The sequence below is a fragment of the Canis lupus genome, chromosome 3 (genome assembly GCF_048164855.1).
Source record: "Canis lupus baileyi chromosome 3, mCanLup2.hap1, whole genome shotgun sequence".
NCBI lineage: Eukaryota > Metazoa > Chordata > Mammalia > Carnivora > Canidae > Canis > Canis lupus.
Window position 1 is genome coordinate 31,975,344 of NC_132840.1, and position 243,793 is coordinate 32,219,136.

General features: G+C 48.2%; 5 protein-coding genes across 20 annotated transcripts; 4 read left to right on the top strand and 1 right to left on the bottom strand.

The window, feature by feature from the left end:
- Positions 1-11,788: 11,788 nt before the first annotated feature.
- CFAP74 (cilia and flagella associated protein 74) lies at positions 11,789-77,960 on the top strand. Of its 5 annotated transcripts, none has more exons than XM_072820053.1 (39): positions 11,789-12,208; positions 21,198-21,311; positions 25,934-26,018; positions 26,113-26,259; positions 27,799-27,897; positions 28,564-28,668; positions 32,321-32,494; positions 33,153-33,263; positions 33,630-33,732; positions 34,552-34,709; positions 35,790-35,994; positions 37,293-37,463; positions 38,536-38,709; positions 39,205-39,323; positions 41,516-41,582; positions 42,000-42,089; positions 49,800-49,964; positions 51,233-51,389; positions 59,585-59,661; positions 60,237-60,359; positions 61,600-61,721; positions 63,194-63,322; positions 63,510-63,597; positions 64,280-64,453; positions 65,163-65,296; positions 68,137-68,413; positions 69,588-69,686; positions 70,993-71,132; positions 71,732-71,866; positions 72,019-72,128; positions 72,240-72,295; positions 72,404-72,523; positions 72,743-72,898; positions 73,639-73,768; positions 73,891-74,045; positions 74,266-74,398; positions 74,658-74,788; positions 74,939-75,145; positions 75,312-77,960. In XM_072820053.1, the coding sequence occupies exons 2-39, from the start codon at positions 21,227-21,229 to the stop codon at positions 75,411-75,413; spliced, it is 5,013 nt and encodes a 1,670-aa protein (XP_072676154.1). In that variant the 5' UTR covers positions 11,789-12,208; positions 21,198-21,226; the 3' UTR covers positions 75,414-77,960. The 5 variants fall into 5 exon arrangements, with proteins under 5 accessions (XP_072676154.1, XP_072676155.1, XP_072676158.1 ...); XM_072820054.1 differs by having other exon boundaries at positions 12,060-12,208; positions 21,198-21,283; positions 28,561-28,668; XM_072820057.1 differs by having other exon boundaries at positions 12,060-12,208; positions 21,198-21,283.
- Positions 77,961-78,323: 363 nt separating this feature from the next.
- Positions 78,324-82,923, top strand: TMEM52 (transmembrane protein 52). 2 transcript variants are annotated; one of them, XM_072820065.1, is made up of 5 exons: positions 78,324-78,462; positions 78,548-78,591; positions 78,702-78,743; positions 79,283-79,461; positions 81,867-82,923. In XM_072820065.1, the coding sequence occupies exons 1-5, from the start codon at positions 78,397-78,399 to the stop codon at positions 82,226-82,228; spliced, it is 693 nt and encodes a 230-aa protein (XP_072676166.1). In that variant the 5' UTR covers positions 78,324-78,396; the 3' UTR covers positions 82,229-82,923. The 2 variants fall into 2 exon arrangements, with proteins under 2 accessions (XP_072676166.1, XP_072676167.1); XM_072820066.1 differs by lacking the exon at positions 81,867-82,923 and adding an exon at positions 79,565-80,203 and having other exon boundaries at positions 78,333-78,462.
- On the bottom strand, positions 80,476-83,512 carry CALML6 (calmodulin like 6). 7 transcript variants are annotated; one of them, XM_072820071.1, is made up of 6 exons: positions 83,358-83,512; positions 82,004-82,051; positions 81,245-81,332; positions 80,908-81,052; positions 80,731-80,831; positions 80,476-80,658 (listed from the first exon to the last, which is right to left on the bottom strand). In XM_072820071.1, exons 2-6 carry the CDS (start codon positions 82,004-82,006, stop codon positions 80,612-80,614), a joined length of 384 nt encoding a protein of 127 aa, XP_072676172.1. In that variant the 5' UTR covers positions 82,007-82,051; positions 83,358-83,512; the 3' UTR covers positions 80,476-80,611. The 7 variants fall into 7 exon arrangements, with proteins under 7 accessions (XP_072676172.1, XP_072676170.1, XP_072676168.1 ...); XM_072820069.1 differs by having other exon boundaries at positions 81,158-81,332; positions 82,004-82,048; positions 83,358-83,511; XM_072820067.1 differs by having other exon boundaries at positions 81,158-81,332; positions 83,358-83,505.
- A 21,920-nt stretch (positions 83,513-105,432) lies between these two features.
- Positions 105,433-206,764, top strand: GNB1 (G protein subunit beta 1). Of its 3 annotated transcripts, XM_072820075.1 has the most exons (13): positions 105,443-105,589; positions 146,263-146,338; positions 155,665-155,713; positions 172,710-172,812; positions 178,358-178,396; positions 180,060-180,166; positions 185,321-185,384; positions 186,376-186,538; positions 198,302-198,368; positions 200,494-200,695; positions 201,446-201,662; positions 204,666-204,781; positions 205,003-206,764. In XM_072820075.1, the coding sequence occupies exons 4-12, from the start codon at positions 172,756-172,758 to the stop codon at positions 204,770-204,772; spliced, it is 1,023 nt and encodes a 340-aa protein (XP_072676176.1). In that variant the 5' UTR covers positions 105,443-105,589; positions 146,263-146,338; positions 155,665-155,713; positions 172,710-172,755; the 3' UTR covers positions 204,773-204,781; positions 205,003-206,764. The 3 variants fall into 3 exon arrangements, with proteins under 3 accessions (XP_072676175.1, XP_072676177.1, XP_072676176.1); XM_072820074.1 differs by lacking the exon at positions 146,263-146,338 and having other exon boundaries at positions 105,433-105,589; XM_072820076.1 differs by lacking the exons at positions 146,263-146,338; positions 155,665-155,713 and having other exon boundaries at positions 105,436-105,589.
- A 3,264-nt stretch (positions 206,765-210,028) lies between these two features.
- Positions 210,029-240,446, top strand: NADK (NAD kinase). Of its 3 annotated transcripts, none has more exons than XM_072820077.1 (12): positions 210,029-210,175; positions 229,010-229,228; positions 231,274-231,357; positions 234,119-234,248; positions 234,623-234,731; positions 234,879-234,964; positions 235,995-236,097; positions 236,441-236,595; positions 236,807-236,906; positions 236,986-237,143; positions 237,799-237,881; positions 238,320-240,446. In XM_072820077.1, the coding sequence occupies exons 1-12, from the start codon at positions 210,093-210,095 to the stop codon at positions 238,495-238,497; spliced, it is 1,488 nt and encodes a 495-aa protein (XP_072676178.1). In that variant the 5' UTR covers positions 210,029-210,092; the 3' UTR covers positions 238,498-240,446. The 3 variants fall into 3 exon arrangements, with proteins under 3 accessions (XP_072676178.1, XP_072676180.1, XP_072676181.1); XM_072820079.1 differs by lacking the exon at positions 210,029-210,175 and adding an exon at positions 210,957-211,092; XM_072820080.1 differs by lacking the exons at positions 210,029-210,175; positions 236,986-237,143.
- The last annotated feature ends 3,347 nt before the right edge of the window (positions 240,447-243,793 follow it).

Here is a 243,793-nt window from a genome sequence, read left to right on the forward strand (position 1 = left end):
TTGAGCTTTCCCTGCAGAGGGATACTGTGCAGGTATTTAAGCCACAGCTTCCATTATTTGGTGGCATCCACTCGCCTCTTCTTCCTGAAGCCCTGGAGGCAAGCATGTTGCAAAAACCAGGAAGAGGGGGATCCCTGGGTGGTACAGCGGTTTGGCGCCTGCCTTGGGCCCAGGGTGCGATCCTGGAAACACGGAATTGAATCCCACGTCAGGCTCCCGGTGCATGGAGACTGCTTCTCTCTCTGCCTGTGTCTCTGCCTCTCTCTCTCTGTGTGTGTGTGTGTGACTATCATAAATAAATAAATAATTAATTAAAATAAAAAAAAATAGGAAGAGACAGAGGGAAAGAAGTCACAGGCACACATATCCAACCTAGGACCCTCGCGCCTTGTGCAGGTTTCTGCAGAATAGCTCTGTCTGGGAGAACCAGAATGTTCCATAACCTTCTGTCAAAGTGCTTGCTTTCCTCCCCAGAATCTGCAAGCTCCATTTCAAGTCCAAAATATGCCTATTTGGTTGGTCTGGATCTGGAGAATGGGGTTTTTCATTATTCCTTCTTCGAGTTTTTCAAGAATTAGTCTGTGGCCACTTCTAGACCTAACCAGGTGGTGTCCCCCTTTTCATGTTGGCCCCATTCAGACCAGCCCCAGCTGCCCCAGAACAGACAGAGCCAGTTCCAGGTGGCCTCGGCAAAGGTCAGGAAACCAGGTCCTGGGTTCCGGGTGGCCGGCCACCAGCCAGGCTGAGGCCAGCCCCAGAATCTGAGAGCATCCACACCTGTGAAACAGAACCGGCTCCCTCATCACCTCCCTTTGAGGATTCAGGAAATGCTTCCCCACTCAGAGGTCTAGAGTAGGCCGCCACCCTACTCTGGAAAACACTGTAGGCTATTCCCCATGTTAATTCCATGCCTGTTACTTTTCAAGGTGTGGAGGGAAAACCCAGCCAAAGCAGGACTTTCATGAAACTTTCAAGATCCCGAAGAAGGGGGTTCTCAGCAGTGGAAGGTTCTCCATTTCAGATGAGGTCTGTGCTCTCTGCCCAGAGGCCTGGACAACCCTAACTCTCTTCTTGGTACCACTAAGACCACAGAACGGGAGGCCTGATACCAGACCATGGGGAGGATGAAAAAGAAACTCAAATTTCAAACCTAAGGCCTTGGATCCCCATACATCTACTCATCTCGTCCATGGCCTCCCTTTGGCCTACTTGACATGGTGGCTTCTTCATCAGGCAGAACCCATGCACAGCCCTGTGGTTTCAGGCGCCGGGCAGTGATGGCTGTCTCTTTCTGCTATTTAGTGCAGGGAGGCGTTATGCTCTCCCCATATGGCACTGAGCAGGACAATCATGCATTTGGCCCTGGAAGGTATGGAAACTCTACATCATGAGTCAGTCCCTGGGGGTCACCAGCAACACTTCCCTGGGACCGCGCACAGCAGCCCTCAGCTGCATCTGGGAAAACTATAAAAGTGTGGCCTCCTGGTCTGTTAGATTCTTGAAATCATCAGCCTGCAGCCTTTTTTGTATTATTTACCTTTTGGGTAATCTCTTTGCCGGGTGCTCCCAGCAAATGGGAAGGGATGGCACCAAGTCTGAGGCTTGGGCGGAGAGCTGGCCCGCATCCATCCCAGCAGCAGGATGGGCCCCAGGAGGTAGAGGTGAGTCATAGGGATCCAGGAGGAGAAGCGGCACTAGCTAAATTTAAAATCCTTAGCCTGATATATTTGTGAGGTTGCTTTATTATTTTCCTGGGTAGAGAAATGGCAGTGACACAGAATTTTCTTGAGCTTAGGCTGTAATTATTAATGCTTTGATTTTCAGATGAAATCCATTCATTTGAGAAGCAGAGGGAACTTGGCAGAGAGGATCAAATGCAAACTACTTAGAGCAGCCTGAGGTTGTCTGTCTATTTAAACAGAGGCCAGGCTCGCAGAAGTAGGGCCCAGCTGCCATGCTGTTCTCCACAGTCGCAGTCGAGGCCCTGAGAACCTACAAACAGTCACACTTGGCCACTCGGGTTGTTTCTACACGAGTCAAATAGACATTCCAGTACAATTGGTTATGTTGAATGTGGAAAAGACAGAATTCTATTCTCCTATTTTATTTTTTTTTTAAGTAGTGATTTGAATTCTTTCATGTGAAAGAAGACACAGTAAACACAAATTAACATTCCTGACAAAAAGGCTGTCAGTTAGGTAAGGAAAACATTCTACTTTGGATAGAGTGAGGGCTGCATCTGCCACAGGGAGCCTCTCTCTGGTCCTCAATGATGATTCTTTGAGCAGGATGTTGGCCAAATAAAAACAGTAACCTTTTTCATACTTGACATTTGACTACCTTCATTAAACTTTCTCAAGAAAAGCCCCCACACAGATCAAAATTCATTTAACAAATATTAGTGGATCATTCATCCTACTGCATGCCAAGTATTTTGGTCTACACACGGAGTGTGAATAAGATATGAAAGGCCCCTATCCCCTCTGAGCTCACCTTCTAGAAGAGGGAAGATGGACAATCAGTGAGTAAATGAAGCAACATTTCAGATGAAACACAGGCTGTGAAGGAATGTAAGCAAGATAAAAATAATAGAGTAATTGTGCTGGATGGGGGGGGGGGGCACCTAGACAAGGTAGTCAGGAAATACCTTACTACGAGGTAACATTTGAGCTGAAACTCGAATTACATCCTCTCCCTCCTGGAGAAAAAGCCAGCCACATCAAGAGCCAGGCAAGTGTTTCAGAGAGAGAACAGAAAGTCCCGAGGTCCTGGGGCACCTGGCTGGCTCAGTCAGAAGAGCAACCAACTCTTCATCTCAGGGCTGTGAGTTTGAGCAGACATTGCATGTAGAGATGACTTCTTTTTTTCAAGATTTTTATTTATTTGTTCATGAGAGACACACAGAGAGAGGCAGAGATATTAGGCAGAGGGAGAAGCAGACTCCCCATGGGGAGCCTGATATGGAACTTGATCCCAGGACCCCGGGATCACAACCTGAGCCAAAGGCAGATGCTCAACCACTGAGCCACCCAGACATCCCCCTGGGGATGACTTTAAAAGTTAAAAAAAGGGATCCCTGGGTGGTGCAGCAGTTTAGCGCCTGCCTTTGGCCCAGGGCATGATCCTGGAGACCCAGGATCGAGTCCCACGTCGGGCTCCCGGTGCATGGAGCCTGCTTCTCCCTCTGCCTATGTCTGCCTCTCTCTCTCTCTCTCTCTCTCTCTCTCTGTGTGACTATCATAAATAAATTAATTAATTTTTAAAAAGTAAAAAAAAAAAGTGTTTTATTTTTATTTTATTTTTTTAAAGATTTTATTTATTTATTCATGAGAGACAGAGAGAGAGAGAGAGAGAGAGAGAGAGAGGGAGAAGCAGACTCCATGCAGGGAACCGGACATGGGACTCGATCCCAGGACCCCAGGATCACACCCTGGGCCAAAGGCAGGTGCTAAACCACTGAGCCACCCAGGGATCCCCCCCAAAAAAATGTTTTTTAAAGGAAAGAAAGTGCAAAGGTCCTGAGGCTGGAATGAACCAGCAAGTTCAAAAAGAGGCAAAGCCAGGCCAGTGTGGGCCGTGATGTAGGGAGTGAGGGGGGGAGCAGAGTAAGTCAGGCAGGGTCCAGGTCAGGTCATGCATGGCCTTTTAGGTTGTGGCCTGGATCTAGGTTTTATTTTGTTTTATTTCACTTTATATCAGCTTTGTTGACATATAATTCATATATAATAAAGTTTACCACTTTTAAGTATACAATTTAATGGGTTTTGAGGTATTTGTAAAATGGTATAGCCACAGCCATCATTATGCATTTGCTCCATCTTACAATCTCCTCCCCCAGGTCTGGTCCTGAGTAACCGAGAGCATCTGCTTTCTATCACTTCAGTTTTGCTTTTCTAAAGTATAACATAAGTGGAATCCCACAGCATGAAGTTGGTGTAGGCAGCCTTCAAGGATGGCTCCCAGTGGCCCTTGCCACTTGGTATTGGGCATTCCCTGGCATGCTATCTGGACCCAGTGACTTGTGTGGGTTTTTTTTTTTTAAAGATTTTATTTATTTATTCGTGAGAGACACACACACACACACACACACACACACACAGAGAGAGAGAGAGAGAGAGAGAGGCAGAGACACAGAGGGAGAAGCAGGCTCCATGCAGGGAGCCTGACATGAGACTGTATCCTGGGTTTCCAGGATCATGCCCTGGGCTGAAGGCAGAGCTAAACCACTGAGCCACCTGGGCCGCCCTGGACCCAGTGACTTGTGACAAGACATCACATCCAGGGTCAGCATGTGGAAGACGGTGACTTAGGTCTTGCTGGTACTCTATGAGCTCACTTTGACAAAGCCAGCTGCCATGCTGAGAGCTGATGTATCGAGAGGTTCACTGGGCAAGGAATTGGGGACTGGCCCTTTGTCCAATGGACAAGGAGCTGACACCCACCACAGCCAGAATGAGGTGGAAAGTTCAACCCTACCCCCATGGACCTCAAGGTGCTGGCTGACATCTTGGCTACAGCTTTGTGAGAGGCAGAGTGAGGACCTGACCCTGACCCACAGAGCTGTGAGATAAGTGTGTTACTTTAATCCACTACGTCTCGTGGCCATTTGTCACACAGTGATAAATGATCGATACAGTAATCTTTGTGTCAGACTACTTTCACTTAGTATAATATGTTTGAGATTCATTCACATTGTGGCACAGAAAGGAAGGTTTTTTTTTTTTTTTATTGCTGGGTAGCACTCTATTGTATGAATATACCCCACTTGCCCAAACCCACCTGCTGATGGATATTTGGGCTGTACCCAGTTATTGTCTATTAGGAGTAAAGCTGCTTTGAACGCTCAAGTGCAAGTCTTTATGTGGACACATGTTCTCATTTTCTTTGAATAAAAACCTAGTGGTAGGATCACGGGATTTTAAAAGGAATGTATGTTTATAGGAAACTACCAATCTGTATTCCAGTGTGGCTGTACCATTTTGTATTCCTAGGAGAAACAGATGAGATTTTAAGTTGCTCTGCATCCTTATCAACACTTGCTTACAAAGTCTTTAATTTTGGTCATTTTTGTAACTATGCATAGACATCTCATTGTGGATTTAATATGCATTTTCTTAATGACTTATGACACTGAGCACCTCTTTTTGGGTTTGTTCAAATCTTTTGACAATATTTTCTAAAAAAAATTTACTTATTTATTTGAGAGAGAGAGAGAGCAGGGGGAGGGGCAAAGGAGAAGAATCTCAACCAGACTCCCTGCCAAATGTGGAGCCTGACTCCCGGCTTGATCTCATGACTTCAAGATCATGACCTGAGCCAAAACCATGAGTCAGACACTCAACCTACTGAGCCCTCCAGGTGCCCCTTTTGTCAATATTTTAAAATGAGATTGTTGACCTTATTAAGTTGTAAGAGTTCTTTGTATATTGTAGGTAGAAGTCCTCCATTGGATGTATGGTCTGCAAATGCTTTCTCCCAGCCTGGAGCTTATCTATTCACTTCTCTTAACAATAGCTTTTCAAGAGCCAAAGTTTTCAATCTTGATGAAATCCATTTTGTCAATTTTCTTTTATGGCTCATGGCACCCTTGGGCCCTCCTTCCCCTGAGAAAGGGCCTGGGAGCATTCTCCAGGGAACAAGCTGAGATCCTCCTAGGGCTCATCTGATCTGTTCCCAACTCTCAGAGATCTCTGCCGCTAGTTCCCTGGCCGTTGGTGTCATTTTGTATAACTACATTTTGTTCAGGAAGGTAAATCTGCTGTTACTCCATCTCAGTCAAAACAGAAGCTTGCCTTTATTTAGAATTTTTTTAAATGACAACTTTATTGAGATATAATTAGCATACCATAAAATTGCCCTCATTTTCTAAAGTTGTTTTCTCTGACTATAGAAGTTTAGATCATCAATGGTTTTTGTGTTTTTCTTTTTTTTCTTTCAGTGTTTTTAAGTTGTTCATTCCATTGGGTTGAATGACTTCTCTCAGAAAGATTACTGACATTTCTTTGTTGCTCTATATGAAATGTGTCTTTTCTCTGAGTGTTTTAAAGAGTTTTTCTTTATTTCTCATTTTCGTCAATTTTATTATGTGCCTTGCTGTGATTTTCCTATATTTATTCTGCTTGAGGTTTGTTGAGCTTCTTGAATCTGTGGGCTTATCATTTTCATCAAGCTGGAAGATTTTCAGGCACTTTGGCAGCAAATTGCACATCCTCTGGGTCCTTGCCAGGGTATTAGATCCATATCCTGAGAGAATGCCCCACGTGGACAAACTCTCCCTCTTATGGCCTCATGTTTGGCCCTTGATCATGCACCCACAAAATCCATTCCGTGGTTCATACATGCTCCTAATTCTTACAGCTCCCTTGGCATATAGCCCCTGTTAGCCTTAAAAATAAAACTTCCAAAAAAAATAAAATAAAACTTCCAGCTATTTTACCAGCAAAAGACAGGTTTATTTGGGAATAAAAGAACTGCAACCTACACAAGCAACCCACATCCAAACCAGCACTGACTCCAGAGAACAAAGCAAAGGAAGGCTCTTTTATAGTGGAAAGGTGGTTATAAGCAAAAAGTCCATTGGAGCAGGCTAGAAGTTTGAGGTGTAGTGTCTTCTTATTGGCCGGGCTGCAGCTGGGGCTGAGCCTCATTTGCTGGGTTGTGATGGTCTCTCTTAGGCTGAGCTGTTGCTGAGCAAAAGAGAAGAAAACCTTCCTTTCTCTTACTGGGGTAGTGAAGTAACACTCACCTGCAAGGTCCCTCTCTTCTTGTTGGGTCAGCAGTTGACAAGGAGTGATAGGGTCTGAGAGCCTCCCCTCCCCAAAGCTCTCCAACTACATTTTCATGAGGTTTTCTGTTGTTAATTTGCACACACCTTTCTTTCTTATCAGGCCCAACATGTATTTAATGAGGCAATGCTAAACTTATCCCTGGTCGCCAGTCTGGCAAGCAGGAGGGGTGGGAGAGGGACTTTGTTGCCTTGTTTTTGAAACCTCTACAGTATCTTCCCATAAGAGAGGAGTCTCAGTGTTTCCCTTAGGGGCTAGGGGTGACCAACCTTTGCAGTCTCTGACGGTTCAGAAAAGTCCAGGGAGCCAAGACATTGGGGCATATCCACCCATGGCATGTTTCAAGGTCTTCCCAGCCAGAACCCTGACCTTGGCATTGCAAAGCTACCTTGAATGAGATTCAAGGTCGTTATACTTTTAATTTTTTGAGGAACCTCCATACTGTTTTCCAGAGTGCCTACATCAATGTACATGTCCACCAAATATACAAAAGGATTCTCTTTTCTCTGTATCCTTGTCGACTCTTGTTATTTCTTGTCTTCTTGATATTAGCCATTCTAACAGATGTAAGGTGATATCTCATTGTGGTTTTGATTTCCATTTCCTTGATAATGAATGATGTTAAGCATCTTTTAATGTACCCATTGGCCACTGGATGTCTTTGTCTTCCTAGAAGAAATGTGTATGTAGATATTCTGCCTATTGCTTAATTGGACTGTTTAAATTCTTTACCATTGAGTTGTATGAGTTTTTATATATTTTTGATATTAATCCCTTTCCAGATACACTATTGGCAAACATTTTCTCCCATTCAGTAGGTTGCCTTTTCATTTTGTGGATGGTTTCCTTTGCTGGGCACAAGCTGTTTAGTTTGATTTTGTCCCACTTGTTTATTTTTGCTTTTGTTGCCTTTGCTTTTGGTACCAACACACTTAGTTTCATTATGTGTTAACTGTCTCCAACTTCTGATATCCCTCTGAGGGATGTTTGTGTAAATTGGTAGCAGCCAGATCATTGTAGTATTCTTTTTGTTTAACATTGATTGATTGATTGATTTGAGAGAGAGAGAGAGAGAAGAGAGCATGAACTGGAGGGGCAGAAGGAGAGGGAGAAAGAATCTCAAGACTGAGCACAAAGCCCAACACAGGACTCAATCTCATGACCCTGAGATTTACTGTTCTTGTACATATCTCCTTCACCCTGCCAAACACACATCCTTCTCAGTCACTGTACCAACAACTGTTCTCCCAATTTATTATTGGTGAAAATTGTATCAATAGGCTGCCACCCTGTACAAGGCATCCACATACTACCCAACTGGGCAGTGAGTGATCTAGTTACAAATCCCCATCTTGCCATGTACTTCCTCAGACCATTCCTGCTACCAACTGTTAATTTGTATTCTCCAGCAAACAGGCTATAAGATGGAAGAGTGCAAGAGATTTACTGGGGGCTCATGCCTATAAAAGATGGGAGGATGAGGGTGGGCAGTGAAATTGGGCTGAGGAAGCCCGCAGACTACAGCACTGATCTGAAGCCTGCGATGGGAAGTGGGAAGAAGCAGAAATGGGCAGGAATAACCTAACTTTAATGCAAATCTGAAAAAGTTTTGGCCAACCCAAGGGAAGGGGATGGAGGAACTCTGGAGTGAAGACTGTCCTAGAGGAGTCCTAGGTTGGTGGATATGGTCCACCTAGAGCCCCTCCCATGCTGGATCATTGACCAGGAACTACCCAGAAAGAAAGTGAACCCAGCTCAAGGCCCTGCACTGAAGGTTGGCAGCTAGCTGCACTTCTCACAGCTACATGCAAATCCTTTCTTGAAAGGAGATCAGGATGAAGCTCGTCCATGGCTGCTACAGAATAGTGTGACTCAGTATCTCAGCATCCTTCAGGTGATCGACAAGGATTTTATTTTTTAAATGAACTCATGGATGTTAACATATTTGCTGTGCTCCAATCCACTGTATTTATTTTTCTTTTTGATACTCAAATTGTCCTTACCTTGGCCAATGGGAGCACCTCCACATTGGCTAGCAAGCCCTCTGACACAGAGCTAGACTTATTGATAATTTCCTGGCTTCCTGTTGATAAGAAGCTCCAGGATCATCTTATGTGTTTTCTGCCTTAGATCTGAAATCATTTTTCTAAGAAGCTGTGGTTTCTTTGAGTGGGAATGGCATGCAGGAAAACAAGCTGGTTGCTAAAAGTGCTCACTGCTACTGAATTAGTGATTGTTTTTAGACCAATGCAACCCAAGAGAAGCACTTTTTATATCTATGCTGTCTAATATGGCAGCTACTAGCCATACAGGGCTACTGAACACTTGAAATGTGGCTACTGCAACCAAGGAATGGAATTTTATTTTATTTATTTTTTAAATTATTTTTACTTATTTAAAGTAGGCTCCATGCCCAATGTGAGGCTTGAACTCACAACCCTAAGATCAAGAGTTGCCTGCTCCACTGCCAGAGCCAGCCAGATTCTCCAAAGAATGGAATTTTAACTTTTATTTAATTGTAATATTTTTATTGTGGTAAAATATACATGTCATAAATTTTATCACTTTAATCATTTTTTAAAAGGTTGAATTGTTTATTTGAGAGAAAAAAGGTGAGAGCACAAGCTGGGAGGAGGGGCAGAGGGAGAAGTAGACTCCCCATAGAGCAGGGAGCCCGATGTAGGACTCAATTGCAGGACCCTGGGATCATGACCTGAGCTGAAGGCAGATGCTTAGCTGACTAAACCACCCAGGTGCCTCTCATTTCAACCATTAGTTCACCAACGATTCATACATTCAAATTGTTCGCAACCATCACCACCACCCATCTCCAAAATCATTCCATTTTCCCAAACTGAAACTCTGCCCCATTAAACACTAACTCCTCATTTTACACCCACCCAAGCTCCTAGCAGCCACCATTCCACTATCTGTCTCTATTAATTTGATCACACAAAAAAATTTTAAAAATAAAAATAAAAAAATTAATTTGATTACACTATGTACCTCACACAAGTCAAATCAAACAATATTTGTTCTTTTGTGTCTGGCTTCTTTCACTTGGCACAACGTTTTCAAGTTCACACACACTGAAGTATGTGTCAACATTCCTTTCTAAGGCTGGATAATATTCTATTGTATGTATTGTATGTATATTATCACATTTTGTTTATTCATTCTTCCATTGATGGTTGATGGACATTTGGGTAGTTTCCACCTTTTGGCTATTATGAATAATGCTGCTGTGAATATTAATGTACAAATATCTGTTCAAGTATTTAATTTTAATTAATTTTAAATTTAAAGAGCCACATGTGTTCACTGTCTACCATGTCGGACAGTTCTAGACCTTTTCAGTAGACAGAGGTAAAAAATAAATTTTTTATTATTTATTTATTTACTTATTTTAGAGAGAGCAAGCAGGGACAGAGGGGCAGAGGGAGATGAAGATACACAATCCTAAGCAGGCTCCATGCTCAGCACAGAGCTGGACCAGGGCTCAATCTCACAACCCTGAGATCATGACCTGAGCTGAAATCAAGAGTCCAAGCCTTTACTGACTGAGCCACCCAGGTGCCCCAGAAATACATTTTTTTTAATTCATGCTAATACTTTACATTTAAACCCAAGATTAAAGATCTTTAACTTAGCCCAGGTGGCTCAGAGGTTTAGCGCCATCTTTGGCTCAAGGTGTGATCCTGGGGACCTTGGATCGAGTCTCATGTTGGGCTCCCTGCATGGTGCCTGCTTCTCCCTCTGCCTGTGTCTCTGCCTCTCGTTCTCTCTGTGTCTCTCATGAATAAATAAATAAAATATTTTTTAAAAAGTTTTTAACTTATTTTACAGTTCTATCTCTTCTCTCGAGCTGAAAATGTTGGTTCCTATTATTACCATACTAATTATTTACTATATCTCACTTATGCAATTCCAGAACAGCAATAACAATATTTTTAGGAAGACCAGGACTACTGCAAACAACCTGAGATTTCTTTGCTGCTCCTTTTGCCCTTACTAGTTAAGAACAATCAAATTGTTAGGTTTTAAAGTCACTTGAATTCTTTTCTGTAATGTTAAGCTACCAACTTGACATGCATTAGGTTCATTTGTTTCATTTTGTTTTCCATTTGTAGGAATTGATTTATTTTTTCGTTGTAATTACACAAATCCATAGCCAAAGGGACAAGCACATTTAGAGAAGTCTAGTTTCTACCTACAAGTCATCCTCCTGATCCGGGCTGGTAACTACTTTTATGTTACTTTTTAAGGTAGGAAAATAGGCATGTATGTTCTTAACTGCCTCTGCCCCTTCTTAGTAAAATTCTACACACACTGTCCTACAACATTTTTTTTTTCTCAACCATAAGCTTTGAAGATCAGCCGGCAGCAGAACATAGGAACCGTCCTTGCACCTGTGACAGCTGCTCCGCTGTGCGGCTCCTCCTGCGGGACACTGGGCTGTGTCCAGTCCTCCGCTATCTTCCCTTCTGTCGTGGAAAGGGCACTGATGATTATGGAAAGGCCCAGAGAGGCAAAGCTGTCAAGAAGGCAGCCTAGCTGCGTGCGTGGGGTGAGGGAAAAGAAGTATAATTTCTGTTGGAGAAGCTATTGTGGGCTGATATGGTGCCCTCAAGTCCAGCATCCCGAGCAGGGAGGGGGCCGGGACGCTGGGGACGGGCGATGAGGGCGGAGGTGCGCGCTCCGCCACCCGCTCACCTGCACGGTTCCCACCTTCGCTGCGCTTTTTGCGAGGCTTGGTGGCTCTGCTGGACCGTCTCCCCGCTGTGGCACCAGGAGCCCCGGGGCGAAGCTAGCACGTGGCCCGCAGGGCGAGCCACCTGCCAGTCAGGTGCAGGCGCGGCGCTCCCAAGGGCAGGGTGTGCCCCCCCCAGCCCCGGGGCTGGTGGGAGGGCCTTCGTCACACCCTCCGCCGCCAGGGGGGTCGCCTAATGAGGGATTGGGCCAGGGCAGCGGAGTGACGGCGACGGCAGGCCGGGGTGGGGAGGAGGGGGCGCTCAGTGGCGCTCCCGCGCGGCGGGCCGCGTGTGCCAGCGCTCTGCCCCACAGGCAGCAGCCGGGAAGCCCGATTTCAGGGGACACACCGCCTTCTTGCGGCCGACCGCCCATCCGAACTGGAGCCTGTTTGGGCCACACCCTGAGCGGCCGCCACGCGCGCGGTCGGGTCCACCGAGGCAGCCGCTCCACGCGGGACCTCTCCGGCCCGGGCCCGGCCGCACTGCGCCTGCGCCGGGCCGCGCCGACCGAACCACCGCCGGGGCAGGGGTGCGTGCGGCGCGGAGCTCCCCCGCCCCCTGGGGCGGCCCGTTGCCATGGAGTCGCCCGCCGCCAACGCCGCCGCCGCAGCCGCCCGCGCTGCAGAGGAGCCCCGGGAGGAGCTGCAGCGAACCTCGGCGGGCCGCGGAGAGGTGGGTCCGTCGGTCCGGAGCCCCCGGCCTGGGTCGGCGCCCTCCGCCCAGGTTCTGACAGGCGAGCACTTGCTGCGGTGGGTCGCCCCCGGGGTCTTGGGGCTCTGCCCTGACGCGGCCGCCCCCCGGGGTCGTGCGCCGGGCTTTGCGGGGCTGTAGGGTGCGGTCGCGGATCTTCCGTGCCGGGCACTGAGCAGAGCTGGGGGGAGCCTGGCTGGTGGGCCCCTGGGAGGAAGGGCTCCTCCTCCCCGAGCTCCCGGAGTGCTCCCTCTGGCGCCCTGAGCTCCTGGAGTGCTCCCGAGGTCCTCCCCGAGCTCCCGGAGTGGTCCTGCGATCCTCTCCGGGCTCCCGGAGTGCTTCCTCGGTCCTCCCGGTGTCCTTCTCGAGTCCTTACCCCCCTGGAGTTTTCTAAGTAGGCTCCGCGCCCAGCGGGGCTTGAACTCAGGACCCTGACATTGAGACCGTAGCGGAGATCAAGAGCCCGCCGCTTCACCAACTGAGCCACACAGGCGCCCCCATTGGGTGTTTGAAAGGATAACCGGGTTTGGGCAGCGGAGAGGCCGGTGCTGTTTCCCACCAGCTGCTGTCTAGGCGCCTTTGCTGAACATCTGCCCTGCGCCAGGTGCCGCGCCAGGTGCTGCGCCAAGTCCGAGCAGACTGCGCTGGTCCCCCAAGGCGCCAAGGGTTCCTTCACAGGTACCTTCTGCAGGTAGACGCGCGCACATCCACGCACACAGCGCACAAATTGCTTTTAAAGTGAACATCAGGGATCCCTGGGTGGCGCAGCGGTTTAGCGCCTGCCTTTGGCCCAGGGCGCGATCCTGGAGACCAGGGATCGAGTCCCACGTCAGGCTCCAGGTGCATGGAGCCTGCTTCTCCCTCTGCCTATGTCTCTGCCTCTCTCTCTCTCTCTCTCTCTCTCTCTCTGTGTGACTATCATAAATAAATAAAAATTAAAAAAAAAATAAAAAATAAAGTGAACATCAGTAACAACTGCTCAGGTCAAGAAATAAAACCATGTGAGCACCGCAAAAGTCAAGCCACCGCTCTGCTGCCGCCTGCTGACCTCACTCACCCCCAAGACATGGGGACTGGCTTTTGTGGTTCTAATTTGCTTGATTTTCCATAGGTGTACCACCTATGTACGCTTTCCTAAGCAACATAATTAAGTTTCGCCGGTTTTTAAACTTCATATAAATGGAATAATATTGTATATGTTCTTTTTTTAATTTTTGAAACAACCCCACGTTTACAGAAAATTGCAAGTTCAGTACCAAAAATCTTTTCCTGAAGCATTTGAGCTTAAGTCGCTTCCATGATGCTTTCTGACCACACCACACTGTAGAGGGTGTCTCCTATGTGCAAGAACGTTCTCCCAGGTGACCCCAGCGTGATAATCAAAGTCAGGACAGTCACAGGTGTCAGCACCACGGGTCCTCAGCCCCAGGGAAGTGTTTTGACCATCGATCCCATAAAGTCACAAAAGCAAAAGGACCCAGTGTGGGACGGCACTTTGCACTCTGTTGTTGTCGTGTTTGTTAGTTCCCAGTCCACTGCAGTCCCCACTTTTCCCTGGCTTTCATGACTTGGCTGTGGGCGGGCTTGTAGAAAGTTCTTCCTGTGGGCTTGTCTCATGTTTCCTCAAGATTAGATTTGCATTATGCATCCTTGGCAGGAAAGTCATAGAATTTATGCACAACTTTCTGCTTATTCTACCCAGTCCGGTGGCTCACGGTGACACATTTGTCACATTACCGATGAAATTTACCCTGATCACTCAATTAAAATGGTGTTACTTTGTACCTTGGTAATTTACACAGGGAGACGTTTTGAAACTCTGGCCATGTCATCCCTCCCATGCGTGTGCCGAGTGTCTCACAGGGGACAGCTCCCCCACCCTGTTTGGGCTTCAGTGCCCTCCAGGGTGGCCTTCCTCCTACTCAGGCCCTGACATCCTGCTCTGGGCTGCGACTCCCCCACACTGGCATCCCAGTCTGGGCCACTGTGGATCCTGCTTGGCCCACCCCATCTGGGGTACCTCCTCTGAAAGTGGAGGAAAGAGGAAAGGCAGTATATTTGCTTTTGCACCTTCCCTGTCAGCTGTGCTGAAGAGGTGCGCCCACAGTATGACACAGCTGTGGACAATTCTTCGTTTCCCTAGAGCGCTATACGGGAGGAATCCTGCTATTGGTGTTGCTTGGCTATTGGTCTTCGGACTTCCTGCTGTTACCAGCACTGCAGCTCTGGGAGGTCCTCTTATGTCTCCTGGTGTTGAGTGTGTTATAAGTTGAATTGTGTTCCTTCAGGGGGAAAACATCATAGGTGGAAGCCCTAAGCCCTAGTATTTCAGAATGTGACCTCATTTGGAAATAGGGTCCTGGGAAATGTTATTAGTTAAGATGAGGTCATACTGGAGTCCTGAATATGACGGGTATCCTTATAAAAATGAGGTATTTGAATGTAGATGTCCCACAGAGAGAACGTCAGGTGAATGCTGGAGTTAGCCTGCCACAAGCCAGGGATCTATTAGAACCTAAGGGAGATGCGTGGAACAGATGCTCTCCTAGCACATCAGAGGGAACATCGTCCTGCCAGCACATTTATTTCAGATTCCTGGCCTCTGGAAGTATGAGAGTATACATTTCTGTTGCTGAGACACCCTGTGTTTTGCACTTTGCAATGACCACCCCACAAAACTAATGCAATATGTAAGAGTGTCTGTAGGGTGCACACCCAGGGGTGGAATCGCTGAGGCAGAGAGTATAGGAGGCCAAATAACATCCCCCAGAGATGTCCATGACCTAATCCTTTGAATTTGGGGATATGTTAGAGATGTGGCAGGGGAATTAAGGTTGTTGACCAGGGTTTTAGAGATAGGGACATTATCCTGGATCATTCAGGTGTGCCCAGTACAGCCACAGGGTCCTCAGAAGTGAACAGGGAGGCAGGAGAGCTATTGAGGGAGCCCCAGGAGAAAGGGCCTACATCACACTGCTGACTTTGAATATGGTAGAACAGAGCCTTGAGCCATGGAGTGAGTGTGGGTGACCTCGGGAAACTGGAATATTCCCAAGAGCCTCCAGAAAGGAATGCAGCCCTGCCCACACCTTGATTTTAACTCAGTGAGACTCATTTCAGAATATGACCATCACAATAATAAGGTAGTAAGTCTGTTAAGTCACTGGGTTTGCAGTAACTTGTGCATGTGTGTCTCTAACCCACATGGAACCAGTCACGGCACGAAGGCCGTGCCTGAGGTGTCGATCTTGCACACGTGCTCTGGCACACGCACGCCTGTTAGATTTGGGTGCGGGTCTGTGAATCTGCAGAGCCATTTGGAGACAACTGGCACCTCGACAACACTGAGTCTCCAGTACTTGAGCATTTTTGTATTTATACTGGCTTTATTCTTTCGTTGCACTTTTACTGTGGAAAATTACAAACTCAGAAAGTAGAGAAGGTGGTACCATCACTTTCCGAGCTTGCCAGCTATGTGGCTCCGGGCCCATCCCTGCTCCTCACTGGCAGGTTATGGTTGATGTAGTTTAATGAAAACCCCAGATGTAATGTTTTTACCTGTCACTATAGCTCTAACAGGTAGACTCACTTCCAGCATAACTACGAAGTCATCATCCACCCCAAAAAAATTAACATGAATTTCTTAATGAAATCTAATACTAATCTGTGTTTACTTTCCCACATCATCTCAAAAATGTCTTCGACAGCTGCTTTCTTGAATCAGGATCCAAACAAGACCCACCGTACTGCAGGTGGTTGACTTGTCTCTTAAGACCCTTTTAACTTAAAATGGTCTCCCCTTCCCTCTTTTCCACCATGACATCCGTATGTTGGAAGTTTCTGGATCATTTGTTCTATTTATTATTTAGGCCTTGAATGTCCCCCAGGGAGTCTCCAGCATTTTCTCTGTAGAGGTTCTGCACTTTCGTCATATTGGTTCTTAGGTACTTCATATTTATTGATGTAACTATAAGGAAATGGCATCTTTTCCAAATCTCATTTTCCCATATGTTCTGATAAATGGGAATGTATTTGGTTTTTATGATTGAATTTATATCTAGTGACATTACTAAACTGTCTCAATGACTTTGATAACGGATATCAGTGTGCCCACTTAGATTCTGTACATTCATAGGCGTGTAGTCTGAAAGTGTTTCCAGTTGGGAGTGCCTTTTGTTCCTGTGGGTTCTGGCTGGGAGCCCCTGGCCCTGCAGGTTAAGAGGATGGATGGTGTTTCCTGCGTGTGTTTGGAGACATCCAGCCTTTCCCACGTTAGAGAAGTCCATGTTGGTGTAAGATTGCCAAGTCTTTTTAAAAAGTGCAAGTGGAGGGTCACCTGGGTGGCTCAATTTGGGCGTCTGCCTTTGGCTCAGGTCATGATCTCAGGGTCCCAGGATTGAGTCCTGCATTGGGCTCCCCTCAGGGACCCTGATTCTCCCTCTGCCTATGTCTCTGCCTTGAAAAAATAAATAAAATATTTTATTTATTTATTTTTATATATTTTATTTATTTGTTCATGAGAGACACACAGAGAGAGAGAGAGAGAGGTAGAGACACAGGCAGAGGGAGAAGCAGGCTCCATGCAGGGAGCCCGATGCAGGACTCGATCCAGGGTCTCCATGATCAGGCCCTGGGCCAAGGTGGCGCTAAACTGCTGAGCTACCCGGGCTGCCCTAAAATCTTTAAAAAAAAATACAAAACTTCTGGTTTTCAGACCCTCTCTCTCACATTTGTTTTTGTTGCTGGAATTTCCTATCTTTTTAGTTTTCTTCCTTCTACTTCCTTTGGGTTTATCTTGCAGTTCTTTATGAAACTGCTTGTACTACGTGTTTAGCGCATGAGCTTTTAGCCTTTTCCCAACAGGCGCGGCGGTTAGGGTCACCAATCCACTGGGCTCCAGATGCCCCGCAGGGCAACAGGCACTATCATTATACTCAGTTGAAATATTGTATCTTATCTGGGATGATGTTTTCTTCAGCCCAGGAGTTCTTTAGAAGGATGTTTCTTAGAGGCACCGGGTTGGCTCACTCCGATAAGCCTCGGACTCTTAATTTCAGCTCAGGTCATGATCTCCAGGTCTTGAGACAGAGGTAGGGCAAGGCTCTTCGCTCCGCTCCGCAGGCACACTCCTTGAGATTCCCCCGCCCCCACCCCCTCCCCCTGCACAAGGGGTGCTCTCTCTCTCTCTCTTTTCTCTCTCAAATAAATAAATCTGGGATGCCCAGGTGGCTCAGTTGGTGAAGCATCTGCCTTTGGCTCAGGTCATGATCCTGGGGTCCTAGGATCAAGTCCCATGTCCCTCTCTACCTTCTGCCCATCCCCCTACTTGTGTTCTCACTTTCTCTCAAATAATAAATAAAAATCTTTTTTATTTTTTTTAAAGAAAGTATGTTTCTTAGTTTCTAAAAGTAGTTCTCTATTTGTTACTGATTTGGGCTGATGACTTGGTCAGAGAACAAGCTTTTTATGATTGTTTTGTTGAGGAATAACTGATTTATGGTATTGTGTTCATTTCAGGTGGACACTGCAGTGATCTGATATTTATCGACATTATGAAATCGTTACCAGAAGTCCCATCACCATCTGTCACTGTATACAGTCATCACGACGTAATTGACTATATTCCCTACTCTGTATGAAGCTTTGTACCATTTCAGTCCTTGAAACTTATGGAGATCTGCTTTGGACCTGGTGATGGCATTTGTAAATGTTCTGTGTATGCTTCTAGGGAGCACCTAAGATTCTGTAGTTGTCACGTTTTGGATACTTCTGTCAGGTTCAGTGTGTTGATGATGTCATCGAAATGTATGTCATTAATGACTTATTTTATCTGGGTTTGTTACCAGTTCCTAGAAGAGGTGTGTTAAAATTTCCCAGTAGAGTTTGTATTTTGACTTTTTCCCTTGTTCTGTCAATCTTTGCTCTGTTTACTTTGTGACTAAGTTAGTAGATGCACGTGCATTTAAAATTGTTGCATCCTCCTGGTGAGCCGAACATCTGGTCATGATGTTCTTTATCGCTGTTACTGCTTTTTGCTCAGAGTATCTCATGTGTTTCTAGATAAAACTCCACCAGCTTCCTATTTACGGTTTCTATCTAGAGCATCTTTTTCTGACTTTTAAAATGCGGTGCTTCCATAGGCTTGTGTTTCAGATTTCAATTGTGGACAGTTAGATTTCTTGGTGGTTGTTATTGGTCTTTTCAACCAATTTAAAAAAAAACACTTTTTGTTGTTGTTGTTGTTGTTTTACCTTGGGCATTTTAACTATTTATATTATTGCCTTTACTTAGGTTTTGACCTGATGATTTTTGATTTTCTAGTCAATTCTTTGAGGTTCTTGAGGCAATTAAAATACAGTTTTACTCTGAATTTCTGCCTATTTTTAGTGTGATGGCTGGCACACTGGACAGCCACATTGCCAAAACCAGAAATGGAAGTTCCAGCTGCTTCTTAAGCATGTTTTAGCAAATCTCTGTTTCTGATTCTACTTCACCCTCGCTTCATAGACACCCAGTTCTGGGGCCTTCTGCCAGCTTGTGCTACATACTCAGGGTTTCATGGTACAAGTTTCTCCCCTCAACGGTCAGTCTCAGTCGGTCAGTCAGTGCCTCCACCTGCTGGGCGATATCATCCTCACACTTCCCAGCTCTGTTTTGTTCAAACTAATTCTTCTCCTTTTCGCCTTGAACTTGTAGATTCATGTGTTAGAGCTCTGAATCTTTCTGCTGTTGTTTTAGGGAGAACTTAAGAGGGAGCAGAGGCCACCTGCTGGAACTACCATTTTTAACTGGATATTCAAAGTGCATGTGGTTTAGGGCACCTGGCTGGCTCAATCACTGGAGCAACAACTCTTTTTTCTTTCTTTTTTCTTTTGTTTTAGGGGATGGAGTAGTGAGGGGTAGAGGGGGAAAGAGAATCTTAAGGTGACTCCATGCCCAGGGCAGAGCCAGACATGGGGTTCCATCTCACAATTCTGAGATCATGACCTGAGCCATAATCAACAATCCAGGGCTTAACTAACTGCACCACCCTGGCGCACTATGACTTTTAATCTCCGGATAGTGAGTTTAGGCCCCATATTGGGTGTAGAAATTACTTAAAAATAAAATCTTTTAAAAAAGTATATGTGGTTTAATGTTATCATTTTAAATGAAACTGTATATGTGCAATGTTCCACCTCTTATCAGACTGTCATTCATGGGGGGGGGTCAATTAAACTACATTATCATGAACACATGGAGTTCTTGGGCATGAAGCAGAACAGATTCGACCACTTTGTGGATAGCTTCTAAAAGCTCTGCCATTCACTGACCAGTAGGTTAATAGACTTTTTTCAAGTGAGAGGAATATTGTTGGCATTTTATAAGATGCCTTAAAATTCTGCCTCTCAGAATTGTAACCCATGATTGTTTCTTTATAGCATTTTACAAAATGAATTACTAGCATTGGCTTATTAATGATTTATGCAGGAAACATTGTTAGGCTTTGAAAATATTTTTCAGCGAATTATTCTGAAGCAATTGCTAAATTAAGCAATGAAAAACAAATTCATCTACAATTTTAGTATCTCCTGCATAATAACAACATTCCGTACCAAGTTCTATGCAGACAAGCTCCTAACATTCCCCAAATGATAACCAAAGTGCAATGAATATTCTGAAATTCCTTAAGAATTGCTTTTGAACTGTACTGTAACATGTATAACATGCTGTATCACACACATATCTTAAATGTTCTCTTGGATGAGTTTTTATAATGATGTACACCTGTGTAACCCCTGCTCCAGACAAGATCTAGAACATCCCCTATCCACCATGTTCTTCATGCCCCACCCCATTCCCTGCCTTTAACCCAGAAACCACTATTACTAGCAATTTGTTTTGCCTGCATTTGGGTTTCTTAGTTGTCTTTTGTATTATGGCTTTCTTTACCTGACATAATGTTTCTGAGATCCATCCACATGTTTTCATGGATCAGTTTCGTTCATCTTGTCACTGAGCAGTGTTCCATCTCCCAGAGATGGACACTTGGGTTGTTTCCAGTTGGGGGCTATATGAGTAAGGTTGCCAAAAGCATTCGTGTACAATATTCTTTTAAGGACATATTTCTGTTTCTCTTGGGCACATATCTTGAGTAGGATTTCTGTGTCACACAGTAAGTCTATGTCAACATTTAGTGTTATGACTTAGTATTTATATTTTTTATTTTAGGCATTCTAATAGGTGTACGGCAGTGTCTCATTCTGGCTTTACTTCACATTTCCCCAGTGACCAATGCTGCTGCACACAGTTTCACAGGCTTATGGACCATTTGTGTATCTTCCCTTACCACGTCTGTCCTAAAATTTCTGTACCTTTTTTTAAAAAGATTTTATTTATTTATTCATGAGACACACACACACACATAGAGAGAGAGAGAGAGAGAGAGAGAGAGAGAGAGACAGAAGAGAGACACAGGCAGACTCCATGCAGGGAGCCTGATGTGGGATTTGATCCTGGGATTCCAGGATCACACCCTAGGCCAAAGGCAGGCACTAAACCACTGAGCCACCCAGGAATCCCCTCTGTACTTTTTTAGTTGGAGTTGGACTTTATATTGTTGATATTTAGGGGCTCATTATATATTCTGGATATAAGACTGTTGTCGGATTTATGTGCTACAAATACTTTTTCCTAGGGGCACCTGGATGGTTCAGTGGCTGAGCGTCTGCCTTTGGCTCAGGTTGTGATCTGGGGTCCAGAGATCCAGTCCCACATTAGGCTCCCTACAGGGAGCCTGCATCTCCCTCTCCTTCTGTGTCTCTCATGAATAAATAAATAAAATCTTTTTAAAAAATATTTTTCCTAGGTTGTGGCTTATCCATTTTCTTAATGTCTTTTATAAGAGAAATTAATAATTCTCATGAAATCCAAGATTTATTTTTTTAACTATGATCTTATTCATGCATGTCTGTAATAATTTTTTTTGTAGCTAATTTCTGCTTCCCAAGATGGAAGAAGATGCTAGCCTATTCCCTAAGAAGGAGCTTTTGGACAATGTCCCACTTTCGGAAGATGGTAATAAAGGTCTTTTCACAAATAACAGGTGTTTAGCAAAAATGAAGATAAATGATGTGCTTCATAGTTTCCTTTAATTATTTTTCATAAGAAAGACTACATCTTTTAAGCTTATTTTTTTCTCAAAGAAGGAGCTTATTTTTTTCTGTCTTTAGTTGAAAGAAAGATAAATTATGGCTGAGAATCTTGAAAGTGGCAGAACATAGTTTTCTATTTTCTAACATCTCTATTGAGAAATATGATGCCATTTTTATCCCAACCCTTTGAATATGACCTATTTTTGTTTTCTTTGCCTGAAAGCTGTTAGATTAAAAAAAATCACTGATAATCTCAAATATTTTCTAAGATGTGCTTTGATGTAGGCTGATGCTGGGCACCAGGCAGGACAATCCAACTTGGACTAATATCCTTGGTCCTCCATCTACCCCCAGCATGGCTTCTTTCTCAGTACTGAAGTAGGTATAGTGAGGCATGGTGATGTGAGGTGAAGTCGTGTGAGATATTGTGAGATGAGGCAAGATGAGATCATATGAAGTATGGTAAGGGTAAGGTGATCAAGTGAGATGGGCTGAAGTGTGGTGTGGTGAGGTGAGGTATGGTGAGGTGTAATGAGATGAGGTAAGTGAAGTGTGGTGAGGTGTGGTGAGATGAGTTATGACATGGTGAGGTATGGTGTGGTAAGGTGAGATGTGGTGAGGTGAAGTGAGCTGATGTGAGGTGTGGTAAAGTAAGGTGTGATGCAGAGGTCTGGTGTGAGGTGTGGTGAGGTTAGTGAGGTGATGTGAGATGATGAGGTGTGGTATTGCGTGATATGGTGATGTGAGCTGAGGTAACATATGGTGTGATGAGGTGAAGTGAAGTTTGATGAGGTGTGATGAGGTGAAGCGAAGTTTAATGAGGTGTGATGAGGTGAAGTAAGATGTGGTAAGGTGAGATGAGATATGGTGACATGAAATGAGGTCAGATGTGGTGGTGAGGTCAGGTATGGTGAGGTAAAGTATGGTGTGTTGAGGTGAGGTGAAGTGTGGTATGTGGTTTATAGTGGTGTAAGGTGGTGAGGTGAGGTGTGGTGAGGTGTAGTGTGATGTGGTAAGGTGAGGTAAGGTAAGGTTGGTGAGGTGAGGTATGGTGTGGTGTGTTGAAGTGAAATTTGGTGAAGTGAGATATGGTGAGGTGAGGTGAGGTGTGGTGAGATAAGGTGAAGTGAGTGAGTGAGATGTACTCACCATACGCAATATACTTCACCATACACAAAGATGTATGGTGAAGTGTGGTGTGGTGAGGTATGTTATGGTGTGATGTTGTGAACTGTGGTGAGGTGAAGTGAGATGCAATGGGGTGAGGTAAGATATGGGTGAAGAATATTGAGGTGGGGGATCCCTGGGTGGCGCAGCGGTTTGGCGCCTGCCTTTGGCCCAGGGCGCGATCCTGGAGACCTGGGATCGAATCCCACGTCGGGCTCCCGGTGCATGGAGCCTGCTTCTCCCTCTGCCTATGTCTCTGCCTCTCTCTCTCTCTGTGTGACTATCATAAATAAATAAAAAATTTAAAAAAAAAGAATATTGAGGTGGGATGAGATATCATGTGGTGTGTTGAGGTGAGGTATGGTCTGATGTGGTGTGGTGAGGTGAGGTGAAGTGTGGTGATGTGAGGTTTAGTGAGGTGAGATGTGGAGAGTGGTTTGGTGAGGTGAGGTGTGATATGCTGTGATTTGTGGTATTGTAAGGTTTGGTGAGATAAGCTGTAGTGAGGCGAGGTGAGGTGAGGTATGGTGAGGTGTCTTGAGTTGAGATGAGGTATGGTAAGGTGAGGTGTGGTGTGGTGAGGTAAGATGTGGTGAGGTGTCTTGAGGTAAGGTGAGGTATTATGCGGTGAGATATGGTGTGGTGAGATGGATGAGGTATGGTGAGGTGTGGTGAGATGTGGTGAAGTGAGATAAGGGTAGGTGAGGTGTGGTGACATGACACATGGTGAGGTGGGATGAGGTGAGGTGAAGTATGGAGTGACATGGTATGGCAATGTGAGGTGAGATGAGATGTGATGTGGTGTGGTTTGTGGTATTGTGAGATCTGGTCAGCTGAAGTGTGGTGAGGTGAGATGAAATGAGGTAAAGTGTGGGTAAGATGAGGTGAGTTGTGGTGTGGTGAGGTCAGGTAAGGTGTGAGGACATGAGGTGTGGTGTAGTGAAGTGAGGTGTGGTAAGGTGAGGTCAGGTGAAGTCAAGTGAGGTGTGGAGTGATGTGGTATGGTGATTGAGGTGAGGTAAGGTATGGTGTGATGAGGTGAAGTGATATGGTGTGGTATGGTTTGGTTTGTGGTGTGATAAGGTTTAGTAAGTGAGGTAAGGAGTAGTGAGGTGATGTGAGCTGTGATGTGGTGAGGTGAGGTAAAATGTGGTGATTGAGGGGAGGTATGGTAAAATGAAGTGAGATTAGGTGAAGTGAGGTGAGGTGAAGTTATGTGAGGTGGAGTTAGGTAAGGTGAAGTGTGGTATGGTGAAGTGTAGTGTGGTGAAGTGAGGTGTGGTGCAATGAGATAAGATGAGATGTAGTGGGGTGAGGAGAGATGTAGTGGGGTGAGGTATGGTGAGGTATGTTGAGGTGAGGTATGATGAGGTGAGGTGATGTGTGGTGAAGTGAGGTTTTGTAGAGGTGAGGTGTGGTGAAGTGAGGTTTTGTAGGGTGAGACGTGGAATGTGGTATGATGAGGTGTGGTGTGGTATGGTATGGTTTGTGGGTTGTGAGGTTTGGTGAGATGAGGGATGGTGAGGTGTTTGAGGTGAGGTATCATGTGGTATCTTGAGGTGAGGTAAGGTATGATGAGGTGAGGTGTGATGTATAGTGGGATAAGATGGGTGAGCTATGGTGAAGTGAGGTTAAATGAGAGGAGGTGTGGTGAGGTGAGGTATGATGTGAAGTGAGGTGAGATGTGGTAAGGTGAGGTAAGATGAAGTATGGAGTGATGTGGTATGTTGATGTGACATGAGGAGAGATGTGGTGAGATGAGGTGTGGTGTGGAGTGGCATGGTATGGTGATGTGAAGTGAGATGAGACATGGTGTGGTATGGCTTGTGGTGTTGTGAAATTTGGTCATGTAAGGTATGGTGAGGTGAGATGAGATGAGGTAAAGTGTGGTGAGATGAGGTAAGTTGTGGTATGGTGAGGTGAAGTAAGGTGTGGTGATGTGAGGTTGGGTGAGGTGAGGTGAGGTGTGGAGTGATGTGGTATGGTGATTGAGGTGAGAATAGGCATGGTGTAGTGTAATGTGGTTTGTGATGTGAGGTAAGGTGTGGTGAGATGAAGTGAGATAAATGGAGGTGAGATTAGGTGAGTTGTTTTGGAGTAAGGTGAGGTAAAGTTAGATGAGGTGAGGTGTGAGATGAAGTGAGGTGAGTTGAGATTTTTGAGAAATGGTGAGTTGAGGTGAGATGTGGTGAGATAAGGTGAAGTGTGGTGTAGTGAGGTAAGGTGTGGTGAGGTGAGATGAAGTGAGGTATGGTGAAGTGAGTTATGGTGAGATGTGATAGCGTGAAGTGAGCTATCATGAGGTACAGTGTAGTGAGATGAAGTGAGTTGTGGTTTGTTGAGGTGAAGCGAGGTAAGGTATAGTGAGATGAGGTGTAGTGAGATGAAGTGAGGTGAACTGAGGTGATATTAGATGAGGTGTGTTGAGGTTAGGTGAGGAATGGTGATATGAGGTAAGGTGAAATGAGGTGAGTTGAGGTACAATTAAGTGGGGTATAGTGAGGTGAGGCAAGGTATGGTGATATGAGGTAAGGTATGGTGAGGTGAGATGAGATGAGGTATGGTGAGGTCAGTTGAGGTGTGATATGAGGTAAGGTGTGGTGAGGTGAGGTCAGGTGACATGAGTTGAGGTGAACTGAATGAGATTAGGTGAGGTATGGTGAGGTAAGATATGGTGGAATGTGCTGAGGTAAATCAGTGCCAACCTTTCCATCTTCTAAAATTGTGTAGGGTTTTCTTGTCCACTCTCCTTCCTATACTCCTTGTGATTTGCACTGATGCCTTTTTTAATTCCTTTCCAGTCATTTTCACCGAGATTTAATGAAGGAGTAGTAATATATGGTATTGTGTAGATTGGCCATGTTTTGCTGGAAGTCTTTAAGACAGTATTTCTCAAACTTTTCTGTCAGAGAACCTTTACATTCTTAAAAATTATTGAAGACCCAAAGAACTTTTATGTTAATTGTATCTTTTAATATTTGCTGTATTAAATATTAAAGCTGAAAATTTTTAATATTCACTTAAATTAGCAAAACTGAAACTACTATAGGTAACAGAAAGAGTCTGATTTATCAGAAGATGGTTGAATCCTCATATCTCATCGAAGTTAGTCTGTTGTGATTCATAGGTCATGTGGCTTTTGCAAAACTCTACACTTAAGAAATGAGCGTGAAAAAGACAATGATGTTTTAGTATTATTAAGAAAATAGTTTTGATGTTGCAGACACTCTAGAAGGGTTTCAGGCACTCACATCAGGGTTCCCTGGGTGGGCCACACTTTGAGAACCGTGGTTCTAAGGTGCCATCAGCATAGTTGCCTGTCAGTTTGAGCTCTCTGGATTTATCCCAGGGCTTCAGACTTGAATGTCTACATCTGCTCTGTTTTCTCTCTTGCCTCGATTTCTAGAAAGAGAGGACCTAGAGGATCCAGAATATGAGGCTGAGTTTCTTCCTCCAGAAGCTGCAAACAGCGCTGACTTGGGATACTGCTGGTAAATGATGCGGGTGGGCAAGCCCAGCCTGGGCATCCTCTGTAGAGAGGCTGAGCTGGGCAGCGAGGTCAGGTGGCGTCCCTTCTACATTCAGCCCACAGAGAAAGCAGAGCACAGATGCTGATAAAAGTAAGAAGAGACCTGCAGTCCCGGATAGACTCAAGGCCTGCCACCTGCGGAAGACCTGGAGCCACCTAGAGAAGCTGCGAGAAGAGAAAGAGCTTTTCATTCAGAAAACCAGGTGAGGAGCGCCAGGGGGCTCAGTCTGACCTCAGTGGAGGTCATGAGCTTGGCATCCGGTCCCACCACGGGCCTGGCAACCCCCACCACCTGTTCCAGGCTCTGGGCTCCGTGGGGAGTCTGCTTCTCCCTCTCCCTCACCCCTTTCCTCACTTTCTTTCTCTCTCTCTCTAATAAATAAAGAAAAAGAAAATCAAGTTAGCCGAGTGGTGGTGGGCGGGGCCAGCAGCGGTAGCGAGCAATGGTGGGCGTGGTAAGTGGTGGGCGTGGCACGTGGCTGTGGGTGAGGCCTAGGTAGTAAGCTGTAATAGGAGGGGTGAGCAGTGGTGGGCGTGGTCAGTGGGGAGCAGCGGGCGTGGTGGGTGGGGGCAGGGTGGTGGGCGTGGCGAGTAGTGGTGGGGGTGGGCAGGTGGTGGGCGGGGCTACCCTTGTTCTGGAGGCTCTGGAGCTAGACCTGGAGGCGGTCCTGGAGTCCTGGATGGGCAGACCTCCTGCCTTGTGGGCTGTGGTCAGGTGAAGCTGCAGCCGGTGCCCTGGTCGCCCCCGCTGGGCCTGGACCTGGCCAGTGCCCTGTATGGGGCTTGCCCTCAGGTGCCCCTACGTGCCCCACAGGCCCTTCCTGCGTGTCCCACAGGCCCCTCGGTCAGCACCGGCAGGGATATAGGTGATCCCCAATGTCTGTGAAGAAACACAGAAAAGTCGGGAAGTTTTGAAGACGGTTATAGCTGTCACCCCTACACCACCGTTAACCTTTTCCCGTTGTTTCTTTCTCTGGAAGACATGCGTGCATTTACGTGATTTCTTTTTGCTATAAGTTATTTTCCCTAAGGAAATGGACCTCTCCCTACCTGTGCTGCATCCAGGTCCACAGGGCAGCTTAGAGCAAGTTTGATTCTGCCGTTTTCATCACAGGAGCTAGAGTTCTGCATCAGGGTTCAATCCAGGCCCACACACTGGCTGGCTGGCTGTTGGGTCTGTGGGTTTTAGAACACGGATGAGGTGCCACAGTTGGATGCCCTCTTGCCTGTGCCCTTTACATGCCTGAGCTCGTTCATTTGTGCTGGTTCATGTTAATTTTCATTTGGGAGGAGGTCACACAGGTGGCTTTCAGAAAACAGATGTCCAATACCCTGATCATGCAGCTTGCTTATGTGAGAGAAATCCCTGGAGAAATGATGTGACCTCAGACCCTGGCCTGGGTGAGAGGGGACAGGTGACATGGCCCCTGGCCTGGGTGAGAGGGGACAGGTGTCCTCAGCTCCTGGCCTGATTGAGAGGGGACAAGTGACTTTGGCTGCTGACCCGGGCAAGGGGGACAGCCCCTGGCCTGGGTGAGGGGGACAGGTGACTGCAGCACCTAGCCTAGGCAAGGAGAGCTGGAGGGAAATACCAACCTAGTCTGTGAAGGCCTAGACCTCACCCTGCCCTGAGCCCCACTGTCCTTTTCTGAAGATGGGTAATCATCGAGGCATCTGCGGGAAGGCATGCAGAGAGACTGAATTCCAGAGAACCACTTACTCAGATTCCGGTTTACTTTCAGAGGAGAGCTGCGTGCTTGCCACCAGAGGATAGATTCCATCACCAAACAACAAGCGAGCGTGGCAGCTGAGGTGGCTGCGGGAAAAGAGGCCAACAACACGTAGGTCTTGCGCACTGGGCACTGAGGGGGCTGACTAGTGCCATGCAAAAGAGGGGCATCCGGGCCCACTCCAACCATGACCTGTACCAACACCTGTGGCCTTGAGTACACGAGGAAGCAGCCTAGCTGACCTCCAGGGTGGGAAACACACAACCCCAAATGGAAACAAACAGATGATCACAAGGACAAGAAAGCTGATGGCCATGAGGTCAGGAGGGGTAATCACTTTGAGGCAGATGCCCAGGGAGGTGTCCTGAGAAATTACCTCCAGGCCAGGACCTAAATGACAGAAACAGCTTCTCTGTAGTAACCAGGAAAGAACCTTCTGGAGAGTGAAGTTGTGCAAAACCCCAAGAGACCCCGAACAGAGGGGCCACCCTGTGGGGACAGTGCAGGGATACCAATGGGCTTAGGGGAAGAAACATGAGGAAGGTGGGCAGAGGTGTAACCAGGGCAGGTTCTCCAGCAAATTCTATACCTGGCCAAGCAGCCAGAGGTGGGTGTAGGAGGTCACACCCACTGCCATCCCCATTGGCTGGTGTAGACAGATTTCTCTCAAGGGCATCACCGGGAAGGCCTGTGGGGTGGCAGCTGCAGGGAGGCTTTCAGGGCCGGGCTGACACCGCCTCCCAGCCTCCTTTGCCCCCTGCCCCTGTGCATCAGCAGCGCCGCCGTGGGCCGCCTCCAGGCAGTGTCCAGACGCCTGTGCATGGAGCTAGACAACGAGAGAGACATGCAGTCGAAGATCACGGCCCTGCTGCAGAAGAGCGAGTGAGTGAGGCAAGGCAGGCAGCCTTCCTGTGGGTGGCTGGATGCTGCCCCTCAAGTATTGAGTGTTGACTTTAACTGCCAAGAAATTGGAAGGGAGCTCATTGATGAAATCATTGAAAGGATAAGACTTCACATTTTTTGAAATGTTTCCCACTTTCTCCATGTGTGCTTACATTTTTAAGAACTATGAAATCTGCTTCTTTTCCTTTTCCCCTTTCCTGCTTTGTGCTTCCCAAGAACCACCAGCACCATTTTTAAAAAAGATTTTATTGATTTATTTGAGAGAGAAAAAGAGAGAGCGCATGAGTGGAGGGAGGGGTAGAGGGAGAAGCAGACCCCCTCACTGAGCAGGGAACCCAATGTGGGGCTCTGTCCAAGGACCTCAAGATCACGACCTGAGAGGAAAGCAGATGCTTCGCCTGCTGAGCCTCCCAAGTGTCCCTCACCAGCACCATTTTAAAAATTGTTTTGGGGGCGCCTGACAGGCTCAGTTCAGTTAGTTGAACGTCCGACTCTTGATCTCAGGGTCAGGAGGTGGAGCCCCGCCCCAGGTTCTAGGCTGGAGAGTTTGCCTGAGATTCTCCTCCCTTAGCCCCTCCCTGCTCACACTCTCCCTTAAAAAAAAAAGATTAAAAAGTGTTTCACAACCTTTGTAAAGCATCCCCCAGAAAAGAGACTGTTGCATTGTCTTTAATATTTTCCAGACCAGGCTGTGAACATCAGCATTGCCTCTAGCCAGTTGAAGCAAAAAAGGGATTTCAGGAGGGAATCAGATGGGTCATGTCCCTCATGTCCTGCTTCCCTGCACGGTGACCCCCTCCCCCAGGGGCAAGAGGGCATAGACAGACCTGGGCAGGGCGTCGGCCACAGGCCACCCCTCTGCTGGAAGAACCACAGATGCCCACCGCCCCCCCCCCCATGGCGACTCTTGGGGCCAGGAATCTGTGTATAACCCATCCCTCCTGTGAGTTAGACACAAGCTGGTCTGATCTCCTGGGTCCCGTGGGCTAAAGCATAACACCCTCCCCAAAATCTAATGGGGAGAGGGGTGAGAGTAAGATGGCCAGGATGGTAGATCTATCTGTGAGCAAGCAAGGAAGGACAATGGGCATTTGTGTAGCCCTTGCTTGACAGTTGGCCACAGAGCCAGGTCTCACCAACCAGCACCCAGGTGGGCAGTAGTCTTTACTAGAATGGCAAAAACCCTGGAGCTCCTGCCTTGTCAGATCCCCAGATGCACCTGTGTTCTCGCATGTAGGGGTAATCTGGTGCATCCTCAGTTAAACATGACAAGCATTTATTACCTCAGCCATCCTAGACGGTCTGGAACCCAGGAGTAGTGTAGCTGAGGGGTTCTGGCTCAGGGTCTCCCATGAGGTGTCAGCCAAGGCAATATTGGAAGGTTCACTGGGCTGGGGTATCAGCCTCTGCTCACTCAGTTCCACCCAACATGGGCCTCATCCTAGGGCTACTTGTGACAGGGCACTGAGCCCCAGGGTGAACAATGTGGAGGGAGGGGGCAGTAGCAAAGCAAAAGCCCCAGAGTCATCTCAGAATGACATACCATTATTTCTGCCATGTTTGGATCAACCATGGGGCCAGGTGGGTGCAAACTCAGGGGTGTGCATACAGGAGGCAGGGTCACAGGCTGTCATCTTGGAGACTGGTCACCTCATACTGAGTCTCAAGTTCCCCAGCAAAACCAGCCACTATGCACTTGAGGCACCTGGCAAGTGGTGATCTGGGTGTTTACACCATCTCAGCACTGTCCTCTCTGAAATGATATTGTGTGGAAGTCATGGGGCTGCATGATGAGCTGAGCCACTGTGCCTCCTCGGAATCACAGCAGTGACAAAGACACAGGTGAAGAAGGAAGCCCTGTATGCAGATCATTCCTGAGGGCCCGAATCACTGCATCTGCCATAGTGGAAGGCCATCTGGGTCCTGAGGGGCATGTGCAGAGTGGGGCCAGCTCGGCCCTGGAGAGGGCAAATCTGTGTGGCTAGCCTGTCTGCCTCATTGATGAGAGGGTTCTCTCAAATGGGGTCTCGATATCCTCATGCTCTGGGCCAGTTCTGAGAAGTTCGCCCACTTGATGCCTCAGGCCATTGACCTCTGGGCCACCAGCCACACCTGCAGTGCTGCAGGGTCTCTGCAGATTGCAGCCTCCACAGGTGGTCCCTCAGGTGATTTGATTGACCCGATGCAGGTTCTTGGAGCTCTGCTCTCAAGGAGGACGTGCCTTCGGGCCATCCTGTGTTGCTTCCAACCACGTGCTGGGCAGAAATATCCATGAGTCTGGGATTCTGAGGAGGCCCCAGGTGTGGGTGGGGGAGGACCCTCCAGGGGGTCTCATGTGCACTGGGGTGCTAGCAAGTCACCTGAATTTGCGGCCTGGTGTCTCAAGTAGTGCTACTCACGTAGTCATTCAACAAATAGTAGTAAAGCACCTGCTACATACCAAACACTGTTCTAAGCATTTGGGATTCATCAGTGAATACAGCAAATGAAAAGCCATGCCCAGGGAGCCTCTGTTTTTGTGGTAATAGGAGACACACGATAAGCAAAACATGAAGTTCATGACAGGTGGCCCACATCGCACAGTTGCTGTGTCCTTGGACTCAAACTTCTATCTCACCAGGGGTCAGAGTGGTCACGGGCAGGGCAGGCAGGGCTTTGCTCACTCCGCGGGCTCTGTGCCGCTTCCCAGCCAGCCTCCAAGGTAGAGTGTCATGCTCAGGCACCAGCCTGAGAGCAGTAACATTCCTTTTGTCACTGCTGCAGACAGCATGCAGGTATCTCACGTTCCTGAGGTCAATGCCCACACAGACCTCCCTGGGCTAAAGCCGAGGAGTTGGCAGGGGTGCCTTCCTTTCTAGGGAGAGCTGCTTTCAGGTCCCTTCTGGCTCCTAGAGGCACACTCCTTCCTGGGCTCATCCCTCTCCCTGTCCTCCAGGCCAGCAGCATCTCTGGCCCTCTGACCTTCCTTCCATTGTCACCTCCCTCTGACCACATATTTTTCAGGCCTGAGGACCCCATAACCAATCAGCCATGCTCAAACATTCCTGCTGCCCATCCAGCCCACCTCCCTTCCATGCCCTGTCTGTACTGCATCCCAATGCCACAGGAGCCTCCTTCATTTTTTTAAAAAGATTTTATTTATTCACAAGTGACACACACACACAGAGGCAGAGATATAGTCAGAGGGAGAAGCAGGCTCCCTACGGGGGGTCTGATGTGGGACTGGATTCCAGGACCCGGGATCACGCCCTGAGCCAAAGGCCAGCGCTCAACAACTGAGCCACCAAGCATCCCAGGAAGCCCCCTTCAAAGGCAGCATCTCCTACCTGTGTCCCTGGCCTATTTCAGGGTGCACATCAGTGCTCAGGCCAGGTGGGGCAGGTGCAGGTGAGTGCCCGTGGGCACTCGGGAAGGGAGACCCAGGTTGGAACAGGGCAGGGCCCAGGGGTGCTGCAGGTACAGGGGGAGGCTTGCTCTCTAGCAACTGAGGCCCAGAGGGCTCCCAGGAGGAGGAGCTGCCCTTCAGTAGTGTTTGTCAAACCTGGATGTCCAGGCCCTCACAGACCTGGGAGTGGACGCTCCACAGAGGGTACGGCCCCAGGTCTCCAACAAAAGTGCCTCTTATTTGAAGGAACACCATGTGGCACCTTGCAATCCAGGAGGGACAGCTGGAGGATGTCCGAAAGTCTGCCCAAGAGGAGGAGGTGACCAGCAGGAAGTACCTCCGGGAGCAGGTGGCCAAGCAGCTCCACAAAGAGGAGGAGGCCTCAGAGAAGATCAAGCGGAACCGGCTGCTGAGAGTCAGGTGGGTGGCAAGGACCTGCCAGGGGACCTGCTGCTTCTTGGTAACCAGCCTGCCTGTGGTCCTGCCTGAGCCCCGCCCCTGGCCAGAGTCCCCCTGCAACCCCCTACTTAGCGACCTTAACATCCACTTTTCCTTTCCATCCCTGCTCTGGCTGCTCCCAGAGGCTTAGGCCCCACTCCCCAGGTGTAGCCCCTGTCCAGCAGCCTCCTAGTTGGCCAGGTTCCCAAGCAGGGCAGAGCAGCTTCTGCAGGGGTGTCAGGGCCACAGGGCCCAGCTCCGGCCACTGCAAATGAACACCCACTCCTGCTCCCCTGGTGCAGTCCCCATCTCCTTAGCTCTCAATCCTTCCCCGAGGTCCACTCTACTCTTGCCCCTCTTCATGCCAGCCAACCCATTGCCAGCTTTCTCCGCTGTTTCTGTGGGAGCCAAGCCCCTGGTCACTCACAGAGTCCTCACCCACCCCTCCCCACCAGCTTGGTTCTCATCCTGCCCTTGGTGCCAGCTCTGCCCCGAGTCCCCCTCCTGGACCTCGTCCTCGGCACAAGCACTCAGGTGCTGCCACCCTGGGCCTTAGGGACACTTGTTCCCCTGGGTGGGTGTGGCCCCTCCAGAGCTACTGGGCCCGGGTTTCTGTTCCCACTGCCCCATGCACCAGCAGGAAGTCCATGTGCCTCCAGAAGGATCATGTGCTCAGGCACCAGAAGCTGGTGGAAGATGCCCAGAAGAATCACAGGATCGCAGTGAAGTTCCTGAAGGCTTCCCTGAGAAGGTAGCGTATTCAGATCCTCTTCCTGTTGATACCCTGGAGGAGAAATATAAGAATGGATCCTTTGTTTTTATTTGAAATTCCCCAATTTTACTATTAAATCATCACCTGACTGTCAAAAAATAGTAAAATTTGTTTTCAGTTTTGCTCTGATCGCCCATTATTTTCAGAAGAGGACCTACCATAAAATGGCAGGAGCCTCTAGTCCAGAGAAACATGCCTCAGTGTTTCCTCGTGACATTCAGCACAGCACTTTGCATGTATTTTGTTTTCCTGGCGGACACAACCAACCCCCAGGCTCCTTCCAGTTCTGTACTAGCATGTCAGTATGACCTTGGTACTTCTGGTGAAAAATCCACCTTCCTCCAGAATTCGGGAGCAGGAGAAGGAGGAGGAGATGAAGTCCCGGGAGCACATGAAGAGGCGCATGGACGCCGTGCTGGCTCTGAAGAACAGCATCACTGCCAACAGGGTAGGCATCCGCTCAAAATCTGTCATCGACCTTTGCCCGCAGGGCACATCGCAATCCAGGAGGGACTATGTGAGAGCCTCCTGACACCCTCAGGGCCCCGTGCAATCCTCCAGGAGCCTGTCCAGGCCGTTCTATACCTGCACACTGCTCAGTCTGCCCTACCCTGTCCTGAATCCCTGCTCCTTGGGATGGATCCTGGGTCCTCAGACTCACCACAAGTGGCTGCCTGGGGGTCCACTAAGGTTCCCCAAGGATCCGTCACCCACAGGTCTGTGCTGGCTCTAGCCAGATGCCTAGCTGGCAGGGAAGAAAGTAGCACAAACCTGTCCTCAGGGGGCCTTGTCCATGGGAGGAGTGATGACAAGGCTCCAGGAGGACCAGGGCTGGGTGAGGCCACGTGCAGGGGCCCAGGACCTCGCTGGGGGAAGTGGCATCTGCCTGGGGCCTGGGCTGTGGAAGTTAGGCCTAGGAAGTGGAAAGGGGATGAAGGGGAACAGCATTTGCAAAGGCTCAGAGGCAAGAGAGAGCAGGCCTCTTGGAGGAAAGCCCAATGTGGCCAAGAAACAGCAAAGGGCCGAGGCTGGCAGCCTATCCTGCAGAGCTGCGGAAGACAGCATGTCAGTTAGGGGAACCCCTGAGGATCCTGAGGATGGTCAGTTGGTAGGTAGGCAGGGCCCAGGGACGGGGTAGCTCTGCAAACATCTATTCAGGCATCTCAGAACTAATTTAATGTCACCCATCCAACAGAAAGCTCTGGGGGTGGGTGTATGTGCACATGCGTGTGCCAGTGCTGTAACCTCACTGTTCTCTGTTCCCAAGGAAACACTCCGGAAATTTCAGGCATGGAGCCAGGCCAAGGCAGACCTGGCTGAGCAGAAGGCCCAAGCCGAGAAGGAGATGATTCTGGCCCAAGGTGGGGACGCTTTCAAGCAGCTTTTCCATCAGCGCCGGTGCGAGGAGCTGGAAGCCCAGAACCGGTGCGTGCAATGTAGCACTCCAGGGGAGATGCCTCTCTGGGCCATGGGAGACATGTCCGTCCTAGTTAGCCAAGCCGCTTCCCTCTCTGGGCTTCCCCCTCTGGGGCCTCCCCAGTCCTCAGAGCAGGTCCTTCCGGCCCCATCACCCCTAGGGTGGCCCCACTTGGATTCCTGGCCTGGTTTCCCGATTTCTCAGGAGCCACCCCGAGGCCCCAACATGGCTCACTGTCTGGCTCTGGGCTCTCCAAGGGCCCTGCCCTGGATGGCTATGGGCAGCCTAGGCTCTCGCTCCTGGGCTCCACTTTCTGATTTCCTCCAAACAGTCACTTGGTGCTGCCTCCTCAGTGTCCTACACCCCCTCGCAATCCTGAGATCCCCCCTTTCAGCCCTTCAGGGACCCTGTACACAGCCCCCTCAGGCTGCGCCCTGCCCTGCTTCCCACCCCCAAGTCCCCCGGAGGATGGGCTTCCCAAGGTCCTGCCCCTGACCCCACCCCCAGTCATGGTCACAGTTAGAGTCTTCCCAGGTGTGGCCTCCTGGTTCTCTCACCGGGGACAGCCTCTCTCATCTGGGGGTCACTATGCCCTGAATGTCACCACAGGAGCTTTGCCCTCAGCTCACCTGCTAGGGGCTCCCAGGGGCAGCCCCAAAAGCCCCTTAGTCTGGCACAGGCCTGGCACCTAGGAAGAGTCAGAAAGGAGCAGCTGGGATGAGTGAATGGGCAAATGGCCTCAAGCCCTACTGTGCCCTTGCTCTGTGCCTCATCAGGAGTGCCCAGCTGCTGGCCTGGAAACCAGGAGCAAACTTCAGCGCCTGTGGGGTGGAGGTTTACGGGGGTGCCGCAGCCAGGCTCTGCCGGAATCTCTAGTCCTGGGTCTCCATCCAGCCTGGCAGCCATCCTCGGCCTCATCTGCCTCCCAGGAGCCTGGGGCTTGTGTGGAAACCAGCTCCTTGCAACCCTGTGCCCCATGGGGCCGCACCAGTGTTCCTGAGGAAGGGGCTCTTGGGGAGGGGCTCTTGGGGCCCCCAGAGGCAGTTGGCATCTCACTTCCTCTGGGCCCATGTGGTATTCTCCCACAGCACCTTCAAGGAGGAGCAGAAGCTCAGAAAGCAGGAGATCATCAACCAGATCTTGAAAGAGGAGGCTGAGGAAGAGAAGAGAAAGAAGAAACAGTCTTCCCCCGCCCCAGCCATGGGCCAGGCGCCTCTGAGAGAGAAGACCTGGAGTTACATCACAGACATTTGTGAAGGGAGGGATGCAGTGGCCCTTCCCAGCTTCCCTGGAGTGAGCAAATGCCCCATCAAATACTCGCAGCACCAGGGGAAGCAGACGGGCAATGCTCCCAGGGACCCTGTTGGGACCTCTGGCTGAGATCCAACAAAGGCCACCCAGCCTGTCCCTGGGTAACCAAGACAGGCCGATGACCACAGGCCAGTGCCTGTTACCACCCTGGTGCCAAACATGTTCAGGACCCCTAGAGTCCAGCGTCCTCCCTCTCGTGCATTCCCCAATCCATTCGTGCAATCGACCCTACCAAGTGCAGACTCTGTTCCAGCTCCCGGGCCAGTGACCTGTTTACCTGTCCCGGGGTGGGGGTGGGAGGGTGGGGGTCAGAGAACTCAGGATCCCCAGAGCCCAGTGCAGCACGTCCACTTCTGCCCTTGTGCACCCCAAGACCTGAAGGTCCAGGTCACCCCAGGTCTGTGGGGCCTTGATCTGGCCTGAGGTGGTTTTCAGTTTTCCTGTTTCCCAGCCCTGTGGCTGCAGAGTCTGCACCTCACCCCACACCCACCCCCTGCGCCCCCTGCCCCCACCCACATGCTGACCTGGCTCACACCCCAGGGCCTTCACACCTGCTACTTCCTCCCCTGTCCCCTGCCCTGGGAGCCTTCCCTGCCCATCTACACGAGGTGCCCTGTGTTTCTCTGCATTGGCACCCGCTCTACTTCCTTGGGAGCCTTTCACACGATTGTAGCAATGTCTCCTCCATCTCTGTCTGATGTCTCCTGGAGGAGGCTACACCCCAATTCCACTGCAGCCCAATCCCAGAGCCAGGCGTCCTCTGAGCATCAACCATGGATGGCTTTTCCAGGGCATAATTTATAGGAGCAAAAATTAGAAATAATGCAACACTAAGGGTCTGTGAGAAAGATTCCCGTAGGTCCATAAATTAGTATCTTTTGGATTCTTTTGTGGGCGTTGGAAAAAAATATTTAATGCCTTATAAAGACATTTATCTTTTATTTACTTATTTATTTATTTACTCATTCATTCATTCATTCATGAGAGATGCAGAGAGAGAGAGGCAGAGACACAGGCAGAGGGAAAAGCAGGCTCCATACAAGGAGCCCAAAACGGGACTCAATCCCAGGACCCCAGGATCTCACCCTGGGCCAAAGGCAGGAACTAAACCACTGAGGCACCCAGGGATCCCAACATTTATCATTTAAATGGGAAAGGTTACAAAACAGACTATGTTCTAGTGCCTAGATAAAGAGAACAAGATGCCTTTATCTTGGTGCCTGGGGGCTTATGGTGAGGGTCACTTTGTCCTTGCTAATCTGTAGAGTCCCTATTTGCAGGACAAGCTGCAGGATGGCGACAGGGCTGAACACCCCAAAGCCTCTCAGTTCTTGGAAGCCATTTCCAGTGAGTCTATCCAGGGGGACCTCAGGAATGTCAGCTGGGAGGATGACACACTGGCTGAGCCGGAGATCCCCGGGCTCTGGAAGGAAGACTATAAGCCGTACCAGGTAAACACTTCTGCTTCCAGGGCCATAAAGCCGGACAGTGGCCTGGCGCCTGCTGGCCCAGAGCACGAGGCCATAGACAGAGCTCCTGGCCAAGTTACTCACATCGCTTGGAGAGGCACCTTTACTTATGTCACTTGGGGAAATGTTGCTTCCTATTACAAGTTTCAACACCTTCCTCTGGGCCTGATTTAAAAATCTGGGAAACTGGGGCATCTGAGTGGCTCAGTCAATGAAGCATCCAACTCTTTTTTTGTTTTGCTTTGTTGCTGCTGAGACGTTAGCTCCTTATTTTCCTTTAAGATTATATATTTGAGAGAGAGAGAGAGAGCGCACACAGGAGAGCACGGAAGGGGGAGGGGCAGAGAGAGAGGGAACAGCAGACTTCCCGCTGAGCCTGGAGCCCAACCTGGGGCTCAGTTCCTCAACCCCGAAATCAGGACCTGAGCCAAAATCAGGAGTTGGACACTGAACCAAGCCCCCAGGCACCCCACACTCAGCACAGAGCCTGCATAAGATTCTTTCTCTCCTGGGGCGCCTGGTGGGGGGCTCCGTCCGTGAAGCATCTGCCTTCGGTTCAGATCATGATCTCAGGGTACTGGGATCCAGTCCTGCAAGGGGCTCCCTGCTCAGCGGGAAGTCTGCTTCTCCCTCTGTCCTTCCCCCTGCTCATGCTCTCTTGCTCTCTCTCTCTCTCTGTTTCAAATAAATAAAGTCTTAAAAAGATTCTCTCTCTCCCTCTGCTCCTCCCCTTCCAAAAAAGTATATATATAAATGGAAAATGAATAAAAACAGATAAATTAGTAAACTGTTCAAATATCTAAAAAACCCCACCTGGGCATTACTTCCCGGAAATCTGCTGGGCCCCTGGATGCATCTGCTCTTCCCATCTTTCCTTTTTCTCTGAAGGACGGCCTGCTGGCTGATGCCAGACTCCCCTGGCCTGGCTGCCCTGGGTCTAGCTCTGTGCCACCTCCTCCCGCTGCCCCCAGCCACCCCCCAGGGCACAGGTGGCAGAATGCCACTCTGGGCCTGGGCTTGCCCCTGGTGCCAGCCACTGTTACTGGAACCTCAGGTGCCCAAAGAGGAGGCAGACAGGAAGCCCGTGGATGGGACAAAGATGGACAAGGACATTCTGGCCCGTACCATGGAGCAGCTGCGCAGCCGAGTGACCCACAAGCAGGTGGTGTCAGGGCACGAGTTCAAAGGTCGCCCATTCAACAGCAAGCCCAAGCTCATTCACTTCAAGGTGAGCCCTGAGAACCCAGTGGGTGTGCAGGAGGGACAGACCCTGGTGCAGGGGACGGGGTGGGGGTCAGACACCAGCCCCTGAGGGTCCCCTGCTCAGGGCCAGCCTCCCTGGAGAGGGACAGCAAGGAGGTCAGGGCCCACACGTACTCATAGCCAGGAGAGGCTGCGGGGGCTCCGGGGCTGGCATGCAGTCCCTTGTCCATCCATCCATCTGTCCATCCCAGTAGGGCTCCGGCCTAGCCCACACCAACCTGGCTCCCCAGAAAGCCAATTCCCACCCCACTCTCCCTGCACTTCGTGCACCCCCAGAGGGGCTCTTCCCAGGTCAGGAAACCTGGGGAACTGCTCCTGGTCTGTGAGGATGGCCCTCACGCTTGTCCCCAGACCTTCCTCTGGCATCCTCACAGTGGCCATCGGATGTGAGGAAAGTCACCACATGCTCACAGAGGTGGCCACCCTCCAACAGGCTCCAAATAACTTCTGCTTTTCCCAGGATTTTGATATCGGCAAAGTGTACAAGAAGAAGATCACGTTGATAAACGCCACATACACCATCAACTACTGTAAACTGGTGGGCGTGGAGGAGCATCTCCGGGACTTCATCCACATAGAGTGAGGGGCTGTGGCGTGGGCTGTGGGTGGTTCTCACGCCTTCCCACCTCGCAGCCAGTGCTTCCGCGTGAGACCTTCTGCTGGAGGCTGCACTGTCTCTCTCCCTGTGTGGGTGTTGTTGGAGGCCAACCTCATTTTGCATGATCCGGGTGTGGCGGCCACATGCCCTTTCTTGTAGTGTATCACCCATTCTGGCCAAGATGCCCCTGGCAATTGTTGGGCCTTTTCTGTGTGAAGCTTAGACCCGTCCCTGCCACGGAATGGTCCCTTCCAACTGTCTGCATGTCCATTCTATCACCATGTTTCCCTTTCCTTCTGCAGAACCCCACTGGTGCATGAGTGGGTCTTTTTCCATCCACCTGGCCCCCCTAATGTTGCTTCTTCCTTGCTTTTTCCCCACATCTTTCTCAGGCAGACCTGCTGTCTCCACTACAGTGTCTCTCTTTTCTTCTCCTTTGCATTTTGCCTTTGGTTTTAAGGAAGTTTCTTCCTGGTTTCTGCTAGCTTTTAATTGATTTGGAGGCCCACAATGACCCAGGATGGCGCTAGGACTCCTGGCTGGAGTGCATGGCTGCAGGGCAGGTACCTACCACCCATCCCTGAGACCTGTCCCCACACTCTGTGCCTGCTGACCTGGGTTCTGGTCAGCTTCTCCCACATAGGACATGCTATTCTTTTCCGGGCACTGTTTGTAGGTCAGACGTGGGATCTGTGTGCCCCCCCTCTTTCCAGCAGCATTCTGGACTCTCCCCGCTCTGCAAAGGCTTATGTGGGCAGAGCGTACCCAGAAATTGCCCTTTAGCACTGTTACGCTGTCCTGTCCTGTCCTGGAGGCCCAGGATGTACCTGCGGTCCACTCATTCTTCATGCTGATCTATGGGTGTCTTGGGGAGTCGATCCTGAAGCATTCCCTGAGGGGGCTGGAGCTGAATCTCTCGTGGACAGCTACTTTCTTCCCACACTGCGGTTATCACCCTCCATCTTCTGGTCCCTATGACTGCTGTTGCAAAGTTGGCTTCCAGCCCAAAGGTACAGCCCTTGTGGGTTGTCTGGCTTCCCTCTGGCCACCTTGAGACCTCCTTGTCTCCCGTGTCCTGCAGGTGTGGGCTGATTTCTTAGATGTGTTAGGGCTCCCTGAGGACTCAGACCTCTGAACAACTGTGGACACCTCTCCAGCCATATGTCCAGGTGTGGTCTCGAGTCCCACGCTCACCTGGCCCTTCTCACTCTGGGTCTAATTGGCTGTTGAAATTGCTCACTGAGTCTCTGATTTCAGTGGCCATACTTCTCATTTCTCAAAGTCCTGCCTCCTGCCTCAGGCCCGCAGCTACATCTCGATGGTACCTTGTTCCCTTCTCATATCTGTGATTCTCTGTCTGTTGATAGTTTTAATGTTACATCTTTTAAAGTCACCATTCAATCGTTCTCTCATCCGAGGACCTTGGAGTTTGACCCTACTGTCTGCACGTATGTTGTTGGCTTACATGTGTCCTTTCCAACCTGGGATTCCCATCTTCTCACCAGAGGGATTCTGCCCCACTGGGTCTCTGTGATGTGGCATCAAAAACCTTCCCTCCCAACCAGAGACATTTTGGATTTGCTTCTGCCTGGTGCTGTGGGGTCATTACCAGCCAGGGGGGAGACAATTATATTAAATTTTTAGCTTATATCTTTCTAATTCAAGCACCTTTGGTAAAATCCAACCTTCTGAAAATACATCCCACATTAGAAATTCTCTGGGAGCTTCTTTTTCTCACTCAGGATCCAGACCAAGACAGGCCGACTGCCCTCAAATCTCCCTGTTTCATGGAAAATGGGGTTCAGAGGGTCCCAGCTGTGTTCAGGGTCAGTGTGAGTCCCCTACCTGGCTCATACCCCTCTCGCTGGTGTTGAAACCCTAGGCCTGTGGTTCCAGGCCGGCACATTCATGTCCCCAGTTTAACCGTGAGTACTGCTCACGCTGTGGCATCTGCCCCCTCTGGGGACCTGCCTTATTTGCCCATCGACTCCCTTACTCTGCACACATTCAGATGTTACTTGAGTGTCTCCTGGGACCTGGGCACTGGGGCACTGGGCCACAGTGCCCAGCACAGGCGGGAAGGAGTGCAGAGACCCACTCAAGTGTCTGCTTCTGTCCAACTATGCCTTCCCACTGCTCTGATTACATATCCTGTCAATTGTTGTGCCTGCAGCTTTGATCCCCCTGGTCCCATGTCAGCCGGGATGTCCTGCGAAGTACTTGTCACCTTCAAGCCCATGGTGAGTGCCTGTCCCAAAACCAGGTGATATAAACGGACTTTCCTCCATTGTGAGTGAGTGGTGGATGGAACTGGGTCTCTGCTTCTCCTTGGGCTCTGCAGACATCGGTGTGATTGGTGCTGGAGGAGGGAAACTTGGGCCTCAGTGGGGGTCACACAGGCCCCTGTTCTGTTTCCAGACACTTTCAGCAATGTTTCTGATGTTAGGAAGAATTACAAGGCTGCCCTGATGGTTTGCGAGCCAGCAGGTGTGATCCGTTGGTGCTCTTGGGTCTAAATGGGGCATGTTCAAGTGTCCTAAGGGTCCGTGGCCAGTGTGGGGCTCCTCCTGCTGCCGCCACACCCAGGTCCAGCCCATGGTTCTGAAGACAAGGCAAAGTTACAAACGTTATGGTGGTTGGGGTGTTTTGTTTTTTAGATAAACAAAGATCTAGAAGGAAACGTCTCATTTCTGGCTCAGACGGGTGGATTTTCTGTTCCACTGAAGTGCTCCACAAAGAAATGCACGGTAAGTCCAGAGACTCCCGAGCCAGTACCTCCAGGGAAGCCTTGGTGGCACCAAGCAGTGCATCCAGGTCTGGGCCTCGGTCCCACACAGCTCGGGTGAGGCTGGAGCAGCGGCCTGGGCAGGTGAGAGCTCGAGTACTGCTCTGAGCAAGTGAGTGTTCATGTGGACGCTGGGAAGCAGGGGCAAGTCCTGCAGCCACCGGGAGACCTCAGGGCTGATCTCAGGAGACTCGGTCACCTCAGATGCTCTGTGATGTCCCCTCTATTTCCTTCTGAAACTATAGTCACCATGCTGTGGACACCTCCCCAGGCCTGATGACTGAGATTTGTACCTTTGCACTACCTCCCACAACCACCTCTGCTGTCTGCACATGAGCTGGGGTTGTGGGTTCCTCACATAAGTTAGGTCGTACAGTGTCTTTCTCTGCCTGGCTTCTCTCACCGAGCAAAGTGCTCTCAACGTTCATCTGAGCTATTCCAAATGGTACGATTTCCTTCTTTTTTATTCCATCGTACATATACCCCATCTTCTTTATCTGTTCATCCACTGGCAGACACTTAAGCTGTCCCCATTGGTTGGTTATTGTAAATAATGTTGCTGTGAATATGGGGTTTCAGGTGTCTTTTTGAGTTAGTGGTTTCATTTCCTTGGATATATTGTTGGAGATGAGATTGCTGATCTCAGAGTAGTTCTACTTTTAACTTTTCGAGGAAATTCCAGACTGTTCTCCACAGTGGCTGCACCAGTTTGCACTCCCACCAACAGTGCATGAGGGTTCCCCTTTTCCACATCCTTGCCAACACCTGTCTGTTGATTCTAGCCGTTCCAACAGCTGTGAGGTGACACCTCATTGTAGTTTGACTTGCATTTCCCTGATGACAAGCAATGTTGAGTAACTTTCCACACACCTGTTGGCTGTCTACATGTGTCCTTTTGAAGAATGTGTGTTCAGGGTAGTGGAGAAGAGCTGCGTAGTACCCCATGGATCAACCACCTGAGTGCTCCATCCATAAGAACTGCCTTAATTTTAAATTGTCTATTTAAAAAAAGAAAAATGGGATCCCTGGGTGGCTCAGCAGTTTGGCGCCTGCCTTTGGCCCAGGGCGCGATCCTGGAGACCCGGGATCAAATCCCACATCGGGCTCCCGGTGCATGGAGCCTGCTTCTCCCTCTGCCTGTGTCTCTGCCTCTCTCTCTCTCTCTGTGACTATCATAAATAAATAAAAATTTAAAAAAAAAATTAAAAAAGAAAAATGTTTGTTCAGGTCCTCTGTCCATTTTTTTAAAAGATTTTATTTTTATTTATTAACAAGAGAAACAGATAGGCAGAGACACATGTAGAGAGAGAAGCAGGCTTCCTGTGGGGAGCTGGATGTGGGACTCAATCCCATGACCCCAGGATCACTCCCTGAGCTGAAGGCAGCGCTCAACCACTGAGCCACCCAGGTGTCCCTGCCTATTTTTATTTTTTTTAAAGATTTATTTATTTGTGATAGACAGAGAAAGAGAGAGAGAGAGGCAGAGACACAGGAGGAGGGAGAAGCAGGCTCCATGCCGGGAGTTGTGTGAGTGAGTTCTTTATATATTTTGGATGGCAAATATTTTTCTCATTCTATAGGTTGCCTTTTCAATTTGTTTACCTCTGCTGTGTAGGACTGAGTCTTTTAAAATTCTTTACTTTTAAAATTTTTATCATTGGAGTGTGGTTGACATACAGTGTTGTATTAGTTGGAGGTGTACAACATCAATTCGACAGTTCTATACATTATTCAGTGCTCGTCATGGTAAATGTAGTCATCACTGATCCTCTTTTTAAGAAAAAATTCAAACATAAGGAAAAGCAGAAAAAATAGCCCACACAGGATGTGCTGCCTGGTGTGTGCTTTGCTGATCCACTTCCCAGTAAACCAGCAATATCAACACCTCAGCCTTAAAAAACTTCCACATTCATGTAGAATAAAGGAGATTCTCCTGCAGAAACCACCAACCATGGCCCCTCCTTAGTGAATGAGTCAGCACTTACTGCAATGATGCTGGGTAACAAACCACTCCTACATTTAGCAGCTTATCTCAGCAGCAAGTATTTTGTCAGGTTGGGCTTGGCCAGGTGGCTCACTTCAGGATACAAGTGAACGAAGCAGTAGCTTCTCATGGATAACAGCCACAGCCCTGGAAACGAGGGCCACCCACACAACCTCCCTCATTGCATTTCCTAACAATGTTGACTAACACAAGTCACATGCAACATGTTCCATCAGTGGAGCAGAGAAAGAAGCCCCCTTTCCAGGACAGCACGGGATGTCAAGACCGAAAGCGGGAATGAACGAGAGGTCACAATAGTAACAATATTCTCCCCTGCAACATCCACATGCCTCCTCCCGGCCTGTTACCTGGTCCACACTCACATGTACCAGCTGCCCCAAACCACCTCCCATCGCTGTTTGCCAGCTAGGACACCCTCAAGATCGCACACTGTGTTGATTTACCATCTTAGCCAAGTGTTAAGTCCACGCTTCAGTAGATTACATGCGTTCATAATAGGCAGGCACCACCTCCATGCTTTCCAGAACTCTCCTGCCTTCCAGAATGGAAACTCTGTCCCCAGGCAGCACCTAACTGCAATGGCCCTGGGCGCCTCCTCGCCACCTTCTGTCTCTGGGGATTTGAATGCTTTAAGTGCCTTGTAAGTGCAATCACGTGGTATTTGTCTTTTGTGATTGTCCTCAGGAGTCCTGCTTGTTGCCGCATGTGTCAGAATGTCTGTCCTTGTCAAGCCTGTAGGTGCGGAGGCCGTGCTTCTGTTTGCCACTCCTTGCCTTCCTGAACCTCATTCCCTGCATCACCGTCTTCTTTTGTGTTTAGTTGATTTTTTTTATAGTGAAATATTTAAATTCCTTCCCATTTCCTTTTGTATACATTCTGTCGCTATTTCCTTTGTGGTTACCAAGGGATTCCATTTCACATCCTGACGTTAAAGCACCCTGACTCAGATTTCTCAGATTTCTCGCAGCTGAAGTCCAGTAGCTGATAGAATGTCTGCCCCTTTACGGCTCGGGTATTAATGTCACAGAATTACATCTTTGTGACTGTGTGTCCAAAACCAGGAACTCAAAATATTTCACACGCATTAGTCTCTTTTCATGTAGAAAGCAAAATGTGGATTACAAACCAAAGTGATGATAACATTAGCTTTTAGACTAATAATACCTGCTTTTTTTAAAAAAAAAAAAAAGCATTAGTCTCTTAAATCATGTGAGAACAAAACCCACAGTTAAAGCCCTGTGACAAGAACACTTGCTTTTATGTTGCCCGTGTGCTCACCTTTACTGAGGCTGTATTTCCCCTGATGGCTTTGAGTGACTGTCTCCTGAGTCTCCTCCCCGTTTGGCCTCAGAGTGCTCCAGGTGCATTTCTTGCAGGGCCCTCGGCTTTTGTTCATCTGGGAATGTTTTGCTGGAGAGAGGCTTTTGGTTGACAGCTTTTCCCTTTAGGCCCTTTGTATACATCCACCCACTGCCCTTTGGCCTCCAGAGTTTCTGAAATCTGCTGATGACCTTGCCAGGCCTCATGTGCACTGGGTCATCACCTCCCCTTCTTGGTCTCAGTGGTTTGATTGTAATGTGTCCCAACATGGGTCTTTTTGGGTTCATATTACTCAGAGTTCAGAGAGCTGCTTTGATGTTTATATTCATGTCTTTCATCAAACTTGGGAGTTAGGACCATGTTCCTTGTCTTCCACTGCCAGGACCTCTGTGATGTGGCTTCTAGTCCACCAATGGTGGCCCACCCGTGGTCCTGTAGGTTCTGCTCACTTTCCTTCAGACTCGACACCTGTTGTCATATGTCATATCCGAGTCCCCTGAGTCTTTCTCCCGTCTGCCACTGATGCTGCCGATAACATGGCAACAACCCGCCACCTTGTCTTGAACCCCAGTGTGGCACCAACTGCCACCTCCCCACCAAGTGGGCCATCAACTCAAGGTTTGAGCCATGACCATACCTCCTGCCTGAAGCAGCCCCTTCCTGAGGAGGGATGAGTCACGAGAGGCAGCTGTGCTTCCCTGGTTTCAACCCCTTGGCCTCCAGCCCCACAGGGGAGGCTCAGAAGGCCGTTTTCAGTACTGACTTGTTGCTTTCCCTATGTTTTCACTTCTTTACTAGTCTTTAGCATAAGGAGTTGGTAGTTATCACTTCTCATGGTGGCAAGTTAGGTCCTCTCTCTTCCTGTTTCCTCATGGATTCAACGGCTTTTGTGTATTCCACAATCTAAAGACTAAATTGATCTTTTAGTCTCCATTCTTGGTGCTCACATGGCCCAGCCGTGGCCATGGCAGCCCTGGGCCCCCACTTAGGTTTATTTTTTTTTTTTAATTTTTTTTTTAATTTTTATTTATTTATGATAGTCACAGAGAGAGAGAGAGAGAGGCAGAGACACAGGCAGAGGGAGAAGCAGGCTCCATGCACCGGGAGCCTGACGTGGGATTCGATCCCGGGTCTCCAGGATCGCGCCCTGGGCCAAAGGCAGGCGCTAAACCACTGCGCCACCCAGGGATCCCCCCACTTAGGTTTATACACAGCCTGTGCACTATGGCCCCAGGGCAGTGGCATCTCTACTGGTGGCTGCTGAGCCTCACAGAAGCCATGGAGAGCTGATGTGTGCTACAGAACACGTTGCCTCCAGCAACCAATGCTCCAGGGCTCCTGAGCCACCCCCGCGCGGTGTGGACACCGCCTTCTCAGAGCAGCTCATGGCACAAAGCAGCAGTACTTGCTGGGGAACAGGCCCTCAGAAAGAGCAGGTATGTGGTGGAGTCAAGATTCAAACCCCGGACTCGGCCATGGGAGAAGGCTGGGCACCTGGAAGCCCTGCTCCCCCAGAGGCAGGCCTCAGGTTCCTTTCTGGATGGACCTGGAAAGCACTCATCTGCTAGGCTGGCCCATTGCCAAGTGCAGAGAAGGGCCGTCAAATGCCCAGCGTAGGCTCCTAGTGTCCTCTGGGCTTCCCTGCAGTTTGATCATCAGATCATCAAGTGGAGCTGCCATGACAAAGGTGCCTAAGACTGTAAGACTGTAGCTCAGTTAAGCAAGGACTTGTTTCTGCCTCAGGGGTCAGGGGCTGGGCTGGCATGCTGCCTTGCCACCCTCAAAAAATGGCTTCCAAGCATTGTACCTTCCCAGTCAGAGGGAAGGGGGAAGGGAGGTCCCCCTCATGAGCTGGAAGTGATGGTGGCATGCTGACCTCTGGCTATAAGGTAGACTGGGCAGTAGAGCCCATGTTCCACTGAAGCTCGGGCTCTGTCATAAACAGGAAGAAGGGAGAACTGCTAGGGGCACACAAGGTGCCCCACAGTGCAGCCCACCAGCCACTGACTTCACCTGTGACCTGTTGCTCCCACACTTAGAACACACCAGCCCCTTTCCAGGGCAGCAACCCAGGCCCACCGAGGCACTGCCTCCAGCTCAGCATGTTTGAGAAGGGCCACCCTCCATCCTGTCCACACGTGGCTTCTGGAAGTCTGGTGACCTACAGCCAGGAGACAGGTCATCTGCCCACGTACTCCATACACACATGCACACCCACACCTTCACACACAGCCCCACACACCTGCACACGTGTGCACACTCACACACAGCCCCACATGCATGCACACCCATACTCACACATTTACACACAGCCCCACATGTACCACCACCATGCCTCACAGTGCCCCATGACCTTCATCACCTGACTCAGTGTGATTTCCTCACCATAATGTTTCTGCTCTGCCATCCTCCTGCCAAACTGTGCTCTGTGGGAGGGCCAGAGGGGCAGGAGAGACTCAAACAGCCATGTGGATTATTTGGAATTCTTCTGTAAAGGAGATTTATCTCTTCCTCATTCATTAATTTATAAAAATTATTTATTGATTTCACTCTTCGAATTAGAATCAAATACAACTTTCTGCTGCTGCTCACATTTTTCTTAGAAGAAATTCAGTGGCCCTGAGGTCCTCTGACACTCGACTATTACTGTGTTCACAACTTCTGGTTGAGCACACTTCCTTTCTTTCTAATACCAGATAACATGCCAGGTTCATCTGCGCACCTCCTGCCCCCCATCCTAGAGTAAGTCCTCTCCCTAGATAGCCCGGTTTCTTCTCCTGGAGAGTGATGTTAGTAACCAGTATCTGGGGGCGCTGGGGTAGGGGGTGCACAGCCAGTTCATCTCCTGACTCTTGGTTTCAGCTCAGGTTGTGACCTCAGGGCAGTAGATCAAGCTCCAAGTCGGACTCCTTGCTCAGTGCAGAGTCTGCTTAAGACTCTTTCTCCCCCCGCCCTAGTCTCCCCGACCCTGCTCACATGCACACTCTTTCTCTCTCAATAAATAAATACAGGGCAGCCCCGGTGGCTCAGCAGTTTACTGCCTGCCTTCAGCCCAGGGCGTGATCCTGGAGACCCAGGATCGAGTCCCACGTCCGGCTCCCTGCAAGGAGCCTGCTTCTCCCTCTGCCTGTGTCTCTGCCTCTCTCTCCCTCTCTCTCTCTCTCTCTCTCTCTCTCTCTGTCTTTCATGAATAAATAAATAAAATCTTTAAAATAATAATAAATACATACATATATATATATACATACATACAATTAAAAAAAATAAACGGGTATCTGCACAGAAGATGTGGCCATCGGAGCTGGGATGTTGGCACTTCCAAACCTTCATACGGACACCTCCACCTCTAATCTAGGACCACATGGATCGTTCTAGTCTCTTCCCCTTGCTGACCTGTAAGCAGGTCCAACAGGGAGAGCGTGGCTCCCCCAGCCACCACCCGTGCCCTGATCACCCAGCCTGCAGGCTCTGTGCTGCCCCAGAGTCACTTAGCTCCACACCTATTCCCTACTGTCCCTACTCAGGTTGTCTCTTCAAACCGTGACCAAGAGACATGGTTGTATGACATTTCCCATTCTGTTGAAATTTCCTCAAAGTCCCAAATGATATATTCTTCAATAGACTTTATTATTTAGAGCAGTTTTGGGTTCACATCAAAATTGTGAGGCAGCTGCAGAATTTCCCGGGTGCCCCAGTCTCCACTGTCCCCTCCGCCCCAGGGTCCCAGGGTGCATGGTGGGTAACAGGGCCCTAATTGCTGTGCGTCCTGTGGCTCGGACAAAGCTATAAGGACCTGTCACCACCCCTCCAATCACACAGAATGGTGTCACTGCCCCTCAGCCCCACTGTGTTCACCTGCTCATCGCCCCCACACTGCTGGCAACCACTGACCTCTTTCCAAAATGCCATACATTCTAGAATGCCACACAGTTGGCATTGCTGTATGTACCTTTTTAACAATGTGCCACTTGAGATTTCTTTGTCTCTTCAGGGCTTGATAGCTCATTTCTTTTTAACTGACTGGACTTTTAAAAAATTGAAGCAAAAAAATAAAAATAGAAAAGAAAAGAAAAAGGAAAGGAAAGGAAAGAAAAGAAAAGAAAAGAGAAAAAATTGAAGCTTAGGAGCTCCCAAATTGTCGTGATCAATCCACAAACTGAGGATTTCTAGGATGTGGACCGTGTTCCTGGGGTCTGCAAAGGCCCCTGGAACCAGATGTAGGACTTGGCCTGGTACCAGAGGAAGGGGCCAGCGCTCCAGGGTACCCTCAGGGCCGTAGGGCAGCAGGTGGGAGAGGAGAGCTTGCCTGGCACACTTACCCTGGCTCCTTCCTGGGTCTCTCGGCAGCTGTCCCTCGACAAGGAGCTCATTGACTTTGGCAGCTATGTGGTGGGGGAGACCACGTCCCGGATCATCACACTGACCAACATCGGGGGCTTGGGCACCAGGTTCAAGTTTGTTCGGGCCTCAGAGTCCTATGAGATGGACCTCTCCCAGTCAGTCATGAAAATAGTAAGTATATTACCTGTCCTGATCATGAGCCGTGGCTGCTCACCCAGGGGAAGGCGTGAGGCCTCCTCGCACCCCACACAGTCCTGTGAGTATAAAACTGACATGACAGGAAAGAGTCTGTCAACATAGGGCTGGGTGTCGTCAGGTAGAGTGGGAGAGACTGGGCTCCGTGAGAGGACACCTAGAGCCACAGTGACCCCACTGGAGTGTGTGGTGGCTGACAGGGTGGTGGCTGAGAGCCACAGGGGACCACCTTTCTCCTGATGCACCTATGAAGTCCCAGCAGGAGGCTGGCCAAGAGGACACGGCCTGAACACCGCAGGCAAACCCTGCCCGCTCCTGCACCTTTTCCAAAGGTGTGAGGTGAGCAATGGTCTTTTCATGGGAAGGCCATGCAGACATGCTGCTAAGTGATTGAGAACAACCTCAGAGCAACACGGTGTGCCCCTATCTGTGGAAACAACTTCCATCACACTCACTGGACACTGGGAGGTCTTTTGGGGGCAAGGATGGGTGAGAGAAACTTCCTGTAAGAAGCACTGAGCTACTTCAAAGTTTGGTCTACTTATTTTTTTTTTAATTTTTATTTATTTATGATAGGCACACAGTGAGAGAGAGAGGCAGAGACACAGGCAGAGGGAGAAGCAGGCTCCATGCACCGGGAGCCTGACATGGGATTGGATCCCGGGTCTCTGGGATCGCGCCCTGGGCCAAAGGCAGGCGCTAAACCACTGCGCCACACAGGGATCCCGTTTGGTCTACTTATTAAGGGCTCTTAGCAAAGGCCTCAGAAGTATCTCCCCCAGAGGGGACAGAGGACCAGTGGGGTGGGGGCAAGGGTGGTAAGGGTGGGGGTGTAAACCCAGAACACGGCCAGGGCAATGGTGGGTGAGGAGAGGGGTGCAGGCTGGGTCAGCCCTTAGGCCTGCAGGCATCTGAGCTGAAGCCAAGAGAGTGGAGCTGGGGCCTGGGGCTCCGATCCCACAGGGGGAATGGGACCAGGCATCCCAAGACAGGAGGGTAGAGCATCAATGTGGAACAAGGAAGAGCCAGCCTGGGCTAGAGACAAGTGAGGCAGGGTTGGGCCCTGAGCCCCTGGGCCAGCTGCTGCCCTGATATGCATGCTTGGCTCAGGTGGGAGAGGGAGCCAAGGAGGATGATTGTGGCTAGGCTCTCCATGTGGCCCTCCTTGGCAACAGAGGTCTGGGCAGTTGAGTGGGAAAGGCAAATGGAAAACTGCTAGTAAAAGTGTTATGTTCCCTTTTCAGAGCAGTCTGTTCACATATGAAGATAAAGGTTCTTACGAAAAAATCATCATCAGCCCTTCTGAGCAACAGATGGAGGGCAATGAGTCCTCTCCCTTTGACATGCAAAGCCAGAAGAAGGAGCTGGACAACAAGGAGCAGGAAGAAGGGCACCCCACAGGTGAGCTGGACCCAGCGGGGCTGGGGGGCAGACTCCTGGGAGCACCTGGAGCACTTGCTGCCTCCCAGGAGGCTCTGATGAGCCCCCGGGGGTGCCAGAGGGCAGGACTGTATGGTATTTTTCTAGGACTTCGACATTAATAAGGAAATAGATACATTCAAACAAATACTGGTTGTGGAGTGGATTGAAATTTGCAGTCACAGTTAAGCTAACAGGGTATTTTTAGGAACTCCCATTGGACCACCAGGCTTGGGGGTCCTTGTTGGTACAATTGAGGAGCCCTGCCCTCAGTGGGGCAGCAGCAGGACAAAGGGGGAAGAGAGGGAAGGGAGGACTGGGAAGCTCTACTGACAGGGTCTTGGGGGGTTGAGGTGTCTTGGCCCCCTCCCCAGCTTTGCCAATAGAAAGGGCAGTGAGGGCAGTCCACAGAAGAGTCAGGAAACAGGCAGCCCCTCTAGTCCCAAGCCCCAGGCACAGAAGGAAGGACATTCCCCCAGGCCCGGCCTCACCCTGACATGCCCCCTTCTGCTCCTGGGACTGTCCCCGTCCCCTCCTGCCTCCCCGTTCGTTTGGTTTCCCCTTCAACACACATCCAGGAGTGGCAGGCTTTTGTCCTGTTTCAGCCACTTACACACAGAAGCCGAGCAGTCAGTCCCCTTGCTCAGGCTGCTCCGTGAGCTGTTCTTCCTGTCTCCGCCGCTGTGTGGCGTCTGCTCTCACAAACACACCTTGAGTCACAAACCTGCTGCAGCCCAGTCTCATGTGGGGCCTCAGGGTGTGCCAGACACCACCCCTCGTGCATTTGCGTCTGCAAGGCTCACCTGCCACATTCTTGCCGTCTCTCCTTTATTGGCTAATGTTAAGTTCTTTTTCAACATGATTGTGCCAATTCAGACTCCCTCCAGCACCCAGCACAGCTGCCAGCAGCCACTGGACATGTGAGGGCATTTCTGTGGAAATGGACAGCTGATTCTAAAATTCGTATGGAAACCCAGAGGACCTAAAATATCTAAAACAGTTTTGAGGGATCCCTGGGTGGCTCAACGGTTTAGCACCTGCCTTCGGCCCAGGGCGTGATCCTGGAGTCCTGAGATCGAGTCCCACATCAGGCTCTCTGCATGGAGCCTGCTTCTCCCTCTGTCTGTGTCTCTGCCTCTCTCTCTCTCTGCGTGTGCCTCTAATGAATAAACAAAATATTTTTAAAAAAACAGTTTTAAAAAAGAAGAACAAAGTTGGAAGACACAGACTACCTGATTTCAAGACTTGCTCTAAAGCTACAGTGACGAGACAGTGTGGTGTTGGCAAAGGGAGAGACACAGACCCTTGATGGGGCAGAACAGAGTCCAAAAATAGACCTGCACAAATATGGCCAATCAATCTTCACTAGAGATGCAAATGTAATTCCTTGGAGAACAAAACAGTCTTTTCAACAAATGAGACCTTAGCAATTACATAAACATATGCTAAAAAACTAACCTCCAACCATTCCTCACATTGTACACAAATACTACAAGATAAATCATAGACCTAAATGTAAAATCTAAAACCATAAAACTTCTAAAACAAAGCATAGAGGAAAAGTCCATGTCATCATGTGTTGGGCAAAGATTTTTTAGATATGACATTAAAAGTATGATCCAGGGATCCCTGGGTGGCACAGCGGTTTGGCGCCTGCCTTTGGCCCAGGGCACGATCCTGGAGACCCGGGATCGAATCCCACATCAGGCTCCCGGTGCATGGAGCCTGCTTCTCCCTCGGCCTATGTCTCTGCCTCTCTCTCTCTCTCTCTCTGTGACTATCATAAATAAATAAAAATTAAAATAAATAAATAAAAAAAATAAAATAAAATAAAAGTATGATCCATTTTTTAAATATTATAACCTGCTTTGGGATGCAGCAAAAGCAGTTCTAAGAGGGAAATGTAGCACTACGGGCCTACTTCCAGAAGCAAGAAAAGTGTCCTTATACCTAAACGTATACCTAAAGGAGCTAGAAAAAGAAGAACAAACAAAGCCCAAACCCAGGAAAAGGAAAAAAAAAAAAAAAAGAGCAGAAGCAAATAATATAGAAACTTAGCACACACACACAATAGGGCACATCAATGAAATCAGGAGCTAGTTCTTTGAAAAGATCAACAAAATTGAGAAACCTCTAGCCAGACTCATTGAGAGGAGACAGAGACAAAGAGAAAGGATTCAAATAAATAAAATCACTAATGAAAGTGGAGACATAACAACCAACACCACAGAAATTCAAACAATTATAACAATATTATTAAAACCTACATGCCAACAAATTGAACAACCTGGGAGAAATGGATAAATTCCTAAAGCAGGAAAAAATAGAAAATTTGAACAAATTATCAGCAATGAATGGAATCAGTAATCAAAAAACTCCCGACAAACAAAAGTCCAGGACCAGATGGCTTCCCAGGTGATTTCTACCAAACATTAAAAGAAGAGTTACTGCTTATTCTTCTTAAACTATTGTGAAAAAACAGAAAAGGAAGGAAAACTGCCAAATTCATCCCATAAGGCCAGCATTACCCTGATACCAAAACCAGATAGAGACACCACAAAGAAAGGGAACTATAGGCCCATATCCCTGATGAAAGTATATGGAAAAATCCTCAACAAAATATCAGCAAACCAAATCCAACAATGCATTAGAATCACTCACCATGACCAAACGGGATTTATTCCTAGGATGCAAGGGTGGTTCAATATCCACAAATAATCAACATGAATGATATGTCATATCAATATAAGAAAGGATAATAACCATATGATCATTTCAATAGATACAGAAAAAGCATTTGATAAAGTACAACATCCATTCATGATAAATATAAAAAAAAACCCTCTGCAAAGTAGGGTCAGAAGGAGTATACTTCAACATGACAAAGGCCTTATGTGAAGAAATCTACAACCAACATCATACTTAGTGATAGAAAACTGAGAGCTATTTCCCTAAGGTCAGGAACAGGACAAGAATGTCTACTCTCACCACTTTTAATCAACTTAGTACTGGAAGTCCTAGCCTCAGCAATAAGATAAGTAAAAGAAATAAAGGGACGCCTGGGTGGCTCAGCAATTGAGCATCTGCCTTTGGCTCAGGGCCTGATCCCAGATTCCCAGGATCGAGTCCCTCATCAGGCTCCTTACATGGAGCCTGCTTCTCTTCCCTCTGCCTGTGTCTCTGCCTCTCTTTCTGTGTCTCTCATAAAATCTTTAAAAAAAAAAAAAAAAAGGAATAAAAAGCATCCAAATTGGTAAGGAAAACGTAAAACTTTCATTATTTGTAAATGACATGATACTACTATATGTAGAAAACCCTAAAGACTCCACCAAAAAACTGCTAGAAGTGATAAATGAATTCAGTAAGATCACAGGATACAAATTCAATGTACAGAAATTTGTTGCATTCCTTTTTTTTAATGATTTTATTTATTTATTCATGAGAGACAGAGAGAGGCAGAGACACAGGCAGAGGGAGAAGTAGGCTCCCTATGGGGAGCCCAATGCGGGACTTGATCCCAGGACCTGAGGCAAAGGCAGATGCTCAACCACTGAGCCATCCAGGTGCCCCTGTTGCATTCCTAACATAATAATGAACTAACAAAAAGAAAAATTAAGAAAACAATCCCATTTATAATTGCACCACAACCAATAAAATATCTAGGAATAAATTTAACCAGAGGTGAAAGACCTATACTCTGAAAACTATACAACACTGATGAAAGAAATTCAGGATGTCACAAAGAAATGGAAAGACATTCCATGCTCATGGATTGGAAGAACAAATATTGTTAAAATGTCTATATTACCCAAGCAATCTACATATTTAATGTAATCCCTATCAAAATACCAACAGCAAAAAAAAAAAAAAAAAATACCAACAGCAAAAAACAAACAAACAAAAAATACCAACAGCATTTTTCACAGTTAGAACTCAATGCGGCAAAAAAAAAAAAAAAAAAAAAAAAAAAAGGAACTCAATGCGGCAGAACAGAGTCCAAAAATAGACCTGCACGATCCTGTGATAATCCTAAAATTTGTGTGAAACCACAAAAGATCCTGAAGTTGGCCAAAGCAATCTTGAAAAAGAAAAACAAAACTGGAAATATCACAATTCCAGATTTCAAGTTATATTATAAAATGGCAGTAATTAAAACAGCATGATACTGGCACAAAAATAGACACGGAATAGAAAGTCCAAAAACGAACCCACAATTATATGGTCAGTTAATATTCAACAAAGGGGGAAAGAATATCCAATGGGAAAAAGACTCTTCAACAAATGGTGCTGGGAAAACTTGACAGCTACATACAAAAGAATGAAACTGGACCACTTTCTTACACCATAAAAATAAACTCAAAATATATTAAGGACCTAAATGTGAGGTGTGGAACCATCAAAATCCTAGAAGAGAGCACAGGCAGTAACCTCTTTGACATCAACCATAACAACATTTTTCTAGATGTGTCTCCTGAGGCAAGGGAAACAAAAGCAAAACTTTTGGGACTATTGGGACTACATCAAAATAAAAAGCTTCTGTGCAGCAAAGGAAACAATCAACAAAACTAAAAAAACAATTTCTCCCTATGAAATGGGAGAAAATATTTGTAAATGACATATCTAATAAAGGGCTAGTATCTAAAATATATAAAGAACTGACACAACACCCAAAAGACAAATAATCCAATTTTTAAAATGGGCAGAAGACATGAACAGACATTTCTCCAAAGAAGATATCCAAATGGCCAACAGACACGTGAAAAGATGGTCAGCATCACTCATCATCAGAGAAATGCAGATCAAAACCACAATGAGAGATCCCCTCACATCTGTCAGAATGGCTAAAATCAGCAACACAAGAAACAACAGGTGTTGGTGAGGATGTGGAGAAAGGGGAGCCCTCCTGCACTATTAGTGTGAACGCAAGTTGGTGCAGCCACTCTGGAAAACAGTATGGAGGTTCCTCAAAAAGTTAAAAATAAACTACCCTGTGAACCAGCAATTGCACTACTAGATATTTACCAAAGAATATGAAAATACTAATTCAAAGGGATACATGCACCCCTATGTTTATAGCAGCATTATCTATAATAGCAAATCATGGAAGCAGCCAAAGCACCCATCAATAGATAGATAAAGACATGGTATATACAATAGAATATTCGTCATAAGATAGAATGAAATCTTGCCATTTGCAATGACATGGATGGACCTAGAGAGTATTATGCTAAGTGAAATAAGTCAAGGAAAGACATATATCATGATCTCACTCATATGTCAAATTTAAGGAAGGGCATCCCTGGGTGGCTCAGAGGTTTAGCGCCTGCCTTTGGCCCAGGGTGTGATCCTGGAGTCCCGTGATCAAGTCCCACATCAGGCTCCCTGCATGGAGCCTACTTCTCCCTCTGCCTGTGTCTCTGTCTCTGTCTCTCTCTCTCAATTAAATAAATAAAACTTTAAAAAAAAAAAACAGCTAACGTTTAAAAAAAATAAATTAAAACCACAGTGGAGGGACACCTGAATGGCTCAGTGGTTGAGTGTCTGCCTTTGGCTCGGCACAATCCCAGGAGCCTGGAATCAAATTCCGCATCGAGCTCCCCTCAGGGAGCCCGCTTCTCCCTCTGCCTATGTCTCTGCCTCTGTGTATGTGTGTCTCTCGTGAATAAATAAATAAAATCTTTTTAAAAATAAAATAAATAAAACCACAGTGCATGTCCATTACACACCTATTAAGACAGCTAGATCAAAACCAAAAAAAAAAAGGGCAACCCGGCCTGCTTCTCCCTCTGCCTGTGTCTCTGCCTCTCCCCCTTTCTCCCTCTCTTGCTCTCTGTGTCTCTCATAAATAAATAAAATATTTTTAAAAAAGAAAGAAAGAAAAAAGAAAAAAAAAGACAAAGAGCTGGCAACACCAAGCATTGGTGAGAAGTGACTGTAATCCCATCCTCTGCTGCTGGATATGCAGCAACTTTGGAAGAGTTCAGCATTTTCTTACCAAGTAAGCAAACATCAAACAACCCAGAAACCCCACTCCTAGGTATTTACCAAGAGAAATGGAAAACTATAACGGAACGGAAAATTGTACGTGAATGTTTACAGAGGGTTTATGTATAACTGCAGACGGCTGCTGACTAGTGCACAGACATGGTGACACGGCCCTGCCGCGCGAGGGAGTGAGTTAGTGATGCATACCACGACATGCATGAATCAGAAAGGCATCAATGGTCAGGGAAAGGTCAGGCTCAAAAAACCACAAATCATGAATCCATTTATGTGACATTCTGGGAAAGGCAAAATGATATAGATGAGTGGTACTCAGGAACTGGGGGAGGGATTGGCTACAAAGGAGTATCGGGGGGCTCAGGGATAATGGAACTGTTCCATATCTCGATCCTGGTGGCAGCTAGACACTATGCATTTGTCAAGGCTACGCTGAAAGGGGTGAATTTTAACTGCATGTGAATTATTCCTTCATAAAAGAGGTGGAAATCACTCAATACACATAAGCAGCAGAGCACTGTCATCTTGCATGTTTCAGATACTGGTATTATCAGATGCTGAACAGAAAACAAGCATACTCACTCAATGCATGGAAAACCATCCCGAAGGATGAGATGAAGCTGGTTTGAAAATGAACCAAGTAAAACTTCTAGAAGTGAGAATGTGGTCATTGTAACTGGAACCCCAGTCAGTAGGATGAACCGTAGAGAGACACCATGGAGGAGAGACCCGGGAATGTTCTCACCACAGATAAAGGGCCAGAACTGGAAACAAGAAGGAATGTACATGCCATGGAGGACAGAGGGAGGAGGTCTCATCGGTCTGCTCGAGGCCAGAAACATCGTATTTAGCAACATGCTTGCTGAGAATTTTCTAGAATGTCGAAACACATGTAAACTCATATCCTGGAAGTGAGTAAATATCCACTCTATGCTGATAGCACAGAACAGCACTGGATGCATGATTAAAGAAAGCTTTCATTAATGAGCCTGATTCTAGAATTTATGAAAGCTCACCATGTTTTTAGCCAATGGCTCGACACAGTTCCACACTGGGACACCAAGAGACCCCAAGCACCATCCACACAGAACAAAGAGCTGCCCCTAGAGTCTGCCCGGCTTCAGGTCCGAACTGTACACCTGAAGCAGACAAGGACATACGCATCACCATGGGGGCAGTCAGCTGCCCCCTCATCCAGGTGACAGTGTGGCCACTGAGTGGGGTGACAGGTGTGCCAAATGGGAGGAGCCCAGATCAGTCCCAGGCCCCAGAGATAGTGCACACCATCCTGTAGGGTAACAGTCCAGCCTCACGGGGCACATGACACCATGTCAGGTGCAGGGCCCAGGGCAGGCTGCCACAGAGCTCCAGGGCTCCACACAGTAGCCAGGCCAGGCCGCCCAGGACAGAAGGACTCGGAAGGGTGCCAACCTTCACCTCTCCCATAAGTTCTGTCTTCGTGAGCAAAGTCCACAGAAAGACCTTCTCAGACCAGAGGAATCAGCCTCTGCTTCCAGGGGCCTTCCCGACACATGGCCAAGAGATGGGAACACACCAGCTGCACACACGCAGATAAAACTAAATAATAGGGGTTAGGCTGGGACATTTGGAGGGCAATACCATTGTCAACTTCCAGACCTTGGTCCCTCTGCTCCCTGGGCCCGGAAATGCCTCCACCCCTAGGCTGCATGTCAGCCCCTCCCCACTCCCTCTGCAGCAGCCCTCCTCTCTGCTGGGCCTCCCTGTTTCTCCTCTGAATAGGAGACCCCTGTAAGCCCACTCCCCAATCCCCTGACCCCCAAAGGGCCAGCTTGCTCTGTTTTCTCCAGCCCTGACCTTCAGGCCACGGTACCCCACTGGCCATGCACAGCCAGCTTCCCTCACCTACCTGACCTCCCCTAGCTAGGGCCTTGCAGCTCTGGCCACCTTGCTCACCCCCAGCCTCCAGCGCCAGAGGCCATGGTGCCCACTGTCTTTGTCCCCCTGAGAAGCCCCGCTCTGCCCCTCGTGTGTCACTAGGTCTTTCCTCTTTGCAGAGCAGCACCAGAGAGAGGGAGCTGGCTGGGAGCTGGTGGTCCTGGAGATGGAGGGGCCAGATCCCCCTGGCACCCCAGCTCACCCCTGGGCCCCACGGGCTACCTGGCCAGACCTCTCACCTGGACGCCCTTCTTTTCCAGAATCAGAGGGAGTGACCGTGACCACTGTCATGACCATACCCCCCAGTGAGGAACAAATGGAAATCTCGCTGGGAGAGGTGAGCAAGGCCTACTGCTTCCCAGCCCACCTTCCTCCAGCCATGCGTCCCTGACCTGCTACCCCTCCTCCAGGTTGCCCTTCCACTGGGCCAGACCTAGTTGGTCTGAACGCACAGCCTTCAGGCAGCTTGCGCTATCAACTGGCCTGTGGCCACCCCAATCCCAAGTTGAGTCCGGGCCAGCAGCAGGGACAGCGTCCTGGATACAAGGCACTGGGTCGCCTTCCGAGAAAACATGGTCAGGGCCTCCCTGCCTGGAGCATGGTGTGTGTGTGTGTGTGTGTGCATGCATGTGTCAGTGTGTGCACATGTGTGTGCATGTGTATGTGTGTGTTCATGCACATACACAAGGGCCCTAAGTCATCAAGAGAGCAAGTACACACACTTGGAGCATCCCAGGAAGGGTTAAGCTGTGATGCTAGGCAGTGAGCAGTGAACCCTCGAAGGGCAGGGCCAGGCCACCCAGGGACACTCACACTCATGGTGACCAGCACCTCATGCTGGTGAAGACAGGGGGAGGTGCCCTGATAGAAATGTGAAGCCTGACTGGGTCTGTGGTATCTCTTCCCTCTCAGGTGACGGAGGGTGAGATTGGCCCCTTCAGCTCCATCAAGGTACCAGTCATCTTCACACCAGTCACCCCAGGAACCATCCACAGCATGTTCAAGGTCATGTTTAAGAATCAGCAGTGCCCAACTGTGAGTGCCCCACTGCCACTTCCTGCCTTCCTCACTGCAGCCCAGGCTGTCCCTGGGCCGCGGGATGCCTGCCCTCTGTGCTCCCCCCACCACAGCCCTGTGAGGCAGCTGCCTGTGCTATCCACGCCTAGACAGCCAGTTGGTAGCACAGATGGTTAGCACCATAGCCAACATACACACGAACATGCCTTTGCATGCACATCTGTGCACACACGGAGCCCTTGCTCTTAATTACTGGAAATGCCTCTCCAACTTTCCAAATACTTAAAGTTTTTACTCATTACTTTTTATCATGTATTTATTAACTTACTTATAGGTTTATTAAATGTTGCTCCGAGAACATGATCTGCAAACTCTGGTTCTTTTAAATTTGTTGAAATGTCTATTGTGACCAAAGGCAAAACTGAGTTTATCGATGTAATGTGTGCACGTATGTGTAAAGGCTGCATACAAATTCCTGAACTGAATGATTCACATTATTCACGGCCTCCCCATGTCGTTCCCTAGCACTCAGCCTGCAGCCTTCTGGTCTCTGCCCCAGGGACCCTGTGGCCTGGGGTCTGCTGGCTGGGCCGTCCTATGTGTCACATGTCCTGCAAGTCCTGGGCTCCATGGCCCCCGTCCCAGGCCAGGGGTCCTGGAGGAAGGCCCATGGAATCCTCAGCTCACCACTGTAACACCAGGATGGTGCCTCCCCTGCTAGACCCTGCCTGGCCCAAGAGGGGCTGTTAGGCATCAGCTGTCCCTTCAGGACACCCACACACCCCCAAACCTCCTGAGACCTGGACTCAGGGTTTGGCTGGGAGGAGCCAGTGGCCATGGAAGGGAGAGAAGTGGTTCCCTCTCTCCCTGGTCCCCCCGAGACCTCTGAGCCTCCATTCTGTATTTGCTGGGAAAGTTTTATAAAGTGTACATCTCTCTGTGAGACATGTTATTCTGTAATGAAAGAGGTTTTTTAAACAGCTAAAGATGTGGATAATCATGAAGCTGTGTGATGGGAACATGACAATCCATTGTGCTGTTCTTTTTATGTTTGAACATTTTGATAATAGAAAGGATTGTTTAAACTGTATGTTATGAAAACTGGCTCAGACCCCAAAACATGGCTGGTTTGATCAGTGACCTTCCAATACTGGTATGAGTTACAAACATCCTGCAGCTGGGTGGTGTTAGTGCTCACCGTCATTGCCCACTTTGCCAACAGAAATGTGTGTTGCTGACTTTTCACCTTCAAACTCAGTTGTATTTCAGAGTCATGGGCGTTGCTATGGACGTGCCCGTCTGGGTACCAAAACCCAACGTAGATCTGAAGATATGCATGTATGACCGGCTATACCAGGACTCTGTCCTTGTGCATACACGGTGAGCCCGGGTCCCACGCTGCCACTCAGCTGAGAACCTGAGGAGTTGACTCTCAGGGTCACAGCCTACGAGGGGTGGCAGGGCCAGAGTCAGGCACAGAGGGAATTGGATGGGCACACGGAGGTGGGGCCTCTAGACCCCAGGAAGGGCCAGGAAAGGGATGCTCCCAGAGCCTCAGTAGGAAGCAGCCCCACCTGCAGCTAGACATTAGCTCAGTGGGATCCATCTCTGGTTCTGACCTCTTTACTCTAGGAGAGTAAGTCTGGGTGGCTCCAGCAACAAGGGGATGCTCACCCCTCCACACCCAGGTACTTGGTGCATCATAAACACAGACAGGAAAACAAGGAGTGAGGCCGTGTGGACAAACCCCTGAGGAAAGAAGCGTGTTCTATCTGTGGGGTTTTGCAAAGACATCCAGGCTCCAGAGTAGTCACTCCTAAAAACTTAGTCACTCCTAAAAACTTTTTACTAAAGTACAAGTTAGGTGGAGACAAGTAGGCAAATGCCGTGGTTGGTGCTGTGGGGGGACGCTTGTTCCCCACAGGCCTGGTGCTGGCATCTGCTGATGCAGGGAGGGTGGGGAGGGGGCAGGGGGTTCACGGGCCCTGCTGCCAGTGCAGAAGTGGTTCACAGATGTGTGGGGCCTGCAGACTTCCTCTGTGACCATGCTGGTGGAGGGGCTTGCCTGTCTCAGTGCCAGGATCACACACATCAGGGGACTCGAGAGGGGCCCCCCTGAACTTGTGTGTGGAACTAGTGCTAGCCGGCCTCTGCCAGTCAGTTTATATCAGGACGGTGGTGCAGCTACCTTCGGGGTGGGGGGGGCTGAGGGGAGCAGCCCTGGGCCTATGAGGTAGATGAAGACCCCAGCTGCACACTCAGGGTATGTGTACATGTATGTGCGTGCATGAGCTTGCAAGGGCATGTGTTTGTGACACAGTCGGCCAGGTCACTTGGCTTTGTGGAGACTCAAATGCAGGCAAGGGAGTGGGGGAGCTTCCTGGTGGAAATAGGGAAGGTTCCAGCTGAACCCAGATGGAAGGGGGTGGGGGTTCGGGGCTTGGGTGAGGGAGCAAGAGGCACTAACTAGCCTCCTGTGATTGGTGGGGCCCACACTACCTCCTTTGACAGCTCTGGACTTGGAGGTGGGGACAAAGCCAAGGCTAGGTGCCCCAGGCCTATGGGGCCCAGCCCCTCCCCAGCCCAGCCCCCACACTCCTCCAGGCCCCCACACTTTGCACAGTCTGCCCAGAAAACACTCAGGTTTCTGAGAACCAATGGGGCCATATTTCCATGGCAGAGTTTCTGTTTGTAGGAACCCCTCATGAGGAAGGCTGCCCTTCAGCCCCTGAGCAAGCAGGGTGGTGAACCTTCACTGGCACTTGGCCTGGTGCGAGTGCCAGGGGTGTGCAGGAGCAGATGTGGGAACAGATCCACAGCGTTGCTGTCTGATGTCCCCCGGCATCCTGCAGGTCAAAAGCGGCCCTGCGTCTGAAGTTTGAAGTGTGCAAGGAGCTGCGGGAGCATGTGGAGCTCCTGCCGGAGACAGGCTACATCCAGGCCCAGTCCTCCTATGCCGTGCAGCTCAAGTTCCTGCCGCGGTGCGTGCCTGGGGGCTGCAGGGCAGGGAGGCTGCAGGCAGCGCCTCTCCTGCCTCTCACATGTCCTACTTTGCCTACCACTTGTACCTCCTGTGTGACCCCAAAGCACCATTCACAGGTCAGTTTTATTGTCATCCACCAAGTATAAAGAAGAAAAGTACTTTTGAGTGTGTCCTGTCTCTTTCAGACACTCCCTCCCAGAAGATGCAGGGAAGTATTTCGACAAGGAAAGCAGAGTCCTGGAGGCCCCGATGACAATACAGGTGGCTGACCAGGTCTGCGTGGGACACTTCCTGGGAACGTGGGGCACTCTTGGGGACCTGAGCACCACCCCCCAGAAGGCAGGGCCCTGGTGGGTCCCAGCGGCCTGACCCCAGCATCCCCTACACAGTGGGAATGAAGGCTGGGTGTTTGTGGATCAAGGACAGATCCTGGAGAGCTGGGCAGGGCTGAGGGGCGTCCCCCTGGCTCCAGAACCCACTTGTGCCCACGTGCCCACTCACAGTGTCTGCACACCGTGCACCTGCACTCATACACCCCCCATGCCTCGCCTAACCAGGGTTACTCCCCTCTTCGTTGGCACCTGCCTTCCTATCCTCCCAAGTCAGCAACTACAGGAAGGTGGCCTTTTCCTTTTTTTTTTTTTTTTTAAGATTTTATTTATTTATTCATGAGAGAGAGAGAGAGAGGCAGAGACACAGGCAGACGGAGAAGCAGGCTCCATGCAGGGAGCCCCTCGTGGGACTCTATCCTGGGTCTCCAGGATCACACCCTGGGCTGAAGGTGGCACTAAACTGCTGAGCCACCCGGGATGCCCAAGATGGCCTTTTCCAAAAAAGTCCTGTGTCTGGCCACCAGGTCGAAGCAATGCTTCTGCCTTTCTGCCTTTCTTGTGAGTGGAGACATTTGCGAAATGGACTGCAAGTAACCAGGTTGCCCTCACCCTGTGCACTTCAGATCAAGCCAGTGGGGTTTACCTTGCATGCTGTGGTCACCACCTCAGACCTGCAGCTCAGCCCCTCAGCAGTGGACTTTGGTTACTGTACCATCTATGAGGCCATCAGGACACAAGTCAGCCTCTACAACCACTCCCTCCTGCCCCAGGGCTTTGGGTTCGTCGGGCTCCCCAAGGTACCTCGCTTGGTCAGGGAAGGTCACAGGGTGTGGGGACAGAGTCAGGAAGCTCTGGGGGTGGGCCAGGGCGGTGCTGCCCCAGGGTCTGGATGCCCAGCACCAGGAGGCCTCAGCCCTCCCCAGCCCTCATGCCCTCCTATCCCCTCATCATCCCCACCGTCCATATCCCCAGCCTTTGTCTCCCCCTCTCTGGCCTGCCCCAGTAGGACTCAAGACTCCTTTCCCTCTCTTCCTGCCTGGCGTTGCATGATAGCCAAGATGGGACTCAGACCAGGCCGCCCTCAATTCTCCCTGGGCCGCTCCACCGCCAACCCTGCCATCCACTTATATACATGCAGACACGTGTACAAACGCACCAACATAATGCACACACTCACATGCAAGTGCTCATATATGTGCTAACACTCACAAAGACACAACATACATAGACACATAAACAAATCACACACACATGATTGCACACATACAGACGTGCTCACTGCTGGCACTCACATACTCACATACACACAAGCACGTGCACATACATGCAGATACTCATGTACACCCACTCGTACACGCAGACACCCACACACTCACATTTGCACACACACTCACATGCCCTCGTACCCACTCACACACACTGCCACACACATGTCCATGCAGCTCCCAGATAAGCCCCAGCAGATCACTGTTTTCACTTTGGTATTAATGGTTTTCCATTTGCTAGTTTGTGGACATCCAACCCAACGATGGGTTTGGGACAATCCTACCGCTAGAAACACTGCAACTTGATGTGATCTTCCAACCCACCAAGGCCAAGGAGTACAGCTTCGAGCTCATCTGCAAGTCAGAGATCAACCGGTAAGCCTGGCAGGCAAGGGGCGTGGAGGGAGGGGGGCAGCTGGCTTGGGGGTGGCAGTGTGCACATGTGAATGTCTATGGGTTGTGCATGTGTGGGCATGTGTGTGTGAGCATGTGATTACGCATGTGTGAACATGTACATGTGGTGTGCAGAGGATCTGGACATGAGCCCCACTTGCTCTGATCACACTATATGACAGGGACAGTCCCAATTCTATCCTGACAGATGGGACAGAGGAGGTGGTAGATAGAAAAGTCAAACAGGATGCAGAGGGGGTGGTCTGGGATAAGGGGCCGGTTCTTGTTGTTCCCCAAGACTATCAGCCCCAGCGAGGCATGTTCTGGAGCATTCTGTGCAGGTGTCCAGCTGGGCACCAGGCCACCTCCCCAGTGAGCCCCACTGCCTACCCTCCTGCCCCCATTTCTCTTCCTCTCTCCTGTTCCTACCTGCATTCCAGCCTGAGTTGCTGTTTGGCCCTGGGTGGGCCAAGCCCTCTTGTGGCCCTGGACACGTGGCCGCCTGGGATCCAACAGGCAGGCGAGCAGGAATGAGTACCCGTGTGGTAAGAGTTTAGGGAGTGAAGTGCAGAGTTAGAACCCACAAACATAGTCAAGGGCCTCGGCTACCCACCTGCCATGTCCCCCATTAGGGTCTTAGGTAAAACCCACTGCCTCCCATCATAAGAACTGCAGCCTCTGGCAAGTCTCACTGGAGCCTTGTTGACACCTCCCTGAACGGGTGGGGGACTTCTGGTTCTTCTTTGCAACAAAATGAAGGAGTGCTTAAGTGAGTGGCCAGAGGGGAGCTACTCAAAAATAACACTGGAAGGCGTGTTGCCTTGTGCTGTGGGGCATAAGGAGAGATTCAAAGGGTTGAGTGACTCTGGGGGACAAAGCTTCATCCACACCATCCCAGGGCCCTCCAGGGAAGCCCAGCAACACCTCCAACCACAGTCGCGCCACTCCCAGATGCTGGAACCAGCTGGGAAACAGAGTTCGTCCGCCATCCTGAAACATGTCCAGTGAAATCTCTGTGATGATTATCACAATTCATACATTTATGGCCTTTCAATTAATCCCATACTAATAATAACCTCAAAGGTATTTCCACCCACAAGGATTTTTTATCCCCCACATTTAGAGCCTGTGGTCACAGGACATAAAAATATATATTTTAGTACTTCAGTGTGTGAGCAACATTACCTTCACAGCCAGGTAGGATGGGGCCATCCACATCAGAGCGTTAAAGTGTCTGTAATTAGGATGAAATTTGACACGGACGGTGAAGTAGAAATCTGGGTTCGAAGAAGGTGTGGAATGAAAATATTCCAGTGATTAAGATACCAATATCAGTTCTTTGTTTTCATACATTATCTTAATTCAAATACCAGGCTGGGGCAGCCCGGGTGGCTCAGCGGTTTAGTGCCGCCTTCAGCCCAGGTCCTGATCCTGGAGACCCGGGATCGAGTCCCACGACAGGCTCCCTGCATGGAGCCTGCTTCTCCCTCTGCCTGTGTCTCTGCCTCTCTCTCTCTCTCTCTCTCTCTGTGTCCCTCATGAATAAATTAAAATAAAAAAAATTAAAAAATACCAGGCTGATCACAGATGGCCCAAGAACCCTCAAGTAGGGACGCATGGGTGGCTCAGTGGTTGAGCGTCTGCCCTTCAGCTCAGGGCCTGATTCTGGAATCCTGGGATTAAGTCCCACATCAGGCTTCCTGCATGGAGCCTGCTTCTCCCTCTGCCTGTGTATCTGCCTCTCTCTCTGTGTGTCTCTCATGAATAAATAAATAAAATCTTTAAAAAAAAAATGTCAGAGCCAGTGGTGCTAGGGTAGCCTGGCCCACAGAACCACACACACCCCTCTCTGGCCTCCCAGCTGGCGGGCAGAGCTTCCCTTCCCCGAGCTGCTGGAAGCTGCCAGCAAAAGCAGCTTCACTACTGTGTCCTGGCTCTGAAGAACTGCAGGTCAGCAGGGGTTGGAGACACCCTGGAAACTGGCCAAGTGCCAAAATGCACCTGTGGAGGCGGCTCCCAGGCTTTGGGGAAGTTGCCTTGATACTCACCGATGCCTGGACCTTTCACAATGGGCTGCAGACGAACAGAGCCAAAGTTCCAGGACTAAAGCCCACCGTCACACATCTGCTCTTCTTCTCTAAAGGATAATGGCAAAAATGAACTCACTAGATGTTATAGATTTATAATGTATAGTTTTATAGATTCCTGTGTTTATAGATTTATAGATTCATAAGCTTATAGATTTATAGATTCCTGTGCTTATATTTAAAGAGCAATTGATCCATTTTATTTTTATTTTTATTTATTTTAACACTTTTTTAAAATTTTTATTTATGAAAGTCACACAGAGAAAGAGAGAGGCAGAGACATAGGCAGAGGGAGAAGCAGGCTCCATGCACCAGGAGCCCGACGTGGGATTCGATCCCGGGTCTCCAGGATCGTGCCCTGGGCCAAAGGCAGTCGCCAAACCGCTGCGCCACCCAGGGATCCCCCATTTTATTTTTAAATGTCAATGAATGTTTAACAAAATAAGCCAGAAATTACCTCCTCGGCAACTAGAGATGCAATTTTTAGCTATCACTTGAAATGTGCACAGGGGTATGCAGTATTTTCAAAAGATGGTAAGATTCATTCATGAACAGTGAGCAAAATCTGTACCAACTGCTGTCGTAGTCCTAGGCACTGTGCCCATGCAGGCCACCGTCTCCCTCAGAGGCCACCTTCCACAGCCCAGAGGGACCCCACGGACCACACCCCCCCCACGGACCACACCCCCCCCATGGACAGTGCCCTCCCTGATCCACCTGCCCTGGCCCTTCCAGGAGCTTCAAGCTGGCATGCCGGGCTGTGGGTATCCACCCGCCCCTGGAGCTATCCCACTACCAGGTCAAGTTTGCAGCCACTTCCCTGTACGACACGTCCGTGGCCACCCTGTACATCATCAACTCTCACGTGAGCATAAACTCACTGATCCACTCCGTGCCCCGCATCGGCTCAGAAGATGCCTTTCCCGTGGGGCCCACGTCCTTTGAGTTCCTGCTGCCTCCGGATGCACCCATCACCATCTCGCCCTCCGTGGGGACCGTGTCACCAGGAAAGGCAGGTGTGGGCCTCACGGGTAGGCTTGGGGGGGGGGGCAGGGTTCTGCTGGGGTGCCTGGCTCTGAGACCACAGGGGTGGGGATGAGCTCTGCCCCTCATCAGACCCAAGTAGGACCAAGGAAGTCTGCATAGCCCATGAGCATGGGGGGGGGAGGAGGCCCAGCCCAGCCCCAGTCCCAGAGGCAGGGGCACCCAAGGGTGGCTGACCCCACAAGCACCTGCCTGGGGGTGCTAGCGGCTCGGACTTAGGGAGGACATGCAGACCCCTGGATCTCAGAGCAGATGGACACAGAGGGCCTGGTTATCAGAAGTATAGGGTGTCTGTCCACTCCATGGACCCAATGTCCCACCTCTACCCCACATCTGCTTTGCCTGATGGAGCAGAAAGAACAGGGCTGGAGGCAGAGGTCCCTCTTAGCCAGTACCAGGGCCATCCAGCCTCCTGGAGCTTAGATCTTTCCCTTCAAAAGTGAGGGTGGCCGCTGCCAGGATGAGGTGAGGAGGGGCATGTGAGGGTCCTGGGGAGGCCTGGGCCCTGGCAGGGTTTCACTTTAGTGTGATCATTTAAAATGCATTTTATTAAATTTAGCAAAAACTCTTAAATACCACTCCCCAAAGGGCATGTGGGGGTTGGCTTCTGTGTTCTCTCCCTTTCCCTGTTCCCTCTCCCCTGTCTCTGCCCTGCCCCCCACTGTGTGTGTACCTCTGCTGTACCAAGCAGTGGGGACACCTGGGAGTGACCCTTCCATGGGGCCCAGAACCTTCCCACAGGCTGGTCACAGGGACAAGTTGGGGTGAAGAACTCACCCCCAAATCTTGATGGCTGAATGCAGTTTCCTTTCTCACGCACGCTTCTTGTGAGCTGAGGGTGGGGTCCTGGCCCATTAGGACCTCCATCATGGGCCTCCCACCCTGCATGGTAAGAGTGGACTTGACAGTCATACGCTGTAACCTGCCTAGCCCCCGGGGGCAGGGGCACTGGTCAGGAAGCATCTCTCTGGAAAGGGCCCTCAGGAAGCTGAAATCCTACAGAGGTGCCAGAGGTGCCCTGCAAAGAATGTCAGCATGACAGGGGGACATGCAGGGGAGGGAGGACTGAGGGACTTCAGTGGGTGCTGAGGAGGACAGGGCACCAGGGGCCAGCTCTGCCCTCGGGGCTCCTCTCCCTTCAGAGGTGCCTGATCCAGGTGGCCTTCCGGCCTGTGCTGCCCAGTGAGCTGATTCTCCAGGAAGCCTTCCAGGCTCTGAACAAACAAGTGGAGGTCAAGTCGGTGCGTGGGGACTCCAAGAGGAGGGGTACAGGGCACAGGGCAGGGGCTGTGGCCTCCCCCCAACTCCTGAGGCTGCAGGGGCCCAGGACAGCATGCCGGGAGCACTGGGGGGACTTTGTGGAGCATTGTGTGTCACCTGGCTTTAAGAGCATCTTCTCCCTCAACAGCATTACCAGGAAGGCTAGGTCCCGGGGGGGCAGTCTCAGGGTGGGGTAGGGGGCACCTTGGCAGGGTGCACTGAGAAGCAAAAGGGGGGACGCCTGGGTGGCTCAGCGGTTGAGCGCCTGCCTTTGGCTCAGGTCATGATCCTGGGGTCCGCGGATCAAGTCTCACGTCGGGCTCCCTGCATGGAGCCTGCTCCTCCCTCTGCCTGTGTCTTTGCCTCTCTCTGTGTCTCTCATGAATAAATAAATAAATCTTTAAAAAAAAAAAAGAGAGAGAGAGAGAGAGAGAAGCAAGAGGGGCTCTACAGAGGGAGAGCAGATAAAACAGCAAAGGAAAAAAAAAACAGCAAAGGAGCCCCTGATCTCCCCGAGTGTGGCTTCTTTTTTTTTTTTTTTTTTTTTTAAGATTTTACTTATTTATTCATGAGAATACACAGAGAGGGGAGAGAGAGAGAGAGGCAGAGACACAGGCAGAGGGAGAAGCAGGCTCCATGCAGGGAGCCCGACGTGGGACTCTATCCCGGGTCTCCAGTATCACGCCCTGGGCTGAAGGCGGCGCTAAACTGCTGGGCCACCGGGGCAGCCCGGAGTGTGGCTTCTTAAAACCGCCAGGCAAAACCTGTGATAACAGCCCCACAAATGTAGCATCAGCCCAGAGACAAAGCCCAGCAAGGGTCAGGCCCACTGTCCCAGCCAGCTGCAACATGTGGGCTCCTGCCAGGAAAGGGGGTCCCAGGGACCCACATGGAGCTGTGGCGGTCACTGCGCCCCCAAGGACCCAGAGGGACACCCAGCATGCCCCTCCAGGGTCTGGCACACACAGGGGGTCGGTGGGGGGTGGGCACCAGGAAGGAGGACCCTGTCCTGGGTGACTCCTCCCCTCTGTTGTCTGTTTCCCTGCTGGTGAAGGCAACCACCGAGGTTGGTGCCCAGGCCCACGGGGGTCCCTGCACCTGTAGTCATTGACCCCTGAGGAAGCTGGCCCATCCCCCCTCCCCACACACCCCCACCCCTGGGGCCTGCACCCACCGCCGCATCCCCTCACAGGGCAGTCAGCCCAGGCCTGCTTGGAGAAGAGCCAGCTGCCAGGGGCAGCCACAGGGCTCGCTGGGCTGAGCAGGGCTGGCCTCTTCACACCCTAGGTCCGCAAGGACACAGTCACCCAGAGGAAGGACCTGAGGAGACAGTCCTTCTCCACGCTACGGCTGCAGAACCGGGACCGACTGCTCCGGACCTCCACTCCACTGAACACGGAGCTGCACGAGCAGGACCTCAAGTCCAAGTGAGCCTAAGAGAAGCCCATCCCACCACCTCCTTCCGTGCCCATGTGACGAGACCCTGTCCTGACCCCCATAGAGATTTTCCCCACTGGCTCCCTGGAACCGAGCTGTTTTGAGCCATGTGACTGGAAGTCCAGGACCGTGCTGGCTTCAGGCACAGTTGAATCCAGGCTCTGCCTTGAGGCCCTTCCAGCTCTGGCTTCCTGGGCATCTACCCACCCCATTCCCCTGGATCTGGGCCCCTGTACACAGCCTCGCACCATGGGCAGGGGAGACCCTGCTCCCCTGACTCCCATATTCCCAGTTCAGCAACACCAGCCTCTCCAGGTGCAAAATGAGGCCAGGAGAGCTCTGAGGGGCTTAAGTCACCCACCCTAGACCCTTGCCTGAGATCCTAGGAACATGGTCTTCTTGTTAGGTGCCTGACTAGGACTGGGGGGTGGTGGTAGGACAGCCACAGCCTGAGCCCCAGCATGGCCCCCAGGCCACTGCCCCTCTTCCCTTTCTGTCCCCCGTCCCCCCCGCCCCCAGGAGAGTGTGGCAGGGCCTTGGGGCTACTGGCCAGTGTGCAGTGTGAGTGCATACTGCTGCATCATTCCAGTTCCGACGAGTACCAGGCTGCCCAGGCCACCCTGGCCAGATCTTTCCAGGGGAAGTTTGACAAGTTTGTGGTTCCCTGTGTTGTTGCCCATGGTGACACCAAAGACAGGAAGGGGACAGAACCCCTGAGCTTCAGGTAAAGTGCTCTTCCAGAAAGTCACCATCCCTCCTGTGTTACCCACCCAGATGTGGGGCTCCAGAACGATGGGCATGGTATGGTGTCCAGAGTGGGCAGACAAAGGTGAGGAGGTGGGGCAGGTGCTATCAGCACACCCTCCCCACCCCCAGTCCTCACAATACCCTGTACCTGGAGCTGTGGTGTCCAGCAGTAGCACCATCCATTGTGGTGACCTCCAACAAAGGCATAACTACCACGAACTTCGGTGACATCGCTGTAGGTGAGCCCTGACTGGGCCCAGCTCGGGGACCCAGGCCCCCCATCACTGCCCGGGTCCCTCACCCCACTCTTGGGCCTAGGGCTATAGCCTAACTCCACCATCCCATTTCAGGACACCACGGCATAAGAAAGGTCTCCATCCAGAACATCTCCTCTGAGGATCTTGCTGTATCCTTGTCCATACCCAGCCCAGCCAGTTTATGTGGATGGGACAGGGGAGTTGGTGGGGGGCTGCAGTCCTACCCTGGCCACCTCTCCTTGACACTGGGCCCTCAGGTGGAGTTCTCTGTGCTGAACCCCAATGGCCCCTTTATCCTGCTGAACCCTATCAGCAAGCTGCCTGCAGGCGAGACCCAGATTCTGACTCTGTCCTTCTCTCCCCATGAGAGTGTCCTGGTGAGTCCCAAGCCCACTTTACACCATGCTGCAGCCCATGTGTCCAGGCCTTGGGGGTAGCCGATCCCTCTAGACCCCCACCTCCAGGGGACAAGCAGGAGGTGGCTAGGGAGCTCAGAACAGCCTCAGTCCAGCCTGCCCTGCCCCAACGGTCCCCAGAGGTCCAGCTCAAGCCTCTGACAGATGTCTGCTCCACACTAATTGATGTGGTCTTCACAGGCCCAAGAAACGCTAGACATCATAACCAAGAGAGGCACACTCTCCCTGACCCTCACGGGTACTGGTGTGGCATCCATGATCACATGCTCCATCGAAGGGGATGTTCTGGACATGGGTTACGTGATTGCCAGAGAGTCTGTGTCCTCAAGCTTCAAGGTGAGGCACATGACAGGTGGCCTGGTGCCCATGCTGGTCCCTGGAAGGGGGTTCCACCTGGGAGGGATCAGACCCACCTTGGTAGGGGAGCCAGTGGAGGTGTAGGCCATCCCCACACCAAGTCTTCCGCCCCACCCCCAGCCCCCCAGCAGCGGCCACCTCCATTGCCCTGTCCAGCAGAGGGAGGGCTGGGAACATGGTCCCTCCACCTCTCACCTGCCCTGCCTTAGTGCCCCCTGTCTTCCTGCTCAGGGCCTGGGATGAGGAGCTCAGCTCTTCAGTGTTGTGGGTAGTGGGAGCGTGGGCCCCCTGTAGGAGGGCTGGCCTAGCTCCCCATGCTTCTCCAACATCTGAGGGACTCACCAGCCTTGGGATCAGGCAATCCATAGGACACCAGCTTCGTCCACTGGCTTAGGTCAGGACCTGCACTGAGTCCAGAATAGGGATTTCCTGAGTGCCTCACGGAGGAGGGGGTGCTCTCAGGAGAAGGGGGTGAGGGCAGGGGAGAGACTGGGCAAGGACATTAGCTCAGCTGAAGGCTAGTCTGAGCCTGACAGCAGAGGGAGCCCTGGAGAACAGAGGGCATCACCAGGCTGTCCCCCCTTGGGGCACTGCAGCTCCAGCAGGTATGCCAGTCCGGGAAGGGGGTAAGTGGACAGCCAGCCAACGCCCTCAGGGGGAGAGTGAGCTGAGACCCCCTCCCACCGTAGCAGCCCGCTAAAGGTCACTTGTCCTCACAGCTGCAGAACTGCTCCGCGCTGCCCATCAAGTTCTCCCTGCAGCTGGACAGCCTCTCACCCTCCAGGAGCAAAGGCCAGCAGCAGCTGCCACAGTTCCTCACTTCGCCAGCCCAGAGGACTGAGGTCGTGGGTGAGCTGGTGGGTGGGGACGCAGGGCCACTGCTGGGGAAGGCAGGGATGCAGAGAGGGACGCCGGCTGGGGAGGGGAGCTGCAGGCTGGGCTGGGGACTTGCCATGCCGCTGGCCCCGCAGGCACTCAGAACCACAGCGGCCAGAGCGTGTTCAGCGTCATCCCAGTAAAGGGCATCATGGACCCCGGCAAGGCGCAGGACTTCACCGTGACCTTCAGCCCTGACCACGAGAGCCTGTACTTTTCAGACAGGCTGCAGGTCATGCTCTTTGAAAAGGTGTGGTTCCTCCAGCCCAGTCGTGACCCCCTTCCCGAGTGCCCAGGGAAGGGGGCCTAACCTGCCTGCCCTACTTTGAAGGCCCTGGCCCGTGGCCAGGACTCCACACCATGGGTGTTGTCTGGTATAGAGGCCAGTGTCCCAGGTCCCACGGGCCCACATCCTCTTGGAGCTGGGTCATGATGTTGCAGGACGAGGCTACTGTGCTCTTCGTCCCCAGAAATTATCCCACCAGATCCTTTTGAAGGGTGCAGCCCGCGAGCACATGATGTTCGTGGAGGGTGGAGACCCCCTGGACGTGCCTGTGGAGTCCCTGACAGTGATCCCCACGTATGACCCTGAGCACAGAGAGGGTGAGCCCTCCATGGGGCAGGCGCCCTGGGGGTGGGAAGGGAGGCTCGGAGGTACAGTGAGAGGGCCCCTCCTCCCAATTTGCACCTGCACCATTAGCCCTAGGAAGCTTCAAGGGCAGGATGGTCATTCCGGGCCCACTCCTCAAAGGGTGGGGTCATGCTGAAGAGATTTCCTGAGGACCAGCTGATTCTAGGCAGCTCCCTCCCTCTCAGCACCCCCACCGCCCCATCAGCCCCCAGCCAGGTCCTCTCTCTTTAGAAGCAGAGGAGCTGAAGCCCATCCTAGTGACCCTGGATTATATCCAGTTAGACACAGACACGCCAGCCCCACCTGCCACCCGAGAGTTGCAGGTGGGCTGCATCCGGACTACCCAGCTGTCCCCAAAAAAGGTGACCAGAGCACTACCCAGGCCTACCCTGTCCCCCTGAAGAACCCCTTGCCTGGCCTTGCCCCTTGATAGATGCAGGGTGGGCAGCCTATTGGTCAAGGCTGAGAGGAGGGTAGGTGGGGTTGGCCATCCTTGAGGAGGAGATGCTCAGCTCCCAGACCTACTGCTTCCTGGGAGCTGTGCCTGGCCTGCCAGCCCCACCAGCAGCTCCAGTGTCCCACAGAGTGTCGAGTTCAGCCTGGACAGCAGCACATCTCTGCAGCACAAGGGCTTCACCATTGAGCCCTCCAGGGGCTCCGTGGAACGTGGTCAGACCAAGACCATCAGCATCTCCTGGATGCCGCCTGCTGATTTTGATGTAGGTGCCACAGACTCTGGTCAGGAAGCCTGCCAAAACCAAAGGCGAGGCAGGATGACACCCCTGCCCCACCCAGGGAGGGAGCTCCTGAGTGGGCAGGAAGACCACAGATGTGTCTGGTGGGCCAAATGGCTAGGGCCTCCTCTGTCCTCCCCTCCCATTCCAGCCAGATCATCCGCTCATGGTGTCGGCCCTACTGCATCTCAAGGGGGATGTGAAGGAGACTTACAAGGTCCTGTTTGTGGCCCAGGTGGTGACTGGTCCCTGAGGCCACAGGATCTCCACAGAGCCCCCTCGAACTCCCTGCTCACCCCCAAAACCCTCAGCAAACCACCCACAGGCCTGGGACCTGGGCATCCCCTGCTGGGCAGACTTAAATGTCCAGCCTCTGCATGGCCCCATGGACAGGGCACCGTAGCCCCATGGGCATGGCCACTGCCAGCTGCCCTGGACCCATTGAGTCCCAAAGGCCCAAGAACACCCCCTCCCTGGCCCCAATCAGAACCAGCAAGAAGGCCAGTCCTACCCACATCCTACTCTTACTCTGAGCCCCTCAGAACCCCCAGCCCCACCAGTACCCACCTGCCCAGCCTTTAGGAGCCCTGATGGTATGGGGAGAGCTGCTCCCATAGGTCTGCCAATAAACCTTCTAGGCTTCTTCATACAGGCCTGCAGTGTGGGATGCGCACCAAAAGAGAGATGGGGACAGAGCCCTGGGGAGGCAGCATCCTGAGCCTCCTACCTCACTATACACAAATCAATCCATAAACTATGAACTCTGTCCCTCCAGAAGGTGGATGCCTAGATAATTAGGGTAACCGCTAGCAGGGCAGGGTGCTGGGGATACAGGCTGGAATTTAGACAGGCACAGACCCAGGGAGGCCTTGCAAAGATAGAGAAGGGTACAGGAGGCTCTGTAGGCTTTTCTGCCCCTCCCAAGTTTCAGGATCCTTGGTGACCCCAAGCAAGGAGGGAGCAAATGTGGGGGGCTCATGCTCAAGGCCTCCCTCCACGTCTAGCCAGGGTCCAGGGTGAAGGCCCAAAGCATGAGTTTGGTTTTCCATTTTTCTGGACAGAGTCCAGGCTCAGCCTTCTGGCTCTAATGCATCCTTCAAGGTAGAAGCCCCACAGGCCATATGAATCTCCTGGGAGCTCAGAATGTGCCCCTGTCCCAGTCCCTGCCATCTGGAGAGTGATGGTTGGATACTGTCCCCACAGAGCCCTCCAATCTGGCCCCCCTGTGCACAGCATGCCCAACACACCAACCCAGTCCCATGCCCGCCTCCAGGAGAACACATGCAGCTTTCCCTAGCAAGAATAGAGGGTGTGATGATGCATCTGGGGACTTTCCTAGGCAAAGGCTTCAGGACACCAGCCTGGAGCCACCTGTTCTAACCCCAGTTCCTTGATGCCCTTCATGCCTGGAAGCCTGCCATCTCCCTAACCTGAGGCCAGTGATGACCCTTCCATGCAATTATGCAGGACTCCTGTCTGTGCCCTCCTGGGGCTGACCAGCCATAGCCCAAGCCGCTTTCCTACCAGATGAGAAGAGAAGGCAGGGCTCTAGCAGCCCAGGCCAAATCAGGCTCCTGGAGGAAGTCCCTGACTCCTCTTCTGGCTGGTGGGCAAGAGGAGCAGGCTTCAAAACCCTGGCCTCAATCTCCTACTAAAGGCCCTGGTACTCACTGGCCAAGGCCCTGCCTGAACTCCTGTGCACTGGCTGGACTTCTGTCCATCCTCATCCCTCCCATCCTGTGAAGGCAAAAGACGGGGAGGAAGGAAGCCAGGAGCCAAGCTTAGCCAGCCTGGCTGGAGCAGGGTGGGCAGGAGGGGCGCTGGGGTGTCATCACACAGCCTGGAGGTGCAGAACAGCTTCGGGGCAAAGCGTGGGCCAAGATCAAGGGCGATCAAAGAGCAGGTGCCTGGCAGATCCAGGCAGGGGCGCCAAGCCTAGGAGGGGCTTCATACAAGGTAGTGTGTGTGCTGAATGCAATTAAGAAAGACAGAGGCGCCTAGGTGGCTCAGGTGGTTAAACTGTTGACTCTGATATGGGCTCTGGTCAAGATCTCAGGGTCATGGGACTGAGCTTCGACTCCAGCTCCAAGCTCAAAGGGGAGTCTACCTCTCTCCCCTCCTTCTGCCCCACTCCCTGCTTCTGCTCACTCTCTCTCTAAAATAGATGAAAGAGGGGCGCCTGGGTGGCTCGGTGGTTGAGCGTCTGCCTTCGGCTCAGGGCATGATCCTGGAGTCCCAGGATCGAGTCCCGCTTTGGGCTCCCTGCATAGGGCTGCTTCTCCCTCTGCCTGTGTCTCTGTGTCTCTCATGAATAAATAAATCAAATTTTAAAAAATAGATGAAAGAAAGAGAGGGAAAGAAAGAAAAAGGGAGGAAGGGAGTAAGAGAAAGAAAGGTAAAAGGTAGCTGCTCCTCCTGCTCTCCCCAGACAAGGCCCCCCAGACAAGGCCAACCACCCTCCACCTTGGGCTGCTGACCCCCTCCCTTGACCTGACCACCAGGTGGTGGGGTAAAGGCCTGAGAAAACTTAGCAGGGCCACTAGTCCCATAAAAGGGCGGTGAGGTGGAAGAAATGGCAGAAGGGTCAGTAGCATTCTGTGCCCCCAGGCCGGGTGACCACAGAGGGTACACGCCCCAGATTGGGCATGACTTTCAAGCCCAAGTGCTCCGGAAACATGGTCGGCTCCCAGGACGCCGCAGGAGCGGGGGTCTGGAGCACACTCCCGACAGGCCTGCTTCCGCCAGCCCCAGGCAGCGCCTGAGCAAAATAAACGTTGAACACGCTGGGCCGACCCCAGAACCCGGACTGCTGCATCACTTAACACCGCACGGTGTGCACGGTGTGCGAGCTCCGCCACACTTGTCCTGGCCGCCACCCTCCGAGGCGACAGCAGGGCTCACCTGGCCCGCACGGAGCCTGACTGCACTACAGGCCTGGCCCGCCCGGGACCGGGGCTCTGCGCCCGGCCGACGGCGAGACCCCGCTGCGCCCAGCAAGCCGAGGCTGGCGGGCTCCCAGGGCTCCGGCGCGGAGGGCGGGGCCTCCGGGAAGCGGCGCGGAGGACACCGGGCGGGGCTCTGGGGCGGGGCATGCGGGGCGGGGCCTCCAGGAAGCGGCGCGACGGGCACGGGGCGGGGCTCGGGGCGGGGCTCCGCGGCTGGGGGCGGGGCCTGCGGGGCGGGGCCTCCATAAAGCGGCGAGGCCCGCAGGCTAGCGCTCTCCGCAGGCCCCGAGCATGGTGCTGGGGGTTCTGGCCCCGGGTGCGCTCCTCCTGCTCCCGCCGCTCCTGCCGCTGCCGCAGGTGGGTCGCTGGTGCTCGGCTCGGGCACTGCGGGGCGGGTCTGCGCTTGGCGCGCCCTGGCTCGGGCTCACCCCTGTCCCCACAGGTGGCGCTGGGCTTCTCGGACGGCAGCTGCGACCCCTCGGACCTGTAAGTCAGAGGGGTGGGAGCCGGGGCCTGGCCCGACCTGTGGGGGAGGCTTGGGCAGGGCGGTCGGCTGGCTGGTGCCCCACCTGCTCCAGATGCTGCCTTCCCCGCAGGTGCCCGCCCCAGGCCCGCTGGAGCAGCCTGTGGCACGTGGGGTAAGTGCAGACCACGAAGCGGCCCCGGCCAGGCCCGGCAGACCCCTAACCTTCCTAGCTCCGAGGCTGAGGAGTCGCCAGCACTGTCCCCTCCAGGCAGCCCCCCAGGCTGACCCCTGCTTTCTGCCCTCAGCACCAGGATGGCCTGTCTTGTGGGCCCTATCCCAGTCCAGGACTGCTCTGGGCACCCGGGCCCTTGGCACCACTTCCCACCCCCTCCTTCCTCACCCCTGCAGGGGGCCCCTGTGAACACGGTCATTGGTCTGGGCACAGGATTGTGCAGATGGCCTGGGACAGTGTGTCCTGGGAGTGAGCCCAAGGCATTTGTGGCCAGCCCTGGAGAGAGCCAGGACAGGCTGGCTCCTCAGGCCCCGCTCTGGCCTGGAAGGAGGTCTCTGGCCTGGAGAGACATTCTCTGGTTTACTTTTATCCTGCCTGTTGTCCTGTCTTGGGTGGCTGGGCCATGACTGCCCCTGGGGAGCAGGTGGCCAGTGACAAGGGGTCAATCCAGTGGTAGGGTCTTGCTCCTCCCTGCACAGGCTTATCTTACTTGCTGTCCTCCTGCTGCTGCTGTGCGGGGTCACAGCCAGCTGTGTCCGGTTCTGCTGCCTCCGGAAACGGGCACACACCCAGCCACACCTGCCACCAACACCTCAGCCTTGCGACCTGACAGTCAGCCCTATGGATAGTGACAGCCCCGTGCACAGCACTGTGACTTGTGAGTGCCTGCAGACCTCACCTGTTGGCTTGCCCGCCTGCAGGGGGAGTGGGGGCGGGTGAGAGCAGACTCATCCCCACCAACCCACTCTGGTTCCCTGCAGCTTACAGCTCTGTGCAGTACCCGCTGGGCATGCGGCTGCCCCTCCCCTTTGGGGAGCTGGACCTCGACTCCATGACCCCTCCTGCCTACAGCCTGTATGCCCCTGAGCTGCCACCCTCATATGAAGAGGCTGTCAAGACGGCCAAACCCAGACAGGAAGAGCCACCCCCCTCTTAGTAACCCAGTCCTCTCCGTGGGACCTGAGGCCTAGAGACATCGGCAAGGCTCCAGGAGCCAGGCTCCAATGCCCAACACCCCTGGCTGTAGCCCTGATGCCCCTCAAAGGCAGAGGAAAACTCTCTCGAACCTCTCCATTCTGCCAGCCACCCTGTGCTCAGAGGTGACCGGTGCAAGGGCACTTGCAGCCGAGGACCCCCCCAGCGCACACCTCCCATCCTTCCCCAGGGAAGGCCAGCCCGTCCAGCACATTGCTGCAGCCCTGGCCTCGTTGCTATGTAACGCCAGGCAGCCCAACCAGCTGCCCCTGTGTTGGCCATACACATGCACTCTCACACACTAGGGCAATGCCCACACAGGCTGCTGCATTCAGCCCTGACCTCACAGGCTAAGCCTCAGGATTCAGGGCTGGCTGTAACACCCCCAGCTTTTTGGAGAGAGAATAAAGTTTGTACCTAAATGATCTCCATCTGTAGGAAAAGGCTCTGGGAGGGGCCTGTGGGTAGACATACCCCAATGCAGGCAGACAGGGCAAGTGGTAGTCTTCGACCTGCCCCCAATCTGGCTTCCAGCTGGTGTCCAAAACCCAGAGCTGGGCAGTGGGTGGTGTCAGATGTCATAGCAGGAGTGACAGGCCATGTGCTGTGGTTGCCCAGGAAAACCCTCTCCTTTTTCCAGACCCAGATCTTTGCCAGTCCCTCCTTTCTGGGCTAGGGACAGTGAAACACACATTAGTCTGGCTGGAGCGTTTATTGGCCAGAGTAGGGCAGGGTGGGGGGTGGCAAGGTAGGTGGCAGTGGGGGCAGTGCTGTGGACAGCAGCAGGCAGTGGCCTTCTTCGTGCAGGCCTTCCATGGCCACAGCACCTGCTCCTATTGGACCAGCTTGAAGGACTCTCCGGTCATCATGGCCACAAACTCTGAGAGCAGAAGGACAGGTCAGCCACCAGCCTGGCCCATCCACCCAGCTCCCAGGCCCATCCCTCACTCACCCTCGTAGTCAATGGTCCCATCCCCATCCTTGTCAGCCTCCTTCATCATCTGCTCGGCCTCTACCTCATTGAGGGGCTCCCCTGCATTCATGAGCACGTACCTGCAGGGCCCCCACATTCAGTGGTGGCCTGGAGGGTTCCAGCCCATGCCCACCCCTGCCCAGCTCCGGGCCCTACTTGAGCGTGTCCCAGTCGATGTAGCCCTTGCCTTCCTTGTCGAAGACACGGAACGCTGCCCTCAGCTCGCCCTCCTGGTTCTGGGCCTTCTCCCAATAAATCCCCATCAGGGCCAGGAAGCTGTCACAGTTGAAGAATCCTTTGTCTGCAGGGAGCAAGCAGCAGGCCGGGCCTCATGAGGGTGAGCAGATGCGGCCCTCCCTGCTCACGCTCACAGTTGATCACCCATCCAGGGCTGCCCCAGCCTCACTGTCTCTGTCCACGTCCTTGGCCATGGAGGCCAGCTCACTCTTGGTGGGGTTGATCCCCAGCAGGCTCATGAGCCGCTCCAGCTCACCAGTCTTCACCTCCCCGTTGCCTTCCTCGTCGAACATCTCAAAGACCCCCTTGTACTCCTTGATCTGCTCGGCTGTCAGGCGCTCCGTCTGCAGGGACACCAGCCCAGCATCACTGGGGCCCCCTCTGCCCCTCAGTCCGAGGGAGGTTAGAGGCCCCAGCACACGTGGCACCCTGCCCTGTCCATCCACTTGGCAACCCTTTGGGGCCTATGGTTCAAAAAGGGGGCCCCTAGCCCAGAGCAGCTTCCAGACAAGGTGGTACAGGGATGGGTCTGGAGGGGTGAGCAGAACTCTGCCAGGCAGCCTGAGGGGAAGGGCACACGAGGCAGAGGCCAGGTGTGAGGCCCCGGGGCTCAGGCCAGCCGTGTGAGGGAGTCTTGGGGGGCTACCAGGTGAGACCAGGTGAAGGACACTGTGAAGGAGCATGCGAAGATCGGGGTGAAGGGCCCCAGCCTGTTCGGGCATCTCTGGGGGTAGTCTAGCCCCTGCCGGCCACCACCATGGCAGCTCTCAGAAGAGTCTCGTCCATCCCAGCCACCAGAGCGAGGGGGTGTCAGCATCCAGCGGGGCTCAGCCTTGGCCTCCCTGCTTTGCCCTCTGAACTGCTCCCTTGATTCCCAGACAGGCACCCGCACCCTCTGGCCCAGCCCATGCCTGTGCTCGGAGGCCCTGTCGCGTCCTCTCGCCGCCCGGGCCCTGCTCCACTCCTGCCCCACCAGCCCACCAGGGACTCTGCCGGATGCTGGGAGCAGCCTCACCATGTCCGTGGCCGGTGGGGAGAACACTGCACGCTGGCACTGGAGCTGCTGTGCACAGAACACGAGGGGTGGAGGTGTCAGCTGCATTTTAGCTGGGCCCAGCTGCCTGGGGTCCCCAGAGTCCAGATTCCAAGATCCTTGTATGGCCAGAAGATCCTGCAGCCCTATTTTGGACCAGGCTTGGCCGTTCCCCACATAGCCCCTTTCTGGCCCTCCTTGGCCTAAGCATCCCCTCACCCTGAAGCTGCCCCTGGGATCCTAGGTCGCAGCCTCAGCCCTCTGGAGCCAAAGCATGGAGAGACACCATGACTGAGGACCAGGAGCAGGAAAGGGACTGAGGGGTGGCTGGGGAGGCCTGGAGCACTTGCCCATGTGTTCGCCCTTTGCTGTTCCCTCTTCACCGTGTCATCCTTTTCGAATTTTCTTCCCTATGGGGGCTGTCCTCCCACCATTCTGCCCTAGGACGCTCACACAGCCAGTCATCACTTACTTAGGAGGGTTCTTTCTGAATGCCCACCCTGGCCTGGTGACAACCTCCCATCCCTGTCGGCCGTGTGCTTTGCAGGCTGTCTCTACAGACGGGTCAAGAGGACAAATACACCCCCCTGGCCACCCTGTGCAAGAAGGGGCTGGAGGTCTGCAGTCCAGGGAGGGGACAGCTGGATGTGGTGTGGTGGTGAGAGAGGGCAAGACTGGCTACCAGGAAACCAGACCAGATTTCCTCTGAGCAACCAGGAGCTATTCTGGGACTTCTCAAAGAAACCTGACCTCCCTTCCACTCAGAACAACAAAGCTGGCTCCCGAGGGAGCCTCATGGCCACGCCGTTCAGTGACCAGATGCCTGAGCAGCACACACACTCAGCACTTGGACACACATACCCACCCTCACCTCCACCGAGGGCCTTCCTCCTACCCCGGCACCAAGCACAAGATCCACTGGCCTGGCCACGGGGCTCAGAGGCTTGCGTTTACAGGTTGGAGCCTCATGGGTCGTGGGGACTCCTCCCATCTCAGCCTCCAGCACCCCGCAGGGCTGGCCACAGATGGGTGCCCCTACCTAATTCCCCTCACATCAGTGCATGGCCCCCAGAGACACACAGACACACCTGCCGCCGCCCACAACTGCCTGACGAACCTGAGCAGGCGAGATGTGCCATGGCCCGACTGGCTCAGCCCTGGGCCCTGCCAGAATATCTGAAGCCTCTGGGACGCTCCCACTGAGGCCCAGGCCAGCTGCTGAGGCCGCAGGATTTGTGCTGACGGACAGGATGGCTCCGGCAGGCACAAGTCCTGAGGGCCCAGGCGACTGGGTTGAAGGAGAAGCCAGCTCCAGGTCCAGGGGGTGGTCCCCTACCTTAGCCCTGGCTGCTCTGTCTGGTCCTGGTTTCAGGCTTGTGCTGATGAGAAAAGACTTTCGCACTCCCTTCCCTTGAAAATCTCAAACTAGGACAGGAGTCAGAAACATTTCAATGACACTAGTCACATCTATAAGCCCAAACCACAACATGTGAGGAAGGAAGCGGGTGGGGAACTACAGCAGGGGCCTGCTGGGAGAGGCAGGGGGGATAGTGTTACGTGTCCAGCTGGGCAGCGGGCCCAGACTCCCGCGCAGACGCTTGTCTAGATGTCGTTGGGAAGGGGATTTTTTTCATATATGTATTGATTACAATGGTGACATTAACATAAAATATTACTCAGAGGGGGAGCTGACATTTACTGAACACCTGTTACGTACCACAATCCTTTTTTTTTTACATTTGTGGTAAAACACACACACACATATAAAATTTACCATCAACTTTCTCCTTGGATCTGACTCCTGCGTATAAGCAGACTTATACAGGATTTGTCCTTTGGGACTGGGTTATGTCACTGAACATGATGTCCTCAAAGTCCATCCCTGTTGTAGCTCATGTCAGCACTTCCTCCTATTTTGTTTTGTTTTTTAGAAAGAGGGGAGGGGAAGAGGGAGAGAGAAAATCCCAGGCAGGCTCCATGCCCGGTGCAGAGACTGACATAGGGCTCCATCTCACAACCCTGAGATCACAACATGAGCCAGAATTAAGAGTCAGATGCTAAGCTGCCCCAGCCACCCAGGCACCCCCGCATTTCTTCCCTTTTTAAGGTGGAATAATATGCCACTGGGCAGAAAGACCACATTTTGTTTATCCATTCTCTTGTCCATGGAAATTTAGGTTGCTTTCACTTCTTTGCTATTGTGATTAATGCTGCAATGAATGTAGATGTGCTTGAAGGTTTTTTAGATGTGATTAACATTTAAATCAGTAGACTCTGAGTAAAGCAGATGATCCTCATAATGAAGGTGGGCCTCATCCAATCAGTTGAAGACCTTAAGAGAGAAAGAGTGAGCTCCCCAGAGGAGGGGAGAATTCTTCTCCAGAGGGCCTCGGGTTTGAGCTGCAACACCAGGTCCTCCCTGGGTCTCTCTCTGAATTCACGAGCCCCACAATCTCCACAAAGGAAGCCAATTCCTTAAAATCAACATCTCTCTCTCCCTCCCTCTCCTATTGGGCTGTTTTTCTGGAGAATCCTGACTGATACAGGAGGCCAATAAAGGCAACATGTTCCAAGAACCTGGATATCTGTGTCTGGGCCCCCAGGACCACTCACAACTGCAGAGCACGTGGTGTTTTCTCTGGGTAGGTCTGGGAGATGGCACAGGCACCTGAAAACAGCTGCTGAACTCACAGACTGATGGCCCAGGCCAGGGTATAGTGAGAGGCCCTGTGTGCATTCAAGCAATCCCATCCCCTCCCTACAAGCAAGTGCCTCCCCAGTGACCCCTTCCTGGAAGAGAGAAGAAACCCATAGACACAGTGAGAAGACACAAGGCCCCCACCCTTGTGGGGCAGCGTTGGATGCAGACCCAGCTCATCTGGCCACCGTGGCCCCAGGTACGGTGGACCTCTGAAGGGGTACTTGCCCTGAGTCCCCATAGCTGGCCTGAGGCTTCAGGCAGCACAGCTGGGCTTCCCTCCACCCAATCCTACCCCCCTCCCTATCTCTGGGATTGACCCCTTGCACACAGCTTGTACCCATACTGCATCTCGAGGTCGGCTTCTATGGGATCCAGTGCACAACTAGGAGAATTGGAGACGGCTTCCTTGCTGCCTGGCTGGGAGTCACTGGAGGCAGGCGCACATGCCTAGTGGTTTACCTGCTGCAACTGTCACTGTGCTGGATTGGGCAGGAGGGAGACGAGAGGCCAAGCAGCTGCTGCCCAGCGCCCAACCTGTTGTTAGGACCCTGCTGGGGAAAGCAGGACCTTGTCATGTGTGTGGGGACACCAGGTGGCTGTCCCCCTCAGTTCTAAGGCCCAGACTCCTTCAAACCTGCACCCGCAAGGTTTGCTCACCTCTCCCCAACCTCAGCTGAAATAGAATTCCCAGGCCTCACCACCAACCTCCCACCCAGGCAACATTTGTTCCCGTCAGGACACCCACCTCCCCTCCCAGCCACTAGGCCGGCACCCAGGGGTATGTTGCAGCATAACCCAGCTGGGGATGAGCTGGGTCTGGCAGCTCAAGGACAGACAAGGGTGAAGGGATGGATGAGCCATGCTGGCAGGAGCTGGGGGAGCAGGGCTGCTCCGAGGGGCTGGAGCACAGCCCAGGCAGGCATGAGACTACACACACCAGTGCTCCTCACAGCCCCTTCCTCCTGCAGCTCCTGCCTGAGGTGTCCTAAACCAGCACAGGGCCAGCCATTGGGACCCACACTCTGCTCAGTGCCTGCAGCTAGCCTCCTTACCCACCAGCAACCCTGCTGCATCTGCCACACGGTCTCCCCAGGGTGGCAGTATCCCATCCATTGCCCATGGTGTCACCCCCTCAGCCCCAGGAATGCCCCAAGAAAACTCCATGTCCTAGTCTGAGTCTTTGTTGTGGGGTCTGCTTGGGGGAGCCCAGCGCTGGACCAACCACTGTGGCAGATGGGAAGAGAGGCAAGTGTGACATCTGTCACTGCTCAGGAATGGCCAGAACCGGGTACTGAGATTCAAGTGTTATGTGCAAAGTTGAGGTGACCACTGAGATAATAGAAATAGACTGTATAGCTTCCGTATTTGTGGAAGAGAAAAAGAATAAAGAAAATATAATGAACCTAACAGAATAAAGAAAAGAAGACAGATTTTCTCCAGTTATGCTGGAGAAAAAGCAGCATAACTAGAAAGCCGAAAGCAATGTCAGAAAAGTAAACCCAGGGCAGCCAGGGTGGCTCAGTGGTTTTGCGCCGCCTTCAGCCCAGGGCCTTATCCTGGAGACCAGGGATCGAGTCCCACGTTGGGCTCCCTGCAAGGAGCCTACTTCTCCCTCTGCCTGTGTCTCTGCCTCTCTTTCGCTGTCTCTCATGAACAAATAAATAAAATCTTTAAAAAATTAATGACCCGAGTAAAAAATAAATATCCATTGTGCATCAAAGCACACCATTGAGAGAGAGAAAGGGCACCCCACCGACTGGAAGAAAACGTTCACAAATCTTATATCTGATAAGGGATTTGTATCCAGAATATGTAAAGAATTCCTACAGCTCAACAACAAAAACCACCCAATTCAGAAGTGGGCAAATGTCTTGAATAGACATTTTGCCAAAAAAGACATACACGGCCAAGGAGCACATGAAAACATCACATGCTCAACATCACTAATCATTAGGAAAATGCAAGTCAAAACCACAATGATCTATTGTTTCACACCCTTTAGGATGGCAATGATCAAAACACACAGAAAACAAGTGTTAGGGAAGATGTGGAGAAATTGGGATACCACGCACAGCTGGTGGGAATGTGGAACAGTACACCTGTTGCAGAAGACAGCGTGGTGATTCCTCAAAAACGTGGGCACAAGAATGACCATAGGATCCAGAATTTCTGATTTGAAGTATGTAGTTAAAAGAATTGAAAAGAGAAACCCCAACAGGTATTTGTGTTCATAGCAGTCTTATTCACAATACATAAAAGATAGAAACAACCCAAACATACACCAATGGATGGATGGATAAACAGAGTATAGTGTATACCTTAGTGATAGTTAATATGTGTCAGCTTGACCAGGTGCCAACAGCCAGTAAAATGTTACTTCTGGAAGCATCTGTGAAATATCTCTGCAGGAGATAAGCACTCGATTCAATAAACTGAGTAAAGAAGATCGTCCTCCCCACAGCAGGTGGGCATTGTCAGATCTGTTCAGGGCCCAGATAAAACAAAAATGCATAGGAAGAGTGAGTTTGCTCTCTTCCTGAGTGGACTGTCCATCTTCTTCAACCTTCAGAAATTAGCGCTCTTGGGCAGCCCCGATGGCCCAGTGGCTTGGCGCTGCCTTCGGCCCAGGGTATGATCCTGGAGACCCGGGATCGAGTCCCAGGTAAGGCTTCCTGCATGGAGCCTGCTTCTCCCTCTGCCTGTGTCTCGGCCTCTCTCTCTCTGTGTGTCTGTCATGAATAAATAAATAAAATATTAAAAAACAAAACAAAAAAATTAAAAAAAAAGAAATTAGCTCTCTTGCTTCTCTGGCTCCAGACTCAGACTGAATCACACGCCCAATTTTCCTGGGTGTGTAGCCTGCAGAGGGCAAACTGTAGGACGCCTCAGCCTCTACAACTATGTGGATCAATTCCTATACTCGATCCCCTCATCTCTGTATATTTTACATATATGTGTACATATATACATATATATGTATATATATATATATATATAATGTTCTGTTTCTATAGAGAACCCTAATAAAACATACAATGGAATTATTATTCAGGCTTAAAAAGGAGGAAGTCCTGACACCTGCTACAGCATGGATGAAACTAGAGGACATAGGGATGCCTGGGTGGCTCAGTGGCTCAGTGCCATGAGAGGCAGAGACAGACAGAGGGAGAAGCAGACCCACAAAGCGTCTGCCTTTGGCTCAGGGCATGATCCCAGGGTCCTGGGATGGAGTCCTGCATCAGGATCCCCATGGGGAGCCTGCTTCTCCCTCTGCCTATGTCTCTGCCTCTCATGAATAAATAAATAAATAAATAATCTTTAAAAATAAAATAAGGACAGATATTAAGAAAACATACAGGGGCATCTGGGTGATACAGTCAGGTAAATGTCTGACTCTTGTTTTCGGCTCAGGTCATGATCTCAGGGTCATAGGATTGAGCCCCCAGTCAGGCCCCGAGCTCAGCAGAGAATCTGCTTAGGATTTGCTCTTCCTCTCCGTCATTCAAATAACCAAATAAGTCTTAAAAAAAAGAAAGAAAGGAAAACATACAAATGGTCAAGATACAAGGAAAGATGCTCAACACCATTAATTATCAGAGAAATGCAGATCAAAACATCAGTGAGCTATCACCTCACACTTGTCAGGATAGCTAGAATCCAAAACACAAGAAATTACAAGCGTTGGTGAGAATGTGGACAAAGGGGCCCCTGTGCGCTGTTGGTGGGAATGCAAACTGATGCAGCCACTCTGGAAAACAGTGTGGAAGGTCCTCAAGAAATCAAAAATAGAAATACCATAGGGGGATCCCTGGGTGGCACAGCGGTTTGGTGCCTGCCTTTGGCCCAGGGCGCGATCCTGGAGACCTGGGATCGAATCCCACGTCGGGCTCCTGGTGCATGAAGCCTGCTTCTCCCTCTGCCTGTGTCCCTGCCTCTCTCTCTTTCTCTCCCTGTGTGACTATCATAAATAAATAAAAATTAAAAAAAAAGAAATACCATAGGATCCAGTAACTCCACTACTGTGTATTTTTTGAAAGGAAAGAAAATACTAATTTGAAAAGATATAGGTACTCCTACATTTATTGCAGCATTACTTACAATAACCAAGATATGAAGGCAACCCAACCAAGCATACATCCATCAATGAACAGATAAAGAAGAGGTGGCATATATACTACTCAGCCATAAAAAAGCATGAAATCTTGCCATTTGCAACAACCTGGATGGATCTAGACAGTATCATGCTAAGTGAAATAAACCAGAGAAAGACAAATACCATGTGATTTTACTTGTATGTGGAATTTAACAAACGAATAAACAAAAAACTCTTTTTTTATGATAGTCACAGAGAGAGAGAGAGAGAGAGAGAGAGGCAGAGACATAGGCAGAGGCAGAAGCAGGCTCCATGCACCGGGAGCCTGACACGGGATTCAATCCCGGATCTCCAGGATCGTGCCCTGGGCCAAAGGCAGGCACCAAACCGCTGCGCCACCCAGGGATCCCCAAAAAACTCTTAAATACAGGGAAGAAACTGGTGGTTGTCAGAGGGGGAGGCTGGTAAGGTAAAATAGCTAAAGGGGATTAGGTACACTTACAGTGATGAGCACTGAGGACTGTGCACAGGTGTTGAATCATTACATTACACCCCTGAAACCAATGTAACACTGTTTATTATATTTCAATTTAAAAAAAGGACAAATATTGTATGATGATTCCACATATATGAGGTCCCTAGAGTCATCGAATTTAGAGACAGGGAGTAGCGTGGTAGGCGCCAGAGGCTGGGGAAGTTAGTGTTTAACAGGGACAGAGTTCCAGGTGGGAAGGATGAAAAGCTCTAAAAATGGATGGTGGTGACAGCTGCACAACAACATGAATGTACTTGATGCCACAGCGCTGTACAATTAAAATGGTAAATCTGATGTTACATATATTTTATCACCACAATAAACATAAGTAAATGTTGATGAATCCACACCAGTATAAGTGATGGAATAAACATATGGAGAAAAGAGTCAAATCTCCCATACAGAAGCATTCTAAATATTTATGCAAATATTCTAGCCTCAAGCAGGGGGAGCATAACCCAGACCTCAACAGTGACTTCCTTCCACAGAGGAGTAGAGTATAGGAAGGGAGAGATGGGTGCTGACTCCGTCAGGTGACCAAGGTCAGCAGCGCAGTCATGGATCATGGTGAGAGCAGACACACCTGACATGAGAGGGGCAGGGCTGTCATCCTCCTGAGCCCCACAATCCCAGTCTAACTGTGAAAAAACACTGCACAAATCCCAGTAGAGGCACCTTCTACAAAGTGTCCTGAACTTCAAAACTGTCAAGGTCATCAAAATAAAGAAAAATTCTGAGAAACTGTCACAGCCCAGACAAGCCCAAGGAGCCAAGGAGACGTGCTAACTCCATGCAGAGTGGGATCCTGAGAGAGAAAGAGGAGAGTTGTTAAACACTAAGGAAATCTGGTTAAAGCATGGACTGTAGTTAATAATAACACGTCACGGGATCCCTGGGTGGTGCAGCGGTTTGGCGCCTGCCTTTGGCCCAGGGCGCGATCCTGGAGACCTGGGATCGAGTCCCATGTCGGGCTCCCGGCATGGAGCCTGCTTCTCCCTCTGCCTGTGTGTCTCTGCCCCTCTCTCTCTCTGTGTGACTATCATAAATAAATAAAAAATTAAAAAAATAATAATAATAATAACACGTCACTATTGGTTGCCTGTGACAACGTTAATGTATCATGCTAATGTAAGATGTTCCTAACTGACCTGAGAGTGTGAAGTGCTCAGGAATGCTGTCCTCTCAGCACTGACCTGAGCCGAAATTGAGTCCAACGCTTAACTGCCAGGCCACCCAGGCACCCTCTTTTTAAAAAATATTTTTTTAAGATTTTATTTATTTATTCATAGACACAGAGAGAGAGGCAGAGACACAGGCAGAGGGAGAGGAAGAGGGAGAGGGAGAAGCAGGCTCCATGCACAGAGCCCGATGTCCTGTGAACAGAAATTAGAGGGACTCTAATTCAAGAGGGACTCGATCCCGGGTCTCCAGGGTCACACCCCGGGCTGCAGGCGGCGCCAAACCGTTGCGTCACGGAGGCTGCCCCCCAAAAAATTTGTTTAAGTTTATTTTACAGGTGCCTGGGTGGCTCAGTCAGTTAGGCATCTGCCTTTGCACTCATCTTGAGTCGCTGGGTCCTGGTATCCAGCCCTACAGTGAGGCTCCTGCTGTGGCGGGGGGGGGGGGGGGGGGGGGGGTCCTGCCTCTCCCTCTGCCCCTCCACCTGCTGGTGTTCATGCTCTTGCACTCGCGCGCTCTCTCTCTCTTCTCTCTCTCTCTCTCTAATAAATAATATCTTTTTTTTTTTTTTTAAACCAACAACAGGAGACGCCTGGGTGGCTCAGCGGTTGAGTGTCTCCCTTCCGCCCAGGGCGCGATCCTGGAGTCCCGGGATCAAGTCCTACTTCTGGCTCCCCACATGGAGCCTGCTTCTCCCTCTGCTTGTGTCTCTGCCTCTCTCCTTCTATGTCTCTCATTAATAAATAAATAAAATCTTAAAAAAAAAAAAAAGAACAAGAGTGAGAGTGGGGAAGGGGCTGTGAGAGAGGGAGAGTGAGAGCAAGAAGCAGACTCCCTGCCCAGCATAGAGAGTTCTTACCCTGAGATCATGACCTAAGCCAGAATCAAGAGTCGATCACTAACCTACTGAGCCACTCAGGTGCCCCTCAAAGCCCACATTCTGAAGCCACTATGTCCAGCTAGATGGCTCCTGTGAAGCTGTCCTGGTCCCCGAGTATAGGGACCGCTGTTGGCCTCTTCTTTTTTTTTTTTTTCTTTTAAAGATTTTATTTATTTATTCATAGAGATGCAGAGAGAGAGAGAGTAGCAGAGACAGACAGAGGGAGAAGCAGGCTCCATGCAGAGAGCCCGACGTCGGACTCGATCCAGGGTCTCCAGGATCACGCCCTGGGCTGCAGGCGGCGCTAAACCGCTGCACCACCGGGGCTGCCCTGTTGGGCTCTTCGAGACTGTAGTCACCGGTACCATCTGCCATGCTCACAGGCCACACGACCCAGTGTTTGTATTAGGTGGGCTCAGTGGTTGATCCTGGGGTCCCGGAATGGAGTCCCACATTGGGCTCCCTGCATGGAGCCTGCTTCTCCCTCTGCCTATGTCTCTGCCTCTCTCTGTGCCTCTCATAAATAAACAAAATATTTTATAAATAAATAAATAAATAAATAAATAAATAAATAAATAAATAAATATTTAAAAACCAACAACAATGCATTTAAAACAATCACCACGAAGGATCCCTGGGTGGCGCAACGGTTTAGCGCCTGCCTTTGGCCCAGGGCGCGATCCTGGAGACTCAGGATCGAATCCCACGTCAGGCTCCCGGTGCATGGAGCCTGCTTCTCCCTCTGCCTATGTCTCTGCCTCTCTCTCTCTCTCTCTCTCTGTGACTATTATAAAAAATAAAATAAATAAAATAAAATAAAACAATCACCACGTACAGTGGGAGACGGTCAGACTGAATAAAAACAGATCCCTCTAATTTCTGTTCACAGGACACAAGGTTCTGAGCGGGATGCGGGACGGCTGGAGGGAGAGCAGAGAGGCTGAAGGGCAGGGGGGGGCAGCGGGGGTAGGAGGCTGGCGGGCGGGCAGGGTTGCAGCGGGGAGGCAGCAGGTCCCGCACCCCTCACTCTGCACGCACGCTGGCTGTGGGGCGCCCCCAGTAATATCATCTCCAGCCAGCCTGGTCCAGGCATCGATCACTTATTGAGTCCCAAGGAAATCCCCACACCAGTCTGACCGCCTTCTCCAGCTGCTGAAATTGGATCATTTCAAATCCAGACGCGAGGAAACAGCCGAAGGAGTCGGAGGGGGGATTTCTGCCGCGGGATGGACGAGGGAGGGGCTGCGGGTGACCTGCCCTGAACCAGGGCGGCTGAAGAAGCGCGGGCTGTCCCAGAACAAACCCCTGCGGCCCCGGGCTCTTCCCTGGCAGCGCGAGACCCCCAGCCCACCGCCGGGCGGTGTCGCGAGGGGGCTTCTTCCGCTCCGGGCCCGCCCACCAGCCTCCGCCCCGCCCCGCGCTGCACAGGCCCCGCCCCGTCGCGTCACTCAGCACAGGCCCCGCCCCGCGCTGCACAGGCCCCGCCCCGTCGCGTCACTCAGCACAGGCCCCGCCCCCCCGCTGCACAGGCCCCGCCCCTGCCCGTCACTCGCACAGGCCCTGGCCGGGGTCTCTGGCCCACCCTCGGCTCTGCCCGGAAGCGGCCCGCCGGCGGCCTCTCCACACACCGGCAGTAGGCGGCGCTCGTGGGCCGCGCGGAGCCGGCGGGAAGGAGGAGTCAGTTTTCCGCCCCGGGCGTTGGGGGCCTGGGGTCAGCAGTCCAGGGGTTGGAACTGGGCGGGGGTCGCCGTCTCGGCTACCGGTCTGTGCCGCCCTCCGACCCTCGTCTCAAAGCCCTGCCCTCGGAACCTGACTTTGGGACCCACTTTAGCCGGGAGAGAAACAAATATCGCTTTCGTTCATCTCAAGGCTGACGCAGGTGCGGGGAGGGGGCCTGGCGTCGACCCTGACCGTCCAGGCCGCCAGAGAAGCCCCGTGTCCCTGGATGGCCCTCGGCTCCTGGTCTTGGCATCTCAGGACGCTGACAGTTGCCTTGTGACCGCCCTAACCCCGGCTCACAGCTGCCCTGCCCCTTGTGCCCTGCCCCCTGTGCTCCTGCTCCTGGGGGCTCTGAGGCTCTTCCTTCTCTCCTCCAGTCTGGTTTGCAGGGACCACACCAAAGACATTTTGTCCATAGCTAAGAGAGGTTTTAAAGGCATCCAGAGCCGCAGACCTCAGTAGGGGGTTTCAGTTGGCTCAGTAGCCCCAGGAGCAGGAGAAAGAAGGCTGGAGAACCGTCCTGCACAGAGGAGAAACAGGCTCAAGGTGAAGCCTCTCTGCCCTGCCTCTGCACTCAGCCTAGCCTAAGGGCGGGGCAGCGGGGGCTTGGGCACCATGACGCTAGCCTCAGTGTGCCCCAGGTGGTGCCCAATCCAGGGGTGACCCAAAGCCCCTCACCTGCACCCTCTTCAGTGGCTTCCTCTCCATGGTCTATCTCAGAGGTCTGGGCCCCAGGGGCTGCTGAAGGGGCAAAGACAGACAGACCCTTAGAAGTTGGATCCAGCAGGGCTAAGCCTTCCCCTCCCCCACCCCAGGTACCCCAGAGCAGCTCCCAGTGTGAGCCTTAGGCAGATGCCCAGAGGAATATAGCCAGGCCCAACTGGTCCCAGACAGGCGTCACAGCGAGAGCTCCAGGGCCCCCAGCACCAGGCTGCCACACCTGCTGGTTTCCAAAACACCCAGCCTCCTCAGGAGGTGCAGCCAAGGGCCTGTGGGCACTCAGAGCTCCTCCCAGCACCCCTACTGCCTGGGGTCCCAGCCTACCACTTCCTCCTCCAGCCTCTGAGACCACTGCCCTTGCACACTTTCCTTCTACAGCCCAGAGGCCCCTCTGCCCTACCCTGCCTCTGATTGCCCTTCCCAGGCATACCTTGCATCACCTCCCAGGTGGCAGGTGGGCTGGGCCTCAGGGACAGGATTCTTAACAAACAGCCCGCAGGCCCCAGGGACACCCTCCAGAGATGAGGCAGGCTTGCCCCTCCAGATAGAGCCCCGGATGGCCAGCAGCTGCAGGATGGAGACCCCAGGGGTGGGAGACTGGGGTGTGTGCAGCAGGGGCCCTGCAGTCCATGTGTCCTGGGGCACATGCAGTGGTGCCTGGCCTGAGGGTAAAGTGTCCACTTGACTGGGAGCAGAACCTAGTGACCAAGAGCAAGTGGGGGCAGAAGAGTGTGGGGACCTCTGCTTGCTTTTGCCACAGACACCCCCATAGCTCCCTGAGCACCCACCTTCACTTCAGAAGATACTTTGGGGGTTCTGGCTATTGGGGCAGCCTGTGGGTCCTTGTCAGGGCTCCTGAGGCAATCCTGTTGTCCTGACAGCCTGGTCTCACACATGAGCAGGAGAGCCACTGGTCTGAGGGAGGACCTGCAGGGGCAAGCAGGACAGCTAGGTCAACTGCCTCAGTCCCCGAGGTGGAGAAGGGACAGAGGAGTGGGTCCTCCCCCTGCAGGATGAACCATGCGAAGGGACCCCAGCAGGATCAGGTGTAGAGGGCCCTCGGGGATACAGCCCTCCCCACCTCCCAACGTCCCCCCGCCATGCTGCCCACAGCTCATTTACTCAGGGCCTGCTCCGTGTTCTGCCCTGGGCAAGGAGGGGTGTCTGCTCCCCCACACAGCCAGAACCGCAAGAACCAGTAAATAGGAACGTGCTACCTAGAAGTGGAAGAGGGCAGTGGGGTGGGGTGGGGTGGGGTGGGGTGGGGTGCTGCACTGGGGGCTTATTGGGGATAGCACTGGACCATAGGCAAGGTGACAGGAATAGTTGACCTCCCCTTCCTCCTGAAGGGTGACTAGACCTGGCCCCCAGGGCCTCCCTTCCTGGTCCTGCCTCCTGGCTGTGTTCACACAGGCCTCCTTGCCAGGCCGATTCTGGGACCCTGCAGCTCCCTGACTCCCTTCCTGGGGCCCCATCCCATGCTGCCCCCTCTTCCCTGACCATATCACCCTCTTGTCTGCAAAGTCCCTGCCTCTCTCTGGGGTTCTCTTCCTTCTCACTCCTCTCCCCTTGGGAGGGGGACATCCTTGGCAGCACACACTCCCCCATGGCCCTTGGCTGTGGCTCTCCATGTTCAGCACACACCCACTTCTCTGTCCAACATCTACAAGCATCTCAGACCCGAAAGATCCAAGACACAGCGTGCTCTCCCTGTGCCATCAAACTATCTGCTCCAGCTGCCCCCTCCACCCTCCCAGCTCACCAGCTGTTCAGACAGATACCCTGGGGTCCTCCCCCCACTTATCCCATGCCCTCAGTCTGGAACCACCACAGCCTCCCCGTTCCAGAATATGTGGCCCTGTACAGCCCACTGTGCTACCCTCCACACTGCTCACTCCACCCCGAGGCAGCCAGAGGGGGTCCTGCCCTTGCTCAGACCCCCAGTGGTTCCTATCACCATCCAACAGGACTTGTCCTCCTCACTGCCACAGGTCCTAAGGGAGCTGACCACCTCTGAATGGCAGAGACTAAGACACCCCCCACAGCCTTCTGCTCTCTGAGTTCATCTTTTTTTAAGAAGTAGCTGATGAACACCAATGGCCCTTTTATTTTTTCTGCAAAAGAAAAGGAATGGTAAGGAACTCAAAACAGTCAGCCGAAACAATCTTGAAAAGGAAGAACAGGGTTGGAGAGTCAGAGGACTCACACTTCCCAATTTAAAACTTATACAAGGGTGCCTGGCTGGCTTAGTGGGTAGACCATGTGACTTTTTTTTTAAGCTTTTATGTGTTCATGAGAGACACAGAGAGAGAGAGACATAGACAGAGGGAGAAGCAGGCTCTCCTCAGGGAGCCCAAAGTGAGACTCAGTCCCAGAACTCCAGGATCACGCTGCTGAGCGCTGAGCCGAAAGCAGAGCTCAACCGCTGAGCTATCCAGGCGTCCCAATAAAATCTTAAAAAAAAGAAAAGAAAAGAAAAAAGAAAAAAAAGAAAAGAAAAGAAAGCTAGCTTCAGACGGATCAGAGACCTAAATGTAGGAGTTAAAACTATAAAACTCTTAGGAATAAACACAGGAGTAAATCTTCATAACCATAGATTTGAGAACAGTTTCTTAGATGTGACACCAAAAACACAATAACCAACAAACAAAAAACAAAAAAGAAATAAAGTGGATTTTTTCAAAATTAAAAACTTTTGTGCATCAAACAACACCATCAGAGCGAAAAAACAACAGAACCAGAGGAAATGTTTGCAAATCACATATCTGATAAAGGTCTAGTGTCTAGAATATACAAAGAGCGCTTACAACTCAACCACAATAAAAAACAAGTTTAAAAAAAGGCAAAGATCTGGAACAGATCTCCCTCCAAGAAGATATACACATCCCCAATAACCACACAAGAGATGACCAACATCCCCAGTCACTAGGGAAATGCAAATCAAACCACAAGGAGCTACCACTTCACACTTCCTAGGATGGTTAGAATCAAAAGGGCAGATAATGGGATGCCTGGGTGGCTCAGTGGTTGAGTGTCTGCCTCTGACTCGTGATCCCAGGATCCGGGATTGAGTCCCTCATCCAGCTCCTTGCAGGGGCGGTGGGAAGGGGGGGTGCTACTTCTCCCCCCTGTGTCTCTGCCTCTGTGTGTCTCTCATGAATAAAAAAAAAAAAAAAAAAAAAAAAAAGGCAGATAGTAACAGGTATTGGCAAGGCTGTGGAGCATTGGAAACCCTTGTGTGTTGCTAGCTAGGAATGTAAAAATAGATGAGCTGCTGTGGGGAATAGTTTGGTGGCTCCTCAGAGTGGACACAGAGCTATGAGACCCTATAGTTCTACTACTAGATAAATACAAAAGGACAAAAAAAAAAAAACAAAACTGAAAACAGGTGTTCAAACAAAAACTTGTACACTAACCATCGTAGCAGCTCTGATCACAACGGCTAAAAGATGGCAATAGCCCAAATATCCAGCAACAGGAGAATGGATAAAGTATGGTGTATCCCTGCATGGAATCATCTAGCCACAGGAAGGAGTGAAGCATTGGCCCCTGCTATACTGTGGATAACCCTTGAGAGGAGCCAGACACAAAAGGTCTCCTGTTATATGATTCTGCTCATATGAAGCATTTAGAATAGACCCATCCATGGAAACAGAGCAGATCAGTGGTTGCCAGGGGCTGAGAGCATGGAATGGGACGTGACTGCTTAGTGGGCAGGGAGTTTCCTTCTGGACTGATGGAAATGTTCTGGAAGGAGACACAGGGGATGGTTGCACAATAATGTGAATGTACTAAATGCCAATCAACTGTACACTTCAAAAGGATCTAAACGGGGGTGCTCAGTCAGTCGGTGAAACATCTCCCTTCAGCTCAGGTCATGATCTGGGGTCCCGGGATTGAGCCCGTGCATTGGGCTCCCTGCTCATTGAGGAGTCTGCTTCTCTCTCTCCCTCTCCCTCTGCCACTCCCCCTGCTCGTGCTCTCTCTGTCAAAATCTTTTTACGACTTTATTAATGAGAGACAGAGAGGCAGAGACACAGGCAGAGGGAGAAGCAGGCTCCGTGCAGGGAGTCCGACGTGGGACTCAATCCTGGGACTCCAGGATCACACCCTGGGCCAAAGGCAGACACTAAACCACTGAGCCATCCAGGGATTCCCTACAATCTTTTTTCAAAAAGGGTCTAGGGCAGCCTGGGTGGCTCAGCGGTTTAGTACTGCCATCAGCCCAGGGCGTGATCCTGAAGACCGGGGATCATATCCCATGTCGGGCTCCCTGCATGGGCCTGCTTCTCCCTCTGCCTGTGTGTGTGTGTGTGTGTGTGTGTGTGTGTGTGTCTCATGAATAAATAAAATCTTGAAAAAAAAAGGGGGTCTGAATGATAAATTTTATGTGATGTGTATTTTACTGTGATTTAAAACAAAAATCTAAACAAAAACAAAAACAAAAACAAAAAAACAAAAAAACAAAAATCTACTGTGGCAGAACCCTATGTAGGGGGGTTCTAGAGGGGCCTCTCCCTCTGGTGAGGGGAATTTGGGGCCCCTTGTGGGCAGGAAGATCTTCATGGAGACCTGATGCCCTGAGCTGAGCTGGGGTGGGAACACTGGTATTTGGGCCATGATGGTGCGTCCCTGCCCCCTCCCGGGACAGGCAGCATGGAGGGGTCTTTTTGTCAGAGAGGACAGTCCTTCCAAGTCTGTGCCAGAGAAGAGAACAATGACCAGGATACAGGCCCAGAGGATAGGGCAATTCTCATCAGGCACCCCAGGGTCAGGATGTGCCACTGTGTCAAAACCCAGGTGGCACGGATGCTAGATGTGACCTAGCAGTTTGCAAATAATGTGGCACATAGTGTGGCATCATTCAGTACATAATGCAGCATGGCACAACATGGCACGTCGTGTGAGGGCCAGCTCTGGGCCTGTGTGGCTTGAGCATCCACACCCCTTCCCCACTCTGTGCCCCTGGTCCTCACTTCAGCTGTTCTGCTTCTCCAGCTCCAGGAAGGCTGCTCAAGTTCTGCCCGCCTGCTGGAAATGGCCTCTGGTGGCATCTTCCTATCAGATGACCTCAATTTAGGCTCCTGGGGGTGACAGGGACAGGGCAGTTGGAGGGCACGTGGCTCAGGCCCTGGGTCCATCTTTGGGCTGCCTCTTCCCTGGCAGGGCCTGACAGGGCAGGGAGCTCAGGAAGGCTAAGCAGGCACCCCAGACGCAGGCCCACTCATCCTCCTCCTGTGGTGCCACTGATGCAAGCTGTTTACCTGGCAGGTGCTGGTGGAGGTAAGTCCCAGTCTGTGGGGAGATGAACCCCCAGAACAGCCAGACGGCCCATCCCTGAGGCAGGGACCAGGACAGGTGTAGCATTCTCCTGAGCAAGTTGCTGTGATCCCCACACCACCCACCCCCTATGGTCCCTGCTCATCGCGTCTGCAGCAGAACGTCAGCAGGTAGGTGGTGTGCAGGTTGCCCTCACTCAGGGTGGGGAGCGTTGGAGTGTCAGGCCTGGGCTCAGGCTGGGGTGTGGGCAGAAGCCTCTGCCTGCATGGGTCCACAGCCCCCCAAGCCAGTGTGGCCTACCCATGCTAGGTTGAACACTGGAGCTGTGTCCCCACTTCCTGGCCTCAAAGACACCCCCAAGCATCCTCAGGCCCATTCGTGGCAGCTCAGGAGAGGTGGGGGGCACTGTGGGCAGCCGCACTCCAGAGTCAGGTGGGTGACTGTCCTGCTCTGGGCAGGCAGCTGGGGGAACAACTGTGGCCTCCTTGCCAAGGGAGCCACGCAGGCCAGAATTGGAAATGGGGCTGGGATGGGAGTGAGCAGTGACTGCCCCATGGGACAGCTTTGACCACCCCCCCTGCCCCGGTGGACGCCAGAGACTGCTGTGGGGTTGGAGGCGGAGCAGCCAGGGAGGCTAGGCTCCAGTTTCAGGCTGGAGCAGGCCAGAGGCTGGGGCAGATGGGCCTCCGCCAGGAGGAGCAGGGATCCGGGGCGTCTGTGGGCCTTGAACCAACAACCAACAGAGTTCTCCAAGCACTGCAGCTGCCAAGCTTGAGATCATGAATAGACCAGCCTCCTTGGCCACAGTTTGGCTCTTAGGTGGAGAGAGTAAAGGAGGCAGCAGACCTGGGGAAGCAGACAGGAAGGGGCCCTGAGAGCATCCTGGACACCTGGATCCAGGCATACCTCAAGTCCAGCTGTCTGCACAGAGACTCATACCCCGAGTGAGCCAGTTGTGCCTTTTCACATAAGCTAGTTTAAGCTTCTGCGACTTGCTAGCATGTGCGCATCTTGTGCACACCTATGGGCACACACATTTCTGGGGTGTAGGTGGGGAATACCACTCTCCTCAATAATGATTGCATTTTTCTCCATTAGAGAGGTTTGTATTTTCTTTTCTTTTTCTTTTTTTTTTTTATTTTATTTATGATAGTCACACACAGAGAGAGAGAGAGAGGCAGAGACATAGGCAGAGGGAGAAGCAGGCTCCATGCACCGGGAGCCCGACGTGGGATTCGATCCCGGGTCTCCAGGATCAAGCCCGATGTGGGATTCGATCCCGGGTCTCCAGGATCGCACCCTGGGACAAAGGCAGGCGCTAAACCGCTGCGCCACCCAGGGATCCCAGGTTTGTATTTTCAACCAAGGTTGTCTCACTCCACGGAAAGCCTCTACTTGGGCTTGTCTGTGCACCCAGCATCAGAGCCATCAGATGGAGCCAGGCTTTCCAGCTCTACTTCTGTGGCCCTTCCCCCGCCATCTGCCTTGTAACCAGATGTGCCCCCCACAGAGAACCTGGCACAGGAGGCTGGGCTCTCTCAAGTTAGGAGTGTCCTGGGAAGGCAGCTCCACTATTTGCTGGAGCTCAGCCCTGCCCCCACTGTCCCAATGCACTGGGGAGGGCTCCTTCGGGGAGTGGCAGGAAGGCCTCCTGGACCTGTGTCTGCTCCAAATCTCAGGGAAGACATGCCCTGCATTTGCTGCCCCCTCACTTGTTACTTTCTTTCTTTATTTTATTTTATTTTATCATTTTTTTCATTTGTTACTTTCTGATTCTCCCTCAAGTTTTGCTGGCCCCCATGAGGGAATGTCTGCTTTGTGACCAAAAGTAGGTGACCAGGAGGATCATGGACCTGGAGGTCAGGTCACGAGATGCACAGGACAGGCCTGGGAGAGAGAGGGGCTGCTTCTGCTGCATAGGGTGAGGGTCCAGGGCTCCTTCACAGTCTGATGGCAGCATCCTCCCCAAGGCCACAAGGCACACTGTGCCTGCCATCTCAGGCCTCGACTTTCCTGGTCTCTGAGCTGCGTACTCCTCCAAGCTCTGCACCCCAATGCCGGCCACTCCATGGCTCTGCTCCAACTGTCACCTTTTCGCCAGTCATCCAGCTCTCCCCTTGTCCCTTCCAGTATACCTGCCTGCATCAGGGTGGACCTGGGCCTTCCTGGCACCCAGTGGACACTTGGGAAGTGTCTGCTGAGAGAAGCCAGGAGGGGCCAGTTTCCTCACTTTCCTGACCCCGTTCTGTCACCAGACCCTGCCTCTGGCAGCCTGCAGAACTAATTAGCGCTTCTTCTGGATTACCTACATTCTGCACCCTCATCCTCCCTTCCTTGTCCCAGTCCTGTCCTCTGGGGTAGGGGCCAGGGTGAAGCTAGGCTCACCTAGTAGAAGTAAAGGCAAGATGGCTACGATGTAGAGGAACAGAGAGTGCTCTGCTGGAAAGGAGCTGCCCCTACGGCTCCGACACCCTTTAAAGCCGGGCTTGGAGTGTAGCCCCTGGGCTCGGGTCCTGGTCACGTGCACAAATTGTTTGAATAATTCAGATTTAAAAAGACCTACTTTCCGGTCAGACCATTTCCTGCTAGAGAGCAGATGGAGGGGGGGCATCTGAATAATGCATTTGCACACCCTAGGTTTTTAGTGCAGGCTGGGCATTGAGCCAGGCACCAGGGCAACTGCTTTCAGCCTCAGGCCCTGCTCAGCCTTGCAGCCACCTGGCTGGCCTGGCCTTCAGCTGGTTGTGGCTCACAGGGTGCGGCTTGGACTCAGGACTTCAGGCTGATTTCTAAGCCACTTATCTAGAGGAGGGAGTGTCTACAGGAAATCAGGAGAAGCCTAAGTTCCCTGCCAGCTGGGCACAAATTCTCCTTGCTGTGGCAGCAGGTCCACCATGGGCCCTGGTTTATACCCCACTGAGGAGGGGGCTGGGCAGCAAATGAGGCCCAAACTTCAGGAGGCCTGAGCAAGAGGTGGTGGGAAGGGGAGGGGAGGGAGGGCAGGCTTTCCGGAGTGAGCCCTTCATACTCTTGAGGTCCAAAGTTCTCTGGCTGGAAGCTAGAAGTTCTTGTGGGCTCTTGAGAGCTGCCAGGGCACGTGTCCCCAGGGCTAGAGGGCCCTGCTACTTGGGGACTGGCCTAGGAGTAGAGAAAAGAGCGCTGGGAACCTGTGGTTTCTACGCATAGAAGGGGGTGAGGCCCCAGGCTGTGGAGGGATCTGGAAATATGAACCCAGGGCTCTCGCCTCCTCTCCTCCTGCCTTCCCCTGGACTTTGCCCTCACACTCTTCTCCATAAATATGTAAATGAGGGTTCTGGCCTGGGCTACAGGACAAGTTCCAGGGAAAGCACTGCCCTACCCCTCAGATCTACAGATTAGCTGGGGGCTCCAGGTGTATACTCACAACCTCACCTGGCCTATGCAGGCTCTAGCCTGGTGTTCTCATTTGCAGCCTTGCTCTGTGGCCTTGGTGTAACTGGGGATGGGCCCAATCAGGCCTACAGTGGTCTGTGGGACAGGGGAGTCCTGGACCAGCCCTGCTAGCACCCTAGCTGCCCAGTCAGGCCTGCAGCATGGTGACCACCATGGCCCTTGGGCAGGTGTGAAGGGATTCAGGCTGGCGGAGTAGGGATTCCGAGGATCCTCCGGGCTTCCTCTCATCCCCATGGGAGTACTGTGGTCTCCACAGAGACCACTCACCCCCATTTCCTTCTGCTCTGCTGCTGGCCCTGCCCTGCCTCATTCCCCCTCCTCCTCCTTTCCTGTCTCATTTTCCTTGTCTCCCTCATTTTCCCTTTTCTAAGTCCTGGACCTAAGTAGTCACTGAAGGCTGGCATCAGACCTGCTGGATTCAGAGGGATGTCTCTGGCCAGAGTCTTCGGCCTTGGTCCATTGCTTCTGTGACCCACCTGCCAGTGCTCAGGACACTCATCTTTCCAACTTTGCATCATCCACCTCCCCTCTGGAGCAGTGGGCAGCACTGCAGAGTCCCTAGAGCTGCCAGCCTTGTCCTGGACATAGTGACCTTTTGATGCCGACGCTCCCCACTGCCACTGGTCCTCATGCTGAGTCTTGTCCCTCTCATTCAGAACACAGAGCATCACTCACAGCCCTTCCACCCATCTCATAAGCTTTCCCTGAGGACCCACTGTGTGCCTCATAGCCCATTTGGTGGGCAGGGGAGTCAAAGTACCGTCTTTGTCAGGGTAATGGGCAAGGAGCAGAGTAGCACAAATTAATCCGTGTGAGGTCTCAGGAATGAGAGCTACTGAGAAATGTTACAAGGCACTGGAGGACAAAGGGGCAGAGATCCCACTGAAACCTCTCTGTAGAGGTGCCTAGAGGTTATGGTGGGGATCCTCCTGGGACGATGGAGCCACAAAGGCTGAGTGTGGATGGGATTGGTGATCTGTGTGTTTAAGGAGCAGAGAGGAGCCAGAATGCTGAACAGCGAGGAGGACAGAGGAACCTGGACATTGTGGGAGGGACAATGGAAACTGTCATGTCCACTGAGCAAGGCAGATGTCCCTGCTGAGGTGGGGACTGTGGTGGGCCAGCGGAGGTCAGAGTCCATGTGGGGTGGCAGCAATCAATCATAGGGGAGATTGATTACTTGGCAGGGGGTACTTCGTGTGCGTGAGTGTATATATACACATATGCTCATACGTACACATGTGCCTTAGCTCTGTATGCTGAAGCAATGGCATTCCAATAGCAGTGAGCACACCTGGAGCCCTGATCCTGGTTTTTATTTTTTTTAAGATTTTATTTATTTATTCATGAGAAGGAGAGAGAGAGAGAGAGGCAGAGACCTAGGCAGAGGGAGAAGCAGACTCCATGCAGGGACCCTGACGTGGGACTCGAGCCCTGGTCTCCAGGATCAGGCCCTGGGCCGAAGGCAGCACTAAACCGCTGAGCCACCTGGGCTGCCCTGATCCTGGTTTTGAAACACCATTCCCTGCTAAAAGGACCCAGAGATCCTTGCAGAAATGGCTGAGTTCAGGGCTGAGCAGGGAGGGTATACATTGAACCTGGAGCATTCTTTTTTTTTTTTTTTAACCTGGAGCATTCTGTACAAGGATGTGTACGATAGGGACAGGAACGATAGGGACATGCTTGCATGCTTGGTAGGAAAGTCCCAGAGAGTGGGAGGGGGAGAGGTGGGGAACACAGCCCACCTGGGTGGGAAGTGATGGGCTCCAGGCTGGAAGGATACACATATCTGAAGGAGAAGGGTCCTGGATCTACCTTGGGGTGAGGAGGGTCAAGGGCTGCAGGATCCAAAGGGATGGAGACCATGGGTGATTAGTTGTTGGAACTGGGGAGCCAGGGATCTGCTGGTGGTGGTGGACCAGGGATTGTTCCACTGATATTCCTGGGGGTATCACTGGCTGTGCATATATGACCGACGCTCACCTTTCTGCTCCCACTTGAGGGGCTTCAATTCTCAGCGGCCTTCCCAGAGGCTGACACTGTTTTCCGTAGTCACACCTCCCTGCCCAGGCGGCCATTCCCACCAGGAGCTTCTTAGGTTTGACCTCCTGAGACCACACTGCCTGCACCTGCCCAGGCTCACAAGAGCCCCACCGGCATCTCCGAGGGCTGGCCCTGTCCACCCCCCCACCCCGCCCGGTTGGCGGGGGTCCACTTGGCGGGCAGGCAGAAGCTGCCTCCGTGGTGTTGGACCCCGTCTGGGATCTGGTCAGCTCGGTTGCACCCTTACGCCTGGGGGCCGGCCTGAGTTGGGAATGTGCACGTGCGGGTAGCCGTGCAGAACGCAGATGTGGGTGCTGAATGCACGGTGCAGGGTGCAGATGTAGGGTGCCGAATGCACGGTGCAGAGTGCCAGGTGCGAGTACATTGCATGTGCGCGAGATGCGGGTGCAGGGCCGGGAGAGTTTCAGCTGTGATCCTGCGGCCTGTACCCACGTCCCCTTGGCTGGAAAGCTGAGCAGGACTGCAGTGGGAAGGCCCGAGGTAGCACAGAGCCTCGCTCTCTGCCCCTGGGGCCCCGGGAAGGGGCGGCCCCTGCCTGAGGGCCTCCGCGAGCGGGTTCCCCGAGGGCGGGCGCGGCCCCTTTAAGCGGCTCGCACACGCTACTGGGGTCGGCGCAGAGAGGAAGAGCGCGGACGTGCGCGCGCCGGGGCCGCGGCCCGGCCTGCGTGCGCGCGCGGTGTGCGCGGTGACGCGGCGTGGGGTTTCCCGAGGCTGCGGGCAGGGGCCGCCGCGCCCATCCCGATGGCTGGAGGCGTCTGAGGGGCGGACGGAGGCGGCGGCGGAGCGGGAGCGGGAGCGGGAGCGGGCGCGGGAGTGGAGCAGCCGCCGCGGGACCGGAGCGAGCTTCGCCGGCGCACCTGCCCGCAGCGCCCGCGGAGCGGCCCGAGCGCTTCCACCTCCAGAGCGGCGGCCGAGGCGGCTGAGGCGGCGGGGCGCGGGCGCGTCAGGCGGGACAAGGCACCGAGGTGAGCGCGGTGGCCCCGGCCCGTCCCCGCGACCCGGGCCCGGGCCCCTCCCCCGCAGTTGCCCGCCCGGGCCGCCCCGCCCCCACCCTCCCCGCCCCCACCCCGCGGCCGGGCCGAGCGTCTTCCTGCCCCGCCCGGGTGGGGTCGCGGGCCGGGAGCGGGCGGGGGCCCTGCGGGCTTTGGCTGGGGTCGGGGGCGGGAGCTCGGGCTCCGGCGCAAGGGTCGGGGGGACCGGGGTCTGGGGTCCCGGGTGTGGGTCTGTGGGTCCGAGTTCTGGGGTCTGGGTCCCAGGCCCGCGGTCCCGGGTGCTGGGTCCGGGGGTCCGGGCCCCGAGAGTCGAGGGCCGGGGTCTCTGGGCGGCCGGGCCGGGGCCGCGAGAACAAAGGGAGCGGCGGGCTCGTGCGGTGGGCTGAAGGCTCGCCCTTGGCCTCGGAGGGACGCGGTGCTTTCCACACAGCTCCTCTGGGGACTTTGAAGTTAGTGCTTGGTGGCCACGGGGCGAAGGAAGGGCCCGTGAAATGAGGAAGCTGAGGCGCGGCCGCCGCCGGCCACTCGGGGTGGACTTGAGGCGGACAAAGAGCGGCGCGGGGAGGGCCGAGCGGGGATGGTCGGCTGTGGGGTTGTAGCAAGAAGTGGGAGGCGGCCCCGCTGTCAGCCCGCTGCGGTCCCCCCTCGCCCGGTGCGGCGCCGGCGGGGCGGGGGGCGGGGGCCCTGGCCGGGGTCCCCGGGGTCCCCGTGCCGAATGAATGGCCGGGGCCAGGCCCGCTACAAGATGGCGCGTCGCCGCCGCTGCCATTGTCAGCCGCCGCGCGCGCCCGGCCTCCTGCGCCCCGATTGTGTTCGGGCCCAGTTAACATTATGGAGCAGGACCGGGCGGGGCGGGGGGGAGGAAGTGACCCCGGTCTGCGGGTCCCCCTCGGCCCGGCGAGCGCCTGCTGGCCGCCCCGGCGGTGGGGGTGGGGGCGGGGTGGGGGAGGAGCGGGGCCGACCCTTCCGCCCGGGTGGTGGCCGCGCTTGGACTCGGGGGACCCCCCCTCTCCCCCGGTATGCTTCTTGGAGGAGGTGTTTTATTGAGACGTGCCTCAAGTCCTTTATATTACACAGCGCACGAAGTGGTATCAGCTGTATCTGCTCAATTCTTCTATGGAAGCTCCTCAGTTGGGATGGTGAGATCCATTTACTGGAGAAAAACAGCATGTGTGAATCTTTATGTTGGGAAGGAAGCTGCTGGGCAGCGATAGCTACGAATACTGAATTATACGTCAGGGATGTAGACTCCTGCATCTGTGGTTTTAGTTGGGGGACTTCTTTTTTGTATATTTTCATTCTACTTCCATCTGATTGCCGTGATCTCGGTATTTGATGGCTGAAGCAGCTGCTTATTAAATTATGAACTAAGAAAATGTGTACGTTGTTATGATTAGCAAATAAATGGAAGCATTAGCTTTGTAAAAAAAAGTTCTTTCAACTCTAGATACTGGTAAGGTCTTTAGAGAGTTCTTATCAATGAGAATTTTACATGAATTTTTTTGTTCTCAAATTTGAAGGTTTACTTTAGTCTTTTTTGGGAGTAGAGGGGTTCTTTATTTGAAAGTAAGGTTTTAGTTCGAATTCTGTTAAGATAGGGTCTATTCTAGATTCTTCCGGAAGGTATGTATTGCAACAAGAAAGTGAATAGGCAGTTCCTTTTTTGCTTCCTTACTAATATTGGGTGTGTGGGTGGGGACAGAGTTGGTGCCACCAACATGGAAACAGGTCTGAGAACTCTGCACAGCACAACTGGATGGTAGCTTTTGGCTCCGTCTAACTTTCTAACAACTAGAACTGTCTAGAAATGGAAAGCAACTGGAATGGTTGGTTAGAGGCCAATCTGTCAGACCTTGTAGGGTGTGTAGATGGGATCTCCCCCACCTTGAGGCTGGACTTCGGGGCCTCTGTCCAGCTGGAGACTCCAGGCTTACCTGTGTCTGGATTCACGGGTATTGTAAGTGCTACAAGTTTTTCTTAGCAGTGAGAATTTAGGAAAGCAAAGTAAAGTTTTGCGATTTTTTGCCTGTGGCTTATTCCCCTTTCTGGGGGGGGGGGGGGGGAGGACCAGTGTTGGGGCTACATTTCTTCTGTTGGAATGATTCCAGAGTTTGCATGTCCAACTATGCAGTTCTGACTCAGAACTGATACTCTCTCAAATACCTCTTGGACAAAAATTACTCCTGCAGTATGATACTGGAGTTTACCAAGGGGCTGTATATGTATCCTCACATAAGTACTCAGCTGTCTAATGTCCCTTGAAGGACATTAATGATACCTTAATAAAGATTTATCTTTGTTTAATATTTTGAGTTCTGTTTTGAGAGGAGTTGAAGTAAGTTTCCTCAGATATAATTTTCATCAGAGAACAGGTTTAGAAGACTGTTAAAAGACTGCATAGTAATGTACTGTCTTTTTTGTTTTTTAATGGTTATATTTATTTGAGTGAGAGCACTAGTGGGGGAAGAGAGAGAGGGACAAGTAATCTCCCTGCTGAGTATGGGGAGGGGAGCAGGACCCTGAGATCCTGACCCCAGCCAAAGTCAGACACTTGACTGAGCCACCTAGGTGCCCTGATACTCCCTCCTCCTTTTTTTTTTTTTTTTTTTAAAGATTTTATTTATTTATTCATGATAGACATAGAGAGGTAGAGAAACAGGCAGAGGGAGGCTCCATGCCAGGAGCCCGACGTGGGACTTGATCCCAGGACTCCAGGATCGCGCCCCGGGCGAAAGGCAGGTGCTAAACTGCTGAGCCACCCAGGGATTCCCCCAATACTCCTTTTTTTTAAGAGTAAAACTTAAAAGTTATTTTCAGATTTTTTTCATGTCTAGTGACTTTGATTGTAAAGCTTAAATCACCTTGGTAGACTTAAGAGTGACAGCCTGAGAATGGTACTGATTTTATAAGGCGTTAACTTATTTTTCAAAGCTCTGTTCTGTTACTTTTTAGTTTGTTAAAAAAATAAATAAATAAAATTAATTTAAGATTTTGTTTATTTGATAGCATACAAGCGGGGGTGGGGTATGGGCAGAGGGAGAAGAGGACTCCAGGTGAGCAGGGAGCCCAACAGGGGCTCGTTCCCAAGATGGTGACCCAAGTCAAAGTGTAAGGAAGATGCTTAACCAACTGAGCCACTCAAGCGCCCTGCTTTGTTAAAAATTTCTATGTTATCCATTGGTTTGATTGAAAAAGTTGTATTTCTCCAAATCACCTTGAGAAAGTTCTTCACGGACAGCCCGGGTGGCTCAGTGGTTTAGTGCCGCCTCCAGTCCAGGGCCTTATTCTGGAGACCCGGGATTGAGTCCCATGTCAGGCTCCCTGCATGGAGCCTGCTTCTCCCTTTGCCTGTGTCTCTGCCTCTCTCTCTCTCTCTCTCTCTCTCTCTCTGTCTCTCATTAATAAAATCTTTAAAAAAAAAAAAAAAGAGGTCTTCAGGATATCTGTAGACTTACCTACTATCAGTTAGCTTTTTATTTATTTTATTTTTTATTTTGTATTTTTTTAAAAGATTTTTTTTTTTTTTTAAATTATTCATGATAGACATAGAGAGAGAGAGAGAGAGAGAGGCAGACACAGGCAGAGGGAGAAGCAGGCTCCATGCCGGGAGCCCGGCACGGGACTCGATCCCAGGACTCCAGGATTGTGCCCTGGGCCAAAGGCAGGCACTAAACCGCTGAGCCACCCAGGGATCCCCAGTTGGCTTTTTAGCTAATACATTAATGACTAATGTTGATTTTATTTTAGACATACAGTATTGGCATTTATTATAGTTTTTTCGTTGGATTGTTTTTTCTTTGCCCATGTTGCTTTCTCTGGCTCATGTTGGTCTCCAAATTGGATTAAATTCTTACTGTCTACAGACTTTGGCCTTTAAAAGCATTAGTGGATTGGTAACAGATATTCTCAATGTTATTATCTGGGCTTGACCATATGGCATGCTATATTATTTTGAAACCTCTGTTAGCATAAGTCTAGTAAGACAATGAACAGGATCTTTTAAGCCTGGGAAAAAAGATTTCTGGTTTGGATTCATTGCTGAATGGTTAGAGAAATTATGAAGTGAGATGGGTGAGTTAAGTGTTTGGTTTAGTGAACATAGAATGAAGGGATAAAAAGAAGCTTAAGTTGACACTGAGGTCAGAGACACATTTCACAAACAGAAGGTGTAATGCTGGAAGGAAGGGCTGGTCTAAATGTATGTGGGGTGGGTGTGCATACATTGGCTAATGCAACATCATGTTGACTATTCTGGTAAAAAAAAAAAAAAATGAAGCAGCATTTCTTTCTAAGCTATGCATTTTGTTCCAGAGCTCTTATTTAGGAAATATAGGCAATCTATAGACATCCAAATTGGTCAGAAGAATGCCAAAAGCTTTTTAAACCTTTTAGTCCTGTTCTTGTGGTAGTATTTTGCATTAGATGCCACACTAATCGGTGGAAAGAAATTCCTGCTGGTTTCCAGTGATAGAAAAGCTTCTTTAATAGAGCAATGTTGCTTTCTTCTTTTCTTTTCCTTTTTTTAAAGATTTTATTCATTCATTCATGAGAGACACAGAGAGAGAGGCAGAGACACAGGCAGAGGGAGAAGCAGGCTTCCTGCGGAGAGCCCAATGTGGGACTCCATCCCAGGACCCCGGGATCATGACCTGAGCCGAAGGCAGACGCTCAACCACTGAGCCACCCAGTTGTCTCTGTTGCTTTCTTTTTCTCAGACTTAGTAAGTATTCAGTTATTTGACTTATTAAAGTTTTGGGGAAAGCTATTTCTACAAACATGGATTTAAAAGACCAGGGGCACCTGGCTGGATCAGGGAGAGCTTGAGACTCCTGATCTTGGGGTTGGGAGTTTGAGGCCCATGTTGAGAGTAGAGGTAAATAAATATATAAATAAATATATAAATAAATAAATAATCAAGTCAAGATTATCTAGGGTAATTTTTTTTTTAATATTTTATTTATTCATGAGAGACTCACAGAGAGAGAGGGGGCAGAGACACAGGTAGAGGGAGAAGCAGGGTCCATGCAGGGAGCCCGATGTGCGACTTGATCCCAGGTCCCCAGGATCATGCCCTGGGCCGAAGGCTGCGCTAAACCGCTGAGCCACCCAGGCTGCCCAAATTTTTTTTTTATTTTTTTAAAGATTTTATTTATTTACTCGAGAGAGGCAGAGAAAGAGAGAGGCAGAGACAGAGCGAGAAGCAGGCTCCATGTAGGGAGCCCAATGTGGAACTCAATCCCGGGACCCCAGGATCACACCCTGAGCCAGAGGCAGACGCTCAACCGCTGAGCCATCCAGGGACACCTGGACAAAACTTCTTGTCCCCTGATTTGCCAAATAGTGATAATAACAATAAAATACTGTAACTGGAAATTTGTTTAATAAGTGCTTATTCAGCACCTTCTCTGGTAGGTGCTAAGGCTATCAACTGCTGTAGAATGGGTGTGTCCCAGGGCCTCACTGAGTTTATAGTTTAATAGACAGCCTAACAAGGAGGTGCAAAGGAGAAATTCAAGGGCAGTAGGTTATAGAGACAGCTAGAGATCATGACTGAGTTGGATGTTTGACTGAGCCACCCAGGTGTCCCAGGAGTGAAGTGTATTTTAAGTTGAAACCCGAAGGACCCTCTGGTTGGAGCCTGTCTGGCATGCAGTTAGCGCGTGGAGGAGAAGGAAGGAGTGTTTTTTTTTTTTTTTTTTTTATGATAGTCACACAGAGAGAGAGAGAGAGAGAGAGAGAGAGAGGGGCAGAGACACAGGCAGAGGGAGAAGCAGGCTCCATGCACCAGGAGCCTGACCTGGGATTCATTCCTGGGTCTCCAGGAATCGTGCCCTGGGCCAAAGGCAGGCGCCAAACCGCTGCGCCACCCAGGGATCCCCAGGAAGGAGTGTTTGAAGCTGAGGAGGTGGTGTGAGTGTTTTTCATGCAGCCACCAATTAGCCTCTTTCACCCCCTATGTCTCCAGCACCCAGAACTGTGTCTATTGTGTGGTAGTGGTAGATGCTCAGTAATTATTATTATTTTTTTAAATTTTTATTTATTTATGATAGTCACACACACACAGAGAGAGAGAGAGAGGCAGAGACATAGGCAGAGGGAGAAGCAGGCTCCATGCACCGGGAGCCTGATGTGGGATTCGATCCCGGGTCTCCAGGATCGCGCCCTGGGCCAAAGGCAGGCGCCAAACCGCTGCGCCACCCAGGGATCCCAGATGCTCAGTAATTATTGAATGAAAGAAGGCACGGCTCATGAGGGATGGAAGTTCCAAAGGGCTGGAGGGTGGTGAGAAATGGACACTGAGGGTCAGAGCCTTAGGAAGGAGTAGTGCTTTTATCTTGAGGGCTCTTGGGAGCCTTTAAAGGATTTTAAAGAGGAGATTGACCATGGCCATGGTACTTGAGCTCAGAGCATGTTCAGATGAAGGAGGAACACTATGGCCATAGATGGCCATATGGGGTGCTAGTATAGAGAGGAAGGGATCCGGACTAGGATGTAAAGCTGGTGACTAGAAGACCTGATGGCTGCGTGGAAGGCAAGAAGAGAAGATGATCACAGTGTATGCTTGTCCTGGGCATCTGGGTGGCTGTTTGGCATTTACTGAAATAAGGAGCAGTGGTTCAGTGGAGAGGATAATGAGTTCAGTTTATGCATGTTGGGTTTGAGGACTCTAGGAAATCTTCCATCAAGGGTGGATCAGTCCTTAGGCTTTTGGCTCCTCTCCTTGAAAAGCTCTTCTCCTAGAGGTTGGTTTTGTACAGTTCACTGCCTTCATTCAGGTTTTTGTTCAAATATCCCCTTCTCAGAGGGCATTCTCTTATCTCCTCAGTCTCTGCCATTTTATCTTGCTCTGCTTTCCTAGTCCTTGTGCTCATCTCCCCAGTAGTTTTAAGCTCCATGAAGACAGGAATTTAGTTCACTACAATATTACCAACCTCTGAAACGGATGCTCATTAATTATTTGGATTTTGTTTTATTTTTATTATTATTTTTTTTAAATTTTTATTTATTTATGATAGTCACAGAGAGAGAGAGAGAGGCAGAGACATAGGCAGAGGGAGAAGCAGGCTCCATGCACCGGGAGCCCGATGTGGGATTCGATCCCGGGTCTCCAGGATCGCGCCCTGGGCCAAAGGCAGGCGCCAAACCGCTGCGCCACCCAGGGATCCCAATTATTTAGATTTTGTATATGTGAATGTGAAGCTCTGGAGAAGTGGTCTGGATGGAGGCAGAACTTTCAGAGTTAACAGTATTTAGAAGGTAATTGAAGTTTTGGGAATAATGATACTGAGAGCGGGGGGTCTTAAGGTATGATCTTTGGACTCCTGGGGGTCCCTGAGACCCATTGGGTCCATTGGGTCAGAGATACTTACACAGTAATCAAGATGCTATTTGATATTCACTACGTGGATGGTACAGAAGCAGTGGTAGGTAAAACTGCTGTTTCTTTAACACAAACCAAGGGTGTGGCATCCAACCAGTTATAGTAGTTATTGTAGTCATAGTATTCTTCACCACCATGAACTTGTGTTTAGAAAAATGCAGTTTAATCTAATGTCTTTGATGAAGTGTAAAAATTAATTTTTATTAAACTTTAACCCTGAATACCCATTTTTTCCTGTCTGTGAGATGAAATGGGAAGCAAGCAGAAAGAATCACAGTATCCCAGTGTATCCCAGAGTACAATAGCAGTCTCCTGGACAAGCGGCTTTGCCATAGCACTGAAAGAACAGCTGACAGAAAAGGATCGTCCTTTAGATGTGTTCTTTATATGGCAGATACTTTCTTGAAAATGAACGAAGTGAACCAGATATTATTTCAAGGAATGTAACTGACAATATTGTTGGCAGTGATAAAATTTGAGCTTTCAAATGGAAATTAGAATTTTGGAAAACTTGACTCTGCTATCCTGAGCTTGACAGCTTCCCAGTATTTAAAGACTTTTCTTGTAGGTGATACTTAGGAAATGTTTCTTTTTAATATTATGTAATAAAACGTGTCAACATTTGGAAGATTTGCTTAATTCAGTGAACTGATAGTTTCCCAATGGCCTGTGTGTGATGCTACTAACGCACAGATGGTAAAAGATCTATTCAGAACACAAGAATGGAATAAATCCTGTGGAATTTAATATAATGGTATTAAAATGAACTGACACAGTTTCAGATTCCACATCAGAACTTCCCTTTAGGAAACTTAACACTTGTAAAGTTTTGATGTAGTATCAAAGAAGGCTGTGCACATTTATTTGAAAAGGTTGTTAAAAATACTTCTTCCTTTTCCAACTGAATTCAGCTCTTCCTTGTTTAGGTGGACATTAAAGAAGTTGGGGCTAAAATGTAAAATACTGCTGCTCTTCTCATCGAATTATTTCTTAGTTATTTTTTAAAAAGATTTTATTTATTTATTTATTTGACAGAGAGCAGGCACAATCAGGGGGAGCAGTAGGCTGAGGGAGAGGAAGAAGCTGCTCCCCGCAGAGCAGGGAGCCTGATGCAGGGTTCCATCCCAGGACCCTGGGATTGCAACCTGAGCTGAAGGCAGATGCTCAACCGACTGAGCCACTCAGGCACCCCATTTTTTTAAAGCTAATTTTTTAAAAAAGATTTATTTATTTATTTATTTATGATAGACATAGAGAGAGAGGCAGAGACACAGGCAGAGGGAAAAGCAGGCTCCATGCCGGGAGCCTGACATGGGACTCGATTCCGGGACTCCAGGATCACGCCCTGGGCCAAAGGCAGGCGCTAAACCGCTGAGCCACCCAGGGATCCCCTAAAGCTAATTTTTATACAAATGTTCTTTATGGTAATATGTAATAGGTTTATTAAACATTTAAAAATCTTCTCTGTTTTATTTATTTTTTTATAAAAGATTTTATTTATTTATTCATGACAGACACAGAGAGAGAGAGAGAGAGAGAGAGAGAGGCAGACACACGGGCAGAGGGAGAAGCAGGCTCCATGCAGGGAGCCTGACGTGGGACTCGATCCTGGGTCTCCAGGATCATGCCCTGGGCTGAAGGTAGGCACTAAACCGCTGAGCCACTGGGGCTGCCCTCTTTGTTTTAATTTCAAAATAGTAAATATCCATAGATGTAACCCACAGAAACAGAAGCCCTCTGATCCTCAGTATTTAAGAGTGTGGAGGGAGCCTAAGAACAAGCTTTCTGAACAGCAGCAATTTGGAGATCAGGGCAGTGGTTAAACCCACTGGGCTACATCTAAGTTATTGGCCCAGGGTGCCTGCAGGCACCAGAGAGGTCCTCATCTGGAGATAGGCACTCTGTTCTGATGTGTCCATCTGCCCTCCTCTCCTTGCTGTTTGAGCATTATAGGTATAGGATATTGCCTTTTCCTAGGGAGAAGAACCCAGAGATTTCTTTAAAGGTTGAAAACCCAGTGGTGTAGCTTGACAAGAGGCCTTGGGACAGAGCCTTTAGGGGTGTGGGAGGGTGTGGCTTTAAGGGTGAGTAGAGGGCAGCCCAGGTGGCTTAGCAGTTTAGGGCTGCCTTCGGCCCGGCACGTGATCCGGGAGATCCGGGATGGATTGAGTCCCACGTCGGGCGCCTTGCATGGAGCCTGCTTCTCCCTCTACCTGTCTCTGCCTCTCTCTCTCTCTCTCTGTGTCTCATGTATAAATAAATAAAGTCTTTAAAGGGATCCCTGGGTGGCGCAGCGGTTTGGCGCCTGCCTTTGGCCCAGGGCACGATCCTGGAGACCCGGGATCGAGTCCCATGTCGGGTTCCCGGTGCATGGAGCCTGCTTCTCCCTCTGCCTGTGTCTCTGCCTCTCTCTCTCTCTCTCTGTGACTATCATAAATAAATAAAAATTAAAAAAAAAATAAGGGTAAGTAGAGGAAGAGCAGCTCTTAAAAGAATGATCAGAAGTTGGCAGAGTATTAGAATATAGTGTTAGAGCCTGGGATAGTCTTGGGCAGGGTTGGGTAGGGGTGGTCAGGGGAGCAAATTTGGCTAGGAGAAGTAGACCAGAGAATTCAGTGCCAGTATTCCCCAGGGCCTAGGATCAACAATGAGAGGCTCTGAAGGAAAGGGGTGGAGAGGCACTGAGAGAGGGCTCTTTTCTGCCCTGATTTTAGATAGAGTAGCTAGAGCATTGTCAGGTGTGGAGAGGAAGGACCCTATAGAGGAGAAGGCAGAGCAGCAGTAACATGTTTATTTAAGGGCAGAGCAGTGCCAAGGAGCAGCGGCTGTTGGGGCAGTGAGGAGAGATGTCAGCGCTGCCCTGTGGGAAGGATGTCTGTCAGGTGGTGGAAAAGACCATGCTGAAAAACAGGGCAGAGCAGGTCCGTGGTGGTTGCTAGAATTTCAGGTTTTTTCTTTTCTTTTTTTTTTTTAAAGATTTGTTTATTCATGAGAGATGCAGAGAGAGAGACAGGCCGAGACATAGGCAGAGGGAGAAGCAGGCTCCATGCAGGGAGCCTGACGCAGGACTCGATCCCGGGTCTCCAGGATCACACCCTGGGTGGAAGGGGGCGCTAAACCGCTGAGCCACCGAGGCTGCCCCTAGAATTTCAATTTTTTAAAAAGATTTTAGGGAATCCCTGGGTGGCTCAGCAGTTTTGCACCTGCCTTTGGCCCAGGGCGCGATCCTGGAGTCCCGGGATCGAGTCCCGTGTCGGGCTCCCAGCATGGAGCCAGCTTCTCCCTCTGCCTGTGTCTCTGCCTCTCTCTCTATCTCTCTATGTCTATCATAAATAAATAAATAAATCTTTTTAAAAAAATATTTTATTTATTAGTGAGAGAGCACGTGCGCGTGAGCAAGCACACGCATGAGCACAAGTGGGGGGAGGGGCAGAGGGAGAAGGACAAGCAGACTCCCTGCTGAGCAGGGTGCCCAATGTGGGGCTCCATCCCAGGACCCCAAGATCATGACCTGACCGGAAGGCAGATGCTTAACCAACTGAGCCACCCAGGCACCCGCTAGAATTTCGTTTTAAAGTCAGAGGTTGGGCAGCGGTTTAGCGCCACCTTTGGCTCAGATTGTGATCCTGGAGACCCGGGATTGCGTCCCACATCAGGCTCCCTGTGTGGAGCCTGCTTCTCCCTCTGCCTGTGTCTCTGCCTCTCTCTCTCTCTGTCTCTCTTTCTCATGAATAAATCAGTAAAATCTTAAAAAAAAAAATAAAGTCAGAGGTTAAAGTATTTGAGCAGCAAGCAGGAGATAGAGGATGACAAAGAGAAGCCCTAAGGCAGGACTGTGCTTGGATTGATAGTCTCCACTTGGCATAGATGTTTATACATATAAAGTATATTAGAAGTACTTTATGATTTCCCTGTTGAAATATATTCTTTCAAACCTTGGTATGGTACCTCCACATGGCATTCCTTGGCAGTAGATGTACTTTACTTTTGCTCTGTTGGTGATCCCAATGCTATTAGCTCATGTTTGTTGGGTGCATATTATGCCAGACACCACACTAAGAACTTTGTTATTACCATGTGATTCTCACATCAGCTCTGAGGCAGGTACTATGAATAACCCCATTTCACAGATGGCTAAACTGATGGGGATTAGGCAGTGGGACCCATATTTGAACTTGAGTCATTTGCCTCCAGAGCCTGTGCTCTAATTATTACACTGTTAGACCCTCTAACATGCGCTCTTCTCCCTTACTCTTTCATCTTGGAAGACTTGTGTCTGTTTGCATCTGCTTCTTCATATATTATTAAAGGGAAGACTCTTCCACTTGAAGACACTTAACGACAGTTTTTAGTTTCTTTTGAGGCTTGTTCTACCTTGAAACATGAGAAGGCCTTTTTTTTTTTTTTAAGTTTTATTTAAGTAATCTCTACACCCAACGTGGGGCTTGAACTCACGATCCTGAGACCGAGAGTCACATGCTCTTCCCACTGAGCCAGCCCCACACCCGTAAGATGACTAAGTCTTTTATAATTTAACCCTCTAGTTAATCTTGGTATCTTTTTCAGCCAGTCCCTGGGCAGGGGATCTGTTTCTACTGCTTCGTATCTCTGTCCTCTCCTTGTTCTCTTGAAGATCTTTGTTCCCGTACCCCCTCAGCCACCAATGTTGTTTTATAAAGATGTCCTTTTCAGGACACGTAAGTGGCTCAGTTGGTTAAGCTTTTGCCTTCAGCTCAGGTCATGATCCCAGGGTCTTGGGATTGAGTCCTGTGTTGGGCTTCCTACTCAGCGGGGCGTCTGCTGAGTCTGCCTCCCCCCTCCAAGTAAATAAAATCTTTTTTTTTAAAAGATGTCCTTTCCAGGAAATTGATTTTATTTTTGACATCTTTAACTTTTGTATTTTATTTTATTTTTTAACTTTTACATTTTAAAAATAAAATGTTTATTATAGAAAATTAGAAAAAAAAATTAGGGCCACAAAATGAGGGAAAATTATAATTTCTGTATCAGGAAATAACCACATAGGAATTTTTTTTTTTTTTTAATATTTTAGTTACTTATGAGAGACACACAGAGAGAAAGAGGCAGAGACACAGAGGGAGAAGCAGGCTCCACGCTGGGAGCCTGACCTGGGACTCGATCCTGGGTCTCCAGGATCATGCCCTGGACTGAAGGTGGCACTAAACCTCTGAGCCACTGGGGCTGCCATCACATAAGATTGTTATTACATTTTGAGGCACCTGGGTGGCTCAGTTGGTGAAGTGGCTGCTTTCTACTTGGGTCATGGTCCCAGGGTCCTGGGATTGAGTCCTGCATTAAGTTCCCTGCTCAGTGGGGAGTCTGCATTTCCTTCTACTCTCTCCTGCTTGTGGTCTCTCTCTAGTAGATAAATAAAATCTTAAAAATACAAGATTGTTACATTTTATTTACTATATATTATCTGTTATATTCATATATTTCTTTTGTATTGCTCATACATATGGGTGCAGAGATGTTTTCCCCAGATGGGGAGGATCACACTCCATATATAGGCTTTTTAAAAAAATTTTAAAAAATAAAAATAAAAATAAAAAAATAAAAAAATTTTTTTTCATATATAGGCTTTTTCATTTTAATTTTTCTGCTTTGTTGCATTTTGTATATATTTCTGAATAATACTCATCTTTGAAAACATTAGTAACTATAGCGAAGGTCTCCCTTTTCCCTGTAGATTAGCCATACATGTATGCAGGATATCCTGATTTTGCTGATTCTTAGCTTTGAGGCCTTGAGTGAGTTACTTATTTTTTAAAAATTTATTTATGGGGCAGTCCCAGTGGCTCAGCGGTTTGGCACCGCCTGCAGCCCAGGGTGTGATCCTGGAGACCCGGGATCGAGTCCCATGTTGGGCTTCCTGCATGGAGCCTGCTTCTCCCTCTGCCTGTGTCTCTGCCTCTCTCTCTCTCTGAATGAATAAATAAACCTTTAAAAAATAATAAAAAATAAAAATTTATTTATGGGCAGCCTTGGGTGGCTCGGCGGTTTAGCGCAGTCTTTGGCCCAGGGCATGATCCTGGAGACCCAGGATCGAGTTCCACGTCAGACTCCCTGCATGGGGCCTGCTTCTCCCTCTGCCTGTGTCTCTGCCTCTCTCTCTCTCTCTCTCTGTGTCTCTCATAAATAAATAAATAAAATCTTAAAAAATTTATTTGAGAAAGAGCTTATGCATGTGTGTGCTCACGAGCAGGAGCCAGGGGGAGGGGTAGAGGGAGAGAGAAACCAGCAGACTCTCCACTGAGCATGGATCTGTACAGGGCTTGAGATCATGACCCAAGCTGAAACCAAAAGTTGGATGTTCGACCAACGGAGCCCCTCAGGCACCCCTTAAGCTTATTATTTCTGTCCCAGTTTTCTCATTTCGGGTAGTTGTGAGGATTAAATGAGATGGTGTAAGAGCTGGAATGTTTGCTTCCATTACCACTGCTACTTAGGATATTTGGCCCCTTTGCCTTCCTCCTTTGCTGAGGTGCTTCTCCAGGTGGACCCATTCTCTTTTTTCCTGTTCTCTTAGAGTTTTCAGGGGTTCTTGTGTTTGGCTTTGAAACAGTACTACTCTCTTATGTTCCTGTGGATGCTATAATAAATTATCAAATTGAGGGGTGAAAACAGATTTACTCTCTCAGAATTTAGGAGGCCAGAAGTCTGAAACCAGGGTGTTGGCTGGGCAGCTCCCTCTGATACTTCTTTCTAGCTTCTGGTGGTTGCCAGCAGTCTAGTTTTGCCTCTGTTTTCACTTGACTTTCTCTCAATGCGTGTTTCTACTATTATAAGCATGCCAGTCATTGGATTAGGACCAATGCTAATGATATTTGCAAAGACCTTTTCTGCAAATAAAGTCACACTTAGAGAGATGGACAGTAATTTTCCGGGGATACTGTTAAAAAAAGCCCACTATAGTTACCTAGAACTTCATCCTTAACCCTGTTCTCCTTGTTTCTAACTCCCTGTCTACTCTGTCCTTCCCTTCCCTTCATGGCCAAGGTTGTAAACAGAAGTCTCAGTTGCAAGTTGAAGAAATCATTAAAAGAGAACTCAAATAGAAAGGTAAATGTTATAACGATTCTCGTCTCACAGAACTGAAGTTCAGGAATAGAGCTGGGCTTTTCAGGTCAGGGATGAAAAAAAACATTTGAGAATTTCTGCCCATCTCCTTTCTATTTTCCTTGTCTGGAAGCACTCTGCTTCTGCTTGAGGTGAGAAAGCTCTCTGAAATGGTCTTTTTTTCCCCTCTCCTTTTTTTTTGTTTTCAGCATATCCTGTGTCTTGGCATTGAACTCAGTTGACTACCACCACCTCTTTAAAACACTCTCCTCTCTCTTAGTTCCTGGTTCTCATGCTTACCTTTTGTTTGTCCTTGGTTTTCTTCCAGGGTTCCTCTTTTGCATACCCTCAGTTGTATGGCATTTCTCAGTCTTGAGTCCAGGATTCTCTCTGTTCTTGGGCTCTGCTTAGGTGATCATTTCTGTTCCCATCTGTTGTCTGTTTCACATACTGTTTACTGATTGTTTTGATGACTCCAAAATTTATAACTTTCTCTAGCCTTTCTGACTCCTAGATCCATCCATAGGGCTTGTTCACCTCTCATCCCCATTCCTTTTGCTGTTTGCAGTACCTTGTCCTTAATCCTTTAGGTCTCAGCTTGAGTGTCTCCTCCTCAAATAGACTTTTCCTGGTCCCCCCTGTTCCTGGTCACATTGACCACAGGTACCCCTTCATGGCACTTGCCTCATGTGGTAGTGGTGACGCCCTGCCTCTTTTTCTCCCTAACCAGCCCAGGTTGGAAGCAAAGGGCACGCTAGTTGAGTTGTGTATGTGGGCAGGGTTAGTTCTTGAACCTGTGAGTCAGGACTCCCTTGGAAATGTGTCCATTTGTAAGCCCTGGACTTGGGGTGTTTTAGAGAACTGCCCCAAGTGAATCTGCTATATATTCGGTCAAGTTTAGGGACCGTGGCTTGGGAAACTATATAATGAGGACATGAACCTCTAGGCAGTTTACTTGAGAATGGGTAAGAGTTATTGGCAAGGCTTTACTTAGGTCCCCTATCAATGGGATTTGGGTTTGTGGGTGCTGCTATAGACCCAGAGATATGAGAAAGAGGTGGGAGAGGTTTCCTGGGTGTTTTTGGAATCAGAATAGAGGAGTCTAGGTTCCTTACACTGATTGGGAAGGCATTTAAAATGTGCTTTTTGAATCAGTAAGTGCCCATTGTACTCTCTGTGTGTTTCTTAAAATATGGGAACTGACCAACACACATTTCCTGTAATTTAAAATTTGACATATTCAGGAAGATGCTGAGCTGCTGAGGAGCAGGCTGCACTTTGAGGAAGTTCCTTGCAGCTGTGAAAGAAGAGCTTTAAAATAGCATCTCTTCTGGTCCAACATTTGCTCCCAGATTTAGATAATGCTAACTTAAAAACATAATAATAAAATTAAAAGCTTATAAAATTGTTGCAATTAATGTTGGAAGTCAGTGGGTAAATCATTCTTTTTTTTTTTTTTAAATACCAGAGTAGCCTTGTAGCCGTGGTTACTATACTTGATTCGAAGAGCTTAACAACATGTAGGTATTTATATAAAAAGTGCACCTTTTGGGTCTATGTTAGATTTTTAAATGACCATATATGTGTTGGTATGCAGCAGTGAGCACTCTGGTTGGAAGAAACATTGTGGCACTCCTGGAAGTAGTACATTTCTCCATCTCCAGTAAAAAGCTTTACTTTGCTTTTAATTTCTATCTTTCAGATCAGCCTTGTACAATAGAATTTTTTTCAGTGATGGCAATCTTTTATCATCTACATCTTTCAGTATGGTAGCTCCTAGCCACATGGGGCTATTGAACACTTGAAGTGTGGCTCAAGTGACTAAGAAACCTTTAGTTTTTTGGGGGATCCCTGGGTGGCTCAGCGGTTTGGCGCCTGCCTTTGGCCCGGGGCGCGATCCTGGAGTCCCGGGATCGAGTTCCGCATCGGGCTCCCCGCATGGAGCCTGCCTCTCCCTCCTCCTGTGTCTCTGCCTCTCTCTCTCTCTATGTCTGTCATGAATAAATAAATCTTTAAAAAGAAAAAAAAAGAAACTTTTAGTTTTTATTTAGTTTTATTTTATTTTTTAAGATTTTATTTATTTATTTATAGAGACAGAGAGAGAGAGAGAGGCAGAGACAGAAGCAGGCATCATGCAGAGAGCTTGACATGGGGCTCGATCCAGGGTCTCCACGATCATGCCCTGGGCTGCAGGCAGCGCTAAACCTCTGTGCCACCGGGGCTGCCCTATTTAGTTTTAATATACGTAAGTTTATAAAAACACAAAAGGGATGCCTGGGTAGCTCAGCACTTGAGCATCTGCCTCCGGCTCAGGGTGTGATCCCAGGTCCTGGGATCGAGTCCCACATTGGATCGGGCTGGGCTTGCAAGGAGCCTGCTTCTCCCTCTGCCTATGTCTCTGCCTCTCTCTCTGTGTTTCTCATGAATAAATAAATAAAAATCTTAAAAAAAAAACCCACACATATGGCTAATAACTACTGTACTGGATAGCACAGTCCTAGATTGAGCATCTGGGTTGCCATTAGTAGAAATTTGGGAGGTATGAGGAAAAGTCTCTATTTTAAGGGGGATGAGAATTTGGGAAATTGAAGCCCATTCAGAACTTCTATTTAGCAGTCCTTGCATATCGTAGTTAGGAACCTATATTGTGTAAATTTTGGGGTGTTTGTCAAATGTGGTTAAGTGTATGTTTAAATTTTTATTTTGAGAGAGAGGGCATGCATGCAAGTGGTGGGGGGGGGAGGAGGGACAGAGAGAGAGGGAGAGGGAAAGAATCTCAAGCAGATTCTACAGTAAGCATGGAGTCTGACACAGGGCTCGATCCCATAATCGAGAGAACATGACCTGAATTAAAACCAAGAGTTGGTTGCTTAACTGACTGAGCCACCCAGGCAGCCCTGTGATAAATGTATGTTTAAAAGAATAGTTTATATCGTATATAGAATTGGAATTTTGCAGGTCAAATTTACTTGAAAAAAACAGCTTTTATTTACTCATTTTATTTTTTATTTTTTTAAGGTTTTATTTATTCATGAGAGACGCAGAGAGAAAGAGAGGTAGAGACAGGCAGAGGGAGAAGCAGGCTCTATGCAGGGAGCCCGATGTGGGACTTGATCCTGGGTTTCCAGGATCATGCCCTGGGCTGAAAGCAGGAACTAAACTGCTGAACCACTCAGGGATTCCCTATTTACTTATTTCAGAGAGAGAAAGCACACAAGTGAGCATGTGAGCTGGGCGGGTGGCGGGGCGCAGTCAGGGGGGAGAGACTCTCAAGCAGACTCTGCACTGAGCCCAAAATAGGGCTCAGTCTCACAACTCTGAGGTCGCGACGTGGGCCAAAATCAAGAGTCAGTGAGATGTTTAACCCACTGAGCCACCCAGGCGCCCTAATTAAATTTATTTTTATTTTTTGTTTTTATTATTTTTTTAAAGATTTTATTTATTCATGAGAAACACAGAGAGGCAGAGACATAGGCAGAGGGAGAAGCAGGCCCGATGTGAGACTTGGTCCTTGGACCCCGGGATCACGCCCTGAGCCAAAGGCAGATGCTCAACCTCTGAGTCACCTAGGCATCCCTTAATTTACTTTAAAATATTTTACTTTTTTTTTTTTTTTTTAATATACATGGTTCCTAAACTTGCTGGATTTAAAGGATCTTAGATCTTGGTTTTGGCTAGTTTTAGCTGTTTTTGTCTTCCTGGGGTCTTTAGAATTCACTCAGTAGCTGGAGTTTGAGTATCTATTGTGGGCCAGGCACTGTGCTGAAAGGGCCCTTGAGGTACTTCATGTTCTTTGCATCTGTCTTGTTTCCTTTGTGGGAAATGAAGAGTGATGGCCTTTTGGGTAATTTTCAAAGGATTAGGTAGAGAGGCTACCACCAATGTCTGTTTCACTAATTGTCCTTTGGGGACCAGTGAGGAGGAAAAGAACATATGTATCACCCCAGATCAGAAGTTAATGGAAAGAGACAAAGAATGCCCCCCAAAGCAACAAATTCTTCCTTCCCTTGTGGAAGTGCCAGTTCCCCTGGAGCTACAGATAATATTCTTCTCTTGCTCAGGGGAAGTGGTGTGGGGGGGAAATGGACACAGAGAGAATCTCAAGCAGGCTCCAGGCTCAGTGTAGAGCCCTGTAGGGCTCGATCTCATGGCCCTAAGATCTTAACCTGAGCCGAAATCAAGGGTCAGATGCTTAACTGACAGAGCCCCCCAGGTGCCCCTTTGCTCTTGGTTTTTGTCTGGGGGCATTTGTAGTTGTCACAGCATGGGGTGTGCTGTAGGACCGTTACTCCACAACAAAGGGTCGGCCACCCCAGGTTGTCAGCAGTGGCAGTGTTGGGGACTAATGTAAACTAATGTGCATCCTGCAGTTACAGAAATTCATCATGGCCCTACGTCAGATGCTGCATAACAGCAAACTGCCTCAAACATAATAATGTAAACCAGTAACAATGCCAATGAGTTCATCTTTGTGTCAGGGCAGAGTTTGGCTAGGAGAGCTCGTTTCTGCTCTGCGTACTGTTGTCTGTGCTCACTTGTGCATTGGCGGTCATTTGGCAAGTGGGCTGGGGTCTGCATGTCCTGCATGCCTCACCTGCCTGGACTTTTAGCCAGGGTGCCTCTGTTCTCCATGTGACCTCTCCAGCAGGCCAGCCCAGCCATCGTGTGGTAGCTGAGTTCCAAGAGGGCAGGAACAGAAATTGCTAGGCTTTATAAAGCCATGCTTACAAGTCACACAGTGTCACCATAGATGCATTCTCTTGGTCAAAGCCAAATTACAAGGTCCAGCTCAGACGGTAAGTGTAGGGAAATAGACTCTGGATCTTGATTGAAGTTGCTGCGAAGAATCTGTGGCCATTTTTGAAAACCCATCACAGACCCTCCTATAGCATGGCATTTAGTGGTTTAGCTAAATCTTTTAGGATGTCCAGTTAATAATAATAATATGTGGAATGGAGTCTAAAAATGAACTCTTTATAAAAACAATTTATTTCAATTTATTTACCAAATACTTGGCAAATACTTAGTTTGAGTCATACATGGTGCTTGTTGATACTAGGAAATAGCTTCTAATTTTATTCTCATGGGGGAGACAAATTTCTAATGTTAGGGTGAGTGTTGTATGGAGGGAGAGGGGCTTGGTTTAGGGCAAATGGAGAAGGCCTGGTGAGTAGAAGACATCTGAAGGGTGAGAGGGATCCAGGTAGGTGAGGGTAGAGAGCAGTGATTGACAAGGCCTTGAGATGGGGAGAACTGCATAGCCAAAGCTTAGAGGGAAGACATCCTCAGTCACCTGACCCAGTCTGCTCAGGACAGTATCAGTTTACCCCTGGTGAGCTGGGGTTCTGTCTCGTCAGTACCCTTGACTTTGAGATGTGCTCTGGTGTGGACAGTGCATATTGTGGCTACACACTATGGAAAAAAGTTGGAATTTTTTCTCACTGTAGTGAGAAGCCATTGAACAGTTTAAGCAGGAAATGACAAGATGTGAATTTTAAGATTGTTCAGATTGCTTAAGATTGGGTTGTTTAGGGGGGAAAATACAGGCAAGGATCATTTAAACGAGGCTGTTGATGAGAAATGATGTGGCTTAACTAAGGATAAGGGGTGAGGAGATGAAAGAAATGGGTAGATTCTGGTCTGCTCTGGTGATTGAGCCAACCAGAGACCTGTGCTGATGGGCCAGGCATAGAGGACCAGAGAAAGGAAGGGATCTAGTATGGCTGCTAAGTGGTTACTTTCCAGACTTAAGGGATGGTGATGTGGGCACTGAGATGAGGCCAAATGGGTGGAGAGGTTTGTTGGCTGTTAGTGAGGATCAAGACTTCTGCTTGGAACATTTGAAGTTCCAAATGGCCATAAGACAAGTGAAAGTGTCAGTGTTACTGGCCTAGAGTCCCGTCTGGAAATCAGAGATGGGATTCAGAATCTTTTTTTTTTTTTTTTAATTTTTATTTATTTATGATAGTCACAGAGAGAGAGAGAGAGAGTGAGAGGCAGAGACATAGGCAGAGGGAGAAGCAGGCTCCATGCACCAGGAGCCCGACGTGGGATTCGATCCCGGGTCTCCAGGATCGCGCCCTGGGCCAAAGGAGGCGCTAAACCGCTGCGCCACCCAGGGATCCCGTGATTCAGATTCTTGTGCGGAGATGCTAACACCTGTGCCTGGCAGTAGTGAAAGGGGACAGGAATATAGGCATCAGAGGTCTGAAACAGGCGGCATGGACCCAGGGACAGCTCTTCAGTAAGGAGGGCGGGTGGGTAGCCACTGCTTAGAGTGCTGTTGATGAGTCTGGTGGAAAGGACTGGAGAAGGGTCTCTTTGACTTAAGGACTACAGGTACTAGAGGGCCCTCGAGGTGGCATGGTGGTGAGCAGATTCGATGGGAGTGAGTTGGAACATAGGAAATGAGGAAGGGGAGGCCAGCTGTGTAGATGAGGTGACAAGAAGCTTTGTATGGAAGGGGGCAGGAAGAGAGCTGAAGCATTGGAAGGTCATGTGGACACAGAGTGTTGTATTTTTGAAGAGGGAGACTCTTAAGCCGTGTATTTATTTGGGTCCATAAGAATCCCTCGGGATCTTGTAAGATGTAGATCCTGATTCAATTAGTAGAGTGGGGCCAGTTGACCTTCTAACAGGCCCCAGGGTGCCTCTGGCTTATTGCTGGTCCCTGAACTGGACACTGAGAAGCAAGCACAGATAGAAATAACTGGTAAAGGAAATAGGTGTGGTGGAGAGAGGGGGTTAACAGCAGGCTAACCTCCATGAAGCCGGGGTGGGGGAGGGGTTCTCATCTGTCTGTATAACCCCAGGTATATCTCATCCTTGGTGCCAGCTCTTTGGATTGGCCTTTCATTTCTGCTGGCCTCACAGCTTTCAGATATGTCCTAATCAGTATGCTCTTCTGTCCAGTTGAACAAGTTAGCTGTGCCCTGGGACTTGTGATAGACATGTTATCATTAACTCTTGTGAGGTTCAGCAGCAGTTTGACTTAATATAAAATTTGTTTTATATCTGAGCAATGGGTTGAACCAATGACCTTTTAGCAAACAGTACCTTATTGTCATTTCAGCAGCTCTCCTGTGCATCAATTTACTAATAAGCTCAAGATTTTTTTTTTAAGATTTTATTTATTTATTCATGAGTGACAGAGAGGCAGAGACATCAGCAGAGAGAGAAGGCGGCTCCATGCAGGGAGCCCCATGTAGGGCTTGATCCCAGGTCTCCAGGATCACGCCCTGGGCCAAATGCAGGCACCAAACCGCTGAACCACCCAGGCATCCCTAAACTCATGATTTGAAGCTGTGGAAGAGACACAGTGAGATTAAGAAAGCTGGCTTTAAGGGGTACCACATTGGCTCAGTTGGTAAAGCATGTGACTCTTTTGTCTGTAGGTATGAGTTCAAGCCCTGTGTTGTTGGTCATGGTACCTACTTAAAAAAAAAGATGGCTTTGATGATTGGGAGGGGGGTGGGATTGAGTTTCAAACAAAAGATTTGTTTTTGTTTGTTTTGTTTTCAAAATTTATTAATGAGAGTTACAGAGAGAGAGAGAGGCAGAGACACAGGCAGAGGGAGAAGCAGGCTCCATGCCAGGAGCCCGACGTGGGACTGGATCCCGGGTCCCCAGGGTCACGCCCTGGGCTGAAAGCAGCGCTAAACCGCTGAGCCACCTGGGCTGCCCTGCAGGTTACTTTAGATACTCCTTGATAAACTGAATATAAGTAGCTCTGAAGTCTTACACATATTGACCTATTATAAAATCGGGGACATTCTTGGGGAAGAAAGTTGGAGCGTTATTTGGATCATCTGGAAGAAGAGGCAGAAAGGAGGTATCAGCATGATGAATAACTGTGATTAGACAAACAGGTTCCTCTCTTAGTGACACCCCCTTGCCTTTCTTGCTTTTTATTTCTGTGAGTGAGATGGCTGAGATTGGCCAAGGGAGGAAGCAAAGACAATGAGAAGGTTCCAGCTCCAGGTGCACCTGTACTGGTGCTCCTGCCCCTTCCATTGACCTTATCCCATCTTAGAGATAACCAAAAGGATAAAGACCACGGAAGCATGTAATTAAGCTGTTCATCCTGGATGTTTAGCTGAAATAAACTTTCTGGTTGGTTGGTTGGTTGGTTGCTTTATTTATTTATTTATTTATTTATTTATTTATTTACTCACTCACTCACTCACTCATGAGACACACACACACAGAGGGAGAGAAGCAAAGACACAGGCAGAGGGAGAAGCAGGCTCCATGCAGGGAGCCCGATGTGGGACTCAATCCCAGGTCTCCAGGATCACGCCCTGGGCCAAAGGTGGCGCTAAACCGCTGAGCCACCCGGGCTGCCCTTATGTTACTTTTTAGTGAAGTTCTGTTTTTAGTGTTATTACAAAAGTCAGTAACTTAAGTCATGTGTCTTAAATAATGAATAGAAAACACAAAGGAGCAGAGGTTCATAACAAGAGCCATGAGTCTTTATAAGTCTGTTTTTTTGTGGGGACTCCTGGATGGCTCAGTGGTTGAGCATCTCTGCCTTTCGAGATCCCAGACTCTTGGGATCACGACCCGAGCCAAAGGCGGATGCCCAGCTGCTGAGCCACTCAGGCGTCCCACTAAATAAAATCTTTTATTTTTATTTTTATTTATTTATTTATTTATTTATTTATTTATGATAGTCACAGAGAGAGAGAGAGAGAGACAGAGACACAGGCAGAGGGAGAAGCAGGCTCCATGCACCGGGAGCCCGACGTGGGATTCGATCCCGGGTCTCCGGGATCGCGCCCTGGGCCAAAGGCAGGCGCCAAACCGCTGCGCCACCCAGGGATCCCATAAAATCTTAAAAAAAAAAAAAGTCGGCTTTTTTGTAAATTACTCTTTTATAAATACTAACTTTAAAAATAACTTTTTATATTAGGCAAGTAGATTACTCTCATTTTTTATGTTTATTAGGCCTGAATCTTTTCTTTTTAAAGAGAAAAGCATATTTAAGTTAGTCATAAGACTGTATGAAGAAAACTTAAATGCATTCTTGAAGAAAGAAAAGAGAACTTGAATAGATATGAATGCAGTTTTCCTACATACATATGCTGGCATATTTTAAAAATGGCCCTTAATTGGAGGGGAATAAATGAATATATTTTTAAGATTTTATTTATTTATTTGAGAGAGCGCATGCATGAATGGGGGTAAGGAGCAGAGGGATAGGCAGACTCCCCACTGAACAGGGAGCCCCATGTGCGCTGGATCCCAGGACCCTGGGATCATGACCTGAGCCTAAGGCAGATGCTTCACTGACTGAGCCACCCAGGCACCCCTAGGAGGAATAAATATTTGAGAGGAGTCCATTCTATAAAAGATGAGAGGGAAAAAAAAAAAAAAGATGAGAGGGAAAGTATTCCATTTGAAAGTACTATAAAACATAGGTAGGTGGAACAAGGTAGTCAAGATAATGATCTGTAGCCTTATGGGAATTTAGTTCACAGTAAGTATGGCATCTGAAATCAGTTGGGGGGACACCTGGGTGGCTCAGTGGTTTAGCACCTGCCTTCAGCTTGGGGTGTGGTGTGATCTTGGAGTCCCCTGATCAAGTCCCATGTCCGGCTCCCTTCATGGAGCCTGCTTCTCCCTCTGCCTATGTCTTTCCCTCTCTCTCTCTTTGTGTCTCTAATGAATAAATAAATAAAATCTTAAAAAAAAAAAAGTGAAATCAGTTGGGAATGGATGAATTATGATGTGAAAGATACTGGATCAAGTGGTAGTATGCTGGAAAAAATAAAGTTGAAGACTACATTTCATAGCACATACAGATTCTGGATGGGTTAAATATTTATTTATTTATTTATTTATTTATTTATTTATTTATTTAAGATCTTATCTTACTGATTTTATTTATTTATGACAGAGAGAGGCAGAGACACTGGCAGAGGGAGAAGGAGGCTCCATGCAGGGAGCCCGACGTGGGACTTGATCCTGGGACCCCAGGATCACGCCCTGGGCTGAAGGCAGGCGCTAAACCACTGGGCCACTCAGGGATTCCCAGGATGGGTTAAAGATTTAAATTAAAAAAAAAAAAAGATTTAAATTTAAAAATTATAAAAACGAAAGTACTAGAAAAATATTGGGGGTATATTTTACAACCTTTGAGGTGGGGTGTATGGGGCAAGGGTTTCTTCATCTGACATTAAGGCTATAAGCCATAAAAAGATTATCTGCTGAAATACTCAGAACATATCTATACCAAAAGACACCTCATAGAGGACCTTTGAACTATAGCTCAAAGGCAAGCATATTGGAGGAAATATTAGAAATACATATGATAAAGGGTGGATATCCTTAGTATTAAAAGAGGCATTTTCAGGGATCCCTGGGTGGCTCAGCGGTTTGGCGCCTGCCTTTGGCCCAGGGCAGGATCCTGGAGTCCCGGGATCGAGTCCCATGTCAGGCTCCCGGCATGGAGCCCGCTTCTCCCTCTGCCTGTGTCTCTGCCTCTCTCTCTGTGTCTGTCATGAATAAATAAATAAAATCTTTAAAAAAAAATAAAAAAATAAAAGAGTCATTTTCAAAGTAAGTTATTCTAGCGATTTTAGTTTTAGGAATTCTTTCAAAAGGGGAAAAATTACTTATTAATTACAAAAACAGAATATTAAAAAGTCTCTGTTAGAAACCCTCACCTTAAATTTTTGAGGTAAAAGCAAAATTGTCAGTGGTAACTAGAATATAAATTCTACAAGGGCAGATATCTCCATGATACATACTCTGACAGTGCTTTTGCTGTAGTATATCTCAAATATTTTTTTTTTTAAAGATTTTATTTATTTATTCATGATAGCCACACAGAGAGAGACAGAGAGGCAGAGACACAGGCAGAGGGAGAAGCAGGCTCCATGCAGGGACCCCGACGTGGGATCCGATCCCGGGTCTCCAGGATCGCGCCCCGGGCCAAAGGCAGGGGCCAAACCGCTGTGCCACCCAGGGATCCCTATATCTCAAATATTTGTGGAATGAATGAATGGTTGACTTTAACTGCCTGTTAGTAGGAATTGGCTACCCACAGAATACTGTACAGCTGTTAAAAAAAAAAACTTAAAATGATCCTTCTTTATGGTTATGAGATGACCGCAGTGTAGTAAATGGGGGGGTGAGAAGAATTTTCAGAGTATGTATGATATATCATTTGATTCATTCATGAAAAATTATGCACCTGTGTAATCAAAGTCTGGAAGAAATACAGGCCCATCTTCACTCCTATGGGTTGATGGGAGCAAGTAACATGTTATAGTAAGATACTGTTTTCTCCATATTTTATTTTAAAGATTTTATTTATTTCATGAGATACATAGAGAGGTAGAGACATAGGCAGAGGGAGAAGCAGGCTCCATGTAGGGAGCCGATGTGGGACTTGATACTGGGACTCCAGGATTACGCCCTGGGCCAAAGGCAGACAGACGCTCAGCCACTGAGCCACCCACGTGTCCCAAGGTGAAAGTTTTTATTGGTGCTGTAGTTTGCTCTTTCAGTACATCTACGCTCATGGTTTGCTTTTTTTTTTCCCCCTGCATTTTTTCATTATTTTTTTGCAAAAGAATTGATGCCATGGGAATTGTCGTAATTGACCTATAACAACTGCAGTCTGGTGTTTTGTTTTCTTTTTTTTTTTTTTTTTTTTTTTTGAAGATTCTAACTCATTTTTTTAAAGAGAGGTAAAGTGGAGGAGGGACAGAGGGAGAGAGAGTCTCAAGCACACTGTATTTGTGAGAGAGATTGGCCTATTCTCCTATTTTGTAATGTCACTGTCAGAATTTAGGTGGAGGTATATTGGCCTTATAAAATTAAATGAACTTTTATTTTAATTCTTGAGAAGAGGGACGCCTGGGTGGCTCAGTGTTTTAGCGCCTGCCCCTGCCTTAGGCCCGGGGTGTGATCCTGGAGTCCTGGGATTGAGTCCCACATCAGGCTCCCTGCATGGAGCCTGCTTCTCTCTCTGCCTATGTCTCTGCCTTGCACGCTGTCTGTATCTCTCATGAATAAATAAATAATCCTTAAAAAAATAATTCTTGAGAAGATTTTACATGAAATTAATATTTCTAACTTAATTATTTGGAAGAATTCAGTTAAGCCCTGTGGACCTGGAGTTTTCTTCATGGAAATGTTTTACATTTTATGTTTAATTTTTAAATAGGAATTAACTATTGAGATTTTATATTTCTTCTCTTGTTATCTTTAGTTGTGTTTTTTTTTTTTTTAAGATTTATTTATTTAAGAGAGGAGGTGTGAACACCAGCGGGGGGCGGGGGGGGGTAGAGGGAGAGAATACCCCAGCAGACTCCTGCTGAGTGTGGAGCCCAGCTTGGGGCTTGATCCCTTGACCCTGAGATCAGGACCTGAGGTGAAATCTGGGGTTGCACGTTCCACTGACTGAGCCACCGGCACGGCACCTCTGGTGGTTTTTAATAGCCATACTTTTCAGTTGACGTTAGATAGTAGCACTGTACAGTCAGTCTGTACAAGGCAATCAGGCCAAACCGAAGACAAAATGGCATTTAATCAGTGAAGCCCAGTGTGGCTGATGAAGATTTTAGGTCATGTGAAAGGGGAGAAGTGTCAACACCTGTCATGGACCTAAGATGTAGAGAGCAAAAGATATGGGTAGATGTTCAGCTAAAATATAACCTCTTGGTTACATATAAATTGTTAGAGGTAGAATTCCAGTTAAAGTATAAATTTGTGGGGGGGAATCTTTCATATAGTATATTTTCCAGATTGATTTAGCAAGATGACATAATTTTAAAGAATCAAAAGTTCGTTTCTTGGAGTGGAGGAGTGCTAGGTGTATCTTTTTTATATTTTATTTATTTATTCATGAGAGAGAGAGAGGCAGAGACACAGAGGGAGAAGCAGGCTCCATGTAAGGTGCCCGACGTGGGACTTGATCCCAGGACTCCAGGATCACGCCCTGGGCTGAAGGCAGTGCTAAACTGCTGAGCCACCGGGCTGCCCCTGCTAGGTGTATCTGAAGTGTGAGTTTATTCTTCAGGCCAGCAGAAGTCACTGCAAAGCACAATGGCTAGGAACAGAATTGGTAGGTGGGAGCAGCCCAGCTCTTGAGGATATTGGGGATCCGTTTTTGGTTCTAAGATTTGTGATTTACAGCACGTAGTTATTGTGATCTGTAAGCTTTCAAGGTAGTAACTGTAACTGTGGATTGACTACCTGCTGGGTGCCGGACATTATACTCTCAACCAGAGACTGGCAAGCTACATACAGTCTGCTATCCTTTTTGTATGGCCCACAAACTAAGAATGATTTTTATTTTATTTTTTTATTTATTTATGATAGTCACACACAGAGAGAAAGAGAGAGAGAAAGGCAGAGACACAGGCAGAGGGAGACGCAGGCTCCATGCACCGGGAGCCCGACGTGGGATTTGACCCCGAGTCTCCAGGATCGCGTCCTGGGCCAAAGGCAGGCGCCAAACCGCTGCGCCACCCAGGGATCCCAAGAATGATTTTTAAAGTTTTTATTTTTTTATTTTATTTTTTAAAGTTTTTAAATTATTAAATCAAAGGAAGAATACTTTATGACATGCAAAAGTTATGAGAAATTCAAGTCTGATTCAAGTTAGATCGTAACAGAGCACAGCCACCATCCCTCACGTGTTGTCTGTGGCTGCTTTTGTGACTGTGGAATCCATAGCACGGCTGACTAGTTATAGTACTTCAGAGCCTCAGACTTGTGCTGTCTAGCCCTCTATGGAAAAAACTGCCCTTCCTGCTCTGAGCTCTTGACCAGCAAGGCATCTTTTGACCGCTTAGCAGCAGAGCTAAGGTGTGAGGGTTAAGCAGTTGACCTGAGGTCCCAGAGTTGGGACCCAAATCCACTTTCTGATCTCAGACCCTGAGCAGCCTGCTGTGCAGCACGACCTCCACAGAAACACTGCTGTGAGTTGTTTACCTTCAAAAATGTTCTGTTAGGGCAGCCCGGGTGGCTCAGTGGTTTAACGCCACCTTCAGCCCCCAGGTGTGGTCCTGGAGACCCAAGATCGAGTCCCACATCAGACTGCCTGCGTGGAATGGAGCCTGATTCTCCCTGTCTGTGCCTCTCTGTGTGTGTGTCTCTTGTGAATAAATAAATAAAATCTTTTTTTTTTAATTTTTTTTTCTTTTTAAATTTATTTATTCATGATAGTCACACGGAGAGAGAGAGAGAGGCAGAGACACAGGCAGAGGGAGAAGCAGGCTCCAAGCACCGGGAGCCCGATGTGGGATTCGATCCCGAGTCTCCAGGATCACGCCCTGGGCCAAAGGCAGGTGCCAAACCACTGCGCCACCCAGGGATCCCAAATAAATAAAATCTTAAAAAAAAAAAAAGTTCTTTTATGTTATGTGCTAACACAAAGTTAATAGAGTATTTTATATACAAAGAACTACAGATAGGTTTTCTAAAGTTTTCCAGTTTAAATTTCCTTTGGAGGCTTACTGTGATGTTTGAAATTTGGATGTTCATGTAAGGGAAGTCCCTTCTTGGAAGGAGAATCCCTCTGGGACAGTTGAACTGAGGAGGGTCTGAAAAATTAACTGATGATGAGGAGTGAGTTCTTTTTTTTTTTTTTTTTTTTTAAGATTTATTTATTCATGATATACAGAGAGAGGGAGAGGCGGAGACACAGGCAAAGGGAGAAGCAGGCTACACGCCAGGAACCCGACACGGGACTCGATCCCAGGACTCCAGGATCGCGCCCTGGGCCAAAGGCAGGCGCCAAACCGCTGAGCCACCCAGGGATCCCCTGGGGAGTGAGTTTTTTGTATTTATTTTTTAAAATTCTTTTGTAGTTCCCTGGACGACGTCTGGATCATGTTGGGACTTAATCACTGTGGGTTTAGGCATGAGAACAGCATTCCTGTCTCTGAGGAGGCACTTCTGTAAAGAAGGTTATTAAGTCTGTAAACATGTCTGTAGTGTGGCCGGTGCCTCCTCCCACCTCCTTTCCAGTGTGGCAGCCACTTAGGTATCACTAGTTTTCTGGATTGGCTGCTGTGCTTTCATGTTTACCTAGAGTATCACTTATATCAGTCATAAGTTGTCCCACAGTTCATGGGGTTGGGCATTTGTCACTTACTCTGTTCTCTCTACCCTTGATGCCGTGTCTACTCAGCATCTCTCCTCAGCCTGTCCACCTGGACTGCTCAGACTCTATTGGTTGATTGGAAAACTATAGCCCATTCATGGATTCTGTTGACAGGCTGCAGAGAGGAACAGTGACTGAATTCTCAGAGGTCAGAGGGACCTTTGGGGTTGTTACAACTTGAGGTGTGCTCCTGGTATCTAGTGGGTAGAGGCCAGGGGTGCTGCCCAGCCCCCTGCAGTACACAGGACCTCCCAGTGTGAGCAGTGCCTTGGCGGGGACCTGTTTTGTGCCTGCAGTCTACCATGTGCTTTTGGAGGGTCGAGGACTGTGGGCTGTGTAGGGTCCCCTTTTGGTGTGTGGAGGCGGTTTGTGTGGCCTTGGTCCACTGCAGTTTGAATTGCATTGCCTTCCCTCCCCTTGATGTTTCTGCAAGTCTCCAAGGGATGGTTCCATGCACTCCACTGAACTTTCATTGGTTTCTTTATCTTTCTGCTGAGCTCATTAGTTCTACTTCCATAAAAATGAAGTACTTTGCACCATTGGGTAGTATATTTAGGAAGTGGGGAGCATGCTGTGAGGAGGTATTAATGGGTGGCCACACCCTGTTCAGATTGTTGTTAGTCTCCTGATTGCCCAGTTTGCCAATCTTGTTGGCTTGTGTCCAGAGCACTCCATTCTTAACCCCCTCTCAGCCCCTCTGGCTGAGATCCTCCTTCCTGCTAGAAGGGGTGGCTCTGGGGCTGCTGCCAGGACTGGGAGAGGAGAGGGTGTCCCAGTAGTCCCTGAGTGGCAGACTGGGTAGCAGAGGATGTGTTCCTCATTGTCTAGTTCATCCTACACGTGATTGCCAGGTTGCTCTCCTGTAATGTACATGACTTTTGTTTTAAAACAAAAAAGAGGGAAGCCTGGGTGGCTCAGTGGTTGAGCATCTGCCTTCTGCTGGGGGCGTTATCCTGGAGTCTCGGGATCGAGTCCCACATCTGGCTTCCCTGCATGGAGCCTGCCTATGTCTCTGCCTTTCTCTCTCTCTCTGTGTCTCATGAATAATAAATAAAATCTTTAAAAAAAAATGTGAATTTACTAAGAAGTAGAATGCAAAATTCACATCAGTTTCCCCACCACCACCACTAAATACATCAGTGTGTATTTTTTGAGAACACAGATGTGTTTATATAAAACCACAGTTCACTCGTCAAAATTTGTAAATTAACACTGATACTAAGCTGTTTTCTATTTTATGTTTTGTTAATTGTCCCCATAATGCCTTTTATGGCAGTTCTTCCTGTTCTGGGGTCATCAGTCCAGAACACATGTTGTATTTATTCTATTATTTTTTAAAAAGATTTTTATTTATTTATTTGAGGGGGAAAGAGGGAGAAGCAGACCCCCTGCTGAGCAAGGAGCCTGATACAGGACTCATTCCAGGACCCCGGGATCATGATCTGAGCCCAAGGTAGATGCTTCACAAACTGAGTCACCCAGGCACTCCTACATGTTGTGTTCAGAGATCATGTCTATTCTTTAATCTGGAACAGCCTTTCTTTCTTTGTCTGTCTTGCTCTTGACATTTTAAAGATTACAGGCTGGTTTTGACCCAACTTTGGATCTGTTTGGACTTCCTAATGGTTAGATTCAGGTTTTGCATTTTGGGCAGAAAACCATAGAAAGGTTGTGTCCCCGGTGGTCTCTCTTGAGTGTTTCCGGTACTCTGCACTGCTTGAAGGGTCATGTCTGAAACCCTCAAGGCTTGGCTTGTTTCTCCTGTCTCCCTCTGTGCCAGCTCTTGGCTTCAGCTGCCTTGCTTATGTGGGGCCCACTGGGAAGCCAGCTTCAGCTCTTCGGTGGCTTTCCTTTCCTTTCCAGCCCTTCTGTCTCCCCAAGGATCTACGGTCTTTGAGATGCACTATCCTCAAGGCTGCATTGCAGATCTTGCTTCCCCTGGGAATATGTCTTTCAGTAAGCAGTTACTAAGTCCCTCTTGGGTTTTGTTCAGAGAATACAAAGTTCCCACTCTTGATGAATTTATAGTTTATTGCTTGATTTACAGCCCACCTGTAGCAGGGGAGCAGAGAGAGAGGTGAGGCTCTTTGAATGGAGTTGGAGCCCAGTGTGGTGGTGTAGGTTCAGGAGGTGCCGCACCCCCTCCCCATCTTCCCAAGGCCTGTGTTTGAGTCTTACTGTAAAGATTCCCACATTTGTGGCCCCTTCAGTGCCACTAGGATTTTCACAGTGCCCCTACACCAAAATAAATTCCTAAAGTTACCTTTACTGACTCATTAGTTCAAAACAACTGAAGGATTTGTGCCCCAAGAGCTTAGTAGTTATTTGAAGAAAAATGATATCCATAAATTTTTATTTTTATTTTTATTTTTTTTTAAAGATTTTATTTATTTATTCATAGAGACAGAGAGAGAGAGGCAGAGACACAGGCAGAGGGAGAAGTGGGCTCCATGCAGGGAGCCCCATGTGGGACTCGATCCCGGGTTTCCAGGATCACACCCTGGGCCACAGGCAGCGCTAAAACACTGTGCCACTGGGGCTGCCGTATCCATAAAATTTTAAAGCCTGTTTTTTTTTTATCCTATTCTAAAATAAACCACTGCTAACTAATAGGCTGTATAGCTTCTCAGACTTCATTGAGACTGGATACTGCCACCTTCATTTCCTGTTCCGTGTTGATTTTCTTGCAACGCTTGCTTTTCTCAAAGCAACCACTGAAAACTTAGCTTTGCGAGGATGTGACGTCATCACAGAGGCTGTAATGCCATCTGCTGGTGGAGCTGTGACCTAGACGCTCAGCTAGCCTGCTCCTTCTGCGTCTGTCATCTGGTGGGTTTCGCTGAGTGTGTGTCAACTTTAAAGTATCTTGGGGTGTGCCGTGAGTTCGCTGCAATGTCCCAGGCACCTCACTGCAGTTGAGGAGCTGAGGTTTTCATGACTCATGGTTGGCCTAAACTAGTCACTGAAGCCTGGAGGTGGTGTGTTCCTGTGAGAAGGGGCTAGCCCACCGGAAGTCTGCGTGAGGGCAGAAGACAAAGTGAAGTCCTACTGGTGCTGTCTGGTGCAGAGGGGATGTTGGAGGACACTCAGAAACAACCAGCAGATGTGGATTAAAGAGACCTCACCTGCATTCCTAACGTAGCTTCTAGAGAAAAATGGAATTTATCTTCCAAGAAACTACTTAAAAATGGTCTTTTGGGAGGTTGCGTCTAGTTTTTCTTGACATTTGTGACAGATGAACATGAAAATGTGTGGTGTAGGAAAAGAGCAAGTGGCCTCTTTTCTTAGATGCTCTCCAATTCTGGCCATGGCCCTTTCTCCTAGATTTGGCACAATAAATGGATAAGACCTTGGGGATATTCATGAATTCCTGTAAAGAAAAAAAAAAAAGATTTAAAGAGATTTTTTTACTTGTCTTTTTTATTTTTTAGTGCCACATGTTATCTGTTACCGTAAGTTTTGGGGAACTGAATTATCATGTGTTTGGATTTGTATATGGTACTTTATGACTCATCCTTTTCAACTGGTTAAATGGTGACTGAGTAAAGGAATAAATGCTTATATAACTTAAAGGGGGATGATTGTTATTATAGTAAAGACACCAGTTACTGCTTGGTCCTACCCATATTCCCTTCTACAGACCCCATCTGTAGCACCTGTGGCAGGGCCTGCCATCTTCTCCTGTGGCATAGCTGGCTGGCCACCTGGTCTGAGGACAGTTAGCCAGTGAGGTGGGGCAGAGGAATCTCTAGAAACAGACATGGCTGGCATTGGATGGTGGTTAGGATGTGAATTGTAGGTGGTTTTGGACTGTGCACAAGATGACAGTAGATGGTCTGGAGAGAGGGTGATAGAAGGGTAGAGAGATTATACCCAGAAAAACAGAAACTTCTCCTGGAGCCCACCATGCTTCCTGGCTTCAGGAACTGTGAGGTCCCTTTTCAGTTTCCAGTGGGAGTTCTTTTTTTTTTTTTTTTTTTTTCAAAGTTTTTATTTATTTACTGATGAGAGAGATTGAGAAGCAGAGACACAGGCAGAGGGAGAATTAGGCTCCATGCAGGGAGCCTGAAGTGGTTCTCCATCCCAAGCCCGGGTCTCCAGGACCACGCCCTGGGCTGAAGGCAGGCGCTAAACCGCTGAGCCACCCGGGGATCCCCCAGTGGGAATTCTTACTAGCAAACAAGACAAACAAGAGAGCCTTGACTAGGCCAGTTAAACTTTTGGGGGGTAACGCAGGGTAGTTAGGAGGAAATAGGAATCATTTTAATTTTTCACTTCTAGAGTTAACCATTTCCCAAAAGATGGAGCTGTTAATGACATTTCTTCTTTAATTTTTTTTTAAAAGATTTTATTTATTCATGAGAGACACAGAGAGAAAGGCTCAGAAACATAGGCAGAGGGAGAAGTAGGCTCCACACAGGGAGCCCGACGTGGGACTCGATCCCGGGTCTACAGGATCAGGCCCTGGGGTACAGGCGGCGCTAAACCGCTGCGCCACCGGGGCTGCCCCCAACATTTCTTTTTTAATGTGAGGTTTTTTATTGGCAAACAGGACAGATAATCAGACGAATTTATTCCATGAAAATATATGAAGTGGTTAAAAAATCAGAATATGCTCTCTTTGGAACCATTCTTGGGTGCCTTTTCTATATCACTGTTTTCTAGGACTTTTTCCTCAGAAGGTTCAATGATATGTGAGCCTCTTATGCTTTTTGAATCAATGCTATTTGTGGCTTTAAAAGAAAAATCAACTATTGTCAGAATTTAGATGCGTGATCGCCCCAGTGCGTCATCACATTGCTAATTACTACATTAGGTAGTATTGGGAGGAGGCAAAATCATTCACTGAAGAAAGGAGTAAACTGATATTAGATATTTGGGAGGCTGCTTGGTGCCAGGCCCAGACACTGAGAACTGCATGAAGACAGAGCCGGAGTGGCCGTGGTCCTGAGCACCACTGTCCAGGTGCTGTCCTCCCTGCAGTCTCCCCCAGCTCAGAGTCCCCTCACTTCACACTATCCAGTTCTGTGGAAGGGCCCTCCTGCCTACATAGCTCACAGTGACTCTATCTGTTATCCCTTCTCTAGGGGTCTTGTTTGTCTCCTTGGCTTTTTAAACATTCCTGATTAATGAATAACTTAGATGGAATTTGGTTTTCTTACATTCAGTAAGCTCCTTGGTGAATTCCTAATGACTAAGGATTCTTTGATCAAGGAATTTTATCTTATTTGAATATTTGCTGCTTTGCTATGTTCCCCTACCATCCCCCATTTTTTATGACTTAGCTTTTTTGTACCAACAAGATTTCTTTTAAGAGAGGGATAGCAGGGCAGCCCCAGTGGCTCAGCGATTTAGTACCGCCTCTAGCCTGGGGTGTGATCCTGGAGACCTGGGATCCAGGCCCACGTCCTTCCTGCATGGAGCCTGCTTCTCCCTCTGCCTGTGTCTCTGCCTCTCTCTCTCTCTTTGTACCTCTCATGAATAAATAAAGTCTTTAAAAAAAAAAAAAAGAGAGAGAGAGAGAGAGAGAGAGGGATAGCAGTTGGACTGAACATCCAGAGAGGGACAAAAAAAAAAGTTAATTTGTCAGCTTGTCAAATTGTCAAAGTCAATTTGTCACATTCAGGGATAAGTGACAGGGTTATCAGCGAGTCTCTAAGGAGGTAGGAACTTGAGTGGCAGGAAGAACTCTGTGTCCCAGGGACTTTGCACCTGCTTACCCCACTCCTCGGACTCTGTATAATCATCTCCACACTTTCTTAAGCCACCCTTATAAAGGATCCCCTCATCCCACTTCATCTCACCATCTCACCCAGTTTTGTTTTTCCTTAACACTGGACAGCATCATACATAGTGTATTTACTTATGCCCTCCTGAACTAGAAAGTAAGTTCCCTAGCAGCAAGAACTGTCTTGTTTACTGAGGAACATCCTTGCTTCAGTGCATGGATAGGAGAGGCTTGGTGAGTATTTGTTGAATGAATGAATATGTGAGCTGGACTCACAAATATGAACCCAGATTATCAAGGCCATTATATTGTTAAATCTTTTATCAACAATTTAAAACTTCCATCCACTTTTAGTGCTATCGTGTAGTATGGCTTGTACATGTCCTCAGAATGGAATATTCCTGTTTACCTCAGAGTGGCCTAAACGAGTACCTGGCACAAGGATGGGCTCAGTAAATCCTTTTCTAACAGTGACCACATAATAGATATAGATGTCTGCATAGCTTTACAGTAAAGAACAGTGCATAATTTTAAATAGTCTGAAGGTATAGAATCTGTATTCTTGCTTCTTTCCAGTTCCCACATAAGTCACAACTGATTTAGGAAAATGAGTTATAGAAACACTTTCAGTTCAGAGTGCTTTCTGTGTTTTGTAGTTTTTATTTTTATTTTTTTTTTAAGATTTTGTTTATTCGAGAGAGCGAGAGAGAGAGACTGAGAGAGGCAGAGACCCAAGCAAGAAGGAGAAGCAGGCTCCATGCAGGGAGCCCCATGTGGGACTTGATCCAGGGACTCCAGGATCACACCCTGGGCGGAAGGCAGGCAGGTGCTAAACCGCTGAGCCACCCACGGATCGCCTTGTTTTGTAGTTTTTTTTTTTTTTTTTTTTTTAATTTTTATTTATTTATGATAGTCACAGAGAGAGAGAGAGAGAGAGAGGCAGAGACACAGGCAGAAGGAGAAGCAGGCTCCATGCACCGGGAGCCCGACGTGGGATTCGATCCCGGGTCTCCAGGATCGCGCCCTGGGCCAAAGGCAGGCGCCAAACCGCTGCGCCACCCAGGGATCCCATGTTTTGTAGTTTTTAAAGGAAATCTGATACTCGTGTCTTCAGCTCATACGTGTTGGGAGCATGTCTTAATTTTCACTGTGGAGTTTATCATACTTTTTAAAAATTGTCTTTAGTTCTTTAAGGCAAAAAATGCATTTGTGTTTCTAGGACTTATGTTTAAGAGAAATCTGTTGAAATGGTCAGGATCTTGGTCCAAATCTGGCAGAGTAGCGGACTCTCTTGGCCAGTTAGTGTACATCTGTCTGGCCCTCTCCAGACTTAGTGCTCGGAGCCCTGGGGAGGAGGGGACACCTGGGACACAGTGGGTAAGGTGGAGAGCTTTAAATTAGGCTGGGCGGAAAAGTTTGATTTTCTTCCGTGGGAGGAGTGTTTGAAGACTTGAGCGGAGGAGTCAGATGTCAGAGCTGTCCTTCAGGAAGATAAATCAGGCAGTGATGTGTAGGGTGGATTGAAGAGGGAAAGAGACAGCTGGGGGAGCAAGTCAGCGCAGGCTAGTCAGAGATGGAGGCCAGGGGCAGTGGGGGTGGAGTGCAGAGGGTGGGAGATAGGATTGTTAAAATTGAGTGGTAGCCTGCTGGGAAGGGTCTGTTTGAGTCTGTCCTTGAGTGTGGTAAAGCCACCATTAGTCAGTTTGGAAAGGTAAGGCCTGTAAAGATAGCAGGAGATTGAACCTGCAGGGCACTGCAGGGTGTAGGATTCTAAAAATTGAGTGCGGTCAGGGGAATAGGAAGTACTAGAGAATGGTATCCTTTAAACCGGTTGGAGATGAGACTCAAGGAGGAGGAAGGGATTAGGTATGGCAGATGTTGCCATCATCCAGGTGGGAGACAGACGTAGGGTATGTAATTGCAGGCAAAGCATTCCAGCTTGGAAAGGAAGACCAGTGGGAATTTGGGAGACCTCTTCCAGAGACCATTGGTGAAGCCATAAAATGAGGAGTTTGTGTACTTTTTGCATGCACCTAGGAAATGGGTTCTTGGTGAGGGCACAGGTACGGTGTACAGATCATTTTATTAGATTTACTTGATTGCAAGAAGCAAATAACTGAAGCTCTAGATTAACAAAACACAGGAAGAATTAATGACAACGACTAGAATATAGAGGAGCCTGAACAGACACAGGAACAGAGACAGTAGCAAGTGTGCTCCTCTTGTGCATCTGTGTTGCTCTTTCTGCTGCTAAGAGAGCTGTGTCCAAGGTGTGAAGGGTAGCCAGCTGCAGTTCTCAAGTTCATGTCCCACTTCCAGACCTGGACAGTCCGCCCCACTAGCAGTCTCAGTTTCCACATTATCGGGGGATAGAGTTTGTTCTGACTTGAGCTGGGTACCTATTCCTGGTCTGGTCAGCTATGACTGGGTCAGTGGTGAGGAGACAGGCTTGTGTAGTGTAAACATGCTGTCAGGAGCTGGTGGATCACCCCAAGACAGGTTGGGAAGAGGAACCATGGGGTAGCTCCTAGAAAAGGTTGTTTATAAGGTGAACAGATCACTCCCCAACTCAAAACAAATGTCCAAAATAGCAGTGAAGGCAAGGCACAGTCCCTGCTTACAACCTTGTAGGATAGAAAAATAGAAATGGATCAGGAGAACGCAAAAGAGGGTGGTTAGCTGGGGAGAGGGAGAGGGGTGGTCAGGAACGTTTAGGGAAGATGTGTCTTTAAGCTCTGATTTTACGGTTGAGTGATATTTCCCAGCAGGAAGAGGGAGAGGACAAAGAATATTTAGACTTGGGAAAAGTATGAGCAAGGGGACAAGTCTTCATTTTTTCATCTGTTTTCCTGCTTAAAAGTTTTTTTTAAGAGTTTATTTATTATTTATTTATTTGAGACACAGAGAGAGGTAGACACAGGCAGAGGGAGAAGCAGGCTCCCCAGAGGGACCCTGGGATTGTGACCTGAGCCAAAGGCAGATGCTCAACCACTGAGCCACCCAGGTGCCCTCTTACTTTTTAAAAATTTTATATAGACATGGGGCGCCTAGGTGGCTCGCTCAATTAAGTGTCTTTCTCTTGGTTTTGGCTGAGGTCATGATCTCATGGGTTGTGAGGTCAAGCCCTGCATTGTTGTCCTTGTCATTGTCGACCTCATTGGCGAGTTCCACACTGAGGGGAAACAGTTCCTGCTTGAAGATCCTCTCCTTCTGCCCTTCCCCTCACACTCATGCTCCTGTGTGCTCTCTCTCCCCTCCAAATAAATAAACAAACAAATAAATTTTTGAATTTTTATTTATTTATTAATGAGAGACACACAGAGAGGCAGAGATACAGGCAGAGGGAGAAGCAGGCTGCATGCAGGGAGCCTGATGTGGGACTCAATCCTGGGACCCCAGGATCACCCCCTGAGCTGAAGGCAGATACTTAACCGCTGAGCCACCCAGGCATTCCTGTAATAAATCTTTTTTTAAAAATATTTTATTCTTTTATTTCACAGGGAGAGCATAAGCAGAGGGAGAGGCAAGGTGCAGGGAGCCCGACATAGGCCTCAATCCCAGGACCTGTGCTGAAAGCAGATGCTTAACCAACTGAGCCACCCAGGCACCCCTAAATAAAAGTTTAAAAAGACTTTTTTATGTAGACTCATTGTCTTAAAATGAGAATAAGTGTAGTGTCAGCATAAGCCCCTGGGCTTGTCTAGTTGCTGGGTGTAATACTAACTGTTTGAACAACTTTGAGCTAGTTCTGACCCTTTTTTTAACCTCAGATATTTTTCTTATGATTTTACAGATTTAAAATTACAAGGAATGATGACCATTGATACTCATTGGGTTCCTGAGGGGTTAATCAGGTGATGCAAAGAGTACTTAGTATTGTAACAGCTGGCATATAAGTCCTTGATAAATTTTAAGGTTGACTAAAAATAATTTAAGCTGTATCTTCTTTCTAGCTATACTTTTAAAATCTAGTTTGGTGGCTTAGGATAAGTCTATTTAGTGATCCCTAACATAACAGTCTACTCATAAGGCTTACTCACTAAATTGTGCCTTCACTGAATGACAGCAAAGATGCATGTAGCAGTGCCTGAGAGACACCTGATAGCCACATGGATTAGCTCTTCCTTGTGTGGCTGTTGCATCTGCGAACACTGTGGCCCATCAACTAGGAGGGACCAAGAAAGAAAACCCTCGGGCAGCCTGGGTGGCTCAGTGGTTCGGCGCTGCCTTCAGCCCAGGGCGTGATCCTGGAGTCCAGGGATCGAGTCCTACGTCAGGCTCCCTGCATGGAGCCTGCTTCTTCCTATGCCTGTGTCTCTGCCTCTCCCTCTCTCTCTCTGTCTTCCATGAATAAATAAATTTAAAAATCTTAAAGAAAGAAAGAAAACTCTGTCTCCTCTGGACCTTCCTTGGTTAAGGATGGGGTGTCTGCCCCATTTGTTCCCCTTTGGGGAGGAAATATCCCCTAATAGCATCCTAAGCTTTATATCTCTTTATTCTGACCTTACACTTGATAATTTTGTTGAGTATGGAATTCTTTGGAATTCTTTCAAGACATTGTCCTGTTTTCTTCCCAATGTCCAGTGTTGCTGTTGGCAAGTTGGATGTCATTGACTTTTGGTCCTTTTTGTATCATCAGTTTTTCCATCTGGATACTTGTAGGATCTTAATTGTGTCCCTAGTGTTCTGAAATATGACATGACTTGAGGGCAGTCTCTTTTCATCCATTATGCTGATCCTGGTGGGTCTTCTCAGTCTGGAGGGGCCTCAAGCGCCTCTAGAAGGAAGTCCTCAGCCACAGGAGGTGGTGTCTTGCTCGTGCCTCCCTGGTTCTTTATTGAGTTTAAAGTGCTCTGAGTATATTGCTGCCTTTTATACTCTTTTCCTATTGATGTATTTTCTTGGTTCTTCCAAAAACATGTTGGATGTTTAGTGGTAACTACTGTGCTTGATGGCAAAATTGCTTTTTTATTGCCAAATTTGAGCTGTTCATCTAGGCAAGCCTAATTTGGGAGAAAGTTGGAGAGATCTTTTCAGTGCTTAATGCATAATCAATACCCTTCTGTAAAAAATAAAGCATTTCCAACATAACTCTTCCTTAAAAGATTTACTTTGTCCCATACAGAAACTACAATGAAGTAAGTGTCAAAAAAAAAAAAACCAAAACTTTTTATGAACATAGGAAAATACAGGATAACTAAAAAAACAACTGAACATGTTTAGAAATTTATTGCTTAGCAATTAGCAACTAGGATCAGCCAAAACTATTTCACATAGGAACTATCACTACTGTTTAAATGTGCTTCTAACATCCCCTGGCATCCCTTATTACACAGCCGGATTCACCCCACACTTTGATGGTTGAGACTGCAGCTCCAGTGTGTTCTTACATTTCTCAAGGCTGGAGAAAAAGTGAGTATGAATATCAGATTCTCAATGTATCACTGTTTGAAGTCGTCGTAGGGTTTGAGTTTGGAAGTCCGGCTGGTATGGTTTCCAGGCAGGTGTAGGTTTGTACAGTCTAAAGTGTAGCTCCTGAGGACAGTTACTGAGGAACCCCTGGATGCACAAGGGAAGTGAGGCAGAGCTTCAGCCCATTGGGAGGATGGGGTTGTGGGAGAGCCCTGTAGCTGTGGGGCAGGGAGAATGAGCCGGAGACCACGTACATGGCACGGTATAGGACACTCACTTGTTGCTGAGTCCTTTGCGTGCTCTCTCAGTTTAATAGACATTCATGTTCTGTCAAAATAAAATGAAGGCACATCCTTACAGTGAGGCAACTTGATGTGAGTATGAATTTTGAGCAGAAGGGTTTGCTTTTCTGCCTCATGTCCAGCTTGCAGCAGATGTGGAAGTTGTTTCTCTTTTGGCCGATAATTTGTGAGAAAAATGTTCTGGTGTGAAGGTTAAGGCAGCTTACTGGGGAGTGGTTTGAAGCCTGTTGTGCACACAGATGCTGCTCAGCCAGAGCCTCGGTGGACTTAACCTGTCTGTACCAGGCCTGGCAGGGGAAGGAGGTGTGCTGTTTTTCTCTGCAGACACTGTTTGTTTCTGTTGCTGTTGATCTTCTTTGGCACTCAGCGAAAAATAGTGCAATATATACAAAGGGGTCTGTTGTTGAAAGAGAGATCCATGAAGCGGCATTGGGGGTGACCCAGATGTGGGAACTGTCAGGGCTTCAGAATAACGTGGTGGCTGTTGAATTACAGTAGAAATCAGTAACAGAACACTGTCTGGAAAATCCTCAAATATCTAGAAATTAAATCAAAGTCAAAGATGACATCATAAGGGAAATTTGAAAATATTTTCATTTGAATGAAAGTGAAACAAACCCCTCAGCGTTTGTGGGTCTTGGTGAGAGCTGTGCCACAGAGGCTGTGATGCAATGAAGTGTGTGCTGTAGAAACAAATGAGGCCTCAGCCAGCTAAGCTTCTGCTTTGATGCCTGCTGGGACATTGAACACAAAGCAGGCAGGAAGAGGAAATAATGAAGGTAAGAGGAGAAATCCATGATAGTGAAAATAGACATAGCAGAAAAAATCAGTGACACTGAAAATTGGTGTTTTGAAAAGATTAAATCGATACATCTCTAGCCAGCCTGAGAAAAAACACTGAAGCACTGTTAAAAGGAGGAAAAATTAAATATGAAAATTAAACATGAAATATTGATTCATCTGGTTTTCAAAGTGGCCTTAGAAACCAAAATGTGCTCACTGATGGTGTCAGTAAGTCAGGGACATATGCTGTGCCGAGTTTCCTGGCTACTGAAGGAGCTTCCCTGGTTCCATCAGTTGGGGAGGGGGGCGGGCAGTGAGGAGTTGAGAGAGTTACAGAAACAACAGTAATTTCCTCTGATTGATCTGTAGGCAGTCTCATCTTTTGTTAGATAAGGTCAAGGGCATTTTATTTTATTTTATTTTTAAAAAATATTTTGTTTATTTATTCATGATCGAGAGAGAGAAGGCAGAGTGTGACACAGGCAGAGGGAGAAGCAGGCTCCCTGCAAGGAGCCTGATGTAGGACTTGATCCCGGATCCTGGGATCACGCCCTAAGCTGAAGGCAAACACTCAACTGCTGAACCGCCCAGGTGTCCCTGTCAAGGGTATTTTAAAAGAAAATTGATATTTTTCTCTTTTTTAAGATTTACTCATTTGAGAGAGAGAGCACGAGCAAGGGAAGAGGCAGAGGGAGAAGCAGACTTTCCACTGAGCAGGGAGGACTCATCCTCTCAATGCCAGGACCCTGAGGTCATAACTTGTGCCAAAGGCAGACACCCAACCACCCAACCCACTGAGCCACCCAGGTGCCCCTATATTCCTATATTTACTTTTCATTGACCTTAATATCCTTCTCCCTAACTTTTAATTTTGAATAATTTTGAAGCTACAGAAAGTTGTAAAAAGGGTCAGTGAACATTCTGTACCTTTTTTTTTTTTAAGATTTTATTTATTTATTCATGAGACCCAGAGAGATAGTGAGGCAGAGACACACAGAGGCAGAGGGAGAAGCAGGCTCCACGCAGGGAGCCCGATGTGGAACTTGATCCCCGGACTCCAGGGGTCACGCCCTGGGCCCAAAGGCAGGCGCTAAACTGCTGAGCCACCCCAGGAATCCATCCCCATTCTATACGTTTTACCAAGTAGTTTGTAACTTTTTGGGAAGTCCACATTTTCTCTTTCTCAATGCTTTTTGGTGAACCATTAGATTGTTGCAGATGTCAGGATACTTTTATTCCTTATAACTCCAGGCTACTGTCTCAAGAACAAGGATATTCTTTTACATTTCCATAATAGTATCGTTATATCCCAAACTTTAACATAGATTCAATAATGCCTAATCCAGTCCACATTTAAGATTCTTCAGTGTTCTCTCAAATGTCTTCATACTCTTTTTCACATTCAGGGCATAATCAAATTCATGAGTTGCATGTTTGATTATCATGTCTCCTTATTAGGCTCACCACATCTTGAGTAGTCTTCCCACCTTTTGTGCTGTCACGACAGTGACATTTTTGAAGTGTTTAGACCAGTTTTTTGTAATGTCTCACATTCTGGATTTTTTTAAAAGGCTTATTTATTTATTTTAGAGAAAGAGCACGCGTGTGCACGTGAGCAGGAGAGGGGCAGAGGGAACAGAAGAAGCAGACTCCCCACTGAGCAGAGAGCTAGAAGTGGAGCTCCATCCCAGGACACTGAGATCATGACCCCAGCCAAAACCAAGAGTCAGATGCTTAACTGAGTGAGCCACTTAAGCACCCCTCACATTCTGGAGTTTAATAAACGTTTCCTTGTGATTGGATTCAGGCACAACATTTTTGGCAAAAATGCTCTATAGGTGTATACCAATACTTCTCATTTTATTATATCATGAGATACCTAATGTTAATTTGTTCCATTCTTGGTAATACTAAGTATAATCATTTGATTAAGGTGGTGTCTGTCAGATAATACCTTTTCCTTTTTATAATTAGGAAATGATCTATGAGTGACACTTGTAGACCTTGTATCTTCTAACCTAGCACATGGTAGCATCTGTCCGTGATCTTTGCCTGAACGTGTTACTAGTTTAGGGGCCCCCACATAGTTTTCTTTTTTTTTTTTATTTTTTTTATTTTTTTTTATTTATGACAGATACAGAGAGAGAGAGAGGCAGAGACACAGGCAGAGGGAGAAGCAGGCTCCATGCACCGGGAGCCCGATGTGGGATTCGATCCTGGGTCTCCAAGATCACGCCCTGGGGCAAAGGCAGGCGCCAAACCGCTGCGCCACCCAGGGATCCCCCCACATAGTTTTCTAGGTCTGTCATTCCTTATATGTCGATTTGTGTTCCTTCCTAAAGAAAAGCTTTACCTTTCCTCTTGTTTCTTTATTTTTTGAGTGTTACTGTGTGTGTTTTCAATGATATATTCCATTTGGGGGCACCTGGGTGGCTCATTGGTTGAGTGTCTGCCTGTGGCTCAAATCATGGTCCCGAGGTCTTAGGATCGAGTCCTGCATTGGGCTCCCTGTGGGGAGTCTGCTTCTCCCTCTGCCTGTGTCTCTGCCTCTCTCTCTGTGTGTCTCTCATGAGTAAATAAATAAAATATTTAAAAGAAAAATATATTCCATTTTACCCTCAGATTTTCCTCCATTCGGCTAGGAGACTCTTTCACATTATCATTTCATCTTCTTGTTCAGAATATCTTTGTACTAGAGAATTATTCAGAAGTGAGAAGCTTACTGTGTTTCTTACAAGCCCCCAGTCCTTCATGGACAACTCTGAAGGCTGGATGTGTTTAGAGTTCTGCCTTTTTCAGTGTTTAGAAAGATAAAGTGGTGTTTGTATCACAGATGCACACTACCTCCAGCAGGGCTTGTCATCAAACAATGTAAAGCCTCTGATAAAACATAACTGCCCCCACTGAATAGGATCAGGACCAATGAATGCCTTCGTGTCTGTTCTGCTCTGATTTGGTGGTCTCAGAATTGCAGGTAAGTAATGTTCTTTCTGTCTTAGAGTTATGTTGATATAGAATAAATCATGCCCAGCAAATGTACCTTTGCTTGATTTGAAAATTTTTTTAAATTTTTTAAAAAAAATTTTTATTTATTTATGATAGAGAGAGGGAGAGAGGGAGGGGGGCGGCGCAGAGACACAGGCAGAGGGAGAAGCAGGCTCCATGCACCGGGAGCCCGATGTGGTATTCGATCCCGGGTCTCCAGGATCGCGCCGTGGGCCAAAGGCAGGCGCCAGACCGCTGCGCCACCCAGGGATCCCTTGATTTAAAATTTTAATGCAACCAGTAAGGGAGTTTTCAAGATAAATCTCAAGAGGATTCAATTAAATATTAAAATATATTTAATTGGAAAAATATTAAAATAATAATACTCATGAATACTAGTATTTTATACTTAAAACCTCATGATGTACTAGAATATGTGTGAAGAAGTTCATTACAGTAATATTTAATACTGCTAAATTAACAACTCTGTAGTCAAACAGGCTCAGCTGATTTTTTTAAATGACTCTTAAGATTTATTTTTTTTGGGTTGAGAAAGAGAGCGTGTGTGCTCATGGGGGGAGGGGCAGAGAGAGAGAATCTCAAGCACTCTGTGCTTAGCTCAGAGCCCAATGCACGACCGTGGGATCAGGACCTCAGCTGAAAACAAGAGTCGGACATTTAGTCCACTGAACCACCCAGGCGCCCCTCAGCTGATTTTTTTCAAAAGCCTTCAAAAGGTACACACTCTTTGACATAATTCCACTTTTGGAAATCTGCTCTGAGGATTTTTTTTAAAGATTTTTATTTATTTATTCATGAGAGACACAGAGGCAGAGACATAGACAGAGGGAGAAGCAGTCTCCTCACAGGGAGCCCGATGTGGGATTTGATCCCCCGGACCCAGGATTATGCCCTGAGCCGAAGGCAGACGCTCAACCGTTGAGCCAACCAGGCGTCCCTGCTCTGAGGATTTTAACCTACAATCACCTTTGCTGTTGGGCATCTCAGCTAGTGAACCATGATGCCCAGAGTCACTTGAGTCCACCACCTATCCCTCCCTTTTCTTGTCAAGTGGCATATCCTATGCTGGCACGTGTCTTCCCCTCTCATCCCTAAGGCAGGGGTCAGCTGCATGCTCTGCTTTAGCTCTTTCTTCCCGGAGACCTAGAGTTCTGTCCTGGCTGTTCACCTGTGGTGCAGGTTGCCCTGTGAGTGTATTTCCAGGACTTTGTGTGGATCACAGAGCTGAGTGAAACTAGCCCTTTTGATTTTTATTAGTTCCGCTTGTATTGGTAGAGCCCCCCACTGCCGGCCTCTGTGCATTATAGTATAGTGTCCCATGCTTTCTCCCCTGGCTTGTGAGACCAATGTGGGCAACTAGGCTAAGCATGCCTGGGGTTTGTTTTGTTTTGTTTTAGATTTTATTTATTTATTAGAGAGCACAAGCAGGGGGAGCAGCAGAGGCAGAAGGAGAAGCAGACTCCCTACTAAGCCGGAGCCCGACACAGGACTTGATCCCAGGACCCTGGGATCATGACCTGACCCAAAGGCAGATGCTTCACTGACTGAACCACCCAGGCACCCCTAAACATGACAGTTTTGTTGGCTTGTGTTCTCAGCATCCAGAACACTGTCTTACATCCTAGGCCTTAAAATGTGTTGGTTGACTAAGTGGATGCATGTTCAGGGAATTTGACCCATAAATCACTTGAGATAAAGCCAAGGTATCTTCAAAGATGACTGTTTGAGGTATCGCCAGAGGCAGCCTGAGGCAGTGCTGGAAAGGAATGGGTGTAGTGTATAGCAGTCTGGTCCTTTTGTGAAGGAATGGTCTGGAAGCTTTGCACCATGCCATCTTGCACAGGTAGACTTGTCTACAGGAGACCAGAGGGAGGCACCATAGGGCTCCTGCCTTCTAGCAGAGTTGCTGCCACCAAGGGAAAAGGGCCTCAAAGCAGGGTCATCATGGTGGATGAGGAATTGTTCGTTTGGATTATTAAAAATGTTTGGTTTGCTCATAAAATGGATGATATTTTACTCTGTTAAATCTTTGATTCGAATCTTACATATTTTAAATTTTTTATTAGAATTGGCTGTATAAACCATTTAACATTTTTCTTGAATTCTATGTCTAAATTTTCCTTTATCTTCTTCCAGCTTCCTTTATGGATTGCTTTCTTAAAAAGATGAGAGAAAAATTCAGCATGTATGTATGTCACTCCTTATTTCCACTTCTATAGCAACATCTCTTTCTTGTAAGCAGGGAGGGTCCTTCCCTGCCTGCCCTGAGAAACATATTTTCTCACATCTGGGCAGGCACTGCCCCTTCCCCCCTTGTGCTCCCTAGATACAAGTCAGCTAGTCTCTGTGATCTGTCATCAGCTCCTCAGAGTCTAAAGATATGCCTTGTCTCTCCTTTTACTTTGCCTCCAGGAGGCAGAGTAGTGTTGTGAAACTAAGGCTTTGGTTTTGTTAAATCCCCAGTTTCTTGATTTTCTACAAGGGTGATGCTCCTGGTTTCGGATCACATTAATATGTGCTGCTGTCTAGGATAGTGATCTTGTCCTCTGGGCTAGATAGTCAGAAAAGCCCCACTTGAGTCTTATTTTTAGCCAGAAACGAGTTCAGACAACTGTACATGTGAATCCAGGCTGAGACGGTCTCCATGCCCTCTCTTGCACCATGGTCATACCCATAGGAGCTTCATGGCAGCTGCTCATTTGGGATCAGCTCCCCATTTTCTTCTTCCAAAGAAAAAGAATAGGGAACTTGAACTTTATTTCATGCCTTGAGCCACAAGACAGGCTAGGTATTTGAATTAGACCAAACTATGATACATTTTTCCATTTTAATTTTTTCCCTTCTGGGGATCCCTGGGTGGCTGAGCGGTTTAGAGCCTGCCTTTGGCCCAGGGCGTGATCCTGGGGTCCCAGGATCGAGTCCCGCATCAGGCTCCCTGCATGGAGCCTGCTTCTCCCTCTGCCTGTGTCTCTGCCTCTCTCTGTGTGTCTCTCATGAATAAATAAATAAAATCTTAAAAAAAAAAATTTTCCCCTTCTGTCTCAATGTGACAAGTACCTGAAAGGATTTGTATTTGAAGATTGGGATAATTTCAAGTACTTGCCACATTAAGAGATAGAGGGGAAAAGATTAAAATGGAAAAATGTATCCTAGTATTTATTTGTCAGAGCGAGAGAAAGCGCGAGCATGCACACACAAGCAGGAGAAGGGAGAGTGAGTAGCAGACTCCCCGCTGAGCAAGGAGCCCCATGTGGGACTTGATCCCAGGACCCCGGGATCATGACCTGAGCCAAAGGCAGACACTTTACCAACTGAGCTATCCAGGCGTCCCTCGCTCTTTTTTTTTTTTTTTTTTAAAGATTTTATTTACTTATTCTTGAGAGACACACAGAGAGAGAGGCAGAGATACAGGCAGAGGGAGAAGCAGACTCCATGCAGGGTGCCTGATGTGGGACTCGATCCTGAGACTCCAGGATCGCGCCCTGGGTTGAAGGCAGGCGCTAAGCCGCTGAGCCACCCAGGGTCCCTCCTCCCTCTTTTTTGAGGTAAGATTCGTATAACATTAAAGGAACCAGTTTAATGTGGACAATGTAATGTCATTTAGCACATTCACTATGTTGTGCAATCACCAGCTCTGTTTCGTTACAGAAGATTCCTTCTTCCCAAAGGGAGCCCTATACCTGTTAAGCAGCTTTCATCCCACACACACGTACACAGAGCCCTTAGCAACCGCTGCATTCTGTCTCTGTGGATTTGCCTCTTTCAAATAAACAGAATGTTTCATAATTCATATAAAATGGATATTTCATATAAATGGAATCATATACTTTATGATCTCTTGTGTCTAGCTTCTTCATGTAGCATAGTGTTTTCAGGGACCATCCATACTGTATTGTGGCAGTATTTTACTCCTTTTCATGGCTGAGTAACATTTATTTATCTATTTATTTATTTATGGACATTGGGCTCTTGCCACCTTTTGGCCATTATGAGTAGTGCTGCTATGAAATGTTTGTACGTGTGTGAATACCAGTTTTCAGTTCTTTAAGGTGTATGCCTAGGAGTGGGCTTGCAGGAGTGGGCTTGCAGGATATGTCAAATCTGTTTTTTAACTTTTTGAAGAACCTCTATATTATTTTCTTTCCACACTTTTACTGACAGAAAAGCTTGCACTAGCTCATAATACATACAACATAATTACAAAATAAAAGTATTTTGTGAAATAAATCCTTAGAATTCATAATTCAACTGGAGGACATTTCAGCTTGTTAATATTTCTCCTGATCTCCAGACCCATGTATCACTAGGAGTTTTAGATTCACGAGATGGTGACTCCATCAACAGGCAGGTGGTAGTCTGTGAAACATCCAGAATGGGATTTGGGCTGGGGCTGGGGGTGCTCTTCATACCTAGTTTAATTTGGAGAGATCACAAAAGACTATTTAAATGTTTTGAAACTTAGTTTCTGAGAAAGAACAAGCAGATATTCCAGAAGAAATCTAGAACTAAGTGTACTTTGGTTCTGGGAGAGCAGAATCAAAGGCTCTTCCGGAGGGCCTTCTGGCTACCAGGGCTCAGGCTGGTGGTGTGAATGGCCCCAGGGGTGGGGGTTGCATGTGTACCCTAGTAGACCAGTCACACTTGGAAACTGTCCAGGCCTTCTTTGTGATTCAGGTGAGGTCCTTTACATGTTGAATGGCAGAGTCTGGGTAAGAGTACTTTGATAGATTCTTGAATTGCAGTGATTGTTTTTACTGTTACTGTAATTTTCCTAATAACATGCCTTCTCCATAGTACTGTTCACTTGGATTCAAAGTATTTTCCATGAGGCATTGCTAAGGATTTTTTTTTAAGATTTATTTATTTGTTTGTTATTTATTTATGAGAGAGAGAGAGAGAGAGAGAGGCAGAGACACAGGAGGAGGGAGAAGCAGGCTCCATGCAGGGAGCCCGACGTGGGACTCAATCTCAGGTCTCCAGGATCGCGCCCTGGGCCAAAGGCAGGCGCTAAGCCGCTGAGCCACCCAGGGATCCCCATTGCTAAGGATTTTTAAAAAGAAATTGAGATCAGAGTTCTTTTCCACACGGGAAAGCCAAATACAAAGTAGTAAATGAAATGATTTGGGACAAGAAATGGTGATAGGGAAGGAATGATTATATACTCCTTCAAATGTATGGAATGTTCCTCGCAACCTGAATGCAATGTATATATAGCCTTTTCTCTGTCTGTTGCAGACAATTTTTCATGCATTGGAGACCAGACCAGAAGCACTTCTGAATTAAGGTAATGTTGATGTAATTGATCCTTGTCAGTCTTTAAAGTACAACGTTTAAATTTCTTCAGGGTTTCTTATTTTTAATGATTTGCTTTTTTTTTTTTTTTTTTTTTTAGTTTTGCCCATCTCTTTTTTAAGCCTATAGTTGGTGTTCAGAACAGTTGTTCCTGGGAAGCATGTTTTTTTGAAAGGCTCTATCCAGTGTTCAGAAAGAAGCATTAAGGTCCCAGAGATTATGGTTCACATTCTGGATAAGAGCAGAATTTCTCCCAACTTTTTTCATTAGAAAACAGGAGAGCCTTCTTTTCAAATCAGATCTTAGTTAGAATAACAGCAGATGGTAGAGATAAAAGTGAAGCCACGTGATTCAGAAAAAGAGTCCCCATAAATTTGTGTGAAGTGGGAGTGATAAAGCAAATGTGACACAAAGTCAGGGGTCAGTGAATCTAGTTGAGGGTACACAGTTTTTTGTAATTCTTACAACTTTGTAAGTTGAAAGGTTTTTTTTTTTTTTTTTTTTTAAGATTTTATGTATTTGAAAAAGCAAGACTGCACACGCAGGTGGAGAGAGAGGCAGAAGGGGAGGGAGAGGGAACGGGAGAAGAGTCCCAAGCAGACTCTTCCCTGAGGTGGGAGCCCAACGTGGGACTTGATCCTCTGACCCTAAGATCACAAACTGAGCTGAAGCCAAGAGCCAGACATTTAACTGAGTGAGCCACCCAGACAGCCCAAGTTGAAAGAATTTTGAGGGATGCTTGGGTGGCTCAGTGCTTGAGTTCTCTGCCTTTTGCTCAGCTCATGATCCTGGGATCCCGGGATTGAGTCCCACATTGGGCTCCCTGCATGAAGCCTGCCTCTCCCTCTCCTGTGTCTCTGCCTCTCTCTGTGTGTGTCCCTCATGAATAAATAAATAAAATCTTAAAAAAAAAAGAATTTTGAAAAGCAAAACTAAATTAGGGGCAACTGGGTGGCTTAGTCGGTTAAGCATCTGTATGTGGCTCAGGTCATGATCCCAGGGTCTTGGGATCGAGCCCCATGTTGGGCCACCTGCTCAGCAGGGAGCCTGCTTCTGCTTCTCCCTCTGTGTGTGCGTGTACACTGTCTCTCAAATAAATAAATAAAATCTTTAGAAACAAACAAGAAAAAGCAAAACTATATTAAATGACTTCATTGCTTGAACAATTGGTTGTCCCTATGCAGAAGGTGAATTTGGCACCTAGACAAAAAAAGTGAGTCATAGAGCTTAAATATTAACCCTAAACAGAAGATATTGAAGATTGTTAAGACTTTGGGTTTGGCAAAGATTTCTCAATTATGACATCAAAGATATAATCCATAAAGAGAACATTTATAGATTAGACTTTGTCAAGACTAATAAAAGCCTCTGCTCCTTCAAAGACACTGTTAAGAGAATGAAAAGGCAAGCCTCAGGCTGACAGAAAGTGCTAACATGTGACACGTCCTAGATGAGTTGTAGACGGCATAAGTAAAGAACTCTTAAAATTCTTAAAATGCAATGTGAAGGAAGCAAGTGATATGAACAGACACTTCACCAGAGAGTATATAGAGAGATAGCAGATAAGCATGTTTGAAAAGATGGCTAAAATCATTAGCTGTTGTGGGATGGAAATTAAATCCATAAGGAGATACCACTGTCCAGCTCCTTGATGGATCAGCAGGTGATTGCATCCAGTACTGACGAGGACATGCAGGAACCAGACTCTCAGGCACTGCTTTTGGGGTGAAAATGGTGTAAGCACTTTAAAAACAGTTTGACGGTTTCTTAAACTGTTAAGCATATACCTACCATATATGCTCCACTCCTCAGTGTGTCCCAAAGAGAAACGAAAGCAGATGTCCATATAAAGACTTGTACACGCAGTAACATGGCTAAGTGTCAAAATAATGTCAAGTGAACAGAGCCAGACCATAAGAAAGTAGATACGATATGACTCCCATGTACATAAAATTCTGGACGTGCACACTGGTGCAGAGTAACAGAACACAAATGAATGCTGCCTAGAGGAGGGAGTGAGTGGACTCCAGATGGGCACAAGGAAGACTTCTGGGGATAATGGGTAGGTTCATTACCTGAATTGTGTTGGTGGTTTCAGACATGTGTTACGTATTAAATTGTACATATTTATTGTGTGACTTGCACTTCAATGAATCATGTTTTAAAAACTAAATGAATGGGGTACCTTGGTGGCTCAGTGGTTGAGCCTTTGGCTCCCGTCATGGTCCCGCATCCCTGCATCTTTGCATTGAGCGTCCTGCTCAGTGGAGCGTCTGCTTCTCCCCCACCCCCCATTCTCTCTGTCTAATAAAGTCTAGGATAAAAAAAACAGGGGGCACCTGGCTGGCTCATGGTTGAGCATCTGCCTTCAACTCAGGTCATGATCCCAGAGTCCTGAGATCGAGTCTCACATCAGGCTCCCCACAGGGAGCCTGCTTCTCCCTCTGCCTGTGTCTCTGCCTCTTTCTTGTCTCTCATGAATAAATAAATAAATATCTTTTAAAAAATAAAAACAAATTAAATAAAAACTAAATGAACAATTAGAAAGTGATGAACCTGGTGAACCCCTCCCTGTTTCACTGGTTGCCACTGTTAATTGTGTTCTTAATTTCTGCAGTGGGGCCTACTCCACTGACAGGTAGTCTGGCAGATAAAGGAAGAAGTAGTTTTCTTAAATCATTTTAGGCCAAAAAATCTTGCTACCACTTTTACAAGTCCTATTTAGTGAGAATTTACTGTAGTTCAATTTTTGATCAAATAGTATGTTCTGGGTTCTTTGTTTAACCCTGGAAGCAAAAAGATGCCAAAAGCTAACGGGGTGAGATACAGAACATGTATATAACAGGTGGTTTTCATGGTGCACCAGACATAGGATTGAGGAGAAAGTCTCACTGGCCATTTCCTGTGATTCCAGAGGGAGAAGTGACCTCAGTGAAGATAATGACTACCTGCTCTCCAACACCAACTCATCCTGATCTTTTCATCTTGTTCCATGAACTGCCCTTCCCCAAGTATTGTACAGTCTCCCACCACTGTTACCCCTGATTGCCACCGTCTGCTGGGTGGGTGATTGGTCAGATGATGCATAAGAGGTGATGCCAGAGGGAATGGCATACCGCAGAATGGATGTATGGGAACTGTGTCTCTCTTGGTTTCTGATTGGGAGGACAGGGATTGACTTTGTGGAGGGAGAGCCCAATTCCTGCTTTTCTAGAAAGATGCTGAAGTGAATTCACCCCCAGTTGAGGCTCTCCCATGGGAATGAAGAGATGAGGAAGGGCTCAGTACTCTGCTGGCCACTGTGGTAGTTGGTGGCCAGTGGACAAGTGTGATTGAGGAGCATTTGGAGTGAGGCTAGTCCAAATTGAAATGTAAAATACACACTGGATTTTAAAAACTTAGTATGACACATGAATGTGAAATATCCATTTATAATTGTTTTATTTTTTTATTTTTATTTTTTTTTAATCTTTTTTTTTTTTTAATTTTTATTTATTTATGATAGTCACAGAGAGAGAGAGAGAGAGAGAGGCAGAGACACAGGCAGAGGGAGAAGCAGGCTCCATGCACCGGGAGCCTGACGTGGGATTCGATCCCGGGTCTCCAGGATCACGCCCTGGGCCAAAGGCAGGCGCCAAACTGCTGTGCCACCCAGGGATCCCTTATAATTGTTTTATATTGTTTACATGTTGGAATAACATTTTTGAGACATTGGTTTAAATAAATATATTATTAAAATTACTGTTAACCTGTTTCTTTTTACTTTTTTAATATGGAGACTAGAAAATGAAAACTTTTTTTTTTTTTTTTGAAAACTTTCATATGTGGTTCACATTGTGTTTCTGTTGGACAGCACTGGCAAGCTGATTGAATGAGATATAGAAGCCTGTGAGTGTGGGGGCTTGTGAGTGATATCCAGAAACTCTTACACCTATTGAGGAGGTTCTCCTGAACTGGTGATATTTAGCTGGAAAGCAATTTTAAGATGCTTCCCCTAGAAGTGGAGAAACTAAGATCTCTTACCCCTGATGGAGTGTCTGCAACAGGAAGAAGAAAGGTCTCCACACTATCCAGGTCAGAAGGCTGTCTTGAGGTGTTAACTTCTGTTGCATCAGTGTCAGAGAGCTTGCCCTGGTGGGGTGATAGTGGGTGCAGGTGACAAGAAAGTGAAACTTTTTTTTTAATGGTCCTGTGAACATTGCCAGCTAGTCGGACTGTACAGCGTCTGGCATAGGTAACTCAGGAGGTAGCCTGCAAGCAGAATCGTGGCCTTGCCTTTTGTGACTCCATCCACATCTCTTGTTTACCATGTGTACCATTGATAGGACCTCTTCCTGAGATGGTGAAGACATGTGTGAAGACACAGCATGTGCTCCTGAGTCACAGCTATAACCTGGGAGTAGATTGTAAAACTCCTGTTACTTCAAAGTGCTTAGGTATCCAAGTGGTGAAACCATAGAGACTTTCTGAGTCAGATCCTTAGGAGGACATTTGACTGTCCCTCTTTTAGATACTGATTCCTGAGGACAGAGTTTGTTTTTCACCATGGTGTCCTCTGTCCATAGCAGGTGGTTAATAAACCAATGTGAGTGAGTGAATAAGGTGTTTGTCAAGCAAGGCTAATAGTGCCTCTAGTAAGAGAAGAATTCTAGTTCTTTGAACTCAAACTGGACATGACGCCTGATCAGGAAGCAAGTAGGCTGCGCCTGTTAACCATTGCAACAGAAATGATCTGATGTTGTATCACAGCATTGTTTGATGAAAATGAAGACATATTCAGAAGAAATTAATATATATTGATGACTATGAGTTATGCTTTCAGTTTCTATAATTTTGGGGGTTGATGCAAGCTACGGGCTCTCTGAATTTATAATCAGTTTTGAGAGGAACAGGTTAGGATGGCTCTGCTCACCTAGACATTGGTTCCCTGTGGTGTCAGATCATCTTTGACCCCTGTCAATAGGAATGTATTTATGCAGCCTGTACGTATGTGTTTTTCCTCTCATGGCCTGCTTTTCAAACCGTGGACAGTCCTTGGCCATTGCCTTCAGGTGGGAAGGAAGAATCATGGCAGCCTTAGAGGGCAATGTAAAGGCAGTCTGGGCACAGGTGGAGAGTCTCCATGAATGAGCTTATACACCTGGCTCTGGAAGAGGCACATCAGAGGAGCTGCATATTGGGGGCGGAAGGGCTGTTATAAGTTGAGGGATATTTGGCAAGGAGTGGGAGAGTGAAGGATGTCCCTAGAAGCTCCTGGGCAGAGACAAGCCATCATCAGCATGTCGCACTTCCTTTGGCTTCCTGGGACTTGTAGGGCGGGGGCTGGGTAAGAGACCAGTGGTCTCTTCCCCCTCCATGAGACCCCCCCCTCCAGGAGGCAGCACTGCAGAAGAGGCTCTGGATTCAGTTCTCAGACTGTCAATTGCTGGGAGGTCCCCAAGGGTCCTCCAGGTTCAGTTTGGTGTTCTGCCAGCTAGAAATATGAAGTGGACAAAGTTTCAAGTTCTTGTCTAGTTCAAGTTTAAATAAGCCTGAGTTTAAAATTATTTAGTACGGATATAAAATAATAAAGTACCTTCTTTCCTGGCCTCTTTGGTCTCGGCTGCAGACAGTAGATGATGAAGGGGTTGCTGTCATTTGGAAAGTGTTCTGGTAAGCTGCACACATGCCTACCGCTGTGTCTCTGAGGCCTATGGCCTTCAGAAGTCAACCTATGGTAAATGTGGCGGCTCTGCCACACGGAAGGGACCTTGACCTGGAGTATCAAGGCTGAAAGATGGAGCTGTTAGGATTAGTCCAGTGAGCCAACTAAAAATTGTGCATTGCAGATTTAGGTCTGGATTCCATGAAGGATCAGCACCTCAACCCAAGAGGACAGCTGTCATGGCACCCAGCTCCTCATAAGGATTTCAACAAGTAGTCACACAATAAGTGTTCTTGTTTAAAAAATTATTGGGAATCCCGGGTGGCTCAGCTGCTTAGCGCCGCCTTCAGCCCAGGGCGTGATCCTGGAGCCGCGGGATCGAGTCCCACGTCAGGGTCCCTGCATGGAGCCTGCTTCTCCCTCTGCCTGTGTCTCTGTCTCTCTCTGTGTGTCTCTCATTAATAAATAAATAAAATATTTTTATTTTTATTTTTTAAAATTTTTATTTATTTCTGATAGAGAGAGAGATAGGCAGAGACATAGGCAGAGGGAGAAGCAGGCTCCATGCACCGGGAGCCCGATGTGGGATTCAATCCCAGGTCTCCAGGATCGCGCCCTGGGCCAAAGGCAGGCGCTAAACCACTGCGCCACCCAGGGATCCCTAAATAAAATATTTTTTATAGTCATAGAATATAAAATATTTTAGTATAGTCATAGGATACAGTTAACCCTTGGGTGACGTGCCAATCCCCCAGTTCGTGCGTTGATAATCCGCATATAACTTCTGAGTTTCCAAACACATAACTACTGAGAGCCCACAGTTGACCAGAAGCCTTACGGACAAGTTAATTAACACATACTCTATATATGTGTTATATACTGTATTCTTAGAATAAAATAAGCTAGAGAAAAGAGAACATTACTAAGGAAATTACAGGAAAGTGAAAATATATTTACAGTACTGCCCAGCATTTTATTTATTTATTTATTTTTAAGATTTTAGTTATTTATTTGAGAGAGAGCACAAGCAGGGGAGAAAGGGAGAAGCAGGCTCCCTGCTGAGCAGGGAGCTTGGTGCAGGGGCTCGATCCCAGGACACCAGGGTCCTGACCTGAGCCAAAGGCAGATGCCCAACCCACTGAACCACCCAGGCGCCCCCTGTATATTTTTTTAAGAGTGATTTATTTATTTTAGAGAGGGAGAATGTGCAAGCAGGGGGAAGGGCAGAGGAAGAGGGAGAAGCAGACTCCCCACTGAGTAGGAAGCCCATCACAGGACTCAATCCCAGGTCCCTGGGATCATGACCTGAGCTGAAGGCAGACACTTAACCAACTGAGCCATCCAGGTGCCATAGATTGAATTTAAATATGTTCTGAAGTATAAATTCTTTATTTTTTTTAAAAAAGATTTTATTTATTTATTCATGAGAGACAGAGAGGGAGGCAGAGACACAGGGAGAGGGAGAAGCAGGCTCCATGCAGGGAGTCCGACACGAGACTCGATCCCGGGTCGCCAGGATCACACCCTGGGCTGAAGGCGGCGCTAAACCGCTGAGCCACCTGGGCTGCCCTGAAGTATAAATTCTTTAAAGTATTTTTTAAATGTAGCATTGCATGGCAGCTTGTATATAATTTGCACGTATAGGTAAAAATAGTGTCTTCTGAGTAATGGGTTTATTTTATTTTATTTAAGATTTATTTATGATAGACCTAGAGAGAGAGAGGGAGGCAGAGACACAGGAGGAGGGAGAAGCCGGCTCCATGCCGGGAGCCCGATGCGGGACTCGATTCCGGGACTCCAGGATTGCGCCCTGGGCCAAAGGCTGGCGCCAAACCGCTGAGCCACCCAGGGATCCCCTGAGTAATAGGTTTAAAGGGATGTTGCTAAAAAATAAAATTAAGAAAAAAATAAAGGAATCTTCAATTTGTAATTATTGATATTGCCACTTCAGTCAAGCACATCTCTGTGTTTAGAGGGGGTAGGGGTATCTTAGATTTGTCTTGCTTTTGGTTGTAAGAGAAACTGCTCTACAATCTCCATAGAGCTGGATTACTTTCTTCTTGTTGCCAGGTGCGTGGTTGATTTTTGTCAGACAGTTCTTTTTGGTGCACATAGGCTCTATTATGACTCCTCACTTGAACATTGGCAGAGAGCTGGAAAATTGGGGGCGTGTGTGTCAGAGTGGTGTTGCAGCTGTTCACAGGGCAGCAGGCTTTTTCACTACATTGGTGTCAGGGTTGAGCACAGACTTCTAGAAGGACACGTTAGGTTCCCAAAAATTCAGTTTAAGTATGAGTGGCATTTGGCTACTGGTAACTTCATGAATTATCTATGAAGGTTTTGTTGACATTTGAAAAGTGTAAGAACTTTTATTTTTGAAAGGTAGTAAACTGAAGTGAGTGAGGTTCCTCCTGTTTTCTAAAATGTCAGCTGGGGACCCAGGGGCGGTCAGATTCTTTGTAGGGCTAATAGGTACATTCAGCATATGTAGAGATGGTTTCTTACGTGTTATTTTTCTGTTTACAGAAAAGATGATTGTTGTATGAATTTATTTCTACTGAGGATGATTAAGTTTTTTACTTTGTCCTAATGCTTTAGGGGATGTGCTTTAAAATGGGGTTAAGCAGTAAATTAAGAAAATTAAACTCCATTGTCCTTAAATGTAAAGTGTGCAAAGGAGAAGTTGCTTGTGTAGCATTATCTAATAGTAAGCATTTAAGTAGGGGGCTGTTTAAAATTTGCATCAGAAAATTGAGAAGCAGGGAAATCTGAGGAGACATCCGAGATGTTGAGGGCAGACTATTTAAATATACTGCATCCTAATAGAGTACTTTTCAAATAATATGTAAAAGTTTGCTGGATCGTTAAACCAGAGCCAAATGAGGGTGTAATACGTGGTTGCATTTCCTTTCTGTATCTTCATTACCATCTGGTTCCCTATATAAAAACTAGTTATGGTTTACTTTTTATTTCATTGAATATTCTGGTATCTGATACTTTATAGAAGCTCATTTGGTGGTAATATATCATCAAAATAATACTATTTTTTATCACTTTTGAAACATGGATATATAAGCCTCTAAGGTTGACCATTCTGTTGTTCAGACATATTTGGGAATTACTGGGATTGAGTCCTTCTCAAAACCGGCTGAAGTGGCAGGCAGTCTGTGTCATTGCAGGAAAAAGTCTGAGGACACTGCATGATCTGCCTGGAGGATGCCTGTGTTCCCAGACTTTTTTTTTTTTTTTTTTTTTTTTTAAGTTTTATTTATTTAGGGTGTCTGGGTGGCTCAGTCTGTTAAATGTCTGCATTCAGCTCAGGTTGTGATCCCAGGGTTCTGGGATTGAGCCCCATATTGGGCTCCCTACTCCACAAGGAACCTGCTTCTCCCTCTTACTCTGCCTGCCACTCCTGCTTGTGCACTCACTCTCTCTGTAAAAAACAAAACAAAAAACTTTTTTTTTTTTTTTTTAAGATTTTATTTGTCAGAGAGAGAGAGAGCAGAGGTGGGGGGCAGAAGAAGAGGGAGAGAGAATCCCAAGCAGACCCTGTGCCCAGCGTAGAGCTTAGTGTGGGGCTCCATTCCACAACTCAGAGATCATGACTCAAACCAAAATCAAGAGTCAGTCAGTCAATTGACTTAGCCCCCCAGGTGCCCCTGTGCTTCCAGACTTCTAAATCAAGAGGCTTATGACAGATTTAACATAGGTTTATAATACAGTCAGACCATACCAGGAAATACTGACTTTGAAAAAATGTATTATGGGAATGTTCAAACGTAGATAAAAAAACATGTAATCACTCATCTCCAACATTTACATTATTTTTCTAATTTTGTTTAATCTTCTCCCTCCTTCCTTCCTTTTTATCTTGGAGTATTTTATTTTTATTTTCTTTAAATATATTTTTTTAAATTTATTCATGAAAGAGACAGGCAGAGACACAGGCAGAAGGAGAAGCAGGCTTGGGATCATGACCTGAGCTGAAGGCAGACACAACGACTGGAGCCACCCAGGTCCCCCTATTCTGGAGTATTTTAAAGCACATCCCAAAATCACATCATTTCACGCATAAGTAAGGAATATTTCTAACACTATGGACTTTATTCCCACTGTGACACCAAACAAAGGAATAGCAACTCTTTCGTGCCACCAAACACCCAAACCAGATTCAGATTTTCTGATTTTCTCTAAAATGTGTATGTTTAGGGATGCCTGGGTGGCTTAATGGTTGAGCATCTGCCTTTGGCTCAGGGCGTGATCCTGGGGTCCCGAGATCAAGTCCCATATTGGGCTTCCTGCATGGAACCTGCTTCTCTCTCTGCCTGTATCTCTGCCTCTCACTCTCTCTCTCTCTGTTTCTCATGAATAAATAAACACTTAAAAAAAATAAAGTGTGTATATTTGGATTTTGAATAAGATCCATCATCTAACATTAAAAAAAACCTTTTAAAAAAAAAAAAAAAAAAAAAAAACCTTTTAATGAAAAGTTGAAGTAAATACAAAAGTTAATAGTATAGGAACTTCATCATCAAACTACAACAATAACCAACTCACAACCAATCTTGTTTTATATATATGCCTTTGCCTGTTTTCCTCCTTTTTGGTTGTTGTAAAGCAAACTTCATTTGAAGTTTTCTTAGATATGTTGCTGTATACTTCTAAGTGACAGCAAAGGCTGTGGATAAGTCCTGGATGGAGTGTCCACAGTGTACGACACTGTGGATTTGCTCAGGCATATCACTTGTTTACTGAGCCTGGTGTCCTTGTTCTGCTTTGTGCTGCTCCCCGTTTTGTCAGGGCAGTAAGAGTGTAACATAAGGAGAGTTTATGTACTTTCTATTGCCCTTTAGATTTGCATGGTTGTAATTTGGAGATTAACTTGGATTTGGGAATGAATGAAAAATAGAAAAACTGATGAAATTGATTTAAATTCCTCATGCAAATGCCTTTCTCTCAAAATGCTTCTTCAACTTTGAGTTGTGGTACTTTTGTGGCTGAGCTAGTTAGCCACCTTCTGCTTCATGTGATGGTTGCTCAGTGGGGCTGGTTTTGATTTATGAAGTTTCAGAGATGTGTGAACATTGTGGGAAATCTCACAAACATAGTCTGGGAGTACTAGAAGAGGAAGTTGATAGAGGGAGCTGGTGCCACTCAATGTCAGTTGCAGGGAGAAAGAGAAGAGAAGAGATCCACTGGCCCTGCAACTCAGCCAGTGAGAAGCCATCATTATGCTGAACCCCTGCTTCTCTCCAGGGGACGTTCATTCAAAACAACCCTCCCAGGTTCCTCCTTTCCTGTATTTGTTGGACTTGCCTTTGGATTTGCTGTGGCTTGCTTGTCCGGAATTGGCAATTCTCTGTTGTTCCCCAGTAAACCCATCTTTTGGTGGTAAAATAGCAGTTTTATTTTAAAGGTTAACAGGTGCTACTGCTGTTACGTTTCAGTGTAGCACCACCATGGCCCAGGGGTATGCCAGTTGGCTAATGTCTTGGGCTGCCCTCTCTTTGCCTGTGAAACCACATGTATGCATTGTGGCTGCTCTGTTGAAAGGTAAGTATACTTCATAGTCTAATTGCTGAAAGGCTTATGGAGCACTTTCTAGCTGTCTCATTTAATTTTCATTTCAGCTCTGTGGATGTAGATAACACCATTCCCAGACGGACCAGACTGAAAAGTGATCTAATGTCACAATTCTTTGTATGTGGCAGGACCAAAACTTGGAATCATTTTTTTATATAATCACCCCATTTTGTCATTAACAAACTTGGAGCCTGAATGTCATTGTTAGTGACTGTGGGGTGCTGGGGGCACCCTTGAAGTTCTTCCCATACCTTACTGGGGTCTCTGAGAGGGAAGTGAAGCGATGGGGGCCACCAGAAGCATGGTATATTGCAAATGTGAAGTATTTGAATAAAAAATTTGTGTTAACACTTTGACTTACAAAGGTACGTTGGATTTAATCTAAATTAGGGTAGATCATATATTTTTAAGTTATTTAAATTTCTATGAAAAGTATATCTAGAATAGAAGTTCTAAATAAAAGCTAATGGCAATGTGGGTCATAAAGAACAGATGTGAGGCTCTCAGCAGGTCCTGTCTTAGTGGATTAGACTGGTGAATGCACTGAGTCAGCAAGGCCAGAGCTTAGCTGCGACTTTGGCACGGGAGAAGAGAAGGAGCCCAGGCCCTGGGAACCTGATGGTGGGGCTTTCAGAAGGCTCTGGGGATCTAAGGATAGTGAAGAGAAAAGCATAGTGACTCCATGTAAGTAAGACTTTTAAAATGTACATATTTTTTTTGTCCGAGTAACATAAACTGTGTTAATCAATGCTTGGAAAATGAAGAGGAAAATATGGCCAATAATCTAACAAAATGCTATTAGTCTTTTTAAATGTCTTTTTTATACTAATATATTTTTAATCTTGTAAAATAGCTAAGATTATTACACACAACTTTGATTTTGATTTAATATATGTCAGGCATTTTTCCAGGTGTTTATTCCATCTTCGTTATTGTTCTTAGCAATATGTAATAGTTCTTTCAGTTAAAAGTTAACATCAAGTAGTTTTGTTTTTAAAACTGAAAAGTATGGGCAAAATAATATGAACACTTCTTGGTTTCAGGGCCCAGATAACCTGTTAACATTTTTTTTTTTTTAAAGATAAAGTATATGCATAAAAGATAGTGTGAAAAGTAAAAGCTGCCCCACTATTCCTTTTTTTTTTTTTAAAGATTTTATTTACTTATTCATGAGAGACACACAGAGAGAGGTAGAGACACAGGCAGAGGAATAAGCAGGGTCCCTATGAGGAGCCCCATGTGGGACTTGATCCCAGGACCTTGGGATCACAACCTGAGCCAAAGGCAGATGCGCAACCACTGAGCCACCCAGGCATCCCCCACTATTCCTATCATTCTCTGAAAACAACCACTATTAACATTTTCTCACATGCAGAGAAGAAACATTCCTCTCATTAGCATAGATGTTTATCCTTTTTAGGTCCACAAAGAGCAGCTCGTCATCATTTATACTCTGTTCTGTACTTTGTCTATTTACTGTGTCCTCATAGAAGAGCATTTGGGGTAAGCTTTTAATTTATGGGGTTAGAACGTTTTTTGCTTCTTCTTATTTGCACTCTATTTGAGTATGTGTGCTCCTTTCTGTCTGTGGGCTGCCAGTTTCGCTTTGGAGGAGCATTGACCACCTGGTTTTCTGTGTTGTCCAGCCTCTTCATGCTCAGGCTCTAGTGCTGGGTCAGTGTCCATTGGCTTCGAGCAGAGAATGTGCACACATATCTCATCAAGGAGGTCCTAGACAGTGCCCACTCAGGGGCAGGAAGGCCAGGGTGCTGGAGATCCTGAGTGATGAAAGATCACTTTCATCAGTGAAAGTCCATCTATCTATAAAAAAAAACCTTTTTATCTATTTATAAAAAAAAACCCTTCTTTTCCAGATTCGATTTCAGAAAATACACCTTTGACATGGAGAATAGAGAATGTAATTTAAAAAAATTTTCAGATGTTTAAGTAGGTTTCTCTTTCTCACCCAGCCAATAGTATAGATTAAATAGGGTCTTACAGGACATTTATTTTTATTGCTAGTAGCCGTAGGAATACCTGTTTTCTTAAGAATGAACAAATGGGGATTTTGAGTCTCTCTGTTGAGACTCAAATGTAGACACTGATTATAAAGGGATCTGTAATTAAAAGGTAGCATTAATAATTTATGCTATTTACTGATAAAAGAGAAATAGATCTGGTTTTGTTCTCTTTGCTCGTGAGTGAAGACTCAAGTCAGCAAGTATTGGTATGTTGCTTCTGAAATTCTGTGGAGTACTGAGTTCAATGGATCTTCTCGTTTTAAAGACACTTAGGTTTTCTTTTTTCTTTAATTTTTTTAAAGATTTATTTATTTATTTATGATAGAGAGAGAGAGAGAGAGAGAGGCAGAGACACAGGAGGAGGGAGAAGCAGGCTCCATGCCAGGAGCCCGACGTGGGACTCGATCCCGGGACTCCAGGTTCGGGCCCTGGGCCAAAGGCAGGCGCTAAACCGCTGAGCCACCCAGGGATCCCCAGACACTTAGGTTTTCAATTAATTCATTTCTCTAGTTTAGAACAGTACAGCTGGGTGATGATTATCCTGATTGAATCCCGTATCAGGCTCTCTGCTCAGCAAGGAGCCTGCTTCTCCCTTGTCCTCTGCCCCCTACTTGTGCTTTGCGTGCTCTCTCTCTCTAGTGCACTCTTTCTCTCAAATAAATACATAAAATCTTAAAAAAAATAAAACTGATAATCTAAGATTTTATTTATTTTAGAGAGAAAGTGAGAGTGCTCATACGAGTCAGGGGAGGGGCAGAGGGAGAGATATTCTCAAGTAGACTCCCCACGGAGTACGGAGCCCCACATGGGACCCAGAAATTATGACCTGAGCTGAAACCAAGAGTTGGACGCTCAAACGACTGAGCCACCCAGGCACCACCATCCTCTTAAAAATACTTATTTAGGGCAGCCCAGATGACTCGGCGGTTTAGTGCTGCCTTCAGCCCAGGGTGTGATCCTGGAGACCTGGGATTGAGTCTCATGTCGGGCTCCCTGCATGTAGCCTGCTTTTCCCTCTGCCTGTGTCTCTGCCTCTCTCTCTCTGTGTCTCTCATGAATGAATAAATAAAATCTTTAAAAATAAAAAAAAATAAAAGTATTTATAAAATTTAACAATTCAGTTTTCACCTCATGACAACCATTAGCTGTTATTTTTCTTCAACATTGATTTTGAAAGGATTGAATAAAGTGGCTTTTTATTTTTATATATTTATTTATTTTAAAGATTCCATTTATTTATTCATGAGAGAGAGAGGCAGACACACAAACAGAGGGAGAGGCAGGCTCCGTGCAGGGAGCCGGATGTAGGACTTGATCCCGGGACTCCAGGATCCCACCCTGGGCCAAAGGCAGTCACTAAACCGCTGAGCCACCCAGGGATCCCCTGAATAAAGTGGCTTTATGGACCTTCTTTACCATGAGGGGTAGGGTGGTGTTGCTGGAATAAGACTACCCCCAACCCTGCATAATTGTGTGTGAGGTGTAATAGGATTACATATAAATGTGTGTGAGTGGTGGTAGGATGTCCTGGCTGGCAGAAAGAACACAAAGCAGTCCGTAAACTCAGAGGACACATCATCACAGCTTTTTGTTTTAAAAATTATCTTGTATTTTCTTGGCACTGTGACTGTTGCATACCTTAATATTCTAGTATATGTGCTGCCGAAGCGAGCACTACCTTAATATTCATAAATTGCAATTCTGAAAAAAAATTTAAAAAAAAATTGCAATTCTGAAGAGTTTGTATATGAAGACTGGAGAGAGTATTAACCATGATATTACAGGGATAAAGTGTCTGCAGTGTAGCCTCTCCTACATCAAGCTTCAGCAGTGCTCCTTTTGGCGAGATATTCTTTGAAGCTTTCTACATGCTTCCAGCATCCACTTAAAATTATGCCTTTAGAAACAACTATTTTGGTCAAAAATATTTCTGAAACTGTGTCACCGTGTATCGCCTTCCCAGAGGTGCCTTCACATCCCATCCTGTCCCGATAAGGCCTTTCCTGATGGTTCTACAGACTTTGATTGAAGGTCAGTGCTAGCAACTTGAGATTGCTTTCTGGAGATTTCAGCATGCACCGCAATCACCCCTCTGCCTCCTGCCTGTCCTGTTTTGTAGCTGTGAACAGGCAGCATAGCTGAAAGCAATAACTAACAAACACACTTTTTAAATATATTCCTTATTGGCAAAGGTATTTTTGTTTTCATCAGTAAGTATACATTAAGTTTCTGTAATGTAAGCCAGGTAAATTTATTTGAATGCTTTTGTGCAGAGTAGGGAAGTTTATCTAGTAACTCTTAACAAATAATGCTTCCTGGGTCCTCCAGACAATTTCCCCGAACCATTTCAATCTCAAGAAAATAGCTATTGTTAAATTAAGTATCTGGTGTATATAATATTAACTCTGTCAGTTTTGCATAAAATCTCTGATATGTGTTTGCATTGGGTGTTGAGGCCCTTGGATAAGCAATATTTGCATGTAGGAGCTCATTGTAGTCTTAAGTGATTAAGAGAGGTTGGGGGATCCCTGGGTGGCTCAGTGGTTTAGCACTTGCCTTTGGCCCAGGGCGTGATCCTGGAGTCCCGGGATCGAGTCCTGCGTCGGGCTTCCGGCATGGAGCCTGCTTCTCCCTCCTCCTGTGTCTCTGCCTCTCTCTCTTTCTCTCTCTCTCTCTCTCTCTCTCTCTGTCTATCATAAATAAATAAATAAATCTTTTTTTTTTTTTTTAAAGAGAGGTTGGGGGATCCCTGGGTGGCGCAGCGGTTTGGCGCCTGCCTTTGGCCCAGGGCGCGATCCTGGAGACCCAGGATCGAATCCCACGTCGGGCTCCCGGTGCATGGAGCCTGCTTCTCCCTCTGCCTGTGTCTCTGCCTCTCTCTCTCACTGTGTGCCTATCATAAATAAATAATAATAATAAAAAAATAAAAATAAAGAGAGGTTGGTAATTTTATCTTCAGCTTTGTGATACACTGGTCATAATTACCACTGATTTAACAGTCAGAAATGCAAACCCTGATTACCACATTCCCTTTAGAAAATAAGTGTCTAGCTTAAAGGGTGATTTTATTTTGAGTCTGATTTCAGGAACACTGTTTCATGAGACCGGGTTAGAGGTACTTCTACTGAGCCTAATTTGGTCTATGCCTGTAAGGATGGAGTTACTGCTTCTGAGTTTACTGGGATCTCAGGGCCCATTTTGGTGGGAGAGTGAGATGTCCCTGACCCAGAGGCTTGCTGGATACCACGCTGAGTCCTTTCAGAATTGCTCTGTAAACATTCTGACATCCTCTGTGGGGATCACGGATTCAAGATTGTCAACATGGTATTGAGGTACTGGGTTGTCAAGTTGCCACTCTGCTCGTTTCCTGAACTTGACTATCCCTGGTTTTCTGTATGAGAGATCTTCTAGATCTTCTGTCTGTCTTATGTTCTTGGGTTTATAATGAGACTCTGATCCTTCATGAAAAATGCTTATCAGATTTTTCCTTTTTTAGCCCCCCACCGTCTATTGAGTGGTCTGTTAGACATTGTCATTGTAAAAGCTAGTGGATGATAGTCATATTTTATTAATCCAGCCCTTGGTAGGCACTTTAGAAGTTCTGATGAATGCTTAAGAAAAGTGCTCTGACCTCTAATAAAATTACAGCTCTTAAAATCCCAATTTCCTTTTGTTGTCTGCTTTCCTAAGTTACTCAACCATTGTTTATTAATTTTTTTATGCTTGTATTTCTGTTTCAGATCTCAGATTCCTTGAGTTGGTATTGAAGAGCACTAGGAACCGAAGATGAGTGAACTTGACCAGTTACGGCAGGAGGCTGAGCAGCTTAAAAACCAAATTAGGGTAGGTAGCACATGTGTGCTTAGCTTATTTTATAAATCATTTGGATTTCAGATGAGATGTTTATCTGTTTTGGGAAAGGTGGATTTCAAAATAAGTATTCAGTGTTTTGGATTGAAACTGAATTTTCACTGGCCCAGGATTTGCTAATTAGAACCAGATATTTGGCCTAACACATGGTTTTCAGGGTTTTGTTTTCCAGTATATAGTTAATACCTACAATGTTTTCATAGAATTTGTAAATGTCTCTCTATATATTATTTTCTTAACCTTGGGAATTCATTCATGACATTATTTTGGTCACTATGTAGAATGTAGTGTTTGCTTCCCTCCCTTGTGACTGTTGAGGACAGGAAACTTGTTTAAAAAAAAGAGTATTAACAACGATGGTGGAAGGTGTCTCAGGTGTGCCCAGGGTATCCAAGGATCCTGGGTTGGATGCTGGCACCTGCAAGTTTACGTAGGCTGTTAAATGAGAGCAGGCACATCTAGCCGGAGATACAAACACCTACATGTCATTTAGCCACCCTGTACAACAAGTAGCTCCCAGAGTTCTACAGCTTTTAATCCCAGCCTGTCACTGGTGTGTGATGTCCCCCTGTAGAGCCCATGCACTTCTGAAAAGGCAGGACTGGGAGGGATCTGAAGTCATGGATTCTGTTCTCCCATTTTGTGAGACAGTACTTGAACACTTTCTAGAGAAACATTAAATACAAGTACTTGTACCTGTTCTCACACTGTTTATAAGAAGACTAAGAAAAGGAGGGGTGGACCCCCAGAAAAACCATCCTGAGGACATTGAGGCAGATTTATGTCCATTTGATGAAGGGGCTTCTCAGGCCCAGCTCTTCTCAGAGCATCATTTTTTAGTATGTGTCTAAATAGCAGTTTATTTTTCTGAGTCCACTGTAAGGATGGAGCCCAATCCCTTTCAAAAGGACCAGCTCTGTGTTCAGAAAGCCTGGTGATAACTGGGGAAAGGAGCCTCAGCATCAGGGTAGCCAAGTTTTTTTTTTTAAGCTTGAGAAAAGATAATGAATTTTTTAAAGATCTACAGCCAAGAGAAAACAAAGTGTCTTTCAGGTTTTAAATCCTAACATTCAAATGATTGGATATAGCTCAATAAAAATAAGGAAGACTTGGTGTCTTTAGTGGTTTGCTCTGATCAGACTTGTTTAATATGGCTGTCTACCTTCCAGAATATAGAAATCAGAATTTTGTTTTTCTAGTAGCTATAAATTATTATTTAGAAGTTGTTCTTAGTGGATTTGGATCTGTTCATGGCAGATAAAGGAGGTTTGTGTGGCATAGGTGAAAGAGATCCAAGTTTTGGGGGGTGGGGGAGAAAGCCTGAGAGTTAATGTTATATATCTTTTCCCACTTTGTAGAGCCAGTTATACTGTGAACTGCAGGCCATCCTCCCAGGAGACAGGGCTATCCTGTAGCCAGCTGTGGGGTTTGAAAGTGTGAATAGAGGGGCGCCTGGCTGGCACAGTCGGGGAAGCATGTGACTCTTGGTCTGGGGGTTGTGAGTTTGAACCCCACCTTGGATAGAAAGATTACTTAAAATCTAGAAAAAATTAAAAATAAAAATGTGAAAAATATGTGGAATCCATTTTTAATAGATGTAGCCAGGTTAGTCAGAAGAGCATGCAACTCTTGATCTCAGGGTTGTAAGATCGAGTCCCATGTTGGATATAGAGATTACTTAAAAACAAAATCTTTTTGTTATTACTTATTTTTTAAAAAGATTTTTATTTATTTGTTTATTTGCTTATTTATTTATTTGAAAGAGAAAGAGTGCATGCACTCTTGAGTGGGAAGGAGGGGCAGAGGGAGAAACAGACCCCCCACTGAGTAGGGAGCCCTTGCAGGGCTCTGTCCCAGGACCCTGAGATCATGACCCCAAGCCAAAGGCAGACTTCCAATCAAGTAAGCCACCTAGGCACCCCCAAAATAAAATCTTTTAAAAATAAAAATTTAAAAATAGGTGTTTTTATTATTTCACATTCCTTTTTTTATACCAAGCCTTGAGATTTCAGTGTGTCCTACAGTGAACGACAGGCCTCAGCTTGTCTTGCTAGATTTCATGTTCTTGTGGCTCCACTCTGGACCATCCTGAGGATTGCTCCTGAACTGCAGCCTTCTGTACACCCACCAGCCCAGGCCAGTCTCAGGAGCTAAGTAAGTCTGTGCTGGTTTCTTTTTACAGCACAGGGTCGGACAGCAAAGTCTATTGCACCAAATAGGTGACTTTCTTTCAGAAAGAAAAAATTAAAAAAAAAAATACCCTTTTTTTCCTGAATGCCCAAGAAATACATACTTGTTAAAGAATGCAGGGAACAGGAAATCAAACAAGCAGTGGTGGATGATTCTAAGAGGCTTTGGTTTTTTTATTTATTTATTTATTTATTTATTTATTTGTTTGTTTGTTTACTTGCTTATTTATTTATTTATTGATGAGAGAGAGAGAGGCAGGGACACAGGCAGAGGGAGAAGCAGGCTCCATGCAGGGAGCCCGACCTGGGACCCCAGGATCATGCCCTGGGCTGAAGGCAGGCGTTAAACCACTGAGCCACCCAGGGATCCCCCGAGGCTTTGGTTTTCTTAGATTTTTTTTTTTTTTTTTTTTAAGCTGAAAGATGCCAAGGACCATCTCATCCCATTATTTATTTCTTTATGAATGCATGCATGCAGGCTCCACATTCAGTGTGGAGCCCAGCACGGGACTTGAACTTGCAACCCTGTAATCAAGAGCTGAGCTGAGATCAAGAGTTGGGCATTTAACTGACTGAGCCACTGAGGCAGCCCTCTTCCCACTTTAGATTGTGAGGGAACACAAATTTTCAAAAAGATACTGATCAAGCCATTGCATGACTTAAAGTACATGAGCTAATTGATGGATTATAGAAAAACTCGGAAATGTACGGTGCAAATTGTTTACAAAGCCACTGTACCAACCCATGCAAGTGAGGAGACTCAGAGTTTGTGACAGTCCCAAGTGTTAACTGTCTAGCAACTGAGCAGATCAGGTGATTTCCTGGGGGCCCAAGTAGAAAGAAACCTCACTCTGCAGGGAACTGAGTGATCACTGCCTTGGATGTACTCTGGTTTAAGGAAACAAAAGAGAGGGCCATTGTTGTCTTCAATGGCATTTCTCATCACAGCCAGCATAGAAACCTTTGCATAAATAATTTATCCATTATCCACATTTTCACCGGTCCATTCAATTGGAAATTAATCTGAAAGATGGTAGAAATTTGTCTTTAGGAAGCAGTTAACAGAGATTGCTTCCATTAGGAGAATTCTTCCAGCTTGTTCTGAGAAATGCTGCACTCAGTGGCATAGACATTTGGTTAAAATGAAGACTGAATTGGAGTTCTTGGTGTTTAGTTTTAAAATGGCTTTTCCCTCCTTTTACCGATAGTATCACCACGGTCTGTTGTATGGTGCAGTGTGAAATCCAGGTTGATCTTTGGATGCTAATCAAGGTGAAGTTGCTTAAGTCCCATGATTTATTTTTTCACTTAAAAAATTCTCATTATTCTCTTTTAAAACTAAAATCCATGTATAACATTAATAAGAGTGGTGTTCAGAAATAAAGTTAATAAACTCAGTAGTTGTCAGATTCCCTGATGAAAGACTTGCTACTCCGGACCTTCCATCTGCTTGCTCCTTACCCCAAATTTAGGTGCTGGCATAGAAGTACTTGATGATACAGTTTTTGGTGTTTTAATTATTTAATCCATTAAGTAGAATTAATTAAGCAGAATGACTTCTAATAGGATAATTAAAGCTGAATTTGAAATTTAGATCTTTGGTATGTTTATAATAATAATGTCTTTGAGTACATTTCCATGTTCTCTGCTAATAAATATTTCCTCCAGTTTCATGCAATAAAAATAATTCACAGTAAGGTAGTTTGTCCTTAGAGAACGGTGTCCTGGGACCCACCTCCCCACCCTACCCCCCCCCTTCCCCCCCCCCCCCCCCCCCCCGGCCAATCCCCACCAACTGCGAGCCTGTAGGTATGTGCAAATAAATGCTGTACTTTCAAAAGTACATAATGAGATGACTGCATAATAGATACATTTTTTCATATTAGAAATTTGTCATAATTTCCTTTGAAATTACTCCTGCACTCATATTTTTACCCCTTTCAAACTATTGTTTCATTTTCCTTCATAATGTGTAACTTTCTATTTTGTGTATTTCCTAGTAAATTTGATCACTTAGGAACAATAAAAACTTCTTGGGATCCCTGGGTGGCGCAGCGGTTTGGCGCCTGCCTTTGGCCCAGGGCGCGATCCTGGAGACCCAGGATCGAATCCCACATCGGGCTCCCGGTGCATGGAACCTGCTTCTGCCTCTGTCTCTGCCCCCCTCTCTCTCTCTGTGACTATCATTAAAAAAAAAGATTAAAAAAAAAAAAAAAAAAAAAACAAAACTTCTTAGTTAGCCTTAGAATATCCCTTTGTAGTTGTTACCCACTTCACAATATCATTTTATAGATAAGAAAACAGATAACAGGGGATCCCCAGATGGCTCAGCTAAGCATCTGCCTTTGGCCCAGGGCGTGGTCCTGGAGTCCCGGGATCGAGTCCCACATGGTCTCCCTGCATGGAGCCTACTTCTCTCTCTGCCTGTGTCTCTGCCTCTCTCTTGGTGTGTCTCTCATGAATAAATAAATAAAATCTTAAAAAAGAAAGAAAAGAAAAAACAGATAACAGATATGACAGCCAGAAAGTCTTACCTGAATTTGATTATCTTGACTCCAGATCCTTTGCTCATAGACTTTAACGTCAGGTATTGTTGGCCTTGGAAACAAAATCCTTAGTTAACATGATCCGGAGGGACATCCAGTACTTTTATAATTCTTTTTTTTTTTTTTTTAATTTTTATTTATTTATGATAGTCACACAGAGAGAGAGAGAGAGAGGCAGAGACACAGGCAGAGGGAGAAGCAGGCTCCATGCACCGGGAGCCCAACGTGGGATTCGATCCAGGGTTTCCCGGATCGCGCCCTGGGCCAAAGGCAGGCGCCAAACCGCTGCGCCACCCAGGGATCCCCATCCAGTACTATTTTGGACTTTTTTCTCTGGGCCCCGTGGCTCCTGGGCTGTTAGAGTAAGTGAGGTCCAAATGCAGGTCTGTGGAAAAGTACAGGAGCCTTGGCAGGCAGGAGAGGAAGCAGCACCCACTTGTGGGGTTTCTCTGATGCCACCCAGCTTCCAGTGTGATCCTCCCAGCACAGGCTCCATTTCTGGGGTCACAGGGGTGTTGTGCTGGTTATAAGGTGATCTGCTGGCCTCAAATGTATTGGGTGCCATTGATGCTCTATTCGTTGTAACTTGGAACACATATAGCAAGACTGCCAGCGGCCTTAGACTGTGTCTGAACAGAGCAATGGAGAGAGGATGCCATCCTCTTCCTTTCTACTTTTGCTTCTAACAGTTTGTAGAGGTGCTCTGAAACTCTGATGTGAAGACCTGGGATTGAACGTATATGAAACGTTACTAACTTCCCCTTTGTCCTTCTTATTTCTTAGGATGCTAGAAAAGCATGTGCAGATGCAACTCTCTCTCAGGTAAGGACCCATTTATGCAGAGGCACCTGCTTGGCATTGGGCTGGCCTACCTACACTTAGTACGTTGAAAGTGATCTGTGCTTGAGACATTTTCATTCAGAAGGCACAGGAAATAGTGTTTTTTGGATGAAAAATAAATGTCTCACAAGCCTTTCTAAACTCCAGTTTGGCAGATCCTCAAAAAGTTGCACATAAAATATGAACCAACAGTTCTACTCCTAGATATATACCCAAAACTGGTGCTCAGACAAGTACATGTACACATGTGTTCTTAACAACAGCACTCTTCACAGTTTCCAAAAGGTGGAGACAACTACAGTCTCTGTGAACAGAAGAGCGAATAACAAAGTGGTCCATTCACATAGCAGAATATTCTTTAGCCATAACAAAGAATGCTTTACTGATATGTTTAGTATCATGGATGAACCTCAAACAAGATCCCAGTGAAAGCAGACATATAAGGTCACATAGTGTAGAATTCCACAGATAGGAAAGGTCCAGAGCAGGCAGATCCAAGGAGACACAAAGTTTATGAGTGGTGCCAGGAGTTAGGAATGGGGTGGAGAATGACTATGGGGTTTCCTGCTGGAGTATGAAAACATGCTGGAACTAGGTGGAGGTGATGTGGTGATTGTACAGAGGTGATAATGTGCTAAACACCATGGAACTGTTCACTTTAAAATGGTGAATCTCATCTCAAGAAAAAGTTTTTATCCAAAGAATTAAACAGAAATGTGAAATAAAAATTACATTCCTACTTCTCCTGAGGCTGATTAAATGTTTTACGTCCCAGTGCTTTAGGGTATGCACTTTAATTGGGGTTAAACAGTAAGTTAAAGAGAAACTTATACTGCATAGAGTTCCCAAATTTGAATTCTCAGATATACTTTGTGTACTTTGAATTGTACATTTTTTAAACTCATTATTGAGGTGCTTGATTGGCTGAGGCAATAGATCATGAACTCTTGATTTCGGGGTTGTAAGTTTGAGCCCCACATTGGGGATTTAAGTAGAGATTACTTAAAAATAAAACCTTAAATTTAAGACACAAACCATTATTGTCATACACTTAGTCCATTTGGCAACTGAGAATTGTTAATGTCCATTCTTTACATGTTGGGGTGAGTCCGCAGGTTTCCATGTCCAATTCTGTGCCATAGCAACACTATTTCTAGTCACTGCTGGGTGTTGTCCAGATCAGTGCCCAGCCTGGTCGCTGTGGATAGTGTGTGAACAGCAGGCCTGTGTTCAGTGTGATGGAGGCTGATGGAACTGTAATTTGGAAGGAGAGCAAGCGTACAAGGACTAGGGACAGGAGGAGCTGGGCCTGGCTGAACAGTTAGAGAGAGGAAGGAGGGAGTGTTGGGGAAGTCAACACACCTGTGGACCCACACAGGGGTTGGGGGATCAGAGATCCTGAAGAACGAGTAGAACAGTGGACCTTATACACATCAGGACAGGAAGGAGGGTGCCATGGGTTGCAGGAGAAGTCCTGGTGCAGAGCTGCCTAGGTGCCTGGCAGGAACCAGGGGTGGGGTAAGGGGTGGACACAGCACCATGAGTGAGCAGCATAGCCAGAATGAGGGTGGTGGGAGAGGAGAGGAGGCCTCAGGTGAGGTCACTTCGGACAGATTGTTAATTTGCGGTAACTTTTATTTTTAAGATCACAAACAACATCGACCCAGTAGGAAGAATCCAGATGCGCACCAGGAGAACGCTGAGGGGGCATTTGGCCAAAATTTATGCCATGCATTGGGGCACGGATTCCAGGTGTGTGGGAACATGAACAAAACATAGTGCTTGATACACTCGAGGATTGTTCTGGATTTTGAGGAAATACAACCTGAACTCATCTGCTGTTACTTATATGGGAAAAATGAGGTTGTCAGATATCTGGGCAGGCCAGGTATAGCATCACAAATGCAGATTCCCTGTCCGTGGTTCCACTCACCTGGGCTAATGGTACACTGTCGCTTCTTCACCACCCTCATCACATCTCTATGAGCTGTGACCCCCACCTTTGCACTCCCAGCTCCACTGTGCTATGCCTGTGTGACCTTGAGGAGGTTACACAGTATCTCTACGCCATGGCTCCCTGTCTCTGTCTCTCCAGCCTGTTCCTCATGACTCCGTGGTCCCTACCCTCTTGTGGTTTCAGGGTCCTGGCTCAGGGATCATAAACCTGCCCAGTGGTGTGAGGAAGATTAAGTGTGTTGAGCCTTACAGCAGCGAATAAAAGCATCCTGAGCACTGTGCACAGGTTTGCTACTGGTTTTCTTGGAGCCCATGTAGAGCAGACGTGTGGGAGTGCATGTCTTAGCTGCTACCATCATTCTGTCCTCTGGCCTGTCTGCCTACCTTCCTTTTATCTATTGTCCCAACAAGAAAATCCCCCTCAGATGCTCTTTGCTTTTAACTTCTCCTTATTGGGACTTCTTTCCCTCTGGGTGGTTCATCTCCATCATGACCTGGTCCTTCCTTCCCATCCCTCTCCACACTTCTTTCCCTTAGAGGCTGCCGGAGAATCTCTCTCTTCTGCCTTTTCCACCTGAATAATTAAATAACAAGCTGTGTGATTTACTGGCTATAACATGCTCTTTCTAATACCCGATGTATGATTCTCAAAATGCCTTTGTTTGAGTCGCATTATTTTGTGTTTGTGTCAGAGAGGAATTGCTTGGTTTTCTCTTTGTTCATGAAATTGTCTGCTATAGAGTGTAAACAGCTACAGAACAAAAGAATCTATCTTTAGTTTGTTCTATACACTGTTCCATACAATTTCAAATGCAAATGAGAGCTAACTTTGATCATTTTAATGATGGCAATAATCAGAAAAACTAAGAAAAGGGAAAGAAAATGCCCTTGCTAATCAGTCTGCCTTGGAATTTGTTATCAAAAGAAGACAGTAACCAAATGGTATATTGCCTCCAGGGCTTTTCTTCCATCTGTTGGAATATCAGTGTCCTGGTCTGACAGGACATTTACTAGGTAGTACTACAGCTCGGTTAAACTCAGAGCCAGTCTAGCCTGGTCCTTGGGAAGCTGGTACTCTTGGCTCACTAAGCAGTTTGCTCTCCTGCAATAACTGGGCTCTAGTTTGGGGAGTTGCAGAGGTGACACATCACTTGTGTCTTGGAGTCACTGGGAGCTACAGGGAATCTGCAGGCACTTCTGCGAATGAGGAGAGGGCGCAGCGTGAGGCAGGAGGGCAGATGGACACTAGATCATCTAGCTTCCCAATCACTATGTGCAAGGCTTTATGTTCCATATGATTCAAACACAAATTGCACTTTGAAAGCTTCAGAGTCAGAAGGAAGAAGAGCAAGGGCATGAATAAGCACCAAATTCAGGATGATGGTCACCCCTTAAAGGAGGGGTAACATACTTTAAAAATCAATCAATCGGGATCCCTGGGTGGCGCAGTGGTTTAGTGCCTGCCTTTTGCCCAGGGCGCGATCCTGGAGACCCGGGATCGAATCCCACGTTGGGCTCCCGGTGCATGGAGCCTGCTTCTCCCTCTGCCTATGTCTCTGCCTCTCTCTCTCTCTGTGACTATCATAAATAAATAAAAATTAAAAAAAAATTTTTTTTTAAATATTTAAAAATCAATCAATCAAAGTAAATTAAAAAAAAATAAAAATAAAAAGGCAGCCCGGGTGGTTCAGCAGTTCAGTGTCGCCTTTGGCCCAGGGCATGATCCTGGAGACCAGGGATCAAGTCCTATGTCGGGCTCCCTGCATGGCGCCTGCTTCTCCCTCCGCCTGTGTCTCTGCCTCTCCCTCTCTCTGTGTGTCTCTCATGAATAAATAAATAAAATCTTTAAAAAAATAATAATAAAAAGGGGGGGTAACATGGAAGACCTTGTGGGGGTTGGTGGGTGGTGTTGTGGTCTTGTTCTGTTTCTTGGATGGCGTGGTGGGCACATGTGTACTTGTTTTATAGCTGTTTTTGAAACTGCACAGTTGTGTTTCATAGTGCCCTTATGTGAGGACCCTATTGTATAATTACAAACAAAAGAAAATGAAAAATGATATTACAGAGGATCTCTACTATCCAGAGCCTTTCAGACATTATTTTTTCTGGATAGCTATATTTTTCCAGATAGGTAAATTTTTGTCTCTTAAAAGTCCAAAATATTTTTTCGTGATACTAGGCTGTAAATTCATGAATACCAATTTTCTTATCATGTTTGTATAGTTTATAGATACTTTCAAATTGTTGTACTGATTAATTTATTTTCAAAACCACAAGGAGAGGGATCCCTGGGTGGCGCAGCGGTTTAGCGCCTGCCTCTGGCCCAGGGCGCGATCCTGGAAACCCGGGATCGAATCCCACGTCAGGCTCCCGGTGCATGGAGCCTGCTTCTCCCTCTGCCTATGTCTCTGCCTCTCTCTCTCTCTCTCTCTCTGTGACTATCATGAATAATAAAAATTAAAAAAAAAAAAAAACAAAAACAAAACCACAAGGAGAGCCCACAAGAGATTCATGCATATGCATGTGTCGATGTATATTATATATATCTTTATGTTTATCAACATAATAATTTATACTTAATTCTACTTTTTAGAATAGTTGAGTCTATTTCAGTTGAGTCTTTTTCAGTTGAGTTAATGTGAAACTTTTTCTCCCCTTTCTAAAGTCTGCTGAAGTTCTTGTTATAATTGTGAGGGAAAAACAGCTGGCCCAGCTAGGCCTGAGAGCCCTCCGTCCTCCAAGTAAATGAGGGGTCAGAGGCATTTGGATGTGGGCCTCTATTCAGCCTCTGTTCTCAGCTTCCTGGAGCCCTCACTTCCTTGCCGGTTCTTGCCTGTGTGTTCTGGGTGGATGGTGCCTCATAGTAACTGACTTGTGAATAGCTGAAGGTTCCAGGGGTAGAATGAACCCAGTTCTCCAGCATTTGTTCTGTCTCAGATTAAGAAGTGTCCTCTGTCACCTTCTGGAGGATCATCGGACAGCTTAACATTTCTCTAACCCCTGGGTGAGTCAGCATATATTAAGCTCTCTGACCAGGAGACCTTTTCTAAAGGTGACCCTCCTAGAGGATGAGCTTCTTTACATTGGCTTGAATATTCCCTTCAAAGCCTGTGTAAAGGGCTAGCCAGAAATTGAGCAGCAGAGTGAGCCTTATTCTTTTATGTGGAAGGAAATCGCTTTTAAGTGCCTAATATGTTTGTTACTGAACCCAGGTGCAGGACTTGGCTTTAAGAAACTGCATCTGAAAAATGATAGGATTTGACCTGCACTTACTTTGGTTCTGTGATAAATTTTGCTGTGCACCACTGAAAACATTTGTGTTATTTGCCAGACTCCTTGTTGATTCCTTATAAAGGAAGTTTGAGCATCAGAATATGGAATTTGATGCAAAATGTCACAGCTGTCAGAATATCTTGAGTAAGTTTTACCTCTAGGTTTTGATCAGTTTATTAAGCCAAATATGCTCTTGGCTGAAATGATCAAAACCTATGTTTGATTAAAATCTTTACAATTAAAAATCTCTTGGGGTGGTGGCCATGTGGCCCTGTCCTCACCTCACCCAACGTGCTGTTTGCAGGTACCTAGATGTCCTGGGGCAGAGGTTTAAAGACCCTTGATGGGGGCACCTGTTCCCCTCCAATTGGGACACTTGGGCTTATGGGGTGTTCAGAGGCCTGGTCCTTCTCCCCCTGGTCTGCCCCTGCCACTGTCCTCTCCTGCAGTAGGAGGGGCCATATGAAGCCTGGCTCTCTGTAAACATGTCCTTGTGGGAGGTGGGAAACCCTGGGGGCATGGCCAGGATGTTATGTTTAAAAAAAAAAAAATTTAATCTATTGTTATTTTACCATGCTGTGGTGTATCTCTGCCTAGCATTATGAATAGAGCCTCCTTGCCATTCTTTCAAAATAGCACATTCTATAGGACAGAGTTCTTAGGGAGTCTTATGAGTAGCTTGGTTCCCAGAATTACTCTGTCCCTTTGCCCATTAGTCATGCTTTCCTTCTGCAGTATCCTAACTTAATTCTACAAATATAGACAGCAACTTTTCAACACAGGATCCCAAACTTAGCAGTTACCCAAAGCAAGAAAATAGTCTTGAAGAAAATTCATGACAGTTACTATTCTCTACTGCTGGACAAGACACGATTCTGCTGTAGTTTGTCATCTCTTTGCAAAGCAGGTGGGAGGTTAAGCACCTCCTTAACGTTTCTAGGAGACCTGGATTCCAGATTTAGCTCAGTCTGGGAAATTTTCATGGTTTTAGTTTTGTTTCGTTTTTTTTTTTTTTTTTTGGTGAGAAATGTCTCACAAATTTGGGATATCTAAAAGCTGATTATTCTTTACTATCTAAGCTTTCTGTGTGTCAAATGGAACATAAAGTTATATACTGAATATTTTCTGCCACCTTTAGTTCTTGAAAGATCTGTATGTCTTAGGGCGCCTGAGTGGCTCAGTAAGTGAAGCGTCTGCCTTCGGCTCAGGTCATGGTCCCAGGATCCTGGGATCGAGCCCCGTGTGAGGTTCTCTCCTTGGCAGGGAGCCTGCTTTTCCCTCTCCCTCTGCCTACCGTTTCCCCTCCTTGTGGGCATGGTGTGTCTGTCTGTCTGTCTGTCTCTCTCTGTCAAATAAATAAATATTTTTTTAAATTAAAAAAACAAACAAACCTGTCTTAGCTCACCAGAGTGGCTTTGGTGATCTAGTCTTCATTTGAAGACAAGCACTCTTGAATTTGAATTATTATTTGTGGGAGTATTTTCTTTCATGCTTTCAAAGTTGAGTTAACAATTTAGACCTTTTTATTTATTTTATAAATCAGTGTGCTTTGTCTCAAACAAGTGTGACACTGAAGTGTGTGTTCACAGTCACTAAGATTCAGATTATACGGTTGACTTTGTGTGATACCTGTGTTGCTCTGGTACTGATGAGTTTTCTATTGTCCTCTCCCTGTAGGCTTCTGGTCAGTGCCTCACAGGATGGCAAACTGATCATCTGGGATAGCTACACCACAAACAAGGTAAGGATGGCAGGGTCCCTTCCTGACAAACCCACTCAGGAGGCGGTAGGCTTCTAACTTCCTGTCCACTTGTGTAAAACACATCATACAGGATAGGGAGGGGATCACAGTGAATTTTGTTTTTAGTGTGAAGCCCAATCAGATAACTAGTGCATGCTAGTTTAGCATGCTATTGGTCTCTTCTGCTGCAGTTCATGGTCTTGTTGCAGGGCAGGGGGGGAGGTAAGTCCCTCCTTAATAGTTCTGAGAGATATGGATTCCAGAGTTAGCTCAGGCTGAGAAATTTCATGTTTTATTTAAAGATGTAGAAATCCAGCTTTTCGTTTAGTTATTAGTTTTTACAAGAGATAACCTGAAAGGCAGTAAGTATACTTTCAAGTATAAATTAAATCCTTTTAAACAGTCCAAAGTACTGTCACTGGGTCCATATATATTAGAAGATCAGACTCTGTCGTATTTTACTGGAGATCTAAGATTGCAGTATTTGTAATAAGTCTATCCTAAATATGGGGAAGTCTGTGGCAGGATTAATTACAATGTCTAGTCTGGTTATTTCACTAAAAACATTTTGTTTCATAAGTCAGTGTAGAGCCATTTTGACAGGCCAGTGAACTGTTTTCTTTTTAACATATAACCTGGATTAGGAGGCTCTAAAGCTATTACTTAGGTGCATACCTAACCATAAATTGTGACCTTAACAAAACTGTAGATTAAATTTGGTGTGCAGCAGTGGATATTTTTTTTAAAGCTGAAATCAAGAGTCAGATGCTTAACCAACTGAGCCACCCAGGCGGCACGTGGATTTGTAATTAAATTAGTACTTTATCTGACTAGTCACATGTATAAATTATTTTCAAAATAACTCTGGCTGTTGTTTGGCTCTATCGCATTCTATGCTATGAAAGTTGTAGACTAGAAATAGAATCATAGTGTCCCTAGTTAATGTTTTTGAACTTGAGTGTGTCTGCCTCATCTGTGTTCTGTCACTTAGGTCCATGCCATCCCTCTGCGTTCCTCATGGGTCATGACCTGTGCATATGCCCCTTCTGGGAACTATGTGGCCTGTGGTGGCCTGGATAACATTTGCTCCATTTACAATCTGAAAACTCGTGAAGGGAATGTACGTGTGAGCCGTGAACTGGCCGGACATACAGGTACATGTTCTCACCAGTAACCTCATAGTTGGAGATGTTTGCCTGCTGTGTGTTATATGCTTTGGACACTCACCTCTTATCAATAATATTTAATAAGGTTGGTTGTAATAATAGTGAGAAACATTCTGAAAATGAAATCAAAGATAGGCTTTTGATATGCCTTCACTGGTAAGAAGCCTTTGGATTGAGGATCTTAGGGATCACTGCCTCATCCTGACAGCCACCTTTTTTTATTTTATAGAAACATTGCTTAATCTGTTACCTTCTTCTAAACCATCTTGTATTCATGAGTGCCTTTCCAGGAGGGTTTCCTAATCTACACGTGCATTTATACACATATACGTATGCGTACACACACATATACATGTATGGATCCAACCTGGTCCTCTAATACACTTTGTACCAATGAGCACTCTTGTTGAAAAGGAAACAGAAAAGAGTCCTTGTAGGCTGTTCCTTTGAATACAGCCAGCTTTAAGAGTTAAATGGTTATTATTTTGCCAAGTTTAGTTTACCTGTGACACTTGTTCATAACAAAAAGAGGTCTCATCCTAATATTTTACTTATATGGCCGTCTGCTCAGTTCTTACGGTTACACCCTGCTATACTCACCTACTACACCTGCAGCCAAAGAAATGATCAAAAGTAATGAATAATACTACTTTTGACTCTAGTTAAGCCTTCTGTTAAATTAATTTTAGCCAGATAATATGTGCATGGTCCCTTTTTTTTTAATTTGTGTGATATTTTTTTTGTTTGTATTAAAGTATAACTAGCATATGGTATTCTGTTAGTTTTAGGTGTGTAATATAATAGAGTTTCAGGTATAATCATTTAACATTTGTATACATCTCTCAGCGTTCGCCACAATAAGTGTGCTTAACCCTGTTTATCTGTTTCCTCCCTCCCTCTTCACCCTCCCCTCTGGCCACCACCATTAGATCATACAGTTATCCTTTTTAAAGATACGTTCCGGGATCCCTGGGTGGCGCAGCGGTTTGGCGCCTGCCTTCGGCCCAGGGCGCGATCCCGGAGACCCGGGATCGAATCCCACGTCGGGCTCCCGGTGCATGGAGCCTGCTTCTCCCTCTGCCTGTGTCTCTGCCTCTCTCTCAATCTCTCTGTGACTATCATAAATAAATAAATAAAAAATTAAAAAAAAAAAAAAAGATACGTTCCCTGGGGGGATCCCTGGGTGGCTCAGCGGTTTAGCACCTGCCTTCAGCCCTCCTTGATCCTGTAGTCCTGGGATCGAGTCCCACATCGGGCTCCCTGCATGGAGCCTGCTTCTCCCTCTGCCTGTGTCTCTGCCTCTCTCTCTCTCTCTGTCCGTCTCTCATGAATAAATAAAGTCTTAAAAAAAAAAAAAGATATGCTCCCTGTATTTCATTCATTTCTGCCCTGCATTATCCCACCCTCTGCTTGCTTTGGGTTTGCTTTCTTCTTGATTTTCTAGCTTCTTAAGGTGGAATCTTAGACCTTTCCTTTTCAAATAGTAGCACTTAAAGCTATAAATTTCTCTTTGAACAGGGCTTTAACTGTATTATCATTCAGCTTGAAGTATTTTTAATACCCTTTTGATTATTTCTTTGATTCATGGGTTATTTAGAAGTATGAAGTTTAATTTTCAAGTACCTGGAGTTTTTATTTATTTATTCCTTAAATAACTTATTTATAATTGAATTCTATTATGTTCAGAGAATATATTCTGTGTCGAGTCTTTTCAGTTTGTTGAGACTTGTATTTAATGGAGCAGATAGTCTGTCAAGATGAGCATGTCACATACACTAGGAAACCAGGTCTGTTTTGCAGTTGCTGGGCAATGTTCCAGGTGTGTTCATTCAAGCCAGACTTTTGATCCTGTTCACATCTCCCAAAACTTCATCTCTGTGAACTGCTGGCAGTAGATGTTAAGGGCCCTGATTATGGATTTAATACTTTCTTCCTTTAATTTTGGCAATTTTTGCTTCATATGTTTTGAGTTCTGTTAATAGAGCATATACATTTATGGGTGTCATGTCTTCCTGATGAATTGTTCCTCTTAACATGATGAACTGCCCCTTTTCCTCTCAGAATATGATTAATATTTTTTGTTGTAAGTCTACTTTATTTGATGTCAATAGAGGCATGCCTGATTTCTGTTGTTTTCATGTTTTTTTTTCCATCCATTTTCTTTCAACATAACTGTATCTTTGTAAGTAGGGTTCCTTATGACAGCATATAATTGGGTCTTGCCTTTTATCCATTCTAAAGGGTTCTGCCTGTCAGTGGTATTGGTTCATTCCTGTTTCATGTGACGTGCATACAGTTGGATTTAGCTCTGTCGTGTCACCACTTGCTTTGCTTCCCTGCCTTCCTTTGGGTTAGTTTACTAACCTAAATTCTTAGAATACTAGTTGAGTTTATCTGCTGGCTCGTTTGGTTTCCTTTTTGCATTAATTTCTAGTGGTTTATCTAGGGATTACAATGTACATTCATAACTTTTCACGGTCCACTCAGTTAATATTGTATCAATTCATATAAAATAGTAGAGTCTTGCAGCTGGAAAGGTCTATTTTTATGCCCTTCCTCATTCTTTTTTTTTTTTTTTTTAATTTTATGTATTTATTCATGAGAGACATAGAGGGAGGGAGGGAGGCGAGACATAGGCAGAGGGAGAAGCAGGCTTCTCACAGGGAGGGAGCCAGATGCAGGACTCAATCCTGGAGCCAAAGCCAGACACTCAACCGTTGAGCCACCCAGGCATTCCTACCCTTCCTCATTCTTAAAAGTTCTTTTTTTTTTTTTTTAAAGAATGAGAGAGAGCACAAACAGGGAGGGTCAGAGGGAGAGAGAATCTTAATGAGACTCCACACCCAGCACAGAGCCCAACGCTGGGCTCAGTCTCACACCCTGAGGTCATGATCTGAACAAGAAACCAAGAGTTGGACACTCGACCAACTGAACCACCCAGGGACGCCAAAGTTTTTTTTTTTTTTTTAAGTTTTTATTTTACTTTATTGTTATTATTTTTAAAGATTTTATGTATTTAATTCATGAGAGGCACAGCAGAGGGAGAAGCAGGCTCCCTGTGGGGAGAGCCTGATGCAGGACTTGATCCCAGGACCCCGGGATCACACCCTGAGCTGAAGGCAGATGCTCAACCACTGAGCCACCCAGGCGCCCCTTTATTTTATTTAAGTAAATTCTACACCCAACATGGAGCTTGAACTCACAACCCTGAGATGAAGTGTTGGGTGCTCCATGGACTGAGCTAGCCGGGTGCTCCTGTTTTCCTTCATTTTTGAATGGTATTTTTGCTGGATATTTTGATTTCTGGGGTTGACATTTTTTCTTTTAGCACTTTAAAAATTTTTTTGTATTTATTATGCTTCAACATCTTGAATTTGTAAAGTTTTGTCTTTTACTAAATTGAGGACATTTTAGGCCATGTCCTCAAATATATTTTCTGTTCTGTAGCCTCCCCTCATTTTGCACTGCAGTGTGTGGGTTTTCCTTTGGTTCTGTGGGTTCCTGTGGCTCTCCACCTTTTCCTGTAGTCTCCCTCTTCTACAGATCTGTCCTTGGGCTTATGTGACTTCTGTCACCCCCAATACTCTGACCACTGAGGAACCTGTATATGTCAGATGTTCTGTTTTTAGATTCTAGGATTTTGTTTGCTTTTTAAAAACATATTTGTTAACGTTTCTGTTGAGATTTCCTGTCTTGTTATTTATTACATATATATTTGGTATCCTTCATTATAGTTACGAGAGCTGCCTTGAGAATTTTTGTCTGCCATTTCAGCAGCTAATCCCTCTAGAGGTTGGTGTTGGTGACTCTTTTCTCTTCAGTAGGGGGTGACACTTCCTCTTAGTACGATCAGTAATTTTGAACTATCCCCTGGTTATTGTGAAGTGTTGTGTTGCAGAGACTGTGTTCTTGTGCTCTGACATGGCCATGCTGTGTCCTTTCAGGCAGCCACAGAAGCCACGTCTGTCCTTTTCCCATCAGCCAGGTCATGTGGAGCCTGCTCTTTGTGTGGTTCACATGTAAGCTTCGAGCACTTAGGTGCATGACTGAAGTCTCCTTTTCTGTGGCTTTCTCCTTTCTAGGTTCTCTTTCACTTTCTGACTGTGGTTGCCCGCAAATCTGTCTGCTGGCGATTCAAGAAGGTCTTACCCATGTGGTGTCTCAGATGGGGACCTGCCATAAAAACAAACTCAGTACTTTTCTTTTTTTTCCCAAGTATAGGCTTCCCTTCATTTTGTCTGTTTCTCTTTCCTGTGTCTTTAGATGTTTGTTTTTTGTGTTAAGGATTTCATTTTTAAGCAGTCTCAAACCCAACATGAAGCTCAAACTCCTCATGATCCTGAGATTAAGAGCTACTTATTTAACTGAATGACCTAACCATGTGCTCCTATTTGTTTTTATGTTTATCCAGAGCTCATAGTTATTTTCTGTGGGAAATTGGCTCCTGTGGATAGAACTGCTACCCCCCTGCCAGAAGCTGGGGTAGACTATATCTTCATGGTCCTTGCAAGCAGGGTGATTCTATCCAATGAGCACACTTCATAAACCACTTTGTTACCACGTTGATGAACTTCCAACACACATACATTCTTAATGTTTATCAATTGTTGATTTATAATCAGATTCAATACATTGATTCCATTTTTAATTAAGACTTTAGGTTTTTAACACTGCACTTATCAAAACAAAAAACAAAATTAGTATTAGAGGAAATTAGTGTTTTTGAAATTTTTGTTTCCTTCATATGTCATAAAATTTTACTTCCTGGGAGTTGAGTGGTTTCTTAAAAACATTTGGGGAACACCTGGGTGGCTCAGCAGTTGAGCATCTGCCTTCGGCTCAGGGTGTGATCCTGGAGTCCCAGGATCACGTTCCATGTTGGGCTCCCTGCATGGAGCCTGTTCTCCTCTGCCTGTGTCTCTACCTCTCTCTCTCTCTGTGTCTCATGAATAAATAAAATCTTAAAAAAAAACACACACACACACACAACACAGTTTGGCTCTTAAAAGAGTGTTACTTTCTTCAGACATGATACATAATTTTCAGCTTCAAGTCAATAAAGGTTACAATTTCATAAGCTTAAAATAGTCTTGTTTTAGTCAGAGGGTTAAGGTGTGAACTGTTAAAGGGTTCCACACATTTGAGGGTTGCTATCTTTGTCTTGTCTCAGGCCTGAATGTCCGTTCATCACTTATACGTCTCTCTGGCCTGAGCATTAGCTTGAGAACTCGTGTTTAAGCCATGGTAGGGACATTTTCTTATATAATCTTAGAAATGCAGTTACACTAAATAGGCCTGTGAGTGCCATTATCAGGTGTACTGAATCCTTCCTAGTCATGTTTGATAGCCCTGGGACAGGAATCCTAGGCACTCAGCTTCAGGGATAAGGCTCTTGGTAATCAGTTGTGTCCTGCTGTTGTTTCCATGGGATGTAAGGGCCCATATGGAATAAACAGCTACCCAGGGTTTGGAAGTTCTTTGGCAGTACTTCAGAGAGGAACCCTCAGGTGCTGCTCTGTCTTACAGAGTAAAGGATGCCCTCTGGAAATGGCTAATGGACTGAATTCACAGTAATTGAGATGGGATGTTTATTATCACTAGTATAAATGTATTACATACAGAGTACAACTTTCTGACTGCTGTTTTGGTGGAAATCCCTATATTTAAGAAATGAGGAACTCACTGAGGACTCACATCTGATGGAAGTGTCAGACCTGGTGTCACAGACCTATTCTCAGAGCAGGTCCCTTCATGCTAACAAGGAAAGAATTGACACTTGCTCATAAAGGTACCTTCCTTCCTCAATGTCTCATTGCAGTGTGGACACACTGCCTTCCCAGGATCATCTGCTCAAGATGGCCACAGAGGTATAAACATTTTGATAAGAGTTTAGCCAGAGTTTTTCTGGGTATACAACTGTGGTATGTTGCTCAATGACTGCCTATCATTCCTGCCAAACCAGCTGTGGTGGCAACTTCATTTTCTAGGGATAGTTTGTTCCTATAATCTGAAGCTGAATATTTTACACTCATGTGAAAGCACAGTGAACTGGACACATTGTCTGCTAATCGCTTGTTTTTCTGGCATACTGCAGCACACTTGGCTATAGGGGGAAAGATGTCTCCCCATAATTCTGCTCCAGGGGTTATAATACGGTTGCTCTTTGGCACCCACTTCATTGGCAGTTAGTTAGATTTAACAGGACACATGCTTTAGGGTGTGTGTGTGTGTGTGTGTGTGTGTGTGTGTTAGTGTTACAGTCTGGGAAAGTCAGGTCTCACTGTTCACTAAATAATCTCATGGACCATTCCTGGGGAGCCTGGCTGCCTGATGCCTGGCTGGGTGCAGGGGCTCATGGTCCTGTCTGGAATGTGTGCTGCTTGCCCCTTGGCTGCCTTCTGGATGGCCCCCTTGCCACCTCTCTGCCTGCTCAGTAGCCATACACAGAAGGAGCCTCTTCCTAGGGTTGCCACAAGTCCTGGCTATGCCTGCCATGGGCCACACTGGGTCCCACACCCACCCCATCCAGCCTCCTGGATTGACTACCTGGATCCAGATTTCATACCATCCTGGAAGGATGATGGCAAACTGCCCAAAACCCTGAGTTTTGAGAGCACGAGGTCACACAGCCTTGTGAATGCATCTGAAGGTGTTTCTAGGTTGCTTATGTTTTCATCTGATTCCATCTAGTGCCATTAATGCTTTATAAACTCTCTTAACTCATTTATTTTAGAGAAGGGGTGGGGAGGGACCAAGGAGCGAGGGAGAATCCCAGGTAGGCTCCATACCTGGTACAGAGACTGATGCGGGGCTTGATCCCACAGCCCTGAGATCACCACCTGAGCCTAAATCAAGAGTCAGATGCTTCACCGACTAAGTCACACTGGCGCTCCTAAGCTCTCCTAACTCTTAATAAATCCCTTCTTTGGTATTTCCTCACTCTCACATCTTTAGGTTACTTCATCATGTATTTACCCCGTTTTAACCAAACTACTTGAACAGTGTTTTCTCACTGTCTTTGCTCTCTGGCTGCCATGTGCACCAGAGTGTGGGGCAGCTGGCTTTCCCTCTATCTCTGGGCTGAACTGTAATCCCTCCCAGAACAGAAGCTGCATCGGATGCTGCACAAGTACCTGCTTGGTGGCCACCCGCGATGGGGCCTTGTGTGTCCGACTGCAACTCTGACTTAGCCCAGGCACCCAGTTTGGTGCATTGGTGCTTTCTAGGGGTAGGCTGGCTGAAACCACCAATGTGCTCACTATGAAAATTTGGGAAAATAACTTTAAATTCTCTTCTTTTGTGTTTTTAATCTATAGTCTCACCCAGAACTATGATGTTTCTAAAGAGTTGAGAGTCCCTTGGGTGCTGATGCGTCTCTGTTGCTGGATGTCTGCAGTCTTCAGTTTGTCCGTAGTGTGAACATTCTTATGGATGAATGACCCCTCAGCTTATAGCCATTTTCTTGGGAGAAGTTTGCTTAGCTGGGCCTTTTGGTCTTGGCAGGCCATGTGAGTCACTCTTCTACCCACATTGGTACTCTTGGCTTTGCTCTCTTTGGGTCAGTAGCTTCTCCACATGCAGAAGTAAGTGTATTTGCTCCTCTGGCAACAGATTCCCAAGCAGGCAACATACTCTGTCAGGACATCCTGCCTCTGTCCTCCAGGCCTCAACAGACAAAACCCCTGGGTCTCCCCCCATGGTCCTTGACCCAAGTACCTACTCTCTGTACTGCCTCATTTCAAGCCTCCTGTCTCTGGACAAGGCTGTTCCCTAGCATGTCCTGTTACTGTCACCCATGGTCTCTGTGAGGTGCACAGGGACACCCTTGTGCCCTTGCATCTCTGGACCTGGCACCCATGTCTGTTGGGGGTCTGTATTCCCAGATGCTCTCTAAGCTCCCAAAGGACAGCAGCACCACTGGCTGGCCACTGTGTAGCACACTCTGTAGCACACTCAGACCTGGGGAGGGGGTTCTCTTTACCTGAGGCAAACCCCCGCACATACACACAAACACACACACACCTCTGGTGGGGGGCCTTCTTCACCCGAGGTAACCCCACCCTACACACATATACACATGTATATGCAAAAAATTACCTGGACAGCCCTCCAGGTAATTTATTCATTCTTCATTAACAAAGATGGTCACTGCCACTGATTGTTAAAACTTTTTGAGTGCACAGACAGCTGTGATCTTCCCAACAGTTCCCTGAGACCATCCCCAGTTCAAGAAGAGGCTGCGATTCCTCAGAGAATGCCGCTGAGCCACCTGGGCTGCCCCCTATTCTTTTGTTTGTTTGTTTGTTTGTTTGTTTTTGAAAGAGAGAACAAGGGTTGCCTGGGTGGCTTAGTGGTTTAGTACCTGCCTTTGGCACAGGGCGTGATCCTAGAGTCCCAGGATCGAGTCCCACATCCAGCTCCCTGCATGGAGCCTGCTTCTTCCTCTGCCTGTGCCTCTACCTCTCTGTCTCTGTCTCTGTCTCTCATGAATAAATAAAATCTTTAAAAAAAAAAAAAAAAGGAGGAGTGAGACTGGGGGGAGCAAAAGTGAGGAGCAGACTCCCTGCCCAACATAGAGCCTTCTTACCCTGAGATTGTGACCTAAGCCAAAATTAAGAGTCGATCACTAACCTACTGAGCCACTCAGATGCCCCCTCAAAGCCCACATTCTGAAGCCACTATGTTCAGCCAGATGGCTCCTGTGAGGCTGTCCTGGTCCCCATAGGGAGCGCTGTTGGGCCCTTCTGAGACTGTTGTCGCCGTACCATCTGCCATGCTCATAGGCCAGATGACCCAGTGTTTGTATTAGATGGGCACCATCACAGTGCTCTTGAACACTGATGCGCAATACTTGTGTGTTAGCCCTATTTAAAAGTTAGGTTTCTACTTTTTCTTTATGGAAGAATAAAACGTTATAAAAAAGCATAATATCTGGCTAGGACGCCTGGGTGGCTCCGTGGTTGAGCGTCTGGTGTGTGTGGCTCAGGGTGTGATTCCCGCCTGGGGTCCGGGATCGAGTCCCACATCGGGCTCCCTGCGAGGAGCCTGTTTCTCCCTCTGTCTATGTCTACCCGCCCCCACCGTCTCTCATGAATAAATAAATAAAATCTTAAAAAATAAGCAGACAATGTAATATCTAAAAAAATACAGGTATGTATATATATATAGTATCTATGTGGCTTTTTTTTTTTTTTTTTTGGTCTCTCAATGTATAAAATTCAAAGAGGACCAAGAAGTAAGTTACAAGATTGTGATCAGGCAACCCTGACTTTTTTTTTTTTTTTAAATAATTTTTAATTTATTTATGATAGTCATACAGAGAGAGAGAGAGAGAGAGAGAGAGAGGCAGAGACACAGGCAGAGACAGAAGCAGGCTCCATGCAGGGAGCCCGACGTGGGAGTCGATCCAGGGTCTCCAGGATCACGCCCCGGGCCAAAGGCAGGCGCCAAACCGCTGCGCCACCCAGGGATCCCAACCCTGACTTTAATTAAAATATTTGTGTATGTATTTTGAAAGCTCCAACTACAGACAGGGAATGAATGTAAAAGCCACCTTCCCCAGCAGTGCCTCCCACCCCTGTCTGCATGAGCACTGTTTGTGCTGCCAGCAGACCTTTAGGACCCAGAGAGGGGACATTGTCTTGTGCGTTCTCTTCACCTGAGGGGTCTTAGTGTGGAGAGTTTCCATGACTGTCTGGGGCCATACGTTGTTTTGTAAATGTAATAATTTCCCATGATCTTCCTGGCCCTTAAGCTTACCTGACACTTGCTGATCATCTGAGGCTCCACAGAGTCCACCTGACTTTACCAGCGGTGGAGCTGATGTGTCAGCATGCCATCTCTGGTCCTGGAGGTGGGACGTTCATGTGCTCTGCCTGGCTAGACCACAACCTGCATGATACATGAGGTGGACAGACACTGTCTTGGAGCTCATATTTTTTTCTTTCTTTTTTTTAAAGATTTTATTTATTTATTCATGAGAGACAGAAAGAAAGAGACTGAGACTTAGGTAGAGGGAGAAGCAGGCTCCCTGCGGGGAGCCCGATGCAGGACTCAATCCCAGGACCCCAGAATCATGCCCTGAGCCAAAGGCAGATTCTGAACCTCTGAGCCACCCAAGCATCCGGAGGTCATGTTTCTTTGGGCCATTGGCGTACGTGTGTCCTGCCTGGCCCTGCTGGAGACACTGCTGGTGCTGGAGTCTCCATGACTCTATCCCACCTTCCCTGCACTCCTCAGTCAAGCAGAGGCTATGATGGTACAGAGTAAGGGTCAGTGGAGGGTCCACTGGGTACCTCACTAGATGGGGCTGGACATGCAGTGCCAACTTCTGGAAAGGAGGGGAGTTTGAGCTGACTTGAACAATATAAGAATGCACCAAAAAGCAAATGCTGTTTTTGGAGAGGCATGCCGTGTGGTGGGGGCCATGGGTCAGGTGCACAGTGTGACTTTGTCATCAGGCGATTTCAGCAAAGGCCACTCCTCACCCAGCTGGACATTGATTCACTGCTGGGGTCCTTAATGTCCCTGTGGATTGACGTGACATGGGCTCTGGGAAGTATTTGACCATACATCATTTTTTAGACACATGGCTAATATTTAAAAATTATCATCTCCAAATATTTACTTTACATACCAGAACTCTTCTGTAGCTTTCTTCTTTGTATTTTGTTTATTTTACTGGTTTGCACAACATCATACATGGCTCTCGTGTGGACTGAGAAGAAAGGTTTCAGGGCATACCTTACAAGGGTGTTTCATCTTTGCAAGAGTGGCAAGTGCTGCTGCACCTTCCTTCTGACTGCCTGGCCAGCTGGGGTGGGGACAGCTCTGGTACCATCCTGGCCAGCCCATTGGGCACACTCCTTTTGGGGTTAGATTTGTTTACCCTGCATTTCTAGTCCTTAAGGGCACTCATAGTAGAACAAAACTATAAACTACTAAACAAAGCTTAACTAATTAGAAACCATAATGTGTAGGTACTGCAGAATTGGTTTTCTGTTTCACTTTTCCTCATACCAAAAGCTGATCAAAGTTAGGAATTTCAGTACCTCCTACCCTCTACATCCCAGCTCCACAGCTCTGCCTCACCTCCCACACGCTTGGCAGGTTGGGTGCTCAGGCAACACTTAGCCATTTCCTCGCCAACTTGCCTGTTAGAGTGTCCTGTAGAAAACAACTGTACTGCTCTGCTTGGCACCCCAATCGCAGCTCTGGCTATGTCTTCCTGGAGAGTTCAGGAGGCCTCTGCAGGTATTTCTCTCCCCTTCCTTCACACACTTTCTCTCCCTACTGGAGTGTGGGCTCCAGGAGGGAAAGAAGCATTCCTAATTGCTATGTGTTCCAGGTGCCAGGGTTAAGTTCTTGTGGGATGAGTGGGTGTCTGAGTGGGAAGGGAACCTATTGTCCCCACATATGGATCAGAGGAGCAGAGATGGAAGGAATTCTTGTACCTGCTCAGTGTCTGCCAGTGTGTGGGCTACTCTGCTCACTGCCTGCCTTTTGCCCTGTTGTCTACCACCACCACCACCACCACCACCCCCTGCCCTGTGTGCTATCAGCCAATGCCCTGAGGGCTTCGCTACTTTCTTTATTTATTACTGAGTGGGATACCAGGGCCAGGGGTCCCTGATGAGGCAACAGTCTTCACCTTCATGTAGGACTTTGAGGTGTAATCATTCTGCCAGTGTGTGTTTCTATTTACAGGACCTCAGAATCAGGTCAGGGTCATCATCTTTGTTTGTTTTCCAGGTTATCTGTCCTGCTGCCGCTTCCTGGATGACAATCAGATCGTCACCAGCTCTGGGGACACCACTTGGTGAGCATCCGAGCGCCATGCCTTTCTCATACTGCCTGCCTTGGATGTGTAGGAAATAAGATTCTTGACATTAATTAGGCCAATTTTTTTTTAAGATGAAGTGTCTGTGAGGCATCAAACACAAGTGTGTGAGTGATATGGAGTTCATGGTACTGTGTAGATTTTAAAGCTCAGAGTTTAATTTGGAACAAGGAAGGACTGACTCAGGGACATTGAAGCTGCAACTGTACTAGAAGTGCCTGCTTTTCTTTCCCCAGCACACACTCCCTGGCTGGGTGACACTCAGCAGCCCTTTGAGGGGCGGAGGGGAGTGGGTGTGTTTCCATCCCCTCTTAGCACTGTGCCATGTGGACACTGAGCAGGGCTGAGGAGCAGGGCTTATTGTTTCAAGTTGACTGTGTCAGAATTCCTGAGTTTGAGCTGTTACCTCACTTAGAGTTAGAAGCCCACTTAAAGAATCTCTAGAATTTTCATTTGTGTCACCAGAGCATACAATTTAAATGATCAGATGGGTGGTTGATTGGTTGGTTGGTTTTGGATGTAGAACACATTCTTAATAGTTTCCTGTTTATTTATTTATTTATTTTTTAAAATTTATTTATTCATGATAGACAGAGAGAGAGGCAGAGACACAGGCAGAGGGAGAAGCAGGCTCCATGCCGGGAGCCTGACGCGGGACTCGATCCCGGAACTCCAGGATCGCGCCCTGGGCCAAAGGCAGGCGCCAAACCGCTGAGCCACCCAGGGATCCCCTAGTTTCCTGTTTAAAAGCCCAGGGGCACCTGGGCAGCTCAGTCCCTTAGGCTTCTTCCTTGGGGTCGGGTCATGATCTCAGGGTCCTGGGATCGAGCGCCACGTCAGGCTCCCTACTCAGAGGGGGGTCTGTTTCTCCCTCTGCTTCTGCAATTCACCCCAATCATGGTTGCTCTGTCTCCAATAAATAAATACAATCTTTAAAAAATAAAAGAGTAAGCCATCTGCTAAGGCTAGAAGTTTGACTTAAGGGTTTTTACATTGTTTGGTTCCAATAGGTATTTTATGAGTCATTTTAGATTCAAGCTGTCCTTGAAAGCTTTTCTGGTCTCTGAGGCATGATGTGGAGACCTGCCCTGCACCAGGTCCTGACTCCCATATCCAGCCTTTCCTGTTATACCGTGTTCTCTTCATATAAATTGTATAAGTTCATAAAAGGTTTATAATCTACATCAATTTTAGGAAGAATTTCTGTATTAGAAGATATATATTTTTAAAGATCAAGCTCCCTGCTCCTGGGAGCCTAATGCAGGACCTGAGGTCATGACCTGAGCCGAAGACACCTAATGAACTGAGCCACCCAGGTGCCCCTAGAAAATACTTTTTAAAGCTTTTTCACTTACAAATAAGTGTTTTTCAAAAAAAAAACAAAAACAAAAAAAAAAAAAAGTGTTTTTCAGAGTCGTAGGCACATCTTATTTCTTCCCCATAGTCCCCCAGTCCCTGGCACGGAAACCCCTGCATGGTATCCAGTAAACCATGTGACTGGATTTGCATTTCAACCAGATTTCCTGGGAGGCTGGAATGAGCAGAGCAGTGTTCAGTGCTGGTGCTTCCTAGGGTTGAAGCACTGTCCACATCTTACTTTTGCAGCTCTCAAGTAGCTGCTCACACTGACAGCTGCGGGGCGCACCAAAGTCAGGGCTGCCACCATGGCACATTAGCCATCTCCTGTCTGTTGCTCCAGGGAGGAGCCATGGGACCTCAGCGTTGCTGGTGTTGTCTCTGTCCTAGCTTCTGGCATTGATACTGGCAGCAGTAGATTCACATTCTCTGCCCCATTGGGGGTACCTCCAGCAGCTCCCTGTTGCTCCTGGCAAGCCCACACAGAGTACAGGTCACTGGCTCCCTCTTTGCAGGTGTTTAAGTTGACATAGAGATAACCATTGCTCCAAACCCTGGGGCCACATTCTAATCTGTATTTTGTTTGCTTTGGCTTCTTTTCTAAACAAAGTCACATTACAAATTTAGATTTGTCAGGAAAAAAAGTGCGGAGGTTTACTGTGGTCCTGGGTGGTTTGAAGGAGTGTTAGTCACATGACTGGTTGTCTGACAAAGTTAGATGACTGTTTGTCCTGTGTTCCTGCTATAGTGCTCTGTGGGACATCGAGACCGGCCAGCAGACAACCACGTTCACTGGACACACTGGGGATGTTATGAGCCTTTCACTCGCTCCCGACACCAGACTGTTTGTCTCTGGTGCTTGTGATGCTTCAGCCAAACTCTGGGATGTGCGAGAAGGGATGTGCCGGCAAACTTTCACTGGCCACGAGTCCGACATCAATGCCATCTGTGTGAGTCGGGGTCCTTTTCCAGCTGTTTGCAAGTTAGATTGTGTGCTGCAGAACACACCATTAAGTCATAAAATGTTTTCAGGGTTAGATGTTCTGTTTTTTTTCTATCAACTATAACCTACTTTACAAAAACTCTTTATAGAAAAGTGTGATATGGTCTGTCCTTGTGAAGCCAGCTAATTCTGTGTTAACTCGTTCATCTCACAGACATTGGCATTGAGCCTGTTGTGTGCAGGGGCAATCCAGTGATTGGTACCTTGGCTTCCCTCTCGTTTGCCTTGGCAAACAAGGCAATACAGCCTCTTAGGAACAGGAAGCAGAGGCTGAGTTTTGAGCAGGAACCTTATGCCCTCAGCCCAGTGGTTGGGGCATAGCCGATGATGTGAAAGGGGTTTTGTGAGATGTGAAGCATGGTATCTGGTTGGTTGGGTCTGGGGGTCCCTTCTCCACAAGGCTAATCTGGCTGCTCGTTGCCCTCAGGGGTAACCAGGCTCTTCCTGCTTCTTGGAAAATAGTTAATCATGAAATGAAGTCTTCTCTTTTGGGAGGACAGTGGCTATGTCTGCCCCAGTACCAATGCCCTCACTTCCAGGTACCTGGGCAGCTGCCACTCCAACCCCCTCTGCGTCTGCTAGAGCCCAGTCCTTGCTGACCTTTCCCTCCTGTGCCAGCAGCAGCCCTGCTGTTGGGCAGGCCTGTTTCCGGTACTTCTCTTTGTACATTTGCATACTCTCTTGACTTGCTTTCTAGTTCTTTCCAAATGGCAATGCATTTGCCACTGGTTCAGATGATGCCACCTGCAGGCTGTTCGACCTTCGTGCAGACCAGGAGCTCATGACTTACTCCCATGACAATATCATCTGTGGGATCACCTCGGTGTCTTTCTCCAAGAGCGGGCGCCTCCTCCTCGCAGGGTACGATGACTTCAACTGCAATGTGTGGGATGCACTCAAGGCCGACAGAGCAGGTAGGTACTTGTTGGGCCTTCCTGGGCCTACTGGGCACTTCTCCTGGGTGACACCTTTCAGGATGACCATAATGCACCAAGGCTGAAATGTTTAGGTTTGTAGCCCATCATGCTGCTAAGAAACATGTGCCGAGCCCAAGTACACCTGCCTGCACCGTGGCGTGCCCCAGCAGAGAGATGGGTGACAGGCCAGGGTATTCTTACTCAGGCTTATGTGGGCTTTTTTAGGACCAGAAGCTCTCCCTACACGGACTGTGTACAGTACACACAGCCACAGTGCGCAGGACAGAGTGAACTGCTGGGTGTTTGAGACTGTTGCCTTGCTTTCTCTCCCCTCTGGCTGTATGCAGTAGAACTGTGGTGTGCCCAGTGAAGTACAAAGTCTGAAGTTCACACATAAAGGGCAAGTTGTGGTTGTAAAGTTTTAAAGCATTAAAACACAGCTTGTACAGGAGTGCCCGGCTGACTCAGTTGGTGAAGTGTGCAACTCTTGATCTCAGAGTTGTTAGTTCAAGCCCCATGTTGGGTGAATTTATCTTTTTTTTTTTTTTTAATTTTTATTTATTTATGATAGTCACACAGAGAGAGAGAGAGAGATTGGCAGAGACATAGGCAGAGGGAGAAGCAGGCTCCATGCACCGGGAGCCCGACGTGGGACTCGATCCTGGGTCTCCAGGATCGCGCCCTGGGCCAAAGGCAGGCGCCAAACTGCTGCGCCACCCAGGGATCCCTGTTGGGTGAATTTAAAATAAAATATATATTTTTAAAGATTTTTAAATTTAATTTTAATTTTTTAAAAAAGATTTTATTTATTTATTCAGGAGAGACACAGAGAGAGAGAGAGTCAGAAGCAGGTTCCTCATGGGGAGCCTGATGCAGGACTCAATCCCAGGGCCCCAGAATCACAACCTGAGACAAAGATAGACAGACACTCAACCACTGAGCCATCCAGGTGTCCCAAGATTTATTTGTTTTAGAGAGAAAGCGAGGGAGGAGCAGGCTTACCCACTGAGTGTGGAGCCAGACATGGAGCTCAATCTCATGACCCTGAGGTCATGACCTGAGACAAAACCAAAAGTCAGACACTTAACTGAGCTACCAAGGTACCCCATAAATTAAATCTTAAAAAAAAATAATAGGGACGCCTGGGTGGCTCAGTTGGTGAAGTGTCTGCCTTAAGCTCATGTCATGATCTCAGGGTCCTGGGATTGAGTCCCACTTCGGGCTCCCTGCTCAGTGGGGAGTCTGGGCTTCCTCTCCCTTTGCTCCTCCCCCAACTCATGCTTGTGTTCTCTCTCGGTCTCTTGCAAATGAATAAATAAAATCCTAAAAAAAATAAAACACAAGTTGCACAAAAGATGAAAAACTTCCTGCATTAAACATATTAGGTAACTGAATTGAACTGGTACTTTCAGAATCTTTCAACTCTGTTAATTTTGGCAAGGGGAAGAAGGGGAGTGTGGCTTGGGATCTTCTAGGGTTCTCATCTGACCTCCCACTTTTTGATGCATCTTTTCCCACCGTGGGCTGAGCTTACCCTTTGCTCCCCCTGCTCCTTCTCGCAGACCCCTTGCTCCCACTGTCTCTGCCCTGATAGTTCCTTGGTCATGGTGCCACAGCAGAGGTTACTGTTGCATCTGGCTGAGGCTGTCTCTTTACTCAGCTGTGACACTAAATAGTATAGGAAATGGACAAGGGTCCTCTGAAATTAGCCATCAGCTTCTTCTGGATGGATGTGGAGTGTCCTGAGTGATAATTATCTAAGCACAGATGCTGAGTATCAGCAGGAGGCTTATCTCACTCTGAGGTCAGCATGGGGTTACTGTGTAACATCCCATTGGCCCTCTCCCTCTTGCATCTGTACCAGCCCTCTGTGTTTTGTGCCCTGTGCTAGGCTTTAGGGATTATAAACAAATGAAGAACCCAAATGAAAATTGGTTATAATTGCCCTGAGATTGGAATGGTTGGAATTTTTTTTTTTTTTAAGATTCATTTATTTTATTTTATTTTTTTAATTTTTTTTTATTTATTTATGATAGTCACACACAGAGAGAGAGAGAGAGAGAGAGAGGCAGAGACACAGGCAGAGGGAGAAGCAGGCTCCATGCACCGGGAGCCTGATGTGGGATTCGATCCCGGGTCTCCAGGATCGCGCCCTGGGCCAAAGGCAGGCGCCAAACCGCTGCGCCACCCAGGGATCCCAAGATTCATTTATTTTAGAGAGAGCATGAATGGGAGGTGCAGAGGGAAAGGGAGAGTCTTTTTTCTTTTTTTTAAGATTTTATTTATTCATGAGACAGAGAGGTGGGGGCGGGGGCAGAGACATAGGCAGAGGAAGAAACAGGCCCCTGCCTGGGGCCAATGTGGGACTCGGTCCCGGGACTCCAGGATCATGCCTTGAGCTGAAGGCAGATGCTCAACCACTGAGCCACCCAGGCGTCCCATGGGAGAGAGAATCTTAAACAGATACCACATTGAGCATAGAGCTGGATGCAGGGCTCAATCTCACCACCTTCAGATCATGACCTGAGTGGAAATCAAGAGTTGGATGCTCAACTTCCTGAGCCACCCATTGCTCCTTATTTAAGCTTCTTACTATCATGAGGATACTCGGGAGTTGGTGCAAGAGGCCCTGAGTCATTCACTGTGTGTTTTGTGTCTTTTTATTGTGTCTGTTCCTTGTCATCATGCTGTCTTAATAACAACCTTACTGGGTGCCCCAATTTATCTTTATTTTGTTTGAATACTTCCCCTGGCTATAGGTGCCTTCACATTATTTCAATAGAGGACTCTATTGAGCCTTACTTGCCTTAGATGAGCGTGGCTTTCCTTCCTCCTAACGTCATTTATTGCCATAGAGGCATTGCAGGCTCTGGGCCTCGGGGTTCAGGGCTTTCCTTTCTGCGTGTGACCCTGCCACCCAGCCCTGCATAGCATCACCACATCACTGCTGAGTGGGGCTCCACTGGGTCCAGGAGTGACGGGCCTGTCATTTGCTCTCAGGTGTCTTGGCTGGGCATGACAACCGTGTCAGCTGCCTGGGGGTGACTGACGATGGGATGGCCGTGGCGACGGGGTCCTGGGATAGCTTCCTCAAGATCTGGAACTAACGCTGACAGGTAACACAACAGTGCAGGCGCCCTCCCTGCATGCAACTCTGTGTACTTCTCACAGCACAGAGGGGCTGACAGTTGCTAGATTAATTTTGCTGTAGATTTGGAATTGTAGTGCATCCACCTGAAATGTGCCCTCAGCGGCAGACGGGCAGGGCGGTAGGAAGAGCCAGGAGCACTGACTTCAGGTCTTCTTTTTATATTTCTTTAAACTCTGTTTAAAACAGCAGGTAGACGTCGTGGCGACTGGAAGATCATTCCAACCTTGAAGCGTTACAGTGATAGCATTTCCAATCCACCCCTACTAACGTGGACGCCCTGCACCCCCTCAGAACTTCAAAAGGGCAAGACCTTTTCCTTCACTTATTGCTGAAATCAAGAGCACAATTCCCACGAAGAGAAGAACCTCTGTGCTGTAAACTCAAACAAATTGTGCATTCCTCCCGGGACCATTGTCTTTGTTTCCTTTTTTGTCTTGGATGAATTTAAAAGGAAAAACTATAATAAACGTGCTAACCAGAAGGTAAACTTGAGTGTAATTGTGAGGCAGACACACCTTTTCACTAGTTCATTTGAATTCTAGGTCAGTGACCCTATTTTGTGCTGTTCATGCAAAACAAGTTGAGGATTTTATCTTGTAATTGGTTCTAAATTTCAGGTTGTGTTTGTAACAGGATTTTGCAAAACATTCATATTTCCTTTTTAAAATCTATTCCTTTACATTCAGTAGTTACACAGAGGAAGAGGGTCTGGTGCAGCCTCTCTGAAATTGTTAATGATGTAAATTGAGTCCCTTGTTTTTTTGGTTTTTTTTTTTGTCTCGTGTCACATAATTGTTACGCACAAACATGACATAGAAAGGAAGATGCTAATAAGGAAAGGAACCAAGCACATGCTATGGATGGTCTTGAATGCGTGATGAATAGTAAACTCAGATTAGGCACCGTCTGCTCCCTGACCTGTCCTCCCTGCCTTCTCAGTTCAGTTCTTAATCTCGCCTTGGGTTTCCTTGTGAAGTCAGAGGGAAGTTCGTAATAATAGCCTAACACTACCCTGCGCCCTGCCCCCACCGTCAGGAACCTCTGTTTTCCAGAGAGGCGCCCGTCCTGTGCTTGGATAGTCAGTCAATTATTTGTGTATGAAACAATGTACAAATCAATGTTTTGAAAATAATGATCTCAAACTTTCTAAGTTAAATTTTAAAAAATTTGATCGTTTGCCATATTGGGTGGGTTTACTCTTAGAATCGCATGCTGTAGAAATGCTCAAAAGCGCATATAGGACTCAGTCCTTAGATGTTCTTTTTCTTTTAAGAAATAACCTCTTTACAGTTGTAACCACTGCGGCTCTGTCCACTCACTGCTGCTATTCTGTGCACAAGTGTCGGAAGCAGTGCAGCCAGCAGCGCTACACGCTTGGGCAGCGGGATTAGTCACTGTTTCTTTCTTTCTTTAAAAAAAAAAAAGAAAAAAAAAAAAGCCCTGTTCCAAATGAACGTTGTTGGATTCGTGGGTGGGGGTGGGCGCAGGGGATGGAGACCCTGGCCTTCCTCTATAAATTCCTCATGGCCTGTCTCTGCCATAGAACCAGCCTTTTGCATCTGAGGCAGATCATCCTCTAACACACAGACCTCCTTGGTCCCACTGGAGGCCAGTGTCCGGCAGCAGTGTTTGGACGGCAGTGCCATGGGCTGCCTCCCTGTACCCGAGCCCACTCCACAGCAGCAGTGGTGGCTTCTCTCTGTTCTGTTTCTGCAGCATCCTGTACAGAACTGTGCTGTGACATGCAGTAGGCCTGGATCTGGCAGAGAGAATAAACACGAGCCCTCCTTCCTTTCCATCGACACCTCTGTAGAGCTCTCTGCACCCTGTGCCCTTCACTGTTTGTATTTAATTTTAAAGTCAGTGTATTGCAAGGAGGCTGGATGCAAGATAGATACTATATTAAACTGTACTGTTATTTAAGATGTAATAAAGCAGTTTGACATGAGGGACTTTGGTGTGGCTGCTTGTTTGCCAGGCTGTTTGGGTTCGTGACGACAGCCATCCTCCCCGGCCACCCTGCTCGGTGACATCAGCTTGATCTGGTTGTGTGGGTGGTGCCATGGCTGCTCGCTTCTCTGCCATGTCTTTCATCTCCATCACCAAGAATCCGTGAAAGGAGGGTTGGGCCCTTAGCGGGGGCCCAGCAGTTCTACCACCACCAAACCATGCCCTCTCCGCCTCCTGCCAGGCCACTGCCCAGGGTGTGTGGAGTGTCCCCAAGTGACCATCCCTCCAGTCTCGTCTTCTGGGCCTGAGGCCCTTGCTTCCCCTTTCTCTGTAAGATGTCTGAGGATGTTACTTCAGAGACACAATTGCCTTCTGACTAAAGTTTTTATCTCAGTCTGAGTAAACAGAATTGCAGCTTGGAAGAAAAGTGAGCAGCTGCCACCATAGTGTGAGAAGTTAGAGGGGTGTGCTAAAGGACCCCCACCCAGGCCCTGTCCCTTCCTTATTCTCTCAGGCTATCCAAGTAACTTAGTAGTTCTCCTGGGTTAAATGCTGGTACTTAGTGAAGACTGCTCTCCATGGGAAATACTCCCACTTCAGGCTCTGTTCTCCAATTGCCAGTAAGATGGAGCAGCGGGGGGCCTATTGTGCATTTCTGTTAGGATCAGGGGTGCCTTAGAGACCCCCCGTAGCCTGAATGGTGAGTTTGCCTGGCTTCAACCTCCTCCCCCACGGCTTCCTCAAAGATACTGTCAGCTGTCTTACAAAATGCCAGAGAGCATCTGAGGTGCCCCTGGAGCTGACAGCTGAGTCCTCGGGAGGGAGGTTCTCCTCGGATGAGAAAGCAGGAGGAGGCAAGTAAGCCTGCCCAGGGGCACACCCTAGGATGGACACAAAGTGGGCATGGGGTAAAATGGGACCTCAGCCCACGGCTGGTCGTCCCCAAATGTCTTCTTGTTCCGTCTCCTGTGCCCCTAGACTGACATGGCCACTGCATAGTGCTGTCCTCTGCTGGCTGAGATTACTGTCCCACTTTCTCAGCAAAGCAGTCACTAGAAACAGGCACCAGTAGGGGCGTCTAGAAAGGGACCCCTGTACTACAGGGTGGACTGTGCTCCTTCTCAACCTTCAGGTGGAAAACTCAAGCTTGCATGAACTAGGTGGACCCTTTAGCACTTGGCCTCTGCTGCTTGGACAGTCCTGGGAAGTGACGTCTTGCTCTGTGCCAAGTGTCCCCTCCATGATGCCTAACCTGCTCCCTTGTCTTCCTCTGATTGCCCGTGCAACTTCTGACCCTCCTGTTCTAGTCATGGCCCTGCCCTTGGGGGCACACCTGCTTCAGGTCCACTGTTCTGTCTTCATACAGAGCCCGTGGAGGCTGGACTCCAATTGAGGCCTCTCTGACTTCTTGGGGCCTGTCCCCTCCTACCCAGTGTTGCGCCCCAAATGGATACCAGGTTCTCCTGCTGCCTCCTACAGCACCTGACCCTCAACCTGGCCACACTAGCCCTGGGGCTGCCCCACGGGGTGTGCTATATCCAGGCAGGGTCTCCCTCTTTCTAGTGCTTCAGTCTACTCTCACACCTGCCTGCTCCATGAGTCCAGTCAAAGCTCTTTCCAGAGCCAAGGCCAGACTGTGCCCCTGATGACCTCACTGCAGGTCACTTGGCCTGTCTGTACCCTGCACACCATGCAGAGAAGAACACTTGCTTCCTAGAAGCCTTGTGAGAATCCACTGAGTCCCCTGTGTGCAGGTGCCAGATCCCCCCAGCCCAGGCTGGCACTGCCTATGCCTCACAGGAGCTCCTAGCTGCTGGCAGTTCATGCCCCTTCACTGGCTATCCTGGTGAGTGGCTTACAGTTTACTCCAAGGTCTTGTTCCCTGCTGAGCCGTGTGCCTGGCACTTAGCGGGCCTGCAAGAACAGGGGCTGCCCCGCTGCAAACAGGACGCTGCCACATTGGCAATTCTAGACCCTGGCCCATGGGGAGGAGTAGGTAAGGCCAGGGCAAGAGGGGCTGGACTTGTCCTCACGTGCTGGCTAGAGGGCTGAGGCTGGGGGATGGATGAGATGACTTCTGCACACCCCAAGACGCCCCCCTCCTTCACAAGAAGCCTTGGCCCCTCCGTGCCACCCCTGTCACCCAGGCTCCAGGCCACTTCCCCTTCTCAATGCTGGGCAGCCTCTGTTCACCCCCCTCTCACCCCTGCCAGGCACAGTTGAGGCCAACTTCCCTATGAGCTGGGAGCAGGACTCTGAGGGGAACCCCTTCCATCCTAGAGCCGCCTCGCAGGCTGCACTCAGAATCTAGGACCACCACCCTACCTGAATGAGTCCACCTCTGAGCAGGCAGCCTCTGGCTCCACCTTCCATAGCCCAAGCTTCCTTCTGCCACCTAACCCACCCACTCTGCTGTCCCCCATCATTCAACCTTCAGAAGACAGTGCATCTAGGTTTTAGGAATCTGAGGCTCAAAACAGGAGTCACAAGTCACATTTCAGAAAAATACAAGGAAACAAATACTAGTGCTGGGAAAGGTTACCTGAGATCCTCTGAGGCATAACCCTCCGCCCAGCCCAAACAAGTCTGCCCTGCACCCATCCCCCACACTGGCCTTTGTCCCTGCTGCTGGTCCTGCCCTCTCCCCATCAAGTCTGGCTTATTCCTACTCCACCTTTGGACTCAGTTTAAGCAACACCTCCTCTAGGAACCTTCTGGATGCCTGAAGGAACCCTTCCCAGCATTGGCTTCTATTATTGCTGGTCAGCCCTTGGGGATCTGGTGGGACCAGAGCCTGCTGGGAGAAATTGCACAATCTGCTCAGCTGAGGAAGCCCTGTGTTCTCATCTCTGAAATGGGGAAGCACTCCTGCCTGAAGTCTTGAGGTCTAGGGTGGACGGAGGCTTTCCATTACTACCACACCTGCACAAGTTCCCTTTAGACAGAGGCACACAGGAAGTGGCCTGCTGTGTGACCTTGGCTACTTAGGAGACAGGCTCTCCTGCCTTGATGCCTTCTCTTTAGACTTCCTGCTCTAGAAGGATCTTGGGAGGTTTGGCCCAGTGCCTGGAACATGGTTAAGTGCTGGATCAAGCATTTGTGTTATTCTGTTCATGATCATATCCAAAATACACAGCTCAAAAGGCTTCTGTGGGTGTGGCTGGCTGTCACTTTAGAGAAGTGGTTGGGTTTCCAAAATAACCAGACGGGGAAGTTGAGAAATCCCCAGAGGTTGAGAAATCCCCCCAAAGTCCTGACAGCTTTGCCCCCCTTTCTACTCACTCTTGGTGATCCACTGCCCAGTTGTCCCAGGAAAGCACTAAGACATGTCCTGTCTTCTGCCCACCTGTGTTTCAAGTCTCTGGACACAGGGCCGGGAGACCCCACCCGAGAAGACTGACCACAGCAGGTACCGGGGCAGTGGAAACGCGGCAGCCAGGCTGCTGCAGAGGGCGCCGCTCCACACAAGGTGGGGGGAACCTGAGTGTACCGGGGAACAACGGTGGGCACCGCCCAACAGTGCCCTGTCCCAGGAGCCTGGCACCCTGTTGGGACACTCGACTGCTGCGTGGCCTGGGGCAGCCTGCGGCCCCACCGGAAGCTATAAAGTGGGCACCATGTCCCTGGTCCCTTTCCTCTCTCCTCTCTGGGTCCTCTGGGGGGGGGGGGTATGGCAGGTCATCTGGAGGGGCCCCCTTTGACATCCAAGGCGCAGCGCCCCTGTGGTGGCGCCTTCTAAGCAGATTCACAGCCCGTCGGTTGTGGAATCCTAAGCGGGTGCTGCCGCCACTCGAGGGGACCCGGAGCCAGCACACCCCGCCCGCGATGCAGGCGAGCGGGGGCGGACGGGGGCAGGGGCAGGGGGCGGACCCACGGACGCGCCTCCAACTTGCGGGGTGAGTGCGGACCAAGGTTCTTCTCGGCGGCCGCCTTCGGAGTCGCGGCAGCAGAGAACCAACCTGCCGGGAAACTCCCGCCCCTTGCCCCGGCTCCCCGGCCCCCTGGGCCCCAGCCTCCGGCCCCGGGTCCTTGCGGGCGGATCCCTGTGCCTGGGGCGCGGCGCATGTGCGGAGCGGAGCGCGTGCGCGAGGCGGGGCGCGGGCGGGGCGCATGCGTGGGGCGGGACGCGCGTGCGCACTGGCTGCATTGCTGCTCGGCGGGCCGGCGCCGCGGTCCCGGCGGCCGTGGGGCGGGGGGCGGCCATGGGGCCGGGGGCGGCCGCGGCGCCGGGGGCCGGCTAGCGACCGCAAGCGGCGGCGGGGCGGCGGGGCCCGCGGACTCGGTCCGGAGAAAGGACGGCCCCGCAGGCGCCCGGGGCAGCGAACGGTGAGTGCGCGCGGCCCCTCGGCCCGGCCCTCCGCCCGCGGTCGCCGCCGCCCGGGGGCCGGGGCCGGTCCCAGGGGCGCGGGGTCGGGGGCTGGGACGGCCCTGCCCGCCTCCCGGGTGTGGGCCGGGGGGCGCGACCACCGACCTCACCTGCGGCGGTAGCCTCCCGAGTCCGCGGGCTAGCGGGCCCCCGGGGGCAGGTCGAGGTTGTCAGGGGGCGACCGGCAGCGGCGGCCGCGGGAGTCTCGGGCCGCGGCCGCCCCAAAAGGACGGGTGTCCTGGGCTTTGGTTCCGAGTAACAGGTTACTTTTCCTTGCCCATCCTGGGCCGCCGTCGGCCTTCCCTGAACACTTGCCAGTCCGTCCTGGGTGGCGTCCCAGCTCGGAGAGACGGGGGTTGTTTTCCGTCTTTCGGGACGACGCCCTTGAGGGACTCGTTCCCCGGAGTTCTGTCCCCGGGGCCCTGTGTAAGCGGGCACAGCGAGCCCTTCCCTCATCCTGACCTTTGCCCCCGCCCCCGGGGACTTGAGGGCAGGTGCACGTGCAGCCTGGAGATGAGCCCCCGCGATGGTTCTGACTTGTGGGCAGGTCTGCGCTGCCAGGGACCCCGGAGCCCCGCGTGCTTCTACCTGACGGTGGAGGGTCGCCGTTGGGGGGTACGGGTCTCCTCCGTAGAGGAGAGAAAACCGCATTCGATTTTATTGAGTTTCCCACTTAAGGAAAGGTAGGTGTAACCTGCAGAATGGAGAGGCAGATGTGTTTTGATGGTAGGTGATTGCTCCGCATCACAGGACACAGGATGTCCCTAGGCACGGATGTTAGGGAGGGAGCTGGAGGAGCTTCAGGAGGCGGTGTGCAGGGGACTGTGCACTCCTACCTGCGGGGCCTCCTGCAGCCCTCACTGCCTCCTGTGTACACCTGTTGACAGGTGCTGCTGCTTTGGCCGGCCCTGGGCTAGTGGGGGTCACCTTGTACCCCACCATCTCATTTCTGTTTGTGCTGGTGGCTTAACCATTTGCAATACCTCCCAGACCCACGATTGTCAGGCTCCTACGTTTAACACGTGGGAACAGGTAAACACTTGTTTGGACAGTCAGCAGAAAGTATTGAGAGAAACACAGTGAAGGAGGCAGCTCACACTGCAGCAGGGGAAGGGCTGGGTGACACCAGTCTTCATTCATACAACACACCTTGTTTTCCTTACCTGCTCAAGGAAGGGTGTGGCCACTTCTCCCTAACAGCCCCCTCAGGTCTTCTGTTCACTTTATGGGGTTGCAGGTCAGGCTCCTGGTTTACGTTGCCAGCATGGTTTCCAAAAGATCTTCCTTGGTTCATATGCTGCCAGTGCAGATGCCCAGTTTTATCATGTCCTTGCCAGCTTTGAGCAATATTGGTGGGGGAAGAAGGGAAGGGCTATGGATTTGTTTCGCACCTCAGTGTCAACTAGTGAGGTTCAATGTTTTCGTGTCTCTGCCACCAAATAAACTTTCCTTTCTCATTTAGTATCTTCAACAAATACAGATTGAGAGCTCACAGTGGATGTCATGTGCATCATATCTAGTCTGTGGGCATGTGTACGACTTGTGTCCTGGTGTCTCACTGCCATTTCAGTGTGTCCCCTCCCTACCATGTGTGAGTTCTAGGAAATGTTGCCCAACACTTTTCTCCTAATGAAACTTCCCAATACCAAAGTTGTTTTTTGGGGGTTGGGGCGCCTGGCTGGCTCATTCGGGAGAGCGTGCCACTCTTAAGCTCAGGGATGTAAGTTTGAGCTCCACATGAGGCACAGAGATGACTTAAAATGAAACTTTGTTTGGTTGTTTTAAGGGTTTATTTATGTATTTGAGGAGGAAGAGGGAGAGAGAATCCAAAGCTGACTCTGCACTGAGCACAGAACCCAGACCATGGCTCAATCCACAACCATGAGATTGTGACCTGAGCTAAAAACCCAGAGTCATCTGCTTCACTGACTGAGCCACCCAGGCGCCCCTAAAATTAAACTTAAAATAATTTTAAAAATAAAATCAGGGATCCCTGGGTGGCGCAGCAGTTTGGCGCCTGCCTTTGGCCCAGGGCGCAGTCCTGGATATCCAGGATCGAATCCCACGTCGGGCTCCCGGTGCATGGAGCCTGCTTTTCCCTCTGCCTATGTCTCTGCCTCTCTCTCTCTCTGTGTGACTATCATAAATAAATAAAAATTTAAAAAAATAAATAAAAATAAAAATAAAATCAGAATCATGCTGTCAGAAATGTAAATGAACTTGGATAGAATTAGGATTTTATTCTTTTCAAATGACGTGCAGAACAAACTTGTCATCAGATTAGTCTTTGCAAGTAAATATTAACAGCTTCTAGATAATGAGTAACAGAAGATTTTTAAACACATTTGCCTTTTGTGATTCCTTTTTTTTTTTAATTGTTTTGAAATAATTATAGATTCATTCACAGGAAGTTGTGAAATAGTGCAGAGAGACCCTTGTCTCATTTTATACACCTGTAGTGTGGCCATTTTCATAACCAGGGAATTGGCATTGGAGAACTACTGTTCACTACACTCCTTATTCAGATTTCACCAGTTTATGTGCATGTGACTCTCTGATGTTTTGCCCCATTTATACACTGGTGTACCTATAGCCACAGTTGGGACTCAGAACCACTCCATCACACCAGGGAAGACTGCTCTCCCCTGTGTGGCTCATACTCTGCCTATATCATTTTGCTATCTTGATAATGTATATGGGATCATTCAGTACGGGACCACTAGACATTGGCTTTTTTTTTCACTCCATCTGAACTACTGCAGGCATCAACAGCCTGTCCGCCATGTGTTGCCCGGTTGTATTTTACTGTGTGGATGGACTGCGGGTGGTTTAACCTGCAAGGAGACATTGGGGTGGTCAGTTGCAGTTTTTGGCTATTGCACATAAAACTGCTGGGAATGTTCATGTGCAGTCTTTATGTGGACATACATTTTTGTTACTCTGAGGTAAATGCCAACTTGCATTTGCTGGGTTGTCTACTTTTTTTTTTTTTTTAAGATTTAATAAGACTGAAATTTCCAGACTGTACCTTTCATATTCCCACAGCAGTGTGTGAGTGATGCTTTCTCTGCAGTCTGGCTTCTAGTTGTCTTAGCCATCCTTGCAGGTGTGTGGTGAGACTGTTGTTTGAATTTACATTTCCTGGTGGCTGATGATGTGGAGCCTCTTTGACGTGTGTGTACCTTGTGGACAGCCTCTGGTGGGTGCGTCTCTTGCCAATTTTCTAATTGGATTGTTTGTTTTTTTACCTTTGCATTTTGAGATTTCTTTGCATATTCTACATAGAAAACCTTTGTTGAATTTCTCATTTGCAAATATTTTCTCCTACTCTGTAGCTTACTTTTTAAATCTCTTCATAGAATCTTCCACAGAGCAAGCTTCTCATTTTAATGAAGTCCGGTGTATTGATTTATTTTTTTTTTACCGTTTATGAAATATATATATATCTATATCCTGTGTAAAAAATGTTTTCTAGTACTAGTTCTATAAACTTTCTCCTTTATTTTCTTTCTTTTTTTTTTTTTTTGAAGATATTATTTTTAAGTCCTCTCTCCACCCAATGTGAGGGTTGAACTTACAACCCTGAGACCAAGAGTTGCATGCTTCCCCAAACCGAGCCAGCCAGGAACCCTGCTCTTATGTTTTCTAATAAAGTCCACAGGTCATGTTTTACACTTGACATAACCCATTTTGATTCTTTTTAGTTAATTTTTGTTTAAGGTATGAAGTTCAATTTGAGGTTCAGTTTTTTCCCCCAGTTTTATTGACAAATAATTGACATACATCACTGTAAGTTGAAGCGGACAGCATTTGTTGAGTATAGAATATTGTCCCAAGGTTCGGTGTATGTAGAATTCTTAAGCTTTGAGTGGGAGCTGAGACAGCTTCACCTACATATTTGGCTGTGGAGTTGATTGTATTCAGCACTTTTCCCAGGGAATGGTGAGGAGCTGGTGGAAAGTGATTTTGGCCTGGTTGAAGTGCGGCTTAGAAGACCATGCACTGCATGTTGGGCAGGCTCCCTGCTCTGTTGGGTCTTCTTGTCTGGGTTCTGTGGCCTTGAGCAGAGTCTTAGGAACGTTGGCCCAGATGCCATCTCTGCCCCATCCTAGCTGTGTGACCCTGGCCTTCAGTGTCCTAGATACTCCCCATCTAATTGTGAGAGTGTGTCAGGTGATGTGAGTTGAGCGCTTGGACAGGGCCTGGCAGGGTGGCGCTGGACCTTGCCATGGGCCCTGGTTCTGCTGGATGTGTTTCTGCTGCTTGCCAGTCACCCTGGTTTTGGGTTAAGTGTGCCTGTTCCCAAAGGCAGTCCTGCTTCTGCTTCTCAGTTCCTAGACAGAGGGAAAGTGCAGAAGGAACAGCACAGCCTTGTTTGCACTTCCCTCCCGTGGACTTGGCAGTTGCACATCTTTTACCATGTCCGCCCATGTTGGTATCATAGCTAGCTTATGTATCATTTGTCAGTGTGCCCTTTTTTTTCCCTCAGACATCATTGGTTCTAACAGTGGCAATTATTTAATTATTTAACAGCTCAAAACTGATTTTCCCCCCTACTTTGCTGAGGGTTTTTTTTTAATATTTTATTTATTTATTCATGAGTGACAGAGAGAGAGGCAGAGACACAGGCTGAGGGAGAAGCAGGCTCCCTGCAGGGAGCCCGACATGGGACTCAATCCTGGGACTCCAGGATCACACCCTTGGCCAAAGGTGGCGCTAAGCCGCTGAGCCCCCCAGCTGCCCTGAGGTTCTTTTAGTAAAGAGTGTTAGGTTCTGTGTATTTGCTTGTTTGTTTCTTTTAATTGAAGTATAGTTGTTGATGCAAAAAAGAACAAATCTTTTAGAATCTCTAAAAGTAGGAGTGCCTGGAAGACCTAGTAGTTTAAGCATTCGGCTCTTTGTTTCAGCTCAGGTCATGATCTCAGAATCATGAGATTGAGCACTCAGCCCTCAAATAAATAAGTAAATCTAAAAAAAATAAATAAGTAAATCTAAAAAAAAAAAAAAAAAAAAAAGAATCTCTAAAAAAGAGCGTTTTATTTGAGTTCAAGTTAGAACAGCCACCCGGGAAACACGTCTTCACAGGGAAGAAAGCACTCCAGGGATTGAATGGCTTTTACAGCATAACATAGTTTTTACATCTTGTAAAAGCTCAAAAGATTATAGATGAAGGTATACGCAGGAATCACGAGTTTTATCATAAGGGAATGTAGAGAATAGGAGTGTTGGTTGATACATCAAGGACAAGATGGTTTTCCTTTAGGCTACTCACAGAGCAGATGGACAATGCGTACGTGGGGTCCATAAATCAGGCTTTTTTTTTTTAAGATTTTATTTATTTAGGACACCTGGGTAGCTCAGGCATCCTAAATTTTATTTTATTTATAATGAATATATATAACTTCTATTATATAAATTTATTTAATATATAAAATATAAAATATATATTTTATTTACTTACATATTTTATTACATAAATACAATAAGATTTTATTTATAATGAACATATTTATTAGATAAACTTATTTGATATATAAAAATATATTTTACATAAATATAAATAAGAATTTATTTATATAATTATTTATATAATTTTTAGGTGAATTTAATATATAAAATATAAAAACATTTTATTTATTACATAAATATAATAAATAAGATTTTATTTATTTATTCATGAGAGACAGAGACATAGGCAGAGAGAGAAGCAGGCTCCCCACGGGGAGCCTGATGGTGGGACTCGATCCCAGGACCCCAGGATCACACCCTGAACTGAATACAGATACTCAACTGCTGAGCCACCCAGGCATCTCTATTTTATATTGTTCTTAAAGTAAGCTCTGTGCCCAGTATGGGGCTTGAACTCAGAGAAGAAAAATTGCATGCTCTACTGACTGAGCCAGCCAGGTGCCCCAAGATTGCCTCCTTTTTTCTGGCTGACTAATATTCTCGTGTGTGTGTGTGTGTGTGTGTGTGTGTGTGTGTGGTGTGTGTGTGTGTACACACCACTTCTGTATTCATCAGGATATGGACAGATGATTACTTGAGTTGCCTCTGTATCTTGGCTATTGTAAATAATGCTACAATAAGCGTAGGGGTGCATATATCTTTTGAAATTAGTATTTTCGGGGATCCCTGGGTGGCGCAGCGGTTTAGCGCCTGCCTTTGGCCCAGGGCGCGATCCTGGAGACCCGGGATCGAATCCCACATCGGGCTCCCGGTGCATGGAGCCTGCTTCTCCCTCTGCCTGTGTCTCTGCCTCTCTCTCTCTCTCTCTCTCTCTCTCTCTCGTGTGACTATCATAAATAAATAAAAATTTAAAAAAAATGAAATTCGTATTTTCATTTTCTTTGGGTAAACACTCAGGAATGGAATTAGTGGATCTTTTTTTTTTAATTTTTATTTATTTATGATAGTCACAGAGAGAGAGAGAGAGAGAGAGAGGCAGAGACACAGGCAGAGGGAGAAGCAGGCTCCATGCACCGGGAGCCCGATGTGGGATTCGATCCCGGGTCTCCAGGATCGCGCCCTGGGCCAAAGGCAGGCGCTAAACCGCTGCGCCACCCAGGGATCCCGAATTAGTGGATCCTATGGTAGTTCTATTTTTAATTTTTTCTTGAACCTCCATACTGTTTACCACAGTGGCTGCTCCAATTCGCATTCCCACCAACAGTGTAAGAAGGCTTTCCTTTCTCCACATCCTCACCAACAGTTATTTCCGGTCTTTTTGATAACTAACCATTCTGATAGGTGTGGGGTGATATCTCATTGAGGTTTTGTTTTAAAAGATTCTGTTTATTTGAGAGAGGGGGAGGGAGCAGCAAAGGGAGAGGGAGAATCAGACTCTCCACTGAGCAAGGAGCCAGCGCAGGGCTTGATCCCAGGACCCTGAGATCATGACATTGGCCAAAGGCAGCTGCTTAACCAACTGAGCCCCACAGACGCCCCATCTGGTTTAGGTTTTGATTTGCATTTCCCTGACAATTAATGATGTTGAGCATCTGTTCTTGTGTCTCTTGGCTATCTGTAGGTCATGTTTGGAAAAATGTCTGTTAGGTCCTCTACCCATGTTTTAATTGGATTGTTTTTTTGCTGTTGATTTGTAAGTTCAATATATATTACGGATATTCACCCCTTATCAGATACATAACTTTAAATATCTCCTCCCATTTACTGGGTTGCCTTTTTGTTTTGTTGATAATATCCTTTGCTGTGAAAAAGCTTTTTTACCTTGGTGTAGAGCCAGTAGTTTATATTTTAGCTTTCCTCTTTCCTCTGGAGACATAAATATGTTACTCAGGGTGCTGTCCAAGTGATGACTGTCTTTGTTTCCTTTTAGGATTTCTATGGTTTCAGGTGTCAGGTTTAGATCTTTAATGCATTTCAAGTTTATTTTTGTAAATGGTGTAAGAAAGCAGTGCAGTGTCTTTCTTTTGTATGGAGCTCTTCAGTTTTGCCAACACTATTTATTAAAAAGTCTGTCTTTTACCCATTGTATATCCTTGCCTCCTTTGTTGTAGATTAATTGATCATATAGGTGTGGTTTTATTTCTGGGATCTCTATCCTGTTCCATTGGTCTATGTATATCTCTTTATGTGCCATACCATACCATTTTGATCTCTATAGCTTTGTAATATAGTTTGAAGTCTCAGATTGTGTTGCCTCAAGCTTTGTTCTTCTTTCTCAAGATTGCTTTGGCTAGCTGTTACAGATCTTTAGTGCTTCCATACAGATTTTAGGATGATTTGTTTTAGTTCTGTGAAAAATGCTTTTGGTATATTGATAGGGATTGCATTGAATGTGTAGACTTCTGTGGATAGTATGGATTTTTTTAACAATATTCTTCCATGAACATGGTGTGTCTTTCCATTTGTTTGTGTTGTCTTCAGTTTCTTTCATCCATGTTTTATAGTTTTCAGAGTACAGGTATTTCCCTCTTTGGTTAAATTTATTTATTTATTATTGTTTTTAAAGGTTTCTATTTATTTATTCATGAGAGACACAGAGAGAGAGCAAGAGGCAGAGACACAGGCAGAGGGAGAAGCAGGCTCCATACAGGGAGCCCGATGCGGGACTCGATCCCAGGGCTCCAGGATCACGTCCTAGGCCGAAGGCAGGCGCCAAACCGCTGAGCCACCCAGGGATCCCCTTGGTTAAATTTATTATAGGTATTTTATTCTTTTTGGTACAAGTATAAATGGGATGGTCAGACATTTTTTTTTTTTTAACAATGTTCCTTCTAAAATTGTGAATTCACGTGTGATAGTTCCAGTTTCACTAATGGTGTTGGTCCCATAGGGTCCTTGTGGGGATTTAAAAAATTACAAAAGAGAAGCAATGAGGACAGTGCCTGGCACAGAGAAGATCCTCAGTTAAGTTAGTGATTCTTTAGCCTTTGGACAGTAATAATGAGGTAAACACATGCATGTAATTTTTTTGACATGTTGAACCAAACTCTGCCATCTTGTATCTCTTACCAGTTTTTCCTGGCTCCTCTTTAGGCCCTGCATGGCCTTTCTGTCCTCACCTCTTGGCACTTGGTGCCAGCCCCCCATTCTGAATCCTGAAATCTGTGCTACTCTTGCACTTTTAACTTTACACTGTCGGTTTCCTCCCAGACTTCTGTCCTGACCCTTTCCTTTGGCTCCTAAATTGAGGCCATGCCCTAGATTCAGTCCTTGGGTCTCTGGTCCATCTCCCTGGGGAGTCTCTCAAGTCCCATGGGTGTAAGCACTCACCATGTGCTGATGAAGCCCACATTTCTGTGCCCAGAGTACCCTGTCCCCTGACCTATGACCTTGAACGTGTAGCTGCCTGCTTGTCTTCTTCCCTTGGCTGGTAATAACCATGTAAATTCAATGAGTAACCTTTCAGGCCCTGAGAGCCCTCAGTAAAATAGAATTTCTGTAGCTTCTGTTGTCAGTTGGGGAAGGAAAGAGGCCACAAATGAGGGGTGCCTGGCTGGCTCAGTCACTGGAGTGTGAGTGTGACGCTTGATCTTGGGTTGTGAGTTCCAGTCCTATGTTGGGTGTAGAGATTACTTAAAAATAAAATATATATATAAAAAAAAAAGAGTGAGATTCCTGGGTGGCTCAGTTGATTAAGTGTTGGACTCTTGATTTTGGCTCAAGTCATGATCTCAGGGTCATGAGATCAAGTGATGGACTCCGTGCTGGGAGTGTAACTGGGCTGAAGTTCTTTCTTCCCCTCTTTCTACCTGCCCAGGCATTCGTGCGTGCTCTCTCTCTAAATAAATAAGTCTTAAAAAAAAAAAAAAAAAGAGTTGGACACTTAACCAACCGAGCTATCCAGGTGCCCCAGCAATAAAGTATTTTTATTATTTTTTATTTTTTAAACTTTTAAAAAAGATTTTATTTATTCATGAGAGACAGAGAGAGAGAGAGAGGCAGAGATACAGGCAGAGGGAGAAGCAGGCTCCATGCAGGGAGCCCAATGTGGGATTCGATCCCAGGACTTCCAGGATCACACCCTGGGCCGAAGGTCGGCACTAAACTGCTGAGCCACCGAGGCGTCCCACAATAAAGTATTTTTAAATTAGAGTATATATATTGTTTTTTAAGATATTGCACACTTTAGAGATGACAATATAGCATAAGCATAAGTTTTATATGCACTGGGGAATCAAAAAAATTCATTTGACCTGCTTTATTGCAATATTTGCTTTACTGCAGTAGTCTGGGACCAAACCTACAGTATCCATGATGTATGCCTGTAAAAAGATTAATGCAAAATAGATTATACACCTAAATGTAAGATTCAAGACTACAAAACTTTCAGTAAAAAGCATTGAAGAAAATCTTAGTAGCCATTAGTTTGGCAAAAATTTCTTAAACATGACATAAAGGTCAGAAACTATAAAAAATTTTGACAAATTCATTACAGTTAAAATCTTTTATCCTTCATAAGACAACAGTGAAGAAAATGAAAATATAAGCTACACACACAAAATATTTGCTAAACATATGTGTTATGAAAGACTTACATCCAGAATGCATAAAGAAATTCTAAAAACTCAGTAAGAGAACAGCCAATCAGAAATGAGCAAAAGATCCCAACTTGGGAAAGAAGATGTATCAAGTGCAAATAAGCACAAGAAAAAATGCCCAACAGCATCCATCTTTAGGGAAACACAAATTTGAACCACAGTAAGATACCACTTGACACTCAACTGGAACAGCTAAATATGTAAGAAAACTAACCATAGCAAGCAATGATGAGGCCAGGGAGGACTGGAAGCCTCTGACATCACTGCTGGGAATGGAAATGGTACATCTGCCATATGCTCCAGCTGTTCTGCTCCTGGGTATAGCCAAGAAAAATGAAAACTTGTGTCCACACAAAGATGTGTGTGTGACTCTACCTGTGATAGCCCAGAGCTGGAAACAAGCCTCCATTCAGATCTTTTCTCAAATGTTGCTTCCTCAAGAAAACCCTGCACACACACACACACACACACACACACCACACTCATACCCATTTCCTTGTCTTTAGGGTCATTACTACCTGCCCTTATTACATTACTCTTTCATTTGTTTTTGTTTGTTTAAAGATTTTATTTTATTTTATTAAGATTTTATTTATTCATGAGAGACACACAGAGAGAGGCAGAGACACAGGCAGAGGGAGAAGCAGGCTCCATGCAGGGAGCCCAGTATGGGACTTGATCCTGGGACCCCAGGATCACACCCTGAGCCAAAGACAGATGCTCAACTGCTGAGCCACCAGGCGTCCCTAAAGATTTTAGAGTGAGCCACCAGGCGTCCCTAAAGATTTTAGAGAAGGTATGGGGGTGGAGGACAGAGGGAATCTTAAGCAAACTCCCTCCTGAGCATGGAACTGGACACTGAGCTTAATCTTACAACCCTGAGATGACCTGAGCTGAAACCAAGAGTCAGATGCTTAACATACTGAGCCATCAAGGTGTCTCCATGTGTCCAACTCTTGAAATCATGGTCGTGAGCCCAGCATGGAGCCTACTAACTAACTAAATAAATAAATAACTTTATTGCTAAAAAATCCTAACCATCATGTGAGTAGCAGGGATGGCTGCCAACTTAACAAGGGTGGTGGTTGCTGGGGTGGCCATGGTGATTTCCTAAAATGAGACACCAATGAGGTTTACCTCATTAACTCTTTCATAAATGATTTCTCTGTAGCGGGTGATGCTGTTTGATAACATTGTACCCATAGGAGAACTTCTTCCAAAACGAGTCATTCCTTTCACACCCTGCCACTGCTTTGTCCACTCAGTTTATGTGATGATCTAAATCTTTTGTTCTCATTTCAACAATCTTCACAGCATCTTCACCAGGAATAGATTCCACCTCAAGATGCCATTTTCTTTGCTCGTCCATAAGAAGCAACTCCTCATCCATTAAAATTTCATCCTGAGATTGGGGCAATTTGGTCCCATCTTTAGGCTTTCTTTCTTTCTTTCTTTCTTTTTTTTTTTTTAGATTTTATTTATTCATGAGATACAGAGACAGAGAGAGAGGCAGAGACACAGGCAGAGGGAGAAGTAGGCTCCATGCAGGGAGCTCGACATGGGACTCCATCCTGGGCCCCCAGGATCACACCCTGGGCTGAATGAAGGTGGTGCTAAACCGCTGGGCCACCAGGGCTGCCCAAGGCTCTATTTCTGATTCTAGTTCTCTCACTGTTTACACCACATCTGCAATGACTTCCTCCCCTGAGGTCCTGACCCCCTCAAAGTCATCCAAGAGGGTGGGGGTCCACTTTTCCCAAACTCCTGTTTGTGTGGATATTTTGTCCTCTTCCCATGCATCATGAATGTTCTTAATGGCATCTGGAATGGTGAATCCTTTCCAGAAGGTTTTTAGTTGACTTTGTCCAGATCCAATAGAGGAAGCACTGTCTATGGCAGCCATAACTTTACAAAGTGTATTTCTTAATTAGACTTGAAAGTTGAAATTACTACTTGATCCGTGGGTTGCAGGATGGATGTTGTGTTAGCAGGCATAAAAACAACATTCATCTCCTTGTACATCTCTGAGTTCTTGGGTGAATAGGTGCATTGTCATTGAGCAGTAATATTTTGAAAGGATTTTTTTTTTCTAAGCAGTAGGTCTCAGCAGTGGGCTTAAAATATTCAGTCACCTGAGGTACGTTGTTGGCTCAATTGGTTAAGTGTCCAACTCTGTGTTTTAGCTTAGGTCATGATCTCAGGGATTGAGCTCTGTGTTGGGCTCTGTGCTCAGCACGGAGTCTGCTTGAGATTCTTCTCTCTCCCTCTCTCCCTCTCTGTCCCCTACACTAGCACTCGTGTGCTCTTTCGCAAATAAATAATCTTGTTAGAAAAATTCAGTCAACCACATTGTAAGCAGATTACTGTCATCCTGGCTTTGTTGTTCCTTTTCTAGAATGCAGCCAGAGTACTCTTAGTTTAATTCTTAAGGGTACTTGGATTTTCTCAATGGTCAGTGAGCATTGGCTTCAACCTAAAGTCACCAGGTGTGGGGCACTTGGGTGGTACTGTCAGTTTGTCCAGTTCTTGGTTTGTTTCAGTTCAGGTCATGATCTCAGGGTCATGGGATCGAACCCCGCATCAGATCCATGTTCAGTGCTCAGCAGGTAATCTACTGGAAATTCTTTCCCTTCTACCCCTCCCCCGGCTCATGCTCTCTCCCTCTCTCTCTCAAATAAATCTTTTTTTTTTTTTTTTTTTTAATTCATGAGAAACACACAGAGAGAGAAAGAGGCAGAGACACAGGCAGAGGGAGAAGCAGGCCCCATGCAGGGAGCCCGACATGGGACTCAATTCCGGGTCTCCAGGATCACGCCCTGGGCTGAAGGTGACACTAAACCACTGAGCCACCGGGGCTGCTCTCAAATAAATACATCTTAAAATAAAGTCACCTGGGCAGCCCGGGTGGCTCAGCAGGTTGGTGCCGCCTTTGGCCTGGATGTGATCCTGGGGTCCCGGGATCGAGTCCCGTGTTGGGCTCATTGCGTGGTGCCTGCTTCTCCCTCTGCCTGTGTCTCTGCTTCTTTCTCTCCTCTCTGTATTCTCAGGAATAAATAAATAAAATCTTTAAAAAAAAATAAAAAATAAAAAAATAAAGTCACCAGCTGTGTTAGCCCAACAAGAGAGTCAACCTGTCCTTTGAACCTTTGAAGCCAAGCATGGACTTTTCCTCTCTAGGTATGACAGTCCTAGCTGGCATATTCTCCCAAAGTAAGGCTGTTTAGTCTATAGTGAAAAATCTGTTAAGCATATCCACCTTCGTTAATGATCTTGGTAGATCTTCTGGAGAACTTGCTGCAGCTTCTATGTCGGCACTTGCTGCTCCACCTTGTACTTTCATGTAACAGAAGTGGTTTTTTCCTTAAACCTCACGAACCAACCTGTGCTGGCTTCCAGCTCCCCTTCTGCAGCTTCCTCTCATCTCTCAGCTTTCATAGGATTGAGGAGAGTCAGGGCTTTACTCTGGATTAGACTGCGTGTTGTGGCTGGTTTGATCAGCAGTAAGGCTGTTTTGCCTTCTTGTCTTTGTGTGCTCCCTGGAACGGCACTTTAGGAACTTTTCCTTTGCATTCACAGCCCGGCTGCCTGTTTGGGACAAGAAGCCTGGCTTTCGGCCTGTCTCAGTTTGCAGCATGCCTTCTTCCTTTATGTTTATATATGAGTTCTAGAATCAGTTTGCCTTTTTTTTTTTAGAAGGAGCATTTTGGGGGGTATGGTACAGAGAAAATCTCAAGCAGACTCCTCACTGAGTTCGGAGCCTGACACGGGGCTTGATGTCACATGACCAAAAGAGTTGGGTACTTAATTGGCTGAGCCACCCAGGTGCCCCAGTTTGTCATTTTATATAGAAGAGTCTGCTGGGGTTTTGTGCGTAGGAATTGTGGAGAATCTAAGTAGTTTGAGGAGAACTGAGAACAATATTGGCCTCTCTGATCTGTGAACATTATTTTATCTCCATTTATTTGCTTTCTTTCATTTCAGCAGCAGCATCTGTAGTTCTTAGTGTCCAATTTTGCACTTTTTACTATTACTGTGATGTCAGTAATATGTAGCATACTAGTTTTCAGGTGTACAACATAATGATTTGTTATGTATATATTGGGAAATGACCACTACAGTGGATCTGGTTAACATCCACCACCACATGGAGTTACAAATTGTTTTCTTACGATGACAACTTTTAAACCTTTTCTCTTAACATTCAAAAATGTGCTCTATTAATATTATTACCTAGAGGGCAGCCCTGGTGGCTTAGCGGTTTAGCGCCACCTTCGGCCCAGGGCCTGATCCTGGGGACCTGGGATTGAGTCCCACATCGGGCTCCCTGCATGGAACCTGCTTCTCCCTCTGCCTGTGTCTCTGTGCCTCTCTCTCTCTCTCTGTTCTCATGAATAAATAAAATCTTTAAAAAAATACGTTATTACCTAGAGTCACAGTGCTGTACATCTCATGACTTATTTTATAACTCGAATTAGTTTCTGTACTTCTGTCAACTACATATCTATATAGCTTATATTTCTTTTTTTTTAAAATTTTTTATTTATTTATGATAGGCACATAGTGAGAGAGAGAGAGGCAGAGACACAGGCAGAGGGAGAAGCAGGCTCCATGCACCGGGAGCCTGACGTGGGATTCGATCCCAGATATCCAGGACTGCGCCCTGGGCCAAAAGCAGGCGCCAAACCGCTGCGCCACCCAGGGATCCCTATAGCTTATATTTCAATGTTATTGTAAATAGTGGTTTTTAAATTTTTTTAATAAGATTCATCTATGTATTTTAGAGAGCGTACACGAGTGGGAGGAGGAGGGGCAGAGGTAGAGAAAGAGAATCCCCAAGCAGACTCCCCACTGAGTGTGGAGCCTGACAGAGGGGCTTGATTCCAGGACCCCAAGATCATGACCTGAACTGAAACCAAGAGTTGGCTGCTTGACAAATTAAGCCACTCAGGTGCCCCTATAAATGAGGCACCTGATTTCTTATTGTTTGTTGCTAGTACACGGAGATAGTTATTTGTATGTTGATTTTTGTCTCCTATAACCTTGCTAATAAACTCACTTACTGGATAGTCACTTTTTTGTAGATTCCTTACGATTTTCTACAGAGAAGACCATGCCATCTGACAGTACAGGTTTTTTTTTTTTTTAATTTATTTATGATAGTCACACACACAGAGAGAGAGAGAGAGAGAGAGAGAGAGAGAGAGAAGCAGAGACACAGGCAGAGGGAGAAGCAGGCTCCATGCACCGGGAGCCCGACATGGGATTCGATCCCGGGTCTCCAGGATCGCGCCCTGGGCCAAAGTCAGTCGCCAAACCGCTGCGCCACCCAGGGATCCCCCTTTTTTTTTTTAAGTAATCTTTACACCCAATGTGGGGTTCAAGCTCACAATCTGAAGATTAAGAGTCATACACTCCACCAACTGAGCCAGCCAGGTGCCCCTGACAGTACAATTTTACCTGTTCCTTTTTCATACCTATGCGTTTTATTTCATTTTCCTTATTACACTGGCTATGGCCTCCAGTACAATATTGAATAGGAGTGCTTATATCAGACATGTTTTTGTAGGTTTGGGGTTTTATTAAAGATTTTTCATATGTTTGGATAAAACATCAGTGTTTCTCAAGCTAGGAGGATATTGATCCACTAGGGCAGTGTTGTCAACTATAGCTAAAATTTAGAATCACCCAGCGAGCTTTTAAAACTACTGATGCTGGGGATCCCTGGGTGGCTCAGCGGTTTAGTACCTGCCTTCAGCCCAGAGTGTGATCCTGGGGACCTAGGATTGAGTCCCACATCAGGCTCCCTGCATGGAGCCTGCTTCTCCCTCTGCCAGTGTCTCTGTCTCTGTCTCTCTCATGAATAAATAAATACAATCTTAAAAAAAAAAAAAAAAAACTACTGATGCCTTTGGTCTGGGTTGGGTGAGGGGGTTACTTTCTGAGGATCCTCAGGTGGTTGTAAGGTGAAGCCAGGGTAGGGGTTCAAGGGCACCATCACTCTTCACCTTAACACAGAGGCCCAGGCTTATCTGTGGTCCACAAGCTTCCCTTCTGTCTCCCATTCACCTCCTGCAATGCCAGCCTCTGATGCATCCTCAACCCCTGCGTGCGGACATTTGACTTTGCCCTGTGTGTTATAGTCTCTTCTGGGATGACCTTGTTTGCTTCACTTGTCCCAGCAAAGTGGGTTGTATGGCAGTTATTCTGCTGGGTTCCACCTGCAGCGCCGCCTTCTGAGGTCTTCCCACACAAGAAACCTGTCCCATCTGCTCTTCCCCTTGGGCAGGTCCAGATGGGCTCTAGCAGCTGTAGGCACCCTCACCACAACCCTGTAGTGGCCTGCCCTCCCTGTCCTTGGAGGATTACCTTTTGGTCCCTTGATCTACACAAGTTTTGTCAAACTGTGCCCTTCCTTTTTTTTTTTTTTTTTTTTTTTTGAAGATTTTATTTATTTATTCATGAGAGACACAGAAAGAGAGGCAGAGACATAGGCTTCTCACCCCATCCGAGAGAGAAGCAGGCTCTTCACAGGGAGCCCGATGTGGGACTCGATCCTAGGACCCCAGGATCATGACCTGAGCCAAAGGCAGACACTCAACTGCTGAGCCACCCAGGCATCCCTCTGCCTTTCCTTTTCCATTGTTCAGTGTACTGGTTTCTGCCTCAATTTGTCACCACTTCTACCTTTCTTAGGCTTATTTTATTTCTTTTCTAGCTTTATAGAATCTTGGGTCATTGCTCTTCATTCTCAAAAACTTCAGCCACCTTAATGGGGAGGCATGGACTTTGGTTTGTGTTACATTCCTCTTGTTGTTTGATATGTTATAATGTTGGTTTGATACCCGTTTTGAAGTTGATTAGGACAAAGTTCAGACACTCCCAGGTGGTGCAGGATTGTTTTCTTTGTTCCTACTTTTTTGTCTTTTCCTGATTTTATTGTATTGTAGTTGGAAGGTAAAGATCTCTACCTTCACTAGTATTTGGAAATTGAAGTTTTCTTTGAGGCTAAAGTAGGTCAGTTTTGGCAAATGTTCTTTTGGCTCAGTCACAGGGTCTGGAGTCCAGTGTATATCTGCTAGTCAGTCTTACCGAGGGGCGTTAAGCACTGTACACCCCCATGGTGATCCCCACCCCCTGCATAGTGATTCCCCCCCACAGTGATCCCCCCCACAATGACTCCTCCCCAAGGTGACTCCCCCCCCACAGTGACTCTACCCTGTGGTGATCCCACCACAGTGACTCCTCCCCCTCCGCAGTGACTTCCCCCACAGTGGCTCCCCCCATGGTGATCCCCTCATAGTGACTCGCCCCCCCCATGGTGATTCCCACACACACAATGACTTCCCCCTGCGATGATACCCCCCAGTGATCCCCCTGCAGTGATTTCTCCCTACTGTGATCCCCCTGCAGTGACTTCCTTCCCTACAGTGACTACCCCCTCAACAGTGATCCTCCACAATGACTCCCCCTCATTGTGATCTCCCACAGTGACTCCCTCCACAGTGGCCCCCCACTCCCCCCGCCGTGATTCCCCCGTCACGGTGATCCCTCCAGTGATTCCCCACCCCCACCCCCCACAATGTGCTATATACCTCTGTCTGTGACTTCTCTAGCTGGCCCTTGGCCTTCTCTGTGGGAGAAACACCACAGCTCCAGCCTGTTAGTTCTTATTCTGGAATGTTAGCTCTTCTAGATTCACTAGAAACCACAGGTCGGTTCCTGAGTTCTTGAATATCTTTGGGATAGCGACTATTCTCAAGTCCTTTGGCAAATGGGACTTGAACCATATTTGTCCCACAATGCAATGGGTGCATGTATGTGTATGTATATTATTTTCTGCCTGCATATTTACTTACTTTGTTTTATTAAGGCATCAGTGTTTTTCTGATCGAAGTCCTCATTTACCGACTATGGAAATGGAACAAGAGAAAGTCAACATGAGTAAGGCACTGAGCGCAGACTCGGGCTCGTACCGCTGCTCCGCATGCCATGGGGACGAGGACTGGGGGTCCAAGCATCCCATTCGGGGGCGGGCCAAGTCCCGCAGCCTGTCTGCCTCGCCTGCCCTGGCCAGCGCCAAAGAGTTCAGGTATGAAGGCCCTCCTCCAACCACCATCCTCCCCTGCATGTTCTGACTGCTTGAAACCATGACCAAGGGTTCTTTTAAGGACTCTATACTTCGTAAATCCTGGCTAACACGATGTGTGTCCAGAGGGTAGGGTGGGGCTGAGTCCCAAGAGCAGAGGACAGACGCTCTCCTGGCACGTCTCCCCACATGGTACCAGCACCACATGCTTTTCCCTTTCTTGCCTTATCTGCCAGTGCCCACTCTGACTTTTGGATGTTTGAGGTGTGGGGGTGCTGCCTGAAGGCACACCAGTGGGACCTACACGGTGATGGGGCTGGTGGAGGGCTGAGTGTGGTCACAGGGGGTATTGGGCAAGCACTCTCCCCCAGCCCGATGTGCCCTCTCTGGTGATCCACGTGGTGCGTGTTCTTGCACAATGCTCTTGAGCAACAGTGCTGAGAGCTCCCCATGAAGAGCCCACCCGGCAGCGTTGTAATGGCACCTGTGGGTGTCGCCCTGGCTTCTGGAACATTAAAGGTGGTGAGTTTTGGGTGGAAGCCTCCAGGGCTGGCACTACCTCTCCGGCAGGGGTTACGACTGTCACATGTGGGGGGGTGGGGGAGAGTGTTTGGTGAAAAGTGTGTATTCAGGCAAGGTAGAGCTGCCTGCAGTGCCTTCCCTGGGGCGGGGAGCAGAGCAGGGATGTGGCATCTGTGGTGCAGCTTTTCGTACCAGAGAGGCGGTGCAGGGCTTTCATGTTCCTGGCAGCACTACTTCTGCTTATTGGTTTTGGGGGGTTCAGCACACACCATTTCTAGTTCACAGACTATGGAACGTGGTGCAGTGACAGCAGGTCAGAGGTAGCCTCTGTGTGTGGGTGTCAGTGAAGGAGGAAGATAACAGGAGTGTATCTGGTCACACCAGTCCTTTTTTTTTTTTTTTTTTTTTTAAATATTTTTTTAATTTATTTATGATAGTCATATAGAGGAAGAGAGAGAGGCAGAGACATAGGCAGAGGGAGAAGCAGGCTCCATGCACCTGGAGCCTGACGTGGGATTCGATCCCGGGTCTCCAGGATCGTGCCCTGGGCCAAAGGCAGGCGCCAAACCGCTGTGCCACCCAGGGATCCCTGGTCACACCAGTCCTTGAGCAGGAACTGTGCGTACCCCCTGGGGAGGCCTGCTGTGAGGTGCCTCCCCTCTGTGCACTCGGGGGGGCCAGGGAGGGCTTGTCTTTAACTGGACACCAGCCTCTCTCTTAGGTGTATTGCCTTTTACAGGATGGTAGGAAATCTGTTTTTGTTTGTGTTGAATTTGAAGATTTTGTGGATCCCATGAGACAGTTGAAGATGAAGTCAGCATTTGGCCATCTTTGGGACAATATTTTTGGCACAGGAAGGGACTGTGAGGCCACTGGGGTTGAATACGTCCCAAAACTCCATGGGGGTGTCCTCATTACTCCCTCTTGCCTGTGCCAGGGTGGGTGCCAACCCCTCAAAGAGAGAGAGGGAGGCAGCCAAGTGGTGGTGTCCCCACAACATGTACTGGCCACAGCCCCTTCATTTGGTGATTCTATGATGGCTGAGTCACTTTTTGGTTATTGGAGAAGTTGAACCATTCAAGTAATATCTTTTTATATTGACTGTGCAACTCAGTATGAGCATTTTTGTCAGAATTTTCATGTAGGTAATTTAGGGTTGGTCTCTAAGGTCTTGATTCCCAAGTAGAGACCGGAGGACTGGTCCTCAGACAGACTTGGTCAGAGAGACTGTTCAGTTGCAAATTTCCAGGCCTGACCCTGGGGGAGGTCTTACCTTTTCCTGGGGTGGGGCCTGGGCACCTGCGTTGATTTGGGGTCCTTTTTCTGAGGAGCACGCTCTAATTGCTGATGCTACACAGCATGTGGTGCTTCCATGTGGCTCTGAGGACCAGAGCCAGGTCTCCAGGGACCATCACATGGACACTGGGAAGATGATGGATGTAAGGTCCTTCCAGTTAAAAGCCTTTCTGAGGGTCTAACAGTCTGTACCTAGGTCTGTTCACCCACAGTATCCCATCTCCCCACAGGAGGACTCGCTCTTTGCATGGGCCATGCCCGGTGACCACGTTTGGACCAAAGGCCTGCGTTCTGCAGAACCCTCAGACCATCATGTGAGTGCTGTGGTGGTGGGGGGGTACTCCCTGGAGTGTGTGCTGTCGTGCGATCATGGTGCTGTGCAATGTTCTGACTTGGGTGAGAAGTTCACGTCAGCAGAAGCCACAGGGCATCTCCACCGGCTCCGGTGAGCATGGGGCCTTACCACCCTCCGGACAGCAGATGGGGATCGGGCCACGCTCTGCTTCTCAGGCACTGCAGCTGGATGGGCTTTGACTATGATCTTTAGAGTTACTGTTTTGTTTTTACAGTAAAAAGTCGTGGAGGAAACCAGTATATTTCACAGTACACTGGGTCAGATATGCTTCTCCTCTAATTATTCCTGAAATACAGAGGCATTAACTGGCTATTTTGAGACCCTGCTTTACTTCTGAGAGACACCCCACCTTGTGGGCACAGCTGTTATAAGCACGCCAGACTCCCAGTGCATCTTTGGGGGCCACGCGGATGGGGAGCTGTAAGAACAAAGCTGTCAGGGGTGGAGCTCGAGGGCTCTGTGTGGTGCTCTGACCATGGTGTCTGTCTTAGGGAAAGACCCGAACCACTTACCCCATGGTGCTGCTTTCTCTTAAACAGAATTCCATCCTACCCCGACCGTTGTGCTTGGCACCTCATGGTGAGCTCCCCACCTTCCCTGAAGCCCCCACAAGGTCCCCTCACATTTTGCACAGGGGTGAGGGCTGCAGGTTTAGGTTTATTTCCATGACTGAGCTGTCTAGGGGGTTCTTGCTCTCTGAGGCAGCCCCAGCAGTGGGTTGGGGACAGTGACACTGTCTGTGCTGCCACCTCCAGGCTTCCCAGGGAATTGCTGTGCAAATCGGGAGGTCTTTTGACCTGTGACTTGGCTGCCTTGCCTCTTACAACCAGAATTAAGTTTTATTGTCTTTGCTGGTTCCAGGTGCTCTCTGTAGCTGTCTGGTTACTGCTGCTGTGCTTGGGGCAGGTCCTCTCTGGATGCAGACTCCTACTGGTCTGCCACAGCTCCTCTAGTATCCCACAGCCAGCTCTGCATAGCACCTACCCAGGTGCCTCCAAAACCAGAGCCCCAGCTGCCTGCTGCTGCTGCTCCAAGCCCTGCCCTCCCCTGTGCCCATGCCTTCCTGTTTGCTCTGGCCCTGCCCTTGGCCTTTCCCCATCTGCCTGAGGGCCCCTCCCTGTACTTCCTGGTTTGGGCAGAACTATTCTTTCCTTGTTACTCCACTCGGCCTAAGTGCCACCGTGAGTGTATGAGCCTTAATTAGCCAACATGTAATCCCAGCCGAGCCACATCCACTGTATGAACGGGCTTTGTGAGCCTCAGGGAGGTTATATGGGTTGGTTGAGATGGGGCAGATACCCCTGAAATGTCCCTGGAGCTGACTTGCAGAGTGAGCAGCCATGTCTTCCCTTCCGAGCCCACATGCCCAGCACTGTCTGGTGGGGTTGCCATCTCTGGGGGACCCTTTCTCCACCCTGTACCTGCTCCCTTACAACACTGTACCTTGCTGGGGCAGGGCTTCACATGTCCTAATCTAACTTCTTCTCTAGTGTTTGAAAGTAAGATATTTTAGAAGGGTTGATTACAAAGAACTTTCACTTTCTAATTTATTGTCTGCATTTTCACATTTCTCTTATATTGAAATGGGTGGAATTACCAACATCTGATTGCCTTTGGCTTATTAGGCAGTGGCTCAGATTGGTCACCTACTACCACTCAGGCGTCCTTGCTTTCCCATCCAGCATCCACTACCTGTGTGCTGGAGGAGGGTCAGCCTCCCACCTTGCAGGGTGATCCAGCAGGAGGAGTCCCAGTTGGCAGCCAGGCCTGTGCAGGACACGCTGGTGGCTTTGGCTGGGCACAGCCGGGTCTGAGGACCAGAGAGGCTACAGGCCATGGGTGCCTGGGTCAGCACAAGGGGGCTTCGACCTGGCAGAGGTCCGTGAGCTGTCCACGCTTTTTCTGAGGCCCACGGCCAAGCAGAGTGACGAAGTTTGGGGAGTGTACACCCCTCCACCTGATCAAGGCCTGACAGCTCCTCCCACGGGGCCGAGCCAGTTCCACAGCCCTGCTCAGATTCCTGTGTGGCTGGGATGGGTCAGTGTACCTGGGCCCTGGACAGGGCACGTTCCAACTGCCAAGGGCAGCTGAGCTCAGCCGGCTAGTTTAGTGAAGAGCAGGGGACCTCCAGTCTGGCCTTTTTGGTGTTAAAGGTGATCCTGAGGACTTTTTGTTTTAAATAGGTGATTGGCCAAGAGGATCATGTAAATGGTGAAAAGATTATATAAGATTTGCTTGATTTTTAATTTCTGGGAGTTTTCTTGCCTTAGCTGTTTTATACAGCCTTTCAGAAGTCACTTTAGGATTGTTTTGCTTTTAGTTTTGAGGTTGCAGAAATTACATTTACAGTACAAATGTACAGTTGGGATAATTTGGGGGCTTGGTATGCCCTACACTTCTGTTGTTAGCAAAGTGTGACTAAAATGCTGTGACCAAAGCAGCTGTACCCTACTCATGAGCCACGCACGTGACCTGGGCAGCAATGAAGCTCACAAAGGGTGTTGTGAGTGACCCATCCTCTTGCAGAAACGGCTGGAAAGGGTGAGTGATGGATGGTCAGTAACTGGATGAAGTCACCACACCCCTTGTACTGGTGGTTTGAGTCACGGTGTTGGAGGTTTGTGATGGGGCTAGCACACAGTGCAAGGCCTAAGAGACATGCCTCCGAGGATGCCTGTCCTCTGGAGGGAAAGCATGTGAACACTCCTCTCCCCTCACAGGCATATCCAGGACCCTGCCAGCCAGCGGTTGACGTGGAACAAGTCCCCAAAGAGTGTTCTCGTCATCAAGAAGATGCGGGATGCTAGCCTGCTGCAGCCCTTCAAGGAGCTCTGCACGTACCTGATGGAGGCGAGTGAGCCAGGTTGGGGGGTGGCAACCCCAGGACTCCCCCCCAGCACCCCCTCTGCATCTGTGTCCACTGGATTCCACCCTGTAGCTTGGGAGGCTCCATGTTCTGGGTCATGTGGCAGGGGTGGGCACAGAGCAGGCCAAGTCAAGAAGCCCATTTCAGGCAAGTGACTTCCATAACTGAGGGTCACAGAGCCTCCAGAAGGAAAGAAATCTGTGCGTGAGCAGGTTGAAAGCAGTCTGCTGGCCAGGACTAAGGACTCACTTCCCCCCTCGTCATAAAACACTGTGGCTTAAAAGGAGGCTTCATGGAAGACCAGTGTGATCTGAACTGGGTCTTGTTGGTGGAGCTGATGTGCTTGTCTCCCTTCCAGGAGAACAACATGATTGTTTATGTGGAGAAGAAGGTTCTAGAAGACCCTGCCATGGTGAGCGATGACAACTTTGGAGCAGTGAAGAAAAAGTTCTGCACCTTCAGAGAAGGTGAGTCTGTCCTTGGCTCTGTGGCTTGCTGGCACCACACCCCTGGAGTTGGCAGAAGCTTCTAGCATTCCTGCCCCTCGTGGGCAGAGTACCCTGTGGCATTGAGGGTTGCCGAGACACCTTTTCTTGTGTTGTTCTATTTTCTAGATTATGATGACATTTCCAATCAGATCGATTTCATCATATGCCTGGGAGGGGATGGGACCCTGCTTTATGCCTCATCACTGTTCCAGGTGAGGTTGGCTGCTGGTTCTGTGCTCCTGGCCTCAGCATTGCATGAGGAGATACTTTCCCAGTGAGGTTTTCCATCCCTTCTGGTACCTTGTGGCTTTATGCCTCAGGGATGCCAAGTTTTATGGTTTCTTATTCTGGTACGGACCAAACTGTTTTTTTTTTTTTTTTAATTTTTATTTATTTATGATAGTCACAGAGAGAGAGAGAGGCAGAGACACAGGCAGAGGGAGAAGCAGGCTCCATGCACCGGGTGCCCGATGTGGGATTCGATCCCGGGTCTCCAGGATCGCGCCCTGGGCCAAAGGCAGGCGCCAAACCGCTGCGCCACCCAGGGATCCCCCAAACTGTTTTTAAGTGTGGTTATTTGGCAATAGAACTGTTTTGCAAATAATACCAAATGATGCATCTGCTCTCTCTCTCTGGGTCTCCTTCCTCACTGGGAGTGCTCCTGGCAGGAGAGTACAAGTATGGCATGCAAGCCTGGACTGGGCAGCAGGAGTGGCTGGGAGGAAGGGGGGCAGTGGCAGAGAAACTGTCCTGGGGGCTGCTGCAGATCTGTGGGCACCTCCTGGCTGAGGCGACGGCCCACAGCAGAGGAAGGCTGCAACTGCAGGCTAAGCCTCCAGGGTAGGAGGGTGGGAGTCTGCGTAGGACCTCACTCAAGTTGCCCAAAGCCTGCCTTCACTCTCTGCTAGACGGGGCCCTTGGAGGGTCCCAGCTGAGGTGTGTTGGAAGGTGAAGTGGGAGGCTCTGGCGTGGAGGCTTGACCAGCTCTCTCCTGTCCTCTGTGGCCAGCAGGCTGGTCAGTTCATTGCTTTGGTTTCTCATCGGCTCTGCATGCCACCATTCCTGGCCTCCCCAACTACTCGCTGACCTTCCGTGCAGTCACTTAGAATCAGCACCAACCATGCACTCATGTGCCTGTCCCTTCCCAGAGACAGTTGGGGACTGGGTCCATCCGTGTTGGGGACAAGTCATGTGGCTTTTGAGTAGATTAGCTAGCTGACAGACCTGCTCATTGGCTCACAGGGCAGCGTACCTCCGGTCATGGCATTCCACCTGGGTTCCCTGGGCTTCCTAACCCCCTTCAACTTCGAGAATTTTCAGTCCCAAGTTACTCAGGTGATACAAGGTAAGTCAGAATGTTCTGGAAGTCACAAGGAGTTCTGAACATGGGATTGTCTTTTCATTTGGTTTTTGGGTTTTTAAATAATGTGTAGAGCAACATTTAAGCATTTCGAGATTGAGATTTAAAATTTTTGAATGGGTCAAACCTTTTTTCCTAACATTGAGAAGTTTGAGGAGGTTACATGCTGAAGCTGCTGTGGGTGCTGACTAGTGGTGGGAACTGATTTTCACAGAAGTCACAGAGGTGCTGCCCTCGGTTTGGGAAAAGAAAGTGGGTGGTCTCTGGTCAAGCAGAGGTGTCTTTGTTTCCTGTGGGGTGCCACACCCCCTTTCCTCCTGGCCCCCAGGGAATGCAGCTGTTGTTCTTCGGAGCCGGCTGAAGGTCCGGGTCGTGAAGGAACTCAGAGGGAAGAAGATGACGATGCCCAACGGGATCAGCGAGAATGGAGTACTGGCTGCAGACCTGGACACGGAGGTTGGGAAGCAGGTCATGCAGTATCAGGTCTGTGGACACGTGCTCTGTCCGGGCTCCGGCCTTGTCCTGCGTGTCGTGTGGCCTCAGGGAGAGAGACACAAGGTGGGGGGACTCTGGGCTGGACCCAGTGGGACCGCCCTCAGGACCTTCCAGAGAGCCCAGGAACAGTACAGGTGCCTGTGGGGCAGACCACCCAGGCTGGCCCCTCCCAGTGTGCAGTCACTTTGTCCTCCCCCAGGTCCTGAACGAGGTTGTCATCGATAGAGGTCCCTCCTCGTACCTGTCCAACGTAGATGTCTACCTAGACGGGCACCTCATCACCACAGTGCAGGGTGACGGTAGGTGGGCGCCTGGGGTCCCACAGGGTGGGGTTGGCGCAGGAACCCACAGAGACTGACCCTGTAGCCTGTCCACCAGGCGTGATCGTCTCCACCCCAACGGGCAGCACAGCGTATGCGGCCGCCGCCGGGGCCTCCATGATCCACCCCAACGTGCCAGCCATCATGATCACGCCCATCTGCCCCCACTCGCTGTCATTCCGACCTATTGTGGTCCCTGCAGGGGTCGAGCTGAAGGTCAGAGTCCACCCTCTATCCTTTCTGGTTTAATCTGTTGCCTGGAGCCTGCCATGCTGACCACCCTCCTTGCCCCCAACTGTGACCCCAACACCCACTGGGTTGTGGGCCCTACCTTGCTGGGTGCTGCAAAGGGCTTCACTCTCGTCCTTATTTGTCTTGTCAGTGGGGGCAGTGCTGAGAGCCAGGCCAGCCGCTCCAACAGGGCTGTGGGCCCTTGGGAGCTGGGGATACTTCCCGCTGGGTAGGGGCAGGGTGAGAGGCACCCTGTGAGGAGTGGTGCTTTGGTCCTGGCATGTGGCTGGTGTCCACTGTTGATCCTCCATCTCCGTTCTTGGCTGGCATGTCCCTGCTCTGAGCCCTGGTAGGTGGGGCCACAAAGAGAGAGCACTGGAGGCAGACTCCTGGCTGGTGTCCTTGGCTCTGGGTAGATGGTTGGTGACTGGGCTTGATGACTGCCTGTCCTGTTTCCCAGGGTTGGTGTCAAGTGAGACATAAGTGAGGGCCTTCATGGCCTAGAACTGGCCTTGGTGAAGAGTGGGCTATAAGGATACCTTCAAGGGTTCTCCTGGGCAGTGCTCCACTCCCTGGGGCAGGGGTCTAAGGTTTTCAGCTGCATTCATGAGCCCGAACCTGTCCTGTTTGACTCCTTCAGATCATGCTTTCACCGGAAGCAAGGAACACCGCATGGGTGTCCTTCGATGGACGGAAAAGACAGGAAATCCGCCATGGAGACAGGTGTGTGAGCCTTGGGGCTGGAGTAGGGGCAGGCCCTGCCTGCTGCCTTCATGCCCTGTTGAGGTTGGCTTGTGGGGGTCCCGCAGACAGAACTCTATTACTGACCACCGTGGGACTCCATCCTCTTGGGCAGCTGGTCACCCACGCAGGAGGCAACATGTGACCCATGTTGTGCTGCGCTGAGGGTGACAGGTTCATGGCCTCTCACTCTGTCCCACCCTCCTGCCCTGGTGCCGCTGTGGCTACTCCTGTCCACTCGGTCCCAGGAGGTACTCCCCCTGAGCCCCCTGTCCTTAGGGTGAGGCAGGCCCCAGGCTCTGCAGCAAGTGGCATGAGCAGAGCACAGATGGTGCCCAGCTAGGCTGGGCATGGCCCCTGGGGAAGGGTCTTGGCCTGGTGCTGTGAGCTTACCTGTGCTGTATCTCTCCCCTGCCTCAGCATCAGCATCACTACCTCTTGCTACCCGCTTCCTTCCATCTGCGTCCGAGACCCTGTGAGCGACTGGTTTGAGAGCCTTGCACAGTGTCTGCACTGGAACGTGCGGAAGAAACAGGCGCATTTCACGGAGGAGGAGGAGGAGGAGGAGGAAGGGGAGGAGGGGGAGGGGGAGGGCTAGGTCTGAGCTCCTGCTGTCCACACTCGGGACCCCAGAGTCCCGAAGCTGCTCCCCTGCCTGGTTCCCACTCACCTTCCGCCTTCTGGGAACAGGCTGACCTGAGCACATGCGCTGTGAGCCCGAGCAGGCATCAGAAGTCACAGCACTTTGTAGCCAGGGGAAGAGCCGGAATCTGCCTTTTGTCAACCAGATCAGCTGTTTTTAACATTTTAAATCTTGACTTCTTTTTTGCATTTCTAAATAAGAAAAGTGATGTTGGGGGGCACCTGTGCTGTGGCTCAGGGCCTGGCCGCAGGTTGGGGATGCCAGAGCTGGGTGTGCTCTGTGTAATTCTTTGTCAGGAAACCTGTGCTTCAATCAGTATGTTGAAATTCATAGGGGATCAGAATGGATTGATCCGTCTTTCCGTGTTGAAAATAAATGTCTTGTAGCCAAAAACCTATAGCTACCACGATTTTCCCCTTAAATCCTGCACCTTTTCCCTTAAAAGGACTTAGAGGGGACACTTCTGCAGAGACAGTTTGGTATTTGATTGGCTGATGAATGTAGGGGTCCCCTCTCTCTCCTGCTCAGCATCTGTACCTCATCTGGGCATACCTTCCTGCCTTGGTCACAAGGCTCTCCCCTCCCCCGCTGCTGTGGTGTGACAGGTGCCGGCAGAGCTCCATGCTGTCGCCCCCTGCAAGCCCAGCGTGACCTGGTAGGAGGTCAGACCCATGCACATTCCTCGTGAAGCAGGGGCAGCCCCCTCTGTACCCTGAAAGGTATTTTAAATCCTGTGTATACTTTGTAGACATTATTTTAAGTTTTCTGAACTGCTTATGTACAGATTTTATTGTACACACTTTGAAGATTTCAGAGGGGATGGGATTTGGACTGTTGTGAAATGGAGCCTTGTTCCGATGTTTACACGTGTTCTGTTTGGTGCCGTGAGCTGGGACCACTCTGTTCAGCATGCTCACTGTGGGGGTGATGGTCCATGGAGAGACAGGGCGCTTCTCGGTTAGTAAGCCGTGGTACTTTGTGACTACAACTAGAAGATGGGGACGCATTGGTTAGTGAGGAAAGAGGTGGTGGGGACGTTCTGTGTCCATTCTGCTCTTGCTTCTCCCCATTGGCCTGGGCTTGCGAGGAAACTCCCATCATTCCAGCGGTCACTCCTTTGCCAGCTGGCCACCCAGACCATAGGCGTGTGTGTTTGCCACCTGGGACCAGAGCCAGAGTGGTCTGGTGGGAGCTGTGGCTCAGTGCACATGGCTTTGGCCCCCGGTTGCTGTTTGTTGCCTGACAGACATCCTACACTTGGGCATCTGTTTCTGAGTAACTGATTTCTCTTTGAGGTGCATTTTTAATCTATTGAATTGGCAAGAACACAAGGGACAGAAGCTGCCCTTTCTTGGACTCTTCTGGAGTAAGAGGGATGGGCCTGTGCTTTGCCCTCGTGGAGGGTCACATGCCTCATTCTTGGGCTGATAGAAGGGCTCTGGAGCACGTGTGCAGCCACGCTGAGCCAGGGGCCTCCACAGAGCAGGCTCTGCAGCCTGAGCACCATCTCCTGTGTCTGCTTTAGTGCCTGTGGCTCTCAGTGTGGTGCTTGGCCAACGGCCCTTATCACCCACCCACCCACAGGCACCTGGCAAGGTCAGAGGCTCACTGCTCAGACTCCCTTGGGCTGAGAGGGGGCTGAACCAAACCTCCCAGCTTTAGGTCCCAAAGACAGTGTCATTCAGAATTTGAGTCACTGGTTTAGACAGAAAAAAAAAAAAAAAAAAAAAAAGCAAGTGCTAACCAAGTCTGAAAGCAGCATGATTTGGAAGAAAACTTTGGATTTTTTGAAGTAAATTCTTAATGTTTCATATTGTTAATATCTTGAAAATTTGTTAGATGTTGTTGGAAGCCTTATTACTATTTTCAGATCCTTTCAATAAACAGACTTGTTTAAAAAGTTGGATTGGGTAGCAACTTTATTTGGTGTTTTATAACCAACACATTGATGCTCAGGGAGGTGGGCCAGGGCTTCTGGAGTCTGTGGACACACTGAGCACCATCGGCATGCACGTGGGAGAGAGGGTCCCACCCAGGCAGGCTCCACATTACATCCCATCCCAGGTGCCCCATCAGCCTTGCTATTGGCATCGGTGGGCCTAGAGCTCAGAAGCTGTCCTGCCCAAAAGAGGTGCGGAACTGTTTGTCACCACCTATCCTGCAGGGTAAAGCAGAGGCTTGGGCGGTTTCAGGCTTGAGCCTACAGAAAGGACCCGCTCTTGGGGAAATCAGAGCGCTGGGCCAAGGGGGCCCCCAGAGGCTTCAAAGTCCTCACCACAGCTCAATCCAGGCCTGTTGGAGTGAGGGGGCATGGGCCAGGCCCTAGAGCACACTCACCTCTCTCCTCTGCTCCCTTCTTCTATTCTACACGTCTTGACCAGTTCTTGGTGAATGTGGGGCAAGGCTTTTCTAGGAGCTGAAGTGAGCCCTGCAGACATGCATGAGGACATGGACAGCCCTGTGTGCTGGGACGCTGGGTGCCCCCAGCGATTTACAGAGGCCTGAAGCCCAGTATGGGGGGATGGCAGGTGAACTCACCCCCAGGTTCCCTATCCTTCATTCCAGACCTGTCCCATTGCATCAGCCTCCTGGGGCCATGTGTGGCCTTGGTCTGCCCTGCCCCAGGAACCCTTGCTCTCCTGGCACATGTGTGGGAGCACATTATCTTACTGGTCAGGTGTCTCAGTGGCCAAGAGGCATCTGCTGCCCCTGGGCTGGCCTGCTGGGAAACACAGGCACCTGTGGTCAGTTTGTACAGCTGTCATGGGCAGCAGGGCCAAGCATCAAAACTCAACCCTGGCATCCAGAGCTTCTAAGGCCCAGAGGTTCTCAAGATCCAAGCCGTTAGTGTGTGTGGACCCAGCCTAGGCCTTGTCCCTTTTGGTGGCAGAGGGCCCACTTTGAGGGCAAAGGCCAGAGGGGCTGGCTCAGTGGTGGGTACTGGCTTTGCCCATAAGGCCACACATCTCAGTAATGCCTATTGACCTGTGAGCCTTGGACTTTCCTACCTCAGGGAAAGGAGGAGGGTAGGACACAGAGGCCACAGGCCAGAGGCCCTAGGACATCTCCCAACTGGGCTCTGGGCCTTTCTGTGGGCTCAGGGCTCAGGCTGTCCAATCTTCTAGTCTTCAGTCCTTTGCTGGCTAGGTTGAGCAGCACAGAGCCAGACCCCAACCCAGGCCTCTGCCAAGTGCCCCACTTGGCTGGCCTCCCTTCTCAAGCCAGGCCACAGTCCACATCACAGCAGCGCTCTCCCAAAGAGGTGTGGCTCCCCTCCTGCCCAGCGGTTACCCCACCTGGAAGCCATTAGGTCCAGGAACCAGCTAGTCTGGGTGCAGGTGAGGGATAAAAGAACAGTTGGAGGAACACAGAGAGGATGGGTGGGATGGATAGGATGGATGGGGGAGGAGGCAGGAACTGCATAGGGACTACGTGGAGATCAGTCACTTCTGGCACGTTCTCCTTCAGAAAGATCCAGGCCAGGGCAGCCCTGGTGGCCCAGCAGTTTAGTGCTGCCTTCGGCCCAGGGCGTGATCCTGGAGACCCGGGATCGAGTCCCATGTCGGGCTCCCTGCATGGAACCTGCTTCTCCCTCTGCCTGTGTCTCTGCCTCCCTCTCTTCACTCTCTGTGTCTGTCATGAATAAATGGGCAAATTCTTAAAAAAAAAAAAAAAAAAAAAAAGATCCAGGCCAAAGCTTGGGTGGTTTTCAGAATTATATAAACACTGAGGATTTGGTGGGAGGAGGAAGAGGTGAGGAGGTGGGGTTGGGGTTGGGGATGGGGTGGGGCAGGGTTTGTCTGAGCCGCCTACAGACCCGCTGGCCAGGACCCCTCCTGCAGGTGGCCTGGATCAGCGGTGGCCCTCCTATGGAGGCCTCCAGGCAAAGCTGGCCTTTGTCCCCAGCAGCACAGAGGACAAAGGCTGGACTTGATCTCAGCCCATGGCTTCCTGGGAGCACAGTGAGGCCTTGCAATAGCCCTTTGTTCACCAGCACTGTTCCTCAGACACAGGCCTGAGATAGCAAATGAGCTGCTCCCTAACCCTGTGGTCTTGCTTCCATGACCTTTAATCCCATGGTACCCAGAGGCTGAATCCCAGGGACAGAGGATGCAGTGCCCTCACTAGGGTCAGGCCAAGGGTCATGTTGAAAGGTGTTGAGTAGGGACATCCAAAGGGTTCCCAGGAAGGGCTTGCATCCCTACTTTGGAGACAGGAGCTGTTTTTCCAAACCAGCTGCTCATTGCTCCCTGACAACCTTGGCAGTGGGCCTGGTGGCACAAGACAGGCGGCCTCATCCTTCCTCCCACCCAATGGAATGTGACCCAGACCCCATTTTCTTGGCTTCTGGGCCTCCCGGGCCCCTGTCCAGATATTCCTGTTCTCCTCACTGTCCCCTGGAAAGTGGTGCTCCTCTGGGCCTGCAGATTTCATCAGCATACCCAGGTGGGGCCATCAGACCAGGGCCATACACAGATGATTCCTGTTAAGAGGTGGTGAGGGCCTGGAGGCAAGAGGAGGTACACGCAGAACAGCCCAGCCATCTGGAAGGGGCCCATGAAAGTGGTAGAGCAGAACTTGCCATGGATGCTTTCCTTCCTGCTTTCTGGAAAATCACCCTTCAGACATCTTCCAAACCCTAAAGTAGATAGTTGTCAGAAGGGGGCCCTAAAGGTCAGAAGCCCCCTGTGTCATGGAAGGAAGCAAGGGTTGGACAGGGGGCCTAATGCCCTGATGCCCCAGCTAGAGCTTCACAGGCAGGATTCAGGGGAGCCTCAAACTCAGTCTCTTTGTTGGTCAGGTCTCCTCCTTCAAGGACTGCATCCTAACCGATTCATGTCTACAATGGGGTCTACACTGGAATCTTGGGTGTGCAAATCAGAAGCATTATTTAAATTACCCCATTTGAAACTGAGCAGAGTATGGAAAATCCTGACCAGTCTATATTCTTTCCTCCAAAATTCTGCTTCCTGGAATCCAGTCAAAGGAAGAAGTTGGAACTCTAACACATACAGATAAAAAGACATGGATCCACTTGTGTGGCACCCATTATGAATGAAACTCAGACACGGCCCAGTGGTGATATTACTCACACCACCTTAATAGACAGCAATGTTTCATTTGAATATTTAGAAATAATTGTTGACACAACAGAGAAAGGGACAAGACACCAATTCTGGAATGTGTGGGTGGAACAAAGGCTTCCTCAGGCAGTGGCTGGAGGCCAACTGGAAGCCCAGAAGAGAGGGAA

Bases quoted from the DNA above. Each gene is read 5' to 3' on its own strand.
- GNB1 (XM_072820074.1), top strand. From the start codon at position 172,756: ATGAGTGAACTTGACCAGTTACGGCAGGAGGCTGAGCAGCTTAAAAAC. The intron at 180,167-185,320 runs GTGTGTGGGAAC...CTCTCCCTGTAG, and splicing joins CATTGGGGCACGGATTCCAG to GCTTCTGGTCAGTGCCTCAC. The intron at 186,539-198,301 runs GTACATGTTCTC...TTTGTTTTCCAG, and splicing joins TGAACTGGCCGGACATACAG to GTTATCTGTCCTGCTGCCGC.
- NADK (XM_072820077.1), top strand. From the start codon at position 210,093: ATGTCCTGTCTTCTGCCCACCTGTGTTTCAAGTCTCTGGACACAGGGC. The intron at 234,249-234,622 runs GCGAGTGAGCCA...TCTCCCTTCCAG, and splicing joins TCTGCACGTACCTGATGGAG to GAGAACAACATGATTGTTTA. The intron at 236,596-236,806 runs GTCTGTGGACAC...GTCCTCCCCCAG, and splicing joins AGCAGGTCATGCAGTATCAG to GTCCTGAACGAGGTTGTCAT.
- CALML6 (XM_072820069.1), bottom strand. The intron at 81,053-81,157 runs GTGAGGCTGGGG...TGCTCCCTGCAG, and splicing joins CAAGGACGTGGACAGAGACA to ACAAAGGATTCTTCAACTGT. The intron at 80,832-80,907 runs GTAGGGCCCGGA...GGGGCCCTGCAG, and splicing joins ATCGACTGGGACACGCTCAA to GTACGTGCTCATGAATGCAG.
- CFAP74 (XM_072820053.1), top strand. From the start codon at position 21,227: ATGCTAGCCTATTCCCTAAGAAGGAGCTTTTGGACAATGTCCCACTTT. The intron at 72,129-72,239 runs GTGAGCCCTGAC...ATCCCATTTCAG, and splicing joins CTTCGGTGACATCGCTGTAG to GACACCACGGCATAAGAAAG. The intron at 72,899-73,638 runs GTGAGGCACATG...TTGTCCTCACAG, and splicing joins CTGTGTCCTCAAGCTTCAAG to CTGCAGAACTGCTCCGCGCT.
- TMEM52 (XM_072820065.1), top strand. From the start codon at position 78,397: ATGGTGCTGGGGGTTCTGGCCCCGGGTGCGCTCCTCCTGCTCCCGCCG. The intron at 78,744-79,282 runs GTAAGTGCAGAC...CTCCCTGCACAG, and splicing joins AGCAGCCTGTGGCACGTGGG to GCTTATCTTACTTGCTGTCC. The intron at 79,462-81,866 runs GTGAGTGCCTGC...CTTGATTCCCAG, and splicing joins CGTGCACAGCACTGTGACTT to ACAGGCACCCGCACCCTCTG.